This window comes from Hyperolius riggenbachi, chromosome 7 (assembly GCF_040937935.1).
Source record: "Hyperolius riggenbachi isolate aHypRig1 chromosome 7, aHypRig1.pri, whole genome shotgun sequence".
Taxonomy (NCBI): Eukaryota; Metazoa; Chordata; class Amphibia; order Anura; family Hyperoliidae; genus Hyperolius; species Hyperolius riggenbachi.
Genome location: NC_090652.1, coordinates 232,148,688 through 232,437,045, shown reverse-complemented (window position 1 = coordinate 232,437,045; position 288,358 = coordinate 232,148,688). Strand labels below are relative to the sequence as shown.

The window sequence follows — 288,358 nt, the reverse complement described above, 5'->3', positions numbered from 1 at the left end:
ACTTTAGATAATATACATAGACAAGTTACTTGTTATAGTTAGTTTTTCATCTAGGGTCCACTTAAAAGGCAATTGAGCACTTGGAATGACACTTTTTTAAATGAATGGAATGTGCTGTTGGGGTGGCGGGGGTTGAGGTGAGCGGCACTCATTCTTGGAACTACACAGGGACATGAGAAGTTCAGCAGAGAGGTTCAACTGAGCAGACCAAACAGTTTTACCAGCGGACAGCAGAAAAAACATGGGCCAGGTGGGGGAACAGAAGGGCTCTATAATATCCAGAACCTTCCCTGTACTCAGGTAAGTATTAAACCTGAAGTGAATTTTCTCACTTCAGGTATCCTTTAACCATGCCCACAGCTTTTTATACACCTTGGTTAAAGGGATACTTAAGTGAAAATAAAAAAATGATTTTTACTCACCTGGGGCTTCCCTCAGCCCCCTGCAGCTGTCCGGTGCCCTCGCAGCCTCGCGCCGATCCTTCTGTCCCCGCCGGCGGCTACTGCCGGGTGAGGCGACAGCTGCCGACAGACTTGGAACGCGAGTGATTCTTCGCATTCCCAGCCACAATATATCGACCCCTATGCTGCTATTGCCTTCTTGCCACAATGGCAGCATAGGGGTCGATATATTGTGGCTGGGAATGCGAAGAATCACTCACGTTCCCAGCCTGTCGCCGGCTGTCGCCGAACCCGGAAGTAGCCGCCGGCGGGGACAGAAGGATTGGAGCGAGGCTGCGAGGGCACCGAACAGCTGCAGGGGGCTGAGGGAAGCCCCAGGTGAGTAAAAATCATTTTTTTATTTTCACTTAAGTATCCCTTTAAAGAGACTCTGTAACAAAATTTTAAGCCTTATTTCTTCTATCCTATAAGTTCCTATGCCTGTTCTAATGTGGTCTGTCTTACTGCAGCCTTTCCTACTTGCACTGTCTCTGTAATAAATCGTATCTCCTTTCCTCTGTCGTGTCTGTCGGGCTGAGGCTGGAATGTGTGGAATGTGCAGCACTGCTTGTCATTGGCAGAAGCTTTACACACACCCTCCAAGCTCTGCATGAGTCACACAGTAAGGGCTAGTTCACACTTAATTTAAAAACGTATCCGTAGCTACGTTTTTTGTCCCGGACGAAAAACGTAGCCACGGATACCAATGTTAAAAATAGGAACAGCACACACTCAAGTTAAAAACGTATCCGCGTGCGATCCGCGGAATACGTTTTTAAACCCGGAACGCTGAGTCCGGACTTGCAGCATTTTTCACGGACCCGTATACACATACGGGTAGTGAAAATCAATGGGGAAACGGGCCTCCCTCTTCACTGACATTTTGGGACACTGGAAACGGATCAGTTTCCAGTGTCCCATGGTGAAGGAGGGGGCCGCCATGCTGAAGGGGGTAGCAGCCAGGACGGGGGGCTGCGGGCAAAGCGGCGGCCAGGGGGGGTCACATCCACCCCCCCCTTGCTCACCTGGGTGCCCCCCTCCCCGCTCCCCCTCCAGCTCGCATATAATGTAATAATTTGTACCTAATGAAGTTCGGCGAGCCGGGCACTTCCGCCCACACCGCTCGCCGTCACTTCCTGCGATGCCGCCCACTGAAATACAGAGGGCGACATTGCAGGAAGTGACGGCGAGCGGTGTGGGCGGAAGTGCCCGGCTCGCCGAACTTCATTAGGTACAAATTATTACATTATATGCGAGCTGGAGGGGGAGCGGGGACGGGGGGCACCCAGGTGAGCAAGGGGGGGGGGATGTGACCCCCCTGGCCGCCGCTTTGCCCGCAGCCCCCCGTCCTGGCTGCTACCCCCTCTAGCAAAAAAAAACAAAAAACGCAAGCGGATCCAAAACGTGTGCTGCAAAAAAGGCAGCACGGATCCGTTTGCGTTCCGGGTTTTGAAAATCGGAGCCCGGACCGCGGATGCGTCCCGCACCCGGAGCTAGTGTGGCCCAGGCCTAAGCTAGTTCTCAGCCTATGATACTGTGGTTAGAAGCCAGTCTTTTGTTTGTAAACACTGCCTAAAACTGTTCATCATAAACCAGGATTGCAGCAGGGAGTGGCAGAAACAGCACAGAGGGGCACAGGAGAAAATAAGGAATAGAATGGTATGCTTTTTATTGTAAGAATATTAGAGTACAGATTCTCTTTAAGGACCAAGTAAAAGGAAGACATCCAATCGAATGCCTCCCACCAACTAGATGCAGATGTTGCTGCTTGTTTTTCATCCTGATTGGTGGAACAGCATAGCATGGAAGTGCCAGCTGCCAGAGCATCATGGGGAAGCCCACCTTACCCACCAAACACACAGACCTGGACATCAGCAATGTTTAGCTTTATTTGCTTTGGCCAAAATGGCTGATATTCAAGTCAATTTGGTATATGACCCGAAACTGAACATCAAGCCTAATCTTGAAAATGAGATGAAAATGTAAAAATTAGGAACTAAAGATCAATATATAAAACGTACAACCTTTGAATGTGGAAACTTTTGTTCCAAGCCCATGAGGCAGCGAGATAAGAATCTTTCTACAACAAATCTCATTCTACGTCGTATTCCATATGCTCTGTCCGCAGGCACAGTAAGATGTATGTTTTCTGCTCCTATTTTAATGATAGTAAACAAGGGTCAGCCATTGTTCAGGCATGTTGTGGCTGGTTTAAAGAACTGCAGATCCATTGCCAGGGGTGGTGATCCTGTCCTGATGCACCTTCACACTTGAATGTTCCCTGGGCCTCTTAAGCTGCCTCTTGTGTCTGTCACTGCTGAAACAGAAACAGGCAACACACCCAAGGTCACTTAAGAAAGATTTTCTGGTTGCACGAAATGATGTTTTGTACAAAATACATGATATGACAGTCAGTGGCCTTTTTGCTGCCCTCTGGTGTAAGATTACCGCAGCCATTGTACGTAGTATAACAAAAAGAAAAATCAAAGATATAAAGGGTCACAATATAAACTCCTGAGGTTGTGCCATCAAATAGCTTGTAAAGGGAACCTGAACCGAGTAAAATGTTTAAAAAAAAACATGATGTATCTACAAATGAATAATACATACTTACCTCGCCATCAGTTCTTCACAAATGCTCAGTAATTTTTTCTAACAACTATTCGTTCCAGTTCTGACAAGATTTTGTCAGAACTGAAATGTATCAGTTGCTGTCACTTATAAATCAGTTGCTGCCAGTTATAACTGAAAGCACAACTGATGTGCAAGGTAATGTCCATGTTTCCCTATGGCTCAAGTGGGCGATATTCAAGTTAATGGAGTGTTGACCTGGAAGCTGTTACAGGGTTATCACCATTTTTAAAATGGAAAACTGAGAATTCCATTGATTTCATTGGACAAACAGGATGCAGGAGAGGAGAAAGAGATTGAAGTGTAGACTACACGGGAGGTAAATATGATGTGTGTATGTTTATTTTGACTTTTAATTTTCAGTTCACGTTTGCTTTAACCTAACGTAAAGATATAAAGGGTCACAATATAAACTCCTGAGGTTGTGCCATCAAATAGCTTGTAAAGGGAACCTGAACCGAGTAAAATGTTTTAAAAAAAACATGATGTATCTACAAATGAATAATACATACTTACCTCGCCATCAGTTCTTCACAAATGCTCAGTAATTTTTTCTAACAACTATTCGTTCCAGTTCTGACAAGATTTTGTCAGAACTGAAATGTATCAGTTGCTGTCACTTATAAATCAGTTGCTGCCAGTTATAACTGAAAGCACAACTGATGTGCAAGGTAATGTCCATGTTTCCCTATGGCTCAAGTGGGCGATATTCAAGTTAATGGAGTGTTGACCTGGAAGCTGTTACAGGGTTATCACCATTTTTAAAATGGAAAACTGAGAATTCCATTGATTTCATTGGACAAACAGGATGCAGGAGAGGAGAAAGAGATTGAAGTGTAGACTACACGGGAGGTAAATATGATGTGTGTATGTTTATTTTGACTTTTAATTTTCAGTTCACGTTTGCTTTAACCTCCTTGCCGGTTATCCCGAGCTCAGCTCGGGGTAACCTGCGCAGGATTTCTCAGGCCCCGCTGGGCCGATTTTCACAATTTTTTTTATTGCACGCAGCTAGCACTTTGCTAGCTGCGTGCATATCTCGATCAAGGCCGCTCGCCGCCGATTCGCCGCTACCCGCCGCGCCGCCCCCCCTCCAGACCCCTTGCGCAGCCTGGCCAATCAATGCCAGGCAATGCTGAGGGGTGGATCGCGATTCCCTCTGACGTCCCGACGTCAATGACGTCGGTGACGTCATCGCGATCGTCGCCATGGCAACGGGGGGAAGGGTTAAAGTACCACTATCATGAAAAAAAATAAAATTTGAAATCGATATATAGCCATGGGCGTGCGCATGTTGGGCAAATTGGGGCGCCTGCTCCCCCTGGATGCCAGCTACCCTCCCCTGGCTGCCCCCCACTGCCTGGTCACAGCAGGCAGCCCAGCATCAGACTGATCAGCCGGCAACCAGTGAGTGCAGGCGCTAGGACCTCGCAGACACCGCACTGATATGCGGAAATGACATCACTTCGGCATATGCAGCGTCCACGGAGTACCACGCGCCCGCTCTAACTGGTCGCCGGCTGATTTTGAGGACTGACGCTGGGCTGCTGCTGTCACTACAGTGAGTGGGGAGACCCTGTCACTGCCTACACTGTGGGCTCCTGTCACTACATAAACTAGGGGGCACCTGTCACTACCTAAACGGGGGTCCCTGTCACTACCTAAACGGAGGGTCCCTATCACTACATAAACTGGGGGTCCCTGTCACTACATACACTGGGGGGCACCTGTCACTACCTAAACTGGGGGTCCCTATCACTACATAAACTGGGGGTCCCTGTCACTACATACACTGGGGGACACCTGTCACTACCTAAACGGGGGTCCCTGTCACTACCTAAACGGAGGGTCCCTATCACTACATAAACTGGGGGTCCCTGTCACTACATACACTGGGGGGCACCTGTCAATACCTAAACTGGGGTCCCTGTCACTACATACACTGGGGGGCACCTGTCACTACCTATACTGGGTGGCACCTGTCTACCTAAACTAGGGGGCACCTGTCACTACCTAAACTGGGGGGGCCCTGTCACTACCTAAACTGGGAGTCTCCTGTCACTACCTAAACTAGGGGGCACCTGTCACTACCTGAACTAGGGGGTACCTGTCACTATCTAAACTGGGGGGCCCTGTCACTACCTAAACTAGGGGGCACCTGTCACTACCTAAACTGGGGGCACCTTTCACTACCTAAATTGGGGGGCACCTGTCACGACCTAAACTGGGGGGCACCTGTCACTACCTAAACTGGGGGGCTCCTGTCACTACCTGAACTAGGGGGTACCTGTCACTACCTAAACTGGGGGGCCCTGTCACTACATACATGGGGGCACCTGTCACTACCCATACCCGTGTCAGAGGCACTCTCAATCTTATTCCTACTATAGTCCTAGTCTAAGGTCAATCCACCATTGCTAAGTTTATGCAAATTTGGCTCCACCCGTGACCACACCCACATTCTGGTCCATGGCCACACCCATTTTACGGCACAGTGCGCTAGGCGCGTCGCACAATAACCCCTCCACTTCCGCTGCACCATTTCCTCCCCCCCCCCCCCCCCCCCACGGAAAATGTTCTGCAGACGCCCATGTGTATAGCCATACATATAAAAAAAATGATAGTGCATTTTATTTTTTTATATGTTGCTGTCACTTACAGTAGGTAGTAAAAATCTGGTCATGGATTAGTTCACACTCGTATCTAACACCATTTTAGCACTGAACAGTAGGATGGGTGCATTTCATTTAACTCAGATATTTCTTCCTTCCAGCTTGGAAGTTAAATGAAGACCACTTCGGTTCAGTGTTAAAATGGTGCGGAATGTGTGTGTGTGCCACATCCCAATACAGAGGTTGTCACCACAGGTGTGGAATAAAGCATAAATACCTGATCAAATTCATTGGGTGTTGTCTGGGTTTCTTCTCTACCACAAGCAGTGTCAGCATCACACTGTAGTAAAATAACATAGTTCCCAACTGTCCCTCTTTAGGAGGGACAGTTCCTCTTTGGGGACCCTGTGCCTTTGTCCCTCTTTCTTCCTCATTTCGTCCCTGTTTCTAGACTCATGTACAGATTTATGTAAATATATGTATGTTTCCACTAAAATTGTGTTTAATTGACTAAACTTTACCAGGATAGAAAGGACCAGTGAGGTTTGATTCATAAAACAACATATTTTTCTTATAAAAATCTTCATGGTATGTGTGACTAGGGGCGTGACAGGGATGTGGTTAAGGGCGTGGCAGGGGGGTGGTTAGGGTGTGACAGTGGCATGGCTTAAATGTGCCTCTTTCTTATCTCTAAAAGTTGGGAGGTATAAATTAAGTTGATTTAAAACACCATCAAATTATTATTATTTAGTATTTATACAGCTGGATGTTAACCCTTTAGCTGCTCCCGTGAAAGCAGGAAGTAGACACACTGCAGATTTATTGCAGGATTTGTACCAGCTGTAACAAAGGAATGTTTTTCTTTAACGGTAATTATGTTGTTGCTTATCTTTTACAGAAGCAAGGAAGTTCTGAGTTCAGGTCCGCTTTAATGCTTATAATCTTCTGTATAATATGTTATTTTAGAAATGGCTCATTTTTAAGAAAATGTCCTGCTTTTAGTTACACTGCAGATCTTCAGAAGTTCTCAGAAATGTTCCTACAGGGTTAATTCCTCCGGGACCAAGCCTTAGTATTCCAACTGGGGAGAGGTGTATCATGGAAAGGCTTCATTGCACTTCACTGTAAATGCAACACATTTTCAAGAGACAAACAAGGAAATACTCCATTAAACAAGAGGCCATGTGAGGGTGGGACAGGTGCACTGAAGCTATCAAGTGAAGGTGTGCCCAGTGGGGATTAGCTAAAAGTAGCTGTGCAGGTTTATCTGTTGCTTTGCATCTCACCATGGTAATTTCGGATAAGCCAAGCTCCATACGCTTTTTCCCTTCACCTCAGTTCCTCCTAGAACTATAGATTAGAACAAAGCCTGAATCATCAGCCCTGCCAATCCATGGGTTTGATTCCTATTGAAGGATTCTGTAATCCCAGTGTCCCATTCACCTGTCACTCTACCCTGCAATTATCCAAATGTCATGTTATCTATATGTCAAGGCTTATAACAGTAAGAAAGAGAATTAACACAGACAGTGCAGCGCATGTCCTAGTAGTCAGTCCTTTCCTTGCTCTGTACTGCAGATTCCTTCGGGTTTGACAGGATTTTTGGAGATATGGGCCTCGATTCATAAACAGCAGTGCGATAACAAAAATCTTGTCGGGAAAATACCGCACTCGGTATTTTCCCGGTCTGTGTGCTAATTCATAAAGATTTCCCCAGCTGCCCTTGGAGGTCGGTAAATTACCGCAGCCCATTGAGCGGTAGAGTAGAGCAGTGTCCCGATTCCCTCTTTGCTCTGCAGAAATGAATCACACAGACGGCTCTCTCTGGCTCTCCCACTGATGACTCAGACAGATGAGTCACACAGTCTTTCCCTGCCTGCAGAAATTACTCACACAGCCGGCTCTTACCACTGATGACTCAGACAGATGAGTCACACAGTCTTTCCCTGCCTGCTGAAATGATTCACACAGAGGGCTTTCTGGCTCTCTCCACAGATGAATCAAACAGACTTTCGGATCTCTGCACTTTGCATTAATCAGAGCTGTCAGAGCTGTCAGAGCTGTCGGTAACTTGTTAAGACCTCACCAGAGGTGTCGGTAACTACCGCCAGGCTTACCGCATGTTGAAGGCTTTATGAATTGACATTTGCTGACAATTTACTGACATGTGTTGTCGGTAACTGCAGCCAAGTCGGTAATTTAGCTCCCTGGTCGGTAATGTCAGCTTTTCATGCGGTAACAGCCTTTATGAATTGACATTTTGCTAAGTGGTCGGTAAAGTCTGCTGTTTTCAGCATTACCGCATGAGGTAATGCTTTATGAATCGAGGCCATGGATTCTGTTTAAGCACAGTTGTAGGATACCACACCTGCCACATATTCCTAAAACCAGGGCCAGTTCTAGACTGTTTGCTGCCCGAGGCAAACTTGTGAAGATGCGCCCCCCCCTTCCCGATAAGCGCCCGATAATTTACTCTGCTTCATTTAATATTCTCACATGACATGCTGCAGCTCAACACAATAACACACTGGCTGGCTGTGAGTCTGTGACAAACAAGCTGCTCAGCCACTTCATTCCTCCTCTGTCAGGACAGCAGTGCCACCTCCTCCCTTCTGCTGTGCAAGTCAAATGAAACCCTGCTGCTCTCCTGCCTCCCCCTCCTCACTCACTGTCAGACTCCTCACACAGCACAACAAGCGACCTCTTCACCTCGCTCCCCTCCTACTCTGACTGCATGCTGTTAGTGTAAACGCAGCACAAACATGCTGCCCCTGTAATCTCTGCACCTGATGCAAATGTTTCACCTTGCTTCATGAGAGAACCGGCCCTGCCTAAGACTGCACAATAGACTAGAGCAGTGATGGCTAACCTTGGCACTCCAGCTGTGGTGGAACTACAAGTCCCATGAGGCATTGCAATACTCTGACAGCTCTAAGCATAACTCGGGGAGGCAGAGGCATGATGGTATTTGTAGTTTTGTCACAGCTGGAGTGCCAAGGTTAGCCATCACTGGACTAGAGGATGAACTGAACGTACATAAACACAAGAAGGACATGATAACAGGCACCGGCGCTAAGAGACTCTGAAAGTGACCATTAATGGTGAAAATTGTTGGGGGCTATTTCCACTCTGTAGCCGTGTCTGTTTCCGAATCAGACGCAGCACCCGTGCTGCTGCAAAGCCGCTGCCGAATCGCTATGGCCAATTCGGTCATGTCAGGTTGCATCATGCTGTCCAAATTGCCCCGTCATGCAATTCATGACTAAATCCTTAGCATGATTAAGGATTTGTACTTTTTGAAAAGCATGCTTATTTATATACCATAGCTGGGATTTGAACCCAGAACCTAGTGTGTAGTAGGTATCTGTCTTACCCTCTAGACCATGACCCACACTACATGCTAAAGCTGCCGGTAGCATAAACCATACTTCCATTATGATCAATTCGATAGAAAAAGTAGCATGATTAAGGATTTGTACTTTTTGAAAAGCATTCTTAAATACCATAGCTGGGATTTGAACCCAGGACCTAGTGTGTAGTAGGTATCTGTCTTACCCTCTAGACCAGGGGTCCCCAAACATTTCATAGCTCTGCCTCACATGGAAGCGCTTAGGACAGCAAAGTCCACGACAAAGAAAGTTGTGGATTTTGCAGGGGAGAGGGAGGGGGGAGTTCGGGGGGATTTAAAGCGTTTACAGCGGCGGGGATGCGGCGGTTTAGTTAGGGCTATTAGGTTAAACACATTTATTAAATAAAAAGATGTTTTTTTAGACACTTCAGTGTCTCTTTAAGGTTGTTAATGTGATGTAAATTTATTTTAGGTCTATATGGAGGTAGTGGAGGCATCCCAATAATAGCGGTATTTGTTCAAAGAGTGTGTGTGTGTGAGGGGGGGGGGGGAGTGGCTCGAATAAAAACTACCCATACATCCTTGAGTATAAGTCCTCCTCATGTATAAGTCGACTCCAATATTTGACCCTCATAAGCTGAATTTTTTTACTGACCCAAGTATAAGTCTACCCAGCAAGGTTAATGGCTGTACTTGGGGACCAGGAGCAATTAGCAACTGCACTTGGCAACCAGGAGGGATTAATGACAGCATTGCAATAAGTCAGTGGCGTAGCTACAAACCTCTGGGCCCTGATGCGGAATCTGGATGTGGCCCCCCCCCACGGCAACAACAGCCCCCCTCCCCCGGCAACACCCGACGCACACACATATCCAAATCCCTATAGCCAGCTATAGGTCCCCCCAGTATAGGTAGCCAGGCATAGGTAAGCCAGTATAGTTGCCCCCGGTATAGGTTAGCCAGGTAGGTGCCTCCAGCATAGGTAGCCAGTATAGTTGCCCCCAGTATAGGTTAGATAGGCAGGCGCCGCCGGTATAGGTTAGATAGATAGTGCCCCCAGTACAGGTTAGCTAGGTGGGTGCCTCTAATATAGGTAGCCAGAATAGTTGCCCCCAGCATAGGTTAGATAGGTAGGTGCCCCCAGTATAGGTTAGTTAGGTAGGTGCCTCCAATATAGGTAGCCAGCATAGTTGCCACCTGTATAGGCTAGCTAGGTGCCCCAAATACAGGTTAGACAAGTAAGTGCCCCCAGGTTAGATAGGTAGGTGCCCCCCAGTATAGGTTAGATTAGGTAGCTGCCCCCCAGTATAGGTTAGATGAGGTAGGTGCCCCCCAGTATATGTTAGGTAGCTGCCCCCCAGGATAGATTAGGTAGCTTTCCCCCAGGATAGGTTAGATTAGGTAGCTGCCCCCAGGATAGGTTAGAGTAGGTAGCTGCCCCCCAGAATAGGTTAGAGTAGGTAGCTGCCCCCCAGGATAGATTAGGTAGCTGCCCCCCAGGATAGATTAGGTAGCTGCCCCCCAGGATAGGTTAGGTAGGTAGCTGCCCCCCCAGGATAGATTAGGTAGGTAGCTGCCCCCCAGGATAGGTTAGGTAGGTAGCTGCCCCCCCAGGATAGGTTAGGTAGGTAGCTGCCCCCCCAGGTTAGGTTAGGTAGGTAGCTGCCCCCCCCAGGATAGGTTAGGTAGGTAGCTGCCCCCCCAGGATAGGTTAGGTAGGTAGCTGCCCCCCCAGGTTAGGTTAGGTAGGTAGCTGCCCCCCCAGGATAGGTTAGGTAGGTAGCTGCCCCCCCCAGGATAGGTTAGGTAGGTAGCTGCCCCCCCAGGTTAGGTAGGTAGCTGCCCCCCCAGGATAGGTTAGGTAGGTAGCTGCCCCCCCCCCCAGGATAGGTTAGGTGGGTAGCTGCCCCCAGGATTAGGTAAGTAGGTAGGTGCCCCCCCCCATAATGAAGGGGGAGCCGCAGCTGCGGGGAGGGCAGCCCGACCTCTCCCTCCCTTCCTCTCCCCGGCCCCCCTCCCCCTTCAAATGCAGAGTGCGCGGCGCACGGAAGCGCTGTAGCAGGCAGAACTCACCTCCGTCCCTGCGCCGCTGATCTCCTCCCGCTCTGTATAGATGTTGTTACACACTGCTTCCTGTTTAGCCGGAAGCAGTGTGTATCAGCATCTATACAGCGGGAGGAGATCAGCGGCGCTTGGAACGCAGGGTCGGAGGTGAGTTCAGCCTGCTACAGCGCTTCCGTGCGCCGTGCACTCTGCATTTGAAGGGGGGGGGGGGCCCGGGGAGAGGAAGGGAGGGAGAGGTCGGGCTGCCCTCCCCGCGGCTGCGGCTTCCCCTTCCCACTACAAAAAGACATGGCATGGCCCCCCCCCGGGCCCCTCCCCCGCCTCTTCAGGAGCCGGGCCCGGTCGCCAGGGCGACCGTTGCGACCACAGGCCCTACGCCCCTGCAATAAGTAATGTAGCATTAACACCTCCTGGCCCTTAACCTCTTGAGGACCACAGTGCTAAACCCCCCTAAACACCAGGCAATTTTTTTTTTAAATATGCCACTGCAGCTTTAAGGCCAAGCTGCAGGGCCGCACAACACAGCACACCAACAGAGCTTTCTATTGGTGAGGTCTGATCGCCCCCCAGTTGTTTATTTTTTTTTTTACAAATATTTATTGTATTTTTTTTTATAAATATACTTTTTTTTCCCTCCCTCTGCACCCCTCCCACCCCCACCAGCCAATCATAGCAATCGGCTGTCATAGGCTTCATAGGGACGCAGAGGCATGTCATGAGGCAGAAAACATGCCTCTGTGTCCCATCTTCCCCCCATCTCCCTACATCGGGTTCTCTTGAAAGGATACAAGAGGTAAAATAGGGGGGGATTAAGCATTCTGTGCCAATGCCTATCGTTCCCCCCAAAGTCCCTGTAACTCACCTAAAATCACCCCCCCCGGTCGATCTTCACTGTGCAGGCGCTGGTTGGGCTGGGCCCATCCTACAGCGCGCAGCTGTGGCCCGGGAATATATGTGTATGGCGTAGTGACATCATACGCATGCACATTGCGCTCCCGGCTACAGGAACACACTGTAGGTAACACACAGCCTTGCCAGTGCCTGCGCAGTGAATGTCGACCCCGCGACTAGATGAGGATCATGGGGTGCTTTTAGATGAGTTACGGGGGAGCTTTGAGGAGAATGGGGGGAGGGGTGGGCATCAGCACAGTATATGCCTGCTTCCTCCGCTTCTCAAAAATATTTGACCTCTGGTGTCCTTTAAGTGCAGCCAATAACTCCTCTAGGTTCTTAAGTGCAGCAATTATCCCCTCTCCTTAGTAAGCACTGCAGCCAAGAATATTTCCCCCTGCCCTTTCCTTGTCAAAGGAGCTCAGTGTCCCTTTAAAAAAGACAACCCATTTTGTGGGTGTTTGCCCCCTTCTTCAGGTCAAGTAATCAGTGTCTTTAAGAACAGACTCTGTAACTGTCAGGCTTGCCTGGTCAATGGCTATAGGTCAGGCGGTATGCCCATATGACTGACCTATAGCCAAGCTCGTAACACCTGCACAAAGCTTCTACCTAATACAATTCTACAATACCCTGCAGGCAGATGTAGCATACAGGCTGACATAAAGTATACACCAAACAAAGCAATATGAGTAATATAAGCACAGTGAACTCAGATATAGTCACCTGAGGCCTGGTGTTTGGATGCAGTCCAGATGATAGCCAAGGAATGGCAGGCTGGTGATAGATACACACTTTCCAGAAGACGTGGTCACTGGTCAGTACAATCCAAATCAGTCCAGGCAAAGTTCATAAGAATAGTCCATTAAATGAGCAGAAGTTGATCCATCCAGGCAGCAATCAGGAAAATCCAGGAACAAGGCCGAGTCAGCAACGGGTAATCCAACAGAGAGCGTGGTCAGGAATAAACAGGAGTCGGCAACAGGAGATCAATCTGAAAATAAACTTGGTCAAGATACAGACAAAGTCGGCACAAGATCAGCAGTTGTAAGCGCAGTCTCAACAACATCACGGGCGAAGACAGAGGGCGCTCCCCTAACTTCTATACTAGGACTAACCAATCAACTAAAAGGAATCCAATAGTAACCAATCATCCTGCGGCGTGTCAGCAAGTCAGCTGACATGCCGTGCATACACGCTGTAACTGTTTACAGCGGCAGAGCGCGTACTGAGGACACGTCCGCCGCTTAGCCAATGGAGACTGAGCGTCATGCGTTCCACTGACATCAGAGATTCGCCGAGACCCAGAGGCTTGCCCCTTAGCGCGGGTCTCGGTGTTCTGCCGCCATGAATGGCGAGATCTTACAGTAACTTAGAAGTTACAGAGTCCGTTTTTAAAGACACTGATTACTTGACCTGAAGAAGTGGCAAAGACCCATGAAAAGCGTTGTCTTATTTAAGCGCCCAATAAAAATTATTTATTTATTCTTTTAATGCCATATAGCCATAGCCATATAGCTTTTATACAAGCCATTTAACCAACCCCTCCCCCAAATTGTTTCTCAATCCTCCATCCCATAAGGATCCTTTGGAGCTCCCAACTGTTTTTTTCTTGGAAAGTGACCCACCAAAGAAGACTAAAAGACCTGAGTTAGGATGGGTTTTCCACTGATACAGTGGATGCTGACTTGTAACCCACACTTTGGGAGTACCTCTTCACTTCTTCTAAATACAGTATATACATCTTGTGCAGTTAAATTCTTCACTATACAGGGCTCCAGTGTTCTCTGTATTTTTGCCTTTTTTTCTGGAAGGGCCTTTAGGACTACTCCAGACACCGTCCTAGGATTAGTATCTCTATCTGCTCTCTCTAGCTATCAGAGAGAGTAAAGAACTACAGTGAAGGTGCGTACACATGCACTACTGTAATGAACGACGGGTCCGTCAGACCCTCCCGCTGGGCGGGCGTTCCAGCGACAGTAGTGCGTGTGTACAGTCTGTCAGGCAGACTGACAAGGCTCTTTCTGAATGATCCTCTGAGCCGATCGTTCAGAAACAGACTGTACACATGCACAACTGTCGGCAGAACGTCCGCCCAATGGGAGGGTCTGACGGACCCGTCGTTCATTACAGTAGTGTGTGTGTACGCACCTTAAGTTACCTAACATCTTTCTGAAGTCGTAAAATAAATAAGAAAACATTAGCATACAGTCACTTTACTTGTGGATCCAGAATGTTCTGGTTATGGAACTTGCCGCTTGTCCAGCCACTCACTTCATGGTAATTCTGCCCTTAAGTATAAATATGTATAAATAACTGTATGTACCTTTTTTTGTCTGCACCTATTTTGAGCAGATTCTTTCATATTATGAGAAGCTGCCCATCCTTCAGGCACTGTCTGGAAGACACCTTCTGCACTAGATCTTCAGGACTGCACTTGAGGCCCTTGAAAGAGGAAAGTAGAGTTATGTGTGACTGACTCAAATGTCCCACATCTAGATGTTGAACATATTGCAGTTTTGGCATGCCTCATCAAGTTTATTTATTTATTTTATTTAAGTATTTATATAGCGCCGACATATTACGCAGAGCTGTACAGAGTATATTGTCTTGTCACTAACTGTCCCTCAGAGGGGCTCACAATCTAGTCCCTACCATAGTCATATGTCTATGTATGTATCGTGTAGTGCATGTAATATAGTCTAGGGCCAATTTAAGGGGGAAGCTAATTAACTTATCTGTATGTTTTTGGGATGTGTGAAGAAACCAGAGTGCCCAGAGGAAACCACTACACCACAGTTAACCTATCAGGTCATGGATTGGACAAGGGCTCAGGAGGAGAGGGGAAGGCTTGGCCGCCCCTCTCCCCTAGAGCCACCCCATGCCATGGACCATGCGGGCTGGTATAGCTCAAGGTGCGAAGCCCCACACGGCCGGGGCTGAACATTCTGGCTATCCCAGCCTGCATGGGGGACAAGGGGTTACAGAGTTCAGGAAGGGGGGACCCCACGTCATTTTTTTTCCAGATTTCCCACACTCACACCCAGCACATAAAATATAATTAAAAAAATGATTTATTTTTTTAAATATTGTTTCCTGCTATATTTTTAACATATCCTGCAAATTTGGTGTTGCTAGGATGTAAGGGGCCTTTGCTATTAACTGCTAAAGTTGGCGGGTGATGATAACCAACCAGAATTATAGGGGTGCAAAAATGCTGAATTTTGCCATTGGCTTGTATTGGGCTTCCTATTTCACTGTTAAAAACCTCAAATCTCTTCAAAGGACGATGGCTCAGCAGTGGCATATTTTGTAGCATTGTAGGGACTTTTAGGGGGCTGAGGACTGGTGGGTTCCCTACATCTCTTCAAACCAGAGTTATGGGGGTGCAAAAGTGCTAAAATCTCCCACAGGCTTTCATTGGGGCCTGGGCTTTGAGGGTACAAAAGTGCAGGTTTCTGCCGAATGGTACGGCTGAGCAGCCCCAAATTTTCAGGCTTTGTACGGAGTTTAAGGGGGCTCAGGGCTGGTGAGCAGAGAAGGCCCAAACCTCCGATTTTAGGTTCACGAACAGCATTCGTGAACTTCCACAAACATTCGCGAACATGCAAACTTTCTTGAACCGCAATAGACTTCAATGGGGAGGCGAACTTTGAAAACTAGAAACATTTATGCTAGCCACAAAAGTGATGAAAAGATGTTTCAAGGGATCTAACACCTGGAGGGGGCATGGCGGAGTTGGATACACGCCAAAAGTCTCTGGGAAAAATCAGGATTTGACGCACAGCAGCGTTTTAAGGTCAGAAATCACATTGCATGCTAAATTGGAGGCCTAAAGTGCTTTAAAACATCTTGCATGTGTATACATCATTCAGGGAGTGTAATTAGTGTACTGCTTCACACTGACAGACCAAACTCACTGTGTAACGCACCGCAAACTGCTGTTTGTGTAGTGGCGGCCGTGCTGGACGGGTATGCACCATGGTCAGAGTGCAGGCCATGGCGGTTTTCAAGCCCATATGGTCGGTCTGAGGTAGCTGAATGACAAAACAACAGTGACAGAGTGTCCAGCTGATGGAATTTGGTCTGTCCACAATGAAGCAACGACCTTATTACCTATTTTCTTGGATCAGGTGTGCCCCCCAACTCCAACACACTCATATAGCCGTCAGTCATTGCTTCATTGTGATACGCAAGCCCCTTCACCGCGGCAAGGTAACGACCTTAAAAATTCAGGAATCCGCCTGGAGTCCTGGTGGACCCTGTTTGTGGTGGCAGTCAAGCAGCCTGCAGGCAGAGATGCTGACTGACTTAGTCTTGGGGCAGGCAGCCAGTCACACAGCGTGCAGGCAGAGATGCTGTGTGCGGGGACTGACTTAGTCTTCAGGCGGGCAGTAACCCTCCGGGATCCATGCCTCATTCATTTTGATAAAGGTGAGGTACTGAACACTTTTGTGACCTAGGCGACTTCTCTTCTCAGTGACAATGCCTCCAGCTGCGCTAAAGGTCCTTTCTGACAGGACGCTTGAGGCAGGGCAAGACAGAAGTTGGTTGGCAAATTGGGACAGCTCTGGCCACAGTAGTCCAACGGTTCTTCGCTGCTCACAGTGTCTACATCCACACTTAAGGCCAGGTAGTCGGCTACCTGCTGGTCGAGGCGTTGGTGGAGGGTGGATACGGAAGCGCTAAGGCTAAAGAATGTCCGTGTAAGGATCCCTCCTGTAGCGTGTTCTGTCTGTTGCAGTGGAGCTGCAAATGGATAGTTCTGGCTTAGCTGCTTGCATTCGGTTGTGCATTCACAATAAGTCTCATTGTCATTTGTAATCGCTCTGCAGTTCTGTGCAGCTCAGGATGCTGTCATCATCCCACCAATTGCTTGTTGCAGCTGAGCTGCGGCCAGATAGCCCTGGATTTCCTGCATGTATGTTGTTACATAATACTGCATGTATTTCTTATGGGAGTCCTTTGCATTCACAGCCAGCTAGCAAATGGTAGTCAAGCCAGCTCAGGATTGAATGATTACCATTCAGCTGTGTGGGAATTTGCATACCTGCATCCATTCGCTGATGCCAACATAAAAGCCTGGCTACAATATCCTACCCCGCCCGACATAGCGGTCAGCTCTCTGAGTTGTCGTTGTGTCTATGCTGTGAAAGTTGATATTGTAAATGTGTAATGCCTTGCTCTGTATTGTCATGACTGCTGGATGTTTGCTGACCTGCGGGGGTCAGTGAAGTCCTCCTGATCCTGATAGTTAGATTCTGCCAGCACCACGTTGGTGACTGGTAGTATTCCTTCTAGCCTTGTTCTTGAGGACGAACTATAGCAGCGATTGCCATTAGTTCGCTCCTACCTGTTAGTCTTGTCTATCTCAGTGTGAATGTCGCCGTCGCTGAAACAGCGACTAGATTGGCTGAGCATTCTGTCTCTCTGTCTGTTGTCTGTCTTGTTAATTATCATTACTTGTGCTTTAGCAAGTGAGTTATTTGAGAGCTACATTTCATATATTGCGCATCACCAGCACGATATATATGTACTCTAGTCAGTCAGTTTTGTACTTTGTAGTTATATATCTTGTAACTTATTCATAATATTCTAGTAATATTATTGAAGTAACATCTATTGTAATATTGTATTGTGTACCGACCTTTGCCTGCCTCTCGACTACGAATCTGCCTAATCCTTCCAATACGACACTTCTGAATTAACGTGTATGACCCAAATCTGTTACCGACTATGGGCTTGATTCACAAAAGAGTGCTAACTGTTAGCACGGGCGTTTTCGTGCGAATTTTCGCATTGCGCGCGTTCGCGAATTTTCGCGCTAAAGGATAACGTTTTTGTGCGCAAACGCGAATTGTCACGCGAAAACGATATCTATTTTGCGGTAAAATTTGCGTTTGCGCACGAAAACGTTATCGTTTTGCGTGAAAATTCGCGAGCACGCGCAATGCGAACATTCGCGCAAAAACGGCCGTGCTAACAGTTAGCACTCTTTTGTGAATCAAGCCCTATGCCTGTTGTGTATAGAGATGGCCCGAACGGTTCGCCGGCGAACTTCCGGGGATTTGCGATTGCGGAGAACCTCAAGCTTTACCGGAAGTTCGATTCGCCCCCATAGTGCACCATTAGGGTCAACTTTGACCCTCTACATCACAGTCAGCAGGCCCATAGTAGCCAATCAGGCTACACTCCCTCCTGGAGTCACTCCCCCCCCCCCCCCCCCCCTTATAAAAGGCAGGCATCGCCGGCCATTTCGTGTGCCTGCAGTAAATAGAAAAGGGACAGCTGCTGCAGACTCTCTCATAGGGAAAGATTAGTTAGGCTCTTGTAGGCTTCTTAGCTTGCTCCTTGCTGATTTTTATTGATAAAATAGCACCCATAATAGCTCTTTTGAGAGCTAATCTTGTTCTTGCAATCTATTTTTTTTTTCTGTGTGTCCCACTGACACTTGTGTTGCATAGACAGCCTTGATAATTCATACTGTGTGTGCCACTGCCAGGCCCAGCACATTTAGTGACTACCTGTGTGTGCACATTACCCATCACTGCATATACCTACTGTGCTGTCGGTGTCACCGGCTTTGCCGACCCTCTGAGCCGTCTGAAGTGGAGGAGGCCGACCGGCAGTTGACTGTTCCCCACAGGTACAGGGAGCAGCTATTAAGAATAGCACATGAGGTGCCCCTGGCTGGTCACTTGGGGATCCGCAAGACCAAATCCCGGCTTGCCCACAATTTTTATTGGCCCCACATGGGGACAGATATTGCTGATTTTTGCCGGTCTTGTGTCGCCTGTCAGCGGGTCGGCAAAGCCGGTGACACCGACAAAGCCCCACTGAGGCCCTTACCCATAATAGAGGAGCCCTTCCAAAGGGTTGCTGTTGACATAATTGGGCCTCTAGCGATACCCAGCAGCACAGGGAAACGTTTCATTCTTACGGTGGTAGATTATGCCACTCGCTACCCTGAAGCTGTAGCCCTGAGCTCCATACGGGCAGACAAGGTTGCGGACGCATTGGTGCGCATTTTCTCACGGGTCGGTTTTCCCCGTGAAATGCTCACCGATCACGGCCCGCAATTCATGTCGCGCCTAATGGAATGCCTCTGTAAACAAATGCAGGTAGAACACATCATGGCCAGCCCTTACCACCCCCAGACAAATGGGTTATGTGAGCGGTTCAATGGTACTCTGAAACAGATGCTAAGGGTGTTTGTTGAATCGCAAGGGAAAGACTGGGAGCGATACCTGCCCCACTTACTGTTTGCTTATCGTGAGGTGCCCCAGGCATCCACCGGGTTCTCGCCCTTTGAGCTATTATATGGGAGGAGGGTACGCGGACCCCTCGATCTCATTCGAGAGGTCTGGGAGGGGCAGGACATGGGTCCCGGGGTCTCCAAAGTGGAATACGTTCTAAAGTTCCGGGAAAAGATGGACACCCTGGTGGGGTTCGTGCGAGAGAATCTGACTCAAGCCCAGGCCACCCAGAAGCAGTGGTATGACCACGGGGCTAGGGAGAGAGTTTATGAGGTAGGTCGCAAGGTATGGGTCCTAAACCCGATGCGACAGAATAAGCTGCAGGCCGCTTGGGATGGGCCCTATACCATACATAGGAAGATTAGTGATGTGACCTATGTGGTCGCGCTGGATGACCGAGGTAAGCAGCTGAAAACATACCATGTAAATATGTTAAAGGAACATCATGCTAGAACCGCTTGCGCTCTCCCTGTCTGCAGTTTGCTACCGGACGGTGAAGCAGAGGCCCTGGTTGACATCCTGGCATCCACCCAGGAAACTGACTCTGTTGCCGAGGTGCAGATCAATCCGGAGTTGACAGCAGAGCAGCAGGCTGGGCTATCTGATGTGCTGACCCTTTACCGTGGTACCTTTACAGCCCGCCCTGGTCTGACCAGCCTGGCTGTACACCATGTTGACACCGGAAATAACAAGCCGGTTAGACAGTCAGCCTATAGAGTCTCCCCTGAGGTTCAGGCCCACATCAGCAAGGAGATTGAGGAAATGCTGTCACTAGGGGTGATCCAACGGTCGCACAGCGCATGGGCATCACCTGTAGTGCTAGTACCCAAACGGGACCAGACCACTCGGTTCTGTGTAGATTATCGAAAACTAAATTTGATAACTGCGTCAGATGCTTACCCAATGCCGAGGGTCGACGAATCGTTAGATAAGCTAGCGGGCGCGCAATATCTAACAATCGTGGATTTGAGTCGGGGATACTGGCAGGTCCCTCTAACAGCTGAGGCACGGGAGAGGTCTGCCTTTATCACCCCCTCAGGTCTGTTTGAATTTAATGTAATGCCTTTTGGAATGAAAAACGCCCCGGCCACCTTCCAAAGGGTTGTAAATGGTCTCCTGGAAGGTTTGGAACACTGCGCTGTCGCCTACCTAGATGACATCGCCGTGTTTAGCGCCAACTGGAACGACCACTTAGCACAGCTGTCACAGGTTTTGGGGCGCATCACTGCAGCAGGACTAACAGTCAAGCCTAGCAAGTGTCAGATCGGCATGAAACAGGTACAGTACCTGGGACATGTGGTGGGGGGGGAGAGCTTCGTCCAGATACGGGGAAGGTAGATGCCATTGTGTCCTGGCCCACCCCCCAAACGAAGAAACAGATTCAGTCCTTCTTAGGAACGGCTGGGTATTATAGAAAGTTTGTCCCCAACTACAGTGCCCTCGCCAAGCCATTGACAGATCTCACCAAAAAGAAGCTGCCCAAGCAGATTCTCTGGACGCCAGAATGTGAACAGTCATTCACAGCTCTGAAGAGGGCCCTAGCCAGCCCTCCCGTGTTGCAAGCGCCAGACTTCAGCCGACGGTTTGTGGTCCAGACGGACGCCTCAGCCTTTGGCCTGGGTGCTGTGTTAAGCCAGGTAAACCAGACTGGGGAAGAACATCCGATTCTGTATTTAAGTCGGAAGCTGCTACCCCGGGAGGTAGCCTACGCCACCATAGAGAAAGAGTGCTTGGCAATTGTATGGGCCCTACAAAAGCTGCAGCACTACCTCTATGGTCGCGTATTCACGGTCGTCACCGACCACAACCCTCTTAGTTGGTTACATCGGGTTTCTGGTGACAATGGAAAATTGCTGAGATGGAGCTTGGTTCTCCAACAATATAGCTTCACCATTCAACATAGGAAGGGGAGCAATCATGGGAATGCGGACGGGTTGTCCCGTCAAGCAGAACCAACAATGTAGGCGCAGGCAGGATAATCTGGGAAGATGATCTGCCTGCCCCATTCTAAAGAGGGGAGGTGTGGTGATATATTGGGGTGCTGATAATGTTAAGGATAATAACAGAACATATTTCTGTCTTTTTTCTGTCTACTGGGTAAAACCTCAGATGTGTATTGTGCTTGGTAGTAATTGGCCACCTGGCCAGAGTAATCTGAAGGATAATGTAAGTCTGCTGTAAATGTACATTACCTCTGCCCTCATTGTCCAGCCGGGGGAAACTGTGTGTACTGCTAATTAGCGGCCAATTGAGGAAGAATAGGCTGGTCGGCATGGCTTTTGAGTCTGGTGTCAGCTATTGTCCCATTATACAAGGAAAGCCTGCTAAGAGTCTTGAGGAATGTTTGAAATGTATTTGACAGCCTACGGGAAATTATAGAAGGGGTGAAGTCCTTTTGATACCATTTGCTACCTGTGGAAATTGAATTATTGGTGGAGGTGCAACCTCCTTATCTTTGATCAGCTAGGAAGTACTGTCAACAATGGGGTTGTCACCTGTAACTTGGACTAGGGAAATCTTTTCATGTATGTGGGCTATTGTACATTTTTCGCAGGTGGATGTTAGATCTCTGGAGATCCAATTATGACTGAGGATGTAATTAAATCTAGCTTCCCCCCGTCCACACAGGCTTACAGCCTCGAGGCGAATATTTCATTATAAAAACCAGGGGACATCTACCTCAAATTAGTTCTCTTCTGACGGTAGCTACGGCTGGTCTCCTGGCCTAAGCTAGTGGACTCCTGGCCTAGCCAGAACTGTGTCCGTCCACACAAAAGTCCACGATTCTTCTATCTGGACCCCTTTATTTTGGTAAGCAAAATCGCTTTGTGTGTTATCTTTGTAACTTTTATCTTGTAACTATTTTTACTTTGTTTTTTGTAATCTTTTTGTATATATTAAGTTCTGCACTGTTCTATGTTTTTCTGGAATATTAAATTATTATTTAATAAGCTTGACTTCTGCTGTACTAAACTAACACTCATAGCCTAGAAGAGACTGAAGTGTAACCGTGTATAAGTTCATGCCTAGTTGTATGTTTGAGCAACACTACCGTATGAAATTGTAATTGCATTGTGTGTGGGGGCGTTTGTCATACGTTGGCCTAAGCGCGCAGCTGACCCAACGTACGAACAACGCCAGTGCGAGTAGCGACAGCAGAGTGGCTAACAGTATCGTTCGGAACGACTGTTAGTGGGTCTTTGCTTCACGACAGTGTAAGATTGCAACTGTGTGGGTGTGTGGGTGCGTGGCGTTCCCGTATTTGGCCTAAGCGCAAAGCTGACCCAAATCCGAAAACGCGGAGTGCACGCTGAGGACTCGACAGCAGAGTGGAAGTGTCTAGCGAACCGCTAGTGGTGGCAGTGAGAGGTGTTCTGAGGGGTTCCAGCCTTGTTTTAGCTTGACTAAGGCTGCTTCCCCTCTCAGTCTGGTCAAACCCGCAGTCGGGAACCGTATACGCAGGCGTGCCGCGGGCCGGTTCCTGACACCTACCTGTTGTTCACTGTGCACCCACCCACCTACGTGAGCGCATGCAGTGTCACTGTGCCTGTCCGCTACCTGTCTGTGTGTGACAGGTGCACATTGTAATACCCATTACTGCATATACCTACAGTGGCTTGCAAAAGTATTCGGCCCCCGTGAAGTTTTCCACATTTTGTCACATTACTGCCATAAACATGAATCAATTTTATTGGAATTCCACGTAAAAGACCAATACAAAGTGGTGTACACGTGAGAAGTAGAACGAAAATCATACATGATTCCAAACATTTTTTACAAATCAATAACTGTAAAGTGGGGTGTGCGTAATTATTCGGCCCCCTTTGGTCTGAGTGCAGTCAGTTGCCCGTAGACATTGCCTGATAAGTGCTAATGACTAAATAGAGTGCACCTGTGGGTAATCTAATGTCAGTACAAATACAGCTGCTCTGTGACGGCCTCAGCGGTTGTCTAAGAGAATATAGGGAGCAACAACACCATGAAGTCCAAAGAACACACCGGACAGGTCAGGGATAAAGTTATTGAGAAATTTAAAGCAGGCTTAGGCTACAGAAAGATTTCCAAAGCCTTGAACATTCCACGGAGCACTGTTCAAGCGATCATTCAGAAATGGAAGGAGTATGGCACAACTGTAAACCTACCAAGACAAGGCCGTCCACCTAAACTCACAGGCTGAACAAGGAGAGCGCTGATCAGAAATGCAGTCAAGTGACCCATGGTGACTCTGGACGAGCTGCAGAGATCTACAGCTCAGGTGGGGGAATCTGTCCATAGGACAACTGTTAGTCGTGCACTTCACAAAGTTGGCCTTTGTGGCAGAGTGGCAAGAAGAAAGCCATTGTTAACAGAAAAGCATAAGAAGTCCCATTTGCAGTTTGCCACAAGCCATGTGGGGGACACAGCAACCATGTGGAAGAAGGTGCTCTGGTCAGATGAGACCAAAATGGAACTTTTTTGGCCAAAATGCAAAACGCTATGTGTGGTGGAAAACGAACACTGCACATCACTCTGAACACACCATCCCCACTGTCAAATATGGTGGTGGCAGCATTATGCTCTGGGGGTGCTTCTCTTCAGCAGGGACAGGGAAGCTGGTCAGAATTGATGGGAAGATGGATGGAGCCAAATACAGGGCAATCTTGGAAGAAAACCGCTTGGAGTCTGGAAAAGACTTGAAACTGGGACGGAGATTCACCTTCCAATGGGACAACTACCCTAAACATAAAGCCAGGGCAACAATGGAATGGTTTAAAACAAAACATATCCATGTGTTAGAATGGCCCAGTCAAAGTCCAGATCTAAATCCAATCGAGAATCTGTGGCAAGATCTGAAAACTGCTTTTCACAAAAGCTGTCCATCTAATCTGACTGAGCTGGAGCTGTTTTGCAAAGAAGAATGGGCAAGGATTTCAGTCTCTAGATGTGCAAAGAGACATACCCTAAAAGACTGGCAGCTGTAATTGCAGCAAAAGGTGGTTCTACAAAGAATTGACTCAGGGGGCTGAATAATTACGCAAACCCCACTTTGCAGTTATTTATTTGTAAAAAATGTTTGGAATCATGTATGATTTTCGTTCCACTTCTCACGTGTACACCATTTTGTATTGGGTCTGTCACGTGGAATTCCAATATAATTGATTCATGTTTGTGGCAATAATGTGACAAAATGTGGAAAACTTCAAGGGGGCCGAATATTTTTGCAAGTCACTGTACGTTGTTCACAGTGCACCCACCTACCTATGTGAGCTGAGCGCACGCAGTGTCACTGTGCCTGTCCGCTACCTGTGTGTGACAGGCGCACATTGTAGTACCCATTACTTTATATACCTACCTAGCTATTGTTTACAGTGCACCCACCTACTAGACCCTTGGTATAAGCACAAAGTGGTGGACATGTTACCAACTCACCTGAAGGCAGAAAGGATGCAGCACTTGCAGAACAAGCTGGCAACTATGCTTTACAATGCGTTTAATGGTGATGTCACAGCACAACGCAATAAAGGTACCACTGCCAGTAATCCTTCTCCCATGTCCATGCAGGCAAGGACAGGATGCTCCAGCGATGTCATGGTAATGTTGGACATGCGGACATTCTTTAGTACAGCAAAGCGGATCCGAGATGAAAAACGAACTATAACAAGTAACTTGTCTATATATCTTATCTAAAGTTTAGATAGTTTACACAGCAAATCGAGCTGCAAACAGATTTAATAGAAAATGATTATTTCTTCCTGTTATACAATGACAGCAGCCATGTTTGTAAACATTACACAGAGGCCGGCTTATCTGCACCACCAGCACTCAGACTGTGAAAAAAACCTAATCCCCCCCTCCTCCCCTCTGCCTCTGAAATCAATGGCTAGTAACACCTCCTCCTCCCCCTGCCCAGACTGAGCTCCCATGAGCCCTTGCTACTGCCAAGACTCTCTGAAAACTTGTGGGTGTGGTTTATTTCATTTATAGGGAATTAGAGTATTAAAACAAAAACAAAAAAGTATTTGGCTTGAGGAATGCCCTATAAACAATAGGAAAGGAACACAATTATGTAATGATTTTATATATCATATCACCTCGGATCCACTTTAAGTATGGATGTAGACACTGTGAGCAGTGATGAACCCTTGGACGCAGGCTTGACCTATGGCCAGAACTGTCCCAATGTGCCATCCAACTTCTGTCTTGCCCTGCCTCAAGCGTCCTGTCAAAAAAGAACCTTTAGCGCAGCTGGAGGCATTGTCACTGAGAAGAGAAGTCGCCTAAGTCACAAAAGTGTTCAGTACCTCACCTTTATCAAAATGAATGGGGCATGGATCCTGGAGGGCTACTGCCCGCCAGAAGACTAAGTCAGTACCCACACACAGCATCTCTGCCTGCACGCTGTGTGACTGGCTGCCTGCCCCAAGACTTATTTGTAAAAAATGTTTGGAATCATGTATGATTTTCGTTCCACTTCTCACGTGTACACCATTTTGTATTGGGTCTGTCACGTGGAATTCCAATATAATTGATTCATGTTTGTGGCAATAATGTGACAAAATGTGGAAAACTTCAAGGGGGCCGAATATTTTTGCAAGTCACTGTACGTTGTTCACAGTGCACCCACCTACCTATGTGAGCTGAGCGCACGCAGTGTCACTGTGCCTGTCCGCTACCTGTGTGTGACAGGCGCACATTGTAGTACCCATTACTTTATATACCTACCTAGCTATTGTTTACAGTGCACCCACCTACTAGACCCTTGGTATAAGCACAAAGTGGTGGACATGTTACCAACTCACCTGAAGGCAGAAAGGATGCAGCACTTGCAGAACAAGCTGGCAACTATGCTTTACAATGCGTTTAATGGTGATGTCACAGCACAACGCAATAAAGGTACCACTGCCAGTAATCCTTCTCCCATGTCCATGCAGGCAAGGACAGGATGCTCCAGCGATGTCATGGTAATGTTGGACATGCGGACATTCTTTAGTACAGCAAAGCGGATCCGAGATGAAAAACGAACTATAACAAGTAACTTGTCTATATATCTTATCTAAAGTTTAGATAGTTTACACAGCAAATCGAGCTGCAAACAGATTTAATAGAAAATGATTATTTCTTCCTGTTATACAATGACAGCAGCCATGTTTGTAAACATTACACAGAGGCCGGCTTATCTGCACCACCAGCACTCAGACTGTGAAAAAAACCTAATCCCCCCCTCCTCCCCTCTGCCTCTGAAATCAATGGCTAGTAACACCTCCTCCTCCCCCTGCCCAGACTGAGCTCCCATGAGCCCTTGCTACTGCCAAGACTCTCTGAAAACTTGTGGGTGTGGTTTATTTCATTTATAGGGAATTAGAGTATTAAAACAAAAACAAAAAAGTATTTGGCTTGAGGAATGCCCTATAAACAATAGGAAAGGAACACAATTATGTAATGATTTTATATATCATATCACCTCGGATCCACTTTAAGTGTGGATGTAGACACTGTGAGCAGTGATGAACCCTTGGACGCAGGCTTGACCTATGGCCAGAGCTGTGCCAATGTGCCATCCAACTTCTGTCTTGCCCTGCCTCAAGCGTCCTGACAAAAAAGAACCTTCAGCGCAGCTGGAGGCATTGTCACTGAGAAGAGAAGTCGCCTAAGTCACAAAAGTGTTCAGTACCTCACCTTTATCAAAATGAATGGGGCATGGATCCTGGAGGGCTACTGCCCGCCAGAAGACTAAGTCAGTACCCACACACAGCATCTCTGCCTGCACGCTGTGTGACTGGCTGCCTGCCCCAAGACTAAGTCACTCCCCACACAGCATCTCTGCCTGCAGGCCGCTTGACTGCCTTCTCCGCCACCACCAACAGGGTCCAGGACTCCAGGCGGATTCCTGAATTTTTTAGGCCGCTGCTAGCAGCGGCCGCTATAATAATTTTTCTGGTGCGTGTACATGTCTGCCTAATTTTTCTGCCTGCAGTGCAGCTGCAACAACAAAACAAAGGGCATGTACATGTGCACATTCCCCTTCATGATCATTACCTTGCTGCGGTGAAGGGGCTTGCGTATCACAATGAAGCAATGACCGCCGGCTATATGAGTGTCTCGGGGGGTTGCACACCAAAGATAATAAGGTCATTTCTTCATTGTGGACAGACCAAATTTGATCAGCTGGACAGTCACTGTTCTGTCATTCAGCTTCCTCAGCCCAGCGACCATATGGGCTGGAAAGCCACCATCACCTGCACTCTCGTCATGGTGCACACCTGTCCAGCACGGCCGTCACTACACAAACAGCTGTTTGCAGTTACTGCATACCTTTCACTGCATCTTTGACTGCACATTCTATTATACCTGGGAGTCAGTGCATACCTTTCACTTGAATGGATGGCAGACTTGCCCTCCATAACAGATTCTCATTAAAGGATTTTAAGTTGATTCATCTCATATGCAGCAGGGCCTCGAAAGTCCTCCCGTATTATTATTTTTGGTCCCTACCTCGGGATGTGCATGCCATGCCTGCTGCCTTCCTTGGATGTGTGGTAGCCGTTCCTGCTCTTTTGCCCACAGCGTGACTGCTGCCTTCCTTGGATGTGTGGTGGTGGTGGTGGTAGCCGTTTCTTAGGCTCCCACTCCGGACCGGAATCGAACCAGGATTCCCCGGCCATTACCAGTGGTCACTCACAATGGCAGACTTGCCCTCCATAAAAGATTCTCGTTGCAGGTACTGAACAGCAAGCAGAACAAGTATTTAAAAAAATAGATGTAAGCTTTAACAATGGTAGAGAAAGAACCATTGAAAGTTGATAAGGCAGTCAGACATTACCTGATATCACTGAGAAAGAGCAATCTCGCCATGGTGCGCACCAGTCCAGCACGGCCGTCACTACGCAAACAGCTGTTTGCGGTGCGTTACACAGTGAGTTTTTGTGTCAATGTGAAGCAGTACTCTAATTACACTCCCCGATTGATGTATACACATGCAAGATGTTTTAAAGCACGTTAGGCCTGCAATTTAGCATTCAATGTGATTTCTGCCCTTAAAACGCTGCTTTGCGTCAAATCCAGATTTTCCCCGGGTCTTTTGCCGTCTATCTCACTCCGCCATGCCCCCTTCCAGGTGTTAGACCCCTTGAAACATCTTTTCCATCACTTTTGTGGCCAGCATAAATGTTTCTAGTTTTCAAAGTTCACCTCCCCATTGAAGTATATTGCGGTTCGCGAAAGTTCTTACAAATCGAACGTTTGGCGAAGGTTTGCGAACCGAAAATCGGAGGTTCGGGCCATCTCTAGTTTTGTATTGTATCACATAGCATCTAGCCTGATAGGCGTCCCAGAGCTGCATTTACTCTGGCAATCTTGCTCCCTTGTTCATTACTCCTATGTCCATCTGTAGAGCCTCTTCCATTATCCAGCTCTTAGCCTTGTTGCGCTGGGTGGTCAGAAAGTATGACCCCCCAGCATTACAGTCCGCATGTCCGACATCACCATGAGATCGCTAGAGCGTTCTATCCTTGCCTGCGTGGACATGAGAGGAGGATGATTACTGGCAGTGGCACCTTTATTCCGTTGTGCTGTGACATCACCCTTAAAGCATAGTTGCCAGCTTGTTCTGCATGTGCAGCATCCTTTCTGTCTTGGTGAGTTGGTAACATGTCCGCCACTTTGTGCCTATACCGAGGGTCTAGTAGCGTGGCCACCCAGTACAGCTCATTCCCCTTGAGTTTTTTATACGGGGTCCCTCAACAGGCTGGACAGCATGAAAGACGCCATCTGCACAAAGTTGGATCCAGATGTACTATCCAACTCCTCTTGCTCTACCTCAGTGATGTCAGGTAAGTTCTCCTCCTCCCCCCAGCCACGAACAATACCACGGGAGTGTTGAGCAGCACAAGCCCCCTGCGAAGCCTGCTGCGGTTGTTCTTCTGCTGCCTCCTCTTAAAAAAAAACAACCCACCTTCCTCATCATCTGATTCCTCTTCCCCACACGACTCTTCCTCCTCCTCCTTTCCCCTCTGTGCTGCCGCAGGTGTTGAGGAAACATCTGGTTCTGATGAGTATTGATCCCACAACGCTTTCATCTGTGTTTCTGTTCACGCTCATCCACAGCTTTGAGGCAAGACATGTCTAAGATGGCGTGACACCGTCATACCTGGCATGCAGCATAGGCCCTGGGGTAGAGATGGCCCGAACAGTTCGCCGGTGAACTTCCGGAAGTTCGGTTCGCACCCATAATGCACCGTTAGGGTCAACTTTGACCATTTACATCTCAGTCAGCAGGCACATTGTAGCCAATCAGGCTACACTCCCTCCTGGAGCCACTTCCCCCCCCCCCCCCTTATAAAAGGCAGGCACCGCCGGCCATTTTACTCACTTATGTGCCTGCAGTAAATAGAGAAGAGACAGCTGCTGCAGCTGCAGACTCTTGTAGGCTTGTTAGCTTGCTCCTTGCTGATTCTTATTGCTAAAATAGCACCCCACAACAGCTCTTTTGCATAGACAGCCTTGATAATTCATACTGTGTGTGTGCCACTGCCAGGCCCACCACATTCAGTGACTACCTGTGTGTGTGAGTTGAGCGCACGCAGTGTCACTGTGCCTGTCCGCTACCTGTCTGTGTGTGACAGGTGCACATTGTAATACCCACCACTGCATATACCTACCTACCTGTTGTTCACAGTGCACCCACCCACCTACCTACGTGAGTTGAGCGCACGCAGTGTCACTGTGCCTGTCTGTGTGTAGCAGGTGCACATTGTAATACCCATCACTGCATATACCTACCTACCTGTTGTTCATAATGCACCCACCCACCTACCTACGTGAGTTGAGTGCATGCAGTGTCACTGTGCCTGTCCGCTACCTGTCTGTGTGTGACAGGTGCACATTGTAATACCCATCACTGCATATACCTACCTGTTGTGTTCAGTGCACCCACCTACCTACGTGAGTGCACGCAGTGTGATATACCACTCTGCGCATACCTGTTAACTGCACCTGTGTGACTGCACATTGTATTAGTCAAGCCAGTGCATACCTTTCACTTCATCCCCCCCCCCCTCCCCCACTATGGATTTAGACACTGTGAGCAGCGATGAACCCTTGGACTACTGGGTGCGCAGGCTTGACTTGTGGCCAGAGCTGTCCCAATTTGCCATCCAACTTCTGTCTTGCCCTACCTCAAACGTCCTGTCAGAAAGGACCTTCAGCACAGCTGGAGGCGTTGTCACTGAGAAGAGAAGTCGCCTAAGTCACAAAAGTGTTCAGTACCTCACCTTTATCAAAATGAATGAGGCATGGATCCTGGAGGGCTACTGCCCGCCCGAAGACTAAGTCAGTCCCCACACACAGCATCTCTGCCTGCACGCCGTGTGACTGGCTGCCTGCCCCAAGACTAAGTCGCTCCCCACACAGCATCTCTGCCTGCAGGCCGCTTGACTGCCTTCTCCGCCACCACCAACAGGGTCCCGTATGCCAGGCAGATTCCTGAATTTTTAAGGCAGCTGCTAGCAGCGGCTGCTATAATAATTTTTCTGGTGCGTGTACATGCCTGCCTAATTTTTCTGGCTGCACTTCAGCTGCAACAACAAAACAAAAGGCATGTACATGTGCCCATTCCCCTTCATGATCTTTACCTTGCCATGGTAAAGGGGCTTGCGTATCACAATGAAGCAATGACCGCCAGCTATATGAGTGTCTCAAGGGTGGCACACCAAAGATAATAAGGTTGTTGCTTCATTGTGGACAGACCAAATTTGATCAGCTGGCAGTTGTTCTATCATTGATTGAGCTACCACAGCCCGGCGACCATATGGGCTTGAAAACCGCCACGGCCTACACTCTGGCCATGGTGCACACCAGTCCAGCATGGCCGTCACTATGCAAAAAGCTGTTTGCAGTGCATTACACAGTGATTTTGGTGTGTCAGTGTGAAGCAGTACTCTAATTACACTCCCTGATTGATGTATACACATGCAAGATGTTTTAAAGCACTTTAGGCCTGCAATTTAGCATTCAATGTGATTTCTGCCTTTAAAACGCTGCTTTGCATCCAATCAGGATGCAACAACCCGGTTCGCAAACCGAAAATCGCAGGTTCGGGCTACCTCTACCCTAGGGAGCTGGGGCTGTGTAGCTGGAGAGGAGATCGCAGCACCAGTAGAGTTGCGCTGCCACTCCTCGGAGGAGGAGGATGACAGCGAAGAGTATGTAGCAGGAGAAGTAGGAGGAGAGGGAGAGGAGGTAGCAGCAGGCCTGCCTGCAAGCCGTGGAGCTGTCACAAGTTGGTCCGCTGCACAGCCACATACTCCCTGCTTGCCATTGGTCACCAGGTTGACCCAATGCGCTGTGTAAGTGATGTACCTGCCCTGACCGTGCTTGGCAGACCAGACATCCATGGGCAGGTGGACCCTTGACCAAACGCTGTGTACCAGAGATGACACCACTTGCCTTTCTATTTCCCGATACAGTTTGGGTATCGCCTTTTTTGAGAAATAATTGCGGCCTGGTATCTTCCACTGCGGTGTCCCAATGACCACACATTTTCAGAATGCCTCAGAGTCCAGCAGCTGGTATGGTAACAGCTGGTGGGATAACAGTTCCGCCAAGCCAGTTGTCAGACACCGTGCAAGGGCGTGACTGGTAGACATTGGCTTCTTCCGCTCGAAGATTTCCCTCACGGACACCTGGCTACTACTGTGGGCAGAGGAGCAGGAGCCGCTCAAGGTGAGAGGCGGAGTGGAGGAGGTTGGCTGTGATTGTGAAGGTGCAAGGTAGAAAGCGGCTGAAGAAGATGATGCACCTGAAGGAGGAAGAGGAGAAGGAGGGTGGCTTTGCTTTTGTGTGCTGCTTTTGCTCAGGTGGTCTTCCCATTGCAGTTTGTGCCTTTTCTGCATGTGCCTTCATAAGGCAGTTGTCCCTACGTGGGTATTGGCCTTTCCACGGCTCAATTTTTGGTGGCAGAGAGTACAGATGGCATTGCTCTGATCTTTGGCATACACACTAAAAAATGTTCACACCGCTGAGCCACCCTGGGATGTGGGCGCTATGGTGGCGTCAGCAGCTGACATTGAAGAGCATGTTGGCTGGCTGTCCATAGGTGGCGACACATGGCGCCGGACACTGCCACCAGCTGTTTCTGACGACAAGCTCCCCGTGCTTCTTTCAGCAACTTGTCTCCTCCTCCTCCTCTCTGACTCCTCCTATGAACTGTCCCCTTGGTCATCTTGTCTCTTAGGAAGCCACGTGGCATCCGTATCATCATAATCATCATCATAATAATCCTCCCTAGCTTCGCTTGTATCAAACAGCCTAAAAAATTGCGCCAACAGCAGGTACTTCATCATCCTCCTCCACACACGTTACGTCCATAGTGTCGCCTTACTCAGACATATGAGGTGGTGTAACTTGCTTAGCGCCTTCATCTTGTTGTAACAATAATGGCTGTGAATCAGTGATTTCCCCACCAAATAACTCCTGCGAAGTGTCAAATGTAGCAGATGTGGTACTTGTATTAGCGCTGCTGGCTGCGGAAGATGAGGTGTTCTGTGTTAAATAGTCAACCACGTCCTGACAATCTTGGGAGTTGATGGGACGTGCCTTCTTCTGAGCACTGTACTTTGGGCCAGGGCTGCACGAAATCACGTCAGCACGACCTTGAACAGACCTGCCGGGTGGCCTGCCTCTGGGTCTGCCTCTGGATCTGCCTCTGCCTTTTGTTTTGTCCATATCAGGGGGATGAAGTGAAAGGTATGCACTGACTTGACTAATACAATGTGCAGTCACACAGGTGCAGTGAAAGGTATGCAGTGACTGGTATTACAATACAATGTGCAGCTGTCACACAGGTGCAATTAACAGGTATGCACGGACTGGTATACTAAAAAGCATGCGGTCACACAGGTGCAGTGAACAGGTATGCAGGGATTGGTATTACAAATGTGCAGCTGTCACACAAAGGTACCGTGAACAGGTGCAGTGACTGGTGGTATTAACAATGCGTGCACTCACGTAGGTAGGTGCACTGAACAGTGAACAGGTGCAGTGATTGGGATTGCAAATGTGCAGCTGTCTGTCACACACACACACACACACACACACACACACACACACACACACACACACACACACACGTACTGTGAACAGGTGCAACGGACTGGTGGTATTAACAAAGCGTGCGCTCACGTAGGTATAGGTAGGTAGGTGAACTGAACAGTGAACAGGTGCAGTGATTGGGATTACAAATGTGCAGCTGCCTGTCACACACACAGGTAGTCATTTACTGAATGTGCTGGGCCTGGCAGTGGCGCAGTAGGGATTACCACCAAGGGGCCAAAGGCCAGCTGCGACTGACTGACAGGGCTGTATATAACGGAAGTGGGCCACACAAAAAAAAAATAGATCACATGAACAAGATTAGCTCTCAAAAGAGCTGTTGAGGGGTGTTTTTTTTTTTAGCAATAAGAATCAGCAAGGATCAAGCTAACAAGCCTACAAGAGCCCAACTAAGCTTTCCCTATAGCTCTCTGCAGCAGCAGCAGCTCTCCCTTCTTTAATTACTGCCGGCACAGGAGTGAGTCCAATGCCTGACGCTGCCTGCGTTTTTATAAGGGGGGTGGGGTTCCAGGAGGGAGTGTCGCCTGATTGGCTACAATGTGCCTGCTGACTGTGATGTAGAGGGTCAAAGTTGACGCTAATGATGCACTATGGGGGCGAATCAAACTTCCGAAAAAGTTTGCGGATCTCCGAAATCGCGAACCCTGAAAGTTCGCCGGTTCCCGTTCGTTGGCGAATCGTTCGGGACATCTCTACTGGTGAGTTTCGGGCCCCTAACCCAAAAAGATCATATTCTAGGGTCACAAAAACCTGTTTATTTTTGCAATGGTACTGGTGAGGAACATAAATCCCCACCATGGCCGTTAGCAAAGTCTGAAGCTCACGACATTTCGCATGCAGGTAGCAGGCATATTTTTGTACTTGCACTCCAATTTTGGGTTTCCTACATTTCTGAAAACTAAAGTTATGTGGGCGCAAAAGTGCTGAATTTTGCCATTGGCTTTCATTGGGCTTCCTATTTCACTTTCAAAAATTTCAAATCTTTTCAAAGGACGATGGCTCAGCAGTGGCAAATTTTCTAGCATTGTAGGGACTCTTAGGGGGCTCAGGACTGGTGAGTTTGGGGCCCCTTCGGCTAAAGAGGTCATAGCCTAGGGTCACAAAAGCTTGTTTTTTTGGCAGTGGTGCCGGTGACGAACGTAAATCGCCGCCATAAACGTTAGCAAAGTCTGAAGCTCACGACATTTCTCATGCAGGTATAAAGCAAATTGTTGTACTTGCACTTCAATTTTGGGTTCCCTACATCTCTGCAAACCAGAGTTATGGGGGTGCAAATGTGCTAAAATCTTCCATGGGCTTTCATTGGGCCTAGGTTTTGAGGGTACAAAAGCGCAGGTTTCTGCCGAACGGTATGGCTGAGCAGTCTCAAATTTTCAGGCTTTGTACGGAGTTTAAGGGGGCTCAGGGCTGGTGAGTTTCGGGCCCCTAACCCAAAGAGATCATATGCTAGGGTCACAAAAACCTGTTTATTTTTGCAATGGTGCTGGTGAGAAACATAAATCCCTGTCGTGGCCGTTAACAAAGTCTCAAGCTCACGACATTTTGCATGCAGGTAGAAGACATATTATTGTACATGCACTCCAAATTTGGGTTTCCTACATTTCTGCAAACCAGAGCTATGGGGGTGCAAAAGTGCTAAAATCTCCCATAGGCTTTCATTGGGCTTCCTATTTCACTTTCACAAATCTCAAATTTTTTCAAAGGACGATGGCTCAGCAGTGGCAAATTTTCTAGCTTTGTAGGGACTTTTCGGGGGCTCAGGACTGGTGAGTTTGGGGCCCCTAGGCCAAAGAAGTCATAGCCTAGGGTCCCAAAAGCTTGTTTTTTGGCAATGATGCCGGTGACGAACGTAAATCGCTGCCATGGCCGTTAGCATTCCTCTTGTTCCCACTGGTTTTTTTTTAACATTCCCAGCAAAATTGGTGTTTCTAGCTTTTAAGGGGACTTTGCTATTAACCACTAAAGTCAGCGGGCGTTTCATTTTCACACGGTCAGAAGGAGAATTTTAAAATCGTTTTTCTCAAAAACTATAAGATCTTTTTGAAAAAAAAATTTTCCCTCTTGTAGTCACTTTTTCATCACTTTTCTGGCCAGAAACAGTGTTTGTATTTTTCAAAGTTCGCCTGCCCATTGAAGATTATTGCGGTTCGCAAAGTTCGTGCGAACCTGAACGTTTGCGGAAGTTCGCGTTTGAGGTTCGCGAACCTAAAGTCAGAGGTTCGAGCCATTTCTAATAGTACTTACTATAGGATGCTACCAACATGGGATTTTTCTGGGCAGAGCCTATGTTATGTGTAGTGTTGCACACATAACTTAGGCCGGAAAATAAAGCGTCAGAAACATTTTTTTATTGAATCAGGGCCACTGAATTTAAGCTAATATTTCACCTACATTGAATGAAATTTCTATGGCATGTAGCTAAGCTACACAAGTAATTCAGTATTTTTTTGCTACTGGAAATTATTTTTCCATTTTATATGCAGCTTGTTGTGGATGTCTTAACCTCTTGAGAACCACAGTGCTAAACCCCCCTAAAGACCAGGCCATTTTTCATTAAATTTGCCAGTGAAGGAGCGCATGAACAGAGAGTTGCAGTGTAGGTACTGAGGGACACCTAAGAAAGTGCTAGATATGTCCAACATATTTCACCATGGAAACAGCCTCCTGAGGGACCAAGCACCCCAAACAATTGCCTCCATGCATCATCACTGCCACCTGAGTTCATACAGGATTATGTATATTTTATATGCATCTTGAAAATGAACCACTCAAAGGTGGGATTCAGCTGATTCAATTTCAAACTGTATAGACTTGGAATTATTCACATCTCATTGGCCATCCTCACTGCACAGTAACACCCCAGTAACTCCCTTTTTCTTACATAAGTAATTGACTGCAAAGAACAGGAATCAATGGAGCTTTAAAGGTGTAATCCCCTGTAGTGATTAGCAAAGCTGCCCAACCACTCGTCATTGCGCTGTCTCCAAGGGTTGGGGCCCACAAGATCTTAACACTAAAAAATCAACTATTTCTGGAGCGATATCAAGGAATACGATTTTCAGCCCTGCATTTATTGAATGAAATCATTTAGAAAATGCTGCAGGAACCACGATTGCAATTTCAGCAAATCACAATTACTTCAGTGGAATCACCACCGTAGGCTTGCATTGGCAGCCATTGGCAGCCACTTATGCCACTAAAGGTGCCCATACACTCGTCAGATTGGCAGCAGATAGATAAGAAATGCACCTGATGATCTATCTGATGCGTTTTTAGAACATTTTTTACCAGGATAGAATTCCAATAGATTTCAGTTTGAAATCTATTGAAATTCGATCTGATGGCATTTTTTTGCCATCAGATTTCCATTAAGGCCAATGCAAACTGATAAGCAATCTCATCAGATCGACCTAAATTTTCCACCCTGCAAGTTCGATGGAAATCCATCGAAATCGATCGAAATCGGCCGTCGATCGGTCGATTGGCCAACCGATTTGCAAATGATCAATCGATCGATCGATCGGGATCGATCGGTCGGCCAGAAAATCGGCTGAGTGTATGGGCCCCTTAAAGCCTAGTACACACTAGCAATTTTGATTGGCCAATCATTGGTCAATTTTACCACCTCCATGTAGTATGACCATTAACCTATATAATCTGCATAGAATTGAAAATCTGTTTGGCCCTCATGCTACATGGAGGTGGTAAAATTGACCAATCATTGGCCAATCAAAATTTCTAGTGTGTACTAGCCTTAAGTTTGAGACTGTTCAGTAAATGTTAAATCTTAATTAACAATTTGGCCCCTGACTGAAGGTGGACTGGCCACACACCATACAATTTTTTAAATATCTGTTCAATTCAAGAATTGCAATACATTTTCTGACTGATTGTAACATTTTAAAAATATGGCCAATGTGCCACACACGTATGCAAAATATTTCCCCAATTAAGCTAAAATTGATTGGAAACTCTGAGAAAATTGCTAGGGTGTGCATATTATATAAAATGACAATCTAACACACACCATAGAATCTTTAGAAAAATGTAAGGGCTCGTTCTCACTGTTGCGACGCGATTTCGGCCGCATTCCGACGCTTGTAAAAACGCATGCGGATGAGTTTCCGCATGCGTTTTTACCCGCGATTTCGCATGCGATTTCGCATGGCAGGGTGCCATGCGAAATTAACCATGACACTGCCAGGGCTAAATAAAATTGAAAAAGGTGCGAAATTGCACGCGAAATCGCGGGTAAAAACGCATGTAACAAACGCATGCGTTTTTACTATTAAATACATTAGCGGCGATTCGCACGGATTCCCGACGCAGGCAAAATCGTTGGCTCTTTTGTGCGTTTTTTTCACGCTGAAAAAACGCACCTCAACAACGCTACAGTGGAAACAGGCCCATCCACTTGCATTACATGTGCGGATCTGCATGCGTTGGACGCATGCAGATTCGCGATAGTGGGAACGAGCCCAAAGACATTTCCAGCATTCCAGATCAATAAAAATCGGAAAAAAAATGGGAAATCCGATCAAATTTTTCAGTCGAATGAAAAAAAAGTTTCCGATTTTTTTGAGAGATCCAATCATATTTATCCAATTGCCGTAAAATCGGATTATTTTATTGTATCGTGTGTGGCCACCTTTAGACTAGGTTTTAGATTTTGGCCCCTTATGTGATTGAGTTTGACACCCCTGTCCTAGAGAGCCCAGAAGTCTGTACAGAAGGGATGAGTCCAACAACTAGCATGTCACCACTGAGCAAAGATTATCGTTAGTATGGTTTTATAAAGGGATTCTAACTTCTGCAGCACTTTACGGAGTACACAGTCATGTTACTGACTGTCTCTCAGCGGACCTCACAATCTAATCCCTATCATAACCATAGTCTAATACCCCTAACATATTCTAATGCTGGGAATACACGGTTCATTTGAAATTATCAATCGAGCCGCTGATGGCTCGATTGATAATTTCCGACCTGTCCGATTCCCCGCCGGATCGATTCCGCGCTCGATACCGGCGGGGAGAACAAAAGAAGACGAACCGGTATCGAGCCAGCGCCGTGTATTCCCAGCATAAGGCCAATTTTTTTTACCTAAGATTTCTCAGTATGCTCGATTGATACATTAAATCGATTTCAGCCCAATATCGGTCAAATCGTTGACCGGGCATGCTTGTTGCTGCACCAATTTTCATCAGATTCAATAAAATTATCGAATCAGATGGTCAGTTAAGTTGTACAATCGATAGCTGTATGTCCACCTTTACCGTAGTTTTATGATGATTCCAGTAGTCATCAGTTTACATACAGAAATACTACTAACCAGGATAACATGCTCAGTAAAGATCCTGTGTGGACTGATTGAATAGTTCTGTTTCGTTTGATTGGGTAGTCTTTTGTGACAAACATTCTGTTGATAAGACCTAGGTTATAAAATATAACAAACCGTATCCTTATTATACGTTTGAGTTGACAGTTAAAGTGGCAAATTCCAAGTGTTCACAAGGATGTAACAGTAATTCAGTTTTGACGGCTTGTCATAGAGTGTGCAGGTCTGTAATTATACTGCTACAATGTACTCGAACATGTCATAGATCTATATGAAATCATCTCTTGCCATGAGGAATTGTGAAAGAATGTTTTGACAATTAGTTTCACCTTATCCCTCTTTCAGTGGTGAAGGTCATCTATTCATGTATACTGACTGTTATGTCTCCAAGGTCTGGGCATTGAAATGATTACAATGTAGTGTCGTTGCTGCCATCATATCCTCTGTTCTCTGTGTTTTCAATAGCGTTCTTGATCTCACATTGCACCGATATTATTAAATACATTTTCAAAGCACAGGTAGGTACGATAACTAATTCCTAACATTGAGGGAATAATGTGAATTTGTTCTGTTAGCTCTTGGCTCATCTATGTGGGGCAGATAAAAATCGCACACGACAAGCGCCGCTAAAAAGTGGTTAAAGGGACCCTGAGCAGTAGATATAAATGAAATCGGTACTTACCTGGGCCTTCCTCCAGCCCACCGCAGGCCTAAAGGCCCACCAGGGTCCTCCTGGCTCCTCTTCCGGTCCTGCTGATGACTTCATTACCCGGCCATACACTTCCTGAGTGGTGACGCTATGCGTCATCATCACGCCGGTAGCTACACGTCATCACATCGATCGGTGTGACAGTCCTGCTCATGCGCGGTTTTCTAACTCTGAACTGCGCATACGCAGGACTGCCGCATAGCGTCACCGTTCAGGAAGTGTTGGGCCGAGGCCCGGGTGTAGCCAGTAATTCAGTCGCCAGTGGGGGGGGGGGGGGGGGGACCTCACGGACTACGGTGGGCTGGAGGAAGCCCTAGGTAAGTACTGATTTCATTTATAGCTACTGCTCAGAGTCCCTTTAAGGTTAGGCAGCAGGGGTGGAGTTAAGGTTAAGCACTGGGGGGGGGGGGGGGGGTGTAGTGGTTAAGGTTAGGCACAGGGATTATTAGTTATGGTAAAGTGAAAAATGAGAATTGGCTCTTGGGTGCATGATAAGGATAGAAACTTTATTCATATATATCACAAATCTCAGACTACATCGAAAATGCAAAAATCCCATAAATACTATACAACCCCATAAAATGACTCCTCACAAACCCTCCAACAACATAGGGGCTGCAGTCCCCTATGAAGGAAATGGAACCTGCACCATAAAACTTGTTGGAAAACAAGTGAGAGACCAAACAGTCCAACCTGACATATGATGAACAGTTGATAGCCAGTAAATACAAGCAGAGCTCATGGGCAATGTTCCTGGAGCATATATTGAGCACAAGGGAACAGATTGAAAGGCAGCATCCACAAAGGCACACAAAATAGCTTGAAGCAAATGGATGACATCTGATGACATGTAGCGTTGATGACCAGCAAAGCAGACTGATAACATGCACCCAGCATATGTAACAAACAGTCCCCCAATCGCAGGGTAGGAGCAGGTGAAGCAAAGCGGTGCAGTAAATCTTCACAGATGTAAGCACATGTAGCAAAGCAAAGATAAGTCCCCCATTCGCAGGGCATGTGCAAACAGTCGGGCATATGTGGAAAGATGTCCTCTCATATTTACCAGATTTGAATGGCAAAGTCCATGATGCAGTGATGAAGGCTGGGTATCCCCTGTGCTGGCAACAAGATGACCCGAGTATCAGAGTGCTGGATGTCAGGAGGTCAAAAGAAGGTGCAGGTTCCAAAGCAATGGAGGTGTGGAGGAGAAACGCGCTGTCAGGAGGAGCCTGACATGTTTCGCCGCATCTAGCGGCCTTTTCAAAGGCAGACAGCGTGGATACTGTATGGACGCCATGACGGCGTCCATAAATGCTGAGTGCGGCCGCGCGGCCCGCCCCCCGGCCCACCCCCGGTCACATGTGTCACCTCCATACGCCCACCAAGATTGTGGGCGTGTGGGTGGCCAACCAATGGAGCGCAAATGCGCCCAGCTGATGCGCACCACCAAGCGGCGCAAAATGGCGCCGGGCGGATGACGTGGGGAGCGAGGTGCGCTCCAGTGAATGCGCATCACCAAACGGCGTCGAACGGCGCCGAGCAGATGGCGTCAGAGGTGGCCAGCCAATGAGGAGGTGAAAGGAGCGGGACGGTGGGCCAGAGCGGACAGCGCGGCCGAACCCAGCATACAGTAGCAACAATAAAAACAATAAACAAAAAAGACAAAAATGAAAAAAACCCCAAACAGAACAAAACAAACCAGAAAAACCAGAAGAAACAAAATCGATAACACTATAATATACTATCTATGGTGAGAATTGGTGCCCCGGGCATGGGCAAACCCATAAATTCGGGGGCACCATGCACGAAACACAAATCCCACCTAGTCAAATAAACACATACATATATGTGAATATAAATATAAGTATAAGAGAGGTGAAGAGAGACCCGCCCCTATACTAATAATATAATAGTATCTACGTGGGTGTGCCGATCACATCCACGTACAAATAAATGGCCCTGAATAGATTTGCCACATGTGGGAAAAGAGGAGCATGGGCAGGAGGGATGCAGAGGGCCCATGAATTGGGACCCTCCTAGATGTAAACCAATGTGCACGCAGAGAGAGAGGCCAGGATAGAAATAGGGGGCTCGAGCACAGACCATTAGAGAACTCCAGAAACTCTAAACATGATCTAACAGAACTAACTGGGTAGAAACACCCGATAGTTGATGCTGTCATTTAGACCCTTAGGTTCAGTAGCCTTAAGGTCAAATTGTTGCCAGCACAGGGGATACCCAGCCTTCATCACTGCATCATGGACTTTGCCATTCAAATCTGGTAAATATGAGAGGACATCTTTCCACATATGCCCGACTGTTTGCACATGCCCTGCGAATGGGGGACTTATCTTTGCTTTGCTACATGTGCTTACATCTGTGAAGATTTACTGCACCGCTTTGCTTCACCTGCTCCTACCCTGCGATTGGGGGACTGTTTGTTACATATGCTGGGTGCATGTTATCAGTCTGCTTTGCTGGTCATCAACGCTACATGTCATCAGATGTCATCCATTTGCTTCAAGCTATTTTGTGTGCCTTTGTGGATGCTGCCTTTCAATCTGTTCCCTTGTGCTCAATATATGCTCCAGGAACATTGCCCATGAGCTCTGCTTGTATTTACTGGCTATCAACTGTTCATCATATGTCAGGTTGGACTGTTTGGTCTCTCACTTGTTTTCCAACAAGTTTTATGGTGCAGGTTCCATTTCCTTCATAGGGGACTGCAGCCCCTATGTTGTTGGAGGGTTTGTGAGGAGTCATTTTATGGGGTTGTATAGTATTTATGGGATTTTTGCATTTTCGATATAGTCTGAGATTTGTGATATATATGAATAAAGTTTCTATCCTTATCATGCACCCAAGAGCCAATTCTCATTTTTCACTTTACCATATATAATCATGTTGGTATGTGCATGGTGAGGATATATATTAGTGTTTTTGTAACTACATTAGTATTGCTATTTCTGGATTTAGTATAACCCTATTTGACGCTGCCCTATAACATTGAGGCATTTTCTACATACAGGGATTATTAGTTAAGGGTTAGGCATAGGTAGAGGGAGGGTTCAGTGACCTGGTACCTGGTAACAGCAATCACGTCTCCTCCACTTTCCAATTCGTTTGCAGGTGTAGGCTAAGTGCTCACCCACCACCATGTGATATTAGTGTGCATGTAGTTTATTAGTGCTGCCACCTTCTTTACTGCTGGCAAACTGAATCATTGTAGTATTTTTTTTTCTGTGTAGTATGCAGTAACATCATTAGATCTCCAGAGTGCTCAGGGCCAGAAGGCTGCATGACATCATAGCCTTGGCTAAACATCACTGGAATATTCAGCAATATAAAGCAATAAGAAACATTTCTCATGCTAAAACCAGGTTTAAATGGATATCCTGAATCCTTTTGATTTTCTGCCATGAGTCATGACATTTGCTCTTTAAACATATCTTATTCTGATCTGTCTGCAACCTAATGTTTGTTATGCTGGATACACACCATGCGTTTCCGCGTTCGATGCGTCCGTCGATACGCGTCAATTCGATTATTTCCGACATGTCCGATTCAAGCTTCGATGGATCGTTAGGTCGATTTGCCATACTTTACATGGCAATCGACCTAAAAATCATCGAAATTCGTTCGGAAATGCTCGGAAATAATCGAATCGACGCGTATCGACGGACGCATTTGACGCGGAAACTCATGGTGTGTATCCAGCATTAGGCATATCTACCTAAGATAAGCACAGAGGTATGTTGTTCATGCTGGATTCACATACCTCTGTATGTATTCTGTTCCTTTACTCATTTTCCCTACTCCTCTAATTCTTTGCAATCACACCTAAAAAATGTGATTTTTGGCTTACTGTATTTTGGGGAATATAAGACGCATTTTTTCTTCCCCAAAACTGGGGAAGTTTTGTCCAAAGGTATCCAAGTTTTATTATCCAAAGGTACTGCACTTTGATCCTGCCGCCGCACTCCTTTTCTTCTACGTCTCGCTGTGGTAATCCGAGGGCACAGTCATTCAGGATGAATTTCTTCTGCGTCCCAGCCGCCACACTCCTCTTCGCTGCAGTGTCCGTATGTAGACTGCAGCCTTGTGGTGTACACCCGCTGCCGCTGTCATCCTCCCTGGTTACTGCGTCATCGGCACTTCCTGGTTACAGTGCCGTCACTGTGTGACCTACTGCGCATGTTGGCCGGAGGCACGCATAATGTGAGTATGTAACTTCCTCCTCAGCCCTAAATCTACACTGTACCAAAATGAAGCAGTAACAATCATGGCATGAATGCGCCCACTCCCAAATTGTGCATGCCCCAGTATAGTTAGCAGGTGTGTCCCCAGTATTAAGGTTTTTAGGTGCCCCCCTTCCCCAGTACTGTAGAGGTAACCAGATGTGCTGACGTATTAGGTTTCCCTCTCCCAATATGGATAGCCAGATGTACCCCAGGTACTATGTAGCCCTCCTCCTCAGTATAGATAACAGATGTGCCCCTAGTATTAGGTAGTTTCCCTCCCCAAGTATAGGTAACTCGATGTGCCCTCACTATAAGGTAGCCACCCTTCACAGCATAGATTGCAAATGTGCCCCAAGTATTAGGTAGCTCTCCAATATTCAAGGCACGAGTGAAGCGTGAAAGTGTCTTTTCTCTATGACATAAGAAAGAAAGAGGGGCGCTCTAAGCCTTCAAATCACAATAGATTAGCCCACTTCCAGGACAGGTCTCACCTATTTCCAGTTTGGCCAGCACAGCGTACTTGGCCGAGATTAGCGTGTGTCCCTCTCTGCCGAGCCGGGGACCGAGCTCTCCAGGTCGGATGGGGCGGATGTGACGTCACTCTCCCGCGCACGTCCTGGATGGTAACTATAGAAACAAAGACGCACGTTCGCATCACAGTATCACTGCGAGCGGCGTCTCTAAGTTAGGGGAAGAGGTGGTCTAATGCAAATAGCCACTACCAATGTAATTGGGACTATAGTATTATTTATTTATTAAAAACTGACAACGCGTTTCACGGAGGATCAGCCTCCGCTTTTTCAAGTCTTGTATGCTTAGTAAAATAATTTCATTTTATACATGGCCTCATAAGTGATCATCCAATCAGTCCTGTGTGGGGCGGGAATCAAGACCCTAATGTCTATAGTAGTGTGGAAAGAGGTAGTACTCCTAATAGATAGTCAAAGAAAGAGAACAAATAAGATATTACACTGTACGAAGGATTACTATCATAATGCCTCCAAAGTGATAGGAGATGTACTAGGTTGATTATAAAGTACAATAGGATTCCTATGTTGGCATCGCTACCGTTAATATAAATTAAGAGCGAAGGTTAGCTATTACTACTCTCCAACATGAATTCATATACAGGGTTTTCCATGCTCTCACACAAAACCCATTGGCTGTAACAATGTATTGCATCTAATCAAAATCGATATATACATGCAAACATATTTGCAAGCATAAACATATAAAAATATATATAAAAATATAAAAGTATATACAGCACTAACCCCCAAAAAACAGCCATACCTAAGCAATTTGCATGGCTCCGCCCAATACCCACATGGCACATACATGCATCTATCCAGTCCATACGCACATATGTGCCATAGGTAGGTGCATAGCACACCAAAAGAGGAAGGGAATGAAGGTAAAAGAGGGACAATTAATAAAAACTAATAATATAATAATAATCACACAGATCAATGTACTATGGGTTGGAGATGGCCCATCTCTTCTAAACATTTGTACTATTGGTACTATGTAGCCCTCCTCCTCAGTATAGATAACAGATGTGCCCCTAGAATTAGGTAGTTTCCCTCCCCAAGTATAGGTAACTCGATGTGCCCTCACTATGAGGTAGCCACCCTTCACAGCATAGATTGCAAATGTGCCCCAAGTATTAGGTAGCTCTCCAATATTCAAGGCACGAGAGAAGCGTGAAAGTGTCTTTTCTCTATGACTTCTCCAGTGGCATGGTGTAATGAGCGATGCCACTGGAGGATTCAAACAGAACAGACTCTATAACGATACTGAAGATAAACCCGATACCAAGAGCAGAGTAAACTCACTATCATGCTCTGCTCACAAGTCATGATTCTGGTATTACCACAGCCGGGGGATAGGTGGGCACTTGGGAAGGGCACAGGAATCACCAGAGGGATTGTGCTGCACCTTCACGGCTCGGAGCCCAGAGTTTAGCACCTCTGGGTGACTGCTTTGGCCCAGCCCTGAAACTGATTACAGATGCCAGATAAGACCACTAAGACACTACTAAGCAGTCACTACTTTACAGATATAAGCCAGACAACAGGATATAAGCCAGACGAAGGCTGCAAGGCCGAAAGCTTGCTTATTTTTATTCATTTTTAGTTAGCCAATAAATGGTATCATCCTGATATAAAACTTCTTGCTTTTACTGATGGCTAACACGGTACAATACCCTACTGCTACTACTTTACAGAGATCACTAGAATGGACTGATTTCATGGTCCAAAAATGACCTGCATAGCAGGTTGAAATCTGAAAGTCATTTTTATAAATATTAACCACTTTGCATCCAGACCTTGTTTCCCCCTTATGGACCAGAGCCATTTTGACGTTTTAGCCATGACCCTAGTTAATCAGCAATAACTTTATCCCTACTCATGACACTTAACTGATCTATATATCGTTTTTTTCAAGACAAACTAGGCTCTCATTGGGGGGTATTTTGTACTAGGAAAATAGCTGTTTTCTATTCATTTTAATGAGAAAAAATGAGGAAAAAAAATAAAAAATGCATTATTTCTCAGTTTTTACCGGTTCCAGCTTAAAAGAATTGGAATGATCACATGCACCCGACAATTTGCACTGCACATTATAGCTGCGGTGAGCCCCCAAAAACACCCTCAGTATAGGTAGGTAGCCAGTTATAGGTGTCCCCAGTATTGGTAGTAGCTAGGTACAGCTGCCCCCAGTATAGGTTAAGCAGGTACAGTTGCCACCAGTATATGGTTGGTCTGGCATGCTCTTCACTTCCTGTTTCTGCCTGGTGCTGTACCCAGACTTCTGCTGCCTTAGGAAGTCACCTCACTTGGCATCATGGGCGGACCGCGCCTGGGTTTAACAGTAGTGGAATTCCACTGTAAAGGGGTATGTTCTCTTTAGCACCCCTTAAAATAAATAGTCAAAGTTTACCCACATAACTTCTGTGGTTATTAGACATCTGTATGATCTGAATTCAAAATAACAAGAGAGTCGCAAAAAGATTATTGTTCTTCAGCAGGCAAGTATAGCCTGAAGTGATTTTAAATCAGGCTTTCACAGCATTATAAATACTAACAGTGCACACGAAATGTCTAAGTTCAGTGTGGCTATAATCCTGATCTAGACATAAATATAATATACTGTTGATGGTGTTGTTGACACATGAATGGTAATTATTCCATCACACACACACAATCCCATCTATTGACGTCACAGCAGAAAGGGTTGGGTCTCCTTTCTAAGGATCCGCAAGGCCGCTGAAAATGAAAGAGTCTGGCTATTTTAGCATTCTTCCCACAAGCTAAAGCAACCGTCTCATTCCTTGTCACTAGGAAATTTATGATGTTGCATAACAGGTTTTGCATGGTTATAGTTATTTTTTATTCACTGGCCACATGGAAAGCATTGTGTCTCTGTCTCATATACTGGTAATTAAGGGTAAGAACAGATCTGTGGGTTTAATCCTATCATTTATCATATCTGGCATCCCTTCACGTGCATAGGGAATTTATAGTGTGGCAAAGCACAAAGGGAACTCTCACTGGTAGATGCGCAGTGATTTGCACTCTCGCCTTGCAGCACTGGGTCCTTAGTTCCTATCCCAGCCAGGGCACTATCTGCACAGAGTTTGTATGTTCTCCCCATGTCTGTGTGGGTTTGCTCCCGACACTCGGGTTTCCTCCCACACGCCAAAAACACACAGATACATTTATTGGCTTCCCCCTTAATTGGCCCTAGACTACAATCAATACTGTACATAGACATGTGGCTATAGTAGGGATTAGATTGTGAGCCCCTCTGGGGGACAGTTAAGTGACAAGACATTATACCCGCTGCGGAAGATGTTGGCGCGATATAAATACTAAATAATAATAACTAATAGCAATTGTTCCAAGAAGGGACCTGGACTTGCTGTTTGTACAGAACTTGTGACAGCACACTATTAAACTATTAAAGTTTGGGGACATAAACCTGGAGCCCTCTTTCAATGTGCTAATAAGTAACTACTGTATTTCTCAGAGTGTGCTACAGTCTTAGGTCTATAATGTCTGTTACTATTACTGATAGTTGAACATTCTGTGGGGGAAATCACAGCAGGGTTACACATCAGTGAAGCACGGCTTGTCCAGTGGTCAGAGGTGCTGTTTGGCCCAGGCAAACCAAGAGGCTGCTTGGGGCTTCACCAGTCGCAGGGGCCACCTATGCTGCCATGCCGCCCTGTCTTTGACTTATATGGCCGCTGCAGCCATGCACAGACTTTAGATCAATGTGATACAAATTTGTAAACAGAGGCACCAACAAGAGTTGGTGGACTTACCTCCCTCGTAGATAAACAGATTGAAAAATGTTTCTTAGATTCAAGGTAACATTTAGTAGGTGCTCCAAAATGCAACACGTTTCGCAGGTAACAATCCCGCTTCATCAGGCAAATAATTGGAGAAAACAAAATAGGGTCTGTGCAGCAGCCAAGCGCCTCTGTGAATTTTCCTATCTACAGAGAGCGCCTTCTTAAAGGACACCCGAGGTGAAAATAAACAAATGAAATAAACGATTGTATCTATCTTCCTTCTCCTAAAAATGACTTTTTAAAATATTCCACAGTTTTATTTTATGTTTAAATCTACTTTTTAAGTTTTAACAGTTTTATTGTTTTTGCTTAATGACACATTCATTGAAGTATGCCAGAGCTAAAATCTATGAACTATTGACCCTTTTTTTTATCTCTTTCCTGCTCTCAGAAGCCATTTTCTGCTAGGAAAGTGTTTCATAGTTGAAATTTCGTATCAGTGAAGGTCACACTGTAGTCACTTCCTGTCTGAGTCAGGACTGAGTCAGCCACTTACATACCTGATTTTTAACTCTTTCAGGCAGAGAAAGAAAAAGAGGAACAGCATAGTTATTTGTGTGCTAGGCACTGTACATACTCTATATCTCATCATGTCACATGTCACCTCGGGTATCCTTTAAACCTGAGTGGGGTCAGGTTCCACTTCTCCCCACCTGCCTTGATAGTGGTTGCCTGTGTGGTAACCCACGTTTGTGTGTATAACCATTGCTACCTTTACTTTACATCTATATAATCGACTTAAATACTACACTATATTGGGCTCTCGGTTTCCTATTTTTCATTCAGATCAATGTGAACAGAGTGGAGAGTGGTGCAGTGAACATGGAGTATACTTCAGATGCGAAGTGAAGTCACTGCCTATTTCCAGCATTTGAAGAGTGCCGCATGGTTATTATGCAGTGCTCTTCTTCTCTCCTCAGGTTTCCGGTGATCTGCAGGTCTGTGAGTGTTGGGGGTGGGGGCTGGGAAGGAAACAGGAAGTTACGTACCCCGGCCTAGTGACACCTATGTCCTATAAGGGTAGGGTCATGTTTAGCTACCTATACTGGAGGTAGATATATATACTGGGGGACACCATGATTACCTATACTGTGGGGGGGGGGCTACCTATTTACTTTTTTTTGGGGGGGGCACCTTATTACGGAAGAAGAATCCTCTGATTATTATCATTATGTGCCGCTTGGGGCCACAAAAACCTTGGCAGTACCCCTGCCTGTGCTTATCGGTAGCAACAACAGAATCAGAATACCATAGCAACAGGCATCAGGAGGAGAACGCTTTACTTTGTTTTTACCTAGGACATGATAGGTGAAAACATATATGTGAAACAGGAAAATCATTTAGCATATGAATGAGTAAGGAAATTATCTCAGAACACCCACCTTAACTATAGGAAATAATTTCCAAGTCAGAAGACTACAAGTATGCCATGCTAGGTAATTTGCCCTTCCTGACCTGGTGTCTGTAGCAAGAGAGGTGATTCTCAGCATGAGGACTCTTTATTTAGACAGTTATGGGACTAAAGTCATCTGCTGGTGGCTCCTCACTGAATTGTCATGTATCCGTTACAGTTGATAAGATATGATGAACTGCTATCCTCATTCTCTTTCAGGGTTGAAGCTTTGAAGTTCTTGGATTGTAACTTTTGTTCTTAGTACAGCTATCTTCCAGCCAGTTTGTAGTGACAGTCACCTCCTTCAACATAAGACAGATTTAAACGTGCTGGCCTTCATGTCAAATCAAAGGATCAAAGGAAAACCAATCAAGGTCAAGCCTGGAGTTCACGTTTGGAATAAGGACTTTGTTATGCAGCAAAACACCTATGTAATTAGGCTCTGATAGAAGCGGCATTCTCTGTGTCAAACTAACTTTTAGTTCTCAGCAAACAGGTTTAGCTTCACTTCCAAAAGGTGTATGTGGTGCAAGAGTCAGAGAATGGCTACTTTAGAAGGCTCTTCTTCTTCTGGCTCAAGGCAGAGATCAGCCAGAACAGAGCAAAGATGTCAAGTAAAGTATCAAGATAAGATAATAAGTTATTGGACATCTAAAGTCTTGTACACATGCTAGAGGGTTTTCTGTCCAAAGTAGGCAGTCAGGGCCATCTCTGTTGAGAACCGCCCTAGTGTGTATACGGCAGCCCGGAGACATCATCAAAAGGTCCAGAGTGTCACCCACGTGCATTGTTCTCCTCCTTATACCCCTCTCACTCAAAGCCACTCTGTCTTCCCACCATCGTCCTTCCTCCACCACTCCATAACACTTCATAACAACGGAACACCTCGGTAGCTTGTGAGCTAGCAACATTTCTGTACAGCACTAAGCTCCGAGCTGCTGCCTGAAGGCTTGAATCCCGATCCCTGCAGGGGACAGTAATTGTGCATGTGTATGTACTTTAAAGAGAACCCAATGAGAAACTAAAAATAAGATAGATACTTACCTACAAAGAGGTCCATGAGACCACTGCCATTACCCGGAACCCTCTGGAAGTTCAAGACTGTGCTCTTCTTCATGTACAAGCGTGGCCATGCTGCACCTGTGCGAGTACGGCTGTGCCTGCATATTAGCATGGAGCTCCATGTGGACGAGCCGCTCTGGTTTACTGGGCAGGCTTGGCTGTACTCATGCAGGCACAGAATGGCCGTGCTTGTACACATTGGGGAGTACAACCACATTTACATATCCCACAAGCACTTGTTGGCTATATTACAGGGGTCCGTAGGAAGCGATGGTGGGGGCGAAATGAACACGGGAAGCCTCTGAAAGATCCAGTTCGGATCCGTTACGATCTGTTCCTTTACGATCCATGAACAAACTGTTTCTTACTGCCAATGTGACCCGGGCTTAAGTGATAGGTGCAAATTTACTGTATTGCTAGATGGAATGCTAACAATAGTGTTCGAGCTAATAACAGAACTTCTTTGCTTCTGTGGTTGCTGCCTCTAACGTGAAAGCCGTTTTTTTTCTTGCTAATAATGCTTTTATGCAGTGGGGATTAGTCCCTGTTCCATGGTCCTTACAGGGTACTTTAAAGATTGAATGTAAGAAACAAATTATCTATCTTTTCCAGCCATTTTAATGTGTCCCACTAAGATAATCAAAGAAACCCATCTGCTGTACACATAACGTTGTCTCATAGCATATTTGGAAAACTGAAGATCAGAAACACAGATGACCTGCTTATTTTTGTTGGAGAACAGCTGAGTTCTCAGTAGAGTAACCCAGTTTCCATTACAAAAAAGCACATCTGCATTGTTGGCCTCCATGTTCAGGAAGACACACCTGGCAAAAATGGGTCCACAAACCACTTTTTTCTTAATCCACTCATCAGTTTATATTAACAGATGGATACACCAAAACACACAACCAAGCACTTTAAATCCTGTGTGAGATGTGTTTATGAGGCTTGGTTCTTTTGCATACTTTAATAAGGTTTTGATCATTGTGTGTCTGTTTGTTTTTAGACTCTTTTTTGCAAAGACCTGATAAAGGGCAATTCTTGCCGAAAGAACTAATATTGTTACTCAATTTTCATAAAACTTCTCTTAAGTCAAAACTATTGTGTGACCTTCATGTGATAACCGGCTATGCAAAGCTCTGTCAAGCCTACTGTAAATGTTCATGAAAATTATTTGAAAGTTTTCTACATTTGTATTGAATAAAGATTCAATTATTATTGGACTGGAACATATTTTTGTGGTTTCTCCAGACTGTGGTATCCTTCTGAATACAACATACCGAAAACAAAATAAGCAAACAGTAAAAATTCTTCAAAGTACACCTGAAGCAAGAGGTATATGGAGGCTGCCATATTTATTTTCTTTTAAACAGTACCAGTTGCCTGGCTGTCCTGCTGATCTCTTTGGCATCAGTACTATTGAAATCACACACCTGAAACAAGCATGCGGCTAATCTTGTCAGATTTTTGTAAGGCCTGGACAGAGATGGATTAACTGGTGGTAGCTGGTAGGATTACTTCTGGATATTAAGGTCTAAAAGCAGTGCAATTTTTTCACACGCTTTTAGACCCTAAAAACAGTGAAAAATCATGCTGCCAGAGAGATCTGTAGCAACCCAGCACATTACTCACCTCCCCTGGATCCAGCATTGCAATTCTCACTCCGGTCACTGGTCATGACAGACGAAGATCTCACCTGAGGGATCGAGAGCCTCTGAGGACAGTAAGAAGAATGGCTGCCAGCGTCTGGATCCCAGGGGAGGTGAGTTGCAAATGCCCACTGCGCACAGGCTCTGCACATACCCCCCAGTAGCTACCACGAGTCAGGCTCGGGGTTACTGTGCTGAGCTGCGGATTTCCAGCCTGATACTGACTTGGGGTTACTGCTAAGGTGGTTAGGATATAATGGCAAGGTAGTAGATTTCCGGCAGGCTTGTTGTGCTTTTGGTAAGCTGAAGTGGAGAGAAGTCAAAGAAGGTGGCAGGTTGTCCTTTTGACACCCACTAGGCCCCAACCACCTGCCTAGGTTGCCTGGTGGATGACCCTGCTCTAGGCCAGGGACCTACTGGCAGTGGTTTTCTAAGCCCTTGTGATTTGTAAAGCTCTATTGTAATGCTATGAGGGAATTTTTTTTAAATCACTTCCTTCAAGTGGGATCACACCCATAGCATTACACTAGCAAGAGCTTTTCAAATCAATTCACAAGCACTTAGAAAAATGTTGCTAGTGGGTTCCATTCCTCAGATTTAGAGGTTAGCACTCTTGCCTTGCAGCATTGGGTCTTCGGTTCGAATACCAGCCAGGATACTATCTGCAAGGAGATTGTATGTTCTCCCTGTGTGTGTGTGTGTGTGTGTGTGTGTGTGTGTGTGGGGGGGGGGATCCTCCAGGCACTCTGTTTTCCTCCCACATCCCAAAAACATACAGATAAATTAATTGCCTTCCCCCTAAAAATTGGCTCTACAATAGACAAATGAGTATAATAGGGATTAGATTGTGCACTCCTTTGAGGGACAGTTAGTGATAATTAGAGATGGGCCGAACGGTTCGCCGGCAAACGGTTCCAGGCAAACTTTGGTGGTGCGCGTTCGCCTGGACCAGCCGAACTTTTGCGGAAGTTCGATTCGCCCCATAATGCACTATGAGGGTCAACTGCATCACAGTCAGCAGGCACATTGTAGCCATTCAGGCTACACTAAGCCCTGGAGCCCCACCCCTCCCTTATATAAGGCAGGCTCGCCGGCCATTACACTCACTCGTGTGCCTGCTAGAGACAGGCTAGGGACAGCTGGTGCAGACTTGTTCTCCTAGGGACAGATTAGTTAGGTTCTTGGCTGCTTAGCTTGCTCCTGGCTGATTATTATTGCTTTTATAGCACCCCTCAACAGCTCTTATCAGAGCTAATCCTGTATTTTTTTTTTCTGTGTGTCAAACTGACACTTTTGTTGCATGCACAGCCTTGCTAATTCATAGTGTGTGTACCACTGCCAGCAGCCCAGCACATTCAGTGACTACCTGTGTGTGACAGGGAGCTGCACATTGTACTACCCAGTACTGCATATACCCAGTACCTGTTGTGCTTACTTAACCCACCTCATCACTGCATATACCTAATCTTGTGTTGAGTAAACCCAGCTCACTGCATCTAACTACCTGTTGTGTTCAGTGAACCCAGCTCACTGCATCTAACTACCTGTTGTGTTGAGTGAACCCACCTCACTGCATATACCTAGCTGTTCTGTTGAGTGAACCCACCTCACTGCATATAACTACCTTTACTGTTGAGTGAACCCACCTCACTGCATCTAACTACCTGTTGTGTTCAGAGAACCCAGCTCACTGTATCTAACTACCTGTTGTGTTCAGTGAACCCAGCTCACTGCATCTAACTACCTGTTGTGTTCAGTGAACCCAGCTCACTGTATCTAACTACCTGTTGTGTTCAGTGAACCCAGCTCACTGCATCTAACTACCTGTTGTGTTCAGTGAACCCAGCTCACTGTATCTAACTACCTGTTGTGTTCAGTGAACCCAGCTCACTGCATCTAACTACCTGTTGTGTTCAGTGAACCCAGCTCACTGTATCTAACTACCTTTACTGTTGAGTGAACCCACCTCACTGCATCTAACTACCTGTTGTGTTCAGTGAACTCAGCTCACTGCATCTAACTACCTGTTATGTTCAGGGAACCCACTTCACTGCATATACCTAGCTGTTCTGTTGAGTGAACCCACCTCACTGCATATAACTACCTTTACTGTTGAGTGAACCCACCTCACTGTATCTAACTACCTGTTGTGTTCAGTGAACCTAGCTCACTGCATCTAACTACCTGTTGTGTTGAGTGAACCCACCTCACTGCATATACCTAGCTGTTGTGTTGAGTGAACCCACCTCACTGCATATGACTACCTTTACTGTTGAGTGAACCCAGCTCACTGCATATACCTAGCATCCCCCCGAGATGGACAAAATGGACAAACCAGGAAGAGGTAGAGGCAGACCCAGAGGAAGGCCACCAGGCACCGGCAGGTCTGTGCGAGGTGGTGTTGCTGTGATTTCTTGCGGACCTGTCCCAAAATACAGTGCTCAGAAGAAGGCACGTGCCATCACTTCCCAAAATTGTGAGGACGTGGTTGAGTATTTAACACAGAACACCTCATCTCCCGCAGCCAGTGCCACCAGAGCTAGTACAAGCACCACATCCGCTGCATTTGACACTTCGCAGGAGTTATTTGGTGGTGGTAAAATCACTGATTCCCAGCCACTACTGCAACAACAACAAGAAGGCGCAGGTACACCACCTCATACGTCTGAGTTAGGTGGCGATAGTATGGACGTAACGTGTGAGGAGGGGGATGATGAACCACCTGAAGTTGGTGCAGTTGAGGAGGTGTCTGAGGAAAGCGAAGCTGGCCAGGAGGATTACGATGACGATTATACGGATGCCACGTATGTTCCCAGTAGAGGAGATGACCAGGGGGACAGTTCAGAGGGGGAGCCAGAGAGGAGTAGGAGGAGACGACTCCCTGATAGAAGCAGAGGGAGCTCATCCTCAGAAACAGCTGGGGGCAGTGTCCAGCGCCATGTATCGCCAGCTATGTTCAGCCAGCCAACATGCCCTTCAACGTCAGCTGCTGATGCCACCGTAGCGCCATCACCCCAGGGGGGCTCAGCAGTTTGGAAATTTTTTAATATGTGTGTCTCAGATCGGAGCAAAGCCATCTGTTCTCTCTGCCAACAAAAATTGAGCCGTGGAAAGGCCAACACTCACGTAGGGACAAGTGCCTTATGAAGGCACCTGGAGAAAAGGCACAAACAGCTATGGCAAGAACACCTGAGGAAAAGCAGCACCCCTCAAAAGACAAGCCACCCTCCTTCTCCTCTTACTCCTTCAGGTGCATCGTCTTTCTCCCTTGCACCTTCACAGCCACCATCCTTCACACCGCCTCTTCCCTTGAGCGGTTCCTTCTCCTCTGTCCACAGCAGTACCCAGCTCTCCGTAAAGGAAGTATTTGAGCGTAAGAAGCAAATGTCTGCCAGTCACCCTCTTGCCCGGCGTCTGACAGCTGGCGTGGCGGAACTATTAGCTCTCCAGCTATTAGAAGCTGGTGGAGTCAGAGTCTTTCCATAAATTTGTGATCATTGGGACACCACAGTGGAAGATACCAGGCCACACTTATTTTTCACGAAAGGCCATACCCAAACTGCACCATGCAGTTGAGAGGCAAGTGGTGTCATCTATTGCGAAGAGCGTTGGGTCAAGGGTCCACCTGACCACGGATGCCTGGTCTGCCAAGCACGGGCAGGGCCGCTACATTACGTACACAGCCCATTGGGTCAACCTGGTGACCGATGGCAGCAAGCAGGGAGTACGTGGCTGTGCAGCGGACCGACTTGTCACACCTCCACGGCTTGCAGGCAGGCCTCCAGCCACCTCCTCTCCACCTGCTACCACCTCTTCGCTGTCGTCATCCTCCTCCTCCTCGGCTGGTGCCGTGATCTCCTCTCCAGTTATACAGCCCCCGCACCCCAGGGCCTATGCTGCATGCCAGGTACGACGGTGTCACACAGTGTTAGACATGTCTTGCCTCAAAGCGGAGAGTCACACTGGAGCAGCTCTCCTGGCTGCTCTTAACAAACAGGTGGAGCAATGGCTGACCCCGCACAAGCTTGAGATCGGCAACGTGGTGTGCGCCAACGGCAGCTCATTTCTGCGTTGAATTGGGGAAAGCTGACACACGTACCCTGCATGGCACATGTGCTGAATCTGGTCGTGCAAAGATTTGCGTCCAAGTACCCAGGCTTAGAGGACGTCCTGAAGTAGTCCAGGAAGTTGTGTGGGCATTTCAGGCGCTCTTACAAGGCCATGGCACGCTTTGCGGACATTCAGTGTAGAAACAACTTGCCGGTGAGACACCTGATTTGCGATAGCCCGACTCGCTGGAATTCCACCCTGCTGATGTTCTCTCGCCTGCTAGACCAGGAGAAAGCCGTCACCCAGTGCGCCAACGGCAGCTCATTTCTGCGTTGAATTTCGGAAAGCTGACACACGTACCCTGCATGGCACATGTGCTGAATCTGGTCGTGCAAAAATTTGTGTCCAAGTACCCAGGCTTAGAGGACGTCCTGAAGTAGTCCAGGAAGTTGTGTGGGCATTTCAGGCACTCTTACAAGGCCATGGCACGCTTTGCGGACATTCAGCGTAGAAACAACTTGCCGGTGAGATGCCTGATTTGCGATAGCCCGACTCGCTGGAATTCCACCCTGCTGATGTTCTCTCGCCTGCTAGACCAGGAGAAAGCCGTCACCCAGTACCTGTATCATTATAGTACAAGGACACAATCTGGGAGGATGGGGATGTTGTGGCCCAACAACTGGACACTGATGCGAAATGCATGCAGGGTCATGGAGCCCTTTGAGGAGGTGACCAAACTGGTGAGTCACGCTGAGGGCACCATCAGCGACTTGATCCCCTACGCCTACTTCCTGGAGCGTGCCGTGCGTAGAGTGGTGGATACAGCTGTGGAGGAGCGTGAACGAGAACAGTTACAGCAGCAGGAGTCATGGGAGCGATTTACATCCGAACCTGATGTTTCCACAACACCTGTGGCAGCACAGAGGGGGGAGGAGGAGGAGGAAGAAGAGGAGTCGTGTGGGGAAGGAGAGGAGTCAGACTCTGATGATGATGATGAGGAAGGTGTTTCTGTGGAGGAGAAAGAGGAGGCGGAAGAAGAACAACCGCGGCAGCCGTCACAGGGGGCTTCTGCTGCTCCACGTTCCCGTGGTATTGTTCGTGGCTGGGGGGAGGAAGAGGAGTTGCATCCCGTCACTGAGGAAGAGCAAGAGGAGATGGAGAGTACATCTGCATCCAGCTTTGTGCAGATGGCCTCTTTCATGTTGTAAAGCCTGTTGAGGGACCCCCGTATCAAAAAACTCAAGGCGAATGACCTGTACTGGGTGGCCACGCTACTAGACCCTCGGTACAGGCACAAAGTTACCAACTCAACAGAAGGCGGACCTGTTACCAACTCAACAGAAGGCGGAAAGGATGCAGCACTTGCAGAACAAGCTGTCGATGATGCTTTACAATGCGTTTAAGGGTGATGTGGCTGCACAACGCAATCAAGGTACCACTGGCAGTAACCCTCCTCCTCCCAAGTCCACGCAGGCAAGGACAGGACGCTCCAGCGATCTCAGGGTGATGTCGGACAAGCGGACATCCTTTAGTCCAACTCCTCGCCATAGTCCTTCCGGATCCACCCTCCACCAACGCCTGGACCGGCAGGTAGCCGACTACCTAGCCTTGAGTGTGGATGTAGACACTGCAAGCAGCGACGATGAACCCTTGGACTACTGGTTGCGCAGGCTTGACCTGTGGCCAGAGCTGTCCCAATTTGCTATACAACTTCTCTCTTGCCCTGCCACAAGCGTCCTGTCAGAAAGGACCTTCAGTGCAGCTGGAGGCATTGTCACTGAGAAGAGAAGTCGCCTAAGTCACGACAGTGTTCAGTACCTGACCGTTATCAAAATGAATGAGGAATGGATCACGGAGGGCTACTGCATGACCGAAGACTAAGTCAGTCCCCACACACAGCATCTCTGCCTGCAGGCCACTTGCCTTTTCCGTCACCACCAACAGGGTCCAGGACTCTAGGCGGATTCCTGAATTTTTAAGGCCGCTACTAGCAGCGGCCGCTACACTAATTTTTCTGGTGCGTGTACATGCCTGCCTAATTTTTCTGGCTGCACTGCGGGCAGCTGCAGCAAAAAAACAAAAGGCATGTACATGTGCCCATCCCCCTTCGTGATCATTACCTTGCCGCGGTGAAGGGGCATGCGTATCACAATGAAGCAATGACCGCCGGCTATTTGAGTGTCTCTGGTGGGGGTGGGACACAAAAGATAATAAGGTCTTTGCTTCATTGTGGTCAGACCAAATTTGATCAGCTGGACAGTCACTGTTGTTCTATCATTGAGCTACCACAGCCCGGCGACCATATGGGCTTGAAAACCGCCATGGCCTACACTCTGGCCACGGTGCGCACCAGTCCAGCACGGCCGTCACTACGCAAACAGCTGTTTGTGGTGCGTTACACAGTGAGTTTGGTGTGTCAGTGTGAAGCAGAACTCTAATTACACTCCCTGATTGATGTATACACATGCAAGATGTTTGAAAGCACTTTAGGCCTGCAATTTAGCATTCAATGTGATTTCTGCCCTTAAAACGCTGCTTTGCGTCACATCCAGATTTTTCCCCGGGACTTTGGCCATGTATCCCACTCCGTCATGCCCCCCTCCAGGTGTTAGACCCCTTGAAACATCTTTTCCATCACTTTTGGGGCCAGCAGAATTTTTTCTATTTTTCAAAGTTCGCATCCCCATTGAAGTCTATTGCGGTTCGCGAACCTTTCCGCGAACCGAACCTTCCGCGAAGGTTCGCGAACGGGGTTCGCGAACTTAAAATCGGAGGTTCGGCCCATCTCTAGTGATAATATACAATATATTCTGGAAAGCTCTGCCGATTAGATGTCAGTGCTATATAAATACTAATTGATTAAGAAAGAATAATAATAACTGGTATGTTTAAAACTAAATACAGATGCCAGTCTCTATAGGCCTCTCATTTCAGGTTCCCTTTAAGGACTGGTGCAAAGCAGAAGAGCTTTTCTGAGTGCTTTGTGGTTTTAAAAGTTCCTGCTAATGTTATCCTGTGTGTGTGTGCACTGCAGCGATGTGATTTTGTAGAAATCCCCCATAGCATAGCATTAGCAAGAGCTTTAAAAAACCCTAATGTTTAAATCGCTCGTGGTGTGCACCAGCCCTCACTCTTAGACTGCTGCTGACGTCTATAGGCGGTTCTGTGTTTCCGCAACCATATACCTTACCATACATCTAATGATGTACAGTGATGTGAAAAACTATTTGCCCCCTTCCTGATTTCTTATTCTTTTGCATGTTTGTCACACTTAAATGTTTCTTCTCATCAAAAACCGTTAACTATTAGTCAAAGATAACATACTTGAACACAAAATGCAGTTTTAAATGATGGTTTTTATTATTTAGTGATAAAAAAAACTCCAAATCTACATGGCCCTGTGTGAAAAAGTGATTGCCCCCCTTGTTAAATAAGAATAAGAAATCAGGAAGGGTGCAAATAGTTTTTCACATCACTGTATTAGCACAAAACTACCCCCACCTGCTGCTGACATCTAGCGTTTAAGCGTTTTTGTTTTCCCATATTTCTGTGCCACTGATATCTAAAGGCATTTAGTACAAAGTTTTGGGTGAGTGCAAACTTTCTACTTGGCTTAAGATATGCAAATAATTTCAAGTTGATGCAGAATTATGCAAATGTTACTTCAAATCCATGCAGCTTGAAAATGAACCAATCAAATGCTTCCACTGCAAGATTTAGTCCATTTGCAATAGATTTTAACAATTATTAACATAACTCTGTATCACTAAATTAACATAATTCTCAAATTTATTTAAAGCATTTTTTTCCGGCTCATTATTTTCTTTCGAGGAGAAACATGGACTGTCTCCTGCATTAAGTAAACTGACTAGTTAAAAAAATCCCTTTACCCCACCCCCAGAAATTGCATATTTTTTTCTTTTTGTGAAAAGGGTCAGTGACAGTATGATTCATTCATAACTTGAAAAAGAAACACATTTCAAAGGTCTAGCATAACCTAAATCATGCCATGCCTTTGTTGGCAAGCAGGCAGGATATTTGTAGGTAAACCACATAAAGCCTGAGGCAAAAAAAATGAATATTTTCCTTGTAAAAGCGATTTCCTTCCATGACTCCTTCTCCTATGTCTATTTTGTTCTTAGTGCTGGTACCACCCACAGCAGTCGAGCTAAAGTGTCCCATGTAACCATGTTCCTGGCCCGTCCACCTGACAATGCTCCTCTCTGCCCATTCCTGTATAGGCTGTGAGTGGAAGGGCCCACTCACTGGGAGTTTTGAGGTATACTTCAAACGACGATGTAATTGTGTGCCTGCACGTGTGTACACATGGGGGGTTTGGGCCTGGTGGCTCCCTGAGGGAACATACAGCCTGCCTAGACTAAACTTAGAGGAAGCAGCTGTTTGGGGACATCTTAGCCAAGAAATTAGCATGTGTACAGTTGCTCTGCTGAATTGTTTTAAGGTCTACCACACCAGATCTTCAAAAATAAGTGATGTACAAAGTAATTGATCTCCTCCTTACCCTGCCCACTGGAAGCCGCTCCATTGTGTAGCTTATTATTGTCCCACCTTTTACTCTCCATCGCCACAGTATGTCCTAGGAATTGAGTCTATAGGCCCATACACACGTCGGATTTCCGCGAACGACGGGTCGTTTGAACGTCCCGTCGTTCCGTCGTTCGCCCGCTAAATCGGGCGTGTGTACAGGCTGTCGTTCGCTTGATAAGAGCGAGTTTGAGCGATCCGCCCGGCGTTTGCGGAAATCCAACGTGTGTATGGGCCTTATGTGTGACAATTATTGTGTGTTTAAGTGGTGTATAGTGTACCTGTCAAAAAACAGATGGTTAGTTAAGAGGAGGGAAGCCTCTGGATCCTGCAGAAGCCTTCCACGCCTTTCTCCGGACCACCGTTGCCGCTTGCGGACCCTCAAATGATATCCAACAAGAGCTCCTCTTCATACACAAGCATGGGTGTACTGTGCCTACACAAGTAAAGATGCACCTGTGCAGCAAGTTGGAGCAGCTTGTGCATGAGCAGCTCCATGCTACTTCGAAGGTGCAGCTGTGCTCACGTTGGAGCAGCATGGCCACGCTCGTGCATGAAGAGGAGCACGGCATGGATCTTTCAAAAGGTCCTGGAAAGCTGCGGTAGGTGCAAGGAGGACCCGGGTTCTTAGGCAAGTATCTGTTTTTGTTCACTTTTAGAGTTATGAAACAGCATGGAGTCTCAGTAACAGCAAGGCTGCATTTACTGTTTACTCTGTTGAGTTGGGGGATGCTACTCATAAGTATTTCCTGTATAATGAAATACAATGGCTAGTTTATCATACATGTAAGCATAATGTTTTTTCCTAGGTGATATTTTCACACCTTATTAATAAAATACCTTTTAAAGTGTACCAGAGGTGGGAATTATAAGTAAAAAAAAGCAATGCTACCTGATCCGGGGAGCTGGGCGAACCAGGTAGCCTGCAATGCCCGACACTCTCCGTCGATCATGTGGTCTGCTATGGCTGACTTTCGTTTTCATGACCCCTGGGGTTGCTGGACGCTGGAAGTTCTGGCTTCCAGCTCCCAATGACAGCTTCAGGAATTCCCCCAGTGGGCATTTAAGCAGGGAATACCTCTCCTCCCTTCCCCTCAAGATTGGCGACAAGCTGCATGTCGCCAATTTCAGGGGGTGATAGGGGAAGCAGAGAGCGGTGTGTGTGTGTGTGTGTGAGTGTGTGTGTGTGTGTGGGGGGGGGGGGGGTCGAAGAGCACAGAGGTATGTCATCCAGCAGGGAACATGCCTCTGCATCCCATTTGCCCCTCCTGCACCGCCTTGGGTACACTTTAAGCCACCAGCAAGCAAGAAAATACTCCGAATCATTTTGACAGTCGTTTTTCACCTACTTTGTGGCACTATTTTAATTGCAGAGCGCTGAAGATGAAAAATGATCTCCTAAGTAACTTAGGCGAAAACGTGACTTGGATCAGACCCATTGCGTTCTACATATAAATATAAGCGTTTATTGGCACTTTAATAGCTTTTTACAGAGACAGATAGGTCATCATCTCCAACTACTTTACTGAGTCTTCCAAATTTAGTGATAACAAATTGCGGTGTCTTTCCTTAGCTAAATGCTTACCCCAATTCTGACTAAAATGTCAAATTTAAAAAAGCAACTGAAACCACAGACACAACTGTTCCATCAGTCAACTGAAAGAGGAACAGGCTCCTGATGTTATCTATGAGTGAGGTTACGATATCAGTCCTTGCCCTCCTCATGTCCTAAGCTACTGTCCCAATCGCTTCTCATCTCAACCCCCTTCATGAAGAAGACTTGATTTTAGCTCGAAAACACAAGGCAGAAAAGAAAAAAATAACACAGAAGACAATGAGGTTCCCAGCTTATCAGAAACACACATCTTTCAGTTCTGAGGAGCCTGTATCTGGGACCTCAGACTCTGGGAAATATGTGTCATGAGCAAGCACATCTTAGAGATATCATGGAGACATAGAAGCCTGTTGAAGCAAATTTAGCAATCTGTTACAGTTAACGCCCTCTCTTTCTGATCTGATTGAACTCGATGTAAACAGAATGATTTGGACAAAAATAAAGTCAGTAAACTGTTGCTTGACTTCTGTTTCTGTGCACTAGTGCTTTGCTCCCTAAAGTGAACCAGTCACAGAAAAGATTGGGCAATAAATTATATACGGAGTCTGAGGGCTCGTTCCCATCATCGCTGCTGTGCGCGTTTCGGCAGGGTGTATGGTGTGTCACTTGCAAGAACAGCTGAAGTGCATAGACAGCACTTCTGCCGTTCACATCATATGCGCTGTGCAGCAATGTGATGCACTACGTAGCGCAATCGCACTGCTGCACGCATTTTTTGGAAAGTGTGGCACTGACACATTCACTGTAGTAAATGGGATCCGCAGCGCACAGCAGCACAGATGGCGTGCGATCTTGCGGGTTGTGTACCGATCGCCTTGCCATCTGCGTTTAATGATGTGAAAAACTTGATCAGACAGTGAAGTCGATCACAAGATACAGACATGTCTAAATTTGGTCTGAAATGCACAGATTTGGAATTCATGAATCTGAACCATATTTGAGGAGCCTGCAGTATGGTTAGCATTTAATATTTATTGTATGCAAGCTAATGTAATCCGGCCAAAGCAAATCAACAAGGCAGAAAATGACCTAAATAATTATACAAGAAAGACCAGCTTGCCTCATTCGGGCATTCAGAGATAGTCGGGATTGTCACCGACTTATACACCAAGCTCAGCAGCAACTTTTGCATGTGCCATAGTATAGGCTGCTTGTCCACTATGCCAGAAGAAGCATATGCTTTTGTAAGAGGCCCTAAAGGCCTGTACACAAACCTGACTAAGGCTGTTGCTGGGGTGAGATGATCCGCTGGGTGGATTACTTGGGGATTGGGGGTTGGCGGCTGCTGTACACATGCCTGACTATTAGCTGAGGCAGTCGTTATTGGCCGCCAATCCCCAACCCTGCGAGTGATCAGACCAGCGACAACCAATGGCATTGTCTGCGCCAATCTCCTACCTGTCGCGTCACATCATGCTCCATTCTCCCTCTGTTCCCCCTTCTAGTGGTGAGCAGAAATTACCCATCATAATTCGCATTTATGCATCGTAATTGTAATGCAAAATTTCAGGGAAATGCGTAATTAATTTTGTATGTAATTGTAAGCATTCGTAATTACCCAATAATTTACGCGTAATTTTCTGTTGATTTTGGAAGTATTGCTACCAAATTATTTCTTAAAAACCTTGCAGTTTTGGAGAAAATCGATTTAAAAATGCAAAGAAAAATGGTTTGTAAACTGTCATTTTTCTGAGTTTAAAAACCATTTTTCTTTGCATTTTTAAAATCGATTTTCTCAAAAGCTACAAGGTCTTTTTGGCTTATACCCACTATTCTTCTTAATATATGTAGCAATTGTGGTAGCAATAGCATGTATGGGGGCTTTGCTATTTACCGCCAAATTTGACACGAAATTACGTTGTCAGTGAAGTGGCAAGGTGTCATCCTATTGATTGCGCACTATGTAGACTACTGACATTTTATCATCCTTGAGCCCACCGAAGCTGCCCTGTTGTTCTTCTGGAATCTGGATATACCCACGAACATGTGCATCCAAACTGGACATGCGCAAATACAATCTACGCATGACTTGTAGGACAAAGCCAATCATGTATGGATGAAAAGGCCATGCACAAGCGGCTTCATTCTACGGGGCATGCTTGGACCATATTCACACATGCCCAGTATGGATGTTTTTGTACAAACTGAAAGCGCAGCCACAAGAAGCAAATTTAGCAAGCTCTTGCCCAATATGCTTAGAGGGACCCAACGTTGTCCAGAACCTTCCTGCTACTGAGGTAAGTATCTTATTTTATCTTAAAATTTTCCTTCAGTTATGTTTTAAAGCAAACCTGTGCGACATATAGGTGAAAAAAAAACAGATGCTTACCTCAGTAGAGGGAAGCCTCTGGATCCTCCATCAAATTAATTCAGACGTCTTTGTTAGCAGTTCTCTATAAGCTCAAAATACAGTTGTTTCCTCACCAAATTCACTTAATCTTGCAGAGAATCCTGCACTTTTTCTCCTAGGTGATATTTCAGGCGGTTTGTAAGCATTCATGTAATAAAGGGGCCTGGAAAAAAGGGTTCAAGGGATTGCCGCTAGTAGAACATATGTAAAATCACAGATATTCTACTACTTAATTAGGGTAATCTTTACCAATATTTTACTATGACTTAACCTAGCCCTACTCCCACACAGAACCCTCCCTCTACCGATGCCTAACCCTTAACTCTCCCCCTCTACCAATGCCAAACCCTTAAAGAGAGTTTGTAACAAAATTTTCAGCCTTATTTCTTTTATCCTATAAGTTCCTATACCTGTTCTAATGTGGTCTGGATTACTACAGCCTTTTGTAGTTGCACTTTCTCTGTAATATATCAAATCTTCTTTTCTTTGTCAAGCTTTGTCGACCCAGGGAGGAATGGGCTGCCACTGTTGTAATGAATACAAGTTATGCACACCCCCCTCTAGGCTTTGTGTGCTTTGTTTATTACTCACAGACAGCGTCTCTGCTCTTAGTTTCAGCTTGTCTGTGATGCAGTTTGTGAGGATGAGTGGGGAGGAAGCTGCCTGTCACATGCTGAGAAACTGTGAGCATCCCAGACTGAAGTGCAGATAGTTCACTATGTAATAAAAACTTGTAGTATACTGTAAACACTGCCTAAAACTGGTGAGTAAAAGCCAGGATCGCGGCGGAGAGCGTATGTTTTTTATTGTACAAATCGGACAGTACATATTCTCTTTAACCCTCCTTCTCCCCATGCCTAACTCTTAACCTCCCTGGTGGTACCAAACAGAACTGGTTCTTGTAACAATGGGGCCTCTGAGCAAAGTGAACCCAGGGGCCCCCCCATGACAGACACACCCCTTCCCCGACCATAAAGCAGCCCCTTTGTTGCAGCCATATTTCCCCACAGGGCCACTGAGTTGGCTGCGCCCCCTCCTTACTCACCCCCAACTTAACTGTGGTCCTTAGGGCCCCACAATGTCTTCGACAGAGTAGCAACTCACCTGTCCCAGGGGGCATGCTCCTCTGTCACCCACGCCCGCTAGGACAGGTGAAATGCTAATCTGCCAAAGATGTGGCAGGGGAGCACAGCTATGTTGGTGGGGAGACACCTTGGGGGCCCCTATAGGCTCTGGGGCCCTGGGGCAATTGTCCTATTTGCTTCTATGGTAGCGCTGGCCCTGGTACCATACCTTAATTACCACCCCTCCGTATCGCCTAAACCTAAACCTTAATTCCCACCCACCACAAAGCTCCACGCCGGCTATGTAAAGCCACACTTTGCATAGTGGTGGGAAGCCTCGGCACCTGCTGTCTTATCGGGTCTCCCAAGCGGCCAAATTTCCGCACAGTGACGCAAATTACGGCTTTTATAATGGGCACCTATGACAGCGCTCTTCTTACCAAGGCACCTGCGACACCCTTTTTTTTCTGTTTTCCTGTTTGTAATAAGTTTTCCTTTTGTAATTTTCAGTCTGTAATATGTGTTTTCTTGATGCATGCAAAAATTGTTAAAAATGGCTTGGTGACCAGAGGAACAATTTTGGAGCGACACCAAAAGGGTTAATTGGTAAATAACTGGGGAAATGTATGTATTTTTTAACCTTTGCTTTTTTGCCTTAAATGTGTCTATATAATTTGCTATTTAAAGAAAGCCCTGTCTGTTATGAAAAAATAGTGTCAAATTCAAATTATTGTTGTAAAGAATAAACATTGTACCTGAAATGCAATACTTTAGTGAGTCCTGTGCTAAATTAAAGTAGTAAAAAATATGAATTGCTTTCATAGCCACACAGGATTACATGCTATAAAAACAATTTTTTCGCCCTAGTGCTTTTACAAAATGTTACTTCTGCGTTCATAAAACACTATGTAGCCAAGCCACACATAACTGGGCCTTTGCATTGCTAAGACCTATAGCAGTTACATGATAATTAATGCGGTAAATGTCTTTGTGTTTTTAATGCCCATTCTGTCTCATCATTTTTTAGGAATTGTTTTTTAATCCTTAAAGTGGATCCGAGATGAAAAACTAACTATAACAAGTAACTTGTCTATATATCTTATCTAAAGTTTATATGAAGCTGCAAACAGCTTCAAAACTTTATTATTATTCATTCCTGTGATACAATGAGGGCAGCCATGTTCTGTTTGTCACATTTGTCACAGGCTGAGGGCTGGAGATGCTATCAGCTTGCCTGTGTGTAAATTCAGTCCCCTCTCTTCCTCCCTCCTCGCTCCTGCCCTCTGCTTCTGAAATCAATGGCTAGTAACCTCCTCCTCCTCCTGCCCAGACTGAGCTCCACTAAGCCCTTGCTACAGTGTCAAGTCAAAGGAGCTGTGGGCGAGGCTTGTTTAGTTTATAGGGAATTAGAGTATTAAAACAAAACAAAAAAAGTATTTGGCTTGAGGAATGCCCTATTAACTATATGAAAGGAACATAATTATGCAATGAGTAAAAGTTTATCTCAGATCCACTTTAAGTACTTTTGTTTATTTTCTTTGGAAAATAAGAGCATCAGGCAAGCACTGAGGCTAGTCAGTGGAGTCTAGTTTACAGTTCATTATAACCCACAGATGTTCGATAGGATTTAGTTCAGGGCTCTGCCCAGGCCAGATAAAGTGGAACAATCATCAAAATTTCCATTCTGCTCTAAAATATTAACCATACAATTATAACCTTTAGCGACAAATATTTTTTGTGTGAAAAGTTATTGACTGGCTTATAGATTTTTTTCACTTTGTTCTGAAGCTTAATAGTTACAGTGTATACAGTATACATTTTTCATCTTCATTTTAAATTAATTTTTCAGCACTCTGAATATGTGAAATACCGGTATATATTCTGAAAAGAGAGTGATCGTGATTATAGGATTACAGTATAGTTTTTTCAATAACATATTACATAGTTACATAGTTATTTTGGTTGAAAAAAGACATACGTCCATCGAGTTCAACCAGTATAAAGTACAACACCAGCCTGCTCCCTCACATATCCCTGTTGATCCAGAGGAAGGCGAAAAAACCCTTACAAGGCATGGTCCAATTAGCCCCTAAAGGGAAAAATTCCTTCCCGACTCCAGATGGCAATCAGATAAAATCCCTGGATCAACATCATTAGGCATTACCTAGTAATTGTAGCCATGGATGTCTTTCAACGCAAGGAAAGCATCTAAGCCCCCTTTAAATGCAGGTATAGAGTTTGCCATAACGACTTCCTGTGGCAATGCATTCCACATCTTAATCACTCTTACTGTAAAGAACCCTTTCCTAAATAAATGGCTAAAACATTTTTCCTCCATGCGCAGATCATGTCCTCTAGTCCTTTGAGAAGGCCTAGGGACAAAAAGCTCATCCGCCAAGGTATTATATTGCCCTCTGATGTATTTATACATGTTAATTAGATCCCCTCTAAGGCGTCTTTTCTCTAGACTAAATAAACCCAGTTTATCTAACCTTTCTCGATAAGTGAGACCTTCCATCCCACGCATCAATTTTGTTGCTCGTCTCTGCACCTGCTCTAAAACTGCAATATCTTTTTTGTAATGTGGTGCCCAGAACTGAATTCCATATTCCAGATGTGGCCTTACTAGAGAGTTAAACAGGGGCAATATTATGCTAGCATCTCGAGTTTTTATTTCCCTTTTAATGCATCCCAAAAGTTTGTTAGCTTTAGCTGCAGCTGCTTGGCATTGAGTACGATTATTTAACTTGTTGTCAATGAGTACTCCTAAGTCCTTCTCCAAGTTTGATGTCCCCAACTGTATCCCATTTATTTTGTATGGTGCTAGACCATTAGTACGTCCAAAATGCATGACCTTACATTTGTCAACATTGAATTTCATCTGCCATGTATGTGCCCATATAGCCATCCTATCCAGATCCTGTTGCAATATGACACTATCTTCCTGAGAGTTAATGATTCTGCACAATTTTGTATCATCTGCAAAAATAGCAACATTGCTCACTACTGCATCTACTAGGTCATTAATAAATAAATTGAAGAGCACTGGACCCAGAACAGACCCCTGTGGGACCCCACTGCTAACAGTCTCCCATTTTGAGTACGATCCATTGACCACAACTCTTTGTTTTCTGTCCATTAGCCAGTTCCCTATCCATGAACACAGACTCTTCCCCAGTCCTTGCATCCTCAACTTTTGCACCAGACTTTTGTGGGGAACAGTGTCGAAGGCCTTTGCAAAGTCCAAGTATATCACATCTACAGCATTCCCAATATCCATATTAGCATTCACTACCTCATAAAAGCTGAGCATGTTAGTCAAACAGGACCTGTCTTTAGTAAACCCATGTTGATGCTGAGAAATAAGATTATTTTCTACTATGAAGTCATGTATAGTATCTCTTAGTAACCCCTCAAATAGTTTGCATACAACTGATGTTAAACTTACAGGTCTATAATTTCCTGGATCAGATTTTTTGCCCTTCTTAAATAATGGGAAAACGTGGGCTGTACGCCAATCCACTGGGACTCTGCCAGTTGCAAGAGAGTCACAAAAGATAAGATAAAGGGGTTTATCTATAACTGAACTTAATTCCCTTAGGACCCGAGGATGCATGCCATCCGGGCCAGGTGCCTTGTCTATTTTTAATTTATTTAGTCTTGCCTTCACTTCTTCCTGCGTTAAGTATTTAATATTACAGTTAGAAGATTGAGACTCTTCCGCCTCTGTAGTTTGCAACAGTGCTGTTTCTTTTGTGAAGACAGAAGCAAAGAAAGCATTTAATAACTCTGCCTTACCTTGGTCATCCACCATTGAGTTCCCATCCTCATCCTTTAGGAGTCCTATACAGTCAACCTTTCTTTTTTTAGAGTTAATGTACTTGTAAAACTTTTTTGGGTTAGATTTGATATCCTTAGCGATTTGTTTTTCAGCTTCAATCTTTGCCTGCCTAATTTCTTTTTTACAATTTTTATTGCACTCCTTATAATTGCTTAGTGCAGCCTCTGTCCCCTCCTGTTTTAAGACCTTATAGGCATTCTTGTTCCTCTTCATTTTATCTTTAACCTTTCTATTCATCCATAGAGGCCTTTTTTTATTCCTAGACATTTTGTTTCCATATGGGATATACATACTACAGTATTGATTGAGTATAAGTTTAAAAGCTTGCCATTTCCCTTCAGTGTCTTCCCCTTGTAGTACATTATCCCAGTTCACCAAACTTAGTGCCTGCCTAATTTGAGTGAACTTTGCTTTTCTAAAGTTCATAGTTTTAGTGGTCCCGCTGCCCCGTGGCCTATCAGTCACCAGCTCAAACGTTATCATGTTGTGATCACTATTTCCCAAATGTTCTTGAACCTGCACATTTGATACATTATCTGGTCTATTAGAAATGATCAGATCCAGTAACGCATTCCCCCTAGTTGGTTCAGTTACCATTTGAGTCAAGTAATTGTCCTGTAGTGCTGCCAGAAATCTGCTGCTTTTACCAGATTACGTGATTATGTTTATTAAAATAATATTTTCATAAAAAATACACTGATACTTACAGAAACATCTTTGAATTTCTGCAACTGGCCAAACTATTGGAGCTTTTCACGGGAGAGCGGAGCGACCAGTGAGGGCGGGGAAGGAGTCCATGTTCCAGATGGGGCTGACGGAAGCCCCAGGTAAGTATGAATCAGGCACAGTGTACCGTCTCAGGTACACTTTAATGCAGGTACTGTCAAGGTTTTAATGAAATGTTTTGTAATTTTTTTAATAAATGATTATTTTAAGAAGTAAGAAAATCATTCTGAGCAGTACATGATGGCCCCATAAGCATTAGAAGTTTCTCCACTCTTTTCCGCAACACGATCGCTATCAGATAGGTTATGCAAGGTAAGCAGTGAAACCACTTAAGGAAGCTATAGAGTTCAACTGTTGGAAGTGTTTGTTAATATATAAAGTTTTAATTCCATCAGGTTTACATAACATTAAAGTAGAACATTTGTAGCGTAACTTCCCCTTATAAATAGAACAAACACTAAGTACACAACCCTTTAAAGTATCAGAATAATGCTCATGAATTTAAATATAACTAAAAAATGCCATTGACAGAATTGTGTAAACATAGGTAGAACTATAGTTTTCTTTCTTATTAATGAAACAGAATGCAGGATACTGTATATCCCTTTGAGAATTGTGCCCTGAGAAGACCGAATTGTTAAAGTAAGGAGTTTTCTAATGATCAGAAATAATAGTCATCATTAGCTATAACCCTCGTATAACACACCACACCCTCTTCCAATAAAAGTTAAATAAATCCCATAAATGATTGTTCAGCATTGGATGAACTGCGGGAAGTGTTCCTTATATCCACTAAGGCAAGGCACAAGAACATTCTACTACAGCATAGCTTTTCAAATGCTTGTATTCCCAGTTATGTGGATTAAACTCAATTGACAAGCTAAAGGTGCCCACTATGAGACAATCTTGATTGTACAATCTTGCCACTTTTATGTAACATGAGGGATCACCTAAAGAAAAGACTGGATTTATACTATTTCCGCCCCTAGGCCAAGTATGTTAGGTCTCCCCTTCCATGTACAGCAGTGCGCGCCCCTCCCATTCCATGTGCAAGGCCCTGGCCTTTCTGGCCTTTCCAGAAATATCCATTCAAAGTATATTCATTCAGTTTGCCCTTCTACTACATACATTTGGTAAGTTTCTACAATCAAGATTGTGTAAATTGTTTGAAAGTATCCTAAAGGATTATTATTATTATTAAGTATTTATATAGCACCAACATCTTACGCAGCGCTTTACAGTATATATATATATATATATATATATATATATATATATATATATATATATATAATCTTGTCACTAACTGTCCCTCTAGGAGCTTACAATCTAATCCCTACCATTGTAATATGTCTATATCATGTAGTGTATGTATTGTAGTCTAGGGCCAATTTTAGGGGGGAGCCAAATAACTAATCTGTATGTTTTTGGGATGTGGGAAGAAACTGGAGTGCCCGGAGGAAACCCGCGCAGACACGGGAAGAACATACAAACTCCTTGCAGATAGTGCCCTGGCTGGGATTCGAACCAGGGACCCAGCGCTGCAAGGCCAGAGCGCTAACCACTACGCCACCGTGCTGCCCATAAAGGATGGATGATACACAAAATTATTTAGTACAGAATAATCTTACTTCAGTTTGCCAGCATGGATTTGCTAAAGACAGGTCCTGTCTCACCAGCGTGCTCATCTTCTATGAAAGAAAGAAGTTTTGAATCAGAACGATTCAAAACTTCTTGCTTTTACTGATGGGTAACATGGTACAATACCTTACTGCTACTACTAAGCTTTTATGAAGTGATCAATGAAAATGTAGCTGTTGAGAAGCTATAAATGTAGTATACTTGGACTTAGCAAAGGCATTTGATACTGTACAAAATAGCCTGATACAGAAGCTGAGGATACAAGGACTAGGAGAAAATTTGTGTTTGTGGTGCATAAGGTACTCAAAATGGAAAACTGTTAGCAGAGGGGTACCGCAGGGGTCAGTGCTTGGTCCAATTATTTTCAGTTTATTTATTAATGATTTAGTAGACGGAATAAAGAGTATTGTAGCTATTTTCGCAGATGATACAAAATTATGCCAAATTATCAACACTGAAATGGATAGTGACATATTACAACATCTTGGCAGCATGGCCATATGGGCAGGCACATGGCAGATTTCATTTATTGTTGATAAATGTAAAGTCATTTACCTTGAATGAACCAAAAATTAGAGCACCATATAAAATACCAGTAGATGGCACACAACTGGGAACATCAGCCTTGAAAAAGGACTTAATACTGACTGATAACAAATTAAACTGATGTCTTGATGGACAGATGTCTTTTGTTTCATCCAAACTAGCTATGTAACTCAGTAAGATTGTATGTGATGACTGAATGTGCCCTATTTTAGTTCTGAGACATTTTGACCATTAAAGTGGAAACCAATTGCATTGACATCTATGGGCACATCACTCTGCACTGCTAGACCCCTGGCCAATGTATAAAGACTTAAATGCACAGGTAGGTTAAAAAAGATAACATGGTTGTCCCCAGGAATAAGAAATATACAGAAAATGATTTAAAACAGGGGAAAAGGGAGTGTAGGGGTTTGTCTCTGACACGGGAGACCAGGGTTCAAATCTCGGCTCTGCCTGTTCAGTAAGCCTGCACCTATTCAGCAGGAGACCTTAGGCAAGTCTCCCTAACACTGCTACTGCCTATAGAGCGCGTCCTAGTGGCTGCAGCTCTGGCACTTTGAGTCCGCCAAGAGAAAAGCGTTATTAGGCCTCTTGCACACTGCAATCGGTTCCGATTCAGATTCCGCTTTTTAATCAGTTTTTACATCCGATTCAGATTCCGATTTGCAGTGTGCAGGGAGCAAACTGCAAATCTGAATCTGAATCGGATGTAAAAACTGATTAAAAAGCGGAATCTGAATCGGAATCACTTGCAGTGAGCAAGAGGCCTAAGTGTTTGTCTTTGTCTTTTTGCATCTCATTGACTGTCCTTACTTATCTAGTAGTGTCAGTATTGCACTGCTTCTGAATAAAGATCAATAATGATCTCTACATCAACTCAACACTGCCCTAATCCTTTCTGCCAAGAACTTCTTGTTGCACCCCCTCCTTTTGTGTCACCAACCCCTCCCTCTAGATTGTAAGCCTTTGGCAGGGCCCTCTCCCCTTGTGTATCATACTTTACTGTGTGCACTGTGCATTTTACCCAGAATTTGGAACTTGTATTTTTACCACTGCCACTCCAGTGTATGATCTGGCATTGTACTACTATCTGCATTGTGTTGTGTATCTTATTGCTTATTACCTGTATTGTTGTATCTATTGTCTATTACCTGTATTGTTCTGTCACCCCTGTTATCATTGTCTGTAATCCTATTTATTGTACAGCGCTGCATAATATGTTGGCGCTATATAAATCCAATAAATAATAATAATGATGGTAGGGATGCTGTACCATGCCACATTGTTCCTTATCACTATGCATTTGGAACAATGTTAAACTGCACCTGAACTCTTGCACAGGACAGAAAGAAAACAGAGAGAAATGTACCCTGTATGTATTTAGAGAGTTTAGCATGTCTAATTCCACCTCATCTGTGACTAACTACAAGTGTAATTTGATCTCTCAGCTGTGCCAGCTTGCTGCCTCGTCAGAGCAGCTAATTTGTAAACACAGGATGTTAACCCTATGTCTGCTTCCATGAAAGCAAAAAGTAAACACACTGCAAAATTATGGCAGAATGTGTATCATCTGTAACAAAGAAATGTTTTTCTTTAAAGGTTATTATACTGTTGCTTAACTTTTAGAGCAGAGAAGAAGTTCTGAGTTCAGAACCGCTTTAAGAACATGATTACAGGCTGTACCCTGGGAGGAGGAAACAGAATGAGTTATTACACTTCAGCACAGACTTCAATGTACAGATAGGCAGGCCAGTCAGCTGCCCTGCACTAAATACAGCAGCTGCAGGACTGGATTTTTGGAAAGGCCACAGAGGCTCAGGCCTAGGTTAGCAGATGCTTAACCCTCTGGAGAATAATCCCGAACTGAGCTCGGGGTAAGCCGCCACAGAGGATTTCTCAGGCCCTGGTGGGCCGATTTGCATTTTTTTTTTTGTTGCACGCAGCTAGCACTTTGCTAGCTGCGTGTATATACCGATCGCCGCCACTCCGCGCTGATTCGCCGCTACCCGGTGTGCCGCGCCGCTCCCCCCGCCAAGACCCCGTGCGCAGCCTGGCCAATCAGTGCCAGGCAGCGCTCAGGGGTGGATCGGGACTCCCTCTGACGTCACGACGCCGTTGACGTCGTTGACGTCAACCCGATCGTCGCCATGGCGACGGGGGAAGCCAAACAGGAAATCCCGTTCTGAACGGGATTTCCTGTTTGCTTTAAATGCCGGAGGCGATCGGAGGGGGTGGGAGGATGCCGCTGCACAGCGGCTATCATGTAGCTAGCGCTAGGCTAGCTACATGATTAAAAAAAAATAATAATTTAAAAAAATGTGCTGCGCCGCCCCCTGCCGATAATATTGTATCCCCCAGGAGGTTAAAGAACATCCAAGGTGAAAATAAACTGATTAGAAAAACAATTGCCTCAATCCTTATTCTCATAAAAATGTCTTTTTTTTTTTTTAGATATCCCACAGTTTTATTTTATATTTAAATCTACTTTGTAAGTGTTTACTGTTTCATTGTCTCTGCTCAATGCCACCTTTATTGAAGTATGCTAGAGTTCAAGGCTATGAATTATTAACCCTTTTTATCTCTTTCCTGCTCCAGGACGCCATTTACTGACACGAAAGTGTTTTATAGCGGTAATTACTGATCATTGAGGGTTATGCTATAGTCTGACCCACTCCAACCCGGTCCCGATCTGGAGAATGAAAAAAAGGAACACAGCCTAGCTATTTGTGTGCTTGGCACTATACATACACATGTCTATCACATCATGTCACATGTGACCTTGGTAGTCCTGACCATGGCTGACCATGGAAGAGAGGTTGTTTTACATAGAAGAGGATGCTGCAAGTGGGGAGAAGCACATGGAAGAGGGGAGCTGCTGCCAGAAGGAGCTATAAATAAAAGAGAGGGGCTGCTTTACATTGGTGTTACACAAGGATGAGGGGGCTGCACATGGAGGTATACTCACTATACAGTTCACCTAGGGGCAGAAAAGGTATATGCCCTGAGTAGCTGGCATTGTGCTGATCATTTGCATCTGGCTACAATCAATAATGCATTTATATAACAATATTGGTCAGGTGTCTATTTTGAAAGTTTTTTTTACTCAAACTGGGCCCATCATTGCAGTTACACTTTAGGGGATTTTTCGATAAAAACTGATAACATTGAGATAAGACAGAAGGCGCAGGGTCATGTTATTGCCATCACTCACATGAAGTTACACAGTGAGAACAGAAAATGAGAAGTGTGTAAACTCTGGGAGAGACGTGCAATCACAGATAAGCAGCCGGGCAGTTAGAAAACACATTATCTTGAAGAGAAATTCCGTTTTTTTTTGTTTCCATCTTGATAAGATCAGGTTGGACAGTAATTGTGATAAAGCAGAAGCGCTCAGGACATTCCGGGCATGATACTCTCCCCCGCAGCAGAGAGGTAGTGTAAGGAGTATACAGCGGCAGAAGGATTATAGGTAGTGCAGGTGCTGCTTATTGTGTATAACTGAGATCAAGTCAAGGGACCCAGGAGCAATGTTATTTCTTGCTTTGCTTGTAATCTCCCAAAAATGAGAGACAAGGACAAAAATGAGGCACTATCAGTGGCGGACATACGGCCGTGCAGGCCGTGCCGCCGCACGAGGGCCCCTGAAGTTCCGTTTTCTTCAGGGGCCCATTAAGTATTTTTTTTTTTTAATTTTTTTTAAATTATTTTATTCCCCGGGGGGCCCCCCGATTCCTATCCTCCCTCCCTCCCTCACCTCGGGGGGCCCCCCTCCCGATATGCGCGGCGGGAGAGCGAGCGAGCGAGCGGCAAATGCAGGAAGTCTTCAGGGCTCTCCAGGCATCCGCTAGAGGCCCAGCCGCTTAGTCTCCAATATGTCTCCAGTTGGAGACATATTGGAGACTCAGCGGCTGGGCCTCTAGCGGATGCCTGGAGAGCCCTGAAGACTTCCTGCATTTGCCGCTCGCTCTCCCGCCGCGCATATCGGGAGGGGCCCCCCCGAGGTGAGGAAGGAAGGGAGGGAGGGAGGATAGGAGTCAGGCCCCCCACCCGGATAGCTACCCACCCGGCTACCTAACCACCTACCCACCCGGCTACCTACCTACCCACCCACCAGGCTTCCTACCTACCCACCCGACTACCTAACCACCCACCAGGCTTCCTACCTACCTACCCACCCGGCTACCTACCCACCCACCAGGCTTCCTACCTAACCACCCACCCAACTACCTAACCACCCACCCGGCTACCTACCCACCCACCAGGCTTCCTACCTAACCACCCACCCGGCTATCTACCCACCCGGCTACCTACCCACCCGGCTACCTACCTACCTACCCACCCGGCTACCTACCTACCTAACCACCCACCCGGCTACCTACCTAACCACCCACCCGGCTACCTACCTAACCACCCACCCGGCTACCTACCGGGCTAGTTACCAACCCACCCACCAGGCTACCTACCCACCCACCCGGCTACCCACCCACCCACCAGGCTACCTACCTACCTACCCACCCGGCTACCTACCTAACCACCCACCCGGCTACCTACCTAACCACCCACCCGGCTACCTACCGGGCTAGTTACCAACCCACCCACCAGGCTACCTACCCACCCACCAGGCTACCTACCTACCCACCCACCCACCAGGCTACCTACCCACCCACCAGGCTTCCTACCTACCCACCCGGCTACCTACCTACCCACCCGGCTACCTACCCACCCACCAGGCTTCCTACCTACCCACCCGGCTACCTACCTAACCACCCACCCGGCTACCTACCTACCCACCCACCCGGCTACCCACCCACCAGGCTTCCTACCTACCTACCCACCCGGCTACCTACCTAACCACCCACCCGGCTACCTACCGGGCTAGTTACCAACCCACCAGGCTACCTACCCACCCACCAGGCTACCCACCCACCCACCAGGCTACCTACCCAACCACCCACCCGGCTACCTACCTAACCACCCACCCGGCTACCTACCGGGCTAGTTACCAACCCACCCACCAGGCTACCTACCTAACCACCCACCCGGCTACCTACCGGGCTAGTTACCAACCCACCCACCAGGCTACCTACCCACCCACCAGGCTACCCACCCACCCACCAGGCTACCTACCTAACCACCCACCCGGCTACCTACCTAACCACCCACCCGGCTACCTACCGGGCTAGTTACCAACCCACCCACCAGGCTACCTACCTACCCACCCACCCGGCTACCTACCGGGCTAGTTACCAACCCACCCACCAGGCTACCTACCTACCCACCCACCGGGCTACCTACCTACCTACCTAGTTACCCACCCACCCACCAGGCTACCTACCCACCCACCCACTCACCCACCCACTAGGCTACCTATCCACCCAACCACCCATGGGAGCTGCGCGCCGGATGGAGGCTGGGACAGGAGGTCTGCTGCTGCAGGTGAGTAAATGTTTTTGTTTTATTTATATTAGCAGGTGTATGTTCTGGGCAGGTCTGCCACATGATTGCATGTATTTTCTGGGCATATCTGCCGACATGATTGCACGTATTTTCTGGGCATATCTGCCGACTTGTTTGCACGTATTTTCTGGGCATATCTGCCGACTTGATTGCATGTATTTTCTGGGCATATCTGCCGACTTGATTGCATGTATTTTCTGGGCATATCTGCCGACTTGATTGCACGTATTTTCTGGGCATATCTGCCGACATGATTGCACGTATTTTCTGAGCATATCTGCCGACATGATTGCACGTATTTTCTGGGCATATATGTGTATTTTCTTGAGAAAACCTGCACAATTATGTGAATTTTCTGGGGAAAGGGTCACCAAAACTTGGGCCCACTGTCTTTGCGTTGCACTTTTCAAGGGAACCTGAGGTGAGAATAATATTGAGGCTGACATATTTCTCTCCTTTTAAGCAATACCAGTTGCCTGGCTGCCGTGCTGGTCCTCTGCCTCTTATTCTTTCAACCATAGACCCTGAACAAGCATGCAGCAGGTCAGGGGTTTCTGACAATATTGTCAGAACTGAGAAGATTAGCTGCATGCTTGTTGCTGGTGTAATTCAGTTTATTACTGCAGCCAAATAGATCAGCAGGGCTGCCAGGCAACTAGTATTGTTTAAAAGGAAATAAACCCTCACCCCGGGTTCGCTTTAAGTTACAGTTAGCTCCGCCCTCATCCGGTCATTGCCACGCCCATTTTTTGCCGCGGCGCTACGCGCCGCAGGTTCTATCCACTATTTTTTGCCGCGGCGCCGCAGGTTGTAGCCACGCCCATATATTTCCGCGGCGCGCGAAGCGCGCCGCAGGTCATAGGGGGCCCACAATTACAATTTTGCACAGGGGCCCACTGCTGGCTGTGTCCGCCACTGGGCACTATCATTGTCAGACTGTTATTGTATATTTTTATAACCAGGGCCGGTTCTAGGCTTTTTGCTGCCTGAGGCAAACTTGTGAGAATACGCCCCAACCCCCCAATTTAGAATGATCACGCAGCACCCAAACAAATTTCTCTGCTTCATTTAATGTTCTCACATGACATGCTGCAGCTCAACACAATAGCACACTGGCTGGCTGTGAGTTTGTGACAAACAAACAAACCTCAGCCACTCCATTCCTCCTCAGGAAGGTACACACAATACAAAAATGCTACCCATGAAATCTCTGCGCCTGATGCAAATGTTTCACCTTGCTTCATGAGAGAACCGGCCCTGGATATAGCACTCCAAATGATAGGCACATTGGCACCACTCTGTAGCGTGATTAACCTCCTTGGCGGTATGGACGAGCTCAGCTCAGGAAAGGGGGGGTGACGCCGAAGGGAGGGGGGCATCATGTAGCTAGCGCTAGGCTAGCTACATGATTTTAAAAAAAGTATATAAAAAAAAAAACTGCTGTGCCGCCACCCTTAAGGCCCTTTCACATATTGGGCTTGATTCACAAACCTGTGCTAACTGTTAGCACGGGTGTGCTAAACAGTTAGCACGTGAAATGCCGCTTGCAGACTTTTGCGCGCTCAACATTTGCAAACAACGTGGACTTTTGCACACGCAAATGTCCACGTTATCACGCGCAAATGTCCGCGATTGTGCATGTGCACTTCACGTGCTAAACTGTTTAGCACGCACGGGTTTGTGAATCAAGCCCATACTGTGCTACGTCACCATGCGGTGCACTCCCCCGTCACAAGGGCAATGAAAATCTATAGAGACTTTCATATTTATGCAATGCATCGTGCTGTGCCAGAAGTAGTAAAATCGATGCATTCCCATCGAAAAGTCATCCGCGCGTTACTGCATGTTCTGTGCCTACCGTACTGATTATGCAGTAATTCAAGTCTATGGCACTCTGTCGCAGGTTCATATGAACTACTGATTCGTGTGGTACGCTGATGCCATGGCAGGCTGCCACGCCATCGAATCACCGCACTAGTGTGGAACCAGCCTAAAGCTCTTTTATCACATCAAAGAATAATACTGCTGCCTATTCTTTTATGCAATAGAAGAGCTTCAGGCCTTATTCACATTAGGAATCGCCAGCACAATTGCTTTTCCCAGCGATTTCCGATTTTTAGAAGCACTTTTCTAAGCACTTTTGTTTGGCGATTTGAGCTTTTCTTCCTGCAGACAAACAGGAAGTGAACCCTTTGGGCTGCAACTGAATAGCTGTAACTTACTTTTGGAAGAAAAGCGCTCAGAAAATAATTTTTTTCCATTGAATCTCAAACGCTCAGAAAATGGTGCAGGACCCGCTTTTGTGATTAGAAAGAAAGCTCATCGCTCATGTGAGAACACTCACATTGAGAAACATTGCTCCAGCGCTTTTAAAAATCGAAAAAGCACTCATAGTGTGAACAAGCCCTTAATCACACTAAAGAGTGGTATTGAACCATCTATCCCTTATTTTTGTGTACCGCAGACTCTGGGGTAGCGGCCTTGGCACACTATTTCTTGCAATGTGGTGCTCATTCAGTTCTTTGCTGTTTACTTATATAGCACTAATATCTTTCACAGTGCTTAAAGTGAACCTCCAGACTAAAAATTGACTCAGCAGCACTGGAAAGGCCTGGTGTTTCTTTAACAGTTTCACAGCATCAGAACTTTTTTTCTCTTATACAAGCCTCATTTTTAGCTGCACAGAAAAAAACTGCCCGGGCATTTTTCCCCTAATGCTGTGCAAAGCATGATGGGATTTCTGATGTTGTGGTTCTCGTTCTGCTGTTTTGGTGAATTTTTTTTTTTTTACATTTTGAATTTGACATTTGAAGCCTAGTGTGCGCAGCTGGGAGGGGTGATCAGGACACAAGATAGTTGGAACTGTGTCTCCTGCTCCCTGTCACCTCCTTTCAACTAAAAAGATGACTGCCCCCATGACAAAGATGGCAGCCCCCATGAGTCACAAACATTTGCCTGTTCTTTTAAAATGGGGTGGGTAAGAGATTATATTACCTATCTATTCTAATTAACATAACTAATGTAACTTAATGACAGCATGTTTGTTTAGGCTGAAGTTCCCCTTTAACAGAGCATGTAGTCATGGCACTAAAAGCACATTCACAGTGGTCATCGCATTCCCGGTGACAGCAGGAACACAACTGATCGGGACAGCAGCACGCATGTTATTCTCGTGTTGCGTTTTGTACAGTGAAGCATACAGGCAGAAAATTGTGCTTCACTTTTACCATGCGTGTTTAGCTGTAACGCACATACATTTAGATGTGGCAACCCGTTATACCACAACGCTACCACTGCACTGTGAATGCTGCATAGGTGGTGCATTGCAGTGCGGTAAGCCATGTTACAAAGATGCTGTTACACCACACCAAATGCACCACTGTGAATGTGGCCTAACTGTCCCTCAGAGGAACTCATTTGCTAACCACCACCCCAGTCACAGTGCAATGTCCCTATCAGTGGTGTCAAACTCTGCCCCATGAGTCAAATTCAGCCTGAACACTAGTTATATTTGACCTGCGTTGGTAATTCGCTAGCAGATCCACAAAACGCTAGAAGCAGATTTTCAGAGCCATTCTAGGCATGTATAGAGAGGTTTTCTAAGCATGCCTAGCATTTTCTGGAGTGTTTTTGTGTAGCAGATTTCATATATTGTTACAGTAAAGCTGTTACTAAACAGCTACTGTAACAAAAACGCCTGGAAAACCACTCTGATCTAGTGTTTTTCCGAGCGGTTTGCGCTTTTCCTATACTTTACACTGAGGCAGAAACGCTTCTGCAAACCTCAAAAGTGCTGCAGGACCCACGTTTGCAGTTTGCTAAAAACCTCCTCAAACCGCTGGTGTGCACCGGGCCATTGAGATACATTAGCCAAGCGTTTTCACAGGCGGAAGCTGTTTGCGAAACGCTTCAAAAACCGCTCGGTGTGCAACAGGCCTAAGAGGGCTTTTTGGCCCTTTTGAGCCCCTTACAATATCCTAATGGTTCTGAGTTGAACTACAGCAGTATTGGCCTTTTTTGAATAAAAAACTAACATTCTTCTGCCCTCTCTTTGGCCAATCAGTATCATGCAGTGTTTGCAAATGTCACAACATGTTGCTGACTGGCTAATAATAGAGTGGAAAGTCTACCACTTTGTTAATTAACCGCAAAGCAGCAGCACAGAATACTTCATTGTACATTATAGAAATGTGTTTTTCAGTCCCACAAAACTTTGACCTATTATAAATAGGTCATAGCTGAGTGGTTGTAAGAGATGTGGTGTACGGTAGAAACAGACAATTTATAAAGTGTCATTTCATCTTTGTCTAAATAGGCTCCTAAACGTCCAATAAATACCTTTTTGATTTATTGTTGCAGTTGTGACATGCTTCTACATCATTATTACACATTTATACAGGGCCGCTGCCTTTTTGACAGTAATTTACAATTGCGATTAAACAAATCACAGTATTAAAGGACCACCATTGTAAATAATAAAATACATGTGTACGTGTACAAATAAGAAGCACATTTCTTCCAGAGTAAAATGAGCCATAAATTACTTTTCTCCTATGTTGCAGTCACTTACAGTAAGTAGTAGAAATCTGACAGAACCAACAGGTTTTGGACTAGTCCATCTCCTCATGGGGGATTCTCAGAGTTTTATTTATTTTGAAAAGCATTTTATGAAAGGCAGTTACTCTGACCAACTGTCAAATCAGTGTGCAGTGAGCAGGGAGGCTGGCCAGCATCTTTGTATAAATCATTTTCAGGGAGTGTCTTTATAAAGTCCATGCTGAGAATCCCCCATGAAGAGATAGACTAGTCCAAAACCTGTCGGCTCTGTCAGATTTCTACTACCTACTGTAAGTGACAGCAAGATGAGAGAAAAGTAATTGATGTCTTATTTTACTCTGGAAGAAATGTACTTCTTATTTGTACATGTACACATGTATTTTACAATTTTCGTGATAGTGGTCCTTTAAGAGCTCCTCAGTGGGGCTCACAATCTTGTCCCGTACTCCAGTTTTTGCGAAGTGAATTAACATAATGATATGTTACAGGATTTGAAAGGAAGCTGGAACACCCAGAAAAAGGCCACACAAATATGTGGAGAACATGCAAACTCTATGCAGACAATGGTCATAGCCGGGATTCAAGCCTGGCACTGTATATGGTGCAAACTGAGAGTTATTACTTATCCACCATGCTGTCCAGCTTGTTCCTTTTACTTGTTGTTTTGATGTGTTCCCTTTGCATTTAGCAAAATCAATAACACAGAATTTAGGTAGAGTATTTGCAGGGTCAATGGACCATTAGGATTATTAACTATGATGAGGACAGGCCCCCCAGAAAAAATCCTGCCCCCCCCCTCCTTGTGCACACCCCTCCCACCAAAGTTTAAGCTTAGGGACCCTGCACTACACCCTAAAACACCCCCCGCTGATAAAGAAGAGCACGACAGAGGAAGCATCATGTATTACCTGTTTCAGCAAAGCTACACGTCTTCCTCACTGCTCTCTTCAGCTGTGCCATGCATTCAAACTCCTTGCGGATCCCATTCCCGAACATCATGTGACATGCATCGGTGCCTTAAAGAGATAGACTGTACAGTGCGACTGAAGAGCAAAGTAAGGAGGACGGGTAGCTCTGGTGAAAACAGGTAATGCCACAGTCTGCATCTCCCAACAGAAGTGGGGCCCTTAGCCCCATAGCCCACCTCCACGCGGGGGTCAGAGGGGTCCCACTGATACTACACTACGGCAGTATCGTTGACCGTCATGCGGATTTCTGTAGCCAAACTCACAAAATGCCATGATCAGAGGGTTGGTGTACTGAGGGTGATACTGCCAGTAAATTACAAACTGTGGTTGCTGAGGCCAGATGGGTAAGGATGGTGCATTCCATACGGATGAGGGGTAGGTAAGTATTGATTCTCTCCCAACCCCCCGCACATTCAATTAAGAACTTCCCTTGTGGGGAGGTTTATTTTAAAAAATGTTTCCATGGTGCTCAGTTTCCTTCAACATTGGCTCCTTCAAGATGTCCGTTGGTGCATTGTGATCCTTTCCAAGGAATGGTATGGATTAAGAAAAGAGAGCATTTCTGATGTCTCTGTTCCACTGAACCACTGATATGGTGGGAAGCGGTCATCAGGCTTGCTTTACCTAGTACCCCACACCCACGTGTCACAAAGGTAAATTTTTACTGTTGATATATGTGATGCTTGTAATGATAAATAACATTTATATCGCGCTTTTCTCCTGGTGGACTCAAAGCACCAGAGCTGGAGCCACTAGGGCGCACTCTATAGGTGGTAGCAGTGTTAGGGAGTCTTGCCCAAGGTGTCCTACTGAATAGGTGTTGGCTTACTGAACAGGAAGAGTCGAGATTCGGACCCTTGTCTCCTGTGTCAGCCCTTAAAGGACACCCGAGGTGAAAATAAACTAATGAAATAAACAATTGTATCTATCTTCCTTTTCCTAAAAATGACTTTTTAAGATATTTCACAGTTTTATTTTGTTTATATCTACTTTTTAAGTTTTAACTGTTTAATTGTTTTTGCTCAATGACACATTTATTGAAGAATGCCAGAGCTAAAATCTATGATATATTGACCCTTTTTATCTCTTTCCTGCCCTCAGAAGCCATTTTTCTGCTAGGAAAGTGTTTTATAGTTGGAATTTCTTATTAGTGAGGGTCACACTGTAGTCACTTCCTGACTGAGTCAGTCACTTACATACCTGATATTTAACTCTTCCAGGCAGAGAAAGAAAAAAAGGAACACAGCATACTTATTTGTGTGCTAGGTACTGTACATACCTATGTCTATCTCATCATGTCACCTTGGGTATCCTTTAACCAGTACACTATCCAGCCACTTAATGTTGATGGCTTTTCAAGGGAACTGTACCAGTAGTCCACAGCAGTGCCTGACTCGCCGCCTCCTTTTACACAGATGTGAGAGAACGGCAATGACTTTACGCAGGAGTGAAAACCAAACATGTCATTTGTTAGGAATTTAGTATTGTGTGCACACTGTAATTGTGGGCTGGGTCAGGAGATATGACAGTGATGGCTTATAGTAATCTGCTATTTTAGCTTTATCTGGGTGCTAAAGTGATCATCTGTCACAAGAAATTTTATTTATTTTCTTAGTAAAAATGGATTTTTGCTTTAATATCCCTTTTTTACCTTCTCGCTGCTTCAGTCATCAGTTCACCCGTTTCCTAAGTGGTACTATGCCCAGCCATCCCCCATGCTACGTCCTTTTAAATCCTACTACTTTGCTATGGCTGTTTTTGTTTATTTGATTTTAGGCCCAAAAGTGAAGGTTCTCTCCGCTACAGTCTTTTGTATTTGATTTACTGTATGTGTTATTAAGATTGCATACACTAGATTGGCCATTTGATAGATCTCTCTCTGATCAGATTTCATCTATTACCTGCCCACCCACTGCACAATGATTCCCAAAAGACTTCAGCATGAAATCTATTGGAAAACTACCTAGCAGCCCTGCCTGCCAGCCCCCCATGTAATGTATTCCCTCTCCTTCCCACATTCCCTGTTCCCATGGTTAGTGTGGAAGCAGCTCACCTATCAGCCATCGCCGGGGAAATCTGTAAACCATGACATCAGTACATGAGATGGGGTACAGGCATCTACAGTGGCAATGGAGAGAAAGCACACAGCAGATAGGTGAGCTGCTTCCACATTCACCACCGGGCCCAGGAGGGGGGACACATTACATGGGAGGGACTGGCCAGGGGTCTGTTGGGCCCCCATATCCTCTGAATATTGAATGCTGTCCACGCCACACACCCAACCAAGCCCTTTTGAGTGAGATATTTCCAGCATGCGGGATTGATCGATTTGCCCATAAATCGATCAAAACGATTGGGCAGCCATTCTGTGACATCCATCTCTGCCAGATCAGTAACGATCAAATTGGTCAAATATTAATGCCGCTAATCAGGTAATGTATAGCCACCTTAAGACACTGCTTGTATTAAAGAGAACCTTAACTGAAAGGGATATGGATGTTTCCTTTTAAACAATACCAGTTGCCTGGCAGTCCTGCTGATCTCTTTGGCTATAGTAGTGGCTGAATCACACACCAGAAGCAAGCATGCAGCTAATCCAGCCTGACTTCAGTCAGAGCACCTGATCTGCATGCATGTTCAGGGGCTGTGACTAAAAGTATTAGAGACACAGGCTCAGCAGTAGAGTCAGGCAACTGGAATTATTTGAAAAGGAAAAATTCAAATCCTTATCAGTTTAGGTTTCCTTTAAAGAGACTCTGTAACTTTAAAAAGATCCCATGGGGGGTACTCACCTCGGGTGGGGGAAGCCTCCGGATCCTAATGAGGCTTCCCACGCCGTCCTGCGTCCCACGGGGGTCTCGCTGCAGCCCTCTGAACAGCCGGCGACAGGCCCGACTGTAATTTCAATATTTACCTTTGCTGGCTCCAGCGGGGGCGCTATGGCTGCATTCGGCACGGAAATAGACGGAAATACCCGATCTCCGTCGGGTCCGCTCTACTGCGCAGGCGCCGGAGACTTGCGCCTGCGCAGTAGAGCAGACCCGACGGCGATCGGGTATTTCCGCCTACTTCAGAGCCGACAGCCGTCAGAGCGCCTACGCAGGAGCCAGGAAGGTAAATATTACGTCACGGCTGTACGGAGGGCTGCAGCGAGACCCCTGAGGGACGCAGGACGGCGTGGGAAGCCTCATTAGGATCCGGAGGCTTCCCCCACCCGAGGTGAGTACCCCCCAGGGGACGTTTTGCCGTTACAGTTCCTCTTTAAGGTAGACATACATTAATTATACAATATTTTGGGTATTTCAAGTCCTACCCCATAGAACCATATTAATCCATACCATGCACTGATGAGGATCAGCCAATTCCACTAACCAATCATGGGTATGTACAGTGCCTAGCACACAAATAACTATGCGGTGTTCCTTTTTTTTCTTTCTATTCCTGAAAGAGTTAAATATCAGGTATGTAAGTGGCTGACTCAGTCCTGACTCAGACAGGAAGTGACTACATTATGACCCTCACTGATAAGATATTCCCCTTTTATCTCTTTCCTGCTCTCAGAAGCCATTTTCTGCTAGGAAAGTGTTTTATAGTTTCTTATCAGTGAGGGTCACACTGTAGTCACTTCCTGTCTGAGTCAGGACTGAGTCAGCAACTTACATACCTGATATTTAACTCTTTCAGGCAGAGAAAGAAAAAAGTAACACGGCATAGTTATTTGTGTGCTAGGCACTGTACATATCCTTGTCTATCTCATCATGTCACATGTTTTAGTGCATCAATGGAGAGAGCCTGCTGTTCTCATAGACTGAACATTACAGCATAATTTAAGTGCATAATTATGGGCAATCGATTGTAAGGACTGATACATTGATGTCCTGAGGTGATGTCATTCCACCCAGCAAGGTCCCAGTGACACATGCAGGATGCAAAAACAACCATTTGGAGGACTGAGATACACTTGTCCTGTTGTGCAGTAGAAAACAGTGAAAACAAATTTTAAAAAATTGTGAAACTTTAAATTCCTCCTTATGTGTTTACCATGTTTGTAAGCAAACCGTACAGACGCACAAGTAGCAAGAAACATGCTAGCAGTTTATGTGCCTGTGGTGCGTGTTCCGATTACACTGAGGAGTGCTGATACAGGAAGCATACATATCTTCACAGATCCAGTTACAACATAAATAAAGAAATCAATATGCTATTTCAATTATCAATGGATTGTTTCATCTCACAACAATAACACCTGTTCCTGTTGTTATTCAAAGTTAGTTTTGGAATGACGTCATGTTAATTAACACAGTGACTCCAGACAAAAGGGGAATGTAAAACACCCTTACATTTCATATCAAACATGGGTCACTTTCTGGGGAATTCCACTCAAGGATTCCCATTGGTAGTTGTTGCCAATGAGTTCTGTCATATCTGCATTGCATAATGTGCATGTATTCTACAGTAGAATGTATGCTTTCTTTACTTAGTGCAGTTCACAATGAGGATGTAATATTCCACTAACCAATCAGATTTCAATGAGGAATCAGGAACTTTCTCGGGAACAGCACAGGGATATTAGGGGCCACTCACACTGCATGTGCTTTGCTTAGATTACCGCAGTGCATGCCTTTTGCCGATCTCAAGGGCAATAAGATTACCCTAGTAATCACGGTTCCCTTTTCACCGAAATGCAAACATAGCACATGCAAAATTTTTCTTGCATTTAAATTATAATTTATCAATGGTAGCGCAAGAAAATCACATAGCAAACTTTGTGCTGTGCAATTTATTTTGAAATCTCCCATTCTAAAATTCTTCTGGGCTTTTTTCCATTGGAGATTGCAGTTGCGCCATAAAAGCCTGCCTGATTGCATCACAATTGTTCCGGTATGCATATTTTTCAAACAGAGAAAATTTGCATTTGCAATCACATTTTAGGGTGTCCCTGGCAAGTAACCTTCCCACGAACTGCACCCAGAGAGATGTAAGTGACCAGGAACTGCACCCAGAGAGATGTAAGGGACCAAGAACCTTCCCAGGAACTTCACCCAGAGATATGTAAGTAAACAGGAACTGCACCCAGAGAGATGTAAGGGACCAAGAACCTTCCCAGGAACTTCACCCAGAGATATGTAAGTAACCAGGAACTGCACCCAGAGAGATGTAAGGGACCAAGAACCTTCCCAGGAACTTAACCCAGAGATATGTAAGTAACCAGGAACTGCACCCAGAGATATGTAAGGGACCAAGAACCTTCCCAAGAACTGCACCCAGAAGGATGTAAGGGACCAAGAACCTTCACAAGAACTGTACCCAGAAGGATGTAAGTGACCAGGAACACTCCCAAGAACTGCACCCAGAGAGATGTAAGGGACCAGGAAACTTCCCAGGAACTCTATCCAGAGAGATGTAAAGAATCAGGAACCTTCCCAGAAACTGCACCCAGAGAGATGTAAGTGACCAGAAACCTTCCCAAAAACTGCACTCAGAGAGATGTAAGTGACCGGGAACCTTCCCAGGTTCTGCACCCATAAATATGTAAGTGACCAGGAAACTTCCCAGGAACTGAACCATAAATATGTAAGGGACCAGGAAACTTCCCAAGAACTTTATCCAGAGAAATGTAAAGAATCAGGAACCTTAACAGAGACAGCACCCGCAGAGATGTTACGAACTGTAAACTTCCCAGAAACTGCACCCAGAGAGATGTAGGTGACCAGGAACCTTCCCAAGAACTTCACCCAGAAATATGTAAGGGACCAGGAACCTTCCCAAGAACGGTACCAAGAGTGATGTAAGGGACCAGGAATCTTCCCAGGCACTTCACCCAGAGAGGTGTAAGGCTAGGTCCACACTAGACACAGTTGCAGGACGGACCCTGCAGTCCGGATCAGGGGAAGTACCCACCGTACTGCAAACTGATGAAAGTGCATCAGTTTCCGTTCAGGTTTTTCCCTGACAGAAAACGTCTCCATCATTAGGAAGGAGTGGGAGGATTTTTTTGGGCCAATCATAAAGCTCAGGCTATGCGTTTTAACATCCGTTTTTGCCTGTGGAGCTGGAGATGCGTTTTCTCATTACTTTCACTACCCCTGCGTGTATCCGTGGTCCTGATCCGTTGCGTGAAAATGCAGCAGATCCGGACCTTCCGTTCAGGTTTTGAAAACGGATCCCCGCAAACGCAGACGGATCTGTTTTTTACTTGGGTGAGGCTGGCTGCTATATTGAACATTAGTATCCGGGACTCCGTTTTTCATCAGGTTTGAAAAACGCAGCCACGGATACGTTTCCGGACCTAGTGTGGACCAGCTTTAAGTGAGCAGGAACCTCTCTGAAAATGCACCCAGAGAGATTTAAGTGACATTGACCTGTAACCTTCCAGAAAACAAAACACCAAAAGCCACTACTGTATCAACTAAAAGGACCAATTCATCATTTTAAGCAAATATTACTGACGAGACTGGGCTGATCGCATGGAAACCACAAAAAAAGAACAAGTGAGGAACTAGACTTGTTCCCGCTGACATGTATCTTCACAGGTCAGCTGTCACACTGGAGAAGACAAAAAAGGGACGTCATGTGAAAAATATAAAATATCTGCCTTCCAAAAAGATGTAACAGATAATGACGCAAGGAGGTGTTCAAGTGAGAGAAATTAATTATAATCAGTTAAAAAAGAAGTGTGATGAATAAGCTAGCACAGATTTTAATTATTTTGTTTTTCACTTCGACGCCTTTTCTTGTTTTATTATAAACCCAAATTTCAGTTCACTGCTGTCAGTTATATACTAAAAATACTAAACTAAAGCAAAAACATGGTGCCTGATCCAGGGGGTGCAGATCAGCCAGCTTATATTACCGCTGCTTGCCAACGTTCCCATGTGCAGTTTTCCCTTTGATTTAAGCTCTGTGGCCTCTAGGGTCCCAATGCTGCAGAAGCAGCTCTGTGCGGAGGAGGGCACTAAAAGCATGGAAGGAGTGGGGGAGAAGCGGAGAGCAGGCAGTGGAGAGCCAGTGACAAGGCTCTGATAGGCGGGGTATGGGAGTTACACTTCTGCAAAAGACGCTCCTTCCCCATTCATTTACCAACATTCTGCATGTTGCAAATTCTGGGGGGGGGGGGGGCTAATGGGGCGCAGGGGGGACCAAGAGCTGCAAGGAGGGCACACAGAGGCATGTCTGTAGATGGGAACGTGCCTCTGTGTCTATTTTCTACATTTAAAAGCCGACTCAGGTACACTTGAAGCCATATACATGCACTGTATTTTTGTGAGATTTTTGTTCTCCAGCCTAATAAAGCACTTTACTTGTTGTTGTGTTTTTATTTCATTACCCCTATTCTCATTTCTCCTGGGATGTAGGCGGGCATCTGGGGGTCCCCATTTTAAAGCGGACTCCCAGATACCACCATGAACCCCCCCCCCCCCGGGAGTCGTTTCCCCCACCTCCCCCTGGGGCACCGGAGGTGGGGAAGAGCCCCTTGCCCATGGATTGGACAAGGGCTCAGGGGAAGAGGGGGATCTTTATACAGCCATATTGCGACTGTATAGCAATCCCTGGCCAAAGCGTTGTGGCTCTGGAGGGGTTTCCAGAGGGTCTGTACGTACGCACTGCTTACGGCCCCCCTGGAAACCCTGTCATGAAATCATTGCTCTTTCGTTTGATATATAAATAAATTTACACTATTGTTAGGTTTGCTACTTTATCTGTCATTTACCGCATTTAAATGTATACTCTTTTCCTATGAAACTTTAAAATCGATTTTCTCAAAAACTATAAGGTCTTTTTGAATTTGTTTTCCTCTGTCCACTATTCACATACCCTGCAAATTTGGTGTTTCTAGCATGTAAGGGGGCTCTGCTATTAACCGTTAAAGTCGGCGGCCGCTTGCCTGCCATTAAAGTCTACGGGAAAAATGTGCATGCACAAAAAATGTGTTCAACGCGAACAGCGAACAGGCCAATGCTCGCCGAATACCGCCCGCCGGCGAACTGTTCGGGCCTTTTCTAGTGTAGTGCAGTGTATTGCTGTGTATCTTAGTTGGTAGGGCAACAGGGATTGGTGTAGTGTAGCTGGGCAGTGTACTGTAGACAGAGTAGCTTAAAGACAGTTTTAGGGGGTAAAAGGTCCATAAGATGCCCCTGCATTATAGGCGCGCCTAGGTTTAGGTTTTTTTCCCCCTGATATTTGCCCTCTGAACTTAGGTGCGTCTTATATAACAATAATACAATACAATAACCTTTCTATAGCACTTTTCTCCCATAGGACTCAAAGCGCTTAGGCTCTCTCAGATTCAGTAATTGGTAGTAGGATAAAGTATTCACACAACAAAAATTATATTTCTGCAAATGCCAAACTGAACAGGTGGGTTTTCAGTCTGGATCTTTCATGTATCGAGGGCCCAGATTATTCAGTGATTTAAATGTCAGTAGGCCGATCTTAAATAAGACCCTCCATTCTATAGGTAGCCAGTGGAGGGAGTGCAGGACTGGCATTATGTAGCAGTGACAGGGTTGGTTGGTTAGCAGTCTGGCAGCAGTATTCTGTATCAGCTGTAGGTGGTACAAGTCCTTTTTTGGAAGGCCAGTGTAGAGAGCATTGCAGTCGTCCAGTCGGGAGGTAATGAAGGCATGAACTAAAGCTGGTAGATCTTCTAGGGGGATAAGGTGCTTGATTTTTGCGATGTTCTTAAGGTGAAAATAGGATTATTTCACCACAGCAGAGATGTGAGTTCTGAAGTTTAAATCCCCATCAATTAGAACTTCCAGGCTACGCACATATTCAGAGCTGTGTAGATCCGTGCCTCCTATTCCCAGTAGTGAAGACTGCAAGTTACGTTTTGTTGTCATGCGCTGCCCTCCGATCAGAAGGACTTCAGTTTTGTCTGCATTTAGTTTCAGCCAGTTGTCACTCATCCATTGCTGTAGTTCACGTAAGCAGGCGTTTATAGTTAGAGTTGGGTCTGTCACACCAGGCTTGAAGGAAAGATATAGTTGGGTGTCGTCCACATAGCAGTGGTATGTCTGGCCATGTTTTTTGGATTCGTTTTCCAAGCGGTAACATGTAAATCGTTACCGCTTGGAAAACGGTACAGGTATTTAACTTTTTGGGGCCAGTTCGCCTCGTAAGTCCTTTAAGTGTTTTACATGCCGGGTTGCAGAGTTTTTCCACTGTGCGGAACAGTTGGGCTGGTTTGTTAACTGCATTTGCAATCTCTTGTGATAGAAAGGATGATTTTTTTTCCCGTAATTACCTTTTGGTAGTTCTTCAAGTGGAGCATTAAGGCATGTTTGTCTTCTGTGTGACTGAGATTTGCGCCACAGTCTTTCAAGTTTCGCCTTGTCTTTTTAGCTCTTTTATAGAGTTATCAAACCACTGTGCATGATGGTGTGGAGTAAGATATTTGGTGCAAAGAGGAGCAATGGTCTCAAAGGTGGAGGAGACACATTTGTTGTATTTAAACACTAGAGTATCAGTGTCCAAGCTGGAGTCGGTCAATTCATCAAAGCTAAGGTTATCTCGGATATGTTGTGGTCTTAGCCCTTTTAAAGAGAAACTGCGACCAAAAATTTTACTTTATCCCAATCAGTAGCTGATACCCCCTTTTACATGAGAAATAAAAATGCTTTTCACAAATAGACCATCAGGGGGCGCTGTGTGACTGATTTTGTGCTGAAACCCCTCCCACAAGAAGCTCTGAATACCGCGGTACTCTGGGCAAACTGCCACAATGTAACAATGTTCACAGACAGGAAATGGCTGTTTACAGCTGTCTGTAACAGCCAGAACAGCTAGAAACAGCTACAGAACCTGCCCACAGTAACAATGTCACCATGTAATAAATGTCAGAATGTGAATCTGGGAGAGGAAAGATTTTACAATGAGCAAACACTGACTAAATCATTTATACATAATAATTGTAAAAATGAAGCACTTTTTTAATTACATTATTTTCACTAGAGTTCCTCTTTAAGCGGCGATATTTTATTTGATTCTTGAACTGGTGTTTGACAGCTGGTATTGAGAGGGAGAAGTGGATAGTGTGATGGTCTGACCAGGCAACAGGATTAATTTCCACACTGGCTATTGACAGCCCAGTATGGAATATAAGGTCCAGAGTGTGACCTTTCCTGTGAGTAGCAGAGCTGATTGATTGTATGCCGAAGCATCTATACCGTATATACTCGCATACAAGCCGAATTTTTGACCCCCAAAAAGGGGGTCAAAAGTTGGGGGGTCGGCTTGTATGCGAGTCTGGTGCTGGTGATCGTGGTCCGAGCCCCCCGCACTGTCACCCCGCCCCCGCGGCCGCCGCTACCGCTGCAATTACCTGCCCGGCGCCGCTTCTTCTATTCCCCTCCTGTCCGACTCTGTAAATCACTGCAGCGCTCTTCACGGCGGCTGCAGTAGAGAGAGAGAGCGGTTCCCATAGCAACCGCCGCTACAGGAAGCCGCGCTCTTCGCTGCTTCCTGTCTGATCACAGCAGCCACCGTGAAGAGTGCTGCTGTCCTACGGAGCCAGAGAGGAGGGGAATAGAAGAAGCGGCGCCTGCTAAGGTAAAAGCAGCGGCGGCCGCGGGGGAGAGGGGAGGCGGGGGGGCACTGGGGCACTACCTAGCGATACTGGGGCACTATACTAGCGATACTGGGGCACTATACTAGCTATAATGGGCACTATACTAGCTACACTGGGCACTATACTAGCTATACTGGGGCACTATACTAGCTGCACTGGGCACTATACTAGCTATAATGGGCACTATACTAGCTATAATGGGCACTATACTAGCTATACTGGGGCACTATACTAGCTATAATGGACACTATACTAGCTATACTGGGGCACTATACTAGCTATACTGGGCACTATACTAGCTATACTGGGGCACTATACTAGCTGCACTGGGCACTATACTAGCTATAATGGGCACTATACTAGCTATAATGGGCACTATACTAACTATAATGGGCACTATACTAGCTATACTGGGGCACTATACTAGCTACACTGGGCACTATACTAGCTATACTGGGGCACTATACTAGCTATACTGGGCACTATACTAGCTATACTGGGGCACTATACTAGCTGTACTGGGGCACTATACTAGCTGTACTGGGCACTATACTAGCTATACTGGGCACTATACTGGGCACTATACTAGCTATACTGGGCACTATACTAGCGATACTGGGACACACTAGGGGAATAAGGCGGCCAGCATTTCCTACCCCCGGCTTATATGGGGGTCAATCATTTTTTACTGGTTTGTTAAGTAAAAGGGGGTGGGGGGTCGGCTTATATGCGGATCGGCTTATATACGAGTATATACGGTATGCCAAAAATATGGTACTTTTTTTCAATTGCAGAGTGCTGAAAAGTTAAATAGAGGGTGAAAAAATATTTCTTGGGAGAAACTTTCGAAAAAAAGGGAATAAGGCCCTACATCTTTTTAGTACAATGTGCTTAAAGGGAACCTAAACTGAGGAGGATATGGATTTTTCCTTTTGAAATAATAACAGTTGCCTGAAGCTCCTGCTGATCCTGTGTCTCTAATACTTTTAGCCACAGCCCCTCAAGTATGCAGATTAGGTGCTCTGACTGAAGTCAGACTGGATTAGCTGCATGCTTGTTTCAGGTGTGTGATTCAGACACTACTGAAGTCATAGAGATCAGCAGGACTGACAAGCAACTGGTATTGTTTAAAAGGAAACATCCATATCACTCTCAGTTAAAGTGAACCGAGCACCCTTTTAGCACTCACGACATTTTTATAGCACATGAAAAATGCATGCCAACAATCTGTTTTATTATTAAAATACACTTTCATTTTACCTTGTATTTTACAATCAAAGTAGTTTTATTAGCCTGTTTCAGCAGCCTGACCGTCCACAGAGATCTCAGGAAGCTAATTGTTTTATTGAGCTAATTACCCAGAAGTAAACAATACCTTTTCATCATTTCATCAACAAAAGGGGGTGGGTAATTAGGACTGTTTGACACACACAATGTCTTTGAAGAAACAGTCCTAATTACCCACCCCCTTTGTTGATGAAAAGGTATTGTTTTCTTCTGGGTAATTAGCTCAATAAAACAATTAGCTTCCTGAGATCTCTGCAGAGGGTCAGGCTGCTGAAACAGGCTAATAAAACTACTTTGATTGTAAAATACAAGGTAAAATGAAAGTTTATTTTAATAATGAAACAGATTGTTGGCATGCATTTTTCATGTGCTATAGAAATGCTAAAAAGGTGCCCGGTTCACTTTAAGGTTCCCTTTAAATAACCCACTGCTGAGAAGTCACATAACTCACCAGGTAACTGGAAAAGATTGTTTTGATGCATTACATGGTAAACAGACCATATGGAGAATACAAGATGTGAAGCTTCCAAACAAGACTAATAATTAAAGTTACCACACTCATCTGCTATATTATTATGGCTGACATGTTTACATTCCCTGAACTTTATGTATATAGTGTTGTCAACAACAATGTTCCTCTGTTGAGGATGTTGAACATTCATTGATCTGGGTAGACAAGCTCTAGTGTTGTTTTCAATGATGATTCCTCCAAGGCTGGGCTCTCCATCATTGCAGCTTAACAGGTCAATAGACTTTATGGTTAGATTCTCCTCCTAACATTACATTGCACTTTTTACATTAATCATATCTGAAGCAAAGTTATGGTGAACACAGTTCTCACACATGGTCGAGTTACATCATGATGACCATCGTCATCCTCTGACGTCAGGCATGCCATGTTTGCCAGTATTTAAGGATGTCAGCAAGTTGAGAATATAGCAACCGGCTGTCATTGGGAAAAGGTGTAATTTACCAGACACTGAAAATGGCACGAACATCAGTTATGGTGCCAAAGGTAGCAGAATTTTGCAAACAGTGGAGTTTGCCAACTGCTCACAGACTGCCATGGTTGAAGTGTGCTGTAAGTGGACAAACAGGATTTTTTTGAATGAACCAATGTGGTAAATGTTGAGCAGCACAAGCCATCAGAGGTGAACATTAGCTACTCAGGCACACTACCATAGAGGAACTTACCATCCAAATCCAAGAAACGTTGTCAATTTGCATATGTGTACCGTTATTAAACTTATACTAACTTGCAGAGAGTTGCGTCCTCTGATGAGTCACAGCTTAAGCTCTATTCCCTGGTCTGCTTTCTCCAGACCTTAAAGGCTACATGAGAGGAAAAAAAAAAAGCTGATCTACTCACCTGGAGCTTCCTTCAGCCCCTTGGAGTCTGTGTGTCTCTTGGCGCAGCTCTGCTGACAGCCACTCTTCTGCAGTCCTCTCTGTAGCGGCTGCTGAACCAGCCAGGTCAGCAGCTTCTGCACATGCGCCAGTGCACACACGTGCCGCACGAACATGGCCTGGAGCATTCTGCACAGAAGCAGCATTACTCTGCTACGGATGGGACAGCAGAAGAGTGGCTGCCAGCAGAGCTGCAATGAGGGTTACAGAGGCTTCAAGGTGCTGGAGAAAGCCCCAGGTAAGTAGATCAGCACTTTTTATTTTTCATTCATGTGTTTTATTAAGCATACGAAGTGAAAGGAATATGTAGACCGACATATTTATTTCCTTTTCGACAATGCACACAGCCTGGCTGTCCGAGTACATTTGAAATCGGCGCCGGTAGACTTGGGCGCAGGATACAGCCGGTATAAGGCTGATCCTGCTTCTGCACAAGTCTGGGCCGTGTTTATTACTATTCCCCCTCCAGGGCGCCATGGATGGTAGGGAATGAAATAATTCGGCTTCCAGCTATTGCTGGAGGCCGAATTATTGTGATTTTTAAGCAACCTCAGCTCCGTTTTCTGACAGCGCCGACGTTACTCACTGAGCGCGCTATAGACGTGATTCCTATAATAGTCTATGGTGGCGCTGGCTGCGCCCAAATCTAGCAGCATCGAAAAACACTGCTCCGTGGCCGTCCTGATGACCATCTGCCTCTAATAAATTTAACCATAGACCCTAAACGAGCATGCAGATCAGATGTTTCTACCTGAAGTCTGACTAGATAAGCTGCATGCTTGTTTCAGGTGTGTGATTCAACACTACTGATGCCAAAGACAGTAGCATACACCAAAAATCAGCCATCCATATGCACAGCGGCATAGTGGTATGTGGGAATTCATTAAACCGAATGCTGGCTATTAGCAATAGTGCAGCATTCCTCAAAGGGAACCTAAACTGTGAGGGATATGGATGTTTCCTTTTAAACAATACCAGTTGCCTGACTCTCCTGCTGATCTCTTTGGTTGCAGTGGTGGCTGAATCACAGACCTGAAACAAGCATACAGTTAATCCAGTCTGACTTCAGTCAGAGCACCTGATCTGCATGCTTGTTGAGGGGCTGTGGCTGAAAGTATTAAGAGACACAGGATCAGCAGGAGAGTCAGGCAACTGGTATTATTTTCAAAATGAAAAATCTACATCCTTATCAGTTTAGGTCCCCTTTAATCAATAGCCAGTTTAGAACATACATGTAGCAAGAGTAAGTCGCGTGTCTGAAAATAGGTTTCAGCAACGCCTTCATAAATCTCAAGTTTTGTCAAACATTGAAGTACTGTAACCTTTAGCTGGCAAACTTTTATGCAAATACCAACTACTGATAAAGCTGACATTTCGGAAACCTACAGCCATCAAGAACTGTGTAGGCGCCACTGTGAAGTATCTGCACAACTTTATGGGGATTTATGCAGTTTTCCTGAAAACTGGCGAGTTAAGCAAACGTAAGATTAACATTTTAACGGGTCTTTGACGCAAAACGGCTGACAAACGTACACTTGACTGCGTTTTCAGGTGCTCCTGTTTATTTGCTGGGCAACAGCGCTTGCGGTGGTCTCTTGTATGCACATCTGAGTGGCCATCAGCTGCCCATAGACATGACATGTGGCTTTTCTAATAGGCAGGATCCGCACCACGTGTCAACCGCTGACATGCGTTCGATTACAAATGCTTCCATTTTGTTGCATTATTTTGCAACTGGAAGCCGCTGACTAGAGGCAACTGAGAGTCTGCGCCGTGTGAAAGAGCCCTTATTGTCTCAGGTAAATAATGACAGTTTTTGGATGTACTACAGCTCTCTTCTTGGTCTCTATTCCTTGCACTCAGAAATGTTTATCTGCCATGCAATGGCATGGTCCGTAATAAGTTATCAGTGAGACCTATGCTACAGTTCGACTGAAGAGAAAGCGTCAGTTACAGCCCAAGATTCTTAAAGGGGCACCACAGCGAAAAACTGTAAAATTTAAAATATGTGCAAACATATGCAAATAAGAAGTGCATTTTTTCCACAGTAAAATGAGCCATAAATTACTTCTGTAATTACTTGTGTGCTGTGTTGTGCGGCCCTGCAGCTTGGCCTTAAAGCTGCAGTGGCCATTTTATTAAAAATATGCCTGGTCTTTAGGGGGGTTTACCACTGTGGTCCTCAAGTGGTTAACCTGAAGAAGCGGGCCAAGACCCATGAAATGAGTTGTCTATAGTGCATTGATAAATAAACCTTAAATTAACCCATGGTTGTCCTTCTGAGAAGGTAAGATATAATGCAAGGAATACACGGTGCGTTTATGCGCCGGAATCGAGCCGCCGGCTCGATACCGGCGTGTCCCCGCAGGCGTACGGATCGATTCCCGCTCGTCCCCGCAGACATTTCCTAATCTTCCGTGCGTTTCTTCTTTTGTTCTCCCCGCCGGTATTCAGCGCGGAATCGATCCGGCGGAGTATCGGACAGGTCGGAAATTATCAATCGAGCCATCAGCGGCTCGATTGATAATTTCAAACGAACCCTGTATTCCCAGCATTACACTTTCATCTATACAATCATTTGTAGTAGCATATCACCAAGGGTGCCCCCACCAAAGTTGTTAATATAGTCCACACCCCAAGGGTTTCTTAGTCATGGGGACTTATTGTGGCCTCATCACTGTAAGGGAAGAGTGACCAACCAGCATCTGCACCAACAGACCTGGGATACTAGGCAGGGACGGTTATATTCACGCAGGTTCAGACGGTGGTTGCAAATGTTGCAACCTACCCTTGTAAGTATACCACTTATGCATGTATCCTTTTTCCCCATTGTCTAACTACACTGCACTATTGGGCTCCTGGTCTCTCTCATCCAGCAGATACTTTGATGGGTAACTGTCAAGGATTAAAACCCATTCTATCTCGATCTATTGTAAGGTAGGAGTGTCACTTGCCTAGGAAACCTCCTCTGTAGGCTCTTAAGAATTAACCCTTGGACTGCCGCCATCTTAAGAAGTTTAGGAATTTTCACCTCCATGCCTGCCTAAAAAGTCTTTAGGCCTTTACAAATGTTCAAATCTATATGTCACAGACATCTAAAGGTGTATCCGGAAGTAGTTTTGGTGAAGATATGCCTTTAGGCGTCCTGGAGGCAAACAATTGGAAACACCCAAAAATGGTATGTCAAAATAGCTGGCACAGACATGTAGTGGTTTTTAAAAATGAGTGGCAGTCTAAGGTTTAAAGTAGATTTGATTTTACTGGAGCCTGCCATCTTTCTCCATACACATTACATTCAAATGTTGTATGCCAAGTACTAGATCAGCTAGGCGTGTTCACCGTTCTACAGAAAATCTGAAATGAGGAGAATATGATGGTAGCTAGCATCTTAAACACATTAAAAATACTACTTGCTTGGTTGCCATGTTGATCATTTATTTATTTTCTGAGGATGGAACATGATCAACAAGTATTCAGCCGATTGAGTCAGAATCCCACATCTATACACTCATTCTGTGTTGCAATTCAGAATAAACTAGGCTTGAGCTATACAAGCAAAGATAATTCATCAAGATTTAAGTACATCTGAACTGAGAGGGATATGGACGCTGTAATTGGAAAAATTGGGAGACCAAAAACCAATCCTCAATGGTGCGCCACAACACCAATAATATAACCATGTAAGTACAAGGATATATAGTAAAAAAAAGTATTTTTGAAGAGACAAAGAAGTTTCAAGATGATCTTAAATTGTAATGTATCAAAAATTGTTCACAAATGTTCAAGCGAATTCATCTTTGCAACCAACATCCCATTATCAAGTACAAAAGACATATGTTGAAATATGCAATTGTTTAAAAAGGCGACAACGTTGACTTGTTTCGGAATAACCTTCTTCAGGCCTTCACAAACAATTGTAATCTGTAATATACAGGACAAAAATTGGGACGGGTACCATCTGGACAAAATCAAGCCAGGAAACACAAATTAGACTACCATTGGACACAGCACACAGGTGAGGTGCACCAGAAGAGAGTGCACTGGTGCCTGTGTGCTGCGTCCAATGGTAGTCTAAGAGGTGTTTCCTGGCTTGATTTTGTCCAGATAGTACCCGTCCCAATTTTGGTCCTGTATATTACAGATTACAATTGTTTGTGAAGGCCTGAAGAAGGCTATTCCGAAACAAGTCGACGTCACCTTTTTAAACAATTGCCTATTTCAACATCTTTTGTACTTGATAATTGGATGTTGTTTGCAAAGATGAATTTGCTTGAAGATTTGTGAACAATTTTTTATACATTAAAATCTAAGATCATTTAAAACTTCTTTGTATCTTCAAAAATACTTTTTTTTTACTATATATCCTTGTACTTATAGGGATATGGAGGCTGACATATTTATTTCCCATTAACCTCTCTGGCGGTATGATTCCTTCCAGATTTAATTGTTTAAAAGCGGTGCAATTTTTCCTCAAGTATTTAGACCCTAAAAATCATACTGCTAGACAGAGCTGTGGCAGCCCTACACATTACACACCTTCCATGGATCAAACTTGGGATTACCACTCTGAGCTACAGAGTTCTGTCATGAGCATGAATCAGGGTTACCGCCAAGGAGGTTAAACAATGCATATTGTCTGGCTGTCCTGATGATCCTTTGCCTCCAATATTTTTAACCATAGACCCTGACCCTAAACAAACAGTCTGACTAGATTTGCCACATGCATGATTACAGCACTAATAATGTCAAAGAGATCAGCAGGACTGCCAGGTAACTGGTATTGTTTAAAAAATAAATAAATAAAAATAACAGACCCTCTCAGTTCAAGTGTATTTTAATATTGATGAATGATCTATGTATAATTGTCAACATGGATCCTCATAGATCACACCGTTCCATTGCAGGGTCCATTTCTATCTTCTAGCCATGCTCCCTTCCGTGGATAGGCTCATCTGGACAGGGCTTATGAGAGCAAGGTTCACAAATGACCAGTAGAATGAAGCTGTTCATGGCTGGCTTTTAACTTACATACATGAGTGCTTTGTTCTACTGCGCATGCACTGACTTTACTTGCGTAGACCCAGTCCGGATATGCTGTCCTCGGTCAGTAGAAACCTATTCAACAAGAGAGACCCTGCACTGGAATGGTGAGCTGTAAGATTTTTTTTTAAATAACTGACTTCAGGTTTCCTTTAAATGTAAGTCTATTTAAAATAATGTTTCTTGTGTTATTAGCTTGTACTTTATATGTTTCAGTTCTCATACATTTCTAGTGTAAAGTCTTTAGAGTTCCGTGTTAGGAAAGGTACAAGAAATCAGACAAAAGCAGGGCTAAATTTGTTCCTGAGATTCCCTAGAAAAGTTTATTCCAGTAGTTGTGCAATTAAATTATTACAACTCTCCATTTTATACAAAGATCCCACAGCTTCAAATAGTAAAACAAAGGGTTTGTAACCACCCCCCTCCCCATGCACACAAGCGCATTCACTCAGGAGGACAACAAAAAGTCCAGATAAGAGGGTACAGTAACAACACACAGTGTGCCCCATCTGAGGAGGAGCTCTTCAGACGGGTAAGAACATGCACATAGAAATCACATTATATGCCTTCCGATTCTGTACCCCAAAGTGCATGAAGTGAGGGCAAGCAGGAAAGTTTACCTCAAAAACATTTACCTTTTTAAGATGGGAACAAGAAATAAAATCTTCTAAACCTGGTGGTCTTGATAAAAAAATAAAAATCAATAAAGGCCGGGTTTCCAGCGTAAACTAATCCTGACCCAAAGAGTTAAGGAAGCAAAACAATTTTGGCTTCTTGCTAGGCAATCATATCTTACTTCAGAACTGCTACAGTTTAATAATCATGAGCACTGTTCACCTAACGGGGCACTCTTACTTTTAGAGTCTCTGGTTTATTGTGCAGATCATTCAAATTAAGTTGGGGTCTAATAGTCACAGGTGTGATGATGATGATCATATATGCTCCAAGCTTCTTTAACCTTCTCAGTATTGAGCTGCTCTGCCCATTAAGGACCAGAATATTTTTTTTTCAAAAATTTGATTTGTTTATAGTGATCTCAGGGTCAGAAACCAATGAAATGGGCTCCTGATAGCTTCCTACAGCTCAACTATCACTAGTTTAAGAGTTAGCGGCGGTGAGTGCAAGCGATTGTGGCTGGAACAGTCAAAGTCCATAAGCAAAACATGCAGTCTGTAGCAGCTGGGAGTAAAGACTAACAAACCCCCCTAGAGCTGTTAGACTGCATATCTGGATCTAAGGAGCTCTAGCACACAGGTACCAAGGGCAACAGAGAAAAGGGGCATAGGAGGTACTATATAAAGATGTACAAGTAGACACAAGTATTAGTGCTCAGAAACACTTTTCCAACCACTGATTACACTTAAATACTGTTCATCAAAAGTTTTTTGACCACAAGGTGCTACTGCCTCTATAACCAAATGTGTACACTCCATTAGTAAGGCAAAGAGCAATGTTCAATACATCTATAGACACCAATCCTCTACTGACTTCAGAAAACTAAAATCTGATTGGCTGCATTGGAGCGCTCTATGCTCGTTTTTCTCTTTCACACTACCTTTGGAGTATTTTTTATGCCCACATTTCACTTAACCTAGGAGGGCTCAGATGAAGCCAGGCTCACAGAGTGACACCTGTGACTACAAGCAGTTCAAGAGGTAGATTTATGTTCTTGGGTTAGAACTGCTGGATTACCCCCTTTAATTACAGAAGAAGTGAGCCAATATATTTTCCGGGTAAAATATGAATTTCACTTGCATTTGTAAAAGAAGCCATGACATTTTTTTGCACAGTTTTTAAGATTAAAATAAGTTAAATATTATAAATAAATTAAATATCTTGTGTGTACAAATTTAAGGCTCTAATTTAGTATTTTCAAAACCAACCCTCAAAGACCATTAGGGAGACAAAATTAACCTCACTTTACATTTAATATAATAAAAAGGGATTCTCCTATTCTACCTTATTCAATCAAAATTTAGAGAGTTACCCAGCCTTAGCAGATGAGTAACACGTTACAAGTGCTAATATGAAAGTGTTCAGTGCAGTGTTAATTAGCACTAAGGCGTTCAATGCAGTAGAAGGTGACAGCACATACATGGACTCCTTCCACAGAATGGAACACCCACAGAGCATTGTTCTATGGCCACTGTATCAGACATGTCATATTAGTATTGCTATTATGACAAATCCAACTTCCATCTAGTGTCTGGAAAAATTGTGCAGGTCTCTTTGCATCCTGCCTCTGTCGTGGACAGACAGAATAAATATGTCGGCACAGGCCTGAAAGAATACAATGTTTAAACACAGAACCTGTCAACACTTCCAAACTTTTGTTGTACTCAGTTCCGTGAATTGGAGCATCTTTAGGCTCAAGTGTGGACCAGGCCTCAATATAAACAGTGGGACTCATCAAAGCATATTCATTAACTCAAGACTTAGTAAATAGTCTCAGAAATACTGTGGAATCCTATGCTAATATTATTAATCAACTGTAAGCACCCGAAGGCCACTGGACACATAGGCCATAATATACTGAGGTTGGAGAGTTCTTCACCCCTGTGTGACCCAGCACTGTGGACTGGATTTTTAGAACTAATTTTCTGCCAATAGTTGGCAAAGGATTGCAGTGCTCACCTGTGTCATGTCAGATCACAGTAAAGCTTCCTTAAAGGCGGGTAACCTGGCAGTGAAAATCCTATGAAGCACCTGTAGTGAGAACGTTGCAGTAACTCTAGGTAGCCCTGGATTTATCACAATGATTTTGCACTGCAGGTGCTGTAGGGTTGCAATTACATTGCTGCCATTCCTCTAATCTGTAAGCAAACCTCACCACTTCCTTATCTGATATGACACAGGCAAGTTCACAAACATTTGCCAGTTAACAGGCAACACTTTTTAAAAAGAATCCAGTCCATATTTTATGGGCAGCAAAGGCTTTTCACTCTTCCTCAAGTTAGCTCAGGCTCAATTGTAAAGCATGTTTGTGTCCATGATTAATGGATGCCAAATATATCACTGGTCAGGATTCCAGACAATGGCCACTTCCTCTCTGACTGCCTGTTCTGTAGGCCGCAGTCTTCTCAAACAGACTGTGCCAGCCCGTTTATTTAGAAACCGGGAGAAATAATGAAATCTAGACACAAGGACCAGCCACAAACCACAGAGTCTCCCAGCAGCTTCTGGTCATGTGATCAAAATTTGAGATTGGGTTTTAAGTTGCAGAAATCTCCTCTCCCCCCAAAAGGAATATGTGATTACTAAGTTATTAGATGGTGTTATTAGAGCTGCGCCCACAGATGGGTTATAAAATCATATCTAAATTACACATGGAAGTGTTTAGAGCAGGGTGGTCCAACTTCGGTCAACGTGGGTCACATCCATTCCAGTGTTTAAGATGGAAAGAGGAATGTGTTCTACTTGATAAACCACACCTTTACTGCTTCAGTTCCATCAATTAATTTGGGCTGTGCCAAAAATGTGAGGACCTCAGCCCTTGAGGACTGGATTTGGACAACTCTGGTTTAAAGCAATAACTGTTGGAGGTCCTTTGCGTCCAGGTTTGGGAAAACACTACTGTAAAGTTCAATATCTGAATAGGGTATGGGTACAAAAGTGCAAACAAATCTTTGATGATCTTAATTTCACTTATTCTAAGCAAAGTAGTAGGGTATAGAAGGGGCCATCTATGTGTTGCACTTAATCTTCAAGGAACCTTCTAAACCAGCACTGATATAAGGTATACTGCCTTCATGCAGCCTTTTCAATACAAAGCAAATCAGCTGAATAAGACAAATACCTTTACAGGTTCTTTCCTCTATGCTGGGACAAAGTGGTTTTCCTAGTGGTGGTACTTAATATGGCTCTATGAACTTCAGTAGTAGCGAGTGGGTAACCCTGATCTGTATCAGAGGAGACACCAGTTCTAGTGCCTAGTCATTTTTTTGCAATGATTTTATTATATTATTCCCATTTTAAGAGGTAACCATGTAGAAAACAATGCATAAAAATTAAAATAAAAACACAGGTCTAAAGCTTCCTCCCAATTAACTGCTGGAATGTGAGCATATACTTACATATGTATTTATATTTAAAGCATATTATTCCCACAAAAAAAAGTTATTAGGAACTTTTACAATTTTACAGTTTTAAAATGTTTTCCCTAAATATATGAATTAAAAGCTTCCATTTTTTTCCATACAAAGATATACATTTTAGAACAAAAAAAAATGTACAACCAGAATTGAAAACCATAGAGAACATAAAAGGCAATTTTTACAGTTAAACAATGAAATCATTACTGGATTATCTAGTTAATGCATTACAAAGATTATGTACCGTAAGAATTCTGACTGTTCAAATCATCTACACGATTGGTTTCCTTTTCCAGTCCTTTTTCTTAGTTAAATACAAAACTACATTTCATTACAAAAATATGTAAACAGACTGTACAAGTAATGACCAAACAGGTGCTTTAACAGCAGGATAGAAGGTGCACCAGTGTCCTCTTCAGACTTCATGTTCATAGTAAGACCTTTCTCAAGCATCCTATCCTAACGTTTCCATCGACTGCTTTGCTGTTATGGCCACTCTGATGGCTGAAGAGGGAGTAGTAGCTACAGAGAGCCTCGTGACGTCGTACAGTACAGTACAGACCAGCTGCTTGCCATATTATGCCACAAGAAGACCTTCTGAACAATGCAAGACCCAACATATTGTTTGCACAATGATAACTGCTATTTGAGGGTTCTACAATAATACTTAGGTTCATTTATTTGGAAGTAATGTAATTACTGAGGCAGCATTCCTGTGAGATGAACTGGTGATTTTTTGGATAAAGTTCCTGGCCTACACCTAATTTACCTAAAGCCAACTTTTTTTTTTAAGTATTACTGATGAGGGTTGGGATATAGCAAATGCGAGGTTGTTAATGCGGTTTTCTAGTGGGAAGACATCTTCTGATTTCCACCAAAGTTTCCAATGTAAACTGAGGGTGCCATGGATAAAAGATAAAGGAAGTAAAAGACAGCAATAAAAAATGCCAAGTATGCTACCATTGAACTCTACAAAAATACTCATTTTAATTGTTCTCTTTGTCCTTGATGAAGCCCTTTACCTCATCTTCCTGTTTAGGCAGGAAGTGTGGAAAATTCCCTTGGTTGACATATGGCAGTAAAAGCCCTATAAAGGTTGTAAGCCTTTTCCACACTGGGTACTGAAAAGAATCAATTAGAGCTTCAGGTGTTTACTTCAGACATCGAATCATTAAAAAGCTTTTTTTTATTTTACTTTGCATAGATGACTAAGTTTGAAAGGTAATTTAAATGCAGTTTACTTAATAGGTAGGGCCATGACTTTATACAAATTGTATACTGCATCACTAGAAAGGTGTACCAATGTATTTTGTTCATCTGCAGACAAACCCACTTTGCCTGAAGACATCAGCAGCTTTTACTAAATTATTTGTTTTGCCACTTTAGTTCCATGCAGTTTCTTTGTACTGATGGATAAAAAATAGAAAGACGGAGCAAGCGGTCTATACTAACCATTCAATTTGATTGGGTTCTCATACTGCTGAACAGGAAATGCATACAATGTTCTGATTGGTTGCTGTTAGCAGTCTTTCACTTACACTGTTCCGCTTATATTTTCAGAATTCTGTTATAAAGAGGCTATAATACAATTGCATTGGACAGGTGCTTTAAACTGGCAACAAACATCATAGATTGGTTTATTATAGACATGTCCTGTGCAAACACTTAAGGTGCATACACACGCTCAATTACTGGTTGCCAGGGATAAGAACTTGATGACAGTTTAAGGCAGAGTTCTCCTACAGTTGCTATGGAGGGGGCAGAGGAATAGGGGTAAGGAGAGGAACATTGCCCTCAGCCTGTCCTCTGCTGAGATGATCCGGGACTCCGAATCTCTCATAGGCCACTGTATATATACAACTGAGAACCATCTGGTGCATGTACAAACGTTTACTCTGTTGATGTGCATACACATCTAAGTGCTTCTGTTCATGCTATTAAAAGGAACAGCAAGAGATACATCTACCTTATTGCTGGGAAAATAAAGTATGATAGGTCTTTCAAAGCTGTTAATTACCTAGCCTTCGTCTTTAAGCAGTTGGCTAGCAGTGTCTAAATGACACACACACACACACACGAAAAATTGAGGCTGGAATGGGACGGTCATTGCTATCAATTAATTTATGTAATTTTTCCAAAGGACATAGGAGCAAAATTACAGTAACCATTTAGAATGGCTGATCTGGGCGCCTGCTTTACTTTTACTCCAGTGTGTTCTTATTTTGATAAATCTGGTATACAGCTCATTGGAATGGTGTCCAGAGGCAATAGAAAACTGAACTGGCTTAAAAATGCACAAATATGACAAAATGCGGCAACAGATTTAGTAAAAGCTGCAATAATTTAAAAAAAACCTTTAAAAAAATCCCTGTCATTAAAAAGCAACAGAGGCTGCCATCTTGATCTCCTGCAAAAAAAAGCACTAGTTTCCTATTTGTAATGCTGATTATCTGACTGGAAAGCATTAAAGCCAGTGGATCAGCATGGCAACCAGGTGTCTAGCAATTTTAGGTCAAAATGGCATTTTCTGTATCCATCTAATAATATTTTATGAGCATCTAAACATGGATAAGCTCTGTTATATAAACACATTTGACTAATGGCGCACACGTCATACATTGGGTTAGAAATGGTGCAATGCAGCATCGTGGCTAAAACAGCAGCATCATAGTCCCAGCAGTGATGACCCGGAGATGAACTCTTCATCACAGTATACGAGAAGAAGAAGTCCTTAAATTGTTGCATTGTGCAGACAATAACATCAGTACTGTTGGATACCAGTTAAGTGCATAGCTAAAGGGACAAGGTGACACATCCTCTTCTCAGACAATAGAGTGTCGCTGGAGGTAAGTTTGGGGTATATTGACCCGAGTCCAGTGCATTACAGAATTTCAAAGGTTTGTCCTCCACAGCTAAGACAGTTCAAGTAATGGAAATTATTACTAAAAAGCAGAGATAAAACTTAAAAAAAGAAACACTAAACAAAGACGTTTGGGTAAATACATTGTATCAGATATGTAACCAGTAAAGAAAAAAATTTCAAATTTTTTTTGAGTTCACTGACAAAACTATAAAAAAAAAACCTGTACCGTTAGAGCCTACAGAAAATGTGAAAGCTCAACCTACTATATGAAATAACAAAAATTTACCACTGCCAGTTCATTAAATCTCACAGTGACTACAGTAGAATGCACAAAGTACCCTAACAGCATAGTGCTTCACTATCAAATGACAAAATACACACAAGCACGGGCTTGTAGGCCATCACTTGCACTTTTACGCCCTTTCTTGTGTCTGGTATAATGTGAACTTATTAGCAGAAGTTTTAAGATAATATTCTTTATTAAACAACGCACTAGCCCATAACAACCAATCAGCAAAGATTTGCTTGGTTGCTGCGGGTTACTGCACTTGACTCATAAGGTGCCCATTAATGGTACCATTCTATTTTAGCGAATGACCGTATTTTCGATAAGATAATTCACATAAAAAAGATCATATTTAATTGATTCAAAGCCTAAGAAGAATCGTAGTTGCGATCATAACTATAAAAAAAATTGCCATGCCGATCAAACACTCCTGTAAGAAAATGATCGATAAAGCAATAGTTTACGATCGATTGGACCACCAGTTTCTATTATATAATAGAACTTGAATAATCTGATAGAAAATACGATCACTGTCTAGAAATCGTACTGTTAATGCATACCTTTAGTCACATTTAGGTGAAATTCAAAATAAAAGTTCCAGTTCAGTGAAAGCTCCAGAGTGCATAAAATACAAGAGCTGCAGCATTGCAGTACAAAATAATATGCTTAAACAGTCTATTATTAACAAAAATGGAGACAATCATCATGTGAAAATGGAATGACCTATGGCTGTCCCCCCAAAAAAATTACATTTCAGTGAAGGACCTGCCTCCAAGAAATAATTCCTATTAAAATAAGCAATGACCTTAAATTCAGTAATTTTGCTATGATGTATACACAGTTGACTAAGCAGTTAAGTATTACACTAAAAAACAAGGAGGCATGGAAAGCCACCCTGAGATCCCCTGATCAGTGAAGTAGTGGGCTAGTTTTAATTATAGTAAGGGATGTTTTTTTGATCTGCCAGTAAAAATCTTTCAAAATCTTTACAGAGTGCTTTGTAAAAGAACACTGAAGTGTTTTTTTTTATGTTAAATAAACAAACAGTTAAACAAAAAGTTAACAAAGGAAGGCCTCTGCTTTCCATATCTTCTTAAAAAAGAAGCATATTCCAGTCAAATAAGTTTAAAGGGACCCTTTGCTGGAATGGTGGGGCATAAGAAGATACAGGAAGCCAAGGTAAATATATATTTTTTATTTTTAAAAATGCTTCAAGGGTACCTTCAGTTGTGGATTAGGGATGATCAATGAGATGCAAATAATTTCAAGTTGATGCAGGATTATGCAAAAATGTAATGCAAATATATGCAGCTTCACAATTCACCATTTGAATTCCACCCTGGTGGAACTAATGGGATTCATTGTAAAGGACACAAAGGAACATACTCACCCTCTACTAAACAGTGTACAGTACAGTATGGCCTTCTTAAAGCCCCAATTCAGGCACAAACAGCTTTCTAGGTCTATGCAGGCACATACTTGCAGGGTATTTTATGTCAATGTAGCTGGTCCTTGATAAATTAATCTCTCCTTCCCACACCTAGTAATCATAGCTATAAATGCCCTTTGAAATAAGCCTCTTTTAAATGTTAATATGTAATTTGCCACTACCGTGGTAAGCCATTTCACATCTCAACCACTCTTAGGGTTAGGAAATCCTTATCAGGTGGTAAAATGTCCCTGCCCCATTTAGAAAACATATTAATCCCAGGTTTCCTTTGTTTTGAATTTATATATTTGTAACACTTTTTGGATTTGACTTTATATCACTAGCAATTATTTAACAGTCTTGACAGTCTCGTATTTTCTTTGACATTTATATTACACTCCTTATATTCCTTTTAATGCTGACTCTGTCTTGTCATAATGTAAAGGCGTAAGTGCATTCATCTACACTTGACCATGCCCAGTATATTTTTATTTATCCAAAGCAGCCTATTTTTAAACCTAAAAGTTTTGCTCCCAAACTACGATATTCATTAAGAGTCTGTCTAAAAGTTTGCCATTTACTTTTGGTGTGCTTACCACTTAGTTTGCAGTATCTGTCTACCAGACTTAACGAGTCTCTGAGCTGTTAAAACAATGTATTTGAGAAAATCGAAATTTAAAAGTTGTCCCTGGCTCAAAACATATTTGGTTGATTCAAAATGATCAAATTAAGCAGTGAATTGAAGTGAAATAATTACATGCAAATATGTTCTGTTTTAAGAAGGCAATAATGTACTATACTGTAACTGTACAAAAATACTCACAATGTTGGATAGTAAAAAGTGAAAGACTGGCACAGACTTTGTTTTTACTTTGTACTAAGTGGGGAAGGGGTGGAACATCTGTCAAATTTCTACATCTGTCTATGTCAATCTTGTAGTGACCGACTTCCTGTCAAGATGACTTAGACTGTTACCCAAACAGGAAGTTAGGGGAAGTTGCCCATAAGGGGGTAACACAAATAAATGATGTTATATTTATGCAATGCCCAAATGATTGCTTGTGTCAAGACACTCTGGCCCATAAGCAATTAACTTTTTCACCTGAGTTTTCTCCTAGGTGATATTTTCACAACTTGTAAATAAAATGCATTTCAAACCCCCAGCAAGCAAGAAAATACTCAAAATAGTTGTAGTAATACTTTTTCATTTATTTTTGGTACTTTTTCAATTGTAGAGTGCTAAAAAATTATTTTAAATACAAGATGAAAAATTATCTCCTAGGAGAAAACTCAGGAGAAAAAGTGAATTGCATATGGCCCTCTAAGTCTAGAGGAAGTACAGATATCCCTTGACCTCCTTCAGTAATTCCCTTAGATGAACAATACTTTGAGGACCGCTATTGTAGTCCCTCAATGGACATAACAGGCCGCTTGATAAAGAGCTAATCACTGTGTCTGTACACTGACTGCAGTGACTGACTGCAGTAAACTGTCAGCCAAAATAATTTCATTTAGAGAGACAAAAATCTTAACAGGTTGCATAGCTTCAAAATCTGACTACGTTGTGTGTCATCCCCACAGATGTCTGGGCTGCACTTCCTAGACAGTAACAGTTTGTAAGCAGTTTTGCAAAATGTGGCTTTATTTATCTATGATATAGTAGCTGTACTGGATAATGTCAAACCTAAGGTATAACAAAATGCTGCAACCCAACTGTCAAAGTAAAAATAGTAACACACCTAAACAATCTACAACGTACGTCGCTCTATACATGGCCAACCCATACATTAAGGTCATCAGACAGTTGTACAGCAGACAAAAGATCTTTCAGCTCTCACATGCATGCTTACAGGAAACACACTATTGTATAACAATACCATGGTTATTCCTGCATAATCATTTGAGAACAATGGAGGCCAGAACCACATATTTCAGCTTTGCTGACTGGCACTCAATGTAGTGTGATGCCAACTAGCTAAAGCGGTTCATGCGGCACATATTGGTTGGCGAGTATGTAGAGAATATAGAAACCTTGAGGGCACATTTCTACTTTTTAAGGGAATGACTGTATGCGGCAGCATGGATCAGATCACATGTAAATCACATGTACAATGCATTTCACATGTGCCTCTATTCATCCCTATTGAATTTTTCTGAGTGCACTTAATCTATCAACACTCCCCACTATCGAATTACACCGTATTGATGAATTTTCTGAATGGAGTTGACACATTTCCAGAATGTGGAAAGATGACAGATGATCCCAAAGCCTTCAAGGGGAAACAGACCATAACAAAGTTCATACAAATCTTAGGTCTACATGGAGAACCATGGAGGACCAGTAAACCTCACCCCTAAGAGATCAAGAGGAGATAATAATTGCAAAAGCTGGAAAATGTATCCACCATTACTTAAAGAGATATTCAAGCCTCAGTCTTTCTACTCAATATTATATGCTTGGGCACTTGGATGATGTAGCTCTAAAAATCTCCTTCACATAGTCAGAGTGCCTCCACATCCAGCTGTCCTCTCATGTCTATCTATGGCCAGTGAATGCCACTATGGATGGACCTGTACCCCTCAATTCACCTCAACCCTCACAGCTGTCCTCTCATGTCTATCTATGGCCAGTGAATGCCACTATGGATGGACCTGTACCCCTCCACTCACCTAAACCCTCACAGCTGTCCTCTCATGTCTATCTATGGCCAGTGAATGCCACTATGGATGGACCTGTACCCCTCCACTCACCTCAAATCTCACAGCTGGCCTCTTATGTCCATCTATGGCCAGTGAATGCCACTATGGATGGACCTGTACCCCTCCATTCACCTCAACCCTCACAATCTTTGTAGGTCAACTATCATGAAAAACACCTCATTAATAATGAATATGGGTACTATTATTGCCAGTAATGCATTTTATATTTATACACTTAACAGATCTGACCCTGGCCTGGAATCAAACTTTTTTCTTAAGTTTTCTTACATATGTTTTCACACCATATCAATATTTCAACCACCGGCATACAACAAAATATTCAAAATAAGTTTTGTAAACTACTTTTTATAACTTTTTCACCTGCAAGAAAATGTAGATTGTGGAAAATATCTTGTGTTAGAAAACAATGGGGAAAAGTTAGTTGAATCAGGGCTCCTGTGTTCTAGGGGCAGGGATGAAAACTAGTATAGCAGACGAGAGATAGGAACTCAAGCTGTTAGGATCATTTTCTACTTATTTTAAGTCCCTTTAAAACACCCGTGTTACAACAGCAAGTATAAGGGCTGCGAACATTTGAAAAAATAATAGCATATTAGCATAAAATAAGCAGAGTCTCTCCCTTGTTGCCCATGAATTAATCTTAGTTCTTGTCACTTTTCCAGATAATGATAGACTAATTCCAAGACACAGGGTCCAGTGTGTTACAAAAGAAAACACACTGATTGCTGGCAATAATAAGGTAACAATATCCAGCATTAAAAATATAGGTGTTTTTTACAAAGGTTCTTTACCGGTGCTGCCGATACGGCTAAAGGATTATTCACAGTGATTAATCTAAGCAGAGAATATACTTCTCAGTGCAGACAAACTTTGTTTTTCTTACCAAATATTTATTTTTAGCTGCATTTTTAGCTAAGCTCCACCCATCAAAGAAAACTGCCAGGGATTTTTTTCCCTGATGCTGTGCAAAGCATGATGGGATTTCCTATGTTGTTTTCATGTTGCCTAGCAACTGGGAGGGGTGATCAGCACACAGGACAGTTGGAAGTGTGTCTCATGCTCCCTGTCACCTCCTTTCAACCAAAAAGATGGCTGCCCCCATGAAATCACAAACATTTGCTTGTCCTTTTAAAACAGGGTGGATAAGAGATTATATTACCCATCTATTTTAATTAACATAAATAATGTAGCTTAATAACAGTATGTTTGTTTAGGCTGAAGTTCTTCTTTAAGGCTTCCAGGATACTCCAAGAAGAAAGTGAATGTGGGCACCCATGCTAAATTTACATTTTTCTTTATTATAAAAAGGGATTTACCTACAAGCTCACATTTAGAAAATGCAAACCTCTCCATGAAAACCACCTCTAATGACTAAGTTATCTTTCCATGCATTTATATTGGTAGTGGTATGTATACTGTACATAGCAAAAAAAGGGCAGCACTTGTCACTGAAGTGACAAAACTAAGAGCCCTTCTTTAGCTTCTAGTTTTCAATGCATATGAAAATAAAAACTTGCAGTAATTAGCAATGCATAAAGTTGTGTGCATTTCACATGTGTATTTTCCATTATAAATATATTGAAAGTACCCGTGTGGCTTCTGGTAGGCTACAACCAATAGCTTCTTACTGATAGGCAAGTTATACTTACTTCCCCAGCAGATCACCTGACCCAGCCAACTTCCTCCCACTGCCTACAGAGAACAACTTTTTGTGGCCAACTTTATAAAAGTTATTTGTACATATCATCCTGTCCTGCCTGCAGGAGGTGGCCATTTCTTACTGCTCTTTTACTATTATTTTTATGCATACTGAGAAGGAAGTGAGATGTACTTCTGCACGGCGGAACTAGATAGGAATTTATGGTGTGACTTTGTAGAGCTGGCCTCAAATAGTTAATACTTTGAGCAGCACAGAACAGCCTGAGTGGGTCAGCTCTGTGTTCACAGTGAAAGAATGACTGGTGACCCACCCCCTCCATGCGGGTGCTGATGAGATTGGGGAGGAGTTTAGACAGTTTGCCAGCTGCTATTCTGTCTACGAAAGCTGCACCTGACATTCACACAAGAAGACAGTTTTGCAAACCCCCTCTGTCCATTTAAAACTGTGACATATATCACACAAGGGGCTTGATTCACTAAAGTGTGATAACTTATCACGGCCGCGCTATACGATTCACGCAAGTTTGGCGCAATTTCCGCATGTACATTTTTTTGTCGTGCACATTTTTGCATTCCCGTGCTAATTGTAGCGTTAGCGCATTAACCTTCGTGTTCACGTAAATGTGAAGGTTAATACGTGCTAAAATTCGCTTTAGCGCGTGAACGCGAACATTTGCACGCAAAAAAAATTTACACGCGAAAATTGGGCCAAACTCGGGCGAATCGCATAGTGTGGCCATGATAACAGTTATCACACTTTAGTGAATCAAGTCCCAAATGCATTAAAAACATGTGTCTGAACCATCAGTTAAAGTACGCCCAAATATTTTGTATTGGACCACCCTACAGTCAGCTTTGCTAGCCATAAATGAAGTGACAACTATATCTAGAAAATATAGATAAGTCCATTATACAGTTGCTTTCTATTACTCGGGAGTACTTGGATTTACAGGGACTTTACGTGTTTAAGCTGCTTTGTCATCGGAATCACTGAGTATTTTAACTCTAGGCACTTCTGTCTAGGAGCCCAGTAAATGCTGATTTATATCTCGCACACAATTACTTTTTTTCCCACAAGAAATGTAGCAGTTTTCATTTTCAAGAATCAATTATGGGATGTGTGCTGAGACATGCTTGTACGAGAAGCAGCAAAAAAAAGAGGAAAATAGAAGCAAGGTGGGACAACAGATGTATTGCTATGTGACAACACCTTACATCCGCCTCACAGACCTTCTGTACAAAACTGACCATTGAAGAGCAAGTGCACCTATGACAAATGTAGTAAAGCATGCCCAGATTGCCTCTTTAACAAAATTGGAACTAATTGATTATTGTTATTTCCACCATGAGTTGATCTAGTACAGGGGTTCCCTATGATCTACCGGTCGATCGCGAAACACTGCTTGGTAGATCGCGATGGCACATGCCAACAAAAAAGGCGGAGACATGCTGGACGCCGATCAATGAAACCACCGAAGTGGAGTGAGCAAGCGGATGTGCATCACTCACCTATCAGCGTCACCAGAATCCTCCTTCTGCTCTCCTGTCCACAGTCTCATCTCTGACGCCCTCTATTGGCATCTCTAAATACATGCGCTGCTGGAGGGGGTCACAGAGATGAGACTGAATGGTAGAGTTGAAGGGAAATCATAGCTGTTCTGGTAGGGGAACGTGTGGCTGGTGTGTGTGTGTGTGTGGTGGTGCTGGGGCGGGGTTTGGGGGAGTTACGGTAGATCACTCTACCCTTGTAATATTTAAAGTAGATTGAAGTCTAAAAAAAGTGGGCACCCCTGATCTTGTAAGTCAAAAGCCATGGACTGCTCATTTGTGGTTACCCTTAATAACAGGGCAAACCTATACAAGCACTGCTGCGACTGGTCTTGAATGATATCCTCACTTTCAGAGATATCTAGAATCACATTTTCCATTTTTTTCCCCTTTATGAAAAAACTCCATTGGACTGAATCTGATCAGGCAGCAATTCGGGAATGATTTACTACATATATAACAAGTGCATTTTACATTGTAATACTGCACAATCATAGGAAGCTTAACGTCAGGTTTTTGTTTTCACACATACTGTACTCCAATTCTAAATGCATGATATATCCTAGGAAGAGTTATTCCACTAAACTTAAAGGGAACCCAAGGTGAGAGGGATTTGAAGGCTGATCTATTTATTTAATTCCTTTTAAATAATGCATATTGCCTGGCTGTCCTGCTGATCCCCTGCCTCTAAAACTTTAAGCCATAGACCCTGAACAAGCATGCAGATTAGATGTATATGACAAATCTGATAAGATTAGCTGCATGCTTGTTTCAGGTGTGGTTTAAACCCTGCTGAGCAGAAAGATCAGCAGCACTGCCAGGCAATTGGTATTGTTTAAAAAGGAAATAAATTTGGCAGCCTCCATAAGTCACAGCCAAAAAGGATTCCATTATGTCCGTTGCAAATTATAACTTTGTGCAAGGTTCTGCTAAGCACAATGCAAAAATCTCAGGGCTATGAAGCTGTTGAGACTCCTGTAAACATTTTAAAATGTTAGATAGAGCAGGCAACTTTGTGCACTTACAAACAAGGGACTATACAGAATTCATACTGTTTTTATACGTGGTGGTGCTTTTGCAAGGAGATAAAAGCAATGTGTTAAGAGTGGTAACTTATAAAACCAAACAGAAGTAATCTTTTACTGAAGATACTTAGCTGCTAGAGGTCTCTTGACTTTGCACTGAACAGGAACATTGGTTTACCTACAGACCATATTGGTTCATTATGAATGAATAATTCTAGGTTGCCGGTTTTGTACCATAAGCTTCACAAAGCAGCATAAATAACCTATGTAACAGGCTAAATAACAGACAAACAGGTCAGATGATCGTTCAACTTCATATGCCATTCAAGCTGAAAATGTTTACTGCAACACATACTAACTGCTTAGGCGGGGCTCAATTTTGGGAAAGGCTTCTGAAAAAGTTACATGGGTAACCATCACTTACGGGTGGATTTCCATCCATCAAATCACCAGCCAATGCGGCAGGCTAGCTTTAGGTCTCTCAGAGCTACATTTAAGATAGATATATGTAGGACGATATGGGATCTCAACCAGGAGATCAATTTCATGGATACAACAGCATGGCTACTTCAGGGGGCCACCTATAGAAAACTCCAGCAATGTGCTCCTCATACCATTTCACAAAAAGAATGAAGACAAATATCCCTTGATGCAAAGATATTAGTTACACTTGTAAACTGAAAATGCATCAAACTTTAAAGGTTTTAGACTATTGAAAGTCAAAAGGAAAGTTATGAGTAAGTGCAGTATTCTTCACGTGCAGATGCACTTCATAGCTGGACTTCTCTCAATTGTAAGCTATTGGAATGGGTGCTCCCCTCGGACAATGTGCGAGGAGAATTCATAGCGGTCCTGACTTCTATGACCACAGATGTTACATTCTAGTGGGTCCCGATATCCATGACAGCCCATATGAATTGTGTACATAACGTGATCAAGGAAAAGCACACGGCAGTGCTCACATTTGAAGGCTTTGATCTGCTCTCCTTCACTGTTGAAGACTCGATAAACATCTTTGGAAGAGCCCAAAGTGGCCTTTGTGGCATCTAGAGCTTTACCATCTTCCTTGGGATACACTGGACTCTGCTTTCTCTTGGAATTTAAGGCATGGTTCCCATGGTATAACTGCCGATCCTCATGACTGCTCTCTGAATCGGTGGTGTCCAGACAGCTGTTGCTGGGTGATGCCTCTCTTTCCTGGAGATGACTCTTTGGTCTGATGAGGGAAATTGGGCCATCATTGTTATTGTCATTGCTATCTGATGTTTCCCTGCTGGTTGGCCGCTCCACCCTACTGGGATGGTAAACCTGAGGGTAAACTGGACCAATAACAGGGACATCAGGCAAGTGGCCTGAAGAATGATGGATCAGAGGCCGCAGTGCGTCTGCTCCTAAATAGGTAATGGCGTTGCTAATGGCCTGGTCCATCATATGAGACTGCATCAGTTCTGCTTCTTTCTCATATACCAGATTCATGTCATAGTGCAAATCTGGATAACCAAACTTCATAAGCTTTTCACCTGCAGACAACAACATGAACATGAATAATGAGTATGTTGCTTTATCACATTGTCTAGAAAAGATTACATATGAAATAAGAAATTATTATTTCAGACAATATAATGTTTCTGCACAACTTCTTTAGACATAGCACTTGTTTATTTTGCACTCTTTTCATAGCACTTATAATATTAGGTTTCTTTCTAATTCTCATATTCTACAAACATGATTAATTGCGGGACATGCTTATGGCCCAGACTGAGGGCCACATCCAGATCAGGCATCAGAATCAACCTAACAGAGGGCTTTCTAGGGTGTCTATTCATATGCGATTGGTTATTTTTCCTTTTCACAAAAAGTTCACCTTGAAGCAGAAAATGCTTAAAAAGAACTACACTGAAATATCTAGAATGTCCATATTCCAAATTTGGCCACTGTGGCCTAGTGTCTGTTGAATCCACATTGGTTGTTATCAACAATAATAATGTCATATTGGGCTACCCAAAGAAATTAAGAGGAAGACGGGATAGAGGGACAATGATAGCAGTTGGAAGAGCAATGGCCAATGAACATAATCCACACCCCGGGTTACCTGGGTCTACTGTCTACCTCCTAGCTTATCTGTGCATACAGGAGATAATGTTACCATTTTTTATAATTGCCAATGTGGACTGGAGGGTCTGTAAGCCTCCCTTTGTGAGGACATGATAGGAAGGGGTTCTAGTTTGTCTCTTGATGCACTCCGGAGGGCAAACAGCTAACATTTAAAGTGTACCTGGAGTACTGACAGTAGCAAAACCTATTGCATTATGGATTAAACTAAGATTTTATGTGACCTTGTATAAAATCATTTCCACATACACTTACACCTTGTAGATTAACAACAAGAGTACTTCATCACAGTTAAAAGACAACAGAATAAAAACATCTTTATTTTCTGATGAATGATGGTGTAATTTTAAAATTTCAATAAACAACTTAGTACGTAATCTATCTCATCCACTGACTGCAGTTTTAAGAACTTTAGGTTGAAGACCATGGGCGTTGTTCTATTGCGTGAACTGTGGTAACAATGGCAGTCCAGTTTGGGGATAAATCACCTGTGTGACATCTGCCTAGCTGCCTAACCTGAAACTGGAATGGGTTTTTCAAACAGTGCATACAGTATACATCTCCCTAAATTCTTGTATCGGTTGAGTTCTCAGACCTAGAAAGTGGGTGTGGTGCTACTGAAACATTTGTAGAAACGTCAAAGGATGACCTTAAAACTTAACTTAAAGCAAAAAGCTAAATTAACGGTTGAAATACAATATAATACATGTAAGAGTATACCTCCCAAAACATTTTTAGCTCTTTCAAGCCAGTGATATGGTTTAGATGCTGTACAGCTGAACCACACAGCACAGCCAGACACCTGACCTAAAGATTCCACACAACAGTGGGCAATGGGAGGCAAGTCCCAACATTCTGACCAGATTATGGAGAGCAGTGCCACACTTTTGAGCCAGCAAGATCCCCTCTGATTTATTAAAAGGTTCCTGTAGTGGATTCAAGCATTTGAAACCAAAACAATATTCTAAAAGGTTGCGGTTTGTTACCATATAAAAGTTCCTAATCCAGCGAGCTGAAACTGTGTTGAAATTTTAGCATCAGCAAATATGCAGATCTTCCCACCTCTATGCTATCCTTTCACTCTATCCCTCTACCCTCTGATCAGTCATGCTGTCTGTTTTTTGTGTGATAATTCAGGTTGGAGTGAGCTTGAGATGTCTCCCAGGGCATCACTGCTGAATATATGCGAATTAACCATTGTACCCTTAGAAGCTAAACACACCTCCAGAACCGCTGGAATGCAATGATGTGTCAGCTTGTTAATTTAAGTACAGAGCCATAATAATCCAACATGCATACATACTGTTTCGGATTGTTTGATCCTCATCAGTGCATGGCATGGATTAATTTGGCTCTATGCAGTAGGGCTAATAATACCGAGAGATACAGACTAACCAGCAAGCATTCTGGTGGTGTGTTTAGCTTCTAAGGGTACAATGGTTAATTTGCATATATTCAGCAGTGATGCCCTGGAAGACATCTCAAGCTCACTCCAACCTTAATTATCGCAAATTCTTTCTGTTTTAAGAAAGCAAACTTTTTTTTTTTTTTTTTTAACATCTTAGTAAGGGGGCTTTTAGGACCATTGTAGTCCCTTACACACTCCAATGAGTTCAGGGTCACCATGAGCTTGCTGTTGTTTGTTTTTGTTGTTCTGTATGTTCAGTGCTGTCAGGACAAACAAGGTAGAGTAGACAGCATGACTCATCAGAAGGGAGAATGAGGAAAAAAGCAGAGAGGCTGGACAAAGCTGTGGTTAAATTTCAACAGTTTTTAGCTGGCTGATCTAGGAAGAACAAAACATTTGCATGGTATGAAACAGTAACTACTTTCAATGAACACTTATTTAGGGTAAAGCATTGGATTCAAACACACGGGCCACTACAGTGACCATATAAGCAAGGCTTATAGAAGACTGAAAGCATAATGCTAACCTTCCACCTCCCAGCTGGCCATACATGATGCAATCTGTTTCCTCCATAGAACCATCGGTCAGATAATTAAATGAAATCTCCACAAATTAAAAATACATTTTCTCTTCGAAAATGAACCATTTTTAGTCAATTATTTTTCTCCAAACAAATAAACCAAAATAGTTTCAAAATTGCAAATGAGCACTTCACCACCATTTAGTTTATGGACACACATGAAACTGATTACAATGTAACTTTCTATCAGTTTGACTGAATTTTAATACTATGGTTTTCAAGATTGTATCATGTATGCCCAACATACAGGCTTAGTTTGCACGGACGTACACTTCCGACCACTTGCGCTAACTGTATGTCAAATATAAGATAAATATTTTGATAAATACGGTGTTGGATTAAAAAATGCTTGCATGATAGTCAGCTTTGAATCGGTTATATAGTAAATTTGTGCGATATCGCAGAAATGAGGCTTCATATGACACTGCACCATGGTGCAGCGACAGGGTCATATGCATAGCCAACCGGCTAGTGACGTACTCCCTGCTGAGCAGGAAGTATGTCACTAGGACTCCCATTGGTCCGCGCATATGCACCACGTCACACTGCAGTCTCATCATGCACCTTGCCTGCGTCGCCCATTGACTTGCATTATAACTTAATCAGTGCAGTAGCCACGGATCATGTGGTAACGCGCTGAAGCCTTTGCGTTGGCATTGCAATGATTTGGATACTTCCGGCGCACCGTGTTGCATATGATCTGTGCAAGTCTCCATAGACTTGCATTGCCCTTGGGGGGAGGGAAGAGTGTGGTGGAGGGGCGAAGTGTGCCAGTGTGCAAGGGGCCTTAAAAAGCAACCCTGAAATGGGCTGGGATAAAAGTTAGATACTAACCTAAGAAGAGGAAAGGATCTGGATCCCATAGACCCTTCCCGGTTCTCTCTGTTGTCTCGTTCCCCTGCTGTCCTCATTCAAAAATTGGCGCCTTCGGGACTCCTCAGAAGTGTTTGAAAGGGCTTGTGTTCCCGAGTGCTATCAAAAACGGGTGAAACCGTACTGCACAGGGGCAGGCATGGTATCATGTATGGGCAGTACAGATCTTGGCATCTTTAGAAGTACTCAGGGACACAAGTCCACCTGAAGGCTGCCTGAGGAGGGCCAAAGATGTATTTAACCTGCAGGTCAAATAATTTCACCAGGGGGACAGCGCTGGAACAAGGACATGGAGAGAGGATGGGAAGGTACTATTGGGATACAGAGCCTACTGTCTTCTTAGGGGAGTAGCTAATTCTTTTTTTTTTCCTGGTAACGTCTTCAGGTCATGGGTAACCCATCAAAAAGAAAAAAAAAAAACCTTAAAAAAAAAAAATGTGCCTGTAATGACCGGTTTATAAAAGGTACAAGCTCCATGGCTGTCATCCTAATCCCAGCTCTGCTATTCACTGAGTCATAGATCAAGAAAAACTTGCAGGTCTGTGTTCTGCTCCTTCAATGGTTGTATTTTTTTTTCCAGTTCAGTGATATACTACATAGTGAATATGGGTGAGGATGGCAGTCATCAAACTTGTAGCTTGAAAGACAAAATGGCAACTACCATCTTTTCATATATTTCTATACTAACAAGCGGATTTTCAAAACCTGTCCTAGGGCCAGTGCACACCAAAAAGCGGTAGCGTAATCGCAAACGCTTAGCGCTTCTTGAAGTGATTTTTCATAGCAATTCTAGGCATGTGCCTAGCGATGTTCTAATCATGCCCAGCAATTTTGGAGCCTTTTTGTGTAGCGCTTTTTTTTTTATTTTTTTGTTACAGGAGAGCTGTAACTGAACAGCTTCTGTAACAAACACGCTTGGAAAAATCCCTCTTATCTATCGCTTTTCAGAGTGATTTTCCATTTTCCTATACTTAACACTGAGGCTGAATCGCCTCAGAAATCAGCAAAAATGCTGCAGGACCCGAGTTTGCGTTTGGGGAAAAAACACAAGCGCAAACGTTTTTAAAAACGCTCAGAACCGCTCTTGGTGTGCACCAGCCCTTTAACAGAGATTTTGAACGCGGCAGGTGTGTAAGCAGTCTTTCGATTCGCTGGGAACAATTTGCATTAATCCTACAATCTAATTGGGGTGTCACAGACTGAGAAATTTACAAACATATCAGAGATATGGAGATGACATGGGCTGATGTGAGCTCCACGCCTCTTGGCTGATTGTATGTGAAGTAAGTATGAATATGCAAGCGCATATTCTATTTAAATCTGTACGCAGGGACTTTCCCGTCCTGTGTTGCTGAAAACCTGTCTGCCTCTTTCACATTTAGGAACGTGTGTAAGATGGATGTTATTTCCTCTCATAGGAAATCGTGGTTTACCTGCACAGAATATTCATATTATATAACTGTTAGGGGAAATGGAACACTACTCTCTGATAGTGGAATCATTCCGGTAAGGCATAATTACTGTTTTTTTGCATTTGGAGCAAAATTCAAAAGGGACTAAAACATTGTATTCAATAAAAATTTAAAGTAACATTATCAATTAAAACAACTTTTTTTTTAATTCTCTATATTAGATACACATTACCACTAGTGCTAGGGGCACTTTATTTATTCACCCAGTCCTCTCTCAGTGCTTCTAAATCACCTTTCATTCCTCACAGATTTCACAAATATACTTTACTGTGTCACAGCATGCAGGAGAGTCTGAGGAGGAGGCTGATCTGACGAGGTAACGGGTAGCCTCTTGGTTTAATACAAGTAGCAGTCAGGGAGATATATATACACTTTTCCTGACTGACTGACTGACTGTAATGTTATGGTGACCATACATCAGGCGACTTGTCGGCCGATTGACTGGTGCCGCGGTGAAAATCAGTGTCGCAAAGTGCATGCCTGACCGACAAAGTGAAAAATTTTGGGACAGGAATTAGTCGCATTGTCAATCGTGCATGCTGCAAAATGTTGGGCCGAAGTTGGTTGGTCGGGTATGTGATGGTATGGCAGCCTACTTTGGAACAAGCAATGAAACGACGAAACCCTTGTTGCTGCGATGTATAAAAGTCCCCCCTCCTGTCAGCCTCAGCCTCCAAGCGGTGTCTGTCCATCTCGCCAGGTTCTGCATATACTCGCCTAATGTCAGACGTATGCGGCTGTTAGAACCCGGCGAGATGGACGGACACCGCGTGAAGGCTGACACCAGACGGGTAATGTTTAAATGCACACACCCGGAGAGGAGGGTGGGTGTTTGGCGGTGGCACATTTATGCGGACACAGCGAGATTTCATGCTGAAATCGGACGGGATTCAGCCTGTAGTATATGGGCAGCTTCGACAAGAGACAAATGCATCTCTGATCAGATTTGAGTAGAGATAAATTTGACTCTTTGTTGAATCTCCCTATAATCGTCAGGTCTATGGCTACCTTTACACTCCTAGCTGCATCTGCTTTCTAGACTGCTGTGTGCTGACCATGCTGGGAAGGAGAGACACTGATAAACACCATGATAATGCCTTTGTAAACAGTCAGAGAAGTGAAGACAATAAACACACATTGCTAGAACCTTAACCCCTTACCACCATCTGAATAATGCAGGGTACACATGAGATTTTATGGTCGATTTACTGTCAGATCGATTATTTCCAACATGTTCGATTTCCTATTATAGTTAACAGAAATTGATCGGAAAATGCTCGGAAATCGATCAGAAAGCAAATCGAACATGTCGGAAATAATCGATCTGACAATAAATTGACCATAAAATCTCATAGTGTGTACCCAGCATAAGATTCCTTCAGCAAGGTGATTAATAAAGTATACACTAAGGAGTTGATAGCAACCCCCTGTGTAGGAAAATGTCCTGCAGACCCTGACACTTTTTGTACCTGGAACAGACGGTATGAGTTTACAGCAGAGGCAAAAAACAAATTGCTCCTAGTACTTGTGGTAATGTGGGCCCTAACATACAGCATTAAAAAAAGTTGTTTTAATGAATGGTGTTCCTTTAAATATTACTACGTTTACTAGCGGTTTATGAAAAGAATGTCTGGCCATAGCACCCAACCAAATTCTAAATCTCATTGAAATCAATTCTAAATCATGGTATTTCATTAATAAATGTATACTGTAAAAGTCTAGAAATAATTATAAAATAGTACTGCACAAATGTAATGTTAGCTGATGGTGTAATTTGTCTTCCAAGCCTTCCCAGCTGTCTCTATTGTGTGATTACTTTTATAGCAGAACTACATGTATCACATTATACTAAGTCTAAAACGATTATCATGCACTCCCTGTCATATAAAATACATAGCACAACAAGAATAATTTTTTTTTTGATTTTGCCTAGGCTGTGGTCACATGATTATGCCTACAGAAAAATGCCGACTCAGTTTCACTTTAAGGGGAAGCAAAGGCTCAAAGGACAGCAGATGCATTATCCACAGTTCAGATTAATGAATACCTTTCTTTTTCATTTATAAGGGTTAAAGGAATCTTGAAGTTATTTTTTTTCTTTAAAATTCATTTGGGATGCTCATAGAGGGTTTTGGAGGGTCTCACTGTTTCCTGTGGCCTCCCATGTCCTTTTGTTTCCCCCGTTACAGCTGTTTTTATTAGTGCCTTCCACTAGAAGAGCCTGCAATCCTGAACTGTATTTCCAGTGTGCATGTGTCAGTTCCAAACCAAGCATGCCCAGTAACAGGAACTGCTCATGCAAGTCTTTTTTCCTTTGTGCACAAGAGATTCATTTTACTAGACATGCATGTTTAGCGAACTCATGCAAGAGCAGTAGAAACTAGAAACTAACTTGTTCACATGTACTGGGCATGTGCAGATTGTCAGTTCGCACATGCCCAGTATATATGCATTCATGGCCACTGGGTCTTCCGGGAAAAGATCTTTTGCCAAGCAGTCAAACAATAAAAGCCTATTGTTATGGAGGATGGGGGAGGTGGAGGGTGCACAGGAGGCCACAGGGAGTGCTTCCAAAATCTTGTACGAGCACCACACGCCTTTAAATCGTAAACAAAAAAATTACTCCAGGTACCTTCATGTTTGGGAAAAAAATGAATGTCGTTTTGAATTGTGTGGTAAAGAATCCAAACCTCTTTTTGTTGTTTGCTATGTGTCCCCATCTATGAACATTTTCATCACTCCCTGTCCAGAAAAGAAGCAGGAAAATGTCTTCAAAGTTACAGAGATGGCAGCAAATAAACCTTTTTGTGTAGGGTAAAGGTGATTTAGAATCCCCGACTAGTATTAATGGATGGGATGCAAGGAAAAATCTCTGATGGTGACAGATTTGGCTGTCTCACTTTAAGCCATCTCTGATTGATACACCAAAATCAGGACTCAATGCAACCATAATAACAATAGCCACTTTAAATCTAAAACCAGGTTCATCCGGTCATATCAGTGTCATTTAGGAGACTTGCTTTTTTTAATATATAGGCAAAAATAAATCATGATAGCTTATAATTGTTGGGGGAATGTGCTAAATGCATGAAGGAGTTCTCAGAAAAAGAAAGAGGATGCTTACCCACAAACTTCTGTGGGGTGGAGCTCTTACGCTTCCCCATGTTGCTGGCAATTCTTTCTAGGACAGCTGGTCTCTCAAAGGGCATCAAAGACATGTTGTTCTCCATCAGGATCTCGGGATTCTTACATTCATCCATAGGAGATGCTACACAGAACCAAAAGTCCACATCAGAATCACTTGCTGGCATGAGATAACCAAGCAAGAAACAAGAACTTCTAGGTACTCTAAACAAAGACACTATGATGCCTACTATGACTTCTACTCACTTCTGCAGGTCCTGCCAGCTACCAGAACTCTGTATGGACTTAAAGAGGAACTCCAGTGAAAATAATTTAATAAAAAAAAGTGCTTCATTTTTACCATAATTATGTATAAATGATTTAGTCAGTGTTTGCCCATTGTAAAATCTTTCCTCTCCCAGATTCACATTCTGACATGTATTACATGGTGACATTGTTACTGTGGGCAAGTTATGTAGCTGTTTCTAGCTGCTCTGGCTGTTAGAGACAGCTCTAAACAGCCATTTCCTGTCTGTGAACATTGTTACATTGTGGCAGTTTGCCCAGAGTACCGTACGGTACCAGAGCCTCTTGTGGGAGGGGTTTCAGCACAAAATTAGTCACACAGCGCCCCCTGATGGTCTGTTTGTGAAAATCATTCTATTTCTCATGTAAAAGGGGGTATCAGCTACTGATTGGGATAAAGTTCAATTCTTGGTTGGAGTTTCTCTTTAAAGAGGTTAAACGGAAGCCTGGAGGTCTAATGAACATTGATTGGGTATCATGATACTTTTACAGCATCATACACAATAGTTTAAAACTGTGTTTACTATAATTTATGAAAAAGATGAATAGGTTTTATGAATAAATAACATTAAGATATTATATTAGGGACTACAGGATTATCACCATCATATAATGCTACAGTAGAACATTCTAGCCTGTGACTAACATCTTCTTTACCCTAAAATGGCTAAATACACTATATATAAAACATTTTCTGTGCTGGTATAGATACCTTTATGTAAAGATGTGTATATTGTTTGCACCTGTTTTGATGGAAACATAATCTCTAGTCTTTTAAGGGAGAAAACTAAATGCTTAATGTGTGGCGTTATGATTTCTTCGGTAACTATGACAAAACTGCTCAAAAAAACGAACAAATGAGTTTGTACATTTTATATTGTAGTGCAGTGTGTGAGAAGGAAGAAATCTGATTGGTTGCCATGGCCACAGCAACTGAAATTTTCTATCAGGACTTTTCACAGTGGTTTCAACTGTGATGAAACATATCAGTTAGCTCCAACATTGTGCATCATATCAATAACATGCTCAATTAAAGGGAACCTGAAGTAAGAAGAATATGGATGCTGACCTATTTTGTTTGAAACCATACCAGTTGCCTGGCAGCCTATCTGATACTCTGCCTCTAATACTTTATGCCATAGACTCCGAACACGCATGCAGATGAGATGTTCCTGATGAATATCTGACAAGATTATCAGCACACTTATTTCAGGTGTGTCATCGAGACACTACTGATGCTAGAAAGACCAGCAGAGCTCATGGCAAATGGTATTGTTTATATAAAGAAAATAAATATGGCAGCCTCCATGTAGCTCTTGCTTTAGATACCCTTTAAATGCCTCTGCCTTTCCCAATCTAGTAACCAGATGTGGAAGTTCTAAAATAAAGTGTCTTCTGCAAATCTGGACAGGTCAGGAAAAACCTATTTTCTTTCTTTTGACTAAATATTGCTTTGTCAAATATATAGAGGAAGGAAGGGCTATTAAATTTGCACTGAAAAGTAGTGCAAAGTAGTAGGACATCATGAGCAATTTCACATTATGAAAAAGAGGTGGATGAGAAATTAAAAATTCAGTCAACTGGATAAATCTACTGTGCAATGCAACACCACCATACAGCCTCACGGAGAACATACACATGGCCAAGGCCGGTTGTGTGTGGTGCAGAGCAATAGCAGCAGGGGGCTATTCTCGTGTGTGGTGCTAACTTCTCTGCCAAGTACATAGGGAATCTTGGACAGGTATGATTACCAAAGGACTTATTGGGCCTTGATCCAGAGAATTCATCCAACTGCATTAAAAGGTAAGTTTTCTTTGATGCAAGATAACATTTGAACAATTTCCCAGAGGGCTTTGTTTTGCTGTCCTCTGGATCAACACTGCAGAATGGTACAGTTTAGCTTGGAATGGGTCTTTTTTTAGTGGTTGCAACTGTGATAGGGCACTTTCATGGTGTTCTCTGGCAACATGAAGGGCTTAGGCTCCATTCACACTGGACTAAGAAACGGGCCAGCAGATACATGGACATGTTGACAAATCCTAGGTCATTTAAAGCCTAGGTTCTCAACGTGCGGTACGCGTACCCCAAGGGGTACTTCAGATGGTTCTAGGGGGTACTCAGTCTTGATATACTTGAGCAAGAATAACACATTTAGAGATTTAGAAAATTATAAATCTTATTTAAAAACACCAAATTAGTGTCAGCTAATTAAAGGGGAACTGAAGAGAGAGGTATATGGAGGCTGCCATGTTTATTTCCTTTTAAGCAATGCCAGTTGCCTGGCAGCCCTGCTGATCCTCTGGCTCTAATACTATTAGCCATAACCCCTGAACAAGCATGCAGCAGATCAGGTGTTTCAGACTTTAAAGTCAGATCTGACAAGACTAGCTGCATGCTTGTTTCTGGTGTTAGTCAAATACTACTGCAGAGCAATAGACCAGCAGGGCTGCCAGGCAACTGGTATTGATTAAAAGGAAATAAATATGGCAGCCTCCGTATATCTCTTACTTCAGTTCCCCTTTAAAAGCAATAGTAAATGCTTGTACCTTGTTTAGAATGAATTATCATGTACTACCATATATTATATACCATGTATGTTTTTGTCAAGGGGTACTTGTGATAATATTTACTATGCTAGGGGGTACTTGGTGAGTACAGGGTTTTAAAAGGGGTACATATCAATAAAATGTTGAGAAACACTGATTTAGAGGATCTGTTCAGGCATGCCAGTTTAGAATGAATCCACTGTCTCCAATGTGGTGGCTAGGAAAAAGGGTTGAGCAGTGTAAGATAATTAAAGACACCAAGGAAAAGTCAGATTTGCAATGCAATATATGATATGTCCGATGCATCAGACACTCAGTATGAACGAGAGGTTCAGGAAATGGATGATGTCAGTGCATCTGCTGTCACTTTGCATAGCCCAGGTCCTTTATAGTGTGGAACTAGCCTAAGCTTCCTCCCAAAATGGATAAATATCACTGTGCACATCTCCTAATGGAGAGCAGTTACCTATTAACATATTTTGCATTGAAGGGCACTGATGAATAATGTTAACTTTAACTTCAGTCAAAGTCTCCTGATTTTTAGGAGGGGTGGTCCGAGTTTCAGTACAGAAATCCAGCTTTATGGCTTACCAAGAGAAGCGTGCCCCAGTACAATGCAGGGTTATCTAAAACCTCCTTTCTGAATGATCCTTAAAACAGTGTAAGTTAAGACCTATACAGAGATATAGGAAGTATGTCTGCATTTATCATTCAAGCAGTTATGCAGTCCATAAAAAATGCCACGGGTCATACTTTACAAAAATATACCTGCATAAGACATGCAAGCACTCGAGAGTGTGTGGCAAAAGTCATCCAATAGTTGTACGGTCTCTTCCACATGGAGATACAGCCCTTCAATCTCTTAAGCTGTGACACTAAAGAATGTGCATGCCTTTTAACTTGCCTCTCTGGAAGCAATTCCCTACAAGTAACAGATAGTGCTGAGCTATACTCACCACTATGAGGTCCTGTACCTTGGCTGCTCTCCATTCCTACATTTTGCAGATAGTTGTGACAACGTTCTTTGTGTTCTTCAAGGGAGCTGCGCTGTTTGTAGCTTCGACCACAGTAGTTGCACTTATGAGGTTTACCTACTGCAAAGGGAGACATGAGGTCAGGTTAACATACTATTGGCCCAAAAAAAAAAAACCAAGCAGCTTATTGAATAGATAAATTATATCAAAGTAAATAATAGAAAACAAGGTTTCATAGATATTGGTAAATACGATGTTTTACAAAGAGGTCATGTTAAAACAGACCTGAATAAGCATGCAAAACAAAAACATATATTGTTATGTAGACTTGCTTATAGATACCACTATAGAAGTGTCCACTTCCACCTGGGTCTCCCCATTTCATCCCACTCCACGCTTCAGGGTTGTCCAACTGGGTTGCAGTTGCCTGTGTCCACGTACAAGCTCCTATTCACTGGGCATGTGCTTGCTCATGAACCATACATTCCCATTACACAGGAATGAGTGTACCTGAACTGGGCATGCACAAGCTCTCTACTGTGCATGCCCAAAGAAAGCAAGAGCTCATGCACAAGCTATAGTTTCCAGTGGGCATGCACAGAAGAGACGTATGCACCCAGTTCAGGTGCACTGCAGCCACCGATATGGGCACTTCTGGTCCAGCATCATCAAAAGAGACCCGGGAATGAGGTGTGTGTGATCCAGATGGAAATAGACAACCCTGCAGAGGTGTCCATAGTTGAGCTTACGTACCACTTTATGTAGGATTTACATTTTATTACCAAGTTTAGGTGTGCTTTTAGTTTGAAGGATTGTCATCACCATTCCTCAAACTTATCAGAAAAAGCAATGTGCAACTTACTACGATTTATCATCCAAATTCTCCTGTCCCCGTTCTGATATTTGCAGATGTAAAATAATCCCCGCTTTAGATTAGGTTAGGTTAGATTCACACTGCACTTAAAATCAGACCATTTTCCGCAATTGAAACTAACAGGCAAATTGACAGGTCAATGCATTTTATGTTATCTATAGAATCCGTTCAGACATGTCCATTGTCAACATGTTTGTTGTCTCCATTGAGGTAGGATGCAAAGTCCCGTTCTACACAACTTTTTTTGGACGTCGCACTGTAAATTATCCAGCACTGATTCAGTGTATGAAGGAAAAAGAGACCATCACTACAACAGAGGACACCATTTTGGAGTAAAGTGAACTTGTGGACCTTGAGTACCTCTCTTGCTTTTAGTACTGTGGCCTGTGGAGTAAGGGTTTAATACATCCTCTGGCTGGGCATTGGATATGGCAAAAAGTAAGACGGATAGACCAGTTTAGCTTCCACTGTTCTCACAATTTGTGAAAACGGCATCTATCTAGACCCCAGACTTGAGCAATGAAAACCTGCAAGATGCTCTGATTCTCCCCGCCTTATCAAAAACTGAAAAAGATGGTTCGGCTGGCGTTCTCCTTAAAGGACAATTTGGAAGTAGTATCAGCACACTCCGGCAGGTGAAGTCTACAGCTTTTAATTTTGCAACAACAAAACAGATTAAAAAGGCTGACATATTTTGGACAACAATGTCCTTACTCATAGCCCTATGAGTGTGAGGAAGGTTATATCCATGAGGAACTACTTGAGGTTAATCAAAATCCAAAGCTGCCAAGCAATACAGAAGCAATACAGATATTTGCAGTCTCTCTCTGCTAATCCTAGGGTTAATGTGTTCGCTGAGATGGTCTTGAAGGACTTGGATGGTGTTAACATGGGTGGAGGCGGTCAGAATCGCACGCCTGCCCAGAGACAAGCATTATCCGAATTGTCACAAATGTCCACAAAATACCTCACATGATTACTTTACCTACAGAAATCAGCTGGTCTAATCTGTCAGAAAAAGTGGGCGTGGTTACTCCTTGTTTGCCTTTGTGAATTGTGCAATTACTGAATGTTATACCAGGTCTAAAAACCAAGTCTAAAACATTACACCAAACCATCAGTAGACTAAAAACCATCTGTAGTGTAGACTAGTCTAAACTGCTTAATGAATGGAAGCCATTATGTTTTTAAAGTCTTTATATTTTTTTAATTAACATAACTCATTGAGTGCTACCAGAACAAGATATACTAAGAATCACTCACAAGGAGATTGACTAGTCGAAAACCTGTCAGATACTGTCTACCAGAGACGGGAGAAGGTCCTTAAAGGGAAGGTTCAGGGAGGGGATTCAAAAAATAAAAATAAATTTCCACTTACCTGGGGCTTCCTCCAGCCCGTGGCAGGCAGGAGGTGCCCTCGCCGCCGCTCCGCAGGCTCCCGGTGGTCTCCGGTGCCCGACCCGACCTGGCCAGGTCGGCTGCCAGGTCGGGCTCTTCTGCGCTCCATTTCCTGGGACTTCTGCGTCCCACGACGGCGCGCTGACGTCATCGGACGTCCGCCGGGCTGTACTGCGCATGCTTCCCTTTAAGCACCCAAGGCTGAGACATCAATGTGCGCCCCTCCATCCCTCCCACCCCAGCAGTCACCCACTGATTGCTATTAGACCAAGAGGCGCCCCAGGGCCCCTAACCCCCCCCCCCCCCCCCTCCCCCAACACCTTAATCTTTAGTTATCTGGCTTGCAGTCACTACCATGTATTCCCTTTTCTTATACAGTATCTCTCTGCTTCAAAAAACAATAGGGAAATGATAGCTGAGTAAGTTGTACCCCCTCCTACACAGCGCCCTTAGGCTGGAGCCTCTCTCGCCTCTGCTTTGGCCCGGCCCTGCTGCCTACTGTCAGGGCTGGAATTCTAGGAAGGCTACAAAGGCCACCCAAAGGGGCGGCTGGACATGGAAGAGAGGCAGCTTGACATGGAAGAGGGGTTGCCTCATATTCAGGAGGAAACTGCAAACAGGGAACAACACATAGAAGAGGGGTGCTGCTGCCCAAAAGAGCTGTACATGAAGGAGAGGGGCTGCTGTTCATGGACATAACATATGGATGAGGGGGCTGCCCATGGAACGGGGAACACTGCTGCACATGGAAGGGGATCAACAAGAAAGTTGGCCTGGGGGTACTAAAAGCATACATCTGGCCTTGCCTACTGTAAGAGATAGAAACATAGGAGAATAGTAATTTATAGTGCATTTTACTCTGTAAGAATTCTATATTTATATGTATGTATTAAAAAAAAAATGTTTTCATTTTTTGTGATAGTAGTCCTTTAATTGTCGTTATCTAGGATTACGTGTGCATGCGAGGCAGTGACAACATCATCCAAGGCGATATGTGGACACTCTGTGGAGGATAAGATACACATGGACACAGGTCTTTTGTATTCTGTATTGCCAGTGTTCAGTATCGATAAACAGCTGACTGACACGGTCAGCGCACTGTAGCCACTGCTCAGAGTTGTTTTGTTCTTGGGCAGAATGAGGCCCAGGTCTGTGTTCTCACAAGTCTCAGTCACAGAGCAGGTTACAGGAACAACTGGTGTAATCAGCACACTGAATGAGGGTGTGGAATCCCCAGCTCACTCCTGGAATGCTGCTGGACAAACACTCCCTCTCAGGCGGGATTTTTTTTCCTCTCCGTTGGGTTTTAATCCCCGAGGGATATTGTTCAAATACTTTTTTTCTTTTTTTTACTGGGTGAAAGAGCGGCAATTAACAATACTGGAAAAACAAATGTTTTCTGTTCAGGTAGCTTGGAGTCTCACTAGACGTGCTGCAGTATGGGGGATGAGAGGGCTATCACTGTGGCATGTACAATAGTCAGTAAATTTAAAGGACAACTGTCGCAAAAAAAACCTGTCAAATTTATAATGCATACATATAAAATCTTACAGGCATATGTGGCATATTACTGGAATATGAGCCCTGAAAGGGCATGGCCTGAGGAAGATGTGAATTTTCGCTCCTGAACTTCCTTGATGAGTAATGTTAGTGGCAGCCAGCCACACCGCATTGCACTGGAAAATCCAGTCAAATGGACTTCTCACTTCCAGTCAGCACCACACCCCCTTCTAGCAGGTAGTGAGTATGTCCTGACTCCACGTCACAGGGGAATGGGGGCAAGTAAACAGGTGCCTTGTACAGCATTCTGTATTCAGGGTACAAGAATGCTCTATTATGTGGTACTGAGGGAAAAAAATGGATAGGGATTCTTAAAGAGGAACTGTAGTCAAAATAACAATGAATACAATTTTTTTTTTTTTTTTACAATATTAATTTATAAGTTATTTAGTCAGCGTATGCCCATTGTAAAATCTTTCCTCTTCCTGATTTTCATTCTGAAATGGCGTAGTATGGATACAGGGCCGCCAAAAGGTTAAAAGTATCTAAAAAGTTTAAAACATGAGAAGGCAGTGGTGGACTTATCTCCTCCAAGCAGACACAAACATTGCCAATGTGTTTGTCAAATACAACAAGTTTATTTACATACTCCGGGGGACAATGCAACGCATTTCACAGGTTTGATCCAGCTTCATCAGGCAATACCAACGGAGCAATAGCATATGGTCAGTAGAAGACCACAGAGGTGTCATTTTTCTTCTACTGACCACATATGCTATTGCTCCATTGTTATTGCCTTATGAAGCGGGATCAAACCTGCAAAATGTGTTGCATTGTTCCCCGGAGTACGGTATGTAAATAAATTTGTTGTATTTGACAAACACATTGGCAATGTTTGTGTCTGCTTGGAGGAGGTAAGTCTACCACTGCCTCCTCATGTTTTAAACTTTTCAGATACTTTTATCCTTTTGGCGCCTCTGTATCCATACTACGCTATATCAAGTCCACCCCTGGTGGAGCGGTCATCCCCTTTTTTTCCTCATCTACGGAGAGCGACTTCTTAATCCTGAGTGGGGTCAGGTCTAATCTCCCCACCTGCCTATACAGTGGTTGCCTTTGAGGTAACCCTGCTTTGCGAGTATAGCTTATTACTCTATCATACTTAATTTCAACTGTTAGTACATACTACACTATATTTGATTCTTGGTGTCCCTACTCTGTGTTACATTCTGAAATGTATCACAGGCGGAGACATCTTTAGTTCTGGCAGAGGATTTCTGCGGAATGTTCATATACTGGGAACTAAAACCAGTAGAAGACAATCTACAGTTGCATACAATGCAATTTGGGGGGGGGGGGGGGGATTTGGCATAAATGGCCCAGGCTAAGCCTTAGTGGGAAGGCTGGGCTACATCAGCATACAGTTAAAGGAAGTGTTTCTGATGCTGAAACAACACAAATTACCATAAAAGTGAGTAATCTGAATAATTGACTGCATTATACCACACATATCTTCTGAGAATGATATGTCTTGTTTGTTAAAAGTGAAAAATGAAAGTGAATGTTGTTTTAGGTTATAACGTTTTTGCTTTTACACTGGGTATTTCATTTAGGATTATTCATATATTTCAGGCTTCATGAGATAAACCAGATAAGAAGCATCAAGGTACCTCATGAGTTAAAACAAATAAGGAGAGGTAATTTTATCAGATAACACAGATAAGAACATATATTTCATGAGATGAGACAGGTAGGGAAAGATAATTCATGAAACAATGTTTGTGAATCAACTTTATAAGCACCAAATATTTTGGGTACATGACACATCTATACTGCAGGCCACTTCAGCACCCAGATTTTTAATATGGAGCCATACTGTTGTAATACAGGCAGAGTGTAGTTTGGCTGAATTGGTATAGCGCTGCTGAAATAAGTAAGCCATTTTCTGACAAAGATGTAGCCTGGAAGGCAGCAGATGTTTTTCTAAAACCTGTGTATACAGTTCAGAATGAGTGGTGCCTTTCCAGATGTGCTATCCATGCCATGCGGACAAATGCACTCATGTACCATCACAAATTCTGGCTTTTTAACTAAGTGCTGCCAACAAGCTGGATGGTCTCTTTTTTCTTTAGCCTGAGGAACCCATTATTGGCCAAACATATTTCAAATTCTGATTCATCACACCATAGGCCAGTTATGCACAACACCTCAGTCTAGCTCAGCTGGGCTCAGGGCAGTGGCGTAGCTAAGGAGCTGTGGGCCCTGATGCAAGTTTTACAATGGGACCACCCCAAGTACTCTTTACAAGGCAATTGATATGGTGCACCAAAACCTGCCAAGGACAACCACAGAGGAGCAAGAAGGGGATGGGGAACAGTTTGTTAATGATTATTATCATTCAAAGTATCTATAGAAGTGATTATTGCCAGCACAGGACCAATAGAGAGCTAATACTGTAGTTGAGGGAGTGCCCTTTGGGGACCCTCTGGCTCAAGGGCCCCAATGCGGTGGCTACCTCTGCATCCCCTATTGTTACGCCCCTGGCTCAGGGCCATGGGAAGTCTTGTTTCTTTGCAATGTAAAGTTTGCTTTTGGGGATGCACTGTGTTCGGAAGACTGTAATTAGCTGAAGTGTTCCTAATTCCACACATTGATTTGCACTATAGATTGGAGTCTGTTTTTTTATTCAGGGCAACCTGACTTTCAGACCTGTCCCTTGACTAGAGATTTCCCCAGACTCCCAAAATCATTTAACCTCCCTGGCGGTCTATTAAAAACCGCCAGGTGGCAGCAGAGCAGTTTTAACATTTTTTTTTTTAAATCATATAGCGAGCCCACGGCTCGCTACATGATAGCCGCTGTGCAGCGGCATCCCCCCACCCTCTTTGATCGCCTCCGGCGATCTCCGATCAGGAAATCCTGTTCAAAGAACGGGATTTCCTGGAGGGCTTCCCCCTGTCGCCATGGCGACGGGCGGCATGACGTCATTGGGAGTCCCGAGCTACCCCTCAGTGCTGCCTGGCACTGATTGGCCAGGCAGCGCAAAGTGCTAGCTGCGTGTTGCAAAAAAAAATTAGGCAAATCGGCCCAGCAGGGCCTGAGAAATCCTCCTGCGCGGCATAGCCAGAGCTCAGCTCGGGCTTACTGCCAGGGAGGTTAATGACACTATGTACTGTAGATGATAAAATCCCTGGGCTCATTTGAACTTTATATTGTAAAGTGTTTTTAGAGATAACTTAAAATGTTTTCTTTTATTATTCACAAGAAGTGGGAAGCTTCTGTAAGGTCCAGCGCAGGGCCGGAATTTACCATAAGGCACTGTAGGCACGTACCTACAGGCGCCTGATGAGGGAAAGGTGGTTCACTACCCTCCCTTAGTGCCTCCCTCCTTCACTATGCAGAGTCCTAGGCAGGTCATACATGAGAGGTTACTCATCCAGCTCTCGGCATTGCACTGAAAAGATCTCCCTTCAGTCGGGGGCACCACTAGCAACTTAAAATTGAGGGAACCTGTGGCTATCTAGTGCTAATAGACACCTGTAGCTACCTCTGAAGTCAAGGGAAGTAAGGGAGAAGTGACAGCTGGGCCAGGCAGGACATTTGTGGTGTGATTCGGCGGGAGATTGTACGTTCATGTAGGGTGAAGTCTAGGGTGCACAGAGCCTGGTCCAGAGGCTTCCTGGGTCTTTTTACATGCCAGAAGGAATTATCAAAACTTTAGGCTTTTAAGACATCAGGGTTGCTGTAGGTAAATCAAACCAAGCAGTGAAACTAAGAACAGATTGTTGTCAGGCATGCATCATTTCTAGGAGAGGAAGAAACTATGCTCAGTAATGGACAAAATCTGTGTAGTCTCTGCTGAAAGTACAGAAGTTACAGTCATGTACCATGTAGGTCACCAAATGATACAAACAAAGAAAAGACAAGGGTTAGTGAATCATTATTTGTGCTACTGCAGTCATGTGAAAGCAACCACATCAAGAACTTAAAAAAAATCCTTAGTTTCTCACTGCAGGTGCATGTACAACTGCAAACAATTAACTAGACTAAAAGAAAAAAAGTGTGTGTGTGTGTGTGTGTGTGTGTGTGTGTGTGTGTGTGTGTGTGTGTGTGTGTGTGTGTGTGTGTGTGTGTGTGTGTGTGTGTGTGTGTGTGTGTGTGTGTGTGTGTGTGTGTGTGTGTGTGTGTGTGTGTGTGTGTGTGTGTGTGTGTGTGTGTGTGTGTGTGTGTGTGTGTGTGTGTGAATTGGCTTATGAACAGGTGAAATACCAAAAGTAGGTTCCCCCAATGCAGAGTGTGCGGATGAATGCACATCTACCTGCCCTTGATCCAGTTTTCATTCACATTTCTACCCAGCAACTTTTGAATAGGCCACTAGAGCTCCAGGATCACTACAGTTACATGACAGTGAACTTGGAAGCTCCAGCGGCCAGTTCAGAAGCTTCCAGGGACCAGTGTTGCCAGAACGTCAAGAGGTAGACAGGCTTACATGGGCATACGCGCTTGGCATGGGGGACTAGTTTGCCAAATTGGTTCATCTGGAAACCTTTCTATGCTCTACAAGATGTTTTATCACTTTTATAGAGCAATGTTTCAGTTTTACACCTAATTGCATGTGTTAGATGACATTTGGGCGAAGCGAAGCTGTTCAGGACTGTCTCGGCCTAGAATCCAGCAAGAGTACAGATGAATGGGGGATTACTCAAACAATATTCTTATTTGAGGCAACTGTTGCAGAGAATTTACCCTTTGAAATGTCAGTCACATGATGCAGATATCTGTAGTATAGAATCACAAAGAAAGTAGAAGCCTCTTCCTCTGCACAGGGCCATCACCTGTCCATGCCTACTTCCTCCCTTTACACTTTCCCATAGAGCATAGGGAAGAGTTGGGCAGGGTCATTTCTGTGTTCACCAAAAAAAAACCCCAAAAAACAACCACTGTCTGGTGCCCCCTCCTGACATTCATCTAGGAAGTCACCAATGAAAACCCAATCAGCCAGGCTTTCAATAAGTGAGCTGCCATAACGTCTTGGAATTGCACAACTTTGTTTCCAATCAAGAGGCCAGCAGTGTGTTTATGAGGAAGGATCCTGAAGAAGGGGTAGTTAGTTAGCAGCATAGGCTACTAACATATAATCTGAATAGTTGATTCCAAGTACAAAGGTATAGTAACCTGGAATGGGAACTCACCTGAATGTGTCCTGAGGTGACCTGTAAGTGCATCTCTCCTTCGGCAGGCATAGCTGCAGAATGGACACTTAAAAGGTTTCTCCCCAGAATGTAATTTAATGTGACGCAGTAGATTTCCCTTTTGGGTGAACGACGCTCCACACTGGTTGCAATGGAATGGGCGCTCCCCTAGACACAGGCAAAATGGACAACATTCAGTTTGGAATGGAAAGCAAACCTAGAAAGCAAACAAGACAAAGTGCAGCAAGACAGGAAAAGAAGAACCATTATATAGACATCAGGGTCTGCTCAAGCCATGTTACAGAAAAACATCCAATAAATAACATCCACAGTTTGAACATCTGAATGTTTGCCAAGGTTGATATCACAGTTCTGTCAGTTGTTCAGATTTTATAAATAAACCTACTTTCAGACATGATAATTGACGGACATGTAAGAATAAATGAAATAAGATCTCATAGTTCACCTTGTTTCTGCTATGGGTCAGCAGTAGGAAGAGGATACCGACAATATTACAAATGTCAATAATCACATTGCATTCATGACTGATGCTGCATAGAGGGGACTCCTTCCATTTCCTGTTCTCTGAAGAGGATCTACTGAAACAAAGCACAAACCAATGCCCCAAAAATGGACATTTAAAAAAAAAAAATCTGTTTTCCAGGCTTACCGATACAGCAGGGATGTCAAACTCAAATACAAGGTGGGCTGAAATTGTACACTGGGGCCAAGTTGTGGGCCAAACTCCAGTTCCCTGGAGTCTTATGCCCCCCCCCCCCACCCCTATACAGTTCCCTGATGTCTAGCGGACCCCCTTCCACTCCTTTACAGTTTCCAGGTGCTGTTATATTAATCTTGGATGTATTTGTACATGTAATTGTAAAGGTGTCCATAAATGGTGCCATTTTTAGTGAACAATCATATTTTCAAGAGCATGCAGATGAGAATAAAAATATTATATTAAATCATTCCGCAGCAATATACAAACCAGATGTAAATGAAAAAAAATTCAGCACACTAATTGACCAGTTCTTTAAAGGATACATGAGTCAAACAAGAAAAGTTTTACTTACCTGATGCTTCTACCAGCCCCTAGAAGTCTATCAGGTCCCATTCTGAAGTCAGGCTGTGCTTCAGGCTGCTGCTGTCCCCTTTGTAAGATCACGACTCACAGCTGGGTCGTGGTCTTCTGCGCATGCACGGACATGCACGCACCTCTCGTGATTGCACTACTATGGCAGGAGCCCTCTGTGATTGCACAGTTTAAGTCTTTGTAAACTGCGCACGCACAGAGCACTCCTGGCCACGGGAATGCGGTCATGAGAGGAACGCAGCGTGCTTGCACAGAAGATGGAAGCAACAGCGGCAGTCTGGGACCTGATAGACTTCTAGGGGCTGGAAGAAACCCCAGGTGAGTAACGGTAAATCTTTTTTTCTAGGTTTGCCTCACGTATCCTGTAAGGAAACTATCAATAATGTGATTGTTCAGAATCAATTGGACCCCCCAGTTTCTCTATTTTCATACACTACAGTCTGAATAATCTAAATGAAAATATGGTCATGCTCTAAAAATTGTACCATTAATGGGCACATTTACCTTGTGTCTTTTCTTTGCTAAATAAACCCAGTTTTTCTAAACTTTTTTTATTTCCCCTTTTATTAATGTAGTTGCCCATTTCTGTATCGGTTCTAAAACCTCTTTGACTTTCCTGTAGTGCAGAGTCCAAAACGGTATCCCATACGCCAGATGTAGTATCAGTAGTAGGTTTTAAAGAGCATATAAGCATCTCATGTTTTTTGATCTCTAGTGTAAGGCGTTCCAGAGTGAGTGTGTGTGTGTGTGTGTGTGTGTGTGTGTGTGTGTGTGTGTGTGTGTGTGTGTGTGTGCGTGCGTGCGTGCGTGCGTGCGTGCGTGCGTGCGTGCTGAAGATGCTGACGGGCATTGAATAATTGCTTAAATTATTTAGTTTACATGGTGCTATACAACTGGTAGAGGCTAGATGCGCTCATGTTCACTGCTTTTTTGAGATTCAGGCACAATTTTTTTTAATTGACCTGAGGAAGTGGGCCAGTATCCGTGAAACACGTTTTTATACCTGAATTGTGTGAATAAAAACGTTTTCCTTAACATGCTGGTGTCATATCATCTGGAGAGGTAACCGATTGCCTCTTCTCATATATATTCTTATAGACCTAAACAGCACATAGCTCTAGGTCCATTCCCTATATTGGAAACCTCCACCCAACATTTTACAGTATAGTCCTAGACCTCCTCAGGAGGTAGTATATTTTGTAGCCCCTCCACTACAGAGTCATAGAGGAGAGCATCCAGTTTCGTTTAGACAAGCTGAGCAGAGACAGTTATTTCTTCCGCAAGCGTATATGGTGATTGCAAGGATTGCAACCCACCTTTGTGAGTAATATCTCTATATCTATACACTTGTGTTCTCTGAACCTAATGGTACTGCCAGGGCCGGTTTAAGCAACAATGGGGCCCCACGGCAAAATAAACCTGGGGGGCTTCCAAACAGATACCCCGGAACAAAAATTGGCATTTAAGGGACCTTTTTGGCAGCTGGTATACTCAGGGCGTGAAGCCCCAATCGTCGGAGCTCCACATTCTGGCTACCCCAGCCTGCATAGGGGACAAGAGGTTACAACGTTTTTGGAGGGGGGACCACACATAATTAAAAAAAAAAATTCCCACACTCTAAACATAAAAAAAACATTGGGAAAATAGGAAAAAATGCCAGGGATCTTCATACAGCCATATTGCGGCTGTATAGCGATCCATGGCCAAAGCGCTGCGGCTGCGTATGGACCCCCTGGAAACCCCGTCAGAAAATGTATTGCTCTTTCTTTTGATACATGTAAAATTACACTACCGCTAGGTTTGCTACTAAAAGTGACATTTACCGCATTTAAAAGTATACTTTTTTTCCTTCGAAATTTTAAAATCTATTTTCTCAAAAACTATAAGGTCTCTTTGAAAAATTGTTTTCCCTCTTATTCCCAATGATCTCCTTAACATATCCTGCAAATTTAGGGTTTCTAGCATTTAAGGTGGATTTGCCATTAACCATTAAAGTCGGCGGTTTTTAAATGTGTATTTTTTCCCTTTGAAACTTTAAAATCGATTTTCTTAAAAACTATAAGGTCTTTTTGAAAAAAAATGTTTCCTCTTGTAGCCACTAAGGGCCCCTACAAGCTCTGGGGCCCTGGGGCAATTGCCCCCTTTGCCTCTATGGTAGCCCCGGCCCTGGGTACTGCACCATCGGGCTCCTGGTCTCTCGTATTTTCTCTAGTAGGCGATTTCACCTTCCCAGAGACTATTGATACCTACACCACTGGCATGGCCAGGATGCATCATCAACATTAGGGATGATAAATGAGGTGCAAATCATTTCTCCTAAGATTAACATTTCTCGTAAATTATATGCCGTTTGAACACGGACCAATAAAAATTTACAGGAAGTTATTCTGATTGGTTCAATTTCAAGCTACATATAATTTATATGTCATATGAATGTTAGAAGAAATGATTTGCATCTCATCGACCATCCCCAATCAACATTAAATGTAAACTGCAGTTTGCCTGACTTCTTTATTATGTCCCTATCCTGCTGAGTGTTGATAATCCTCTATAATAAAACCCCTTTGTCTTTGCGTCCCATCTCTGCACTTCCTGTGCGTGTGTGTGTCCTGTGCTTTGTGGTACTGCGCATGTGCAGGGACGCAGAGACTGAGGAGAGCTGAGGGAGGACAGGGCCAGAAGGGGCATGCGGTGGGCTCGCATGCACGGTGACTGTGCGGCGGTCACAGGGGAGGATGAGAGGGAAGGAAGGGGAGGGGAGGAGAGGGAGGCGGGGTTTCAACACAGACCTAGAGCCCGTTTTGAAACGGGCTTAGGTCTACTAGTTCTACATAATTTTGTATCGCATGTGAAGATGGCAAAATTAAATTGTTTTCCATCTACTAGGTCAGTGATCTGCAAACTTGGCTCTCCAGCTGTTAATGTAGAACGTGAACAGAGGCGCCAAAAGGATAACATATGCTAACATTTTTAAAAAGTTTTGGGAGGCAGTGGTGGACTTAACATTTCCAAAACAGACACAAAGCTGTCGATTATCAGCAAGAAAAATGTATACACATACTCCAAATTTAGCAGGCAACGCGTTTCGCAGGTATATTCCCGCTTCCTCAGGCAATACAAGAGAAGGAGTATCACACATCAAAGAGTCTAGTATACGCCTAGCGCCTCTGTTCACTTTCTTCAATACCAGTGTCCACCCCTGGTGGAGGGGTGTCTATACCCTTATTTCCTGATCTACAGAGAGCGCCATCTTAGGCTTGAGTGGGGACAGGCCTAATCTCCACACATGCATTTACAGTGGTTGCCTGTGCGGTAACCCTGGTTTGTGAGTATACTTACATCTTATTTCACCCAATTCCAATACATACTACACTATATTGGGCTCTCTGTTTCCCTTTTTTTTTCACTCCAGCTGTTAAATGAACTACAAGTCCCACAGTACATTGCAGGAGTCTGACAGCCACAGTCATGATTCATAAAGGCAAATGCATTGTGGGACTTGCAGTGGCGTAGCTAAGGAGGTGTGGGCCCCGATGCAAGTTTTACATTGGGGCCCCCCAAGCACTCTATACATAACAATTGATACGGCGCACCAAAACCTGCCAATGGCAACTACAGTGTCAGAGGTGCAAGAAGTATCTATAGAAGTGATTATTATGAGCACAGGACCAATAGAGAGCCAATACTGCAGTTGAAGAAGGGCCCTTCGGGGCCCCTCTGCCCCGATGCGGTTGCTACCTCTGCACCCCCTATTGCTACGCCCCTGGGGACTTGTAGTTCCTTAACAGCTGGAGAGCCAAGTTTGCAGATCACTGTATTAGGTCATTAATGAATAAATCAAATTGAATTGGACCCCGAACTGACCCTTGTGAGACACCTTGTTAACAGTTTTGGATTATGCTGCATTAACTATTACGCTTTGCCTTCTGTTCTCTATCCAGGTACACTCATTTCCCCTAATCCCTGCATTTTTTGTTGTTGCATGGAACAGTGTCAAAAGCTTTTTGCAAAGTCCAAGTATACCATGTTAAATGCTTTCCTAGTATGTTTGGGGAAAACGGATTTGCTCAGTCAGCTAAAAAAAGAGCAGGACAATCATGTTTGTCAAGTCTCTAGTAAGGAAGCCTGTGCTCAGACTGACTAGAAAGGGATGGGAGTTGGGTGGGTTGTAATGTATGCAAGTATTCGGGCATTATTGAGCAGGAGAAAGGATCTATGAATTTCTGCAGCATGTATTTCTCTTTTTTGATCCGTAAAAAAACAAAAACCTATTTCACAAATAAATTGTGTGGTATTTAAATAATATTAGTTCAAAAAATACGCTTGAAAGTGAACCTGAATATTCTTGAACTTTAACCTTTAGACTGCCACTGACATCTTTAGAGGTTTCAGAATGTTTGCCTCCGTGTGCCACAGGTGTCTAAAGACATTTTCACCAAAACTTAATTTGCCTGCCACAAACGTCAAGACATTTCCAAATGTTCACATAAGTCACTGACATCTAAAGGCGTCTCTTCGTAAGTAGTTTTGGCGAAGATACACCTTCCAATATCTGTGTGATATATTGAGGCAAATATTTGGAAACACTTTAGCTTTAAAAAAATATATATATATAGTCTGAGGGTTAATTAGAGGTAGAGGAATATGTAGGTTGCCATTTTCACTCTCTAACAAACAATGCCCAGGTGCCTAACTTCTGTGCCGATGCTCTGCCTCTAATACTTCAGATGCTTTGACTCTGGTCTGACTCTACTGGCTGCTTGCTTGTTGCAGGTGTGTGACTCAAAAACAACTAAAGCCAAAAGCTCAGCATGACAGCCAGACAACTAGGAAAGTTTATAAGGGAATGAAGATGGCAACCTTTGTGTTCCTTTCACTTCAGTTTCCCATTTTCTGGACCCAGCTGATGAAGCCAGCATCATCCTAGCATAACTACATATTACTCACCTGTATCACATAACACCAGCATAGGAGGGCAGAGATCAATTACCAGCTACACAAAATATTTTCAGTGGTGGATCTTAATTCCGCCATGCTCTTGTTCCCCAGAAGTGGGATTCACAAAGAACTATGCTGGGCTGCTGCAGGTTGGAACAACTCGGCAAACTTTGCTTCTTAATTAAGAAACCTGGAGCACCATGAATCCTTAACCAATTGTATGACACATTCAGAGGAAACTTAAAGGGATACTGTAGGGGGGTCGGGGGAAAATGAGCTGAACTTACCCGTGGCTTCTAATGGTCGCCCACAGACATCCTGTGCCCGCGCAGCCACTCACCGATGCTCTGGCCCCGCCTCCGGTTCACTTCTGGAATTTCTGACTTTAAAGTCAGAAAACCACTGCGCCTGCATTGCCGTGTCCTCGATCCCGCTGATGTCCTCAAAAGCGCACAGCGCAGGCCCAGTATGGTCTGTGTCTGCGCAGTACACTCCTGGTGACATCAGCGGGAGCGAGGACACGGCAACGCAGGCGCAGTGGTTTTCTGACTTTAAAGTCAGAAATTCCAGAAGTGAACTGGAGGCGGGGCCGGAGCATCGGTGAGCGGCTGCGCGGGCACAGAATGTCTGCGGGAGACCATTAGAAGCCCCGGGTAAGTTCAGCTCATTTTCCCCCGACCCCCCTACAGTATCCCTTCCAGCACTACATTATGGCATAAGTGTAGGTCCTTGGGGGAGGTCTACAAGTTATCCCCATTGCAGGCCATGATCCAGCAATTGTAAAGCTAAAGATGTGTTGATATCCTTGGAGGACACGCTCATAACTAGGGATGATCAATAAGATGCAAATATTTCCGAGTTCATGCAGGATTATGTACATTTGTATGCAAATGTATGCAGTTTGAAAATGGACCAACCCAGGTTTAAAGGGGCGCTATGGCGAAAAAGTGTAAAATTTAAAATATGTGCAAAAATTACAAATAAGAAGTATGTTTTTTTCCAGAGTAAACTAAGCCATAAATTACTTTTCTCCTATGTTGCTGTCACTTACACTAGGTAGTAAATCTGACAGAAGCGACCGATTTTGGACTAGTCCATCTCTTCATAGGGGATTCTCAGTAAGGCTTTTATTCTTTATACAGATATTCCCTAAAAAGGATTTAAACAATGATGCTGGCCAGCTTCCCTGCTCGCTACACAGTTCTTTGGCAGTTGGACAGAGCAACTGCCATTCACTAAGTGCTTTTGAAAATAAATAAATCCCTGAGAATCCCCCCATGAACAGATGGACTAGTCCAAAACCTGTCAATCCTGTCAGATTTCTACTACCTACTGTAAGTGACAGCAACATAGGAGAAAAGTAATTTATGGCTCATTTTACTCTGGAAAAAACATACTTCTTATTTGTTTATGTTTGCACATATTTTAAATTTTACAATTTTTCGCCATAGTGCCCCTTTAAATTGATTGGTTAATTTTCAAGCGGCATACATTTGCATCCAAGTTTACATAACCCTGCAGGAACTCAGAAATATTTGCATCTCATGGATCATCACTACCCATAACCAAAGTGTTACCAACTCTCTTTATTACCAACACATTCATTATACAGTTGGCTAGTTCGATTCAGTTTAGGCACAGATTATTAAGGGATTTTTATTAGGATTACTATATATTATTAGCCAACCCTGCCCATAAATTTGCAGACCTCCTTAAACCTATACTCATATCATCGTATGAAATGCAGTAGGGTTTATATCTGCACATTCAGGTCTCTATCCTTTAAAGAGAACCCGAGGTGTGTTTAAAGAATGTTATCTGCATACAGAGGCTAGATCTGCCTATACAGCCCAGCCTCTGTTGCTATCCCAAACCCCACTAAGGTCCCCCTGCACTCTGCAATCCCTCATAAATCACAGCCGTGCTGTGAGGCTGTGTTTACATCTGTAGTGTCAGTCTCAGCTGCTCCCCCGCCTCCTGCATAGCTCCGGTCCCTGCCCCCGTCCCTTCCCTCCAATAAGCAGGGAGGGAAGGGATGCAGGCGGGGACTGGAGTTCTGCAAGAGGCGGGGGGAGCAGCAGACTGACACTATAGAGATAAACACAGCCAGCTCTGACAAGCTGTTTGTCAGCAGCGTGGCTGTGATTTATGAGGGATTGCAGAGTGCAGGGGGACCTTAGGGGGGTTTGAGATAGCAACAGAGGCTGGGCTGTATAGGCAGATCCAGCCTCTGTATGCAGATAATATTCTTCAAACCCACCTCGGGTTCTCTTTAAAAAAAATATATAAATATTCAGAGGGTGTAACAGACAAAAATGGTGGCCTATTACACCTGCTGTTAGAAAATAGTGTGACGAGAGTGACATTTTAAAGATATTTTTACTTTTTTTTTTGTTTTGTTTTTATACCTTGTCATGACAACCTTGAAGAAGCACTGTAGTGAAAGAGATGGAGGCTGCCAAATGTATTTCCTTTTCAAGAATGGCAGCCAATTAAAGGCAGCTTTCACATCCCTCTTACTACAGTGTTACTTTAGGCAGGGGTCACACTTGCAAAATTGTGGCTGTTGTCTCATACCGGAAAAATGCACATAATGCTTTCCAAAGCAGAATCACACTGCAGTTGGAGTAATATGCTTTTTTCCGCTGTGGGGGGAAAAATACAGATAGTGTGATTCCCTTTTGCCAACAGTCAGCTGCTGTTGGTCAAAAGTCAGCAGACGCTGCAGAATAGTCCACGGAAAAACACTGCCGTTTTCCGTAAAAGCAAGTGTGACCCCTGCCTCACTCAAAGCTGGCTTTTACCATCCAGATAATACCCTGTTAAAGTGACAGAGGCTGTTATTTTTCTTGAATCCTATGCAAAACGCAACCTCTTTAATTTGAATTGACATTTGAAATATGATCAAATAATAGTATAATGGGACACTATGCAGCATAAGGTTATACAGGTCTTGTCTATGAAAAAGCAACATTACTAATATAGAATTAGAAAATCTGATGCTGGCATTGGCTTAGTTAGACGACATGATGGATTATGTACAGTTTTTTTTATTCAGTGGCAGTCCAGCACAATAATTTGCATTTATTCCAATAAATAATCCAAGATATGTGAACACATTCTAAACTTGTGCAATAAATGGGGTGCTCTAATACTGAGTACCATTTTACAAAAAGTTAACCAATGTATTTAATTTCTAAGACTCCTTGTAAACCAATAAAAGTCTTTACTGTTTGCTTGTGCTGTGCTGTTTGTTTGAGGTAATTGGGTTGGCTGCCCCAATGCAAAGTGCCTGAAGATCTGACTGTAATATTACCTGAGCTATTGCAAGTACACACATCACAATGTCAATGTTTCTTTATTCTTGGCAGTAACTATTTAGTGACACTTCAATTATTGACAAACCGTGTCTTCCATGATACTATGCCAGTGCAGAATCCACTTTCAATTGATGTACAGCATCCACCTCATCAGTCAATGCCATACAAATATCTTTAAACTGTCATCATCACGCCTCTGTCATTGTGATCTTATTTCCTATGCCTGACACACACTCTAATTAAACAATAAATAACAGAAACCTTAACAACTATTACAGATGATGTGTTATATTGTGCACATAAATGAACTAAATTAGTTTCGGTAATGAGAATGATAAGTCTAATGAGTTTACCCCAATTTTCTCAAATGCAGTGAGCAAGAGGCCTATTGGGTAACAAATCTTTCATCAGCCTCACTTTCTCAACTACCACTTCTGCCAACCATGCAGGGTTTCATCTATGCGGTTTTGCGAAAGTTGCCTAGAGCATTGCATTCCGATACTGCAGGGCACAAGGACTATTAAAGCCGATTTTGCAACTAGAAAGTTTTTTCAGATAGAATATACCGTACCTTCTAATCTGTTATCATTAAAAATAGGACACTTCAAGCTGTGGCGGAAATTTACGCCCTGCTTGTATCCTCTTACCTTTGCTAGGACGCAGATTTCAATAGCCCCGGCACATGCTGCCATTGCCGCTAACACTCAGCTGTCTAATGACAACTAAGTTATGTGTGCTGTTCAGAAGCCATTTCATTGGCTACTGACATATGATCAATGGGAAGGGAGGGGGGCTCTGGTCCTTAAAAGGTCAGAGCCTCGTGACCTGGAAGAGATTATACATTACACCCACATTTCTCAATCCACCTTCTTATGAATAATCTAATTGGGACTGTTAAGAAAAACACTGATCAGCCACAAATTCAAAGGGCGAAGCAAATAACACTGACTGCCTTCTTGCAATGGCCCCTGTCAAGAGGTGGGATATATTACGAAGCAAGCAAGAAAACAAGTTCTTGAAGATGATGATATGTTGGGGCAAGAAAAATGCAGGCATAGGGATTGAACTGGTATATTCGCTAAACTCCAGGAAAATATACATGCACATACATGCACGTATGTGTTGTTTGTATAATGCACACTACAAAAGCAACATATGTATTGTACGTAAAACGAAAGTTATGGAAACTGCGTTACCTAGTTTGTTTTTATGCAGAGTAAAATGTATCTGCACTATTGGCACAGGTAAATTTTACCGGAGTAACTCTGCCACAACCAAACAGCGATGGCTAGAAGGCAGGGTAAGGGCATCCCTGAAAAGGCAGGTCTCCTGGCATGATGCCAGTATGCAGTGGTTAGTACCCACTAAATTGGTCCAAGAAAAAACAATGCACGTAGCAAAACTGCTAGCTTGTCTTGCCTAACTTCACAGAAAAGATACTGTGCATGAACTGATGAGCAATTTACGCCTCAACTAGTCAAAGATGTTCTGGCAGGACAAGTGGGTACCTTCACAATACTAGACAGGAGCTTTTAATGTTTTGGCTGATCAGAACTCGCTCATAGCAAATTCACTTAGTATACTTTAACATGTAGCTAGGCCAAGTATAACTTTCTCTTTTATGGCCCAACTGACAGTAAAAATACTGTGTTGTACTAGAGCACGCAAGGAGGGCACTTTTCATAATTTCTGTGAAGTAACAACAACCAGCTTGTCACCTTATTATTATCGGCCTAGTATATTTACTAAATAAAGAGGCATTTCTGATTGGTTGCTACAGGGTAAAATGCAGTACTGTGTGAGTGCAGAGACTATAAAAAACATGCTCATTGTGGGTCTGCTTAAGGGCCCGTTTTCACTGTAGCCAGCATGCATCGCTGTGAAGCAAGAATGCATTCCCAATCACTCTAGCTGTGCCAAGCACGCATATGTGTGACATGATTTTTTTGCTGCATGCCATACTTTTTCCCCCTTATGCAAAATCGTACAGCAGCAGGAAAACGCATCGAATCACCACTAGTGGAAATGAGCTCTTACCAACAAGCTCCAAGGCTGAAGATCATCAGAGATTCTAATGAATGGAAACCTGGTTTGGATGTTAAACATGGCCTCCTATGAAATGGCAGTTTTGCAACCCACACTAAAGAAATACTGTAATATAAAGAGTGTCCGTTGGATTTATTGTTAGGGCCAAATGACTACAAATGCATACATGTACCCAAGGCCCTTCAATTTATATTAAAAGCCTGAATGTATATGAAAAAAAAATCCATCGCTGTTACATATATGGGCGTGTAACTGCACAAACGCTAACTGGTACTAAGCGTTTAGCAAGTCTTGCCTCCATCCAGTATGGCACAGTGGAGAGTTGTAAGCTCTTGCTTACTAATTGTGCATATGGTTCAATAAATTCAGACTACATCTGAAGGATCACCTATGTTCCTCACGATGAACCTTATTTACAAATATGTGCTGCTGTTTCAGTGAGCAATTTATGTACCTTTGAGCAACAGCATGGCCATTTCATTTTAGAACCTTACTTCAAAAGCCATTTATTATAATGATACAAGGCTTATTTTGTACACTTAAGTACCCACCATGCTACAAAAGGCTGTTAAAGCCGACAACCTTCTGGTTATTATAAATTGTTGTATTACTATCAACACTGCACTACAATGCAAGTCTGCACCATGGATTAAAGGTTCAGACCAAACTAAACCATTATCTCATAATAAGTAGATGTTAGCTGATAAAATCAAGCACCAGAGTTTTCTTCCTACCAAGGATTCCAGTAGTCAGTAACAGCCACAGGGCAGCTTAGTACACTCAGACCAAGCCTGTCACACATGTAGACATGACAACTCTCCAGTCAATATAGCTAGTGCCCATTATCAAACAATGCTATAAACATGCAGGGGGAAGTATGGATACAGGATGATCAAGATCTGGTGTCACACAAGAAAGCATGTTGTTTGCACGTGCTGTTGGGCAAGCAGTTTAGGGAATGCTTGAATGGATTTCAGATACTAGCCCAATTAGGCCATTAGCAGTGACTTTCATGAGATTTATATACATATCCTAAGAGGTAGTGAGTTTATAGCAACTCCCACTAGAGGACTTCATTACAACATGATATCAGTATCCTGTTAGAGTTTTCCTCTGTATTACAGTTGAGACTGTAGCTGCAGGGCTGACGCTACTTAGGTGGAGGAGAAAGGAGACTACGTTATGCGATGTCAGAAGCCTTTTAGCAAAATAATATCAGTGTTGGAACCCTCAAAACACACTAGAAGCCAATAGGTGATGCAGCCTGCCAACATCCACTCACAACACATTTATCAGTTTAGGGTAGACTTAAGGTGGCCCATACATTACTCAATGGCCATCAGATCAACCATTAGACAGATTTCTCTTTGACTGAATCTGATCAGAGAAGGATCTATCACCTGCCCACACACCAATTTCCAAAGGATTTCATTATGAAATCTACTTGAAATCTACCTAGCGCCGCTGCCTCCATGGCCCTTCCTCCATGTAATGTGTCCCCCCAGGCCATGGCGAGTATGGCAGCGGTGAAGCTCAACTACAGTAACCACTGGCCCGTTTGTCCTGTGTCTTCTTTTCCATCGCCAGGGGTGCCTGTGCCCTGTGCCCCTACATGCAGTAAAGGTGCTGGGCGGCAATGGAGAAAGACTTGAAACACTGGAGAAGGTGGGTAAGTAGATAGAAGATGCTTCAACACTCACCACAGTCCTGGGGGATACACATGGGGGGGAGAGCGCCCGGGGGTCTGTCAGGTCATTGAAAGCCGCTAGCACCGTGAACCCGGCAGCCATTTCCAGCATGCCAGATTGATCTGTTCAATCAATTTCATCAATCAAAATGATCAATTGGGCGACTATGTTGCGGTATCAATCTCTGCTAGATTCAATCATTGTGATGCTGCAAATCAAGTAATGTCTGGGCACCTTTACCCTTTAGGCTTCATACTATAGATACTAGAAGATATGGTAAGCCTGTACTCAATATCTAACCCAAAGCTTGAGGCACAGGTAAAGTATTCATGCCCCATTCATCTGTAACTGTTACACTCTGATGACCATCACAAAGTGCATCTGCCTTGCATGTCTAAGTAGGCCGTATCAGGCAATAGTATCAGGTAATATTAACATCAGATTCTACAGGCAGTTTTGGCTTCTGGCTGCTTACCCGTATGGCTTCTTTTATGGACCATTAGCACATTGGGGCCAATGCAAATCATGCCACAGACGTCACATTTCAGTTTACCATTCGGAAGCCGGATGCCACCATCGAGGGACAGATCCTGGTTCATGCGAGAGTCTGAGATCCCATTTGTTTCTGCAAGAGGCTCCTCTAGGCCACTCTCATCATCCTGTGACTGGATAGGGGTCTCTCGCCGGAGGGGCTTTCTGTCCCCTTCCTCATCACTCTGCATCTCCATCTTCACCGAGTTTGCTGAAAATAAAAGGAAAAAGGCAAATCTTTAGCTTGTGGCTGGTTATCAATTATGTATCTGAAAGTATATGTATTAAAGGGAACCTGAAGAGAGAGGAATACGAGGCTGCCATCTTCTTTCTCTGATAAACATTCCCAGTTGCCCAACTAGACAACTGAAGTAAGAAGAATATAGAGACTGCCATATTTATTTCCTTTTAAACAATACCAGTTGCCTGGCAGCACTGCTGATCCATCTGGCTGCAGTAGTATCCGAATCACACCAGAAACAATCATGCAGCTAATCTTGTCAGATCTGACAATAATGTCAGAAACACCTGATCTGCGGCATGCCTGTTCAGGGTTTATGGCTACAAGTATTAGAGGCAGAGGATCAGCAGGACAGCCAGGCAACTGGTATTGTTTAAAAATAAATAAATATGGCAGCCTCCATATCCCCTTATTACAGTTGTCCTTTAGGTTACTGGCCCAGAATGAGCATGCAGATCAGATGCTGACTCTGGTATGATTCGCTGGCTGCATGCTTGTTGTAGGTTAGTGACTCAAAACAACTAAAACCAAAAAATCAGCAGGGCAGCCAGGCAACTGGCATTGTTTATAAAGGAATAAATATGTTGGCGGATCTCATAGCTTTAGTAGTTTTTAAATTACCTTTAGGCCTCTTTCACACCAAGACGTTGCGTTTTAGGGGACGTTAAAGAGAATCTGTATTGTTAAAATCGCTCAAAAGTAAACATACCAGTGCGTTAGGGGACATCTCCTATTACCCTCTGTCACAATTTCGCCACTCCTCGCCACATTTAAAGTGGTTAAAAACAGTTTTAAAAAGTTTGTTTGTAAACAAACAAAATGGCCACCAAAACAGGAAGTAGGTTGATGTACAGTATGTCCACACATAGAAAATACATCCATACACAAGCAGGCTGTATACAGTCTTCCTTTTGAATCTCAAGAGATCATTTGTGTGTTTCTTTCCCCCATGCACTGAAGTTTCAGGCTGCTCTTTTCTTCCTGCAAACAGCTTTGCCCTTGTTTGTAATTCCTCAGTATGTGAAAGCCCAGCCAGCTCAGAGGACAATTTATCCAGCTTGTAAAAGATAAGAGAGAGAAGAGAGAAGCTGCTCTAATCCTAAATAACACACAGGCAGTGTGCATAAAGGGGAGTTCATAGCAGAACCACAACACTGAAGAACTTGGCAGCCTTCCAGACACAGGCCGACAAGTCTGACAGGGGAAAGATACATTGATTTATTACAGAGACTGTGTTAGTAGAAAGTGCTGCAGTTAGCCAGAACACATTAGGGCCCGTTTCCACTATAGCGTTGCGAAATCGCCGGCGAATCACCGCAGGCAAATCGCATGCGGGTGCGATTCCGCATGCGTTTTTTGCCACGATTTTTCATGCGATTTCGCATAGGTAAGGCTGTATGCGATTTTAACCATGTCACTGCCTGTGTGAATTAACATGGGTACCTATGCGAAATCGCATGCGAAATCGCGGCAAAAAACGCATGGGAAAAACGCATGCGATTTCCCTATTAAATACATTGCGTGCGATTCGCCTGCATTCCACACGCAGGCGAATTCTGAGGGCCCTACCCTGCAGATTTTTTCTGCACAGAAAAACGTGCGGGGAAACGCACAAGTGGAAACAGTCCCATCCACTTGTACTGACTGTGCGAATCCGCATGCGGGCAACGCATGCGGATTCGCGATAGTGGAAACGGGCCCTTAGAATAGCTTTTGGAACTTGTAGGATGATAAAAAACAGGATGCAATTTTTGTTACGGAGTCTCTTTAAGGTCGCATAACGTGCCCCTAACGCAACGCAAGGTGGTGTTGAAGATGGACATCAGATTGAGCTGTGTTATGAGGCTCTTGGTGCTATCCTGGGAAGTCCGGATCTTTTCAATGATTCGGATGATTCGAATCGGATCATTGAAAAGATCTGGATCTTTGAACCGAATCTTTGAATCATTTTACTAGGGAAGCAGGAAGCAAGGGTGCAGCAGAGTGAGAGGTGCAGGAGAATGAGGGCACATTGAGGGTGCTAATGGGGAAGGGAGAGATGCAGCAGGAAGATTGTGCTTGTGCACAGAAGCTGCAGTTCCTGTTTCTTCCAGACATCCACTGTGAACCGAATCCTTCATTGTGATGATCCGGATGATTCGACTCACAAAAAAGATCCGGATCAAAGATCCGAATGTTCACGATCTGGACAACACTACAGTGCAGTGAATATTAATTAGCCATGTGGCTAGCAACAATAGCGACTCTCCCCTTACTGAGCATGTGCAAACAGTCTAACGCAGCTAAAACCACCTATAACGCACAGCATGCTGCACTTCCTTTGACCGTCCAGCGTTACACTGTAACGCAACGTGGGCACTGTGAACAGCCCATTGATTTTTCATTACTGTGAGTTGGGCTGCGTTACAGGCTGCTCTAACGTGCGCCTGTAACGTCCCACTGTGAAAGCAGCCTTAAAGAGGAACTGTAACGGCAAAACGTCCCCTGGGGGGTACTCACCTCGGGTGGGGGAAGCCTCCGGATCCTAATGAGGCTTCCCACGCCGTCCTGCGTCCCTCGGGGGTCTCGCTGCAGCCCTCCGTACAGCCGTGACGTAATATTTACCTTCCTGGCTCCTGCGCAGGCGCTCTGACAGCTGTCGGCTCCGAAGTAGGCGGAAATACCCGATCGCCGTCGGGTCCGCTCTACTGCGCAGGCGCAAGTCTCCGGCACCTGCGCAGTAGAGCGGACCCGACGGAGATCGGGTATTTCCGTCTATTTCCGAGCCGAATGCAGCCACAGCGCCCCCGCTGGAGCCAGCAAAGGTAAATATTGAAATTACAGTCGGGCCTGTCGCCGGCTGTTCAGAGGGCTGCAGCGAGACCCCCGTGGGACGCAGGACGGCGTGGGAAGCCTCATTAGGATCCGGAGGCTTCCCCCACCCGAGGTGAGTACCCCCCAGGGAATCTTTTTAAAGTTACAGAGTCTCTTTAAAGCTAAACACAGAACTTCCTCTCTGCTCTAAAATATATGCAACAGCATAACAACCTTTAAAGAAAAACATTTGTTACAGCTGATACAAATCCAGCAACAAATTTGCATGGTGTCTACTTCTTGCTTTCATGGAAGCAGACATGGGGGTTAACATCCTGTGTTTACAAATTGGCTGGTCTCCCGAGGCAGCCAGCTGACACAGCTGAGAGATCAAATTACAGCTTGTGATTAATCGCAGATGATGGGGAATTAGGTTAAACTCTTTAAATACACACAGGGTGCATTTATCTATGTTTTACTTCTATCCTGTGCAAGAGTTCAGGTCCACTTTAAAACCAAAATAAGAATATGGATTTCTAGGAAAGTCCTTTTTAGGATTATTTGTCTACTAGTTTCTCTCATCATGCTCACTTCAGGTTTATTTTAACAATTCACTTAATTGCCAAATTACAAAGGCAAGTTTTATAGAAACTGAAATGAGCATTTGAAATCCCAATCAACTTTTGTACCCATTGACTGCAGGCAGTCTAGTGCCAATGTCACTTACTACGATTCCTGGGACTTAGATTGTGCAAAACTGCAAAATTCTACATCAGAGATTAGCATGGTGACAGGTCACTGTTCAGGGAATGAAGTATAACCGTGATCTTCTGGGATTCTTAGAGCTTCCAGAAAGACAAAAACCACAAAGGTAGAGGTTAGGGAGCCCTTATGGTGTAATATATTTAGGCAAGGAGCCTGTAATTTGTGAGCCATGGAAATATACTCACAAAGGGGAGTTGCAACACTAGCAACCACAGTATGTAAGCCTGTGAGGAAGTCCTGACCTCACTCAGGTTCACTCGTCCTTGAAGGTTAGGTTGCACTCCAGAAGTAGAAATGTTTTTGTAAAAGTTCAAAAACTGAGACAAAAAAAATAAATAAATCATTCAATCCCCTGGCTGAAGCTATAATGGAGAAGGCGCCTCAAAAGTAATCAAGCTGGCAACTTGGCTCTTATACCTTACCTCTAAGGGCTCTTTCACATCAGAGCTTGCTTTGAAAAACGCTCAAAGCATACGTTTTGTTGTATGCGTTTTTAATGCGTTTTCAATGCGTTACAGCACATAGGAAAACGCAGGTAATTTTTTTTTCTTTTAGTTTTCAACTTTCTACATTGTTCCTCTGTTGCATTCTGGGACTGATTGCCTGAGTTAACGGATTAAAAACGCGCATAGTGTGCGTTTTACATTGACTAACATTGTAACGCATAAAGCTAGCGTCGGCCGAAAAACTGCGCCTGGGTGCAGTGTAACGCAACGCACAAAAAGGCTGCGTTATATGTGAAAGCTAAAATGAAAGTCTATGGACTTTCATTTCACCTTGGGTAACGCAAACTTTACCCCTTGCGTTGAAACGCAGAAAATCTGCCCTAATGTGAAAGAGCCCTAAAAAAAGGACTGCACCTGTAGAGGTAAAAAAAGTTTACTAGAGATCAGACACTAGTGAGATAACGCGTTTCAGGGAACATGCTTCTGGAGAAGATCTGAAGAAGCAGACTGGGTTCCTTGAAACGCGTTTTATTTTTTAACAAATCAGTTTTTAAAATGTGTTATCTTTGTAGTGCCTGATCTCTATTCAAAACTTTTGTACCGCTACAGGCTCAATCCTTTTTTTTTTTCTTTTTTAGAGGTAAGGTATAAGAGCCACGTTGCTGGCTTGATTACTTTTGGGGCACCCTCTCCATTACAGGGAATGAAGTGCCTGTGCTTAATCAGCAATGATTGTGGGATATTTTGTGTTAGTTTGCCTCCCATTATTTGTAGAACTTATGTCATTCATATACATCACGGATGAGATGGACATCCCGCTGAGCTGACCAAACCACACTAAAAGTGATGTAGATTTTCTCAGGACGAATACATTTTGCAACACAGAGCTCTAGAATACTACAGGAGAACAACTACACAGATATAAACACCAGCCTTGAGATACCTATAATTTATATTCCCCAGAGCATTACCTGCTGAGTGAAGTTAGAAAGAGACAGGACTATTCTGTGATAATGAGCATTTCTTCTGTTGGCTGCACACAAACGTATTCTCTTTTATATCTGATCACAGATCAACACAATTACCAACATATACAACTAGTGTGAGGGTCTGCAATTTAAATAGAGAAACTTTTTGGAGACGTTTATCAATCATGCTAATGCATGAAACCTGCTAAAATAAATGGGGATAATTTATGTTACTCATAGAAACCAGTTTCTATGTGTGGTGTGATGCCTGATAGGTTACTATGGCAACCATTACTAGATTACTTAAAGAGAAACTCCAACCAAGAATTGAACTTTATCCCAATCAGTAGCTGATACCCCCTTTTACATGAGAAATAGAATGATTTTCACAAACAGACCATCAGGGGGCGCTGTGTGCCTAATTTTGTGCTGAAACCCCTCCCACAAGAGGCTCTGAATACCGCGGTACTCTGGGCAAACTGCCACAATGTAACAATGTTCACAGACAGGAAATGGCTGTTTAAAGCTGTCTGTAACAGCCAACACAGCTAGGAGCAGCTACATAACCTGCCAGCAGTAACAATGTCACCATGTAATACATGTCAGAATGTGAATCTGGGAGAGGAAAGATTTTACAATGAGCAAACACTGACTAAATCACTTATACATAATTATTGTAAAAATGAAGCACTTTTTTTTATTAAATTATTTTCACTGGAGTTCCCCTTTAAGGTGCCCATTAACGGTGAAACCTCCTGAACGACTGACCGTACAAGCGATTGAGTACCGTTAATGGTGCAGATCGAAGATGAACAATTGTTCTATCAATTGTTCTGAATTTCAAAATGATTCTATTAGTCTGATCACATTGCTTATTTTCCTCTCCATTGGTGGGCTCAAACGATTGTTTCTGAAAGATCGCAATGATTGTATAGTGGATAGTTCTGGATATTGTACTTTTAATGGACACTTTTAGTCTCATAACACAACGGTTGATAAAATGCCCCCTTGTGCACTAATCTGCTTCTTTCTAAAACCATCCATAGACAGAACTACTAGCAGGGAGGAGGTACTGCTTGCTTGCAAGTTCTTGCAATTCTTTATGCTGACTGGATATTCCTGGTAATGGCCCCTGAGCCCTGTTCTGCAGGTCAGTTGGAGTATTGGTAAAGAAGTCAAGTAAATATTTTAAGAATTACTCTGATTTGGTCTGGAGCAGGAAGCTTGCCTCAAGCACTGCAAAGGAGGGCGATAAAAAGAACAAAACAAAAACAAGGTGACAACGACAGCCCAAATGGTGCAGTACATCACAAAAAAGGAAATAATAAGAAGTAAGGGCTCTTTCACATCAGACAACGCGAACAGGAGCCGTTCTCCTGCACGCGTTGTCTGCCTGCGGCGTGTCGTCGGGTATCTGCGGTGCGACGCAATCAGCGATGGTAGCTGGTAATTAAACCCGACGGAAAACGCCGGCTCGCGGGTGCGTTGGAGGAAAAACTGCGCCCGGGTGCGTCGGAACCGCAACGCATCGAAACGCAGCATCGAGTGTGAAAGGTAAAATGAAAGTCTATGGACTTTCATCTTACCTTGGTTAACGCAAACGGCTGCCGTTTGCGTTAACGCACAAAGTCTGCCCTAATGTGAAAGAGCCCTTAGGCAAAGCTGGTACTCACAAGGGAGGTTGCATGAGGGGTTTCCAACCACCTGAGGCAAGTGGAGATGTATAAACCCGACTCCACTCAGACGAGCTGGATATGGTCGCACTCTTACAAAACAACAACAAGGTCCTCAAAGGTGGCTACAGCCAGGTGGTGACGAAAAAAACACCCCTCACACAAAAGGCGAAAAGTTCAAAGGGGGTAAGAGGTGCCCAGGAGTTTGTAAACCAAAGTTTATAAGAAAAAAGGAGGTGGCTTACCTCAGCAACGACAAATTCATATATAACAAATGGAATTTTATATGCATTGGCAACTGGTTTCATGGGTCTGCCCACTTCCTCAGGCCAAATAGAGTGCCATTGGATCTTTTTAGCCAGATAAGGAGGCACTCCGTACCTGGCTAAAAATACCCTTTGGCACTATTTGGCCCGAGGAAGTGGGCATCGACCTGTGAAACGCATTGCCAGTGCATATTAAATTTAATTTTTGTGTATTTTAATTTGTTATTGAGGTAAGTTTTATAAACTCCTGGGTGCCTCTTACCTCCTTTGTGTCTCTGGCAACATAATGAATCCTTGGACTTTAGATTGTCATTGAAATCCATAAATTTGGTAAAACCCATATACATGTACACTTTGGGGCCTGTATTGAGCACCTTTGCAAGGTAAAAATTCTGTCCCTCAAACCCATGGGCCCAGTGCTACCTGCATGTCCCGATGGCAACACCTGCTCGCACTTTAAATTAGCCCTCAAATGAAAGCTAGTTCAAAACAGCAATATCCCAACAACACATCAGCACAGACAAGCTTATGTACCTGCATGGAAGTAATTCGTAATCAGTTCAGACATAATTAGCACATAGCTCACAGCTCAAAAAAAAAAAAAATCTTAAGTAATGTTCTCTTTCTCTTATCAGCTCAAGAAAATGAAGTTGCATAACGGCACAAAAAAAGTTGACACCATTTAACTACCTGCATAGAAAGTACTACATGCACCGAATATATCCATATCTCCCAGCTTTTTGAGATATGAAAGAGGGGCACTTTAAGCCAAACCCCTGCTACACCCCTTATTACACCCCTATAGTCACTGATAGATAAAGAAAGTATTCAGAAGCAAAAAGTTCAGATCACACTGGTCCCTTCTATCATCATTAGTTCTTCATTTTAACATTTTAAAAGAAGAAAATATCAATTTAAATGATAGAAATAAAATTTAGCATCTATTAAACACATTTTCCCAGTAGAAAAAAATCTACAGATTTATATAGATCTGTACATGGGTCCTGAAAGAGGGACAAATGAGGAAGAAAGGGGTGGGGATTTAGTTCCCAAAGAGGGACTGTCCTGCTGAAAAAGGGAACTATGACTATAGTGGTGGCACAGGGCTCACCAAGTAGCACAAATCAAACAAACTCATCACGTTGCATGTTCACACTGATATCTTCTGTCTCCTAACTTCTCACCATACGGTTTCATCTTGCTGCATTTGGCTCTTTTCCAACAGGATGAAACAGCTGCCAGGTGTCAGCTGCAAGCTGTTTGCCCCTCTCCTTGTGGTCGTCTTCATGAGCCCACGAACAAGGTCGCCGAGTCCCTGCCGATGCAGGAGGGAGAAAAGTCTGACCTCACGCAGCCTTCATCTCCTGCTCAGCACATCTCCATCCTTCCACTTATAGATCCTGCCGTCAGAAATTGTTGTGTGCCTGTATCCTCTCCCACAGGGATGGAACGGCGAACATCATGTCTCCATAGAGGATACATGCTGCAAGAGGGATCTCCTCACTGCTATTCAGAATCTACCTGTATGATAATAATAATAGTCCTATTGCTCTGTTGTGAATGTGATCATCAGCCACATACAGGTGTCCCTATTGTAAGAAATGTAAACCCCACATTATTGTTGTACGGAAAAACTCAGTACCAGTCAATTCATGGCAGCTTTCTTCAAAATAGAACCTATCTAGTCATTCTAGCCTGTGATAAGCAGAGAGATAAACTACTATTCCCTGGTGGCTGGCAGGGAATATTGTGCATAACAGCTACACTGCAAGTTTGCCAAACAATGTTCCTTGGCATGACTACCAAAGCATGCTGGGAATTGTGGTAACCGGAGGGCTACGAGATATGTATGCCACATACCAGCACACTGGAAGAATATAAAAACACATCTGATCTTTTGTATTTGCAATAACGGTTACAAATACGAAAGTGTGATAAGTTTCATATTAGTCATCATTGTCAGATATTATGCCTCAATGTTGATCAGTGTCAGAATACAGAGATAGAGCTTAACATTTAGGATTTGGGGTGTTGAAAGTTTAGGACTTGGCATGCAGTTTCTTAAAAAGGAAATTTACCAAAAGATAGTGTGTGTGTGTGTTTATCATTTATGATCAAGCACAATGCACAATGGTGTCATCAGCTGTCTGCCCAAAGTCCTGCTTTAAAAAGGTAATAAAAATTACATAAAAGGAGCATTAACTGAGAGGGATATGGATGATACCAGTTACCAATACCAGTTGCTTGTGAGTCCTGCTGATCTCTTTGGCTGCAGTAGTGGCTGAATCACACACCTGAAACAAGCATGCAGCTAATCCAGTTTGACTTCAGTCAGAGCACCTGATCTGCATGCTTGTTGAGGGGCTGTGGCTAAAAGTATTAGAGACACAGGATCAGCAGTAGAGTCAGGCAACTGGGATTATTTTAATAGGAAAAATCCACATCCTTCTCAGTTTAGGTTCCCTATGAATAAAGTTACACAATGTAAAGAGAAACCGTAACCAAGAATTGAACTTCATCCCAATATGTAGTGGATACTCCATTTCCCATGGAAAATCTATTCCTTTTCTCAAACAGATCATCAGAGGGCTCTGTATGGCTGATTTTGTGGTGATCCCCCTCCCACAGTGTGATGTCAGAACCTCACAGCCCTGGGGTACTGACATCACAATGTGGGAGCCTTGTTGCATTGTGGGAAATAACAGCTGTTTCCAACAGCCAAAAATGCAAGCAGCATCTCCTTCCAGTGACATAATCTGCCAGCAGCAAAAAAATTTCACCATGTGATAAATGTCAGAATGTATGAGGGAGAGGAAAGATTTTACAATGGGCAAACACTGACTAAATAATTTGTATATAATTATTGTAAAAATGAAGCACTTTTTTATTACATTATTTTCACTGGAGTTCCTCTTTAGGGGGTCACAGCTAATAACTGTCTCTAAGTAACAACAGACACGAACACCTTAAAGTCCGTGTCATTTTATTTTGAAACCCCTTGTGCTCAGTCTTTGATAAGGGAATGTGACAACCATCTAATGATTAGGAAAGCCACTGCTATCTATCTATCCTTCTGCTCTTTGTGCAACATTCTCAGTAACTGCCTCTTCCTGTACTGGCATCACATACAGTAGAGGCGAGACTATCAAAGCTTAGTGCATAAATACATGGCAATGTGGCTTGCAGGAAGAATATTCTGGTTTAACATACCACCAGGTAAACCATCTACATACTCGCTATAGATACTTGCTCCATGTTTGCACTGGTATCTTCCAGGAAAGTTCAATTTCTTTTATTAAATCAGCACAGTGGCGTAGTGGTTAGCGCTCTTTCCTCACAGCACTGGGTTCTCGGTTTAAATCCCAGCCAGGGCACTATCGGCATGGAGTTGGTATGTTCTCCCCATGTCTGCATGGGTTTACTCAGGGCACTCCAGTTTCTTCACACTTCCCAAAAACATACAAATGTTAATTGACTTCCCCCTAAATTGGCTGTACATCAATACATACATAAACATGTGACTATGGTAGGATTAGATTGTGAGCCCCTCCGAGGGACAGTTAGGGACAAGACAATATACTCTGTACAGCGCTGCGGAAGATGTTGGTGCTATATAAATACTAAATATAATTAGTACTAATAATTACTAATATACAATAATTACTAATAATAAATCAAACACCTTAATCTTTATTAAAAGTTTAAACTGGGAGATTACTGGAAAATTGTGAAAGGGGAAGGAATTAAAAACAAGGACCCAATGGGACACCTTTTGAAGGGAGAAAAGAGTAGGTATTTCAATATAAATAATGGTGTTAACAGTTTTGCTTTTCTATGCAAACGCCAACTTATTTGCTTATGTACCATGTATTACAAAAATGCTGTGGTCTTTTACATGATATGTTAAAATTTAAAACTTTAATAAAAATGATTGAAAACAAAAGTCCTTCACTAATACAAAGCTAAAATACAGCACAAACTGTATTCTACAAACTAAATTATGCAAACAGGGTTTTTATTAATAACAACCAAAAAAACTCAATAGAACTTGCACTGCACCTTTGTGTTATTGCCAAACATTCACAAAACATGATCGTTCTCCACAGAAAAGAACCAGTGGGTATTATGTTAAGGTATCCTGGTATAGTAACAAAATTCTGTAAACCACAAGTACCGCAATACAATGATCATTAAAAGTCAGGAAAGAATATTCCATCACCTTCAATCTATGCCATATGCATAGTAATTATGAATGCAATATCATGTATATAAGAAAATAGAACAGTACAATAGGAATTATACATATGTAAAAAAAAAAAAAAAAAAAAAAAACAGCAAATTACCTGGGCCCACCCCAAGAAAAAAGGGGGCAGGGAGGCGGGGGTGGTGGGAAAGAAAGACAGAAGAAAGAATGGAGGAGGGAAGGGGGTGAGTTGGGAAGACTCAAGGGAATCAAAGAGAAAGGAGAGATGGAATTGTAAAGCTGATTACCCATGAAAGACTGGATTGGGAAACTTTGCCTACGATGAATGTTCCCTCTTTCATTTTTGCAAATAACGGGGCACAAATGGGATGTGAACAATTGTTCAATGTTTCACTTAAACCCATTAACTTTAGCAAACATTTGAGTGATGGTTATGCAATGTCAAAATTGTTTAAAAAAAAATCTTGCCGCAGGTATGGACCTTAAGAAAAGGAAGGAGAAGGTAAGAACATTGTTCAGGGCGGTGGGAAATGGTTGACAAGAAAGGAATAGGGGGTGGAATGGATGGTCTGAAAAGGAAAAAGCAGTAAAATAGGAATGTCATATGACAAAAGGCTGAAATCTTTTAATCAAAAAGGTATATTTCCAATAAGCAGTGTGGTCCTCATTTATCTCACTATCACAACTTGGCCCTTGCCAAGGTCACTTAGATCCTGTTCTTGCTAAGGGCTCTTTCACATCAGAGCTTGCGTTGGAGAACGCTCAAAGCATACGTTTTGTTGTATGCGTTTTAATGCGTTTTGATATGCGTTGCACTGCAGTGAGTGTGCGTTTTTAATCCGTTTTCAATGCGTTACTGCACATAGAAAAACGCAGGTATTTTTTTTTCTTTTAGTTGTCAACTTTCTACATTGTTCCTCTGTTGCATTCTGGGACTGATTGCCTGCGTTAACGGATTAAAAACGCGCATAGTGTGCGTTTTACATTGACTAACATTGTAACGCATAAAGCTAGCGTCGGCCGAAAAACTGCGCCTGGGTGCAGTGTAACGCAACGCACAAAAACGTAGCGTTATATGTGAAAGCTAAAATGAAAGTCTATGGACTTTCATTTCACCTTGGGTAACGCAAACTTTACCCTTTGCGTTGAAACGCAGAAAATCTGCCCTAATGTGAAAGAGCCCTAAATGTTCCTGTTTCCACCACATCCCCTTCAACAACTGACTGTTCCCTTGCTCCCTAAAGCTGGCCACTAACGGTCCAATTTCTAGCGAAAAATTGTTCGAGTGATCAGAAATTCTGATCGGAAGTGAAATATTGTAATACATCGTTCACTACACCATCAAGGAACCAATCTTTGCTTCCTATCTATCACAACCAACAAGAAAATCCAAATTTTGGTTTGACGAAAAGTCATTCGGACGACATTTTTTTCACTCGTTCATAATCGATTGTGTCCACCAATAGAGATTATTAACAACCAATCCGATCAGAATTTCTGATCGCTCGAACAATTTTTCGCTAGAAATTGGACCGTTAGTGGCCACCTTATTGCATCCACCCTTGACAGATGCCACTGTGACAAGATAATCAATATTTCCAATGCACAAATTGTAATGTAGACGAACTGGCATAGTATCAGAAAATGTATGTGTAAAAAAAAGTACATTTTCTGCGACACGTGTGAACCCTGTTAGGCACGCTTCAAAACCTCAAGATTTCGTTTTTATATTTATGAGTTTTATTGCAGTCTGTGTTAGGGAAATGTTACCCTTATTTCTTGTATGGTCACTAGAGATGATCAATAAGATGCAAATAATTTATCTTAACATTCACATTTCATGTAAATATTATGCAGCTTGAGCTTGGACCAATAAAAATTCACAGGAAGTTCTTCTGTTTGGTTCAATTTTCAAGCTGCATATAATTAAATGGAAATTTAAATGTTGGGAGAAATGATCTGCATCTCATGGACCATCCCTAATGCTCACAACATAAGTAGATAAAAAAAAAAGATCTCATACTAGGGGACACAAACGACAATAAATACAGCATTCTGACAAAGCCAGTGGTTTTCTGTACTCGGCGCCGCTATAGCAGTAATGCTATAGTGTGTGGGGCATGTAAGGGCAATTTAGGGTCCGAATTCGCCTGACCCCGAATTACTTCTCCCTACGAGAGAATAATATTAATGCTGCTGGAAATTTGAGTGGCATTCGGCTCACCCTGCACCTAACTCACCGGTGCCGTACCTATGCGTATGCCGTTCTGATTGGTTGGTGAGAGGTTAGAATACTTATCAGGTTTTTATAGTTGTATGTTATCTTCTTACCTTGTTTCCTGTGTTGTTACTGGGGGCAGTAAATAAGACCAAGAACAAGAGTGGTGTAGACAGAAAAAAAGACAACTATTCTCACTATTCCACGCTTCATCTACAATTTAAAAAGATTAATCTGGAGTTACCAGACCGGTGCACGAATGGCCATAATTCCCTAAGGAATTTTCCCTGCTTTAACGTACAGCACGGGATAGTTCAAGGTTATCACAAGTAAACTATCCTTTTAAAAACTCCCCTGGATGTCCCAGGAATAAAAATACTACTTGTGCACATAGTGATAACAGAATGATACTGCAGTGTGCAGGGAAAACCACAACATCGTATCCCAGCTGTGATATTAGGAAAGTCCCTATGGTCTCATTACTCATTTGTAACCCAGAAGACAAGTTATCTGACCTTGCAATGTTTCACATCAAGAAATCCATAGCACGATACTACAATAAGGACTTGTCGCACACAGTGTGACAAAAAGGGGCTATATTTGTGTGGGGTAAATATGGAAAGATCAGATTAGGTCAGATTAAGCAGGAGAACAATTATTATTAATTTTTTGTAAGTGTATGGGATAGAATTTAAAGCGTACCAGAAATATGCCTAAGCCCATTCCTTTTAAAGCAAAACATTGGGGTTAAAGTACACCAGAGACTGGATGATTAAAAGATTTGATACCTACCCTGGGCTTCTTCCAGCCCCATATGCACAACAGAGTTCCTTGCTGTCCTCCCGCGGTCTGCCGTTCAGCCGCAATCAGTCCCGGTAACTGGCTCAGTGATGTTGGGAGGTCCGCGCATGCGCAGAAGATCCCAACTGATAAGCCTGAGCCAGTTACCGGGGCTGATTGCGGCTGAACAGCGGGCCACAGGAGGATGGCGAGGGACTCCGTTGTGATTATGGGGCTGGAGGAAGCCCAGGGTAGGTATCAAATCTTTTAATTATCTGGCTTACTTTAACCCCAATGTTCTTCATCAAAAGGATTGAGCGAAGGCATATTATGCCAAACTACAGGTAGTCCCTGACATTTGAACACCCAATTTACAGAATGACTATAAGAAAAAAGGCTGGAAAAGTGATCTCCTGTTCTTTGTAGTTTAACCACTTCACCCCAAGGCAGTTTTTACCCTAACAGACAAGAGCGATTCTCACCTTTCCGTACTCATCCCTTTCATTTGCCAATAGCTTAATCACTACTAATCACAAAGAAATGATCTACATCTTGTTTTTTTCACCACCAATTGGGCTTTTTGGGGTTGATATTTGTTTTCCGTAATCACTTTATTTTCTATGCAGTTTAAAGGGAAATACAAGGAAAAAGTGAAAAAATACACTATTTCTCCAATTACATCACCTATGGTTTTAATATAAAAAACTGCTACTGTACATAAAACCCACACATTTTATCTGCCTATTTGTCCTGGTTATCACAAGATTTTAATTACGTCCCTAGTACAAAGTATGGTGACAATATATTATTTGGAAATAAAGGTGTATTTTTTCTTTGGTGGGGTTTTTTTCCCACTATTTTTACGTGCATGGGAATGCACGTGCGGGAGCGTGCACGTGCACCTGCGGGAGCGTGCATGTGCACGCGCAAAGCCGCAGCAGCACTGTCTGACTTATAAAAACGCCCTGGAGCCATTAAGAGGCTCTAGCAGGACGTTTTTATAAGTCAACAGTCATTAAATGGTTAACACCCCCCCCCCCCCCAAAAAAAAAACATTTGCATTTGCTGTGGTACACGGAGGGCACAGAGGGACAGATGTGACACAGAGGGGGGCACTGGAGGCACTGGGGGGCATAGAGGAGGTACAGGGGAAAGAGAGCACAGTGTTTCAACTTATAGACAGATTAAGTTAAGAGTGAACCTACAGTCACTATCTTGTTTGTTAACTGGGGACTTCCTGTATATATCTTATTCTGCCATGAGTGGATAATTCCACTGACCATACAATGCATGGCTGTCTCAAGCAATGGAAGTACTGTGCTGTTTTATTACAGCTAGTGCTTTGGAGTACTATAGACTACCATAGACTGAATGAAACTACACTTTACCAGTATACTTATACTCCTCTACTCGAGTGCCTATGGATGATGGTGAATGATTCCTTTCCAGGTGTGGTTCTGCCTCAGCTTTGAGTCATGTTTTCATTCCTTATTATGAAAACACGTCAGTAGATAAATATCAAAATGTCATTTTTCACAGAGAATGACTGATGTGATTGCTATGCATATGAATGTTTTATCTTATCTGAACTAGAGTATAACCTCACGTTTTCCTCTGGGAAGCAGCAATACACGAGAGGTGATGCATAAAAAACATGTCAAACGTAAAAAAGTGTATTTGATTAGGGTTAGTATATTATAGTGTGTTTCAATGTGCACCATGCAATTTTCCATCAGATTTCGTGTCGAATCGATAATTTACGACAGGTTCGATCTGATTTCCGATTTTTTTTCTTATCAACTTTGTACAAATATGATAAGAACATCGATCATAAAAACGATTGGAAATGAGATCGGACTTTTCAGAAATGATCGATTTGACTTGAAATCTGAGGGGAAATTGTATGGTGTGTACCATGCATTAGGCTGGGTTCATACTACACTGCAGGTATAACATGGATGGTCACAGCGGATCCAGTGTATGGTCCCCTGTGTCCATCCACTTCCGTTCAGGTCTCTGCTGTAATATACAGCAAGGGAAACCTCTTAGAGCTCATCTTCTACTTAGGGCTGTAAAATGGTGTATTGGACAAAGTGTCCAACATACTTTTTTCATGTTATTTTTAAACGTACCACAATGATGTGCAAAGCTTTATTCAGTGGGAATGGGATTGAGAGGGGTCTCAGTGCAGGAATTTCCTACTTTTGGCACTCCCTCCCCTACCATGTCTCCTTTTTTTTTTTTTTTTTTTGAAAAGCACTACTGAGAATGGATGTAGTCAGTTAGACTTAGCAGGTCTTCAGGACTTAGCAACTTCAGGAATTCTTTTGAAAACAAAGAATTCCCTGAGAATCCCCCATGAGGAGAAATACTAGCCTAAAACCTGTCGGTTCTCCTGGCTGTTTTCGCCTTCTGTTGCTACTCTACACACCTGTCTTGTGTCTTCTGCTGCCATACGGGTCCTCTGCCTGACACCACTGTTGGGCTTGGGAGACAAGCGCCGGTATATATTTATCAGATTACCAGCACAAGCATAGAGCTATTGTTGGATTGTAAAAGACCAACGGGAATCCTCCTTAGCACCAGGGATGATTATCAATGGTTCACAGATTAGTAGTGGACCAATGAGAATCCTACCCATTGTTATGGAGGTTTCACATTGGTTTTCTGCAATCCAATGAGTGCCCTATGCTGCTGACTGACTCTATATATTTGCGCTTATCCCCAAGCCTAGGGGCAGTGTCAGTGGGCCCAAACGGCGGCAGCAATGACGGCGGTTGCAGCGGCGGACCGGATTCACAATGATTAAAAACTGGAGAAAAAAAGCTCTCAGAGCTGTTGTGCTACTACGAATTCCACACTGTTTACTGACCTGATGAAGCAGCTGTTGCGTTGTCAATTTTTGTGTGGGATAAAAGTCTGAATCTTGTTGATCAGTAAATCCTTTAAGGTAAGCTAAGACTTACCAATTTTATTATTATTGTATTGTGATTGGACTCCATCTTGCGATCTAAATCTTTTTTCAGTGAGTAGTGTGACTCACTCAGCTCACACTGCGATGCAGCACAGCTTATCCGCTCAGTTGTGCATCCAGCATTAGTGTGGACCTATGCTAGCCTTACCAAACCTCTTTCCCTCTATAGTCCTTAGGCCTTGAAATCTCTACAGATACAGATGCAAGCACTCCGGTATTCGTGACTATGCAGATATATAGCAATAGGGAGGGGGCCTACCAATCAGTTAGTTTGTGTATGTATGGATATTCCCTGAATGCAATCAGCAGAAAAACTGAGGAAAAAACGCAGCATGCAGTAACGATTAAAAAATCGGAATCGGATGTAAAAACCGATTAAAAATTGGAATCGCATGCAGTGTGCAGGTAGCCTTAGAGCGTGTTCAAGGTTAGAAAGCACAATGTAGAATTCAAAAGCAAGAGTTTATCCCGGCACTACTGATAAAAATGTTACGCTTTATTTGACATCCGAATCCTTCATACAACGTTATTATTATTTTATCATGATTGATTTATGCAGTGAACAAATCAATTACAGGTTTTTACATAATGGTGGAAGATACGCACATTACACCGAATTGTGAATCGCAAGGGGGAAGATAGCCATGGTCAGATGTATCGGTGGTCTCCACCGACAAACGATCATTCCCCAATCCATCTGGCCGTATCAGCAAGCGTTGTTTGTGTCGCCATAAACGAACAATGGTGTAAACAATCGCTTGCGCGATCATGACAGAAACCTGTGAAAGTCAATGAGAATTGAAACAATCCTCCAGAATTTAATCCAACATGGCAGTCGTTCAAAGCCGAACAATCACCCCGGGTGACATATGTCATGAAACATTGTTTAACAAATTTTAATTACCCATCAGCAGCCACATATAGCAAAGCTATATGATGCTGCATGGTCGCTTTTATTTTGCCGCTGGGGAAGTGTGCCTCCCCCGTCCTGGAAGGGTGAGCAGAGTGGCTCAGGGAGTGATCATATTTACTTGCTCCAGGCGGCTGGATCGGCGTCTCTTCTCCTCCACTGGCAGCAATGCAAACTCTGCATCCTCCTCGGAGTTCCGATCACATGGTATGACATATAATCGTAACCCAGAGGGATGGTGTCAGCAGTGCATCGCCTCCTGTCGGTGGAAGAAGAGTGATGGAAGAGACTCGTCCATTATCCCTCTTCCACCACTGAGCTGCACTGCACCGCTGACATCCTGCATATTACAATCACGTCATATCATGTGATCTGAACTCTGAGGAGGATGCCAGGAGTGCAGCGCAGCTGGTGGATGAAGAGGAGATGCCGATCCAGCCGCCCGGAGGTAAATATAAAGAAGCTCCCTGCGCTACTCTGCACAGCTGCATTAGGCAGCTAAGCTCCATATGCCATTTGAAGACGCCCTGGAACTAATTATTTGTATGGAGATAATGCATGGAGGGCTGCTAAAAGATTAACCGATATTGCACAATATTGCAAAAAATACAGTTCACAAAAATTGCATCGTGCGTATGGGCCTTCACAGTCTACAGGGTTAAATTGCATCATGGGTATGGACCTTCACAGTCTACAGGGTTAAATTGCATCATGGGTATGGGCCTTCACAGTCTACAGGGTTAAATTGCATCATAGGTATGGGCCTTCACAGTCTACAGGGTTAAGGGATTGGACAGTGGGTGAAGGGAAGCCGTGTATGAGATGGTCAGGATTTTGAATTTTATCTTTTGTGTAACTGGCAACCAGTGAAAAGACTAGAGTGGGATAGGGCTGGAGAAGCGGGAGGAGAGGTGGATGAGTCATGCATCAGAGTTCATGATGGGCTGTAACAGGATCAAATAGTTAGCAGGTGGGCCACACAATTTTGACATATCAAACACCTTGGTGAGGCTGTGGGGCAGTGTGGGTAGAAGACGGCTTACACGTTTGCATATTGTAATGGTGGAAGACAACTAGTAGAAGTTTTCCTGAAAACATTCTCAGTTTTACATGGAAACAAACCGTTCATCCCTGTGTTATGCTGCAGAATGCAGATCATACAATCTACAATTCACAGCCACAAGCATAAGCATGATGCACAGCTGTGCTTATTACCAGGCATACCAAAGAAACTTATTTGATTGTTGCCAGCAAGAAAAAGCTAGTAAAAGTGATGTTTTAAGAAGCTAGATATTGAAATAAGAAAATAAGGGCCAGTTTCCACTACAGCGAATCTGCATGCGTTTTCTGCATGCAGATTCACATAGCCAATGATAGTAAATGGGCCTGTTTCCACTTGTCAGGAAATTGTACGGTCTGCTGTGCAGAAAAAATCTGCACAGCAGAGCCATCAGAATTTGCTTGCCGCACACACCGCGTGTGATTCACCTGTAATGTATGTAATAGAAAAATTCACATTGCGCCATGCGAATTTCCATGCAAATTCGCGTAAGTTTTCGCGTACATTTTCGCGTAAAAATCAATGTGAAAGCAAACCGGTATTGAAATAGATAAAATTGCATACTTACAAAAATATGCAAAAACGTACACGTTTTCACGGTAACATTCGCATCCGCATGCAAATTCGTTTACACATTTTACGCAATGGAATCGCACCGCACTAGCGGAAACTGGCCCACAATGAGGACTGAATTGCTGGGACAAACTGGAAGTCTTTGTGCAGTAGTACTAGGTTCACACACAAAAAAAAAAAAAAAAAACCATACCATTTTCCAGACAGGAGGCCAGCGTACAAACGGACACATGAAGAATGCAAGGTTATCAATAGGGCCCATTCACACATGTCCATTTAAAATGTGGATGGCACTGCACAAGCTACATGTGAATCTAGCTCAACACCACGGGATGTCTTCATTCAACAATCCTTCAACGGCTTGAAATTCAAACAAGTAATTAAGTTTAAGGTGGACCTTTTTCCTTTACAGTAAGAGTCTTTCCCGAAGGAGCGCCACATGCCCTCTTCCGCTCCACGCTGCTGCCTGGCTGTGTACAGCAGCGTTGTTGGGCATGCATACTTCAGGAATGCTGCTGAACCCATCTATGTAAAAGCTGAGTGGGACAGAGCATGCACCGTTCCTTAAGCTTCCGTTTGGCTCCTGTTGAAGCCAAGAACCTTTGCAGAGTGGGGCAATGGAAGGGAGCCCATCCAAACAGGGTGACTTGCGAGTATTAGGACTCCATAGCACATACCTCTCAATGAGGAGTTTAGCAATGCTGGGGTCAGTTCAGGTGTCCTTTAACAAAGCCTTTCATAATGTTCTGAAAGTCCATTTTATGATGCTTTGAATGTTCTGCGTATTCACAATGTTCTATTTTTCCTCAAACAAGGGAAGGTCCGCACAATGTCCATAAAAGACAAATAATTTTATTATGGACGTATCCAAATCACCATATCATGCAACTATTTTCCCCTACATGTGTTCTGGTACAATGCTTCCTAATTTACAGTTTTTTTTTTTTTTAAATATTCGTTTTCTGAAAAGCTTTCCAATATTTAGTTTAGTAACCTCTGGCCTTTTTAGTAATTATCCTTTTAAGATTTTTTTTAACACCTTTTTTGGTAGCCTTCAAGAAAAGGAAAACATTTTCTGCTTTTCAGCAACCTCTTCCTTCCCTTTCTTTTTTTTTCCACTAAATTCCTTATCAGCTTTCTATAACCTCTTCCTCTTTCCTCCCCTTTCTAAACCTAGCCCCAGTACATCCTCATTCTAGTTGCACTCATATTTTTACGTTTTTTGGACTCACTACTTCAGCCAAATAAATAACTTATACTCTTCAAAGTTCATTACTTCCTTCTTAAAACAGAAAGTAGCTGCAGGTCACCACATCCACCATGTGTGCAGAAAACAACTCCATAAAGCATCAATTCAAGAGTGAGTGCTAGAAGCCATACAAACAGGGCTGGATTTCTGGGAATGCCACAAAGGCCCAGGCCTTGGGCGGATGCAGTCCAAGGGGGCGGCTGGAAATGGAAGAGAGGTTGCAGCATATGGAGGAGTAGGCTGCAAATGGAGAACAGCACTTGGAAGAGGGGTGCGGCTGCCCAAAAGAGCTGCTCATGAATGAGAGGGGCTGCTGTTCATGGACACTACACATGGATGAGGGGACTGCACATGAAATGGGGGACACTGCTCCCCCCCAAAAAAAATTCATTGTCCTCTCCTTTTTAGTGTAGTCGTGTGCTGCTCAGCACTGTACGGCATTCACACCTGTAGGATGTAAGAATATGGAAATAGGTTTCAGCATTTGGATGGTTTCCCAGTGACTGCCATCTGACTAATACAGCCAACTTTCATTCATCCAGAATACAGTAGGGCACACCCAGCCACATTTATCAATGAATGAATGAAGGGCAATGCTTCTGTGTGCCCAGTGGCAATATACACATATTAGCATTAAGCTGTCATGTTTCTAGTACAGATGATAAAATTATCAAATACAACTGTTACTATAAGCAACCAAGTCCCACTTCCTCTCCATCACAAGGATAAAAAGCCAGTTCTTCATAAATGAGAAGTAACAGGTTACGATACATTGGCAACACGATGGTGTTTCGTATAGCGGTCTCACTTTGCAGTAGAGTCTCTGGTTCAAGCCTGGCCCAGGACACTATCTGCATGGAGACTGTATGGTCTCCCTATGTTTTCGTGGGTTGACTCTGACATACCTGTACATTTTTGGAATGTGGGAGGAAACCAGATTGCCAAATACTTCAATCCAAAATTGGCTTTGGCCTGTGACAGGGACCTAAGGCTATGGCAAAGTGAGAACTCCTCTGAGGCACAGTTAAGCCACATACACACATCCGATAACGGTTACCGATTGAGGATTGAAAAACAATCCCTCGGGTGACAATTTGGGGTATGATGCTGTACAGACAAATCTCTTGTCTAGAGGCTAGCAATGTGTTCTGTTGCTATGGAGAGGAGTGAAGGGACAAGGGTCGGCGCACGACAGAGCAGCTTTTACTGGTCGGGGGGGGGGGGGGGGGTGGCAATGGAAAATAGCATTGTAATCAGTCATTAAGGACCCGACAGGACAGATTCTTTACGATGCCTGAGCAAGATTGGCGGCCGATGTACACACAAAGATCGTCAGGGATTATCACATGTGTGTACATGCCCTTGGTGACATGACTATATACGTTGTAATGGGCTGCAGAATAGGTCAGTGCTATATAAACACACAATAATAATGATTGTAGACTCTGGGTCTACAATCTTATCTTGGATATAGTATTTGGCAAGAATAAAAGCTAATAATCCATAGCATATTTTAGCCTGCTGTAACCCAATGATCTGCTTGCAGCAACGTGACCACTGATCACATTGGAGAGGAGGCTGATCTGCAGCCAGTGTGATCATCAGCACATTGTCATAACACATACAGTCCGATCTGAGGTAAAGCAGACACTCCCGGATCGAATGATGGTAAATCGTACAGCAGCTAAGGACAAAGCATGCTGGGGTGTTAATGCATTATTTTATCCAAGACCTATTTTCAGCTTTGGATAGAGTGGAAAAAGGATTGCAGTATATCCTCTGTCAGGACTGTTCTGCTGTTTGTGTCCCCGCTACCTATTAAACAGATTCCAGTTTCCATTTAAATGGCATGGCAATGAAATGCCAATCTTTCCAAAAGCAATATAGACAGTAATATAAAACATTTTTTTTCTATAGCGTGTTGAAGATATAACCTTGATCAGGCTTTTAGGCCTCATTCACACCTAAAATCAAAAACGCAAGCGTTTCGTGCGCATTTTCCCCCCTTCCGGTGCTCCACTGCACGCTGCGTTTCTGGTTGAAGTGTTTTTCGAAGTGCTTTTCCAGGGTAGTTTTATAATTCACTCCCTAACGCAAGAAAGGAAGTGAACTATTTGACCTGGAAAATAATAAATACAATGTATTAATTCTTAAAAACGTGAACGCAATCGCTGCACAAAGCGATTCTGTGAGAATTTTGCGTTTTTCCTATACTTCCTTTGAAGCAAAATCACCTCAAAAATGGTACAGGTACCGCTTTGCTGAGTGGATCACAATTGAACCACTCAGCTGTGAACTCTCTCATCGGAAATCATTGCACAAGCGTTTTTAGGGCGATTTTGAAAATCGCCTGCGCTTGAAAAAGGGGCAAAAATGTCCTTAGTGTGAACGAGCCCTTACTGCTACCTATGTTACGCTTGTAGAAATTCACTCATTTCCTGTTCTCAAAGACAATAGTCCATGAGGTTCAAGATTTAAAGCATACCTGAAGTGAGAGGAAAATGGAGGCTGACATATTTATTTCCTTTTATACAATGTTCATTGCCTGGCTGTCCTGCTGATCACCTGCCTCTAATACTTTTAGTCATAGAGCTTGAACAAGCAAATGCAGATCAGGTGCTCTGACTGAAGTCTGACTAGATTAGATGCATGCTTGTTTCAGGTGTACGATTGAGACACTACTGCAGCAAAAAAAGATTAGCAGGACTGTTAAACGTACTTAAAGTGGCCTTGTAGGCCATCACTCAAATCATGTAATTTACTTGGCAGTGTTATGTTGGCAAAGCATTTGCAGTATGCTATGCCAAATAATGCCAGACAACATGTAAAAAAACAAACAAACACACTGCATGTATAAAGTAAAATGAAGACGGGGTAGTATCCTTGCCTCTCTGTTATTTCTTGCATTTTCCAGAAGATGTTGCTGAAAAATGTAATATGGCTGCAGGGCTTGTCTTGGGTTGGCAAAGGTTACCGGTTACTGTGGTTCTACTCGTGTTGTCATATGATGCCCAGCATGTCTAGAACTACTTATTTTGAAACGTAGTGTCATTGGAGTATCAGCAGCTAATGTTTGTAGCTAGGGACCCGGGGGGGCAGTAGTTCTGTGTCTCAAAGGAAATTGTATAACCTCTAATGGGTTATCAGTAGAAGATACACTGCAGTCTGACTGCAGAAAAACTCATTTACAGACAGATTTTTAAGCATTATAGTGGGGGTCTCCAGATAGTTCTATGTAATATTGGGACTTCACATACACGTTTATCCCGTCATGCTACATGTGAGTTCAGGCTAGTAGTATCAATAGTTCTTAAAGAGAACCAGACACGAAGCACCCTCATGTATTTTATTACATTTATCAGTGGGAACATGACAGTAAACACCTACCTTGCTTTTAGTTTCATTGTTATCTGCTTAATTAGTCTATTAGCAACTGTGATAAGAATCCACCGACTATTCAGTCGAGGTTTGACCTGGAATCATTATAGCTGAGTCACTCTTCTGTGGAGTCTTTTCAAGCCCAAGCCTTCCCCCTCCTGGCTTAGATTTCCTGCTTTGCATACTAAGAGCTGTGATGACATGGGAGGGGCTGCTCCTGCTGAGAGAGAAGCTCTGTGGCTGCAATATGATCCCTGTGTGCTCTGTGTGCACTCTGTCTGCATACTGTAGGTACTGATGATGACTGCAGTTTCATTCCTATGAGAGACACTTCCTACAGGCAGATAGCATACCAAAATGAAAGCACATAGATGAAAGGCTGCATTTAGCATAGATAGCAGCATAGTCTCATATAGCCTAGACAGCACATCTAGAACAACTCATAACCCGAAAGGAGAAGGGATATAAGCCGGCGGCCATATTTGATTTTTCCTGGAGCAATAATGGATAAAAAATACTAAAAAAGGCCCACCAGAGCGGCGAAATTATCAGGTAGAGCATTTATTCTTTACAAGCTATCAACTGATATGTTTATTTTGTGTGAAACGTTCATCTCTGGTTTCCTTTAAGGGAAAAAGTGGAAGACTGAGTGTTTAGGTTGCATTGTGTAAGGCAACCTTATGGAATGCGTATGTTTCATTCTTTTCTTCACAGTTTTTAGGTGAACCTAAATATAGGAAGGCAAGAGAGATCTGTATGGGACATTTCTAGGGAACTGCACTTTTTGCTTTTAACTAAACTCCAGACTGATGGCATCTAGAAAAAATATCTTGTGCATTTAGAGAGGAAGTTCAAGATGGCCTAAACTCAGAACTTCCTCTCTGCTCCAAAATATACGCAACAACATAATAACCTTTAAAGAAAAACATTTAATCACAACTTACAGTAATCTTACAAAAATCCCTGCAGCATTTACTTCCTGGAATACTGGAAGCACAGAAAGTGTTAACCTCCAATGTTTACATATTAGCACAGAACAGTTTAGCATAGTTTCTGCTGCTGGCAGTCCTAATCTAGACTTGCTGATAAGGCCTAATTAGAGCTAATCTTTCTAAACACACGGACTGAATTATATGTATTTTCCTTGGCTGCTGCTCAAGAGTTTAGGTCCACTTTCATTCACTAACATTTAAATATTTTCTGACTGATCATCGAGTATACTACTGGCTAGGAGTAAAATGGAATAATTCAGCATGCAATGAGGCAGCCATGACCCAAATATTTGTAGATATTTAATTTATGATGATTACTAGCCAACCACCTTCTGCCTCCAATGGCTGTAAAAATGATCATGTGACTCTCGTCGGGAGTTGCTGAAGCTAGACAGGCTTTCTTTAACCTGATAACAGTAAGGCCCTGTTCCCATTAGCACCAGAGATGTACAGTTTCTGCCTTGGAGAAATAGTCACCTTCACGGGTCCTATGTTATTTATAGGATCCATGCACACTGGTCAGTTTACAAAGGATCAATTTGATCCGTTGCAGTGAGCGGAATGCAAATTTGGAACTTGCTTGATAATTCCTGAAACACGAATGGCATTGGGAATCAGTGCAAGCCTATGAGAACGGACAGTGTCCATTCTCGTTAGGCTGGTCCCCATGTAAGTTTCTGCTCTACTCACCTGTCTTTCATCATCTTGGATACTCCGTCCTGCTACCATCAGAGACCCAGCAGAAGCAAGCTCCCATTGGATTGCAAAGAAACAATGAGAATCCTACTGAGCAAAAGGAGGGATTCTCACTGGTTCACTGAGTGGTAGACCAATAAGAATTCTCCCTGTTGGGCTTCTCATAGCTTTTTTGCAATTGAATGAGAGCAATGGTGGCAGTAGTGGTGCAGTAACCGAATAACAGGGACAGGACGAAATGGATGCACAACAGTGAGTAGTCAGAACGTCAACAAACACACGACGGGGCACAGCACATCTGCTCAGAATTGTGAATTTGCCAAAGTGGGAACCGAGCCTAAGGCCCGATTTACACTGGCGTCCCAGGGCATCTCGTCCAAATGTTTTTCTGCAAGTGTGCAGAAAAGCATTTTACAGTTTTCCCTTGCTTCCAGGCGTGCATCGTTCGTAACCCCCACAGGGGGACATGGAGGTGTGGCACTTAGCAAACCTGGAGCTACATGTAGCTTCCAGGATCGCCTGGAACGACAGGAAAAAGTTGGAAGCAAAAAAGCAGTAATGATCGTACTGGTGTTGTCCATTCACTTGAATGGACAGGCCCTTATAAGACGAGCGCCACAGCCCGCCGTTCAGCACCCATCTAAATTGGCACCTAACACAGAAACATCCTTTACTCTCTGCAGTTTACCCAACCTCTATGTGGGCCTAAACTTTAAAACTGAGGTACTCCTGAAACTGTCAGAGCACACATTTTAGCGTCTTACAATGAACATGTAACATTTCCACTTGCTGTTGAATTACTTCCAATGTTCTTCTTTAATAAAATGACAGATCCTCTAACAAGGGAATAGGTGACAGCACAATGCAACATAAAATAAACTGTCAAATGAAGAGTTTATGTGGTTAATCTCAAACTTGGTTTGAATAATCCTTACAAAGTACAGTACTATAAATCAGTACAGTAAAAAGGAATCACGCTGCCACTTCTGTCTGATTTTCTTAAATACATACTGAGGTTGGGAGCTATAAATATACAGATTTAAAAGATTTACATTCATATAATTACACTTTTCAGTTTAATTGTGCTTTTTCTAAAGTACCTGACATGCCCAGAATCTGCCAGACTAAGGCCTTGTTCACATCTGCTGCGCTGAAAAACGTGTGAAAGCGCGTGGTAAAAAAAGCATGAGCTTGTGCGCGCTTTAATGCGTTGTGCTGTGCTTCTTTAAAGCACATTTTGCTTATTGTAGCAGTAGCAGTTGTCAAAAAACTTTGTTTTTCTATGTAAATGTATTTTTTTTCTCCAATTAGGGGTAAAAAACGCATGCGCTTCAATGCGCTTCTATGCGCTAAAAAAGCGCACCCATTCACTTGCATTGATGTGCGCTTTACAGCTCAACGTACAGAAATGCATGCAACCCTACGTTTTTGTAACGATGCTCAGCGCAGCGCACAGATGTGAACCAGCTACATTTAGTTACATGGGAAAATCAATACCTTGCTGATCGCACAGGGCAGTGCACTGTGAAAAGCGCACAGAAACGGCCCTGATGTGAAAGAGGCCAGAAGCGCACTAAGTGGAAATGAGGCCTTAAGCTATGCCAAGTTGGCCTTTCTGTAAAAGCCAATTCCATTATCTTTCGTCTAACCTTGAAATGCTTTATTGAGATTGATAAAAAGGAGTAAAAAACACAGAAAGCAAAGAAAAAAACAAAACACACACACAAATAAAATAAACCTGAAAATACTCTAAAAAACCTGAAATTCCCCTATTAAGGCAATAAATAGTAGTGTAGGTGTTTGAATTCGGCATAAAGAATTCAGAATACCCAAAAATACCGCCAAACACCACACTTCAGTATCAGTTCAGTACCAAACGAGCGGATAGGGTCAGGGAGAGTTCACTACTTGGACTTCACGGCGTGTTACACATTACTCCAATACTTTCTCCTCACAGCTTTGGAAGGAAGAAGCAAGTGAAACGCGTTGTGAAGTGCACGTATTGGACTCACCCTGACCCTGCTTACTTGTTCGGTACTAAAACGGTACTGAAGTCTGGTGTTCAGCAGTATTAAAATTTTAAAACTCTAATTTGGTTTTGAAATTAGCCCATTCAAGTCACTGACACTTGTGAGCTTGTGCTTGTACTAAGGAGACAAGTTCTTCAGGCCACACAACCATCTCTGCTTTTTACAACTTTAAAAAAAAAAAAAAGTAGTTTTGTTTGTTAATGGTGTATTTGGAGCCCCCGAGTGTCTTTAGGCTGCTGTAAATGTATTAATTCTATATACAGACCTGACGAAGAACATTCCTCAGTAGTGCTTTTCCTTAAAATGTCCCAGAAATTGCTAATTATGGGATAATCCCACAAAATACATCCCCACATAATCTTCAGTAGCCACAGCTTTCCCAGCACTGAGGAAATAACCTGGGAAGATCTATGCAGTCATTCTGGTAGTCTATATCAGGGTTTTCCCATAAAATATGCACTGTTGGACTGGACTGAGTTGAAAACCCTGATATAGGACTACCAATTAATTATGATTACCAATCAAAGCCGGCAGTTCAGGGGAGGATATTCTTCCATTCCCTCATTGGTCAGCTGGGTCACAATGTTTAAACACCATACAATCCCACCAAAGCCCACTGACAGACAGCAAGAATGAGGAAAACTCCACCACATAATCACAGATGTGTTCATGTCTGCAAGCAAACTGCTTTATAAATATGCAACATTTACACCAAAGACTGAAGACCTACTCGATCATTTTTTCTGCAGCTAGTTAGACACCCCCCCCCACATGTTCTGCTGGGTTAAATTGCCTACTTTCCAAGTAAGGTTGGCATCATTGGTCCTCAGATCATATGCAGCGGATGGTGTTTCACTGTGGAAATTATGTCCATACTGTAAACGCATCATGATAATGTCTTATTTGCCCAGATTGTTGTAATGTCCTTCTCTGATTCACCCATTAAGAGGATGTTGATAATACCTTTTGGAAATTAGGACAATAACTGATTAAAGTAGTTTGCATGAATGTTGTATGCAGCTTCATTAGACTGAAGAGCAGTCTGTGTTGTGTCCAAACTCCTCTCCCAGTCCATTGTCATAGCAGCCTGTTGGGATGGAGGCAGAAGGACTCACGTAAGTGCTCTACATTGCGAATGCTCTGCATCAAAATGGGGTCCTGGGACAGCACTATTAAATCCTGGAACGGGAAGTCTGGGGGTTCAGTCAGTTGTCCATCAAAATACCGCCACACCCCCTTTTGAGCAAGATCTTTCTGTCTGGAGTTAACGATCACTCTGATCAATTTCAGCAAGAAATTGGTCAAAAGTACGATTGGGTGGCTGTGTTGGGGTATCAGACTCTGGCACATTCAATCACAGTGATCGAATCTGCTGGGAAAATAGATTAATGTATGGGCACCTTAAAAGTTCCATCAATCGGACAGCGATCTATCGGTCTGCCAGTTTGTGGCCAGCATTAGCCTTATAGAACCATAGGGCTCGTTTCCACCATAGCGAATCCGCATGCGGCGACGAGATGCGGATTCGCTTGGTACATTGAAGTGGTCGGGGCTGTTTCCACCTGTGCGGCGTGCGGGACCGATTTGGCGGCGGGCCAAATCTGCACGGCGGGACCCACAGAATTCGCCTGCGTCGGGAATCCGTGCGAATCGCCGCTAATGTATTTAATAGTAAAAACGCATGCGTTTGTTACATGCGTTTTTACCCGCGATTTCGCGTGCGATTTCGCACCCTTTTCAATGTTATTTTGCCCTGGCAGTGTCATGGTTAATTTCGCATGGCACCCTGCCATGTGAAATCGCACGCGAAATCGCGGGTAAAAACGCATGCGGAAACGCATCCGCATGCGTTTTTACAAGCGTCGGAATGCGGCCGAAATGGCGTCGCAACAGTGGAAACGAGCCCTAGAGAAGTTTTGCCCAAATCAACGGAAAAAAACAAACAAAATATAAAACATACATATCTTAAAGGACTTACGAGGCCAAAATGTCTAAAAAAAAGCAAAGTACCTGTAAGCTGTTTAAATGCACGGAGGACGCCGTCCGCGCCCTCCGTGCAGTTCCGCCGGGTCCCCTTCCTGAGATCGCCCCCCGCGCCGACCCCGACCCCCCAGGCCGGGTCGGGCTCTCGTGCCGCTCTCAATATGGCCGCTTCCATTGGCCGCGGCTGCGCAGTCCGCCTGGCCGCGAGTGCTGCTGCGCAGCTCTACGGCCAACCCCCCGAACCACGCACTGTAGCGTGGATCGGAGGGGTTGGCCGTAGAGCTGCGCAGCCGCACTCGCGGCCAGGCGGACTGCGCAGCCGCGGCCAATGGAAGCGGCCATATTGAGAGCGGCACGAGAGCCCGACCCGGCCTGGGGGGTCGGGGTCGGCGCGGGGGGCGATCTCAGGAAGGGGACCCGGCGGAACTGCACGGAGGGCGCGGACGGCGTCCTCCGTGCATTTAAACAGCTTACAGGTACTTTGCTTTTTTAGACATTTTGGCCTCGTAAGTCCTTTAAGCATCTTCTCTGGCTAACAAAAAATTTAAGTAAATCCATCAAGGTCTCTAAACTTTTAATTAGCCATGACACCAGGAATTTATTGTCTGCTGAAGTTAAGACTACTGTGGTGTTAGACTTGCTGTATTGACACTGCAAAGCATGATGGGAACTGACAAGAGAGCAGCAGGTAATCCCAGCAGGTCCACTCAAGAGACCAGGGCTGTGACAGTATGACTGGAAACCACCACGCCACTCCTGGCCTGAAGCAGATGGAGGGCTGCCTATTAGCCACACTTACACAGTCCCTTCTCTTCACTGGCATCAAATTAATGAAACACAGGAAACTCTAGTCAAGTGACTCGATCAATAATCAGTACAGGTTATGGCTGAACTGAGGTGCAAAAGATTAGGATCCCAATAGGGTATATAAGAATGTTTTTCATACTTGGCTTAGGCCTTAAACTTTCATTAACAGTCATAGTAGGGCTGTTGCTACACCAGAGTATTCAATAAAACAGTATTTGTATTCATCACACTAACTACAGTAACGCTTTGATAGCAAGTCTGAGCTACAAACGCAACAGCTCCTCCTGTGCGTACAGCAAAAGCACATATATTACATGAAGTGAAACCTATCACCACCCTCTTCACTTGATAGTGCCAGATAATAATCTTTTCTACAAGAACCGTGCCCTTCTAGGAAATAATTACATGAAGAAAACTATTGGACATGAAATATAGGATCCCCCTGCCTGACACACCCTGCTATGCTCTGGCAGCACCAACACTAGCTCACAGCCATGAAACCGGTTCCATGTCATCTTCCTTAGAAAGCTGCTTCAGTTAATGAATTCACCCCCTGGCTGACCCATTTCAGCTTTGCTCAATCTAGGAGTCTCCTGCAAAGCTCAGTTCAGGAAGTTTTCTCTCGCTTTTCTCTTGTTTTAAAGTGAGGGAGGGGTGCATTACTTTCTTTATAGTTCTATAGCAGATTGAAAGCTGTGCCACTGCAGTCTTTAACTCTTTAGGCCTCGTTCACACTAGGGACGTTGCTGTACGCTTTCCACAGCGCATTGCGCTTTGCTAGGTACAGCTTTTTGATTGTAATGTACCACAGTCATATCTATGCGCTTTGTTACTGTCCATTTGAGAAACTTGGCATTGCATGCATTTCTGTGCTCTGGGCTGTGTAGATGCACAGCAATGCCACTGAATGGGTGCACTTTTTTAGTGCATAGCAATGCCCTTTGGAGAGGCGTTTTTTAATAGAAGAATTTTCAACAGAAAAATCTTTATTGACAACTACTACATCAAATAAGCAAAACATGCTGAGCAAAAATGCGTTCAAGTGGATTTAAGCGCATGTAAAACACATGGGCCGGCTTAAAAAAAAAGCGCACCACAACGCACTGAAGCGGGTTATGAAACAAGCATCAACGCATGCGTTGTTTATCATGCGCTTACATACATTTCTGAACGCACCCAATGTGAACGAGGTCTCAGGCCTCCTTTACATCTGCTCTCTGTGTGCAATGAGCTGGCTGTGGTGACGCATGGCCTTGTGCTGCAACACGATTCTCCCAGATGCGTTTGCGATTCCATTCATTATAAATAGAAGCACAAACACGCTGAAATGCATACAACCATGCGTTGTGATTCTGCAGTGCATCGCATGGAAGAAAACATCTGACAGAGCAGTCTGTACACAATCCGCACTGTGTCCCAAAAGTGCGGCTAAATCAGGCAGGTGGAAACAAGGCCTTAGTCTACATAGGATTAAAGTAAACTATAATGAGAAATCAAGCTTTTGCAAATGTTCTCAGTTTTCGCATCGCCATGTACAGCCTATGGGTTCACCTCACACAAGACAAGCAAGCCACCAGATCAGATATCCTGATTTTCATATATTTTCTGGGTTACTGATTTACTAAGCACTAAAGCGGATGAACATGGATTTTGCCTATGCTGCCTGCATCACTTCAGTGTACTAGTGTGGTCACTGTTTCTTGTAGCATAACCTATAATCTCCAAAGTACTTCTTTGGCCTACAGAGAATGTGCCTGCATTCTGATAAGGAGACAGGTGCTCTTTAAAGGGGCACTATGGCGAAAAATTGTAAAATGTAAAATATGTGCAAACATAGAAGTATGTAGAAGAACAAGAAACGGGCACCTCAGTGTCAAATGACCAAACATATATGCCAATAACCCGGATAGGGCTATAGCATAATTAGTAATACGGGTAAATCACAGAAGATCTCATATATACACTACCATGCACCTTGTCAGCAAATTAAATAGTAGATTTGTATAGAGAACAACTGACTCTTGGGTGCATGCTAGAATATTTAATATAGAAAAATTGTTGTAATATACAAAAAACACACACATATACATATAATTAGAACACGTACTACATAAACTGAGTTAAAACTAGGACATAGGAGTCCTAAAAGGGCCAAACCCCCACAACCACATTGTACCCTTATGGAGGCTGCAGTCCTCCGCAAAAATAAAAATCAGACCACCTCTGGAGCAGCAAGGAGCAGTGCTCAATTCAAATTGTATGGATCTAAGAGTGTATGTCCAATTCCTTAATTGGCCATCCTGGAGGAGCATATAGCAAATTCATAGAATGGATGGGTTGGACTCAATCGCAGTCCCAAGAATCATATATACCTCTTAGCTGATCAAAAAATGCACTGTTCATGAGCCTGAAACTTCTATCATCACCAGTATATGGGTTACATGGACTCAGTCGCAGTCCCCAGGATCACATAATCTGTAGTATACTGTGCATCCATTAATGCGTGGTAATGTGCGGCAAGGAGCATGTGCATCCAAAAGATAAGCTCAAGCGTAGCAGAGAAAGCAAGCAAGCGTGATGAAAGTAGCTGTCAAAGCTGTCCTTCAGTATGACATAGTGGCAAGCTTGTTAAACTTTATGCAAACGGAAGCTCATTCGTGTCACAGCATAGGCCATATGCAGATATGAGATGCGATCAGCAGCAGAAATGCTATTGTAAAGTTCACAGGTGCATATTTACCACATCACTAGGTATGCAGATTCAGATGGTGGTGGAGAGAATCCAGGCTGTGGGTAGATTTGCAAGGTAGCAAGCTCCGGGTGGTCCTGGTAGAAGGTTATAGGTGGTGGGGATTGGTATCAGACGCTATGACATCTGACATGTTTCGCTGTCCGTCTGACAGCCTCTTCGGAGATTAGCGTCTATGTTGTAAGCGCCATGCCACAAGTGTTTTAGGCATCTGCCCCGGAGACGCCCACCTCCTTCCTTGCTGCTGCGGCCAATAGGAAGCGGCCCAGCGTGAGCGCTGAACTCCGCCTACCGCGCGTCACACATGGCGACGGAGGTGTGCGTGTCATGCGCTCCGCAGTGGGACGCAAACAGGAAGCGTCCCACTGACTGAGGGAGAGGAGTGCCGCCGAAGAGAGCCCAGAGCATCTATAGTGACATGGTGATTTCAGAAGTTACTGCATTGTGCAAATTCTTCATAAATTCATACTCAAACTGGAGTCTAGTAATGATTGGCAACTATGTTGTGCAACCTTGTGCACATCTCGCTATATATATATAGAAAAAAACATTAATCCATAAAAAATGCAAGAAGATGGTAGAACAGGCCTCGTCCACATTGTACACTAACAGGCATGAGCCTCGCAAAGGAATTCCTTTGCGAGGCTCATGCCTGTTAGTGTACAATGTGGACGAGGCCTGTTCTACCATCTTCTTGCATTTTTTATGGATTAATGTTTTTTTCTATATATATATAGCGAGATGTGCACAAGGTTGCACAACATAGTTGCCAATCATTACTAGACTCCAGTTTGAGTATGAATTTATGAAGAATTTGCACAATGCAGTAACTTCTGAAATCACCATGTCACTATAGATGCTCTGGGCTCTCTTCGGCGGCACTCCTCTCCCTCAGTCAGTGGGACGCTTCCTGTTTGCGTCCCACTGCGGAGCGCATGACACGCACACCTCCGTCGCCATGTGTGACGCGCGGTAGGCGGAGTTCAGCGCTCACGCTGGGCCGCTTCCTATTGGCCGCAGCAGCAAGGAAGGAGGTGAGCGTCTCCGGGGCAGATGCCTAAAACACTTGTGGCATGGCGCTTACAACATAGACGCTAATCTCCGAAGAGGCTGTCAGACGGACAGCGAAACATGTCAGATGTCATAGCGTCTGATACCAATCCCCACCACCTATAACCTTCTACCAGGACCACCCGGAGCTTGCTACCTTGCAAATCTACCCACAGCCTGGATTCTCTCCACCACCATCTGAATCTGCATACCTAGTGATGTGGTAAATATGCACCTGTGAACTTTACAATAGCATTTCTGCTGCTGATCGCATCTCATATCTGCATATGGCCTATGCTGTGACACGAATGAGCTTCCGTTTGCATAAAGTTTAACAAGCTTGCCACTATGTCATACTGAAGGACAGCTTTGACAGCTACTTTCATCACGCTTGCTTGCTTTCTCTGCTACGCTTGAGCTTATCTTTTGGATGCACATGCTCCTTGCCGCACATTACCACGCATTAATGGATGCACAGTATACTACAGATTATGTGATCCTGGGGACTGCGACTGAGTCCATGTAACCCATATACTGGTGATGATAGAAGTTTCAGGCTCATGAACAGTGCATTTTTTGATCAGCTAAGAGGTATATATGATTCTTGGGACTGCGATTGAGTCCAACCCATCCATTCTATGAATTTGCTATATGCTCCTCCAGGATGGCCAATTAAGGAATTGGACATACACTCTTAGATCCATACAATTTGAATTGAGCACTGCTCCTTGCTGCTCCAGAGGTGGTCTGATTTTTATTTTTGCGGAGGACTGCAGCCTCCATAAGGGTACAATGTGGTTGTGGGGGTTTGGCCCTTTTAGGACTCCTATGTCCTAGTTTTAACTCAGTTTATGTAGTACGTGTTCTAATTATATGTATATGTGTGTGTTTTTTGTATATTACAACAATTTTTCTATATTAAATATTCTAGCATGCACCCAAGAGTCAGTTGTTCTCTATACAAATCTACTAAAACATAGAAGTATGTTTTTTTCCAGAGTAAAATGAGCCATAAATTACTTTTCTCCTATAATGCTGTCACTTACAGTAGGTAGTAGAAATCTGACAGAAGTGACACGTTTTGGACTAGTCCATCTCTTCATAGGGGATTCTCAGCAAGGCTTTTATTCTTTATAAAGATATTCCCTAAAAAGGATTTAAGGCTAGTTTCACACCAGGACGTTGCGTTTTAGGGGACGTTATGGTCGCATAACGTGTCCCTAACGCAACGCCTGGTGCTACCTAAGGTGGACGTCAGAGTGAGCCGCGTTGTGCAGCTCACTCTGGCGTCCGTGATACGTACTATTGTGCGCATGCGGCATCACGTGGTCCCGCCGGCCAATCGCTGCACAGAGCGGCCGCTCCAGGAAGTAAACACTGCACGTCACTGAGTGCAGTGAATATTAATTAGCCATGTGTCTGGCCGCTCTCCACTCCTCCCCAACGTTACTGAGCATGTGCAAGCAGTCTAATGCGGCTCTGTCGCTTAGAAAGTACTGCATGCAGTACGTTGTCTGGTGGCGCAGCGTTACTATGTAACGCAACGTGGGCACTGTGAACAGCCCATTGATTTTTCATTGCTGTGCGGTGGGGTGCGTTACAGGCTGCTCTAACGTGCGCCTGTAACGTCCCACTGTGAAACCAGCCTAAATAATGATGCTGACCAGCTTCCCCGCTCGCTACACAGTTTTTTGGCAGTTGGACAGAGTAAGGCCCAGTGCACACCAAAACCGCTAGCAGATCCGCAATATGCTAGCGGTTTTGGGAGCTGATTTCAGAGCGATTCTAGGTATGTTTAGAGACGTTTTCTAAACATACCTAGCGGTTTTGGGTGCGTTTTTGTGTAGCAGATTACACATATTGTTACAGAAAAAGCTGTTACTGAACAGCTTCTGTAACAAAAACGCCTGACAAACTGCTCTGAAGTAGCGTTTTTCAGAGCGGTTTGCGTTTTTCCTATACTTTACATTGAGGACGAAACGCTTCTGCAAACCGCAGACGTGCAGCAGGAGGCACGTTTGCGGCTGGGCAAAAACCTCAAACATACCATTGCAATACATTAGCCAAGCGTTTTTACAGGCGGATGCGGCTGGCGGATCGCTCCAAAAACCGCTCGGTGTGCACTAGGCCTAACTGCCATTCACTAAGTGCTTTTGAAAATAAATAAATCCCCGAGAATCCCCCATGAAGAGATGGACTAGTCTAATACCTGTCGCTTCTGTCAGCTTTTTGCTATCTACTGGAAGTGACAGCAACATAGGAGAAAAGTAATTTATGGCTCATTTTACTCTGGAAAAAAAAACATACTTCTTATTTGTATATGTTTGCACATATTTTAAATTTTAAAAATGTTCACCATAGTGCCACTTTAAAGGATACTGCAGCCGAAAGGCTGCGGAGAGATAAAACCTGCAATGTGTAGGGAAAGAAAAGGACATACTCACCGCTCCCCTCGCTCCCTGCCGTCGGGTCCCGCTCGTCAGCCACAGCTCCCGGTACTGGACGACTCTCCTGACCCCTGACCCGGACATACTGCACCGCACATGCGCAGTATGTCCTGTAATCTTCGCTTCTGGCGTCGCATCATGACGCCAGAAGTACGGACACTCCCCCGCCTCCTGCGTGTGCGCTCCAGCGGCTCCACATGCTAGCTTTATAGTGGAGCCGCTGGAGCGCACACGCAGGAGGCGGGGGAGTGTCCGTACTTCTGGCGTCATGATGCGACGCCAGAAGCGAAGATTACAGGACATACTGCGCATGTGCGGCGCAGTATGTCCGGGTCAGGGGTCAGGTAGGCCAGTACCGGGAGCTGTGGCTGACGAGCGGGACCCGACGGCAGGGAGCGAGGGGAGCAGTGAGTATGTCCTTTTCTTTCCCTACACATTGCAGGTTTTATCTCTCCGCAGCCTTTCGGATGCAGTATCCTTTAAAGGGAGCTTGAGGTGAGAGATATATTGAGGCTGACATTGTTATTTCCTTTAAAACAATGCACATTGCCTGGCTGTCCTTCTGATCCAATGCATCTAATACTCTCAGCCATAGATCCTGAACAAGCATGCAGATCAGCAGATGTTTCTGACAAAATATCTGACAAGATTAGCTGCATGCTTATTTCAGGTGTGTGATTCAGACACTGCTGACCGAAAAAGCTCAGTTGGGCTGCCAGGCAACCGGTATTGTTCAACAGGAAATACATATGAAAGCCTCCATAGGCCTCTCCCTTTAATTGTATTCAGCTCCTGAGTAAATGGGGTATTATGGAGGATAGACACCTTAAACTAGCTGTAAAGGTGGAGAGTTCAGCTGGCTGTGGAGCGTGTAGGTAATGATGCTCAGCTGGAGATCAGTAAACAATTGTGCACATATGTCACACTCCTGCGCTTGTCCTCTGGGCACCGTCACCCCTGAGACATAAAACTCCCACATCCATCTGAAAGTAAAACTGTGAGGATAGAGGGAGAATTTCCTAACACTACTCCAAATGCAAATGCCTATACACTTTTTTTTATACTTACATTCAATTGTTAAAGAGGAGCTCTAGTGACATATAGTAGAATGTAGTAAAGGATTCAGGATACCCACTTTTACGTTTAATTATCCTGGTTTCAGCATCACAAGCACTTCCTATATCTATATATTGCTGTATATTGGTATGCAATTCCATCTTCCCAGCGATGTCGAAACCTAGGCTATTATGCATTCTGGGAGACAGGGTATTATTTCTATTGATGTCGTAACACATAGTAAACAAACATTCTGCAGTGATGCACTTGCCAGCACTAAAGAGGTTTCCAACTTTCATACATTTCAGAATGTAAATCCGGGTGAGGAAAGATTTTACAATGAGAAAACACTAGGTGAAAATGGATAAATAGTGTATTTTTTCATGTGTTTCTTTATTTTCCCTTTAAAATACATAGAAAAAAAAGGTAATTACTTAAAAAACAAAACTAGCACCCACAAAAAAAGCCAAATTTGTCTTGAAGAAACAATATATAGATCATTTAGGTGTGATAGGTAGTGATAAAGTTATTGCCTAAGTAGTATGGGAGAAGTGGAATCGCTACAACCACCAATACATATCCTAAAGGAGCAGGGATCATGGGTCTCGAACGTATAAGCAGAAAAAGGATGTCCCGCTACACTATGGGTGGGTAAAAAACTTCCTTCAATTTTATTAGCACATCAGAAGAACAAAAAGGCTGACGCGTATCGGAGCTCAAGGCTCCTTAATCATAGCCAGCATACACATATTCATCACAGGTTTAAGTAGTCAAGTGCCAGCCCACAAGGGGCATGGCCTTAGCTCTTAAAGTAACATATACAATATACATATAAATGGGCATAGCCAGTATACAAACAGGAGATATGTAAAAAAATGTTTAAAAACCAAAGATGACATGGTTAAGCATCAAGACAAATATATGGCTAAGGGACAAGACAAAATACAAATGAAACTATATCCCGGAGGGGGATCAAAGAAGCAGAGGGCAAGGGGAGAGCAGATAGAATCAAAAAGTCATGAAAATTAGGCCCTTATATCATAGGTAAGGCTGACATCCATTCTAGAGTTCAAGCCTGTTGGTATGTGTGCGCCTAGTCGCCATATCCACAGGGCCTTCCGTTTTAATAAGATTCTGTGTAGATCACCTCCTCTGGGTGGGCAAGCTACCCTATCAATACCCTGGAAGGTGAAACTACCCATATCACCCCGATGTACCCTCAAAAAATGCTTGGATACACTAGATACCTGAGAAACATATGCTTCGTTCCTCATGCACCTAGCCACACCATTAAAATGTTCTGAGATACGCTGCCTTAAAGGGCGGGTGGTACAACCTACGTACTGCAGTCCACAAGCAACGCAGGTGATGAGATATACTACATTGCTAGAATTACAATTTATGTATTGTTTCATCACAAATCTCTCGCCTTTGGAGATAGAATTAATCTTGCGTGTTTGGTTGTGGACGCAGCAGTACCTGCAGGTACTGTTCCCGCACCTAAAGAAACCCTTGTGGGCCAACCATGTTGGAACAGGTCTAGGAGAGGTGGAGAAAAGACTCGGGGAGAGACGGGTCCCCAAAGTAGGGGCACGGCGTGCGGAGAAAGTACAGCCCTCCTCTAGGATCCTACGAAGTTTGGGATCCGAATGCAGGACCGGCAAATATTTTTTTATTATATTAATCACCTTATTGTACTTCAAACTATAAGGAGTTGTAAAAGTCAAATTTCTTTTACGCCTGATCCTGCCCCCAGATCCCGCACCCAGGAGATCCCGTCGATCCTTCTCTAACACCTGCTGTCTTGCTTTCTGTATCAATGAGCTTTTATATCCCCGCTCCCGGAGTCTCTCCCCCACCAGATCCAACTCCCGTCCCAAAGCACTCGGATCGGAGCAATTGCGAGCAGCTCTCACCATCTCTCCATAAGGAATCGCCCTCAAAGTATGGCCTGGATGACAGCTGGAAGCCAACAAAAGTGAATTCCCAGCACAGGCTTTCCTAAAAGTTGTCTTTGATCCTTTTGCTTCTTTGATCCCCCTCCGGGATATAGTTTCATTTGTATTTTGTCTTGTCCCTTAGCCATATATTTGTCTTGATGCTTAACCATGTCATCTTTGGTTTTCAATTTTTTTTTACATATCTCCTGTTTGTATACTGGCTATGCCATTTTATATGTATATTGTATATGTTACTTTAAGAGCTAAGGCCATGCCCCTTGTGGGCTGGCACTTGACTACTTAAACCTGTGATAAATATGTGTATGCTGGCTATGATTAAGGAGCCTTGAGCTCCGATACGCGTCAGCCTTTTTGTTCTTCTGATGTGCTAATAAAATTGAAGGAAGTTTTTACCCACCCATGGTGTAGCGGGACATCCTTTTTCTGCTTATTGCCTAAGTAATCAGAGCTCCGCTGAACTGTGAAAATAGCCTAGTAGGGAAGAGGTTAATGCGCAAGTGCTGCTTCAGGCTGCTGGGTGGTGATGACCTGTAGAGGTTTTTTTCTTCATTTATATTAAAGTGTACCTGAAGGGGAAAAAATGAGCTCCAAATGGGCAAATACCTCAGTAGAAGGAAGCCTCAGGACAATCCAAAGGCTTCTCTCGTCGCGTACGTTAAAAAGGGGCGATGGGAAAAAAGGGCGCCGGGTTTTTAACGATAAACATGGATTACGTTTAAAAATGTATTTCGTTTAAAAGTAATGTTTTTAAACGTTATAAATCATTAAATAATGTGTATTAAATCGGCAATTGTAAAAATGTTAATCTTTCGTTTAAATAATGAAACGCATAATAACGTTTAAAAAAAAAATTACTAAGTAACCCTCCCTGTACCTACCCCTAACCCCTAGACCCCCCTGTTGATGCCTAAACCTAAGACCCCCCCTGTTGGTGCCTAAGTAACCCTCCCTGTACCTACCCCTAACCCCTAGACCCCCCTGTTAGTGCCTAAACCTAAGACCCCCCTGTTGGTGCCTAAACCTAAGACCCCCCTGTTAGTGCCTAAACCTAAGACCCCCCTGTTGGTGCCTAAACCTAAGACCCCCCTGTTGGTGCCTAAACCTAAGACCCCCTGTTGGTGCCTAAACCTAAGACCCCCCTGTTGGTGCCTAAACCTAAGACCCCCCTGTTGGTGCCTAAACCTAAGACCCCCTGTTGGTGCCTAAACCTAAGACCCCCCTGTTGGTGCCTAAACCTAAGACCCCCTGTAATTGTTTTCGTTTAAAAATAATGTAAAAAAAAAAAAAAAAAAAAAAAGTAATGTTTTTCGTTTAAAAATAATGTTTGGGAAAAATATTGTACTGGTTTTCGTTTAAAAATAATATTTAAACATGTATAAATCATTAAATAATGTGTAATCATGAGAAACAGTAATAAAACATTAAGTCTCCGGGCGCCGCTTTTAAAACGTTAGTTTTCTCCGGCGCCCTTTTTTCCTACCGGGCGCCCATTAAACGATATTTATTATAGAAGTGAATGGCGGCGCCCGATTTGTCCACTAGCCTCAGGCGCCCGAATTTACTGTTTCCTCTCTCGTCACCCCTCTCTTCCATCGCTCCAACACTGGGAACCCCAGAACCCCTTTGACAAGGACTTGTTGAAGAGTGTATGCGGTCTTGCTACCTTCCGTGAACGAGTGTGGCTGCACTGAACAGGATGCCCTGCACATTCATATTAGTACTGAATCTCTCGGACTTGGCTTCTTCTGATGAGCGCGAATGGCTCCCTGCTACTGCGTCAACACGAGGCATCCTGCGCCTGCCCTTGTTCACAGATGGGAGCTCCGCAGCAAACCTTTAAGGGGTCCTGGTGTCTAGCGGTGGTCAGGAGAAGGACGATCCTTCTACCGCTGTATCTGCATTTCTCTACCTTGAAAGTTACAGATTTACGTTAATGGAGAAACTGTCTAAAAACAGTGGGTGGAGTGAGCAGCAGTGTGATAATCAAACAAAACTTTACCCTGTTTGCTGCCAGTGACTTGACTACCAGTGCAGACGGTGGGAGCCAGCACTGGGAATCATTAGGGAGGGGATTTAGAATGGTGTATTTTATAAGACCATGTATCCCAGAAGTGATCTCATCAGCTTATGATCTCGCTTTTCCCTCATGCTGAAGTTCACCTTTAAAACACATCATATCGACACATGTATATAAAATGTGGAGTTTTTCTCTGAAAAGTAGCTTAAGCAAACACGGATCAAGTTTCAGACTGATCGAACTTGCAGAGGGAAGTCAGCATCAAGTCCTTGAGTTCTACTTAACAAGCTCTATTGATCTGCTGTGGACTGGTAGTGGTAAGAATGGGTGGAGAATTCAGAGAGAAAAGAAGAAGCCAAACACCATGAAATCCACCCGGATATGACCTTGGAATTGTTTGAGAGAAAATGTGGAAAGACCAGAAACCTGTTCTGTTGGAAGAAAATACAGGTGGGAGGGAGAAAAACAGATAAAGTTTTATTTGACAGGTTTTGGCCGGGGGCCAGATTAACCTGGAGTAGCTGGGAAGGTGCGGAGGGGACTGGCGAAAGGTTTGTTAAGGAATGGGGTGGATGGTACCGGTAGCGTGATTTCAGCTGAGACACAAACACAGGAGTTTGATTAACCGTTCATCTGCTGAGGTGCCGTGGGCAGTATGCTGTGTAGCCTAGCTAGCCCTTGGTAAATAAAAGAAAAAAAAAAAAAAAAAAAGATAGACACTCTTCTTACCTTTCTAGCTAAAGTAAGATCACATTTTGTCAATGCCAGTGCAACAGCACAGAAACAGCTCATACATTCACACTGCAAATGCGTTCGGTGCCTTTTATTCGATGCTCCAGGCGTATACAAGGAAGTTACATATATCTGAAACCTTTCAGTACTTCTATGCCTGGATAGTACAAAGAGATCTGGATAAATCGCTGTATCCTCACTGAACTGGGTGTGCACATTAACACTGATGGGAACACTGACAAACTCTATGGAAACACAATACTGGGGGAATTGCTACAAAACTACGCTAATTTTACAATATTTTTTTAAATAAACAAAAAACAGGATATAATATGTGTTGTTTTACATTTTGAAAAGAGGACAAAAAAATCTTGAATAAGTATTTTGGGCAATAAGAGTAAGAGTAGGTTCACACATTTTAAAAATGTATCCGTGGCTCCGTTTTTTGGCCCGGATCAACAACGGAGCCACGGATACAAATGTTAATAATAGCAGTCTTTATTCAGTTTCAAAACGGATCTGTGTTCCGGGGGATCTGTTTTGAAAAACTGAATGCAGGGTCCGGACTTGTAGGGACTTCACGGACCGCACATGGATCCAGATACAAGGAGGGGTAGTGGCAGGCAATGCAAAAATGGATCTCCCTCTACATAGACACGGAGGGAGATCTGGATTGCCTACTGCCTGCTCTCCTCAGGTGTCCCCGGGTATGCACATTTCGTCAGTTTTCTCTATCAATTACATTAGCTGCTGTGAAAAAAACGCACGCGTTTTTCTGCATACAAACACACATGGTGTGCCGAAAACGTATGCAGGAAAACGTGCAGAAAAGGGTGTTCTCTTTCTAAGGTTGGGTTTCCACTGGGTAAGTGCTGATGCAAATTCAAATCAGAATCACTATAGCCGTGCCGGCTATGGGGATTCTGAAGTGTTGTGTGGAAAACTGCAGAAGGCAGCATTTTTATTTCCAGCTCACGTTTCGGATGCAGCCTACTGATTTCAATAGGCTGTGATTTCGTATATGAATACGCATGCGTGAAACCGCAGTAACTTGGCAGCAGTGGAAATGGGCCCTTACATGTGTATAAAGTTCAATTATTGACTCAACTATCCGCTCCCACGGCTTCGTCTAGGTTTACATTTTTGGCCCCTTACGTGATTTAGTTTGACACCCCTGCTCTATGGGTTAATTTTTAATGTTAAACATAGAAGACCTATTAAAACATGTCCCTTTAGTGCAGTGTCCTTTAGAGTAATGGGATGTAGGAATGTCAAGTCCCAATCTGCATGATTTTACCGGATGAAAATCGGACATGTCATACAGTAAAACCCTTTATAGTAGACTTCACCAGACCTAGCCAGATATTGTAGTTTACTATTTTAGAATTGTTCATACATTGTATATTCATGCAGGTGCATGGCCAGGACCAGAGGACAGAGCTTACTGTAGCCAGAAGTTTACTATATCAGATTTTACTATAAAGAAATGCTGCTGTAATAGCAATGCTACGTATAACATTGTAGCAGACAAAACAGAGTCACTCTGAACAAGTGTTTAGTGTCGTTTATGGTGACAGCGCATTACTGTGTTATCATACATGGCACAAATATGTTCTAGTGTGAACTAGGTTTTATGAAGGATCCATGAAGATACATTCTGGAAAACCACATTAGGGCCTGTTCATACTTGCTGCGTTTGTAGAACGCGTATAAATTCAAAGAAACGCAAGTTGAAAAACGCATGCGTTTTTCTTGCGTTTGAATGCGTTTTCTATTGCGTTTTGCACAAACACGTGACCCAGGGGAAAAAAAGAATTATGGGAACCGCAGAGGAAAACGGACGCTAAAAACGCAATAGTACGCGTTTTTGATACGCGTCCATAGACTTTCATTGCGTCCGTTTCTATGCGTATCGCACAGAACTGCGTGCAGCAATGCGGATGAGAAACGTATGCGTCTCATACGCATACATGTGAACTAGCCCATTCAAAAGCATTAGGAGCCGTTTCTATGCGTTTTTGGTACCAGTACGCGTTCCCTGAAAACGGCTAGGAACGCATATAGTGTGAACAGGCATTTGGCTGTCTATACTTTGGCACTGTTACTGGCCTGTGGTTGAACCCGTGAAACGTGTTGCCTGTGCTAAATTAACTTAATTTGTCTTAAAGGGGCACTATGGAGAAAAATTGTAAAATGTAAAATATGTGCAAACATAGACAAAGAAGAAGTACATTTTTTCCAGAGTAAAATGAGCTATAAATTACTTTTCTCCTATGTTGCTGTCACTTACAGTAGGTAGTAGAAATCTTTATAAAGAATAAAAGCCTTGCTGAGAATCCCCCATGAAGAGATGGACTAGCCCAAAACCTGTCGCTTCTGTCAGATTTCTACTACCTACTGTAAGTGACAGCAACATAGGAGAAAAGTCAGCCATTGTGATAGCCATTTTTTTTCTAGTCAGGAGACTGACCACTTCCAGTCTTAGCTTGGACACCCCGAGTGGAGTCAGGTTCATTGTCTCCACCTCCAAGTGGTTAGTTGCCCCCCCTGCAATCTACCTTTGTGAGCAGCTCCTTTTATTTTAAACCTTCTTCCTCCATTAATCAACATACTACGATATTTGGGCACCGGTTTTGTTTCATGTGTTTTTCCTTTAGGGTGTCAAGATACCCCACCCCTTCATGTGAATTACACAGTCCTGAACTGGACAATCACCAAGGTTTGTCTTTTCCTAACCACTTGAGTACACCATCTTATTGAGGAGCGGGTCACTATTTTATGTGTGAAACAACAAGAATGAAAATCAGTACTTACAAATGTAAGGCCGTGGCACCATCTCTTCAAAAGCAAAATCTGATTTCTGTTTAACCACTTAAGGACTGGGCAGACTTTGCATTATCTGTGCTGCGTGGGCTCTCCAGCCCGCAGCACAGATCGTCATTACAGTAGTGCGATCAGACTTCCCCCCCCTTTTTTCCCCACTAGGGGGATGACCTGCTGGGGGGGTCTGATCGCCACCGCTCCGTGTGGCCGACCGGGGGGGCTCCTCAAAGCCCCCCTCCGCAGCGATATTGCGCGCTCCCTCCCCTTACCTCCCTCTCTCTTCCCGTGTGAGTTGCGCAGGATGGATATCCGTCCTGCGCCTGATAGGATAGGCTTCGGCCCATCAAATGACGGCGATCAGAGGCCGGGGATCGCCGATCTCCGTCACGGCGCTGCCGCATTGATGTAAACAGCAGGGATTTCTTCCCCGTGTGTTTACATTATGCATGCGAGCCGCGATCAGCGGCTCACACACTGTTCACGGAGACAGTCTCCGTGAACTGGCATGGAAAGGCCGCTTCTATGCAAAACCACAAAACGACCAGCTGGTCGTTAAGTGTATATGTATCTTGAGATCCGGGTCATCAGTGGCAGAAGGTATAAGAACAACGTTCATTGATAAGCGGTTTATAATTTTCAAAAGTACGAGGTTTCAGTTGCAGATATCCAAAAAGATGTTTCTTCACAATACCGTTGGGCTAGGTTCACACTAGACACCCAATTGGACTGTTTTCCACAATAGAGAGCAACAGATAAATGGACAGATCATCGGATCCTATGTAATGTATAGGATCTGTTGAGGCATGTCCATTTTTAACGTATCCATTGGCTTTTCTTGTGGTAACAGAACACAATGTCCTGTCTTGCACAACATTTCTGAACACTGCATGGAAAACGGACAAGATGCAACAATGGAAAGCACGATTTACGGATGAACTCATCAGGTCATACATCGAATCCGCTGAACCAGTTGACGTTCTCAAACCGGCATAGAGTGGACCTAGCCTTTGGCCTATTCGCCACAACAGGATGAGGTACATAGCGGCCCTCAGATTTATGAGAGTAGAGTCATTGTTCTACTTAACACGAAATACAAGTTGAGGTGGTTTGAGCATCCTATAGTCCCTAAGGAGGTTTCCCAAGTATGTCCAGTTTGAAGAAGGCATTGAAGCAGGATTTATAGCTCCCGTTAGTATGGAGAGCCTTTCAAATCCCACAATCAGCAAATAGTGTTTATGCCAAAAGTGCAGTCTAAACTAACCTGTTCATGCTGGTATTCCTGTAAGACAATGCAGCCTGAACATAAATTAAGGGAAAATCCCTTTTAAACTGATACAAATCAATTGTCAGCACTGATGTTATTGATCAGCAACTTTTCTGTGGCTAAACCAACAATGGTAGATAGTATCTATGATCCTAAAATTCTTTACAACAGTTAACGATTAGCCATTTACAGTTTTACTCTCTTCATACAGTCGCTCTCCAAAATTCCAATGTGTGTCTGCAACATAACTACTAACATGAAAGCCTCTATCTCAGGTTGATCTCGCCTGAGCTGTCCATCAATGCACACCGAAGAGCTTGAAGGGAGTGGGAGAAATTCTATTTCCCAGACTCCCAGCAAGCGTGTCAGCTTTCTTCTCCTCCGAGGTTCAGTTTCTCCCTTTGGCCACCACCCCTCCGCCTCTACCCCACCCAGTGTCAATTAAAGAACCAGCAGACTGCCATTAAGGTCGAGAAGAGTCAAAGTCAGACATCTGATAGGGTTGTCACTTCAATTACCTCTAGGCTCAGTGTGGAGATGGCTTAGCCAGGCTTGGCTGCATTAACCCTCTATGAGACAAGCGGGGAAATCCTGTAACACTTTGGAATACAAAAATAAGACTACTGAATCATATCAGGCAAGACACCTCGCAACAAGGAGCAATGCCATGAATATCAGGCAGGGCACCTCACAAGAAGAAGAACGGACATGAATATGAGGCAGGACAACTCCCAACAAGAAGCAATGACATGAATCTTCCTGGCTCTCTAACTTAGTTTAGTTGTAAGGGCCCGTTTCCACTATCGCGAATCCACATGCGTTGTCCGCATGCGGATTCGCATAGCCAATACAAGTGGATGGCCCTGTTTCCACTTGTCAGTAATCCTGAGCGGTTTTCTGTGCGGGAGAAATCTGCATAGAAGAGCCCTCAGAATGTGCACGCCGCTATGCGAATCGCCGCTAATGTATTTAATAGGGAAATACCATTCGGTTTTGGCATGCGTATTTTACCGCGATTTTGCATAGGAACTAATGTTAAATCACATAGGCAGTGACATGGTTAAAATCGCATCAATACTAACCTATGCAAAATCGCATGTGAAATAGCAGTAAAATACGCATGCAGAATCGCACCCGCATGCGATTTCGTCAGCGGGGAATCAGCGGCGATTCCGCACCGCACAAGTGGAAACAGGCCCTTAGGTCTATGAAGCAGAAACTGAACTAAACTGCAATATTGACAGAAAGCTCCAAAAGTAATAACAGTTTTACCTGTATGACATACAGAAAGCACCTATTTAAAACATCCCGTTACTCCTGTGACACAATGGACAACATTACTTTAAACTTCATGTAAAGAATGGCATTCAACATCAAAGATTGAATTATCTATGTAGTTTATGCATCAATTACACCAAAAGACAGATGGCTACAGCCAATCAGACAAACATGAAGCAATATAATCAATAGTATGTGTAGTGCATAATAATGTTATCATAATAATGATAATGAATAGAACATTAGTAGCAAAGAAAAAAGTCGGAAATTTTTGTTGTCAGCTATATACCGTAGCTTTTTTTTTCATTACATTGCATCATTCTGTCACAGTTGCAGTTTTAAAACCACACACACACACTTTAAAAAACAAAGCAGGTATAATGACCCTTTGAACTTTCCCACAGTAAAAACGTATCTCCAGCTGTCTCACTGTTTTTTGGCTGTTTAAGCGATTCAGAAAACAGGACAGTATTTTTTCAGTGGGTCGAATAGTTCAGAGAAGCTCTTTTGCATATATGACAACTGACGTTTATTTTAACTCTTCCTGAACTTGAAAACAATGTGAAACTTTTGTTTGTTCTATTTCTTTCTGTTTGCTTTAAAGTAGTGCTATTTATATTATAACATTTTTTTTTTTATTGTTTTACTTCCCCCTTCAAAACTTGTCCCAAAGACGCTTCATCTTGAGAGCAATCATTTCTACTGACCAGCATTGGGAGAGATATCTACTGGCTAACAAATCTCATGTACAGTACAGTAAATGGTTCAGTGCAATTTAACAGTTAGCTAAGCCTATAGTCTCATACAAGATCAAAGGCACCCAATATGATATAATTAGAACGATTTAAAATAGATTACTGGTGATTTAATACAAGCATAGTACAGGCAGTGCTCTGAAATGCACCCTTTCTTTCTGCCACTAGTGAGTTTGGAAATGTATACTTTCATATTAAAAAGGTATACAAATGTATAAAGAGAAAGGGTCTGTAATCACCAGGGATGAATGTGGACTCTTGCCTGTGTTTTTAAATATAGTTCCTGGTTTATGAAAATTCCTATTTCTTGCAATAAATCTGATATTTCATTAACAGACCTCTGGGTAGTATGAACTATAAGAATCTTGAGGATTAATAGCGATTTCTCTCCAACATACTTCCCCAGACTTGTTTCTGCCCATCTGGAAGTATCCCTACAACAGGTGTGCACAGTGAAAATGCATGCTTGGCTCAGCTTATCATGCTTGTCCACTTCTATAAAGCAGAGGGCAGAACAGTAACTGGGGTGGGGGAGCAGAAGCTGCAGACAAATCCAGGACTGTGTGGGGGACCCAACCGCTTACTCTCTCCAACATAGGGTGGACATTGAGAAGGCATCACCAAAGATTTGCTGTGGGGCCCCATGACTTGTAATTACACTTCAGGTAGGGAGCAAGAAAAACAGAAGCCCTCTTGCAGCTAGTGGGGCAGTTAGACAGAAGAAACTATCTGGCAGACTGGCATCGGGGAATGATTTTACAGTCACATGACTTAGAATTGAGCTGTTAAACGTGGTTTCTCAATCTAGTGCCTGCCTAAAAAATGAAGTGTCAGCATTGTTTAGACCAACTTATTACTTAAAGTGGATCTCAAGCTTTATAACCAATGAAAAGTATTTTGATACTGCATTTATGCACTTATGCCTTACACAACACCATGGCCCATATGCAATTCACTTTTTCACCTGAGTTTTCTCCTAGGAGATAATTTTTCATCTTCGATTTAAAATAACTTTCCAGCACTTTTCAATTTAAAAAGTACCAAAAAGTAGGTCAAAAAGTGCTATCAAATTTATTTTCAGTATGTTCTTGCTTTCTGGTGGCTTAAAAGGCATTTTATTGCCAAGTTTAAAATTATCACCTAGTAGAAAACTCAGGTGAAAAAGTGAAATGCATATGGGCCCATGTGTTACTGAACAAGACAGCAACAGCTCATCTCCTGCAAAAATACAAACATGGTTTACATGCATATAATTGTGCACCCAACCCCTTCTGTTTTTAATGTAACGTTTGTCTTACTGACAGTAGACAATAATAAAAAACATTAAAAAAAAAAAAAAAATCGAACCTGCCAAAAAGAAAACTACTCCCAGAATAAACTAATAAGATCTGCAAATGGCACAATAGTCATCCTAGGAAGACCCCCAAGTACACCTAAGAAATGTAAACAGAGCATGTAATGATAAAGCATAACCCTTGTTTACCTTCGGGGAAAACTGAATGGCAACCAGTTTTGTTCCAGAGCTACACCCTGGGGATACACTAGAGTAGCCATCAGCATCCGGGAAGGAAGCTTCCCAATGTCCTCTTCCCCTTTCAATCTTTTTAAAGTTCCCTAATGGTCTTTTAGTGTGATGGATAGCTTACTTGACCAACAAGGAAGCCCAGGATATCTGGTCACATTACGCTCAGTGCCACCTGCATCTGCTCTCATATTTAAAATGGCAGAAAAGTTAAGGTGCATGCAGACGCTATAATAAAAATAGAGCGTGTACAGGTCTTCTGCATTGTTCTCCTCCGTACCCTCTCACCTGATTCCGCTCACTTGGGCGCTGTGCTGTTGTCACTTCTCCCTCCTCCATAAATACAACAGGATGCTACAGTAGAGCAAGGCATCTGTACAGAACTCAGTCCCGGAAAAGTCACATGAGGGATCAAGTCCTGATCCCTTCGTGGGACAACTACCCTGTGTGGGTTTCCTCCGGGCACTCCAGTTTCCTCCCACATCCCAAAAACATACATATAAGTTAACTGGCTCCCCCCTAAATTGGCCCCAAACTATGATACATACACTACACAATACATAAAATAGACACATGACTATGGTAGGGATTAGACTGTGAGCCCCTCTGAGGGACAGTTAAGTGACAAAACAATATACTCTGTACAGCGCTGTGGAAGATGTTGGCGCTATATACCGTAAATACTAAATTATAATAGAGTTTTGGAACTTTTCATTCAAAAGTATTCTTTTCCTTCAATACAAAAACACACTGATGCCAATTCAATAAGGAAAGGATTGTTCACACTTGCTGGTGTGCAGGCTCACTCACATACAGCAACTCGCTAACTGCTTTAGTTGGGCTGCTACAATCGTGACGATTACAGAATTATTATTTAGTACTAGTTGATGGCCCAGCTTTGCCCGGGTATGTAGATCGCTGGTGTTGGCTCTGCCCACTTTTTCTAACCCTAACACACAATTACTCAATTACCTAGTTTGTGAGCTTTGCGGCCTTTGGCATCAATAATTTTCATTGAAATGAAACAAATCTGATTGGCTGTGGCTCCACCCTCTTTTCTGAATTTGAACCCCAGTCACCCAATGACCAACTGTACCATGTTTGAGGCGTGTGCCATTAACAGTGTAAGAATGGCAGCAAAAAAATATTCCCCTTGAGACTCAATAGGTGAATTTTGATTGGCTTTTGTAGGCTCCACCCACTTTTCTGAATATTAATCCATGTGCAAAGTTTGAGAACCCTGCCATTAACAGTGTAAGAATGGCTGCAGGTTACATTTTCCCAGTGAAGTTTGTATTTGTCTCGTTCCACTTTTTGGTTATGGGGATAAAAAGTATCCTATATGTTATTCCAGGTAATGTACTATGTGTGTGCCAAATTTCATTCAAATCCGTTCAGCCATTGTTGCATGATTGAGTAACAAACATCCAAACTTTCGCATTAATAATATTAGTAAGATTTTATATAGCACAGGCATCTTCCGCAGCGCTGTACAGAGTATAAGGTCTTGTCATTTTTTTAACTGTACCTCAAGAAGGACTCAAAATCTAATCCCTACCATAAATCATATGTATGTATCGTTTAGTGTATGTATCGTAGTTTAGGGCCAATTTCGGAGGAAGCCAATTAACTTATCCGTATGTTTTTGGGATGTGAGAGGAAACCGGAGTTCCCATAGGAAACCCACGCAGACACGGGGGAGAACATACAAACTCCTTGCAGATAGTGCCCTGGCTGGGATTCAAACCGGGGACACCACTGTGCTGATTAGTGTTTAAAATAGACTTTTTATTTGTTCAAGCATTTGTTCTCTAGGCCAAGTATAGCTTTAAGCATTTTTGTACTGTAACAGCAGTAAAAAGGTACAACAGCATATTTCAAACAATACACCCATTTGATTTTCCATGCATTATCTTCTATATACAGTATTTTCCAAACTACTATAGAAAATGCAAACTGAAAGCTCAATTGTCAGCCTTGAAGAAACAAAGCAAATAGTAAGATGGCAGGAGCATCCACCAATACAATGCAAATGTCCACAATGTTTCATGGTTGGTACAATTAAACACTACTATTCACAAAACAGGAATCAAGGACAGCAGTAACTTTGAGCACACAACAACATATCATATGCAATACACTAATGATGTTCTTTTGATGTGTGGAGTAATAATGCACTAATAACTATTCCCGCTGTTCGCTAAAAGCATTCCTGGTCAATATAAAAATGTAAAAAAATGAATGAACGATATATGAACGTGTTACTGAGCAACAGATAAAACGCCTAAGCTTTATATCACCTCTGTACAGTTCTGCACTTTCCTATGTACTTTTAAACATAATTACAGCATCGATATTCCAGATATTGACAGAGGCTTGCTCACTGTGTTCTTGAGAAACATCTACAACATCAAACTGAAAAGTACACCTTATTATGCAGGTTTAAAAAGAGAACCCGAGGTGGGTTTGAAGAATATTTTCTGCATACAGAGGCTGGATCTGCCTATACAGCCCAGCCTCTGTTGCTATCCCAAACCCCCCTAAGGTCCCCCTGCACTCTGCAATCCCTCATAAATCACAGCCACGCTGCTGACAAACAGCTTGTCAGAGCTGGCTGTGTTTATCTCTATAGTGTCAGTTTGCTGCTCTCCCCGCCTCCTGCAGAACTCCAGTCCCCGCCTGCATCCCTTTCTTCCCTTCTGATTGGAGGGAAGGGACAGGGGCAGGGACTGGAGCTATGCAGGAGGCGGGGGAGCAGCTGAGACTGACACTACAAATGTAAACACAGCCTCACAGCACGGCTGTGATTTATGAGGGATTGCAGAGTGCAGGGGGACCTTAGTGGGGTTTGGATAGCAACAGAGGCTGGGCTGTATAGGCAGATCCAGCCTCTGTATGCAGATAACAGCTGGTTAGTCTGTGCCATTCTTTAAAAACACACCTCGGGTTCTCTTTAAAGGACAACAGAAGGGAGAGAGTGATATGGAAGCTGCCATAATTATTTCCTTTTACACAATACCAGTTGCCAGGCAGCCCAGCTGATCTTTCATGCATTAGTGTTGTCCGAATATCCTACCTGAAACAAGAATGTTCAGGTTCTATGGTTGACAATATTAGACTTAGAGCAGGACAGCCAAGCAATGTGCATTGTTTAAAACAAAATAAATATGCCAGCCTCTATAGCCCTTTGACCAAAGCCTCTGGTCCCTTTAAGGAAGAGAGACTTTTTTTTCTTTTTTCACTTCCTGATCACTGAGATTGGGTCACAGTGATCAGTAGGTCAGGAGCCAATGAAAACAGCTCTAGACCAATGCATGCTGAACCCTGCTGTGCGGACAGGAACACGCCATTGTGCCCCATGTGTTCGGGATCCGCCGGTGTTAAAACACCGTATTTAGGCAGCCACAAGTGTGGCTTAGATTTAACTATTGTCGGTCCCGAACCAGTTAAGCTACTTACAGATACTAGATTGCCACTGCCAAAAATCTATTAATTTGTACAAGTGTCATATATCCTCATTTAGCGATGCATTGTCTGGAAAAATGGTTTGTGATCAAGTTGAGCAAATATCTATCAGGAGTACAATGGCTACAAGACAGGTTGCATGGACATGTGTTGGATCATGAATGAACTATGCTATTTTTCCCCCCATTGGTGTGCCTGTATTGGGGTGTCCCTCCCCCTGTCCTTCTGCTCTCCCTATCCATAGAACTGAATAAGCTGAAAAGCTGGAGTGGAGAAGCCTCCGTGTAATCGTTCCTAAAACTAATCTGAAGCAATAACCAGGGATCATTTCTTGCAACACTTACTACAAATATGTACAGAACTTCAATGACCAACTTTCTCCAGCCTGTCCTCCACTTGTTGCCCCCCTCCCGCCTTTCCATATAACAGAACAAGCTGTTCAGACATAGCCAAAAAGCTTGTCTATATAGTTCCTTTCTAATTCTATCGCTGGAAACAATGGCTAACAATCGTTTTGGATGACAAATATTTAGTGTCCGTACAGTTCCTTAGTGTACAAACAGATAGGACTTTGCTGGCAGACCAATTTTTATTTGAGGACCAAGAGACAGGGCTGGCCTTAGTGGAAGAAGGAAATCCAGTCAATGTATACCTTACATTTTTCATACCAGAGAGCATGCTGCCAGAAGGGAGAAGCATCGGAGTCATGTATGTCCTTGTTTACACTATGCACATTTTGGCAACACATATAGTGAGCGGCACGCAGGAACATTAGAAGTGCATAGACTGAACTGTCTTATGTTCAGACCACATGCGCTGTACAGCAGTGCGATGCTGCATGCATTTTTCGTCAAAGCGCAATGCTGACCCATTCACTGTAGTGAATGGGATCAGCAGTAAAACGCACAGCAGTGCAGATGACATGCGATCGTGGGAGTTGCGTTCCAATCGCACGGCCATGTGTGCTGAAAAGTGATAATGAGGCCTAAAGCAATCCGTGAAGCACAAGTAAATGACCCTGTCCACTTGCTCATGCAGGTACAACAATAACGCTTGTGACCCCCCACCATCCCAGTGGGGAGGGCCTGGTCCTGTTGCAAGTAGAGCAGAGCAGCATCATATATTACCTTCATTCAGCGTAGTGACAGGTCCTCACGCCTCTCTTTGCTGTACCCGCTGTATACTATCTCCCTGCGGCTCCCGTCTGCTTGTCACATGACAAGGACCTGTCACTAAGCTGGATGGCTAAAGGGAATATATGACGCTGCTGCTGCTCTGCTTTGCTCACCACAGAACCAGACCATATGCACCCCTCTCTTGCACGGTAGAGTAACTTTGCTGGGGAGCCAACCGTGTGCCCCTCATATGTCTAGAAAAGGCCACATGACCAATGTGGCAACACCGGCCTAATGTTCAATGTAATTTCAAATCTTTAATAAGCTTTAGCTCTTAGCTATAAAAATGAATAATGTTCCAGCCTAATTTATTGAATACATGTAAACTGTATAGCTTTGGAGAACTTCTTTAAATCGCTGTAAAAGTTCATGAAATTTCCTTTTGCCTAAGGTATTTATAGGAAACCTTTGCCCGCTTTTATGTTTGGAAAACTGCTCTTACACACTATTTGCCTTTGACTTTCCCATATACATATAAAATATGCAGCACTGCAACGTCAATGCTATAGTCCCATTTAATGACTTGTTTTTCAACTTCCTTTTGTCATGAGTTGACACCGAGAAAATCCAGCTAGGTAGGGCCATTTCTAAAGCATAAACTGGATCCTGTCTGTTCTGCTTTTGTGTATGGATTTGTTAGAGAATGAGGCGTACAGGACAGAGAATGAAACTTGGATACCACAAACAGACAGCAAAAGAGCGCGAGGTAAGCAGGCCCAGCACTCACTTCCTCTGTCATAACGGCAAAATTATCAACTGGAGTCTCCTGTTGTCCAAGGTGACCCCTGGTCAAACGCTTTATAATTCTCAGGTAACATCTATAAGCTCTTCACTGTAGTAACCCAAACTGTAATCCACTTCTGGAAAGCTAAGTTCACATGGACAGCTATGAAGGTAATAAAGCGTGTTTTTTTTTACCACCCTCAGGACCTCACACAGCGTTCTCTCCCTGTGACAGCGGTTGTGCTGCCCCATGCCCCTGCTATTCCATAGGCCATAATCTAAAAACTGCCACAGTACTACACACATGTAAAAAAAAGAAAAAATGGTAGAGGACAGTAACTGCTCAGACAACACTGCATGAAGTGATTTGTTTACTGCCTTCAACTACACCGCCTGCCTACTGCTGAAATGTGGGGATTGGATTGGAGATGGTTAAACACCCTTTAAACCAGAGGTTTTCATGGTAGATCCCGACCTAGATCCCCGACCCCACTACATCAGCTGTGTCAACTGTCAACGAGGTCTTAGGGCTGAAGCATACTTGCACATTCCTGTGCATTTTTCAGCACCTGAACTATTGCACAGGACAGAAAGAAAACAGAGAGATGCACCCTGTATGTATTCAGAGAGTTTAACCTGTCTAATTCTCCCTCATTTGTGTATAATCACAACTTGTAATTTGATCTCTCCCCGTCACCTGACTGCCATAGCAGAAAAGGCAGATACGCTCATTTGAAAGTACAGGAGGTTAACTATATATCTGCTTCCATGAAAGCAGGAAGTAGAAATAGTGCAGATTTATTTTAGGATTTGTATCAGCTGTAACAAAGAAATGTTTTTCTTTGAAGGTTATTCTGCTGTTGCGTATCCTTTAGAGCAAAGAGGAAGTTTTTAGTTCAGGTCCGCTTTAACGAATAAAATAGTTTCTCTTTAGAAAATGAAATTAAGGAATTTGGGGTGTGGGAAATGTTAACTCATCCAGATTTATATTCTTTAATTTAGCAGAGACGCCAGCATCTTTACTGCTCGCAAGGTGAAGCATAACGGTATTTGCGGATAAATTAATTTAGGCATGGAATGCACCTGATAATTTGGGCGTCGCCATAGGCAGAGTAAAGACACAAGCACTGGGAGATACTTTCCTAAATTTGGTTAGTAGAAATAAGTTTTAACATTTAGGTTTTCTTGTATATACCGTACATTCAACTACCAACATCTAGAAAGATCTACACAGGTGCACACAAGTTAAAAAGAATTTCTAAACATCTGGATGTTCAGTTATTGTAATGGCATTTGCCAGGCCCGGACTTACCTTACAGGATCCTATAGGCACAGATGTCCTGGCACCATAGACTTCACCCTCCATGAACCTACAAACTCCCACCAAACTGAGTGTGCTGACTGGCCCAGCTGTCACTTCTCCCCTACTTCCCTTGCCCGTTATAGGTAGCTACAGGTGTCGTTTAGCATTAGGTAGCCAGATGTATTAAGTAGCTAGAAGTGCCCCCAAGTATTAGATAGTTAGAGGAACCTCAGTATTAGGTAGCTAGAGGTGCCCTACACAGAAGGGAGACCTGGTCAGTGGAATGCCGAAAGCTGGGTGTGTAATCTCTCATTTACACTCTCATCAGGACTCTGCATAGGGAAGGAGGGGGCACTCGGGAAGGAGAGTGAGATGCCTTTCCATCATCAGGCGCCTGTAGGTTGTAAGTTGTAACCTTCACACCTGTGATGTGGGGGTGTCCTGGTATTTAAATATATAAACATATATCTGCAATTTTGGGCTGTGATTAAGAATCCTTGCTGTCTGAAAAAGGTCAGCCAATTTATACTACCTTGTGTTGTGAAATAAAAGTTTTGGACTTTACTTACCAGAATCTGCGGATTCTACTTCCAAACCTTTTAGAGCAGATAAACTGTACATTAGGAACATGATGTACCTCTCAGAAGCTCACCATTTTCTTCTAACAATGATTCCTTCCAGTTCTGACAAGATTTTGTCAGAACTGAAATAAATCAGTTGGTGTCTGTTATATATTAGTTACTGTCAGTTATAACTGAAAGGACAACTCATGAGCAAGGTAATGTCCATGTTTCCCTATGACTCAGGTGGGTGATGTTACAGTTTAACAGTGTGCTGACCCGGAAGTTGTTATGGGGTTATGACCATTTTCAAAATAGAGGAAGGAGAATTCCAGTGTTCACAATAGACAAACAGAACGCAGGAGAAAGAGATAAATGAGTGAACTACATGGGAGGTAAGTATGACGGAAGTATGTTTATTTTGACTTTTAATTTTAAGTTCAGGTTGGCTTTAAAAATACATTTTACCGGGATGAAAAACAGAAGAAAAATCTTGGCATGGTCTCTTTTTGTAGTAAACAGACTGCATTTGTTGTGTCTAAAAATCTCTATGACAAATCATGAAACCTACAACAAATGACTGTGTAAGAAAACAGAAGACTGAGATGTGACAACACCATAACAAGACTGCCAATGCCTGAAATGCTGAGGAGGCCAGCGAGCAAATGATTAAGAAACACAGAAAGGGTCATTATTTCTGCTGAGAAAGGGTCATTATTTTCTAATACTGCAGAGGAATTATGTCACATGGCCCAGCTCAGGTAGAAATTGCTTTTAGCGAGCTCTTTAATCATATAATAAAGTGTCCATAGAGAATATGGGAGCCTTTTGAAATTCTCTGCATTTTACATACTTTCATTAGTGCACTGTGATCCCCACCAACATTCCTTTCTAACAAGCAGAAGGTTTACACTTGCAGATTACAAATCCCTCAATAAAACTGTCTCTTGGAGGATGAAGCTTTCAATTGACAGACTTGCAAATCTACAGGTAATGTTCAGCAGCCTCTGTGCTGGAATCACCTGCCGCTGTTATCTAATGCTTGGATCCCAGGGGAAACTAACACCGCGCTTTCAGTAGGTGAGGTGTTCTGTTCTCTGGAGACGGCTATATAATAGTACAGGTTCCTTGCACCATAGGCACAGCCAGCTGGATTGAGATGATAGTTCTGAGAAACCGCTTTCTACAACAGTTACAGCGGACCTGGACTCAGAACTTCCTCTCTGCTCTAAAATATACACAACAGCATAATAACCTTTAAAGAAAAACATGTAATTGTTACAGCTAATACAAATCCAGCAATACCTCTGCAGGGTGTCTACTTCCTGCTTTCATGGAAGCAGACCTATTGTTAACATCCTGTGTTTACAAATGAGCTCTCTGACGTGGCAGTCAGCTGACACAGTTGAGGGATCAAATTACAACTTGTGATCAGTCAAAGATGAGAAGGAAATTAGACAGGCTGAACTCTCCAAGTACATACAGGGCGCATTTCTATAGATTTTCCTTCTGTCCAGTGCTAGAGTTAAGGTCCACTTTAAAAGGACCACTATCAGAAAAATGTGTAATATTGTAAACGCATGCATAGAAGATGTTCATTTTTCCCTGGGCAAAATGCACTATAAAATTACGTTTTCCATATGTTGCTGGTGTTTACAGTAAGCAGTAAACATCTGACAGATCCAGCAGGTTTTGGACTAGTCCATCCCCTCTTGGGGAGGAGAATGGAAATACATATATCCAGGCACATCGCCTCTAGTTAGGACATTAAATAAATTATTAGGGAAAGGGAGGTGCCTCTTGGGGAGGAGGGGGGTTCTCAACATTTCCTTTATTCTTTACAAAAGCACTCCCTTTCTTTAAAAATAGGGCCGCAGAGAGCCCATTTAGAGACAGGAGTACAACAGAAAGGAGATAGGAGTATGGTGAAGTGAGATGTGGCTAAATCAAGAGTATGGTCAGCTCACAGGTGAGGTGGAGGTGTGGCTACATCAGGAGTATGGTCAGGTGAGATGTGGCTAAATCAGATGTATGGTCAAGAGAGGTGCGGCTAAATCAGGTGTACAGTCAAGTGAGGTGTGGCTAAATCAGGTGTACAGTCAGGTGAGGTGCAGGTATACCACATCACTTAAAGGGATACTGTAGGGGGGGGGGGGGGTGTCGGGGGAAAATGAGCTGAACTTACCCGGGGCTTCTAATGGTCCCCCGCAGACATCCTGTGTTGGCGCAGCCACTCACCGATGCTCCGGCCCCGCCTCCAGTTCACTTCTGGAATTTCTGACTTTAAAGTCAGAAAACCACTGTGCCTGCACGCCCGTGTCCTCGCTCCCGCTGATGTCACCAGGAGTGTACTGCGCTGACACAGACCATACTGGGCCTGCGCTCTTGATGACATCAGCGGGATCGAGGACACGGCAACGCAGGCGCAGTGGTTTTCAGACTTTAAAGTCTGAAATTCCAGAAGTGAACCGGAGGCGGGGCCGGAGCAACGGAGAGTGGCTGCGCCAACACAGGATGTCTGCAGGGACCGTTAGAAGCCCTGGGTAAGTTAAGCTCATTTTCCCCCGACCCCCCCTACAGTATCCCTTTAAGTTGCAGTACCAGATGCTAATAGAAGTCCTAACAATGGAGATGTAATGTCAGCATTATATTGCTTATCTTTGAAGGTGCCCAGTAACGGTACAATGTTTTCATCAGATGCAATCTTTCCACGCATTTTTTTTTTCGATCGAAAGTAATCGTAAGGTAAATTATCGTTTGTTTCCATAAAAAGGTCGATTAGGGCATTTTCTCTCTTCCAATTCGATTATAAAATCCAACAATTGGATCAGGAAATGTAATCGATTGGATTGTTGGATTTTACAATCTAACTGGAAGAGAGAAAATGCCCTAATCACCTTGTTTATAGGAACAATTGATAATTACCTTCCGATTACTTTGGATCGTAAAAATTGTGTGGAAAGATCACATGTGATGAAACAAATGGTACTGTTATTGGGCACCTTAATATAAATCAAAGGTTGTAAACATGCACGGACGCAGAGCTGTGCACGCACACACCACAACCACGGCACTAACCCACCATCCACAAATGTAAGAGCCATGCACACCCGGCCCCTGGCAGTAGAGGGACACAGCTCGAATGCTGGTTACCTGTACGGACTCTACCAACACTGTATTCCAGGTGATATCTTCCCTGCTAGGGCATTATCGCATCTGACCACACAGTCTCAGAGTGCGCTCCTTTTTTGCTTTACTTTCACAGATTTCACTTTTCCTTAGAGCTGCACCTGTCAGGTACTCTAAGTTCGCTCCCTTAGGGCTTTGTTCCTAAGCCAATTCTCGCAGATCTTTGTAAAAAGACAAGTACCATTGCAATGTGCAGTCATTTTCTATGTCAGCTGCACATAAATTAAGTCCTTGTGTCCATTTGCACTCTGTATGGCCGTTGTGACGCACGGCACTGCATTGCAATGCGATTCTCCCCAACACATTTGTGATCCCATTCATTTCTAATGAATGGGGTTGCAACACAATCATGCAATCATGTGTTGTGATCTGCGGCAAATCGCAACGTATGGATGGATGGATGGATGGGGATGTCAGACAGTGCAGTCTAGGTACAGCACACCTGAACTGAGATATGGAGGCTGCCCTATTCATGTCCTTTTAAATAATACCAGTTGCATGGCTATCCTGCTGATCATCTGCCTCTAAGGGTCCTTTTACATTTGGTGCAGAACGATTTAGAACACTTGCACCATTCTGGAGCTGAAAAATTGCATCACATGTTATAGCTGCAGTTCGACCCACCCCCCAAATAAGTAAAAAAACACCACTGCGCCTCTGGAATTACCGTGGAAGTTGCACGTTAACACACTGCAGCTTCTGCGTTTAGTCACATTGCAGGTAGTGTGTCATGTTCCATGGCCATTGCAACAAGCTGCAAGTTAGCGCTCTCTCCTTGCAACGCTGGGTCCCCGGTTCTAATCCCAGTCAGGTCAACATCTGCAAGGAGTTTGTATGTTCTCCCCGTGTCTGCGTGGGTTTCCCCTGGGCACTCTGGTTTCCTCCCACATCCCAAAAACATACAGATAAGTTCATTGGCTTCCCCCTAAATTGGCCTTAGACTATGATACATGCACTACACAATACATACATAGACATACGACTATGGCCGGGATTAGATTGTGAGCCCCACTGAGGGACAGTTAGTGACAAAACAATATACTCTGTACAGCGCTGCTTAATATGTCGGTGCTATATAAATACTAAAATAAATAAATAATGGGACAAAATGCAGTAAGTGTAAAAGAACTCTAATACTTTTAGCCACAGTCCCTGAACAAGCATGCAGATACAATACAATACAATACAATAACATTTGTAAAGCGCTTTTCTCCCATAGGACTCAAAGCGCATAGCTGTGTCTCAGATTAATACAGGGTTTCAGGCTGGGTTGTGTTACAGAGGAGATAGTCAGATGTTCATGAATGCCAGACTGAAAAGGTAGGTTTTCAGTTTAGACTTAAATGCTTCCAGGGATGGGGCTGTCCTGATTGGGTGTGGCAGGGAGTTCCAAAGTGTAGGGGCAGCATGACAAAAGGCTCTGTCTCCAAAGGTTTTGAGGTGGACTCTGGGGGTGACCAAGGTGTTACGTCCTTTTGATCTAAGATTGTGGGGGGTGTGATGTAGTTGCAACAAGTCCTTCAGGTATCCAGGGCCCAGATTGTGCAAGGATTTGAATGTCAGTAAGCCAATCTTAAACAGAATTCTCCATTTTATCGGTAGCCAGTGGAGTGAGCTCAGGGTTGGTGTTATGTGGCAATGGCGGGGTTGGCTCGTTAACAGCCTTGCGGCGGTATTCTGTACTAATTGCAGGCGGCGTAAGTCTTTCTTATGCAGGCCTGTGTAGAGGACGTTGCAGTAGTCTAACCTTGATGTGACGAAGGCATGAACTAGGGTTGGAAGATCCTCTGAAGGAATTAGGTGTTTAATCCTTGCAATATTCCTTAGGTGAAAGAAGGAATGTTTTACAACAGCTGAGATTTGATTCCTGAAGCTTAATTTCCCATCAATCAGTACTCCCAGGCTGCGCACACAGTCTGAGTTGTTCAGGTCTGAGCTCCCTATCCTTAGCGGTGTTGGTTGAGACTGGAGCTGCTTTGCTGTTGAGCCCTGGCCCTCGATAACAAGAACCTCAGTTTTGTCAGCATTAAGTTTTAGCCAATTATTATTCATCCACTCCTGAAGCTCAGCTAAGCATGCGTTTATTTGTGGAGTAGGGTCTGTGACATCAGGTTTGAATGACAAATATAGCTGGGTGTCATCAGCATAGCAATGATATGTCAGGCCATGTTTTTGTATGATTTCTCCAAGTGGCAGCATGTATATGGTGAACAGTAAAGGGGATAATATTGCGCCCTGAGGTACACCGTATTTTAGTGGTACAGGGTTGGAGAGGAAGGGCCCTAAGGCTACCCTTTGTGTTCTGCCAGCCAGGAAGGAGTTGAACCCCCGGAGAACAATGCCATCTATGCCACAGTACTCTTGTAGCCTGTTGAGTAAGATTTCATGATCGACTGTGTCAAAAGCCGCTGAGAGGTCGAGCAAAATCAGGATGGAACATTGACCCTTGTCTCTTGCAATGAGCAGATCATTGCAAATCTGGGTGAGGGCTGTTTCACAGCTGTGATATTTCCTGAAACCAGATTGAAGAGGGTCAAGGATGTTGTTTCTGGAGAGCCTGGCTTCAAGTTGGAGGTAGAAAGCCTTTTCAATAACTCCGATACTTCTGACTGAAGTCAGACTGGATTAGCTGCATGCTTGTTTCAGATGTGTGATTTAGACACAACAGCAGCCAAAGAGATCAGCAGGACTGCCAGGCGATTGGTATTGGTTAAAGGAAATAAATATGGCATCCTCCATATCTCCTTCAGTTCAGGTGAACTTTAAACAGCCATTCAAATAAAACAAAATCAGATTAGAAGGAAATCGGTTAGGTTTTCACAATCCCACCCTGACTGAGTGATCTGCAATCTCCTCTCACAAGTATATGTGCTTTGCAACATCCCTATCTCAGCACTACACGGTGATGCTGAGAATTGGCCAAGACTTCATTTTCTAAAGCTCAAGTACTTGTATCAGCAGTCTTTGCGTGTGCAGCCTCTGCCTGTTGCTCATACAGAAAATGATCTACCAGAGCCACAGAGGACTAGGTGTAGCGCTACATGTGACTGCATCCTTGGGGCAGCTTTAACATCATTGCTATACTACAGCTGTCAGAGCACATTACTGCAGGCCTCTCTATCTTACAGCTCTGTGGATTACATCAAAGTGATGCTGACCACAGCTAGGCCGTTACCAGAGACTGTGGTGTGTTTTATCGGACAGCCCTGGAACATTTGTCTTGCTGCAGAAGCTCTGGAGGCCTCATTAGAATTTCAGAAATTGAAACAGTGTAAAACTGTAAAACTTAATGCTTCCAGCAAAGTGGAGTCATCAACAGAATGGCTCTGCCGCAGTAAAAATAATTATCCAGCACACTTTCAATTTAAGTATTTAAGGCACATGGAAATAATTACTTGACCAAAACCTAATGGAGCAATGAATATTTAAATTATATTTAACACTAAATCTGAATTCATGATTATTTAATGTAATGCCGGGACGTATGCTCAAGTCACTAGAACAAATGTAAGAGATATATGAGAGGAGAATTAAATAATATTTGAAATATAAGACTAATAGATAGAGCACAAATTTAATCACAGAGTAAATTAAAGGGCACCACAACATTTTTCTATGTGCATCTTCATTATTGTAGCTATCATATTGAGATACACGGCATACATCAATATATACTCCTGTTTAAGGCAGTCATTAAGAGGTAGACATAGGACTATGAGGTATCGTTCACACATAAATCTGTACAGGTCTTGCACAGTCCTGTTAGTTTTGCATCAGTTTTCTGTCAGTTTTACCTTTTATGTGTGAACACACCCATAGAAACACATACAAAACCAATGTCAACTATCAGGACAGAACTGGACACCTTTATATGTGTGAACCAAGCCTTACAAGGTTTAATGGCAAGCTCCCTCAGCAGGCAATGCTTGAGTTCAAATCCCAGTCAGGGCACTATTTACACAGTTTCATCCGCACACTGTCATCCGCTCACCTCATCCTATTCTGTAAGCAGAGTTGCACACACAAGCACCAGCCCTGCATTCTCTCATCTCCCCCCACCTGGCTACTATTTCATGCCACCCGGCTGTAAAAAATTTCTGGGGAGAACACGGTCAGCTATAGGGCAATTACAGTCAAAGTACTAATAGCTGCAGTGAAAAAGCAACCACCTCTTAATAAATACAGCAATCTTAAAAGGCCAATATGAGTCTTAAACATAGAAAAGTGGTGATCTGAATATGCACTCTTTATAAACAGGATTCTAGATGACTGGAGGAGAAGTTTATCAGAAGTCATAAAACCCTCTTTATTCAGCTTACAAAATCATATATTTAAAGAATGGGGAAGATAACTGGAAAAACAGATTGTATGCAATAATTAGTATAGTGGGTATTATCCCACCTGTCATGCAGGATACTGGGGTTGATAAAGCACAGGTAATAAAGCACACAGTTCCGTAGGATGGGGTAGTTCTGTTCCCCAAGGCCAGACCTATAAGTTTTGTGCCCCTAGGCCAACATTCCTGTAGCTCCATTTTCATGAGCAGCAACATCCCCCCATCCATGTGTACCAACCATGTACAGCAGCCCCCTCTTTCATGTACAGCTATCTTGGGCAGCAGCCCCCTTCTTCTGTACGTTGCTTCCCATTTGCAGCCTCCTTTTTCCATTTGTAGTCTCTTGTTTCATGTGCAAATGCCCCTTTACATGTCCAGCTGACCCCCTTGGGCTGCAGCCACCCAAAGCCCAGGCCTTTGTGGCCTTTCTAGAAATCCTGCCCCGCTGTTCCCCCTATACAGGATATCTTATTTCAGGACAGAGTACTCCCGAGGCTCTTTTAGCCGGGTGCTCCACCCGGCTAGTTTTGGTGAGCACCCGGTTGTCATCAGCTCACCTCCTCCTATGCAGCAAGCAGAGTTGCGCAGAGAAGGGCCAGCCCTGCATTCTCTCATCGCATCCCACCCGGCTACTTTTTCTTGTCACCTGGCTGGAAAAAATTCTGGGGAGAACACTGAAGGACACTATTTTTTATAAATATAAATACCGGTACTCCCTGCTCACTAGAACAATGTTATTCTCTCCAAAAAGCAAACAACCTGCAGCGCATGCTGCCTTTTTGGCTTTTAAATGATCAGACCCTGCTTTCTTTATCTAGTATTGCAACCTTACAAGGGCTACATTTCCACCAGGATCAGTTCTTTCACTCTTTACTGTATAGAATGCATTTTTTTAAATCACTCCTTAAGGTACTCACTGCTTGCCATGTGATTCGGGGAGGAATGCTGCCCATTGGGTGTGCAGGAGGTCAGGTCTATGGCCATGTTGGAGTGCTCCCTCTCGGGCACAAGCTCATTATCACCTGGTAAGAAGAAGAAACAAAACCTGTTAGAATTCTTCTGCCTGTGGGGCAAAAACGACTACATAACAGGAGGAATGCAAAAAGCAAGAGGCCAGGACTGGGCTTCACACAGATTCATAAATCTGACAAAGAAGGAAAAGCCACAGGGATAATCCAAAATATTACACACTATATGACCCCGATCTACTAAAAACCTAATAATGGATATTTGTGCTTAAAATGAACTGGGAGTGAGGTTCAAAAACAGAATGCCAGGCTGCATACAAAGCAGTTAGCACATGGTCAGTACTAATGCTGCCAGAAACACCTGTATTGTGCCCCAGCATGCAGCGCATGGCATCTAGATGCGTGGTTATTCAGATGCAGATAGCACACTTATGCTAAAACCTAGTATCTCCATCACCACCTTCCTCTACAGCCTAACAATTACCCCCTATCTGTTCTGGACCAAATGACCAATACCACCTTTACATAGCATCCAGCACAAATCCATGAAAAAAATACCTGGTTTAGGATAGTATAGTAAGTAGTAAAGCCTATTTTGCATTTTTTTTTTATTGCCCTGTGTCCTTATCCAGCAATCCCTCTCCCAGCGGCAACTGAGAGAATCTCCCCAAGCAACTCCAAAAATAGCAAAAGACAAAAAATAAAAAAAATTTAAACCATGATGATGTCCCTGGAAGTAACAGTTTCTTTTATTATTTATTTCAAATTAAATTCTAATCTCACTTATTTGAACGTTTATATAATATAGATTCAGAAGGGGAGGGAGAAATAAAGATAATTAAAGAAATATATATATGGTAGGGAGTAGCCTGTGAGCTCCTCTAAAGGACAGTTTGTGACTATAACTATAGGCTCGGAAGCACTGTCAAAGACAGCACAAAAAAAAAAAAATTTATAATAAAAGCTTCCATTTTTTTAACACACACGCACGCACGCACGCACGCACGCACACACACACACACACACACACACACACACACTTAGGTATAGGTAAATGCTTGTCTAGAGTAATGTGTTGCAAGACACATGAACAGACTGAGACCTCGGAATGAAGATAAATGTCCATAGGAACCATCCAACAACAAACTCCTGAGGAATATCACTTCTGCAACAAGATCCCTTTGCTCCTCACAGAATGTTTTCTCCCAGAGCCTTAACATGTTCTTTCCTGTGGATGCAATTCCCAGCTAGAAGGGCATTCCATTGCTGAGGGATCTTTATGACTTCTCTCACTTAAGAAATATTATGTTTAAGGACTTTTAAAGCAACCAGCTTAAAAGAAAAAAAAAAGGGAGAGAGAGAATGTTGTATGTATGGTGTCTTCACCTGACCAAACAATAACCAGAACATCTAAATAGTCTGACCTTTCTGCCAATAAAATAACATATGGGCCCGCCAGCAAAAATACTGTTGGCAAAAATAATACATTTGTCAAGTAAATGTTATAGTATATATATATTATAAGATATAAAGGGCTAAAAGTCTCCAGCTGCCTTTGATTTCCACCTTCTAACGGTAGTTGTTTTTTCCGTTTTATATAAAGAAAAATGTAAGCAATGAGAGTGAATAAACTGGTCAGATGTCTGGGCGGCAAGTTGTATAATGTTATGCAAGTTCAGCTGCAAACACTTACTAGAAACTGACCTATCCGTATACATAGAACTCATGACAGGAACAAAGAATCTTAGCAAAGCTTGTGAGTCCCGTCAAAAAACAAAATAAAAAAAAGCTGTCCAATTGTTGTTAAGCAGTGGCCACCACCCGCTACTGCCTGCTGTCTGAGCGTTTCAGCTACATTCAGTACAATTGAATGAAACTTCCTTTCCCCACTTCACACCAATGTGGAAGAGGTGATACAAGGTTATGTCCAACACATTTATTGTGAATATGCCGTTACGTTTGAATTGGGCTACTGTATATTGTGTGCAGAGGCATTCCCTTCAACTCCTGGGCTGACCGTTATCAGATTAAAAGCAACCAGGTATGTTTTCATTGCCAATTTTTACTCCAATCTCCTGAGACTGCTCTTCCTGTGTCACCTCTCTTTCTTGTGGCATCATATAATTGCATTTGGTCAAGTCATACATTCTTAGTTGGCCAAGTATATTAGATGGCTGTAGTTGGCCAATGCAGTATAGAAAGAGCTGACAGACATCTCTATGAGGTTTTGAATACCGTACTTAGAAACACTTAGGCATCGATACAGAAGAATTCTTTCCATGTAGAAACAACCAGTTTATTCCATCGGGGGGTAAAGGCACAGCAGAAACATTTATGGGTTTTGTGACTCATTTATGGTAAAATGTAGGTTATAAACAATGCAATCATCTGAATCGCGCAAATGTTTCTACTGTATACCTCTTATATGCATTTTTGAGATATGGCCCAGAGAATGCAGCATTCATACATCTGGATTACTCCAGGCAGCAAAAATTATGAATTAAAACCCTCACCTGAGTTATATCAGACCACAGAAAGTGCTGCTGAAAAGTTAAGGAATAAGTAGTTATCCAACAGCAGTCATGCGTACACAACTTATTTCAGCAAACCAATCACAGCCTGGATTAGTTTGAGTTCTCGCTCTGAATGCATGCGCATACCCATCGTCAAATTACCTAATCTATCAGCAATGTTTGTTATGGTCGATTACAATCCATGCAAGGGTTACAAATGTATATATCATATATGCCACCTTAAAATGTACTGTTAGCATCTGCCATGGTGAGGCACCAGTAGGTACAAATCACTAGTAGCAAGTTCAGTGTAGTCTTTTTATTATTAGTATTATTATTATAATAGAGCTGACATCTTCCTCTGCCCTTTTACAGAATATATAGTCTTGTCACTAACTGTCCCTAAAATGAGCTCACAATCTAATCCCTACCATAGTCATATGACCATCATAGCCTAGGGCCAATTTAGGGGACTGCCAAGGCGAGAGTGCTATCCACTGTGCCACCCGTATATGCATACTAATATAGTAGAATCTCGCTATCGTAAACTCTGATATAGTAAATCTCTGGATATCGTAAACTCAGCCCTCAGGTCCCAGCAAATGCATCTGTATAAATATACAAAGTATGACCAATTCTGATATAGTAAACTACTTTTCCTGGTCCCTTGGAGTTTACTATAAAGGGATTCTACTGTAGTATTAAATGAATCATACATATTGCAACCATAGCTACGGATCAACCTAGTGACTGACCTCTTTAGAACTGTAACAATAGGTGGTGCATGTGTAGTTTATAATGCACCAAGTGTAATTTATTAAGGAAAGTAAGCTACCATGATGAAAAAAAAGATTACACTCAGGATGGCTTAAAAATGCTTTTGTCTTGTAATTGCAATCTAATTTCTTATCTACAGCGACACTGCACATCTACGGGCCGGTGATGGTGTAGTAAATACATACAGAAGAATGTACATACCGTAGCATGCGCTTAGAAAGGGGTGTACACACTGCATAGAGCATAGTATACATACAACGCATAGTACATAGCAGAGAAGGTCCAGAGGGGGTAGTCTGAGTGCTATGTTGAGCAGAGATGCCACCATTTTTGTGGCGTTCAACTGCTCTGCAGCGGTTCAAATTAAATCTCACAAGAAACTGTTGAAAAACTAACCCAAGGCCTTGTTTCCACTGAAATCTGCATTTTCCGAGTGCAGTTTTGCGGACACCATTGAAGTTTGCACATGAAAGTATGTGTGCGTTTTCCACAGCAGGAAAATATGCGAGGTGCCAGGAAAAACAACAACAAGCTTTCCCCACATGCGAAAAAAAAAATGCAATGGAACCCAGTTCAACTACTAACATGGGCTGTTAGATCTAATGAGCCTGATCTAATTCACTATATTCTCCAGAGCAGTGTTTCTCAACATTTTATTGATATGTACCCCTTTTAAAACCCTGTACTCACCAAGTACCCCCTAGCATAGTAAATATTATCACAAGTACCCCTTGACAAAAACATACATGGTATATAATATATGGTAGTACATGATAATTCATTCTAAACAAGGTACAAGCATTTACTATTGCTTTTAAAGGGGAACTGAAGTAAGAGATATGCCTGGCAGCCCTGCTGGTCTATTGCTCTGCAGTAGTATTTGACACCAGAAACAAGCATGCAGCTAGTCTTGTCAGATCTGACTTTAAAGTCTGAAACACCTGATCTGCTGCATGCTTGTTCAGGGGTTATGGCTAATAGTATTAGAGGCAGAGGATCAGCAGGGCTGCCAGGCAACTGGTATTGCTTAAAAGGAAATAAACATGGCAGCCTCCATATACCTCTCTCTTCAGTTCCCCTTTAATTAGCTGACACTAATTTGGTGTTTTTAAATAAGATTTATAATTTTCTAAATCTCTAAATGTGTTATTCTTGCTCAAGTATATCAAGACTGAGTACCCCCTAGAACCATCTGAAGTACCCCTTGGGGTACGCGTACCGCACGTTGAGAACCTAGGCTCCAGAGCATTACCGGCTAGGTGAGGTTAGAAAAAGAAAGGGCTATTCTGTGAAAAGGTGCATTTCTTCTGTTGGCTGCACACAATCATATACTCTTTTATATCTGATCACAGATCTACACAATTACCAATGTAAAAAACTAGCATGAGGGTCTGGAATTTAAATAGAGTTAAACTTTTTGGTGACATTTCTCTATTTAATGCATGAAACCTGCTAAAATAAACAGGTACATGAGAGTAATGGGGCCAATTTATGTTACTCATAAAAAAAAACAAAAAACAGTTTCCATGTGAAGCAAGATGCCTTATAAGTTACTATGGCAACCATTTCTACATTATTTAGGCCTCTTTTCCATTAAGAGCTGAAGGTGGTGAACTCACCGCCTGTCAGCTGCACCCGTCCACCAACAGGCAAGCGCTAGCTATCACTCGGCACAGACGGTGGATAGGCGCACTTCCTCCCCATGCAGCTGCATCTGAGCATGGCAGTTTTTGTGCTTGGATGCTTGTGCAGTGTGGAGGAGCACCAGGAAGTAAAAGGTATATGTCGTGTGCCAACACCCCACCCCTGTGTCTCAAGGTATATACAGCATTAGGAAAGGGTTGGCACCACTCAATAGCCCATATGCAATTCACTTTTTCTCCTCTGTTTTCTCCTAGGAGATATTTTCATATATCTTATCAAATGCCTTTTAAGCCTTTTGAACCTGCAGCAATAGGATTTGCTCATTTATTACTTAGTTATTACCTAAATGCAACCAATTCCGATAGTACTCCAATTTATTTCCTGTATTTTCAGATCACTCACATACTATGATGAAGGCTGCGGAGTCAGAAACATTTTTGAGTACCTGGAGTCGGTGGTTTTATAAACTGAGGATTTTTGTACCCACTCCAAGGCATGTGGACTCAGAGCAGATTCTGGGTACCTGGAGTCAGTGGTTTCATAAACTGTGGAGTGGGATGATTTTTGTACAGACTCCACAACCCTGACAATTTTTTTTTTTTTTTTTTTTTTTTATATAAAAGGTTTTATTGCATTTTTCTCATAGGTAAGCATAGTGCAATAAAACACAGCCAGTGGTTCAGCGTAGTATCATACACAAAAACGTTTAAATCTCTCCGTTTTAAAAAGAGGCTCAAAATCTAATGAGAACATTATGGGTTGGTCCACACTCAAGCATAACAAAAAGGTCCAAAATAACTCCTTTGTATGTTTTTCAGTACATGGGCTTAAATTTGCGCTATGGTTAATTTATTTAATAAAAACACTTCCTAGACAAGTTTATATAGTTTCAAAATGTTGAATGACTACAAGTACAAAAATGTCAAACATTTTCTATATATAATGCAAAGCATTCATTAAAAAAATAAATAAAATGATTTATCCAATTTTGTCAATGACAATGCTGGGAGTTTTATCATTTGTAACAATGCTAGAAGTCTAATCATTTGTACAGCTTAAATTACGTCAACAGTCAAATATTAGGACTAAAGGACATGATCTGCGCGTGGAGGAAAAACGTTTTAGCCATTTATTTAGGAAAGGGTTCTTTACAGTAAGAGTGATTAAGATGTGGAATGCATTGCCACAGGAAGTAGTTATGGCAAACTCTATACCTGCATTTAAAGGGGGCTTAGATGCTTTCCTTGCGTTGAAAGACATCCATGGCTACAATTACTAGGAATGCCTAATGATGTTGATCCAGGGATTTTACCTGATTGCCATCTGGAGCCGGGAAGGAATTTTTTTCCCTTTTGGGGCTAATTGGACCATGCCTTGTAAGGGTTTTTCCCTTACTCTGGATCAACAGGGATATGTGAGGGAGCAGGCTGGAGTTGTATTTTGTTCTCTGGTTGAACTCGATGGACTTTTGTCTTTTTTCAACCAAAATAACTATGTAACTATGTAACTATTGATCTAATTGTAAATCAGTCTATATTAAAATATTTTGCTTGCATTTATGAAATTTGGTAAAAACCTATACAAAAGAGCAATATTTACATATGTAAAGTTAGAGGATTCATTGTGAATATAAAATTATACTCAGTCTAATCCATGTAATTTAAAGTGTACCAGATAGCTCATGTAGCAATTTTTTTTTTTATTTCAAAAGCAAAGCAACTACTGCCTAGAAATTTGGCCGATTTTTTTTTTCTTACAGTTGCCACCTAGTGGCCATTTTTAAGGTTGTTATAGGTAAAAACAGATAGTACCTCAAAAAGGCTAAAGTTATACATTCCTGCCCGCTGACAACATACATCCACCAAGATGCCCCAAGTCAAATAAACACAGCAGAGGATGTGGAGCAACTCACACACAACTGTGTTTGGTATATAAGGCCATTAATGTATAAACCCCAAACAAAGAAGCAATGAGCCTCTGTGAGCAGGACTACTAACAACAGAAAGGCCAAGCAGCATACAAAACAGGAGTGTGTCTGGCTTGGAGTGAAAGTCAAACCGTTCTGTGTCCAAGCGATGGGGCGAATGTAGGTATGAATGCCACTAGGGTGACTGCTACTGCATAACAGCGGTGACATTCAAAGAATGCATGAAAAACCTGCAAGCAGTCAAAAGTGAAGTTCTAAAGTAAAAATAAATTGGGACTCGGACTAATAAAACACGTTGATGACCCTAACAAAGCCATAAACGGTCACTACTCTCCATCATCATGGATAACCCCTCTGGAATCCTAGTGTCAACAGGTTAAACAATTTCTGATTGGTCTGCTCAGGAATCAGGTTATTGATATTTTAAACATAGATTTAAGACTACAGTATGCAACCTTTGGCTTTGTTTGCACTTTGTTTACAGGAAAAATAAAAATACGTAACGATCAGTGAAAATAAAAACATTAACTCCTTTGATCAGCAAGTGAGCCAATGGTGTGTCCAGTTCTCTGCAGGTGAAATACTTTACTATAGACACTAAAGATATAGGGAAAAAAATATTTCTTACCAGTCTAAACAGGATTTTATCATTCTTTAAAACGGTAATGTCTGGCTCTTGTATGGAGGGACTGAACATTAAAACATAGCTGGTCAATGTAATGACCATCAAATTGTTGGCAATACTTAGTGGCATGCCAAAAATGGTCACTTTAATACAGTAGAGTCTCGGTTATCTGGCACTGACGGGGATCGGCTGATGCCGTATAAGTGTGCTTTCTGCTTGCTGGAGACTTAATGTAATGTTAAAATTAAAGCCTAGCTTTTACAGTACTATACTTCACTCTATATACATACCTTGAACACTGGTTCATTGGGCTTCACCACCGTGAGTACTGCCCAGGATTTGTGCTGGTTGAGACTGCCGATTAGTTGAGTTCCAGATAACCACGATTCTACTGTAATTATGTTTTTCTGAACAGGATAAGGGAGTTTGAAAGAAGAGTTCATATACTGCTTCAGAGAGAGGAAAAAAATCCTATATGGATCTTCACACAAAGACAGGAGAAAAAAGGTGACTTAAACCCATCATTATCCAAAATTACCATTCCACAGAGGGATGTCTCAGTCATTCCCTACTGCATTAGAATAACCCTGTGTTTATGATGTTGTTGAAACATAGGAAAACTGCAAAGGCTCAGAGCTACCTGGGAAACGTTCGTTGTTCAAGAAAGGAAAATCTGCTCAAAACTTTATGGTAAAACTCAACCATGTTGTAACATTTTTCTGCCTTTTTTTTTCGATGTCAAATTGCTTTCGAGAGCTGTAATGGCCTTCCGATGACAACTGTGCCCTGGAGCATTGTACAGATGTGACACTGTCAACCCATTGAATAGGATAAGGCCATGATCAAAATGGAAATCATCTACTTATTTATTCAGATACTGGATGGTCCAATATTTGAACAAAAGTTCAAAAAGTTAAGTACCCCTGGCATCTGCCATTGTATTTTACAAATAGGAGGGTTTTGTTTTTTAAATCAGCTTTATTAAAAAAAATAAAAAAAATATAAAAAAAGTGACTAAAACCAGCAAAGCAGACTTACAAAAGAAAAAACACATACGAGTTTGTTTTTATAGAACCACACACCTCTTTTGGCCTTGCAGTACAAGCACAGGATTATACAATTTGACAGACCGCCGTGTGAGATAATGGGCTTGATTCACAAAAGGGTGCTAACTTACTTAGCATGCCTAAAGCCCTTTAGGACGTGCAAAGTTTTGTGCACCAAGTTAGTGCGCGCAAAGTTTATAGAGCTGCGCAGGGCACGCGAAACGTTGGACCGGGTGCCCCTAAAACGTTGCACCAGGTGCGCCCGAAATGTCGCACCATGCGACTTTTCGGGCGCACCTGGTGCAAAGTTTTAGTGGCACCCGATGCAACATTTTAGAGGCACCTGGTGCGCCGTTTCACGTGCACTGTGCAGGGCTAAACTTTGCGCGCGATCAATAAAAGCTTTAGGCGTGCTAACGAGTTTGCACCCTTTTGTGAATCGAGCCCAATATGGCTGTTAAAGAACTTTACTAAAACGATACATTTTTACGTTAGAAATATTCATTAGTTCTGATTGGAACCTCTCCCCACTTCCTTTCTTTACTTAAAGTAAACCTGTGAGAAAATGCACAAAATGGAATACTTACCTTGAGAAAGGGGAGCCTCTGGATCCACTGGGGTCTTCCTCTGTCCTCCTCCACCAGGCTGTTCCAGAGACCCCCGAAGATAAGGGGCACGTGGCCACACTACACCCACGCAGAAGCACGGACCCACTCGGGGAAACGTATTACAAAAGTACAGCCCATCAATGTATGCTTTTTCGACAGGAAGGTGCACAAGGTGTGTCCAGGAGTACATCCCCAGAATCTACACATAAGAGTTGGATGCACTGATGCATCTTGGCAGGTATCACCTGTGTGCACATCCCCTTACTGTAAACAATATTGTATGTGGCTGTCAGCAATGAAAATGGGAGATGCGGCATTGCTACCATGTTGCCTAGCAGAGAAATGCAATGGCCTGATGTCATAAAAAAAGAAAAACAGTGGGACAAATGTATCAAAACCAGTGCAAGGAAAATGAGAACAAAACCAGTGCAAAAATGAAACAGGTGCCCAGGTTAAATATTTGCTTTGAGCAGTTGCTCCACTTCTGCACCTGTTCAGCCCCAATTTTCCTTCTACAGGATTTTATAGTTCCCCTACTATTTGTAAACTCACTTGAGAATTTCCTTTGAGTTGTACAGCTCAGACACTGCTTTCATTGGTAGAGTTATTACTGTTACTTTGCTGTATCGATAGATACCTAACCACAAATAATGTACTCAAGTTCTTTATGTGCTGATGTAGGATATTTAATATTATAACTGATTTTGACTATAGTACTTTTACATTATGTGCAGGCTGTGGAAAATGATTGCACTCTTAGGAACAAGTCGTAGAGACATTCCACAGAGCGTCAAAACACTGGGACCCACGTGCAAGAAATGTTTTCTTCTGAGTTTTTATAGATTTGGACCTTGGCAATAAAATGCCTTTTAAAGCACCAGCAAGCAAGAAAATATTCAAATTAATTTGGAAAGCACAGTTTCACCTACTATTTGGTACTTTTTCAATTCCAGAGTGGTGAAAAGTTATTTTAAAGAGATGATGAAAAATTATCTCCGAGGAGAAAAATCCGGAGAAAAAGTCAATATGGGCCGACTTACTAAATCTGGAGACCATTGAAGAAACTGCAGAACTTAGGTGGTCCAACAAACCTGGGCTGTTCATTTACATTTCATGAAATTTTGTGTGTAAGTGGCAAAAGTTAGCAGCCCCCTCCTGGGACTTAGTGTAAGATCTTGAAAAGTTATTTAGTAGTTACTGCATGCATACATTTAAAAGTTTTATATTAAATCCAAGCCGCCATGGATTTAGGAGTAAGTTAATACTGTGGTTGCATTCACAGGACTGTCTGCAACAACAGTCTTGTAGCAATCCTAACTATGGTTTGCTAGGACCTGAGTGAGTGTTGCAAACTTTAGTGCCCTAATAACATACAATCTTATAAATCTCCCGTAGAATGGCCTTAACCAATTTTTTTTTTTAAAATAGGCTTCTCTTAAAGGGGCACTATGGCAAAAAATGTGCAAACATACAAATAAGAAGTACGTTTTTTCCAGAGTAAAATGAGCCATAAATTACTTTTCTCCTATGTTGATGTCACTTTCAGTAGGTAGTAGAAATCTGACAGAAGCGACAGGTTTTGGATTAGTCCATCTTTCATAGGGGGATTCTCAGGGATTTATTTTCAAAAGAACTTAGTGAATGACAACTGCCTAAAAACTGTGTAGCGAGCAGGGAAGCTGGCCAGCATCATTGTTTAAATCCTTTTTAGGGAATATCTTTATAAAGAATAAAAGCCATGCTGAGTATCCCCTATGAAGAGATGGACTAGTCCAAAACCTGTCGTTTTCGTCAGATTTCTACTACCTACTGTAAGTGACAGCAACATAGGAGAAAATAATTTATGGCTCATTTTACTCTGGAAAAAAAACATACTTCTTATTTGTCTATGTTTGCACATATTTTAAATTTTACAATTTTTCGCCATACTGCCCTTTTAAGCTCAATGCAAATTGTGAATCTAACGTATAATCTATTACTAAATGTCTTACAGTGAATTCCCCTATTACTGTCTCCTACCAAGCCCCACAACCCAGACACTGTGCAGTCTGGCTAGCTGGCCCCAGGGCCTTGTCCGAACCAGGTCAAAAGGCTAAGTAATCACCCAGAAATTCTGGTTCAGCAAGCCCTGTCCTCTAAAACCCATATGGTCTGATAAGGTGAGTGTTGGAAATGGGTGTATGTGTAAATACCTAGATAAGGATGACTGCCAACTTCTAATTATTTCACTTCCAGGACACTCTGCTTGGTTCCTTAAAAAATGTTCCCAATTTCAGCGCTGATTTACTGCCTGGTCAAATCTATTGTTACAATCAAGCATCCTCATTTATAATGCTATATGTTTTTTATGGTAAATGATAAAAAGATGGACAACATGGTGGAAAACTGGGCAAAACACTCTAGGGTTCTGTGTCACAATTCCAAATAAACACACAGGAACTGCATCACCAAGATGGGGTATGGAAAACTGTAGCAAAAAAAAGTAAGGCCTGTGCTAAAAGCAGCCAATCAGAATTCTTGCATTGATACCAGCTGGAAACTGATTGGTCAAAGTGGGAACCACTGTAAGTTCTGTCCAAATTGTTTTACATGTCTTCACAACTCTGTTCCTACTATATGAATGAAGTTTGTATGTTCTCCAGCATTTGTGTGCGTTTCCTCACACAAACCAAAATATGCAGGTGGGATAAGCGGCTTTCTCCCAGATTGGCTCTTGACTGTGACAGGAAGATTAGATTAGGAGACCTTTTAAGAGACAGTGCTAGGTAAAACTATCAGGCCAATTTCAGGGTTGTAATGCTGGGAATACACGATGAGATTTTTCAGTCGATTTACTGTCCGATCTTATTTTCGATCAATTTCCATTCACTTCTATGAGAAATCGATCAGAAAAACGATTGAAAACATAATTTCCGACATCTGACATGTCGGAAATTATCTTTCGAACCATCTATCTGCTGAAAGAAACTTATGCTTATGGTGTATTCCCCCCATTATAGAAATAAATAAGTACTGTCAAGAGCAGATAACAGATTATATAACCTAGTTGTACTCATTCAGGTATAAAACTTTCCCAACAAAGTAATTTAATTCATGCCGATTACTATTTTTTATCATCCTAACGTGCTATGCTATGGTATCACCCTTCTCCTCTGAAATATGTCATCCTGGTAAATATGATATACAGCAAAAGCCATCTCAAGCCTCCAAATACAAAACAAAATATAAACAGACACAGCACAACAAAAAACAAAAAAGAACAAAAGAAAAACTATCACTTACTTGTTACGTATCCATCGGATCTCTCTGTTTCCATAGTCAAAGAGCAGTGCTAAAAACACAAAAACAGGGCAACATCAATACATCTGCAAACTTTCCACAGGCAGCAAATTTGTAATGTTTTGCAAAGTATTTACATTTTTCTGTTGCCTTGGCAGTACTGTACATAGATCTGGGCCACCCGCAAAGATCCATGCCTTCATTTTTTTATGATGTACCAATCCAGAGGTAGAGGTCTGTTTCAGGTTTTCGGAAAACTGACAATTTCCCTGGTAAGCATTGCTTTTGCTTGTCTCCATGAACTGCATTGCCATGGTATTAATTTAGCAAATGCAAATAAAAGGGGAAAAAAAAACTAAATAAGTAAAAGAAAAAAAGTAAAAAAATATCTCCCTGTAAGCATATCAAGCGTTACATGCCTCGTTTTAAAGTCACCACCTTCTTGTTTGAAAACAGATTTTCTTAAAAAAAAAAAAAAAAAAAGTAAAAAAAGTAGGTCAAATAACCTCAAAATATCTCAAATTTCCTATAGCATGGGATTTCCCTTTGAATGGTTTAAATTTAAAGGAAGATTTCAAAATAACAAAAACAATAATTAAAAAACAAAAAAAACACCTAATGAATGATGTAGAAACAGTCTACAAGAGCACAGCAGAAATGTACCTATGTCCCCACTGTCAGGCGAGTGCTTGTCACAAACTAAGGTCTTCCTGTGTTAAGTGATTTAACATTTAACCCCTCTGAAACCAGCAACACATTGTTCTGTGGCTATATGTCACTGCATTATCAAAGGGAAAATGACATCATAGAGTTAACCTGCTCTGCACCAATTACTATACACATACAAAGATGAGCCCCTAAATGGAGGGCATAAGCACACAAGTCCAACATCCAACCACATCAAAATGAAAAACAGATATAGCTCATTAGACTACCAGATTGGCAATTAGGCACTAAGTTTTAAGCAGGGCACAAGTGATAAAAACATACAGCCAGCCATGAGAAAGCAGTCAACTCTGACCGCTACAGATTGTGATTTCATTTTATATAGGACGCTGGCAGTTTCAGTAACCAAAGTGGAGTCAGTACACCACGGCGTTAAACATTAATGTATATCTATAAGGTCTGCTGCGTGAAAAGGCTTAGAAAAACAAGAAGCAAGTGTCTTACCTGATACTGATCACTAAAAAGGATGTGTTTCATTGGTTTCTCCTACTTTTGTGTAAAAACTACAGTGCTGTATGTGAGTCAGTTTCCTCTAAGTCTACAACAGGGCATGCAATGCTTGATGGACATGGGACTGCTATAAGAGATTAAATAATATATGCATTACAGTACTTGGTGCAGCAAAAAAAAAAAACTTGCTGGACACAGCTTATAGACCGAAATGACTGTGCGGTCAGTCTGTGATTGCTTCCTGAGTTGGTTCTGAACTCTTGGTCATTACATTAAACAGTAGCCTTACAGGGCACCCCTGCCTTAACTCTTTGCTGGCACCATTTGCGCACAACACCAACTGGGTCAAGCATACAATATGTAAAATAAAAACTCAGAGGAAAAAACAAAAAAAAAAAAAATCATAAAACACCTCGTAAAGGAAATTTTACTTGACGGGGCTCTGCGGTGGCATTTTCACTGCTTCAAAGCTAACTTTACAAAAAGCCATTTGACAGCTGAAAACTTTATTAAACACCAGGGAGGTGGACGTGCAAGGTGCATTATAGCACAGCAACCAATCCCAAAGATGTAATCTGGGATCCCTTTCAGTACTTCATAATCGACATCGTAACTGATCTTCTAGGTTATATTAACCCCTACATAGCTATAACTAATAAAGGTACGGCCAATGAAAATAATGACGTCACCTAACCTCTTTGTTTTATGACATGCAGAAGTGGATGATAAGACTGTTACGACAAACCAGCACAATGGTTCTACAGGAATGCAGTAAGCAGGAATAACCCATGATTCAGAACTGTCAATCTGCTAGAAGCTACAAAGAATAAATATGATGAAAAGAAGCAACTTGTCAGGATCTACAGCCCTGATCTCCATCATGGGGCAGAGGGAGGAATTTTCTTGTCACCTCTTCCCCGTTCGCTTTTAGCTTCCAAACTGTTCCAGCACTGCCAGTTAAATTATTCACAACCAGCCATTTCTGTATTGATCCACCAAGTATATTTAGCTCTTGCTCCTGGAATTTCTACATTACTTACTGGAAAGTAGGCTGCTTCAAGTCTTGTCTCCAAATCACTTCCCAAAAAAGTAAAAAAAAAAAAAAGTCTATAATTCTAACTGCTGCATAGATTAAGAAAGCACTTCTCTCTGTCTCCCATCTCCTTTACCTCGTTAGACAGATCGCATTGCTTTACAAGTGACAGATAGCAGGTTTGCTGCAACATGCTATAGACCAATCATACACAAAAAGTGTGGGAAAAAAGTTGGGCATCTATAAAAAAAACAAGTCTGCCTAGGCACAAGCATTAATAAAAATCATGTCCCGTTGCAAATTAAAAAAGGAGTATCTGTGATATAGAAAAGTCAAGACACAATCAACAAGCAGGTTTGACTGTCTTATCTTGTAGCCCCCAAAGAACTTAATAAAATACAGCTTCCCAACACTATAGGAACAACTGACCCATTCATAATGCTGAAGGAAGCACACAAATATAATGCATTCAACATACTGCACCTCTAAGAAAAATATGCATTAATATACTTCCTTACATCCTCACTTTGTCATATAATCAGAGCAGGGCAGCCATATACATCAGCTGTGTTTAATAAAACAACAAGTACATTTGACAAATGACAGAGTGTTATCTATTGACCTAATGTCTGCCAACTGTACTCTTTACCCCCTCCAAATAATAAAAGGTTTGCCAAGAACCCAGGTTTGTATTATTTTACCTTGTTGTACCTCGTGGTAGACTAGATCATAGTCTCATGTACTGAGAAGTCAGTGTGTATTAATTTCCTGTACCCCCGTTATAGACTATGTACATAAATATTTCTCCTAACAGCTCCACAGTTTAACTAGATAGCAGTGCCTCATGTGCGTTTCTTTGCATGGTAATCTAGTCAGTATAAGACTATAAAACAGTGACTCCATTTAAGTGACAAAAGTATCCCTTGAGTATGTCCAAGCACCCCCATGGGTACAAATAATACAAGTCAATCCACTAACTGAAATTTCAGACCACAAAGCCAATACTTGCTAAAACCAGCAACATAACATGACAGTAGTACAAAAAAAAAGTGAGACAGAAACTTAACTTAGGTATGTTAGAGAAAGTTGCAGTAAAAAGAAGGATATTGTACAAGAAAATATACAGTTACAGTAATACAGTCAAAAGATTTGACATATCGTTTGTTTACTGTCACTGGAAGAATTACTATTAAGGAATAGATTGCAGCATAGTTGAAACTTAAGTAAAATAAAAGGTGTGTGCGAGTCTGCAATGAGAGCTCATATTGTAACTACCTCACGTGTGGGTCTGTTCCATTGATTTCAGATAGCAGGTGAAGCTGAGGAGGAACAGGGCAGTCCGGGATGACTGAAGTGCAGATGACAGGGGGGGGGGCAGTCCTGAAATGATCAGACTGCAGCTGAGCGGGGCACTCCAGTGCTGGCCAGAGGAGACAGCAGGGAGGATCAGTGCTGTGCAAAGCTGAGCTGGTGGGGTAGACTAGTGAAGAAAGTTAGGAATGTCACGTACTTTCAGGAAAGCAAGAGGGAGAGGGAGGTCATCGCTCCAGCAATGAGATTAACAAGAAACAAAACTGGATCCACCGGTTATTTCTGAAGCAGCTGAGAAAGAAACAAGGGGAAGAAAAGGGGAGGAAAGGGGAGGAGGTAGAGTTTAATAGAAGACATACAGGGAGGGAAAAAGGAAAAAAAAAACAATTCCATAATGAAGATACGTTGGGTGGGATGGGGGTTATATCAGGACCAATACACTCTGCTAACTGTCAGACACCTGTCACACAGTCACTTCTCTCCAGTCCTTGCACTGCTAAGCAACGGTAAACTATTAACCACTGCATGGCTAGATGGAAAGGGCTCACTGACACGCTACTTATTCAAACCATCACAATTCAACAGCAAGGTCATTTCCATTTTACAACTTCAGTAATTATATGCCGTGCACTGCAGCAACCAGTTCTGAAATCCTTCCAGGCATGTGCTCCCTCAAGTGTCACAATATTCACTGCTCAGACCTGCACTTTCCTCAGCGGTGTCACACTATCCTTACTGTTACTACAATCACAACATGACTAAAATACAGTCATCTACAACATAACACCTTTATCGCAACAATGCCCAGTGATCTGCAATGTGTCAAATGCCATCAAAATACAAAGATCCACAAGGAGTCCACTATCATAGAAATGCCTGTATATGATGATCTGCAGTGTGGTACCACTATAGTAGCAATCCCAATATACAAGGATTTGCAGGATGTGCCACTATAACAACAATACCAATCTTTAATGGCCTTCTGTGTGTCACCAGTATTGGAAGACTGCCAGCATAAAATCATCTGTCACTATTATGACAACACTGCTAACATACAGAGTTACACAACTCCAGTTACACACTGCCACGGCTGACATCACTGTCACTAGCTTGTGCCAAGTAGCACAGTGTCACCAATATGTCACTATCACACATCTGCATTCTTACTGCATCTTTGGAAGTAGTTTTGCCAATCCATTTATATATATATAGTAGAATGTCAAAAGAAAACTCTGGCTATAGTAAACTCAGTTCTCTGGTCCCGACCATGTACCTGTATGAATATACAGTACAATATATGACCAATTCTGGTATAGTAAACTACTTGGCCATGTCTGTTGGATTTTACGATAAAGGGATTTTACTCTATTAAACTATTTTAATTTTAAAGTTGAGTACGCACATCAGATAAAAGTGTTTGGTAAATGAACGATCAACAACCGATCGCCAGATAATCTTTGTAAAAAAAAGTTTACAAACGTCTCAAAAGAGGGCGACAAAAGAATCTTTCAAATCCACCGTGGTAGATATGACACAACAAGCAAACTGCAGCGAGTCCCTGTGGAATAGACCTAGTCAGGTCTATGTAGCCAATGCACAATCCCTCTGTGGGTCACCACTCCACACACGGTTCAATGAAGAAAATGCGAAGGAGGCACTAAATTGGCTTCAAACTTGCATTTTATCAAATCCCAGTAAGGGCCCTTTTCCACTAGCAATCGCTAGTGTTCGCTCTAAACGCTAGCGATTGCGATTCAGCAAAAGTACAACATTTCCCGGCGATTTCCTGACGTTTGCGATCGCGATTTTGCTATGCTATGCACTGCATAGCAAAATCGCTGCAAAAATCGTTCCGCTGCGAGATCGTGATTTACTAACAAAAATGTAAAATCGCTAGCGATTTGCCATTTTGCGATTCAGCAATCGCTGTAGTGGAAAAGGGCCCTAATACACAGTGTATTACTGGGATTTAATGAAACGCAAGTTTGAAGTCAATTCAGTGCCTCCTTCGCATTTACATCCTGGCAGATATGGTCTGAAGACGATTGTTTGTCATACAAGGTGTGTATGTGATCGTCCGATACTTCTGAACTGTTGTGTGCACAGCACATGCATGAAAAAGAAGAAAGTAAATAGACTACAAAAGCATTTCTCAAACTTTTTTGACAAACGTATGCAGCAGATTTATTCCTCAGTTTGCAAAGGCTTTTATCTCACGTGTGTACCTGGCTTTAAGCTGTGTATACACATCCTATTTTTATTGGCCAATCATTAACCAATTAACCACCTCTGTGTAGTATTAGTGCTAACAGATTGTAAATACTATGAACAGATTGTGTACATAAGCTCTCATACAACATAGAAGTGGTAGAATTGGCCAATCATTAACCAATCAAAATTGGATGGGTATACTCGGCTTTATCCTGCGACCAAACACAATTAGTCATAGTCATATTAAGGTGCATACACACATTAAATTTTGATTGGCCAATCACTGACCAATTTTAAAACCTAAAAGCAGTATGAGGGCCAACAGACTTTGAATACTATGAACAGATTGTGTAGGTAAAACTTCGGCCCTGCAATGTCGTCCTAGGGATCGGTTAGACTATAATTGGAACATAAGACTATGACTGACTACAGTTGGGATTGACCATTCTCACACAAACAGAGGAAGGGGAGGAGGTTAATTTGTTTACAGCTGTTTGGTGGTTGGACAATCTAGGTGGGGTTATGCGGCTCTATTGTTTGAGAGACAATTCTATTTTATTTTTGTGTGACAAAAATTTCAATATAATTCACTTTTAACCAGATCAGGACCGGTGATAATTAAAACTACGTCCCACTTGTGGCTGCCTAAGCCTACTGCAACGTAGTTTTAATGACAGTGCCTCCCGAGCCCATCCGCGCCACCACAGATCTCTGCTGTATAAAGACAGCGGAGTTCTGTACATCAGTCAGGAGCTGTTTATTCGTTGGCTCCTGAGCTCCTGATAACTGTGAGCCAACCACTGTGATCAGAAAGTGCAAAACTGAAAAAAAAGCTCAGGTCCTTAAAGGGGCCTGAGCTTTCCGCCCCCAATGAAACACTTTGTTTCAGTGACAAACAAGGGATAACTTATCAAGACATTGGCCTCAATTCACTAAGCTTTATCAAACGTTTGATAATTTACCTCATGGGTAAAATCTAATTTTGAATTCACTAAGGTGTTATATATTTATCGAATGTTTTAACAATAAAATGTTCAATAAATATATAACACTTTAGTGAATTCAAAATAAGATTTTACCCATGAAGTAAATTATCAAACATTTGATAAAGCTTAGTGAATTGAGGCCTTAGCAGCTAAAACAGATTGGCTGCAATTGGCAACTACCACAATTCTGCTTCATTTTTCATTATACTGGACATGATTAATCAAACGTATCCTGGCATTTACAAGTATAGGCCCAATATTGGACATAGTCAGACATAGGAAAACAAGCCCACTGCTAGGGGCGCTGATACAAGAGGAAATCTGGCACAGCGTCAGCCCCTGTAGATCAAAGTGTCAGATTCAGTGTGACATTTTGATTGCTACCGCCGCCCCCACTACGCCAAGCAATTTATTTATTATTAGGGCACATTTGGACTTGCTGCTAGGGGGGTCGTTGTTCTAGTCCTGGCACGGCATCAGGTTATGTGGATCAAAGCGTTGGACAAAGTCGGTTCAGCAGTATGTTGTGCCACGTAATAACATTATCACGTTGGTGTGCATGCAAAGGGGGCTGGGCAACAGCACGAAAACTGTTCTGGCCCCGCACCAGATGCCGGGTCACCTCCTCGCTGTAGTGCAAAGAGGTAGAGGCCTGTCCGTCTACCCCCTCAGCAGCGCTCCGATCACTCATGTACCCCATACACACCGGGAAAAAGTACCTGCAGGAGGGTAATAGGTAACATAGGTGAAAGGATTAAATATGAAAAACAAAAACTGTACAGGTAGTCCCCGGTTAACGAACGAGATAGGGACTGTAGGTTCGTTCTTAACCTGATTCTGTTTGGAACACTGTGCCATCTCTGTCCCCTGTACCTCCTCTGTGCCCCCCTGTGCCTCCAGTGTACCCTCTGTGTCACCTCTGCCCTTTGTACCTGTTTATACAAGTTTAAAAGCCATTTTTTCTTTGATTTTATTAAAAATCAATTTTCTCAAAAACTACAAGTCCAATTTGAATTTTTTTTTTTTTACTTGTTCCCATGGAAACAGAGAATCCATACCGTTCGTATCGGCGGGTCGTTCGTATGTTGGGCATTCGTAAGTCGAGGACTACCTGTACAGAATTTTCAACCATGGTAGATACATCATACGATCTATCTGATCAATTTTTCTTGAACAAAAAATTACATTTCATTTTTCTGTACAATTGATTTTATCGGAAAACTGAAAAATCAAGCATTTTGATTAAATAGAGTATGGCCACCTTAAGGCCTTGTTCACATCTAAAATTGCAATTGCTGACGCCAGCGTTTGGTGATTTTGCACGTGAATTCTTTTTAGTGCCTCCCGGAGCTTACTTAATTTTGCAGAGCGATTCTGTTTTTTCACTTCCTGACATCATTGGTAAGCGGATCAGAATCAAACTGCTCATATGTGAACACTCTCATAGAGAATCATTGCACAAATCGCTTTAAAGGGAACCTAAAGCGAATAAAACTATTTAAAACAAACACATGACATAGCTGCAAATGAATATTGCATACTAACCTCACCATCAGTTTCTCTGAGAAGCTCACCATTTTCTTCTTACAGTGATCCCTTCCAGTTCTGACAATATTTTGTCAGAACTGAAATATACCAGTTGCTGTCAATTATATATCAGCAGCTGTCAGTTATAACTGAATGTGCAAGGTAATGTCCATGTTTCCTTTGGCTCAAGTGGGTGATATTACAGTTTAACAGTGTGCTGACCAGGAAGGTGTTATGGGGTAATGGCCATTTTTAAAATGGAGGACAGAGAATTCAATTTATCACAGTGGACAAATGGGATGCAGGAGAGGAGAAAGAGGTTGAGGAGTAGTCTACTCAGCAGGTACCTGTGTATGGTTGTTTTGACTTTTTATTTTCAGTTCAGGTTCTTTTTAAGGGCGATTTTGAAAATCGCTGGTGCTTAAAAAAACAAAAGTGCCCTTAGTGTGAACAAGTCCTTACTGCTGCCCATAGAAGTTATTCAGATCTGACCACTGTGAAAATAACTGCTGACAAACAAAAGTGCCCTTAGTGTGAACAAGTCCTTACTGCTGCCCATCGAAGTTATTCAGATCTGACCACTGAAAATAACTGCTGACAAAATAACTGCTGAACAAAAATACACTGGGGCCAATTTATCAAGGAAGATTGTGGAAAGTTCATGCAAATGCTGAGGGCAACTATGGAGGTTTTAGCCATTACTAGGAAATCATATTTGGTTGCTCCTGGCAACTGGAGGAGTTTGGTCCAAATCCCTTTGCACCGATCTGCATAAATCAGATAAAAATGTCTTTAGAACACATACTAGATGTTCCCAAATTCTGACAGCAGCGCACCTAAATGCCAAATTTACATGGTCTGACTATTCAGAGACTTTCCAGCTATTGCTCGCACAATTCTGACATATTTCATTATCAGAATCATCTTCCCTGCCACACATTGAAGAAGCCTGTATTAGAATATGTCCTTGGTACATTAAGATGAGCGACAGCAACCACAATTTCTTAACTTCAAATACTGACTACAATAGTATGGTTTCATTATTAAAATGTGCAGCTAAATCATAATATGTGTGCATCAGGTATACTTACTGTGACTCATCATATAATATCACAATTATCACAGTAACATTGCACGATATTTCTTGATGATGCTACAGATGAATGATGTCACTGTCACAAGATACCATGTGCATTATTGAGTTGATGTCTACCGTCGTAATATTTCAGCTCTCTTTTGAGACAGTATAGGGCTGCTGACAATGTCAGTATAGGGCTGCTGACAATGTCACTTAACACGCAATTCAAGTGCTTCAGGAAGATAACACTATGATACAAGCCACAGGTGTCTCCACTGCTGATGGGAACATATTCCTGTGTTCTTACTCAAATCACAGCAGTCCAAGTGATATCACAATGGGATGCTGACAAAATAATTGCAGAGACAATGTATCTCTGAATGAAGTACCCACAGGTAGCAGACAATGGGGATGAATTATCGAAATAGGTGGGGAAACAAACCTGAGACAGTTGCCCACAGCAACAAATCAGAATCCGTTTTTTCAGCTGAAGCCTGACTGGTTTCTAAGGAGAACCGTTGAACTTTCACTCTAGTTTTCCTTTCATCTGTTTTAATGATCGGCCCCAGGTATCTGCACTATGCAGTAAACTCAGCAGATAACATTAAAGACCATCTCCACTGATCAATAGGTATATGATTGTATAGGGTTCTGGGCATACAGGAAAGATCTGGCCATCATCAAGGCACGCTCTCTGCCAAGAACTTCCTCTCTGCTCTAATAGATAAGCAACAGCATAATAACCTTTTAAAGAAAACATTTATATGTTACAGCTGATACAAATCCTGCAAAAAATCTGCAGTGTCTACTTCCTGCTTGCATGGAAGCAGACATAGGGTTAACATCCTGTGTTTACAAATTAGCTGCTCTGCCAAGGCAGTCAGCTGACACAGCTGAGAGATCAAATAACAGTTGTGATTAGTCACAGATGAGGGGGGAATTAAACAGGCTAAACTCTCTAAATACATACAGGGTGTAGTTCTCTGTGTTTTCCTTGTGTCCTGTGCAAGAGTTCAGGTCCACTGAAGTAAATGAATGAGGAGACAGCGGTAGATGTTGCTTATCCCAGGGGTGGAAAAAAGTGACTGGAAAGCATTTTCATAAAAGCCTAATAACTTCACTCCATAGACGATGGTCACTTGCAGCCAAAAGCTTATTCCATACACGCTAGATCATTCACCGATCTGGCCACAAGTGGTCAGATTAAAATCTAACGCCTGTTATTATTATTGCTGGACAATGGGGAAAGTCAAAGATAATGAAACACTTGCAAATGTTCATAGACCAATATCCAGCCAATTTTTTGTCATTTACAGTCACAATACAACATGCTTACAGGTGATGTCTTATCAAATACCTCAAGAATTAACAGCTCATAGACATATGTTGTTGCAGACTTTAATCCGTAAGGGTACATTAATGTCATATATCAGCCCTAGAGATGATATAGTACATCAGTTTGTCACCCATGTCCCAAAATTTCAAGTACTGTAATCACTGACTGTATATTGCTTTACCTCAGTTATCACAAGGTTCACTTACTGCTGCTAATCTCTCTTTGTCACCCCATCACAGGACTCTAAATGGCATCAGTGTAAAGCAATCAATCACTGTATTTTGGTATCACTGTATCTTGGTTACCACTAGGGTCACTGTGCCCAGGATGATGATAATTTCTCTCTGCCTCCTACAACACAAGATTGAGAGTAGCACTGCTGTGTGACTGTAATCACTGTCACAACTCATCACTGTATCTCAGTGACCAGAAGGACTATACAGCAATTGACCGAGAGATAAGCTTAAAACTAGATTTTATAGACTTTAATAGAAACGTTTGCTCTGTAGGAACCAGAATTTCCAGTGATGAGCTGAACATTGGAAAAGGACTAATCAAACTGAAAAAATCTGATGAATAATGCACTAAGAAATACATTATTAGTTTTCTGAATCTGGTTAGCACTGTGCAAAGTTCTGTTTCAGCTTCCACTAAATTTGATTCCAGCTAATATCCTTCTTACTAAAATTTTAAGCTAGTAAATGAGATACAGACACCTGTTCCATTAAAAGAAATGTCATTCCCATAGTATTCCAAGTCACAATCTGTCACTTAATATCCAAACATCACCATCACTACAAGGGAGACAAACTGCAGTCCCTATGGTGATGGCTATTAAAGCAGTACCACACATGTCCCCTCTGCTGATAAGCTATGTCACAATCACACAAGTGATTGGATGACTGGAACTGTCACGACAGCTGTGTGTCACCAGGAAATCTACTTTTCCTTCAAAGCCATGATCTTCCTTGGACAGTCTGCATCTGGTGTCACAATAGGCTCCCTACACACTCCAAATCCGTTTTGCGATTCCAATTTATAAATTCTGATTTTCCCTGAATACATTCAACAGAAAAACGGATCAAAAAATGCAGCATGCAGTAATGATTAAAAATCGGAATCGCATGCAGTGTGCAGGGAGCCTGAGACAACATATAAATCATTAGTTTTCAGAATCTGATTAGCACCATGCAAAGTTCTGGTTCAGCCTCCACTAATTCTGATTCCTGTAAAGGGGGCGGGGACCCCAGCAATCTTAATTTTAGATCACTTCACATCTCCTACTAATAGCCCTCTTACAGAAAAACTAAAGTTAGTAAATTAAATAAGACATGTCATGTTCATAGTATCCCTTCCATGTCACAATCTGTCACTTAACATCCAAGCATTACGGTCACTTCTGGTTCAGCCTCTACTAATTCTGATTCCTGAAGGGGGGTGGGGACCCCATCAATTTTAATTAGATCACTTCACATCTAAGCCATACAATTTAAAGTTTGTAAATGAAATGGCACTGCCAAAGCATTCCTTCCATGTCACAATCTGTCACTTAGCATCCAAGCATCACGATCACTGCAAAGGAGACTGAAACTGCAGTCCCTATGGCGATGGCCATTGTGTCCCTCAGCAGTGCCACACGTGTCCCCTCTGCTGATAAGCAATGTCACAATCTGTCACCATCACACAAGTGACAACCCTACCACTGCATGGGGGACTGGAACTGTCATTCATATCGCGACAGCTCTGTGTCACCAGGAAAGCTACTTTTCCTGTAAATACATGATCTTGCTAGGACAGTCTGCGGCTGGTGTCACCATCAGGCGACGTATATCGTGCAGATGTCGCGTTGTCACGACAGTGGCAGTGCCCTTGTCCCAGCATAGCTGACATAAGAGGCAGCAGGTGACACTAGCTCCCCCTCCTCCCCATCTCAGACAGCAACAAGTCCCCGGCAGCGCAGTGACAGCGGCATAACACATACACAATAATCATCATCATCCCAAGTTTGTCCTCCCCCATCCTCCGCACTTGTAGAGCGCAGTTACCTTAGCGGTGCCGTCGGGGCCACACTGCCATCCCTGTGTGTGGCTGTCCCCTGCCGCCCTGTCACTGCAGCCGCCGCTGCCACCACTAAGGCAGTTGTGCCGTAGCTAAGGGTAATCCAGCTTTGACTTCCTCCATCTTCAGCAGAGCCAAGCAGGCAGGGGTTAGCCTGGGACAACTGGTCAAACCCAGAGAAACGGATCAAGCAGCCAGCCAGCCAGCCTTCCCCAGACACACGGCCAGTAAATAGAGGCTCGCAGCTCCAGGCGCTCGGCAATCGATTACAGGACAGCGCACTTGATCCGCGGCTTTGAATGTCTCCAGTGATCTCAGCAGCCAGGGGTGGATCCAGGACACAGTATCCCGGGGATCTGCAGCAGCGTGGTGTGTGTGTGTGTGCGTGTAGCACGCAGCCTGACACCGACACTGCTAGCTCTCCCCTGACTGACTGACTGACTGACTGACTGTTTGTCACCCTCTGCCCTGACTGACTGGCACCATCTGCCTTGAATGACTGGCGCCCTGACTGACTGGCAACCTATGTCCTGACTGACTGATTGGCACCCTCTGCCCTGACCGACACCACCTGCCCTGACTGACTGGCACCCTCTTCCCTGATTGACTGGCACCCTCTGCCCTGTCTGACACCCTCTGCCCTGACTGTCTGTCACCCTCTGCTCTGACTGACTGTCACCCTCTTCCCTGACTGACTGGCACCCTCTGCCTTGAATGACTGGCACCCTATGTCCTGACTGACTGATTGGCACCCTCTGCACTGACTATCACCCTCTGCCTTGACTGACTGGCATCCCCTGCACTGACTGACACCACCTGACCTGACTGACTGGCACCCTCTTCCCTGATTGACTGGCACCCTTTGCCCTGACTTGCACCCTCTACACTGACTGTCTGTCACACTCTGCTCTGACTGACTGGCACCCTCTGCACTGACTGACTGGCACCCTCTGCCCTGACTGTCTGTCACCCTCTGCTCTGACTGATTGGCACCCTCTGCCCTATCTGTCACCCTCTGCCCTGACTGTCACCCTCTTCCCTGACTGACTGGCACCCTCTGCCTTGAATGACTGGCACCCTATGTCCTGACTGACTGATTTGCACCCTCTGCCCTGACTGACTGGCACCCTCTTCCCTGATTGACTGGCACGCTCTGCCCTGTCTGACACCCTCTGCCCTGACTGTCTGTCACCCTCTGCTCTGACTGACTGTCACCCTCTTCCCTGACTGACTGGCACCCTCTGCCTTGAATGACTGGCACCCTATGTCCTGACTGACTGATTGGCACCCTCTGCCCTGACTATCACCCTCTGCCTTGACTGACTGGCATCCCCTGCTCTGACTGACACCACCTGACCTGACTGACTGGCACCCTCTTCCCTGATTGACTGGCACCCTTTGCCCTGACTTGCACCCTCTACACTGACTGTCTGTCACACTCTGCTCTGACTGACTGGCACCCTCTGCACTGACTGACTGGCACCCTCTGCCCTGACTGTCTGTCACCCTCTGCTCTGACTGATTGGCACCCTCTGCCCTGTCTGTCACCCTCTGCCCTGACTGTCACCCTCTTCCCTGACTGACTGGCACCCTCTGCCTTGAATGACTGGCACCCTATGTCCTGACTGACTGATTGGCACCCTCTGCCCTGACTGACTGGCACCCTCTTCCCTGATTGACTGGCACCCTCTGCTCTGACTGATTGGCACCCTCTGCCCTGTCTGTCACCCTCTGCCCTGACTGGCACCCTTTGTCCTGACTTGCACCCTCTACACTGACTGTCTGTCACACTCTGCTCTGACTGACTGGCACCCTCTGCACTGACTGACTGGCACCCTCTGCCCTGACTGTCTGTCACCCTCTGCTCTGACTGATTGGCACCCTCTGCCCTGTCTGTCACCCTCTGCCCTGACTGTCACCCTCTTCCCTGACTGACTGGTACCCTCTGCCTTGAATGACTGGCACCCTATGTCCTGACTGACTGATTGGCACCCTCTGCCCTGACTGACTGGCACCCTCTTCCCTGATTGACTGGCACCCTCTGCCCTGTCTGACACCCTCTGCCCTGACTGTCTGTCACCCTCTGCTCTGACTGACTGTCACCCTCTTCCCTGACTGACTGGCACCCTCTGCCTTGAATGACTGGCGCCCTATGTCCTGACTGACTGATTGGCACCCTCTGCCCTGACTATCACCCTCTGCCTTGACTGACTGGCATCCCCTGCACTGACTGACACCACCTGACCTGACTGACTGGCACCCTCTTCCCTGATTGACTGGCACCCTTTGCCCTGACTTGCACCCTCTACACTGACTGTCTGTCACACTCTGCTCTGACTGACTGGTACCCTCTGCAGTCTGCACTGACTGACTGGCACCCTCTGCCCTGACTGTCTGTCACCCTCTGCTCTGACTGATTGGCACCCTCTGCCCTGACTGTCTGTCACCCTCTGCCCTGACTGACTGGCATCCTCTGCCCTGACTGACTGACACCCTCTGCCCTGAATGTTTGGCACTCTGTGCCCTGACTGCCTGTCACCCTCTGCTCTGACTGATTGGCACCCTCTGCCCTGACTGTCTGTCACCCTCTGCCCTGACTGTCACCCTCTGCCCTGACTGACTGGCATTCTCTGCCCTGACTGACTGACACCCTCTGCCCTGAATGTTTGGCACTCTGTGCCCTGACTGTCTGTCACCCTCTACTCTGACTAACTTTCACCCTCTGCCCTGACTGACTGGCACCCTCTGCTCTGACTGATTGGCACCCTCTGCTCTGAATGTCACCCTCTGCCCTGACTGACTGGCACCATCTGCCTTGAATGACTGGCGCCCTGACTGACTGGCAACCTATGTCCTGACTGACTGGCACCCTCTGCCCTGACCGACACCACCTGCCCTGACTGACTGGCACCCTCTTCCCTGATTGACTGGCACCCTCTGCCCTGTTTGACACCCTCTGCCCTGACTGTCTGTCACCCTCTGCTCTGACTGACTGTCACCCTCTTCCCTGACTGACTTCACCCTCTGCTCTGACTGATTGGCACCCTCTGCCCTGACTGTCTGTCACCCTCTGCCCTGACTGACTGGCATCCTCTGCCCTGACTGACTGACACCCTCTGCCCTGAATGTTTGGCACTCTGTGCCCTGACTGTCTGTCACCCTCTACTCTGACTAACTTTCACCCTCTGCCCTGAATGACTGGCCACCTCTGCTCTGACTGTCTGTCACCCTCTGCTCTGACTGATTGGCACCCTCTGCTCTGAATGTCACCCTCTGCCCTGACTGACTGGCATCCTCTGCCCTGACTGACTGGCACCCTCTGCCCTGACTGACTGGCACCCTCTGCCCTGACTGACTGGCACCCTCTGCCCTGACTGACTGGCATCCTCTGCCCTGACTGACTGGCACCTTCTGCCCTGTCTGACTGGCATCCTCTGCCCTGACTGACTGGCATCCTCTGCCCTGACTGACTGGCACCCTCTGCTCTGAATGTTTGTCACCCTCTGCCCTGACTTTCTGTCACCCTCTGCCCTGACTGACTGGCACCCTCTCCCCTATCTGACCGGCACCCTCTTCCCTGACTGACTGTCACCCTCTTCCCTGACTGACTGGCACCCTCTGCCCTGACTGTCTGTCACCCTCTGCTCTGACTGATTGGCACCCTCTGCCCTGACTGTCTGTCACCCTCTGCCCTGACTGTCACCCTCTGCCCTGACTGACTGGCATCCTCTGCCCTGACTGACTGACACCCTCTGCCCTGAATGTTTGGCACTCTGTGCCCTGACTGCCTGTCACCCTCTGCTCTGACTGATTGGCACCCTCTGCCCTGACTGTCTGTCACCCTCTGCCCTGACTGTCACCCTCTGCCCTGACTGACTGGCATCCTCTGCCCTGACTGACTTACACCCTCTGTCCTGAATGTTTGGCACTCTGTGCCCTGACTGTCTGTCACCCTCTACTCTGACTAACTTTCACCCTCTGCCCTGACTGACTGGCACCCTCTGCTCTGACTGATTGGCACCCTCTGCTCTGAATGTCACCCTCTGTCCTGACTGACTGGCACCATCTGCCTTGAATGACTGGCGCCCTGACTGACTGGCAACCTATGTCCTGACTGACTGGCACCCTCTGCCCTGACCGACACCACCTGCCCTGACTGACTGGCACCCTCTTCCCTGATTGACTGGCACCCTCTGCCCTGTTTGACACCCTCTGCCCTGACTGTCTGTCACCCTCTGCTCTGACTGACTGTCACCCTCTTCCCTGACTGACTTCACCCTCTGCTCTGACTGATTGGCACCCTCTGCCCTGACTGTCTGTCACCCTCTGCCCTGACTGACTGGCATCCTCAGCCCTGACTGACTGACACCCTCTGCCCTGAATGTTTGGCACTCTGTGCCCTGACTGTCTGTCACCCCTATACTCTGACTAACTTTCACCCTTTGCCCTGACTGACTGGCACCCTCTGCTCTGACTGTCTGTCACCCTCTGCTCTGACTGATTGGCACCCTCTGCTCTGAATGTCACCCTCTGCCCTGACTGACTGGCATCCTCTGCCCTGACTGACTGGCACCCTCTGCCCTGACTGACTGGCACCCTCTGCCCTGACTGACTGGCATCCTCTGCCCTGACTGACTGGCACCCTCTGCCCTGACTTACTGGCACCCTCTGCCCTGACTGACTGGCACCTTCTGCCCTGTCTGACTGGCATCCTCTGCCCTGACTGACTGGCATCCTCTGCCCTGACTGACTGGCACCCTCTGCTCTGAATGTTTGTCACCCTCTGCCCTGACTTTCTGTCACCCTCTGCCCTGACTGACTGGCACCCTCTCCCCTATCTGACCGGCACCCTCTTCCCTGACTGACTGTCACCCTCTTCCCTGACTGACTGGCACCCTCTGCCCTGACTGTCTGTCACCCTCTGCTCTGACTGATTGGCACCCTCTGCCCTGACTGTCTGTCACCCTCTGCCCTGACTGTCACCCTCTGCCCTGACTGACTGGCATCCTCTGCCCTGACTGACTGACACCCTCTGCCCTGAATGTTTGGCACTCTGTGCCCTGACTGCCTGTCACCCTCTGCTCTGACTGATTGGCACCCTCTGCCCTGACTGTCTGTCACCCTCTGCCCTGACTGTCACCCTCTGCCCTGACTGACTGGCATCCTCTGCCCTGACTGACTTACACCCTCTGCTCTGAATGTTTGGCACTCTGTGCCCTGACTGTCTGTCACCCTCTACTCTGACTAACTTTCACCCTCTGCCCTGACTGACTGGCACCCTCTGCTCTGACTGATTGGCACCCTCTGCTCTGAATGTCACCCTCTGCCCTGACTGACTGGCACCATCTGCCTTGAATGACTGGCGCCCTGACTGACTGGCAACCTATGTCCTGACTGACTGGCACCCTCTGCCCTGACCGACACCACCTGCCCTGACTGACTGGCACCCTCTTCCCTGATTGACTGGCACCCTCTGCCCTGTTTGACACCCTCTGCCCTGACTGTCTGTCACCCTCTGCTCTGACTGACTGTCACCCTCTTCCCTGACTGACTTCACCCTCTGCTCTGACTGATTGGCACCCTCTGCCCTGACTGTCTGTCACCCTCTGCCCTGACTGACTGGCATCCTCAGCCCTGACTGACTGACACCCTCTGCCCTGAATGTTTGGCACTCTGTGCCCTGACTGTCTGTCACCCCTATACTCTGACTAACTTTCACCCTTTGCCCTGACTGACTGGCACCCTCTGCTCTGACTGTCTGTCACCCTCTGCTCTGACTGATTGGCACCCTCTGCTCTGAATGTCACCCTCTGCCCTGACTGACTGGCATCCTCTGCCCTGACTGACTGGCACCCTCTGCCCTGACTGACTGGCACCCTCTGCCCTGACTGACTGGCATCCTCTGCCCTGACTGACTGGCATCCTCTGCCCTGACTGACAGGCACCCTCTGCCCTGTCTGACTGGCATCCTCTGCCCTGACTGACTGGCATCCTCTGCCCTGACTGACTGGCACCCTCTGCTCTGAATGTTTGTCACCCTCTGCCCTGACTTTCTGTCACCCTCTGCCCTGACTGACTGGCACCCTCTCCCCTATCTGACCGGCACCGTCTTCCCTGACTGACTGTCACCCTCTTCCCTGACTGACTGTCACCCTCTTCCCTGACTGACTGGCACCCTCTGCACTGACTGACTGTCGCCCTCTGCCTTGACTGACTGTCATCCTCTGCCCTGACTGACTGGCACCCTCTGCTCTGAATGTTTGTCACTCTCTGCCCTGACTTTCTGTCACCCTCTGCCCTGACTGACTGGCACCCTCTGCCCTGACTGTCTGTCACCCTCTGCTCTGACTGACTGTGACCCTCTTCCCTGACTGACTGGCATCCTCTGCCCTGACTGTCACCCTCTGCCCTGACTGACTGGCACGCCCTGACTCACTGGCACCACCTGCCCTGACTGTCTGTCACCCCCTGCCCTGATTAATTGGTACCACCTTTCCTGACTGCAACCTCCTGCCCTGACTGACTCGAATCACCTGCCCTGACTGACTGTCACCTGCTGCTCTGCCTTACTGACTGGCACCCTCTGTCCTAACTTACTGTCACCCTCTACCCTGTTTTGCTGACTGTCACACTCTGTCCAGACTGACTGACTGGTACCCTCTGCCCTGACTGACTTGCACCCTCTGCCCTGACTGATTGGCACCTTCTGCCCTGACTGACTGGTACTCTCTACCCTGACTGGCACCCTCTGCACTGACAGATGGTGTCTTGACTGGCATCCCCTGCCCTGACTGGCTGACTTTTACTCCTCTGCCCTTACTAGCAAACTGCCACCCTCTGCCCTGACTGACTGTCACCCTCTGCCCTGACTTGGCTGACTGTCACCCTCTGCCTTGACTTGGCTGACTGTCACCCTCTGCCCTGACTGTCACCCTCTGCCCTGACTGGCTAAAGGTCAGCCTCTGCCCTGACTGACTGGCACTTCCTGCCCTGACTGACTTGTACCCACTACCCTGACTGGCACCCTCTGCCCTGATTGGCTGACAACCTCTGTCTAGACTGACTGACTGGTACCCTCTGCCTTGTCTGACTGTCACCCCTCTGCCCTGACTGACTGCCTGGCACTCTCTACCCTCACTGGAACCCTCTGCTCTGACTGTCTGTCACTCTTTGCCCTGCCTGACTGTCACCATCTTCCCTGACAGGCTGACTGTCACCCTCTGCTCTGCCTCACTGTCACCCTCTGCCCTGCCTCACTGTCACCCTCTGCCCTGACTGACTGGCATCCTCTGCCCTGACTGGCTGACTGTTACTCCTCTGCCCTTACTAGCAAACTGCCACCCTCTACCCTGGCGCTGACTGGCATCCTCTGCCCTGACTGACTTTCAACCTCTGCCCTGACTTGGCTGGCTGTCACCCTCTGCCCTGACTTGGCTGACTGTCACCCTCTGCCCTGACTGGCTGACTGTCACCCTCTGCCCTGAATGGCTGACGGTCAGCCTCTGCCCTGACTGACTGGCATCCTTTGCCATGACTAACTGGCACCCTCGCCTCTCTTGCCAGCACCAACATAAACTTTTCTGAGAAGGCTGGACTCTCCCAATAAAAAGTAGAGGCAAGCCAAACATCTGTCAGCAGGATTTTTTTTTTAATTCTATCTGTAATGATTGGTGTCAGCAAAACAGACGTCTGGTTATTAAGTCATCTGCAGTATCACCAATAATCCAGACACTATACCTGATTATGTGGTGATCTGCAGAATCACCAATAATGCAAGTATAGCAAACAACAGATGTGTAAGTAATCTCAAGTAGTAGTGCTTGGTGCAACAGTAGATACTGATGGGTTTAGCAACACCTCACCAGAGGAGCTGGTGGGTACTATCAGTACAGAGGCCCTCACCACAGACCAGGGCTCTCTGGTAAAAATAGTAGCTTGGTCAGACTAATAGAGTTGGCAACAGACGGGCAGATACAGTACAAAATCAGAAGGCAGGAGGAGGAAGGTTTAACAGGCAGAGTCGGCAACAAGATCAGATAGGCTAAAGTACAAAATCGTAAGGCAGAAGGGAAGTCAGAAACGAGCCAGAGTCATACACAGATAAATACAATAGAAATAGCAAATGCTAACTAGAGATAGATGTATATCGCAAACTCTGCATATACTGTACCTCTATCACAGCAGGAACCTAACTAGGTCTGAGCGCGAACACGAGTTGCGACTGATTCCTCCGGGCTTAAGAGCCCGAGGAGACCCTGAGGCACGCCCTCCTACGCCCAGCCAATCAGCAGCGGTGGACGCATGGCGTGACGTAAGCCGACCCGCAGGTCAGCTGATGCGCCTCCTTGCCGCATAAAGGTCGCAACGGTGCCCGTGCGCGTCAAAGCGACCCTATGTGCAGATGAAAGACCGTCCTCGGTGTGCTAGACGCCCGAGGCACGGGAGTACCGCTCGGTAGGGAGGTAGAGGCAGCTGCGGTGGCAGCGTGGTTCGCCGCAGCTGCCTCCTTACTATTTATTACACTATCTACATAAATAGTTTAACCCTCTGACTGAGAGAAGTTAGGGACTACTCAAATGAAAAGCATCTATTTCTCTAACCAAGAGGGCTTACTCACTGAAAGACCGTGTGACTCACCCAACGGAATGATCGCTCTACATCTACAATCTATCTTTCACAATATCTACGCAACAGTAAACGATGTGATGTGTTGACGGGCGAGACGCAGTGCTGAGGAGTCGGAGTCGAGGAGTCAGAGCAATTTTGGGTACCTGGTGTCAGAATCGGTGGTTTCAATAAACATCGGAGTTGGATAATTTTTGAACCAAATACATAGCCTTTGTAAAATTTAGCCTAAGGTGTCGGAGCAATTTTGGGTACTTGGAGTCGGTGGTTTCATAAACTGAGGAGTCGGATGATTTTTGTACCGACTCCACGGCCCTGGTAAACAATCTGTTAACCAATGCGGAATATGCAAAAGCGACGTAGACTTTGTGGACATGTCGTTTAACCCTTACTGCCACTTGGATGGTAGCTTCATGTCTACAGCAGCAGCTGCTACAGCCGCAGGGATACGATAGTCATATCCCTGCACTTTAGGGGCTGTGCATGCGATCATGCAGACGTAAGCCAGTTATCGCAATGTTGCCTGCAACAGGGGGATTGACTGCAGGGGACAAAAGTCCCCTGAGCCAATCCATACATGTTCACCGAGAATAATCACTGTTTTTGTTTAAAAACAGTAATCATTTTCAATTGATGCCGCCACACTGCCTCCCGCTCGCTCATTTCCGCCGCCGATCCTTAGATTAATGAATGGGAACAAAGTTCCCATTCATTCATCTCCCCTCCAGGCCACCTTGATCGCAGGCATCAATGGATGCCTGTGTCACTTCCTTAGTTACATAGTAATACATTATTTCCTATGTAGTGTACTTATTGCACGCTAAAAGAAAATAATTTGTGAGGACATCTTGTGGTCAAATAGTAAAATTACACCTACAGGCATTAGGGACCGACATTTTTTTAAATATGTACGTCAAGGGGGTTGTAATGGATTGCGGAGATTCCGCCGCACGGTCTGGCAGCGGGGCAGCTGTCTCCGCGTTCAGACCAGCGGTTTCCGCACAGCAGCGTGCGTCTGGTTTGTCTGAGCCTTCTGGTGCACACAGATGGAGAGCTACGCGCGCGCGCATGCTGGGAGGCAGGACCTTTATGCCAGTAGGAGGCTGATCAGGTCGATCAGCTGATCCCAGCGCAGCTGCTGATTGGCTGAGTGGCGCTGAGGAGCGCTGCACTATATATAGATCTCGCTGGTCAGTCTCAGGTTGTCTGCCGTTGCGAATACTTACATGTGAGCACTCAGACCTCAGTCAGATCCCACAGTGTGTTAGAACCAGGTGGACCTGGGAATTCACACTTAGCCAGATTACGCTTGTGTTATACTTTAGACCAGTTCCGGGGTGTTGTGACCAAGGACCTTACACTCAAGCTTAGGATTACTGTGTCATTGCTGTGTTTTACTTTAGACCAGTTCCGGGGTGTTGTGACCAAGGACCTCACACCCAAGCTTAGGATTACTGTGTCATTGCTGTGTTATACTTTAGACCAATCCCGGGGTGTTGTGACCAAGGACCTCACACCCAAGCTTAGGATTACTGTGTCATTGCTGTGTTATACTTTAGACCAGTTCCGGGGTGTTGTGACCAAGGACCTCACACCCAAGCTTAGGATTACTGTGTCATTGCTGTGTTATACTTTAGACCAGTTCTGGGGTGTTGTGACCAAGGACCTCACACCCAAGCTTAGGATTACTGTGTCATTGCTGTGTTATACTTTAGACCAGTTCCGGGGTGTTGTGACCAAGGACCTCACACCCAAGCTTAGGATTACTGTGTCATTACTGTGTTATACTTTAGACTAGTTCCTGGGTGTCGAGACCACGGACCTCACACCTCAGACTAGGACTCTGCTCTATTTCTGTTATGACTATTTGCTCTGTCGACCTCTCTATTGCTTTCTGATTCGGTACCTCTGCATATCTGCCTACCTGTTGCCAGACCCTGCCTGTACCTGGTTACCGAATCAGCCTTCTGTCTCTGTACCTTATCTGTTCGTGTGTTGCCGACCTGGCCTGCCCGACCTTCCAGGCTGTCACTCACCCCTTGAGTGCTCAGTCTATCTGTACTAGCAGTGACACAATACCACCAAGTGTCAGTTGCAACTAGGACTCCTGCTCCTCAGAGAGTCCGGCCGGTTAGCAGCCAGTGGCCTCTTCCTTGGACTCCCCTGGCTGCAGTACAGTCTATATCTGATATTCAGATATCCCTGGTTGCCAGGTTCTCACTATTCCCTCTCTCAAGGAGATAGTCCCTGCACTTTCCAGAGCCACCTGCCCCTCCGGTGGTTCTCGGCCAAGCTGCCTGTATCTCCCGCCTCACGGGAGATAGCCTACAGTTACACCAAACACTTACACTTTATTAGGTGTCCAGAGGTTAGTCATACTTGTATTATTGGTGATTCTGCAGATCATCCATAATCAAGTATACATCTGTATTATTGATGATTCTGCAGATCATCAATGATCAGATTCTCTCTGTGTGCTGACACCGATCGTTACAGGGGGTATATCATTTTTTAATTATGGGCTTGTATATAGGGATGGATGTAAAACTGAAAAAATGCACCTATATTTCAAATAAAATATTGTCACCATACATTGTACTAGGGATATAATTTAAATGTTGCAATAACTAGGACAAATGGGGAAATGAAATGTGTGGCTTTTATCCATAGAAGAACGTTTAATAATAAAACTATAATGGTTGAAAACAGAAATAATGATTTTTTTTTGTATTATTATTCCTGTTAAAATGCATTTAGAATAAAATAATTCTTAGTATAATGTAACCACCCAAAGAAAGCCTAATTGGTGACAGAAAAAGCAAGGTATAGATAATTTCATTGTGATAAGTAGTGATAAAGGTATTGGGGAATGAAAGGGAGGAGGGCTAAAATGTGAAAATTCCTCTCGTCCATAAGGTAAAAACAATCCGTGGGCTGAAATGGTTAATAATCGTTCATAGCTCTGTACCCATTGCTGGCTATGAACAGTTATCTGCCAACGTGAGCCATCATGGTGGATGTTTGAAAAGCATGAGAATCGTGATAAACCTTCACCAAAACACATCGGGGTAAATTCACAAACGAGCGCTGCTTTAACAACCGCTAAAACAATTAGTGGCCACTATGCATGCTATGCTTGCTTTTTGCAGCATAGCGTGCCTTAATTAGTTGCACGCGTTGCTTCCATAGCAACGCGCGCTCCTTTAAATATCGGACACTGCTTTTAAGTATCGCGACCATGATACTTCACTAGCGCGGTTGCTACTATGTTAATTAACATAGTTACTATATAGTAACTATGTTAATTAACATATAAGCAGCCGCTATAGTGAAGTATCACGGTAAGTACGTAAGGCACGCTATGCTGCAAGGAGTGAGCGTAGCGTGCATAGCAGCCACTAATTGTTTTTCAACGGGCGTTGCTGAAATAGCGCTCGTTTGTGAATCTACCCAATCGTTTACATTTTTTTTCTGCTGATATCAAAATGATCCGTGGTTTGTCATTTGTTTTGCGCAATTTTTTTTATGCCCCGGGTACGAGGCTTTATATGGGTAGAGGAAGTTGCACTGCATGTTTCCTCTGTGGTGCGACAATACGATGAAGTGTGCCTCGACGCCACTGCATATGCGCATGCGTTACCTAGTTAATGCAATGTGTAAAGGCCCATAGAAATATCATTGCACCACTTGGGGTGATGTTCATTGCAACACAACAGACTCGGTCTGGAAGGGCCCTAAAAAAACCTCTCAGGCTTCCACTAGCGGCGGGTTTCCATATGGTCGGCACTTGTGCTTGCCGATTATGCATCTGAATTGATGTAGCTTTGCCATGCACGGCTATCAGGGCTGGCTTTGTACTCTTTACCGCCTGAGGCCACTGTCAGCAGCCGTCCCCCATTTAGTATAGGTAGCCACATGACCCTTTCCCCTCCCTCCAGTATAGGTAGCCCATTGACTCTTTCCTCTAGTATAGGGAGCCAGGTGACCCTCCCCTCACCTCCAGTGTAGGTAGCCAGATAACCCTTCCCTGCCACCCCTCCCGTTTACATGACCCTCCCCCTTCCCTCTAGTATTAAAGAGACTCCGTAACAAAAATTGCATCCTGTTTTTTATCATCCTACAAGTTCCAAAAGCTATTCTAATGTGTTCTGGCTTACTGCAGAACTTTGTACTATCACAGTCTCTGTAATAAATCAATGTATCTTTCCCTTGTCAGACTTGTCAGCCTGTGTCTGGAAGGCTGCCAAGTTCTTCAGTGTTGTGGTTCTGCTATGCACTCCCCCCTCAGAGGGGAAAGAAACACACAAATGATCTCTTGAGATTCAAAAGGAAGGCTGTATACAGCCAGCTTGTGTATGGATGTATTTTCTATGTGTGGACATACTGTACATCAACCTACTTCCTGTTTTGGTGGCCATTTTGTTTGTTTATAAACAAACTTTTTAAAGCTGTTTTTAACCACTTTTAATGCGGCGGGGAGCGGCGAAATTGTGACAGAGGGGAATAGGAGATGTCCCCTAACGCACTGGTATGTTTACATTTGTGCGATTTTAACAATACAGATTCTCTTTAAAGCCAGATAACCCTCCCCCACTTCCATACCGATAGCCTGATGACCCCCCTTCCCTCCAGTATAGGTAGCCAGGTGACCCTCTACCCCCTTCTGGTATAGCCTGCCGCCCACCCACCCTTGATCCTGTGGTACCCTAGGCCATGGCCTATGCGGCCTTGGATTAAATCCGGCCCTGACGGCTATGGGGCTTTGGATGCATTGTCCAGAATTCTGTAGCAGTGCTTTAAGTGTACCTGAGGTGGAGTTGGCAGAGCAATTGGGACACACTGGCATGTTAGATAGTAAATCTGTTTCTGAAATACTGGGCGGCGTTAAATACTATTCCCCCTCCGAGTCGCAGCATGTTTCCATTTGCAAAGATGAAACATGTTAGTTTAAAATAGAAACCTAAGTCTTCTATTTTAAATGGTGTGTGCTTGCCTTTTGCCATTCGCTTTGCAAAACGAAGGCATTGTGAAAAAGCCCTAAAGCAACATTACCAAATACAGCAACACTGGGGTGGCGCTAAAGCACTATTACCTGGTGATACAGACCCATACACAACACCTCCTTATATGGTTATGTGGGTGTGGCTTCCAAATTCCCTTTCCTAATATTAGTATATATGTGGCCCCCTCCCCAACACTTGTGGCCAGTATATCTCACCTCCCCACACATTTTTTTAGTGCATCTTATGGAGTAAAAGATATGGTACTTACCTCTGTTACCTCAGCAGTGGGAGGCCTAAGGATAGTCCAGAGTTGTACCGAATATTCTTACACCTCACCATTTTATTGCCAGTTGTGGATGTGCGCATCTCCACTGGGCTTGCATTGACTCGAGCATGCCCAATCAGGATATGCTCATCAAGATCGTGTCCGGGAAAAGTTACTCGACTGGCATGAGTGAAATAAGTTTAGAGGGACCCTTTGCTGCAGTGGTGGGGTGTAAGGAGGTACAGGATGCCTGTGGATAATGGTCGATAATGTTGAGCAGTGGTCCTCAAACTAAGGCCTACGGGCCGAATGCAGCCCGCCGGGGGTTTTTCACTGGCCCCTCAAACACAAAATGTATAACTTATAGATGCGACCCACTTTACCTTTAAATATCGGCTGCCTGCATATAGAATAGCAGTGCTGGCACCACCCATCCACATACTGTAGAAGCCAGCGAGCTGGCTTCCAAACCAATTATGCATCAAGTGACACTGTTGTCCAACTGGACGACAGGTTGTCACCTGGCTATGACTGAATGGCTGCTGCTCGGAGTTCTCCTCGGGCTTGATTGGGGGGAATATATACCTAGATTTTCAACATTTTATGTATGTCCGGCCCCCTGGCAGTGTGAAGTATGTTGACCCGACCCTTGACCGAAAACGTTTGGGGATCTCTGCTGTAACTGGACAAGCAGCCATGCCAGACAGAAAGGGATAATAAAGATTGTTTTTAGTGATAGGTTCTCTTCAGGCCTGCATTCTGGGTCCAGTACACATCAGCCTATATTGCTGAAGTCTTCATTGCGCCCCAATCAGGTTGTGAAGGCTTTTAGACACCAAGGGCTTGATTCACAAAGCGGTGCTAACCTACTTAGCACGTCTAAAGTCTTTAGACATGCTAACCAGGGTGCTAAGTAGGTTAGCACCAGATCTCTCAATCAGAACTTTGCGCACGCAAAGTCCTATGCGTGTGCTAAGTCCCATAGGCTTTAATGGGCACTTCGCGCGGAGTGCCCTGCGCTCTGTGCAGTGCGCGCGTAAAGTTTTACGCGCATAAAGTTTTACACGCGAAAAGCTAGCTCGTTTAGACGTGCTAAGGGGGTTTTCACAGGCGTGCTAACAGTTAGCACCGCTTTGTGAATCAAGCCCCATGTAGACAAGGGATGATCAATGAGATGCAAATACTTGATACTTGACTGAGTTGATGCAAATTTATGCAAATTTTTATGCAAAAATATGCAGCTTGAAAATAGACCGATTAGTTTAAAGGATACCTAAAGTGACATGATGAGATAGACATGTGTATTTACATGCCTAGCACACAAATAACTATGCTATGTTCCTCTTTTTCTTTCTCTGCCTGAAAGAGTAAAAAATCAGGTATGTAAGTGGCTGACTCAGTCTTGACTCAGACAGGAAGTGACTACAGTGTGACCCTCACTGATAAGAAATTCCAACTATAAAATACTTTCCTAGCAGAAAATGGCTTCTGAGAGCAGGAAAGAGGTAAAAAGGGGAGTTTCTTATCAGTGAGGGTCACACTGTAATCACTTCCTGTCTGGGCACTTTGCAATTCAGCAGCCCAAACCTCGTGATTTGCGCTTGTGATTCCCGTTCAATAGAACGAGAATCACAGCGCAATTGCCCCCAAAGCGCTGCATACAGCACGTTTGCGATTGATCGCAAAAAATGCTGTGTTAATGTATCCATAGGAATACATTAGGAGCAGCGCTTTGCTGGTTTGCCAGCGATCAGCAAAGTGCTGAAAAAGCACCAAGTGTGAACCAGTGTTCACTGTGGTGGAGTCAAACAGCATTACAGCATCTCAGTGGGTAATAACACAGCGGGGATACAACACCCCAGGGGGTCCTTCCAGCGCTGGGCGAGAAGATGCCCTGTATTTAGAGTTGGGAAGAGGGGAATCTGCAAATTTTATAAAATGTCTTTACATTTTTCCAGCAGTATTGACTCGCTGCCAAGTTATGCCAATACCACGCACAGCCCAAATATTACTTCCACTGATTACTCTGGCCATGGGGCTATGAGCAAAGCATGCTTCTCACCCAACGGGAACCTGTAGGGATCATTTACAGGGACAGTGCTGCCAATGATGTCATTAGTTTAGTAATTGGGTGGAGGGTGTTTGGAGGCAATACAGAATCTGGTGTATAAAACTGGGATAATCTACATGGATTTGCTACCCCCAACACAGCAGAAAGTAAATGGCAGTATTGAGTGTATCTAAACGGAGCCAGATCATCCACATGGCAATTTGGGAAGGTGCTTAGGGCCGAGTGAGTGTTGGTACCTTCTCTGACCCCTGTTTCCTCACTTATTTTACCAAAGGAGCCAAATCTGCTGTCTTGCCTTGGAACCATTTCACGTTAATTCTTCACTGTTTCTAGGGTTAATTTATAAAGAAAAGTGGAGCACTTGCCCCAACCAAGCAGTCAGGTTTTTCTTGCTAACTGAAATATGGATTCTGATTGGTTGCCCTGAACAGGGTCATCACGTGTATTTCAGATTTCTTTGCAGCTTGCTTGATAAATGAGCCCCATCATCATTATTAAATTGTAATGTCTCTTGGATTATGGATTATACCCATCCGCAGTGTAATCACCTGTGGCTTATAGTCTGCAGAAGTGTCTCTGAACATCATTACAGAATGGGCTCTTTTATGAAATGTGCTTACCAAGTGCCTCCTAATTGAATGTGGATAATGTCATCTCAAGTACCCTGAGACATGTACAGTATTTTATTAATAATATTATCTAGATCTAATATATTTTAAAGCTCTACGCATAAATCGAATTATTTGGATAGACGTGTAATGCCAGATTATTGGTCTGTCCCTTTGTTATCCCTGTTTTGTTCATACAAGTGTTAATGTTTTAACATTATGGCTTCAATTCACTAAGACCTGTTTGTTAAAAATAATACACTAGGTGAGTCAAATACTGCATTTAAAGTAAACCTAATGTAAAGGGGAAAAAAATAGTTGAACTTACCAGGGGCCTCTACCAGCTCCCTGCAGCCGCTCTGTGCCCGTGGCGTAAAAAAGCGATCCTCTGGTCTCCCGCAGCGACATTCTGTCATGTGGATACGTGGCCCTAGTCCATGCACCTCCTGATCGCGCTCCTGTGGACTGGATTGTGCTGCACATGCACCGTACACAAAAATCTCTACTGCGCATCAACTCGGGCAACGGGAGCGTGATGAGGACGTGTACGGCCATGCATGTGCGGTGCGCCATCGACTTGTGAGTCGGTCGTAAGAGGGTCGCTGCGAGGGACTGGAGGATTGCTTAGTGATGGCGTGGGCACAGGCCGGCTGCGCACCAGGAGAGGAGCCAGGAAGACGCCGGGGGACCTAGCAGCCTACGGTGGGTTGGAGGAAGCCCCAGGTAAGTCCCAATTTAATTTTTAATAAATGCTCAGGGTCCCTTTAAACTTCAATGCATCAGGCCTCTTGAATGGTAAAATTGTAGATTTGTACTATTTTAAAGTGGGATTGTCGGCCACAAAATCAAATTCCATTTACCCACTGCTCTATGTTTAATATGTAGCCTGCAACCTTACCCTGCATTGCAAGCACCCCAATCTACTTAGAAATGCTTCTGCTGTAATAAATCGTATCTCAGTCAGCCTGGCTCTATTTGGTACATTGCAGACGAGAAGGAAGCTTGTCATCTCCCCTCCCACATTCCTGCTCCTCACTGATTGGCTGAGGGCAGTTCTATGTGCTGCTGAAATACGATCTATCACTACACAAAGGATTGAATGTGTGCATTAAACACCAAGTGAACACCTGACATATCTGGCTAAGCAAATTTGGCCTAATTGGCTATTCATGAAGCAATGCTCATGCAAATATGCATTCGCTTTCGCATGCCAACTTATGCAGGGTCAAAAACCAATGCCGCAAAACGGTCGCCCTGCGGGAATTAGTACATGCTGCAATAGCACTATCCAGGAGCGCCATGAGGAGGCTTCCCAATGACCCCAAGAGCTCAGTGCGACCCATGCCTTTCCTTTTCAAATGTGTTGCACCCAAGCTATGCTCAGTAGCACAACGCAATTGACGTTAAGGTAAGTGCCTGTTTTTAAATATTGGGAGGTGGGTGCGGACGGCTCTCCCCGGCGCTGGCCACGCTTGGGGGGGTCGCCTGCGCCACCCAGCCTCCCCCTCCGGGGTGCAGCTGTGGTTCCCAGGCAGTAAGGGCGCCTCCCCCCGGTTATATGGGGGCATTGGGAAGCCTCCTTGTGGCGCTCCTGGATAGTGCTATTGCAGCATGAACTAATTCCCGCAGGGCGACCGCTTTGCGGCATTGGTTTTTGACCCTGCATAAGTTGGCATGCGAAATTGAATGCATATTTGCATGAGCATTGCCTCATGAATAGCCAATTAGGCCAAATTTGCTTAGCCAGTTTTGCCAGGTGTTCACTTGGTGTTTAATGCACACATTCAATTCTCTGTGTAGTGAAATACGATCTATGCTGTGCTCTTGTGTTTACAAAGCAAGCTAGCTATGAGAGCGCAGTTTCTAGGAGAAAAAAAAATAAGGAAGGACATGTCATCAGGATTGACTTCAGTCAGAGGGAATCAAGATGGCAAATGCCAGGAACAGAATTCTCTTTATTTACTAAATAAAATTCACTGAAATCAAAACATGGACAATACAATACATCTGTTATGTATCTTATGTAAGTAAAACAGGTAGTAATCTACTTATATATATATGTTTTTTTTCCCTGGGATAGTATGGCTGACCCTGCTGCTTTAAGCAATACAACATCACAGCAAGTCGTACATTTCAATTGGAAGTAGCAGGAGGTACTGTACATGCCTCGGTCAACACGTAAGCATCTCAATCCTGGAGAATTGCTTATTCACTGTGTTGGCTGTAGATTCAACAGTATGTGACCACATTTACCATTGCAGCATGGTATCTGATTCTGACTTAGTTAATTGTTAAACTACTTAACTTTACCTGCCACATTTTACATCAATAAACAAACCAATCCAGAAACATGACAATATGCATTAAAATACAATAGTAAACTTAGTAACAAAGATAGAGAAGCATTTTGAATCAGGTGTCACAATAAGTTGATGATTTGACTATTCCTGTGACATTTTGATGAAACCACTTCCTGATGAGGGGTGTTGGGGGCTGTGTACAGCCTGCTTAGGCGTCACAGTATAAAACTAGGACATTGTCAACAATGGAAAGGTAAAATAACACACTATCTGCTTTGCAGATGTAATTAATGGATGTGTCCAGACACTTTGGTAATACTTCTGCATAGGCAAACGCAGGGGGGCATTACAGCTGCCCAGAATCCCCCCTCAGACCAGGGCTGATGCAGTATCTGGGGACATGCACAAGTTGAGACACCAGAATATCTATAACAGAGTCAGGTATGAGCACAGCTTCACTTTCACCTTCATTACCATTGTCAGCTGTCCCCATTATTATCTGTATCCAAACTGCTCCTGATCGATCCCATTGTCGATCCGGAGCAGATCAGACAACATAATTGTCAGATCCTGTCAGTCGGACGGGAATTGCATTGTGTGTACCCAGCATGATGTCCTACCATATTATTATACTGTATTGTGCGTGGCTGAGGGAGACCGTTCAGGAATCCCCCCCTTGAAAATCCTGCATTTGCCCCTGTTCTGGGTGTGTTATAATCTATGCAGGGTGGTCAAGAAATCAATCTTTCATAGTAGACGTATGTGTAAAATGATCTACATTGTCCTCCTGCCTCTGTCTCATTCATTTTTATAAAGATAACGTAAATGTTCTTCTATCAGGTCTATTCCACTGAACGATCACAAACATTCAAATAGCTAAGGCCATATTTACTACTAGGCATTTGGGAGCCAGCACCATGGACATTGCATAGGGTAGGGCAAATCTAACATGCATTATGTTTGTAGATTTTTACCCTGAGCAGTGGCTAAAAAAAGAAATTTGGACTTACCTGTGGCTTCCTCCAGCCCCCCGTAGCCCACGAGGTCCCCCAACATCCTCCTGGTCCATGCCTTTCTCCCACTGGTGGCTCTGGTAATGTGACGACTTCACGTCGGTCGCCGTAAGCATCCTGAGCATGCACGGTTCAGTCTTTAGAGAACCACGCATGCGCAGGATGCTTAAAGCAATGAAGAGGGGCGAATGCGCGACTTAGGCTGAAGTCACCACACTACCAGAGCCACCTGCAGAAGAAAGGAAGGGACCAGGAGAATGCCGGTGGACCTCGCGAGCTACAGGGGGGGGGGGGGGGGCTGTAGGAAGCCCCAGGTAAGTCCAGATTTATTTATTTTTAGCCACTGCTCTTGTTTAGCCACTGCTCAGAGTTGCTTTAATGTGTTCTTGATCACCTCCCCCCTCACCACCACCCCCCATACAGCTGCCAACCATTTGTGTTGAAATTTATTGGCAGACTGATGGGATGTTGTGGAGTGCATTTGCTTTTTCCAGGCAACTATACTACATGTTCCAGAGCACTCAACAGGAAGTGGGCTATAGCATAGCTCCGCCCCACATCTCTCAATGGACGTTGAAGTAAAAACTCTTTTAACACGTAACTGAAGCAAACATTTTATAAAAAATTGAGACTTAGCTCAGGATAGTCCAGAGGCTTTCTAAATTCATCCACCCCACTGTTGTAAACATGCCTGTCACATATTTCTCATGCCCAGGTCACACATGCCCAGTTTGGGTAAGCTTGTACATGGATATGGTGGCAATATCAGATACCTTATATACTTGCATATAAGTCTAATTTTTCAGCACAAAAAATGTGCTGGAAAAAAACATAAGCCCCCTTGGCTTATATGCGAGTCAGTGGAGCAAAGCGGATTGTGGAGCAGGTTTTGTTACTGGCAGAGGAGACTAAAGATTGTGCACTAGTGAACCTGCTCTTGCCATCTGGCTCTCTGCTGTCGTCCCCCCCCCCCCCCATCCTCTGCAACACGGTGTACAGAGTGCACTGCTCAAGACTACCTGTGTCTCCTGGCTTGTGGAGCGGAGCGTGCAAGCAACGTGTCACTGGTGCAATGACCAGGGATTGTTCCTGTGTGGCATTCGCTGTATCTCATATCTATGATGCCATCTAGTGGCGTATTGAGACACAGCTGTATCATCCTTGGGGCACATCTGGCTATGAGGATGGGTGCTGACAGGCACGCCTAGCTACTGTGGAGAGGGCTATACTGGGGAGGGGTCTTATACATGAGTTAATTACTTTTTCCGGTTTCCAAAAGAAAAGTGGGTACCTTGGTTTATACACGGGTCGGCTTATATGCGAGTATATACGGTATGCCTTTTAAGCCACCAGCAAGCAAGAAAAGCCGTAGAATAAATTTGACAGTACTTTTTCACCTACTTTTTGGCATTTAAGCATATTGGAGTTAATTTTGTATCTTCTATTTAGAATAATTTTTCAGCACTTTGCAATTGAAAAAGTACCAAATAGTAAAACTATTTTAAGTATTTTCTTGCTTGCTGGTAATTTAAAGGGCATTTTATTCTCATGTTTGAAAATATCACTTGGGAGAAAACTCAGGAGAAAAAGTGAATTGCATATGGGCCTCATGACTCTCACATACTGCCTGCAGGTAGCATCAGCCAATCAGCCTATACATAGCATGGATCTGAGTAAACTAGTTGCTACGTGCACAGGTGGGATAGAATAGCTGAGCTAGGACTTTAACAAAACCGTTATACTATACAATTTTCTGTTAGATTTACCTGCCAGATCGATTTTTTCCAACATGTCAGATCTGAATTTCGTTTGTTTTTTTCAATTTTCCGATCATTTTTTATCATTCTTTTAATCAACTGTCATAGAACTGAACAAAAATCGATAAAAAAAAAAATTAAAAGAACGATTGTAAATCGATCGAAATTCAGATCGGACATGTTGGAAATAATCAACCTGGTAAGTAAATCTAACAGAAAATTGTATGGTGTGTACCTAGCATAAGAATTCCAAAACATCATGCTAGCTGCTAGGTACATCCTCCTGAGAGTTTGAACTCTAATAATACATACATACATGTAGTTTTGCTTTGACAGTTCATCAGTCTTAACTTCAGAGTTGGAGCTGTCAGCACTGGTTGGTTGTCTAAAACCAACAGAGTAAACATCCTTCCAAACAGTCCAGTCAATGAATAGATTTGAGTAAAGTAAACATATTTAGTTCAATTTAAAAATATAAATATTAATATTCTTAAAGGACACCTGAAGTGAAAGGGATATGGAGGCTGCCATGTTTATTTCATTTCAAGCAATACCAGTTGCCTGGCAGTCCTGCTGATCCTCTGCCTCTAATACTTTTAGCCATAGACCCTGAACAAGCATGCAGCAGATCGGGTGTTTCTGACATTTTTGTAAAATCTGGCAAGAATAGCATGATTGTTTAAGTTTTCACTAACCAGAAAGATCAGCAGGACTGCCAGGCAACTGGTATTGTTTAAAAGGAAATAAATGTGGCAGCCTCCATATACTTCTCACTATAGGCTTGCTTTAAAGGGAAGCTAAACTGAGAGGGATATGGATATTTCCTTTTAAACAATACCAGTTACCTGACTCTCCTGCTGATCAATTTGCTGCAGTAGTATCTGGATCTCACACCGGAAACAGGCATACAGCTATTCCAGTCTGACTTCAGTCAGAGCGCCTGATCTGCATGCTTGTTGAGGGGCTGTGGCTAAAAGTATTAGAAACACAGGATTAGCAGGAGAGTCAGGCAACTGGTATTATTTTAATAGGAAAAATCCATATCCTTCTCAGTTTAGGTTCCCTTTAAAGGAAATCTGAAATGATAAAAAAAAAAAAGAGTATCACTTACCTGGGGCTTCTGCCAGCCCCCCTCAGGCACCCTGTGCCCGCACCATCCTGGACAGATATTATGGTCCCCCGCCGTGGCTAACTTTCGTTACCGCCAACTTGCAAATCGATGGCCACTGTGCCTGCACGGCCCTGGCCACGTGCCTCCTTGTTTGTGTTCCCATCACCAGAAGCGTCCTGCGCAGGCGCAGTACAAGAGAGCATGATTGACAATGCGCGTGGCCAGGGCCGTGCAGGCACAGTGGCCATTGACTTGCAAGTCGGCGGTAACGAAACTTACCCACAGTGGGGGACCAGAGCATCCTTCCAGGATGGCACGGGTACAGAGCGTCTGCAGGGGGCTGGCAGAAGCCAAAAATAAGTGAAACTCTTTTTCTTTTTAAACCATTTCAAGTATACCTGAACCTGAAAAAAAAACGAAGAATTTGCCATATCTGGGGCTTCTTTTAGCCCCCATAATCCTAGTGGTCCGTCAGTATCATTGTCTTCCCCTACTTAGTGCTGCTGTGGCTGCACTTTAAAAGCTCTAACTTGACTGGGTCACAGCTAGAGTGCATGCTCGGACCCATCTGTGCACCGCCTTGTTTGTGCTCCTGAGTGGATATGCACGGCAGCCATAGATTGGAACATTGGCCTGATGCAGGAAAGTGCAGTAAATCTATTGTGCACACAGAGCGGGTTAATATTAGTGTGCATGCTGTGCGCGGTCCTTTCGGCATAGCACATGTTTCTAAGTGCTGTACGATGTGCTTGTAGCGCGACTGTGGTGCTCCACGAACGCAGCCGCTACTATGGTAATTACCATATTAGTGGCCACACTAGTGGATTACCGTAGTCACACTACGAGCACATTGTGCATCACTTGGGAGCGTGTGCTATTCTAACATTAACCCGTGCTTTGTGTGCACAGTAGAGTTGCTGTACTATCCTGAATCAAGGCCATGGTGTGTATGTGCGGTCACAATTCTTTCCAAACCGCGCATGCGCAGAATGCTCCCAGCCACGGCAGCAGTGCACAGCCTCTGGGGAGCGCAATCAAGGAGACACACAGATGGGACACAGCATGCACCATAACTGCAAGCCACCTGGGGCCACTGTATCACTAAGGAGAGAAGGGCAATGATACTGACAAGCCACTTGTATTATGGGGGCTAAAAGAAGCCCCAGGTATGGCAAATGCTTGTTTTTTTAGATGTGCTTTAAAATTCCTGAAATCATTTAATCTACTTGAACAAACCATAATAATAAGGAATGAAAAAAGCAATACATCAGTTGGCATTTGTATTGTAGTATTGTCTTAAATGTATGCTTCATAATAAAAAGAATGTTCTTGGTAGTTTATGTATAGACTGTATATTGTTCACACTTCAGATGTCTAGCTGATTTGCATAGCTTTTTTGCAGGGAACTCACACTCTACCATATTTCACAATATGTATTGTAAATCAATTCAGGCTGCTGGAAACCTGTAAATCCATATGTATGCGGGCTCATAAATCACTGCCCTTCCCCTCTTTGCATATAGCCAATGCTCAATGTAGCTAAACAAGAATCCTATCACCTTCATTTCATAGAGTGGACTGGGAGTCTCTTTTTATAAGTTATCTTTAATATTCACTTGAATAAGAAGAAAAATAAAATATCAACTGCATCAAAGCAAAATGTAGTATACGAAACTACAGTAAATGGTACATGTGTGCTAACAGAGGCTTGGCAATAGCCTCACAGACTCCCGCCATTGTGGGGGGTTGCGAGGAGCTGAGCGGCACGGCACTGGGAGCTGTGTGGTCCTACAGAGCAGCTGGGTGGTCCTGCAAAGCGGGAGTGGAGTGTTATTCATTAACTGCTCCCATTAACGATACAGGTCCTCTTCACTTCCAGTTCAGTTTAAAATTGTCATGCAGCCAGCCAATCACCATGTCCTGTCACATGATATGGGCTGAAGCCACATGTGGTGATTCGCTGGCTGCACGGCACTTGCAAACTGAAGAGGAAGTGAAGAGGGTCCTGTTTTACCCCTGGATAAATAATGGGCAGCTAGAAGGGGAGGAGGGAACACGGCAGCTCCTATACCTATTAGAAACCAGGGGAAAAAAGTGGTGGTTAGTTCCCTTTAAAAGAAGGGTAATGCTTGAAATAATTGTTCTTCTGTTAAACATGGAAACTGCAAGGAAACACATAAGTCATCATTTTGTTGCAAAAAAAAGTCTTCACAGGCAAGAATATTGCTGAATCTAAGATTTCACCTAACTCAACCATTTATCGACTCATCAAGAACTTCAAGGTGCCCAAGAAAGTCCAGCAGTCCAGCAAATGCCAGGACCATGTAAAGATGATTCATCTGCGGGGTTGGAGTGCCACCAGAGCAGAGCTTGCTTAGGAATGGCAGCAGGCAGGTTTTAGAGCAATTTTGCGTAAGAACACAGCCATGAATAAAAAATGGTACCAAAACATCCTCTGACAGCAACTTCTTCCAACCATCCAAGAACAGTTTGGTGAAGAACAGTGCCTTTTCCACCATGATGGAGCATCGTGCCATAAGGTTAAAGTTTTAATTAAGTGGCTTGAGGAACACAATATTAACATGTTTGGTCCATGGCCTGGAAAACCCCTGACCTTAATCCAATTTATGACTTGAGAGTCAATCCTCAAGAGGTGTGTGGACAAACAAAAACTTATTCAATTCTAGCAAACCCAAGCAATGGGTTGCCGTCAGTTAGGATTTGGTCCAGAGGTTGACTGACAGTATGCCAGGGCAAATTGCAGAGGTGTTGAAAATGAAGGGCCAAACACTGCAAATATTGACTCTGCATAAACTTAATGTAATTGTCAGTAAAAGCCTTTGAAATGTATGAAATGCTTTTAATTATACATCCATACACCACACAACCAACAAAAACATTTAAAGCTAATGGGAATCGGGTTAAAAAAAAAAAGTCTGATACTCACCTAAGGAGAGGGAGGCTCTGGGTCCTATAGAGCACTCCCTCTCCTCTCCCGGTGCCCGCTGCTGTCCTAGCTCCCCCGTAGCGGTATTTGACCGTTTCGGTCAAATACCGCTGTCTCCCGGCCGAAAGGAGGCTTCTGAAATGCTTCGGGAGCCCGAGTGCTCCCGAAGACGGGCCGTGATAACACGCGCGCGCCCTCTATGATGCACTCGTGTGTGCGCCGCCTGTCTTCGGGAGGACTCGGCTCTCGAAGACTTCCGAAGTCCCTTCGGCGTGGGATGAGAACGGAGGAGCCAGCGCAGCACCGGGGCCACCTGGAGAGGAGAGGGATGGCTCATTAGGACCGAGCCTTCCCTCTCCTTAGGTGAGTATCTGCCTTTATTTTATTTTTTTTAGCAGAGGTTACATTAGCTTTAAAAGCACAAAAGCAGCAAACTCTATGAAAACCAGTATTTGTGCCATTCTCTAAACCTTGGCCATGACTGTACAGTCAAACTCCGGCTAGCTAGCTGTTGTATAGCCGAACTCTGGCTACCGATAGCAGCATAGATGTGGCAATTAAAGTTGAAGCAAAATCGAGAGCCCAATATAGGGTAGTATGTCAAAACTGATTGAATAAATTAAACAGTGAGATGGTAATACTCATAAACATGGGTTACCGCCTAGGTAACCACTCAATAGGCAGGTGAGGTGATTAGACCTGTCCTCACTCAGGATTAAGAAGTCGCTCTCTGTAGATCGGAAGAAAGGGAGTAGGTCACCCCTCCACCTGGGGTGGACTCAAATATACTGGTAGGTGAACAGAGGCGCCAGAAGAATAAAAGTACATAAAAAAAATTAAAAAAAATTGCTGGGAGGAAGTTGTGGACTTACCTCCGTTAAAGCAGACACAAAGGACTGTCACTATATAAATATACACATTTAATGAAAATACCCCAAGGATGCAACACGTTTCGTGGGCACAGCCCACTTCATCAGGCAATAAGCAGGGGATAAACAACAGCAATTCATTTATAGCAAGCAGAGCTTGCTGTTTATGTACTTTTATTCTTATGGCGCCTCTGTTCACCTACCAGTATAGATGTGGCAATGGACGCTTGGCATATAGTATAGCGCTGGCGGGTCAGTTTCTGTAATTGCTGCTTTGCTATAGTATAGGTGAGTGCTAAAGAGTTAATTTAAGCATTGAAAATAGTGGCTTAGTGGTTAGTGATAGGCATAGGTAGTGATAGTTAGTGTTAATGCGAGGATTAGGTTGGGTTAGGGAAGCCGATATTCTTCTATCATCAACATCTGGCGCCCAAATTAAAAGGCGTCTAATTACTGTACACTTATATTAAAATATACGGTACTAGGATGCTTATGGTTGAGAAAGACCTAAATAAGCTGTATTAAAAGGATACCCCATGTGACATGTGACATGATGAGATAGACATGTGTATGTGCAGTGCCTAGCACACAAATAACTATGCTGTGTTCCTTTTTTTCTTTCTCTGCCTGAAAGAGTTAAAACATCAGGTATGTAAGTGGCAATTCCTATCTGAGTCAGGACTGGGTCGGACTACAGTGGGGCCCTCATTGATAAAAAAAATTACAACTATAAAACACTTTCCTACCAGAAAACGGCTTCTGAGAGCAAGAAAGAGATAGAAGGGGTCAATAGTTCTTAGACTTTAGCTCTGGCATACTTCAATGAATGTGTCATTGAGCAAAAACAATAAAACAGTAAAAACTTAAAAAATAAATTTAAATGTAAAATACAACTGTGGAATATCTTAAAAAGTCATTTTTAGGAGAAGTATAGATGCAATTGTTTATTCCATTAGTTTATTTTCACCTCGGATGTCCGTTAAGATAACAAGAATTTTACAGCTATTTCCCCTTCTGCTAAGTCATAATATTTTTACAGTTGCTGGATCATTTTATCTTCAGCTGTAGAGAGCTGAACTCAGAGTCGATACTCTCATGAAGCAAGGTGAAACACTTGCATCAGGCGCAGAGATTACAGGGGCGTTGTGTTTGTACTGTGTTTGCACTTGCAGCATGAATGCAGAGTAGGAGTTGAAGCGAGAGGAGAGCGAGGTGAAGAGGTCATCATTGGGGAAAAGCAGCTTGTTGTGCTGTGTGGGGAGTCTGACAGTGTGTGAGGAGGCAGCAGAACACCAGTGTTTCATTTGACTTGCACAGCAGAAGGGTGACACTGCTGTCGTCCTGACTCAGGAGGAATGGAGGATGGTCGACAGGCTGAGGGTGAGCAGTTTGTTTGTCTGTTTGTCACAGACTCCCAGCCATCCAGTCTCAAGTTGTTGCATATGCTCCCTTGCATTAAATGAAGCACAGTGAATTGTCAGGTGCTGTGTGATCATTCCAAATAGGTGGGGGTGGGGGGACAGCATCCTTACAAGTTTGCCTCAGGCAGCAAAAAGTCTAGAACTGGACCCATTTTGTTTGTCCTCTCATATCATCCTGTACTGAGGAGCATTGTGGACGCTGGTTCTTTACAACTACCTGGGCCAAATACATTCACCACACAAGTATATCAAGAATAACATTGTTCTTTTTCTGGATTTAGAAAGGTCTGTAAACTATTTCATTTTTTAGTACTGCTGAGCAGGAATGATTTCAACTTAATGCCCACTCATGACTTTAATGTTTCTTTCTGGGTCTGACTTTTCATAAAACTAATTTTCAGGAACCTACTCCTGTCTGATAATACATTATTATTCTCCACAAGAGCACATTTCATGGCTGTGAAATATGTTTTTTTGTTTTGGCCAGTTTTTATGGATCAGGCACAATTGCAGCACATTCAAAGATTTTAAGAACCAGCAACTGAGAGAGAGATTGTTGTGAATAGGTTAGGATAAAAAAAAGTAAAAATAAATAAAGACATACAATAGAGCTGTGAATATCCCTAGGAAGCATTTACTATGTGCTACACAATTTCATTGTTTTGGGGGCTTATTTTTGGACGGATATTTTAATATTTTTGTGCATATACAGTATTTTTGTATGTAGACAGGGCCAGATTTACCATTAGACACAGCAGGCATGTGCCTATAGTCGGCCCATGTATGAAAAGGGGCTCCAAAGTGCCCCCTCCGCTCTCCTTCCCTCTTCTTCCCTCCCTCTGCAAAGTGCAAGTGGAGCGGTAATGAGAAGAGAGCGACTCACCAGCTCCCAACGTTCCAGCGATGAACCAAGGATAAAAAGAGTAGCACTCTTTCAGCTGGAGCAAGGGTGCCTAAGCCTCAATGGATCCTCACACTCTGGGATCCCAGTAGAATGCAAACAAGGAGAGGGAGGCTGGCACGTCCAAAAGTAAAAAGCTCTTTTATTGAAGGATCATATTAAAATCAGTGGTAATACAGCGACAGCCCGCTGTTTCAGGTATCAGCCCTTCTTCAAGCTGTTTCAACCACAAGTGAGGAAAATGACACCCATCATATTTATAGTGCCCACCCTCACATTCAACAAATCATTTTAAAATTACTCGCAGCCAATCACCTCACCTGTTTGTATGAGCGGACCTGAGAGGAGACAGCATCACTGACGTGAAAATAGATACACACTAACGTAGATGCCGGTGGCTCAGCGGTAACTTCCGCACTCACAGACCTCCCCCGGCTTACTATTTGCTGAGGCGGCATCAGGTGACCTCCATCTAGGCGACGTCACCACGCAGACGCCCCACGCAGTCCGCTCGTAAGACCAGCGCAAAACTAAGTGCGCAATGGACAATACAGGCAGAGTGCCGCCCCCTGGGCGGACACCAACTGCCGTCATAAGTAAACAAACGCTGTAATACAGCTAGTAACACGGACTCGCCTGCTGCGTCCCCATGGCAACCACACCACCGCATACATTGTATAAAATCTCACCCGCTCCTCCACAGCAAAGATAAATGTCAGAAGGCTTCTCCACTTCAAAGTCGCCCATGCAGGAAAGGTGAAAGTTCTGCAAAAAGAGCAAAATAATATACATTAAGAACACTAAGCTTGTGATGACCATAATGACATTAAATACAAAATCCCAACTCATATTCACGGTTAAATCCTCCATTCCCCATTACTCCTAATCTCCTAATCCAACTTGCTTCTCTCCTGAGTAACTCATTAGTCCTGCTATGTCTCCCCCTCCAAGTACTAGGGACCCCATCTATTATTTGGACCTTTAATTGGGATACACTATGTTGCATTTCAGTAAAATGTGTTGAAACTGCTTGCTTCTTATCATGATTACGGATTGCGCTCTTGTGTGAACAGATTCTGTCTCTAAGTTTTTGTGTAGTCATTCCCACGTAGCCTAGGCCACACGGGCATTTCAAAAAATAAACTACAAAACTGGATTCACAAGTATATAAGTCCCTAATCCTAAATTTCGTGCCTTTAGTTGGGTGATAAAATTCTGATCCCTTAATAATATGGCCACAAAGATGGCATCCCATACACGGGTAGGTCCCCACCCTCCCCCTTGGCACGGAATCCGTGTCACGGTGGTGGAACACCTTGTCCCTGACTGTTGGAGCCCTTTTACATGACTGTAAAGGGGGGTATCTAAATTCTGGAATTGCAGGAAAAGCATCACTCAGGAGATGCCAATGGCGTTTAACAATTCTCCCAATCTCAGAGCTACACGTGTTGAAGGTAGAAACAAAATATGACTCTCAAATTTAAACAGAGGGGATATCCTTCACAAACACTTAAGGTGGATGCAGGCCCCAAAAAGAGATCTAATAAGCAATTCCGCCTCCCTTTTGTTTCTACCTTCAACACGTGTAGCTCTGAGATTGGGAGAATTGTTAAACGCCATTGGCATCTCCTGAGTGATGCTTTTCCTGCAATTCCAGAATTTAGATACCCCCCTTTACAGTCATGTAAAAGGGCTCCAACAGTCAGGGACAAGGTGTTCCACCACCGTGACACGGATTCCGTGCCAAGGGGGAGGGTGGGGACCTACCCGTGTATGGGATGCCATCTTTGTGGCCATATTATTAAGGGATCAGAATTTTATCACCCAACTAAAGGCACGAAATTTAGGATTAGGGACTTATATACTTGTGAATCCAGTTTTGTAGTTTATTTTTTGAAATGCCCGTGTGGCCTAGGCTACGTGGGAATGACTACACAAAAACTTAGAGACAGAATCTGTTCACACAAGAGCGCAATCCGTAATCATGATAAGAAGCAAGCAGTTTCAACACATTTTACTGAAATGCAACATAGTGTATCCCAATTAAAGGTCCAAATAATAGATGGGGTCCCTAGTACTTGGAGGGGGAGACATAGCAGGACTAATGAGTTACTCAGGAGAGAAGCAAGTTGGATTAGGAGATTAGGAGTAATGGGGAATGGAGGACTTAACCGTGAATATGAGTTGGGATTTTGTATTTAATGTCATTATGGTCATCACAAGCTTAGTGTTCTTAATGTATATTATTTTGCTCTTTTTGCAGAACTTTCACCTTTCCTGCATGGGCGACTTTGAAGTGGAGAAGCCTTCTGACATTTATCTTTGCTGTGGAGGAGCGGGTGAGATTTTATACAATGTATGCGGTGGTGTGGTTGCCATGGGGACGCAGCAGGCGAGTCCGTGTTACTAGCTGTATTACAGCGTTTGTTTACTTATGACGGCAGTTGGTGTCCGCCCAGGGGGCGGCACTCTGCCTGTATTGTCCATTGCGCACTTAGTTTTGCGCTGGTCTTACGAGCGGACTGCGTGGGGCGTCTGCGTGGTGACGTCGCCTAGATGGAGGTCACCTGATGCCGCCTCAGCAAATAGTAAGCCGGGGGAGGTCTGTGAGTGCGGAAGTTACCGCTGAGCCACCGGCATCTACGTTAGTGTGTATCTATTTTCACGTCAGTGATGCTGTCTCCTCTCAGGTCCGCTCATACAAACAGGTGAGGTGATTGGCTGCGAGTAATTTTAAAATGATTTGTTGAATGTGAGGGTGGGCACTATAAATATGATGGGTGTCATTTTCCTCACTTGTGGTTGAAACAGCTTGAAGAAGGGCTGATACCTGAAACAGCGGGCTGTCGCTGTATTACCACTGATTTTAATATGATCCTTCAATAAAAGAGCTTTTTACTTTTGGACGTGCCAGCCTCCCTCTCCTTGTTAACGTTCCAGCGATGACATCCATTTAGCAGCAGCACATCCTGCGCCATCTCCATAGCTACAGCGGGTCTCTGTGCATGTAACCTGGCATCTTGTAACAGTGCTTCACATGACTCATCATGTGACTTGCTATTACAAGCTGCTGTTGCTGGAGACGGCATTGCCACTGCTGAATGAATGTCATTGCTGGAACGTCGGGAGCCAGTAAGTCAGGGAGGGAGGGAGGGAGGGTAGGGGAGTGGAGGGGACACCAATAGCTGGCTAACCTGTACTTAGGAACCCATGGCTGGCTAACCTATACTGGAGAACCTATGGCTGGCTAACCCATACTGCAGATACTTATGCCTGGCTAACCTATACTGAGGGCAACTATGCCTAGCTACCTATACTGGGGAATCTATAGCTGGCTAAGCAATACTGGGGCACCTATAGCTGCCTACCTATACTGGGGGCATCTATAGCTAGTTAACCTGTACTGGGAAACCCCTGGCTGGCTAACCTATACTATGGCACCTGCTGTATAGCTGGCTAACCTATACTGGAAAACTCATGGCCAGCTAACCTGTACTGGGGAACCTATGGCTGGCTGCCTATACTGGGGGCACCTTTAGCTGGCTAACCTATACTGGGGGCACCTACAGCTGGCTAACCTATACTGGGGCAACTATGTCTGGCTACCTGTACTGGGGCACCTTAGCTGGCTAACCTATACTGGGACACCTATAGCTGGCACATCTGAATATGCGGGGGGGGGCACATCTGAATGTCTATGGGTGTGTGTGTGTGAAGAGTGTGGCCTTTGTTTAGGAGCTGGGGTTAGGGTGCCGAAGCTTATGTGTCTATAAGCTTCTCAGCTGTAAATCCGGCCCTGCATGTAGAGAATTATCAGTAGTACTATAAAAATAATACATATTTACAAATTATAATTTTGTAGGAACAGCTCAATACAGACTATCTAATATTATGAAATTCGGTGTGTTGTAGCTCAGGACTTTAATAATGGCGTGAACTATAACAAATACTATAACATACATATAAGAGGATGTGGCAAAACATTCAACCCCAGCCTAGCAGAGGAACTTAACTTCTTTGCTATACTTGGGGGGGACCTAATACCAGGGGCACATCTGGCTATATACTTGGGGGGAGAGGGGAGATAATTCCAGGGGCACATCTGGCTATTTATATGGGGGGGGGGGAGACCTAATACCAGGGGTGCATCTGGCTATACCTGTGGGGGGATGGGAACCTAATACCAGAGGCACTTCTGGGTATCTGTCATGAGGGGGACCTAATACATCTAGCTACCTTTAGCGGGGGGCTTATACCAGAGGCACATTTGGCAGTGGCGTACCTACCACAAGGCTGCAGGTGCTCACAGCACCGGGTGTAGCCATGGCTAGGGGTGCCGCTGTGGTGCTCACCCCCTGTGTCCCTCCACCTGGGACCTTTTTTCATAGTTTGGGCAACATTTGGGAAAATATCTGCAGGCATGCAGGGGACTGTACTATTTCCTGCTTTAGATATAACACCCCTCCCCCTTCCTGTCCCTTGGGCAATGTGTCTCCTCGCTCTCTACACACAGCCTGCAGTGAGTAAATGTGCAGAGCAGCAGGATGACTAGAGAGAATGATTGCTGTGCTGCAGCTGGGACATTAGCAGGGAAAGGTGGCAGGATGTGTTTAGTGCTTCAGAAGTTGCTTGTCATTAGTAGCCATGTGCACTGGCTGCTGTAATACCAGAGTGCCCTGGACTATTGATTATTTATCCTGATCAGTGTAGTTAATCAATAATGCAGGGTAGACTGCTGTTGCAGAAGCAAGTGATACAGGTGCTGACAGCCAACTTCTGTAGTGAGCAGAGAAGCAAGCTCCAGGCAATTTAGATTAGCTTAATTGCAGGCAATCTTATCTCTTTTCCCAGTCCCCCCTTCCACCCTGTTGTTTTCCTCATGACTCTTTCCTCTTTTCAGATTTCAGTGGCTGCTTTTAACAGCATGTCCCTGCCAAACAGCACTGGTGCAGTCCTTGTGAGAGGTCTTCCTGCTGTTTCTCCTCTCCCACCAGGCTCTCTGTCTTGTGCCTCTTCCTCTTTATCCCCCCTTCTCCTATGCATCCCCCTCTTTCATATGTCCCCCTTTTCTGACTGTCCTCACGGCACATACAGAAAGATTATTAACTCTACAGGAGAAAGGATGCCAGGTGGGCACCTCTAATCCAACTTAGTGTTGAGTTCAATTTTGGCATAATCATAATTTGACTTCAAATTTGCAATTATGATGTGAAATTATTATGCAAAATTTCTGACAAATTCTTAATTCATTCTGCACATAGCCATAATTGTGTTCCGTAATTTTGTGACTATGCATATTTATTTATTTTTTTCAAAAAGACAGTGTAGTGTCTGAGATTTTTCTTTTTTTTAAACTTGGTAAAATGACATTTTGCTGTGGTACACTTCAATATACCGTATATACTCGCATATAAGCCGACCTCCGAAACTAGGAAAAAGTGATTGACTTGTGCATAAGCCCCTTCCCCAGTATAGCCCTCTCCACAGTAGCCAGATGTGCCCCCAGTACAAGTCAGAACTCCTCCCCATAGCCATATGTGCCATAAGGATGATAGTTGTGTCTCAAGATGCCACTAGATGGGTTCATAGATATGAGACAGCGAATGCCACACTGGAAGAATTCCTGATCATTGCACTGCTTGCACGCTCTGCTCCATAAGCCAGGGGACACAGGTAGACTTGAGCAGAGCACTCTGTGCACCATGTTGTAGGGGATGGGGGGGATAGACACAGCAGGGAGCCAGCTGGCAAGAACAGAATTACTAGTGAACGATCCTTACGCTTCTCTGCCAGTAACAAAACCAGCTTCACCATTCATTCTGCTCAACTGACTCACATATAAGCCGAGGAGGTAACTCTTAAGCACATTTTTTGTGCTGAAAAATTAGGCTTATACGCAAGTATATAAAGCATACCAAGTACCGTATACACATTTTATAAATTTTAATTTTAAGAGAACGGACAGCATAGGTTTCCCCCTCCCAAACCTCTTTAACCCCTTGTCACTCATGCAGGCTGGCATACAGTAGCTAAAATTCAGAGCCCGGACTGCAGCTTGAGCTATATTAGCCCCTTGGTCAATGATTTTGGGGGGCCTCTGGAAGAGAGACGGTAATGCCTCCCTTTTTTCCCCAAACCCCTTGTCCAAACCATAGACAAGGGGCTCTATCCCACCTTTGGTGCCCTGTATTAAATAAGCAAACAGAACTTGCAAATTGGTATATATTAAAGTTTTCCGGGGTAAAATGTCATTTACTGAGTTTAAAAAACATCTTTTTCTTTGGATTTTTTTTAGAAAACAATTTTCTCAAAAGCTACAACCCCTTATTTGATTTTTTTTTACTTGTTCCCAATATTTCCCCTATTCCCCCTAACCATTCTAGTTCACGCAAATGATTTTTTGCAATTTACAACTGCTACATTCATAATTTTGTGTAGTGACGTGACATTTTTTAATGGACTATGCAAAATCAAGTCAATTTAGAAAATGTAATTACGTGTAATTGTAATTGCGATTTTTTTACGAGGAATTTCACGTAACGGATATTAGCCCATTATGATTATCACTAGTCCAAGGTTCTCGCTCTTGCATCCTCTGCATCTATTACTGCTATGCCACTGTTTACATGCAGTTCTCTTGGTGGAGCACCTACTAAGTCCCTTAACATCATTTCGAGTACATATTAGTCTGGCACCGGCCAGTTCAGCGCAGGGAGAGCAGAATGAAGGCTCTCCCTGCTGCCGCTGAACTCAGAGGGAGGTGTAATTCAGAATCAGGCAGCTGCCAAAGCCCGAATTACCATTACACGGGGCGCGCAGCATAGCATTGCTGCTATGACGGTGCCCAGCTTCGTTGCATGTTGCTAAGTGCCGCATGCCGAAATATCCTGCTTTGCATCATTTTCACTATTAGATCTGTGCAATTCTAAAACAATAGTTAAAACTGTAAAAAATAAAATAAAATGAATATTTATAGAAATCTGATACTGGAAATATTATTTGGTGTGTAGATGCCCAGTGGCGTAGCTACAAACCTCTGGGCGATGCGGAATCTGGATGTGCCCCCCCCCCCGGCAACAAACGCGCCCAACCCCCCCCCCCCCCCCAACACCCGACGCACACACATATCCGAATCCCTATAGCTGTGCATGGCATGGCTATATCAATTCAGCTTTGCAGCAGCATGGGTGCCACGTTCAATTTGCAGACATACGCAGCACCCAGAGGAAATAGGGTAATTAGTAGCAAGATGCCTTTAATTAGATAGATTACTATCAGTATAGGCATAGAATAAAGGTGCATACACACATTCAATTTTGATTGGTCAATCACTGACCAATTTTACCACTGCATGTAGTATGAGGGCCAAGAGACTTTGAATACTGTGAACAGAGCTGGGCTCTCATAATACCTAGAAGTAGTAAAATTGGCTATTCAAAATTGTATGTGTGTACCAGGCTTTACAGCTTATACTGTACATACAATACAGCTGGTTTACAATCAGTAAAGGGACAGAGCAACACCTTATACTGTACATACTGGAGGTAGCAGGGACCAGCACACACTGCAGCTAGTTTACTGTCAGTACAGGCACAGAGCAACACCTTATACTGTACATACAGGAGGTAACAGATCAGCAAACACTGCAGCTAGTTTACTATCAGTACAGGCACAGAGTAACAGCTTATACTGTACATGCTGGAGGCAGCAGAGATCACCACACGCTGCAGTTAGTTTACCATCAGTACAGCCACAGAGTAACAGCTTATACTGTACATACTGGAGGTAGCAAGGATCAGCACACGCTGCAGCTAGTTTACTATCAGTACAGGCACAGAGTAACAGCTTATACTGTACATGCTGGAGGCAGCAGAGATCACCACACGCTGCAGTTAGTTTACCATCAGTACAGCCACAGAGTAACAGCTTATACTGTACATACTGGAGGTAGCAAGGATCAGCACACGCTGCAGCTAGTTTACTATCAGTACAGGCACAGAGTAACAGCTTATACTGTACATACTGGAGGTAGAAGAGATCAGTACACACTGCAGCTAGTTTACTATCAGTACAGGCACAGAATAAAAGCTTATACTGTACACATTGAAAGTAGCAGAGATCAGCCCGAACCTAGTGCTGGGAATACATGGCTCAATTCTGAGCTGATAAGATGGCTCAATAGATAATTTCCGACACGTCCGATCGTTTTGCCGCTCGATTCTGCATTGGGGACAATGGTAAAAGATAAGAAAAACAAGCGGAAAATAAGAGAATCACCCACAGATTTTAGTGGCAAAAACGATTGGGCGCAGAATCGAACCCCAGAATCAAGCCCCAGAATCAACCCGTGTATTCCCAGCATAAGGCCCGGCTCACACTTACGTTTAAAAAGTTTGCTGCCAACACGCACATATATATATACACACACACTGCTGCTGACTGACACACACGCACGCACGCACTCACGCACACACGCACACACACCTTAGCACTGGGTCACAAAGCTGACTAGAAATACCAATTTGTATTATACAAACATGCCTAATTAAACTTCACACTTAAACAGGATAATAATACAAGTGCTTAACCACTCCAGAATACTAAAAACACTGCAATAAAATGCTACATTATAAAGCATAAATTCCCTGGACAGATTATAGGACCAACACAACAAACATACCCAGGCAATCAGGGGTGAGCCTGGGGTGCCTGGCACCTGGGTGCAAGATTTTCTCTGGCGCCTATGGGAGTGTTTAAATTAACCGCGCCCAACCACATAACCACACCTATGTCCTGCCTAATCACACCCACACCTTCCACCTCTTTACGCATGCATGTGATACCCCATTCCTATCCCTCTTCCATTGGCTTGCTCCTAGCTGGCTTTGGCTGCCTGCGAGTCTGCTAGTCTCTGGACTGACGCAGGCTGAGAGGTTCTGCGAGTGCGACACAGTCACACACTGCGTATTTATGGCTGCCTGCGGCCACCCTACTCTCGCTCACTGTCGTCGGCTCCTCCCCCCGCTAAGCCCAAGCGTGAGGTGGGCTGCCTGTATCTTTCCCGTTGCGCTGCGCCGCCTGCCAGTGTTGCCAACCTTTCATGTTATTTTTTACTGACAAATCCCTAAACATTTAGTGAGTGAGTGAGTGAGTGACAGGGAGCCCCTTTATGTAGTGAGTGAGTGACAGGGAGCCCCTTTAGGCAGTGAGTGAGTGACAGGGAGCCCTTTTAGCTAGTGAGTGACAGGGAGCCCCTTTAGCTAGTGAGTGAGTGACAGGGAGCCCCTTTAGGTAGTGAGTGAGTGACAGGGAGCCCCTTTAGGCAGTGAGTGAGTGACAGGGAGCCCCTTTAGGTAGTGAGTGAGTGACAGGGAGCCCCTTTATGTAGTGAGTGAGTGACAGGGAGCCCCTTTAGGCAGTGAGTGAGTGACAGGGAGCCCTTTTAGCTAGTGAGTGACAGGGAGCCCCTTTAGCTAGTGAGTGAGTGACAGGGAGCCCCTTTAGCTAGTGAGTGACAGGGAGTCCCTTTAGCTAGTGAGTGAGTGACAGGGAGCCCCTTTAGGTAGTGAGTGAGTGACAGGGAGCCCCTTTAGGTAGTGAGTGAGTGACAGGGAGCCCCTTTAGGTAGTGAGTGAGTGACAGGGAGCCTCTTTAGCTAGTGAGTGACAGGGAGCCCCTTTAGCTAGTGAGTGAGTGACAGGGAGCCCCTTTAGGTAGTGAGTGAGTGACAGGGAGCCCCTTTAGGTAGTGAGTGAGTGACAGGGAGCCCCTTTAGGCAGTGAGTGAGTGACAGGGAGCCCCTTTAGGTAGTGAGTGAGTGACAGGGATCCCCTTTAGACAGTGAGTGACAGGGAGCCCCTTTAGGCAGTGAGTGACAGGGAGCCCCTTTAGGTAGTGAGTGAGTGACAGGGAGCCCCTTTAGGCAGTGAGTGACAGGGAGCCCCTTTAGGCAGTGAGTGAGTGACAGGGAGCCCCTTTAGGCAGTGAGTGACAGGGAGCCCCTTTAGGTAGTGAGGGAGTGACAGGGAGCCCCTTTAGGCAGTGAGTGAGTGACAGGGAGCCCCTTTAGGCAGTGAGTGACAGGGAGCCCCTTTAGGCAGTGAGTGAGTGACAGGGAGCCCCTTTAGGTAGTGAGTGAGTGACAGGGAGCCCATTTAGGTAGTGAGTGAGTGACAGGGAGCCCCTTTAGCTAGTGAGTGACAGGGAGCCCCCCCAGCCGCCGCCACTTCCCCCTTACCTTACAGGCTGCGGCGTGTCAGACCTCAGGATCAGCGGCGACCCGACCAGTAAGAGCGGGCGCAGGACGCACCTGCTCTATATGCGGAAGTGATGTCACTTCCGCATATCAGTGCGGGCGCTGGGTCCTAGCGCCCGCACTATTGGTCGCCGCGGCGCCGCCTGATCGAGGTCTGACAGCTAAAGGGAGGGAGGGAGGGAGGGAGCGAGCGAGCGGCGACTAGAGCGGGGGGGGTGGGGGCCCGGTCCGCCAACACACAGCCCGCGGGGCCCGGGCCCCTCCCCTGCCTCTTCAGGAGGTGGGCCCGGTAGCCACGGCGACCCCTGCGACCGCGGGCCCTACGCCAGTGTAGATGCCCTCTAAATTATTTACCAAATGATATTATATCTTGGATAAATGAATACGCTGCAAGAGGTTATGAGACTTTTTGTGTTGCTGGAACCATAACTACTGTGGTCACAGATAAGGGAGTTAACAAGCAAAATTTTAAGTTTTCCTAGATTCCTCCTTTAAAACCGGACATGAGCTTTGTGTTTTGTGGCCTATGTGAAGTGTGATATGCATTGTGGTTACTCTTCTGCTAGGCTTGCAGAGTTTTTACTTGGAAATTAGGTCACCCAATTACACTCAACACTTTAGTGTCTTCAAATTTTTGCTGACCTGCACCAGATTTTGGTGGATAAAGAGCCCTTTTTGAACATATTGTGGAAGTCCTGTCTTGATACATTTGTAAACACTACTTTTATTCGATTTAAATATTAAGCAATTTAAAAATTTAAATACTCTATATCTAAATGTTGCTAAAGTGATACAATTACTGAAGCAACTCTAAGACCTTGTTAACATTGTAGGCGTTCTTGTAAAAATGTAAGCGCGTGTGATTTTCAAAATCGCTCTGAAAGCACTTGTGCAATGATCCTCTATGAGAGAGTTCATATCTGAGCAGTTAACTTGCGATCCGCTTAGAAAAGCGGTGCTTGGGCCATTTTTGAGGCAATTTGCCGCAATGGAAGGTATAGGAATAACGCAAGACGCTCACAAAATCTCTTTGGCAAGCGATTGCGTGAGCATTTAAAAAAATATACATATATTGTATCTATTGTTGCCAGATTTTTTTCTGGATCAATAGACTGAAGCACTCTACAAAAGCGCTTACAAAAAACGCCCACAAAAACGAGCGGACATGCAGAAAATCGCCACAAAACGCTTTAAAAAACGTGGAAAAAACTCCACTGCAGACAGACACACGAGCCGAACGCAATGTGAACAAGGCCTAAGGGCCATGACCCACTCAGCACTTTTAGTCGAGTTTTGGAATTGCCAGAGACTCCAAAAGCGCTAGCCTAATTAAGGTCAATGGAACGGAACCCACAGGGCAATTGCGATTTACTGAAATCACAATCCTGCAGCATTTTCTGAGAAATTTCTGAGAAATTTCACAGAGGAAAGTGATGGCCTAAACTCGCTTTCCTGTAAATCACTTCTGAAACGTTCCATTTTACATTGCAACATTGCTCTCAACATTTTGAGACTAATTTTGGGTGGACACAAGTGGACACCCAGCCTATGGTAAGGCTGCACGAGAACACATCCAGCACCAAAAGGTATCCACTGTGGGATTGATTACTGAGCCATATATTGCCTTGTAGTGCGGGCACACAATTCTGGTAAGCCTTTTCGTTACTTGGTGATGATTCACTGAAGTATAAGGACACCAGGGTGCTAATTTCTGCTTAACGAACTATAATTGTTATTATAAAGTGCTGATTTATTTATTTGATATACTATTTGAGCTTTGGACTAGTTCTTTTTCTAGCAGCTCTTCTATAGTTGGCGCTGTTCTGTATTGTTTGTAAAATTTAGTTCTGCCCGCAGCACATTAGCTGTGGCAAGGGTCCTTATCTGATCAGTGATTTGGGGCATTTGGATCGCTCTGTAAACAATTGTCACTTATTGTCAGCATCCCACTGGACCAGAACATATCTGAGGAGCTCTCATAGCCTCCTGAAGTGTGCTCTTAAAGGAAGAAGAGACTATATTACCACTTCTGGAAAGGTTCTGCTGCACCCTGTTGAAAGCCATAGCAAGCTGGTATAAGGCTTGAGAGGTACCTCCACTCTCTACTCATTATACCATCCTATGGCTGGGGGCAGGGCCAGCATTTCTCCGGGGAGGGGACAGAAGGGTGTCACTGTGCTATTTTTTACTTTCCATAAAGATGGACATACTTAGCACCATACAAAGCTGTGACTGCTGAACAAATACACCCAGCTGACTGCAGAATAGGGATGGCCGAACACCGCAATTCGTTCTTGGGGAGCCCCATTGACTTTAATGGCAAGTGAACTTTTGAGACCTACAAGGCATCTCCGAAGCCACAATTTCTGTAGAAAAGGTGTACAAAGTGTACCAAAATCCAGAAAGTAGCATGGCAAAGGGGGATCAAGGGAAACATATTCAGTCAAAAATTTTACACAGGCCTTTTTTTATGCCTACATGCCAAAAATTACATATAGTTTCAAGATTTTTCAAATAAATTTCTTTATAATGGCCACCGTGTGCACCTGCCTAAAAATTGTTATGTGCGGCCATTGTCTGAGATGCCTGAAAAATTGAGCAGTTGCCTGCCTATCCATGTGAAATCTTAGCCACACTAGGTGAGGCCTAAAAAAATTGGGCAATTACCTGCTGAATAAATATTTTACTTTCAGCCTCTGCACGAGAGGCCGGAAAGTACTGGCATGCCAGGTTTATAATAATATTCATTTCCAATAACAATTTGCAAAATGACATACTGAGGGGTGTTGGTGGTGCAGGAGTAAGACTTACGGTAATTGACAACAAAGTGATGAAATTAACAATTTTAAATGACTTTTAGATAGCCCACAGTTTTATGTTATGTTTCTGCATTATAATGAGGTTTGTGGCAGAGGGCTCCAGGTCATGTTCCTCATCCATTTCATCACCTACTACAATTTGTTTCCTCCAGCCACGGACAAGACCAAAGTCCACCCAGGTGAGAAGCTTGCTCTTCCTCAAGAAAGCCACCAACCTTCTTCTCTGACTCCTCTTCAGACTTCTCCTTGTCCCCAGGTACAGCAGATGATGACTAAGCCCCCTCTCCAATTTGCTACAAATTGAACTTTCCCTCCTCTTCACATTCCCACTCATCCACAGCCTGGTCCTCTGCAACCTCTCCCTGCTTCTTACCCTTTTTTCTCCCTCTCCAAGGCTGTGTCTTTCCTTCTGAACTCTCCTCCTCCTGTTCCTCTGTTGTGGGCACCCATGACACATCCATCACCACATCATCATCACCCTCATCGCTTACAATCTCAAGCTCACACAAGGCCGCAGCAGGGACATTACACTTTGTGGTGACCGTGGGACTGTTATCTGAGTATCTGCTTGCTCTTCTCCTTTATCCGATGGCAATAATACTTGCGCGTCACTCTGGTTCATCAATGCCTGATGAAATAGCGCCTCTGAGAAATCAAATTCAGTTGAAGGATCTGTGCTGGTGAAGGTGGGGTTGCGGTTGACCACAGCAGAGGAGGATTAGGAGGGTACAGGAACGATGGAAGCAGAAGACGTAGAAGAGGTGGAACGCTGAGTGAGCCAGTCAGCCACCTCTTCCACAGAAGATAACATATGCCATGACCTCTGGCACCATCATGACCCCTAGTATCTTTGTGCTTTCGCCTGCCTCTGCCTGTCATGTTTCTTATAGTGAGTAAGCATCCAAGGAGTATTGTCAGAAATTTATGTGACTCTTCACCAACACACTGCCTGATAACACCAACAGTAACACACAGTTACGGTGACACGAGTGTTGGTATGACACTAACACAGCTACCAGCAAAGGGGTATTGTCACACATCTGCAACACTTTATTTTTTAAAGGGCACACTGTCTGATAACACCAACAGTAACACACAGTAGTAACTTAAGGCGATACAGGTGTTGGTGTGATGCTGTGGAGGGGGGGTCAGAGGCAATCAATCACTTATGCATGTTGACGGCGGGCTAAAATGGTGACACAGCCAGCCATTCACTACACTGTATACAGTACAGGCGTTGTATTGCTGCAACACACCCCACAACACAAAATGCAACAACAAAAAGATTTTTGTGGTCAGGATGAGTCCTCAAAAGGACTATTGGCAGGTCTCTAGCTAGTGCACTACAAGTAGCAGAGCACCTAGGAAGCGCCTATCTATCACTGTCCCTCTGTCTGCAGCAGCTCCTTTCCCTACACTTACTACAGTCAGCACAATTAAAATTGGATCATGCCTTTTATAGGGATGTCTAATTAGCTGTCTTGTTCCATCTGATTTTAAGGTGAAGGGTCAAAAAATGGCTCCATAGTAAAGAATAGG

At 43.9% G+C, this 288,358-nt stretch overlaps 1 protein-coding gene across 5 annotated transcripts; it reads right to left on the bottom strand.

Annotated features, from left to right (window-relative positions):
- Window positions 1-115,370: 115,370 nt before the first annotated feature.
- On the bottom strand, window positions 115,371-245,158 carry IKZF2 (IKAROS family zinc finger 2). 5 transcript variants are annotated; one of them, XM_068245381.1, is made up of 8 exons: window positions 244,842-245,157; window positions 232,142-232,190; window positions 219,669-219,773; window positions 153,285-153,551; window positions 139,725-139,892; window positions 130,743-130,880; window positions 126,936-127,079; window positions 115,371-118,886 (listed from the first exon to the last, which is right to left on the bottom strand). In XM_068245381.1, exons 2-8 carry the CDS (start codon window positions 232,173-232,175, stop codon window positions 118,165-118,167), a joined length of 1,578 nt encoding a protein of 525 aa, XP_068101482.1. In that variant the 5' UTR covers window positions 232,176-232,190; window positions 244,842-245,157; the 3' UTR covers window positions 115,371-118,164. The 5 variants fall into 5 exon arrangements, with proteins under 5 accessions (XP_068101482.1, XP_068101484.1, XP_068101483.1 ...); XM_068245383.1 differs by having other exon boundaries at window positions 153,363-153,551; window positions 244,842-245,156; XM_068245382.1 differs by lacking the exon at window positions 244,842-245,157 and adding an exon at window positions 235,623-235,823.
- Between the last annotated feature and the right edge of the window lie 43,200 nt (window positions 245,159-288,358).

Bases quoted from the DNA above. Each gene is read 5' to 3' on its own strand.
- IKZF2 (XM_068245381.1), bottom strand. From the start codon at position 232,175: ATGGAAACAGAGAGATCCGATGGATACGTAACAA. The intron at 219,774-232,141 runs GTAAGTGATAGT...TCTTCTTACCAG, and splicing joins ATCCGATGGATACGTAACAA to GTGATAATGAGCTTGTGCCC. The intron at 139,893-153,284 runs GTAAGCAGCCAG...GCCTGTGTCTAG, and splicing joins CCATAAAAGAAGCCATACGG to GGGAGCGCCCATTCCATTGC.